General features: G+C 46.0%; 3 protein-coding genes and 1 long non-coding RNA gene across 5 annotated transcripts; 1 reads left to right on the forward strand and 3 right to left on the reverse strand.

The window, feature by feature from the left end:
- Positions 1-26258: 26258 nt before the first annotated feature.
- On the reverse strand, positions 26259-28737 carry LOC101688365. Its single transcript, XR_006606851.1, has 4 exons — positions 28629-28737; positions 27257-27296; positions 27042-27154; positions 26259-26548 (listed from the first exon to the last, which is right to left on the reverse strand). It is a non-coding gene; the product is annotated as an uncharacterized LOC101688365 (long non-coding RNA).
- Positions 28738-58041: 29304 nt separating this feature from the next.
- Positions 58042-241676, reverse strand: MTHFD1L (methylenetetrahydrofolate dehydrogenase (NADP+ dependent) 1 like). 2 transcript variants are annotated; one of them, XM_045080183.1, is made up of 28 exons: positions 241328-241676; positions 234822-234906; positions 233652-233702; positions 233508-233561; positions 230332-230456; positions 227913-228013; positions 225453-225589; positions 209749-209860; positions 204482-204573; positions 202567-202664; positions 199840-200013; positions 192519-192655; positions 190999-191045; positions 186467-186574; positions 185537-185611; positions 184178-184280; positions 179609-179685; positions 174413-174553; positions 171093-171161; positions 165974-166085; positions 134349-134488; positions 129137-129178; positions 128219-128319; positions 127491-127668; positions 113501-113608; positions 110784-110936; positions 65035-65155; positions 58042-58408 (listed from the first exon to the last, which is right to left on the reverse strand). In XM_045080183.1, exons 1-27 carry the CDS (start codon positions 241552-241554, stop codon positions 65066-65068), a joined length of 2937 nt encoding a protein of 978 aa, XP_044936118.1. In that variant the 5' UTR covers positions 241555-241676; the 3' UTR covers positions 58042-58408; positions 65035-65065. The 2 variants fall into 2 exon arrangements, with proteins under 2 accessions (XP_044936118.1, XP_044936119.1); XM_045080184.1 differs by lacking the exons at positions 165974-166085; positions 171093-171161; positions 174413-174553; ... (15 more) ...; positions 234822-234906; positions 241328-241676 and adding an exon at positions 138375-138428.
- LOC106005867 (40S ribosomal protein S16-like) lies at positions 171713-172474 on the reverse strand (the record flags this gene model as incomplete). Its single annotated transcript, XM_045080279.1, has 1 exon — positions 171713-172474. A coding segment is annotated over one exon (702 nt), but the record flags the coding sequence as incomplete, so codon positions are not given.
- Positions 212033-212565, forward strand: LOC123392113 (40S ribosomal protein S12). The gene has a single exon (XM_045080185.1). It carries the CDS (start codon positions 212114-212116, stop codon positions 212510-212512), a length of 399 nt encoding a protein of 132 aa, XP_044936120.1. The 5' UTR covers positions 212033-212113; the 3' UTR covers positions 212513-212565.
- Positions 241677-243793: the final 2117 nt, after the last annotated feature.

Below are 243793 nucleotides of genomic sequence, written 5' to 3' on the forward strand. Positions count from 1 at the left end.
AGAGAGCTGGCCTGCACGTGTGAGCATGAATGTGGGGTGGGGACTTTGGGGGGAGGGGCATGAGCGTGCAGGGGAGAGGGGCAGAGCAGGGAGGGAGAAGCAGACTCCCTGCTGAGCAGGGATCCCAATGTGGGACTGGATCCCAGGACCCTGGGATCATGACCTGAGCTGAAGGCAGACATTTAACCCAGGTATCTAAAAATTTTCACTATTAGAAGGTGGTTGCATATTGATTTGCTTGCTTTCTGCGAATAATTCTCCTAGTTCCACCTATTATCATGCTAATGTGGTAACTTCTAGCATTTAAAGTGTAAAGTTTGGGCACATCCAAAATATCCGTGGCCATGGTATTGTCACTTGCTATCAGAGGACTTATTTTGCCTGTAAAGTTCAGGTTTTAGCTCTTCCCAGAAGCAGCACAGTTTGGGAGAGAAGGCTCGGTTCTGCCCCCAAAAGATCTGAAGAGTGGAATGAAGTTCACCTACAAGCAAACATGTTAAGTGTCTGCACTGAACCACCCCTGGGTATGGGGTGGTTCAGTGTAAACTGAATCAGTATGTCAGGGCCTCACTGTCATGGCGCCATGGGGACAGGAAGAGAAGTGGTCTGCCTCCCCGTCTTCTCCCCTGTCCACTAGGGCCTGTGAATGGATTCCTTTCTGTAGAAGCAGGAGCGGGATGGCTGGACGCTGAGGGCTGGAGACTCCTCTGGACGCCGAGCCTCGCCGAGAGCAAAAGCAATGGACAGTATCCAGTTTGGGGGTTGTCTGGGAAGCTAGAAGCATACAAATCCTCATCGAGGGAAGAAGGAAGGATGCCGGCCCTCTCCTGGAGAATATCTGTCTACAGAAGGCTATGAGCATTAAGCAAAAATAAATAGGACCCCTTCTAGATATGTGCCCCAAACAGCAGATAGCAGGGACCCGGATATTTGTACACCGATGTTCATAGCGGCACTCTTCCCAGGAGCCAAAAGGTGGACACAATCCAAATGTGCACCAGCAGATGAATGGAGAAACAAATTGTGGCAGACACATATGACGGAATATTATGCAGCCATAAGAAAGAATGAAATTCAGATCCAGGCTACATTGTGGATGAAACTTGAAAATGCGCTACATGGAATAAGCCCAAGGTAAAAGGATAAACACTGCACAATTGCGCTTATCTGAGGGACCTAGGAGAGGCAAGTTCACAGTGGTAGAATGTAGAGATTCCTAGGGGCTGGGAGGAGGAGGAGGAAGTGGGAGTTCCTGTCTCATGGGGACTGAGCTTCTGCTGGGGATGATGAAAAAGTTCTGGAGATGGACGGTGGTGATGGTCACACAACAGAGTGAAGTACTAAATGCTCCTGCATTTGTACCATTTAGCTAAAATGCTAAATTTTGTGTTATGTATATTTTACCATAATCAAAGGAAAGCAAAAGCAATACTCAAAACCTTAAAAGAGGGGGGGGGCAAAGTACCACATAGTTCCGATACGTGCCCATCACGTGGATACTGCCCAGTGAATGCTAGTTTCTCTTTCTTCTCTCTTGCTTCTTCTCCCCCCACCTCTCCAACCCTGCCTCCTTCCCCCACGCAGGGCTCTCAGTGTAGTATCCTACTCCGGGACACTCCATATATTCCATTTAATCTTACCTCAGAGGAAGCTGTTCTTAAACATCCTTGAAAGCGGGTGCAGAGTAGTTGTAGGACCTCATTCTAGTAGCTTCTTTTCTGTCTCCCCTGTATCGTCAATGTCTCCCCTTCAGCTCAGTCACTCCCATCAGTAGACCCACGAGGGCCCCGTCATTAAGAAAACCAACCGACCAACCAGACAAAAAATCCCGAGTCCATGTTGCTCTCTAGCAACTGCCCCAATTCTGTGCCCTCGCTCAAAGCAGAAGTTCTTCATCCTGTTTAACCACAGCCCTGTCCTCAGCCGCTGCCATCTGGCCTCCTTCTCCACCACACAGCTGAAATGACGGGTGTCCAGATTACCAGTGATTCCCATTTGCCCCAAACTGGTGGGGGAGGGCTCATCTTCCTTGGTCTCTCTGTAGCATTTAGTGGTGGGCCACTTCCTCCCAAACACCATCTGTTCTGGTTTTGGTTTTGCTTTTTCACCACTCTCTCCTGGTTTTACTCCAATTACACTGGCTCTGCTTTCTTAGTCTCCTTTGCCGGTTCTCTCTCTTGGGCTCTATAGTCTGAAGCCTCTTTTCTTCTCTCCATTTTTGTCCTCAGTGATCTCAGCCACTTTTGTGGCTATAAATGCCATTCAGAAGCCGATGACTTCCAAATTTATGTCTAGTTCTGACCTCTGTCTTGAACACCAGACTCATCAATTCAGTAGTCTTCTGGATGACTCCAAGACTGTTTGACAGGTGTCTCAAATTTACGTGTTCTAAAATGGAATTTTTTAAAAAAGATTTATTTATTTATTTGAGAGAGAGAGAGAGAGATTGTGTGTGTGCGCATGAGTTGGGGGGAGGGGCAGAGGGAGAGAGACTCTCAAGCAGACTCCTCGCTCTGTGAGGAGCCTGATGCAGGGCTTGATCCTATGACCCAAGATCATGATCTGAGCTGAAACCGAGAGTCAGACGTGCAACCAACTGAGCCACCCAGGCGCCCCTAAAATGGAATTTTTAATCCGTCTTAGCCTTCCTGCTCACAAACACACTCTTCCTTTATCTTTTTCACCTCAGGTAATGTGGCTGCCCAAATCCTCCAGATCTGAAACCTGCTTCAAGGGTTTGAAGTGGCTTCTTCTTGCCAAACGACTCACTCTAGACAGTCTGTCAGGCAGATGAAGTGGACGGTGCGCACCTGTGACAAGGTTCAGTTTGCCTTCACCTCCTCTCAGTATGCTCCCTGGTGGGCCTCTCTGTCCCCGGGTCCCTTTGGGCTCAGTCCTGCCTTTGTACCTGCTGCTTCCACCGCCGGGAAAGTCCTTCCCTTGGATGTCTGCGACGGATTGTTTTCTCGTCATTTAAGTCACTGCTCAAATGACATCTCTTTAGAGAAGACTTGCAGTACTGTCCAGCCTAACATCACGCTTCCCCCTCTTGCCTGGTTTTTTTTTTTTTTAAGATTTTATTTATTTATTTGACAGACCGAGATTACAAGTAGGCAGAGAAGCAGGCAGAGAGAGAGAAGGAAGCAGGCTCCCTGCTGAGCAGAGAGCCTGATGTGGGGCTGGATCCCAGGACCCTGGGATCATGACCTGAGCCGAAGGCAGAGGCTCTAACCCACTGAGCCACCACGCGCCCCTGTTAAGTAGCTCTTAACATTAAGGTAAATGGGGAAAGCAGAGGTAAAGAGAAGGAAAGTGAAAGGTGGTTGAGAAATGTTAACGAATCCTGTTCAGTTACAGTGGAAGGTGTACGGATGGACTGTTGTGCATATATTGGAAAAGGTAAGTCGGGGCCAGACTGGGCCAAGTTTCTGGTTTGGGGTAGCTGTGTCTGCACACAGTGCAAATAGCGTCTTCTTGCTCGAGCCCTACTTCCTATTGATGGAGAATAGTTGGGAGAGAGGCAGGTATAAGGACAAGGCTCCCCCCGACCCCTCCTAAGAGGAAGCTACCCTTAAAAGGAAAAAGGCCCCATCCTGTTATTCTAGGCTTTAACCCGGTGCCCCAGCTTTAAGGCTTCCTACTGGGAGGACTTACTTGTATGTGACAGAAAGAAGGGAAGGAATTGGGTGTCCTAACCCCGCGCTAGAGCCAATGTGATATTAAACAGAGAGCTGGTTCTGCAGGCATGAGGCTGGCTGGAATACCTTAGGACAGTCGCGATCACCTGCCCTCTTGGTCCCGGAGGCTACAAAATGCCCCCCAGGAAGCAGCCCTCTACTCTAGCCCACGTGAACAACTACCTGATTGGTCAACGAGCTTATGGACCCAAACCTGATTGGGTGGCAGGTGCGGGGAGGGCGAGTCCGATTAAAACAGCCCACACCCAAGAGCCCATAAAATCCTCTAGATTTAATCACCAACTCGGCAACCCTCTTGGCTCCCCTCCCTTTGGAGAGCTTTATACTATCGCTCAATAAACTTTGCTCTGCTGCCCGCCACTCTTCGTCTGGTCTCCTTCGTTTTTCAAAGCAGCGTGACCAAGAGCCACGGGCACCAACGGGAAGGAAATCTTGCCACGCTGTGGGAGGGCGGAGGTTAGGACGGCGGGCACTGGGGTAGGCTGAGAGATTCGGGCGAACGGACACCTACCCTGATTTCGGCAGCAGGTCAGTGGCCTTAAGAAGAAAGTGAGAGGCCAGCTGTACGGGAAATGGGAAATGGGGCGTAAGTCCATTGGTAACCAAATGTGGCTCTTTTTGACCTGTTGACTCAAGCCAACCAGCCAAAAATGATAGTTTTGGAAAACAGGGGAAATCTGAATTGGACTGCGATTTAGACAATATTAAGGGATAACTTACATTTTCAAAAAGATTATTTATATGGAGAGGAGAAGGGAGCTGAGGGAAATTGGAAGGGGAGGTGAACCATGAGAGACTGTGGACTCTGAAAAACAACTTGAGGGTTTTGAAGGGGCGGGGGGGGGGTGGGAGGTTGGGGGAACCAGGTGGTGCGTATTGGAGAGGGCACGGATTGCATGGAGCACTGGGTGTGGTGCAGAAACAATGAATACTGTTAAGCTGAAAAGAAATAAAAAAAAAAAAAGATTATTTATTTATTTAAGAGAGAGAGAGAGAGAGAACATGAGAGAAGTCAGGGGGAGAAGCAGACTCCCTGCTGAGCAGGGAGCCCGATGTGGGACTCCATCACCGGGACTCCAGGATCATGATCTGAGCCAAAGGCAGTTGCTTAATCAACTGAGCCGCCCAGGCACTCTTAATTTTATTTTTTTTTTAAGGAGTGACAGTGAAACTCCTGTTATGTAAAACATGTCTGTGTTTTTCGAGATGCCTCCCGAAGTACGAGGGGCTGGAAGGACACGATGTCTGGGATTTGTTATTATGAAAGAGCAAAATCCAGGAGACAGATGAAGAAATGTGGAAACCTGGGTAATGGCTGAATCTGGGGTTTGTTGTAACGTGCTCTCTGCTTCTGGGTCTGTTGGAGATTTTTCATAATAAAATTTTAAAAATAACATCTGAACAAAGGTTCGGGTCAGGAGTATAGTTAGAGTCATCCCACCTTGACAAGGTGGGGGTGGAGGTGGGGGGCTGCCCTTCGTTCCGAGGCAGAGCCGGGTGGTCTGTGGTCAGAACCTGGAGCTGGGAAGGGGAGCTGACCCCCTTAGGAGCCATTTTCTCCTCTTTACCCAGTGGTTGGGAAAGCCCGAGGCTCTTTCTTTTGGCATCACAGCCAGGACGCCAGCCCACAGAGGACAGGCTGAGGGGCGGGAAACAAGCCCCCGCTCCGCTGTGTGTTTGTGGCTGCTGAGTCGCCCTCGCTCCTCCAGGATAGGAGTATGATAAACAGTGATTATGGGTAAAGTTTGTGGTGTTTGTGTCTCCCCAGATCAAAACTCTGTCTCCCCTCTGTGAACACAAGCCATCAAAAGTTGATCTGTATTTAATTTTCTCTGGGTGGTCCCGGGTTGTTGTCTTGCCCTTTGGTCTCACCCTAGGAACTAGGGACCCGATCCTTTGTTCCGTCTGCTTCTAAGATAGCACGCCTCCCCACTGCTGGCCTGGCCTGGGATTTCAGGCCTGGCCTGAAACTTCATCTGATGTTAGAAGGAACAAGAGAACCTTACATTTCCTGGTGAACATTCTGGGCGAAAAGCAGGTGTCCCGGTCGCATCTGTGAACAACTGGTCTGCGTCCACGAGAAAGCTGCAGAGCGTGAGTCCCGCTAAAGGGTGGCCCTTTGCTGCCCCCACTTCTAAGGGTTCCCCTGGATGGGAGAGACTGTCTTGTTGCTTGAAATACAGTAAACCTCTTTGGGGTACGTGAGCTGGTTGGGGTTCCCAGTGAGCAGACTGCCTGCCCCGTGGAGGCTTTTCCCAGAGGTGGAATTGGGCGGCGGGCAGAGCGGGGAAGGGTGAACACATAAAGTTGTGAGAACAGCTCTGGGGAACCAGAGCTCACTGTGTTTTGAAAGCGCCTTGGCATGTCTGAATTCTCCGGAAAAACTCCTCTTTCTTCCATAAACAGCACAGACGACCAACCCCTCCGACCCCTCCGGTGGAATGTGTCTCTCTTGGCATCTGCAAGGTGGGGCTCCCCCAGAAATGCAGAAATTGCACAGGGCCACAGGCTCAGTGACCCGTCATAAGTCACAGGGCACAAGAGGGTCAGGGGGAGGAGCGCAGGAAGTTCAAGTGTCCCTCCTCCCTGAGGATCCCCCCTCCCGCCCCCGACATCCCCCTCACCTTGCAGGGAATGTATTTCTGCTTTTTACTTACCTTCTAGCACTTTCAGGCTCCAGGACAAAGGTGCTTGAGACTGAGCCGCCATTTGAAACTTGCTATCATTAGCCTGCTTTTCCTTGCCCTGGAAGTCTGTTCCTATAAAAAAACCCCAAAGAACCCTGGCTGGGGGCACCTGGCTGGCTCAGTCGGTAGACCACAGGAATCCTGATCTCAGGGTTCTGAGTTTGAGTTAGGTGTAGAGATTACTTAAAAAAAATTTTTTTAATAATTTAAAAAGAAAAGGTTTTATTTATTTATTTATTTGACAGAGAGAGAGAGAGAGGGACACACACAGTGAGAGAGGGAACACAAGCATGGGGAGTGGGAGAGGGAGAAGCAGGCTTCCCACGGGGCAGGGAGCCCGATGTGGGACTCCATCCCAGGAGCCTGGGATCATAACCTGAGCTGAAGGCAGAGGCTCAATGACTGAGCTGCCCAGGCAACCTCCACCTAAAAAAAAAAAAAGTCCCAAGAAGGCTGAACCCAAATTACAAAACCCAACTAGTATGCAGAATTACTCTGATGTGGGCGTCTTCAGTTCATTATGCCTTTGGCTTTATAGGATATATTTAAAATGTATATACTACAGTGAATATAAACTTGATGATTTATTTTGCCAAAGAAGAAGGAAAGGATGAGAGGAAATTTAAGTGGTGCCCTGGCCCGTTCCCTGGGGGGGAGCTCACGGGACACCACTGATGGTCTGGGATCCCCCCTACCTAGGGACAGCCTTTCTTCAGAAGGGGTGCTCATTTCTCCCCAGGCTGACAGGGCATTTGAGAAGATTCCCACTCCTTATCAATGGAGAATCTGTTACCATAAAACCACCTGATAGCCTGGAGCAAAATTGTTTGCATTTTTCAGGTCTAGGGATAAAATGATACTTCAAGGCCGGGGACTTTGCTCACCTGTGCGGGGGCATTTATCACTCCCACCGGAGCCTTCCTGGAGATGCGTGCAGAGATAAACTCATTCAGATGTGGCCATGAAATCTGAGGCTGGGAAAGTGGGCTTGAAAAGCTCCTCTTAAGGTCTCTTCCATTTCAGGTGAGTCAGAATTCCATGAACTTAGCGACAGAAGCTCTGATGACATGCCCATGACCTGGGTGATCCCAGGTCTCCCTGGCATTCTGCCACCCTTTTGGTCCTTCAAGTCACCTGTGGTCCCTAAAAATGTCTGGGTAAAAAATAACTTGTACATGCTGGCTTTATGCATTTATCAACCCATGTGCCACACTGAGACTGGTGACTGGCACGTAAGAAATGTTATATACTATTGGGGTGCCTGGGTGGCTCAGTCCTTAAACGTCTACCTTCGGCTCAGGTCATGATTCCAGGTTCCTGGGATCCAGCCCCACATTAGGCTCCCTGCTTGGCAGGAAGCCTGCTTCTCACTCTCCCACTCCCCCTGCTTGTGTTCCCTCTCTCGCTGTATCTCTCTCTGTAAAAAGAGAAAAAAAAGATATGTATTATTTGTTTCAAAATATGGCTCTAAAACAATGAGATCTGATCTGTGTCTACGAAGAGACTCTGGGTCCCAATCCTGGCCTTGGCCACTTTGTAGCTGTGTCATTTCAGGCAAGTTAAAATCTTTCTTTGCTTCCATGTCTTCACTTGGACAATAAAAATAAGAATAGTACATTATAACACGATTTGGAGGATTACGTGAGTGAAGAGAAAAACCTTTGAGAACAAAGTCGGCACACACGAAGTGCTCGGTGAGCGTTAGCTATTATAACTATTAAATCTGAAAAGACAGACGCTACAATATTAACAGTAGTATTTCTGGGTGGTAATCTCATGGAGGTGTCTGTTCAGTTTTATGCTCTATAAATTTAAGCTTCTTCGAGGACTGGAGCTTGTTTTCCTGGTCTTCATAATCTTTGTGCACCTAATTGCGGGTCTGGCTGAGAATAGCTGCTGAGTAAATCTTACACTCAGCTGTTAGAATCACTCTGGCTGAGGCTCTCTTCCAAATACTCATTTTTACTATGCCATGTTTTCACAACTATTAAGGAAGTTTCCAGAACAAAATAGGTAAAGTGAGATGAAATAAGCAAAGCTTAATAAACACCAATCAACACAAATATATTTCTTCTAAAATGATGTGTCTTATGCCAGACTTCTCGAGGGCTTGGAGCATAGGTTCTGGCCCTGCACTTTCCAGTGAGGGCTCCTCCTCCCCAAAAGCCCGCCCTCTGTAGTTTGCCATAAAAGTAACAAACTACTAGTTAATCACCTGCATATGTAGCCCATGTCCTGGGGGCCTCTTGGGAATGGAAGTAAAGGAGATTTTATGGAAGTCAGACCTCTGGAGAGGCTGTAAAGTTGGCAGTCAAAAAACCACACACTCCAAAAAAGCAGGATTACAGGAAAGCATATATACTGTGATTCCGTGCGCATGTGACATTATGTTTGTAAGGAACACGTATGTACGGAATGTCTTTTTCCTTTAAGATTTTATTTATTTACTTGTCAGAGAGAAAGAGAGCGCGCACAAGCAGGGGGAGCAGTAGGCAGAGGCAGAAGCAGGCTGCCTGATGAGCAGAGAGCCTGATCTGGGACTTGAGCCCAGGACCCTGGGATCATTACCTGAGCCAAAGGCAGTTGCTTAACTGACTGAGCCACCCAGGCGTCCCTGGAATGATTGATTGATTGATTGATTGATTTAAAAGATTTTATTTATTTATTTGACAGGCAGAGATCACAAGTAGGCAGAGAGGCAGGCAGAGAGAGAGAGAGGAGGAAGCAGGCTCTCTGCAGAGCAGAGAGCCGATGCGGGACTTGATCCCAGGACTCTGAGATCATGACCCGAGCTGAAGGCAGAGGCTCAACCCACTGAGCCACCCAGGCGCCCCTGGAATGTTTTAAATACAATGTAAGTATTGGTTATCTCGGGGTGGTGGAATTTGGGGTGATTTTTTTCTCCCTCTTTACTTTTTCTACATGGAAAACTATGCTCATACACACGTACGATATGTGAGAAAAAGAAAATAACCGCGTCCTTCCAATGAAGGGCTCATCGAAGGGAACTTCTCTGTTCCACAGACTTCAAAATCTAACTGTGAAGATACCAACTCTGATGTCTAATTAGGTTGTGAGATTTAGCCAATAACCATAAAGGAGACCCAATTATACCTAAAGTCTGATAGGCAATGCTAAGTATTTACTGTGCAACATTGGTGTGATGTGAGTGTGCTGGATTCAGAGCCCAGGCCAGTGAGGCTGGAGTCCAACTCCATGGTTCTGCTCCTCCCTCTAGCATCTCTGTATCTGTGTGTCTTCCTTCCTCCCCCTTCCCCTCTTCCTCCTCCCCTCCTTCTCCTTCCCCTCACCCCCCTTCCTCCTTCCTCCTCTACCCTCTCCTCCTTCTCTTCCTCCTCTGCCTCCTCCTCTTCCTCCTCCTCCTTCTTCTTCGTGTGTGGTCTTTTCTTCTTATGAGAGCACCAGCTACATCTGATTAAGGGCTCTCTTACTTCAATATGACTGTATCTTAACTAATTACATCTACAGTGACCTATTTCCAATGAATGTCAAATGCTCAGGTAGTGAGTGTTAGGACTTCAGCATATCTTTTGGAGACACCCAGAGCAACCCACGATTGTCTCATCCCACTGGTTCCTGTTCCAGCTGTTTGTCTCTAAGGAAAGTTAGGATCTCAGAGGGTGAGCTGGACAGTACATTTTTTTTTAAAGATTATTTATTTATTTATTTGACAGAGAGAGATTACAAGTAGGCAGAGAGGCAGGCAGAGAGAGAGAGAGAAGGAAGCAGGCTCCCTGCTGAGCAGAGAGCCCGATGTGGGACTCGATCCCAGGACCCTGAGATCATGACCTGAGCCGAAGGCAGTGGCTTAACCCACTGAGCCACCCAGGCGCCCTGGACAGTACATTTGTATGATACTGGGCATTATTACTCTTGGTTTCAAGGGACGAGAAACCCATCTTCCCCTAGATTAGGCCGAAAGGAATTCTTGGATGAGAGAGTCCAAAGAAGAATGAACCAGTCACACTGTGAGAAGTGAGCATTCCTGTTCAGCCGCAGAAACTACTGGATCAAGGGGTAGAGTGAGTTAGGATTTCTGCCATTCTCTTCTTTGGGCTTCATTCTCTGTTGAAAGTTCTCCTAATAGTAGGGAATGTGGCTACTGCCAGCTCCCAAGTCTGTTAGCTTCCTAGCACTAGGGGTAGACACTCCGCAGGAGAGAGCTGACAGCCCAGAGGGATGGAGATGCCAGGTCATGGACAACGAATTTGGCCAGTGGGATGGACTCCTGAAAAAACAAGGGAGTTACTATGGTGGTGGCGTGGATGAGGACAGTGGAGCAGGGAACCAACAGACCATATTGCAGACGTCCACTAGAAAAAGATAATTCAAGAGAGGAAAATCCAAACTTTTTTAAAGATTCTGTTCATTTATTTGAGAGTGTGTGCGAGAGAGCATGAGAAGAGAGAGGGTCAGAGGGAGAAACAGACTCCCTGCTGAGTGGGGAGCCCGATGCGGGGCTCGATCCCATCATTTGAGCTTAACCATCTGAGCCACCCAGGAGCATGAAAATCCAATTTTCATGTAAATTACCCAGATGGGTTCCAGAGCTTGTTCATATTTGCTGGAGAAACTACTCTGTTCTCTATTTTATGTCATTTAGTAGATCAGGTTTATATCTGTGCCCCAGTGCAGCGATCCATGACATTTACAAAATCCAAATTCAAACAGTAATTTCAGATTAATCTGAAAATTGATTAGGTCAGGTGCTTTGCATACATGGCTTTTGTCCCTTTGGGGGGTGTGAGGCATGTCTAGTATCCATTTACGAAGCCAGGATATATTTGTACAGACTTTCGAGTCAATTAGTAACATTTGTTAATGTTGAAAAGTGGTCATTTTTAAAGTTCATATTTTAATAAGGGTACCCTTTCTTTAATTTCATTTAAGGCATTTGTGTAACTGTGATAAATAGGCAACTATGTAAATACTGATTCACTCTGGAACTACAGGAGCATATTTAATGTAGTTAGCTATTTCGACCTTAGCACCACTAATGACTTGCCTAAATCAATTACAGAAGGTAAATGCAATTTTTGCTGCTTTCTGCTGAATGATAAAGGACAGAGTGATTATGGAAGCTTGATTTTTTTTGGTACCTAAACGTTCAGTTCTCAAGGTCATAAGGAGCAGACCGCTGATGACCAGGTCCGCTCTCCAGCTGCCAGAGCGACATCTCCATCCAGATTCGGGTAGACACCGCACGCCTGACTTGTGTGACAGCAACTGAACGCTTGTCTTCTCCAGGACTCCCTCTCCTGCCGGTGAGTCCCCCTTTCCTGAAGGTCAATTCTCAGACCTAGACAACTCTCTTTTCTTCTTTATCACTGCCTTCTGCCAATTATCCAAATATTATCCATGGTGCTACCTCTGTCAGTGAGTCCCAGACTTGGGGGGGTTGTCAGAATCAATCTGTCATTGAATTCAGATTCGAGGTCCCAGTCCTGGAGATTCTGAGTCCGTAGATCTAGAAGTGGCCCAAGGTTCTGCATTTAAAGCACCCCTCCCCCATCCTTCCCACGTGGTTTAGGAGCCACTGCCCCGAATATCACCATTCCCACAGCCCCCAGCACTTCCGGTCCCACCTTTGCCTCCAGTGCCTTCATGTGCCAGGTCAGCCTCTACCTAGCTGACCGCCCCGACAACACGTGCACTTGGATGTCTAATTTTCCAGGCACTTTGCCAATCAGCAGATGTACCAAGTTGAATAAAGGAGAATCATTGTCTCAGGACGATGCCTTAATCATGGGGGTAATCAGGAAACTGATTCCTACTCTTGAGATGTTTAGAGACTAGGAAGCACCCTCCCCAAGATCCTCAAAGAGGGAGTGACGAACTCAACCTTAGAAGGTTTGGGAGAGCTTTCCAGAAGAAGTGATGCTGAAGTTAGGATGAAGATGGTTTATCGGACAGAGAAGGGCTGGGGGGAGAGAATAATCCAGATAGTTTTAAGCAGGCGAGTAATAATATGACTCGATTGGGGCTTTAGATTTATCTCCGGACTTAATGTTTAGTATCACACATTGAACCCTCTGTTAGGCTGTTTGCAAGTTTTTTGGGGGTTCCCCACTGTTTACAGCATCAACGATGAACTCTTCTGTCTTGTATTCAAGGTCCTTTTTGACCCAGACCATCTCTGTTATCCTCACCGGTCCCCTCCCCTCCTGTGCTCTGGTCACATACATGATTGACTCTTCTTTTAAAAAAGCTGTGTTCTCACTTCTTGAACACCTTTCCCATCCGTCGTCCTGCAGGCTTTTCCCTGTCCCACGCCTCTGCTTTGATGGCCTTGCTCACTCCCATTTTTCAACGTTTATTTCTTCACCTAGTTCATTTCAAGAGACTGGATATACAAATGGATGATGGCCAGACTAGCTATAAAACTGGAACTCTGCTCCAAAACTTGTAGGAACCTGCCAAGGAAACCAGTCCTGGATGTACAGTAAACAGCCTGGGAAACTAGCTGGCTCAAAGTCAGACTTGTAGGAAGTCAAACTGCGATCTCTAGTAACAATCCAGGAAGTTAAATAGTAACTTCCAGAAAGATAAGCCCCACATGGCCAGGACTTGTTTAATAACTGGCATCTTTCCTGGTTTTCATCCTGTTTCCAACTTAGGACCAACCAGAGAAAGCCAGACACGTTCCCTCACCAAATGCATAGAACGTACCATTTCTGGGTCGCTGCGCACAGCTTTGCGACACCAGCAGCCTTCGTTGGGGCTCACCTGAAGCTTTCCCACCTCTGTCTGCCCTCGAGTCTCCGCCACAAATGACAGTGGCTGTCAGGTCTGAGGAAGTATCCTTTGCCTCTTCTCGTTTGGTTGGTTTTTACCTATTCCCACAGTTTGTAAAACTGTTAAAAATAAAACAAATATAGCACTGCTATTTTTTGGATAATCAAAGAAAGTACCATTGGTTTCTTTCCTTCAGAAAAGCAGTTCCCTAGTCAGTATAGAAAATGACTGATCTCCACACTAGCCCGAGGAGAAATGGTCAGATGCCCCGCCTCACTGTGGGAATCTTCCAGCCCATTTTGCTTGGTTTTATCCACAGATGCTAGAATAAATCTTGGTTGTTTAATGAGTCGGTCTATTAGTAATACTTTGAACTTACTTAGCTTGAGGTTAACCTTTGATTTTACTAGAGCCATTTGGCTCATTTGCCTGAAGGCTTGGACGGCGTGTGGTATTTTCAGCTATACCAGGGGTGCTCCTGGCCGGTGGCTGGGACCCTGCATCCGCCCACTCTAGGTCCTTAGGCAGCCTCTTGGGCCAACCCCCTAGGGCTTAGCCCATCATTTCCTTCTGTCCCCTTTTATCCTTAAATACTAGATCACCTGCAGTGCTGAATATAAATTTTCTAAGACTTCGAGAAACCCTGATTACGCAGTAGGAGTTTGAAAAACCTGCTAACCTAGTAGGACAGAATTCTTTACAATGAATTATTTGATCCTAAAGCGGTGTTCTCAAAGCGTCAGTGGCTTTTCTAGTGATACAGAATACTGTGCAGATCTGTGATGCTATCAGTCGAATCTGGCGTGGTTTACTACCATTCTTCTTCCGCCAGGATCCTGCGGTCCAGGAGCCCTGAACCGCCTGACCCCCACTCATACCTCCCCCGCGCTGGCCTTTGTTCTCCTGCTTTGTCGTGCTCGGACACCCTTCTTCTTCTTCTTTTTTTCCTTAAGATTTTATTTTTTTGCCAGAGAGAGACCGAGAGAACACACGCAAAGGGAGGGCGCGTGCTGCAGGCAGAGGAAGAGGAAGACCCCCTGCTGAGCAGGGAGCCCGAAGCAGGGCTCGACCCCAGGACCCTGGGATTGTGACCTGAGCCAAAGGCAGACGCTTAACTGACTGAGCCACCCAGGCATCCCTTTGGGATGCCCTTCTACCTTCCTCATCTGGACACTGGCCATATCTCTCACTGTTCAAGTCCAGTGTCAGCAGATGGGAAGAGCACTTTAGGGGGGGGTGTGTGGTCATTCTCTGCTTGTACTTCCTGGCTGTGGGAGGCTGGGCAGATTACTTCACTTTTTAGTCTGTTTTATCATCGATGAACCAGCTTTAAAAATAATTACCAAATAGGTCTGAGGACTTAAAGGCAAAAATGCTTATTACAACATTCTTGGCATAATGTTCTCTTTCTTGACATGGGTGGTTACACAGGCATTTGCTTGTGAGAATTCATTGACCTGTATATTTATGTCTGTGCACTTTTCTGTGTGTTGACGTCAATGAAAAAATTAGAAATAACTAGTCCAGCTTAATAGGGTCTTATAAATATTATAAATGTTGGCTGTCTTTGCCTCTTTTCTTTTCCCGTCAAAAGGCAGATGACCAGAGTTGGGTTGGTTGACCACTGAAGGAATGACGGATTGAGATTCACAAGAGCTAGATGTGTTCCGTGGAAGGACTGAGGGCAATAGATAAAATGAAATTAGTGTACAGAAGGTCCAAAAGGAAACAATGCAGTAATGAGTGGAAGGTGTGCTCTAAGAGGATGGTGATGAAACTGCCGAGATTTCAGCTGACCGCAGACTGGATTGCCCTCAACAGTCTAGCTTGGCCGCTAAGCTCTATGGCCGCCGCTAAGCTCTATGGCCATCGCAAAGCAAACAAGCAACCATAAACCGAACCCAACCAGAACAAACCAGAAATCTCAACACAACGTTAGGTTTCAACAGATGTGTCATACTCAGCTCCCGGGAGGAAAACGAACCCACTGATGGCTGAATCTGTCAGACCACACCTGTATCATGGGCATTCGGTTAGGGAAGCCTCTGAGGATGGGTCTAGACCAGTGACCCAGTACCAAGTTCAGTGGCTAGGATCCTAAGAGGGGCTTCGAATCATGTCCTAGGAAGAGCTAGAGATTTGAGCTTTAAGAAAATATTTGGAGGGTGACTGGGAGGGCTTCGTATGTAGGAAAGGATTTTGTCAAAGGTTAGATTTATTCTATGTAGCTTCATAAGGGAAAACTGACTCGGTAGGTGAGAGTCTAGGTTTTGGATCCTATTAGGAAGGAGGTGGCTCCTGTGGTGTCTTGAGAATAGAATGGACTTCCTGTCCATCACTGGGAGTATTTAAGCACAGGCTCAATGGTTGTGGCTTACAGCCGTTGTCGATTATATTTCTCTTTTGGGTGGGATGGAGTTGTATGCCCTCTGTTATGTGTTGAATTGAGTCCCCACCAAAAGTTGTGTTGAAGTCCTAACTCCTGGTCTTGGGAAGGTGATTTTATTTGGAAATAGAGTCTTTGCAGCTGTGACCTTTGCGCCTAATGACCTTGAAGATGAGGTCATTAGGGTGAAACACATCCATAGAACTGTTGTCCTTGTATGAAGGGACCAGAGACAAACAGGAAGGCACAGACGTGGAGAGGGAAGCTGGCCCTGTGACAACAGAGACAGAGATCGCCTCCCCAAGCCAACGAATGCCAAGCACAGCAGGAAACGTCCAGAAGCCAGGAGACAGAACCTGGCTCTGCCCATGCCTTGCTCTTCAGAACTGGAAGAGGAGAAAATCACGTGGTGTTAAGACACCCAGTTTGTGGCCCTTGTGATGGCAGCCTTACTCGGTGAGTTATACCTTGAAAAGCCATTCCAAGCCTCTGAACCCTTACTTGCCAGAGAGCAACAACAAAGGCAGGCAGGCCTTGCAGGCCTTATGTCTGTGGGAACCCATACACCTGTGGCTCTCTGTGTCCTCATGTCCCCTCCCCTCTGGGTGACAACCCTGTCTCCTGACCCTCTCGTTCTGGGTGCCTCCTCCAACAATGCCATGGCTGCTGAAGCCCGGGGAGATCTTAGGACACATTTCTCCTTCTCCTTCCGACCCTGCTTTCCAGCCTGGGAAAGCCCAAGGCTCAGAGTTTGGAAGCTCTGTGAGCCAGGGTCAAGGGCAGGGCTCTCTCTTGCTTTCAGTAGGAATCAATAGGACTTGGGAGCCCTAGCCCAGATATAAGGAAAAAGGCCTTCAAAGCTGCAAATAACTCACCTAGAAATGAACTTCTGGAATGCGGTGGTCTGTGAGTTCAGGGACAGCCTGTGTTTGATGCTCAGGCCCGGTTTCTAGATAAGGTTGTAACATTGCAGCAGATTGAAACCTTCAACAGCCCAGAAACATGCTGAAAGATCTCATAAAGCAACTCATTTTTCCTCCCACTGAAAGTCAGGAATGTCCTTGGAGGACTTTTGCTGAGACGTGTGAAGGATTTGCTTTTTAAAAAACCGTAAATCAGGACCTCCCTGTGATTCCTGCACAAGCCCCGCTGATTGGGTGCAGACCTTGTCTGGGTACCTGATTCTCCTCGTGGGGAAGCAAACAGGGCCCACGTAGGCCAAGCCCCGATCTGGAAAGGGAGGGTAAGGAGAAGTCCTTCCAAACCAACCCCCTAAGCCCCCCATGGCAAGTACAACTTGGGTTGCCCTCTGACCTCCTTAAAGAGACAGGGGCTTGAGTCCTGGAGTCCCTACAGCCCTCTAGTGTCCTTGGGTCCAGCCACACAGCTCAATTTCATCCCTTTGCATACTGCATTTCCACAGAAGATGGTACTTGAAAAGACAGCCCACGGCTGACGTGTGTAGATGTGAAATTTGAAAACCACTCCTTGTGGTCTGAAAGAACACTACGGTGGGTTGAATAGGTTCCCCCAGAAGATACGCCCTTGCCTTCACCCCTGCAACGTGTGATGTGACCTTATTTGGAATAAGGGTTCTTGGCAGATGTAATTAAGAACCTCGAGGGGATACCTGGGTGACTCAGTCGGGTAAGCGTTTGCCTTTGGCTCAGGTCATGATCTCAGGGTCCTGGAATTGAGTCCCACACTGGGGTCCTGGCTCCGCGGGGAAACTGCTTCTCCCTCTGCCTTCCACTTCCCCTGCTTGTGTTCTCTTTCTCTAGCAAATAAATAAATAAAATCTTGAGCTGAAATGATCCTAGATTATCCGGATGGGCCCCAAATCCAGTTTACAAGTGTCCTTATGAAAGAAGAGCAGACACAGACTCTCAGAGAGTGGAGAAAGCCACGGGAAGATGGAAACAGCGCTGCGAGCTACTCAGCAGCCGAAGAAAGCCTGATCCCCAGAAGCTGGAAAAGACCGGGAATGGATTCTGTTCTAGAATCTTCAGAGGGACAGGGGCCCTGCTGAGCCTGTGATTTCAGACTTCTGGCCTCCAAACCTGGGGTGATAAGTTTCTGCTGGACTAAGCCACCAAGGGTGAGGTAATTCATTGCAGCTGCCACAGGAAGCTAGGAGAACCGTCACCTGAACCGGGACACCTTCCGTGTACACTCTAGTGTCAATGCTGTGTTAAGACAAATATTACAAATGAACTTCTGGCAGTCGATCCTGAAATACATAAGAAAACATGGAAAAATTTAAATACGTTCATCAGAGTGCAGTTTGGGAAAAGTTGGAAACGATCTGAATGTCTCACCATAGGGGATCAATTAAATAAATTATGGGGCAGCCATTTAGAGAATCCCATGTAGCCATTTAAAGAACATTACAGAAATGTAGCTACTGATGTGGAAAGATGTTGCCAATTGGCCTATAGAAAAATACGCTCCGGTATGATCTCATTTACAAAATACTAAGTCTATATATTATGTATGAATACATAGAAAAAATCTAGAATGGAATGTAAACAGTGGTTTTTCTTGAAAGAGTGGGTGTTTTAGGTTCTTTTGCTTCTCTGGGTTTTCTGTAATTAAGATGTAATTTATAATAATAGTGTAAAGTGTTTGCAACAACAACAATAGCAACAACAAAGGCAACGAAAGGCGTTTATTTCATCTGGAGGAAGCAAAAAGCATGAAACTTGTCATCAGCTACACAATGGGAAGTGTTATTTTCCTGTGGAGGATTTAGGAAAATGGGCACGGGAAGAGGTCAATCCGGCACAGGGGCAGCCTTCATTCCTGGGAGTTCGGAATGATACCAGGCCAGGAGTAAGTTGGGAAGCAGGGGAATGCTAAACTAGACAATTGCAGGACTTGTCAGAACCTTGTACGTGCCAACACCGTGGCAAGTCTCCAAGAGACACGTGGGATAACATTTTCCCTCCTACACCATTTGATCACCGAGCCAGGAACATCTGGTAGTACTCCTGCTCTGAGAAACACAGTGGGGGGAAGCTTGGAACACTCTTTGACAAAAAGCAGTTCAATTAAGCGAAGAGCAAAACTACCCAAAGAGGGAAGAATGTTTCCGGTTTATATATTGCTGAGAAAGCCTGGCTGCTCCCCATGAGGAGCACAAGGAGCAGTGTCCTAAAATAATATTAAAAGTCTGGCCAATAAGAACCCAGAGCACGGAGCAGATGGGATCCTCCCGGCTCTTCGGGCTCCACATTTTAGAATGCGAGAGAGGGTCCTGAGAATTCCGGCAACCAACACTTGTATAAGAGGCGGTTACATTACGTGCGAGGGACAGCCCAAGTGAATGCACATCATCTGGGTCCAAGAGTTTTACTACATAAAAGAAAGGTGCCAGCAAACATCTTGCTTGTGTTGACAGGTGGGGAGAAAAGCAGCCCTTGCCAGAGGGAGGGAGGCAAAGAGGTCGGCTCCGCACGGTGGCGGTGTCCTTCCCAGAGGGCCCTTTACAGACCCCCGTCCCCATGGCAGAGGCCCTCACCTGGCCTTCCTTGTCCTGCCCACACTGACCAACAGCACTACACTGAACTACTCCTTTTTCTTTCTTTCTTTTCCTCTCCTTCTTTCTTTTCTTGTCCCCTCTGAATGCACCCTTGAGAATCCAGAGATCTGAACTCTATTCACAGCCCGCCCGACCCGGGGTGCCAGAGGGCTGGAGGGCGGTCACTCCCCAGGCAACACAGGATGCCTGAGGCCCTGGACCAAATGGCATGTGAGAGGACATCCTGTGTTGGGACAACACTCCCGGCCCAACCAGACCCCCCGTGTTCCCTGCGGGGTCCTGGCTGTGGTCCCCTTTCTCCTTCCTGTTGTTCTTTCCTTGGCTTATTTGTTCCCTTCTCTTGGTACAAGACATTTGGAATGAGGGGCAGCCCCACTGCGGTCGGGAAGCTGCTGTTGAGTTTTTTTATGGCTCTTATGTTATGTTTTCTCCCATCCCCAAGGGGCTGATAGCCTTTTGGAGCGCCAGCCCCAGAGACCGGACAGCCCATTAACCCTGAAGCTTCCTGCCCTTCCCCCACACACTGATTACGAGAGCCTAAATTAGGGTGAATCAGCATTAAAAACCCAAAAACAGAAAAACCCCAAGTAATTTGAGATGTAGAATCCCCCCCCACCCCCATGCCCCAGGCACTTGCTGGCCCAGCTGGACCCCTAGTGTTCCCCCCATACCTGCTCACATCAAGATCTGTTTAGTTGATCATCTCGATAGTTCTCAACTGGGTCCTCTTCAAGCTGATGCAACTGGGCGGATAAAGCCCAAATCTTTAGTGAGCATATAACTAGGATGTCCCTGGAATTGATTATCCAAGTTGGGATACTTTAGTGAGCGAAGGAGACACCATGAATAATTATGTCGAGAGGTAGGCACGCCATCACCAGGTGGTTGTATGCCTTCTCTGGTTATGAGCTCTCTGTGAGCTCACAGAGCTGACCTCCTCTTAAGACTTTCCTCCTGGGACCCCAGCCTGCACTATTAAAGATCTCAGGCTCCCTGTGCTACTCGAAATTCCATCATGTGCCTTGTTCTCTTTCTTTTAACTCCAGGTCACGCTGTTCTCTCTGGCATCTTCACACAGCTAACGCCCTTCCTTCTGGCCTCAACTGAGACATTACTTCCTTGGGAAGCCTCCCTTGTCCATTTCCACCCCCATGGGGTTACATCACCCCCCCCCCCCACCAGGGATCCGCCTACCTCATGGGGGCAGTATTTTTTTGTAATCATCTGTTGACTGGTATGTCTCTTCTTCCAGGAGCCTGGAAGCAGCTTTAGGTTTTGTTCTTGACTACATTTAGGGCCTAACTTGTCTAGTGGGAGGCTAAAACAATCACTCCACAAAAGTTCATCTCTAAAACTGTATACACAGTCCTGTTAATTACTCCCCCGAGTTCATCATTAAATCCTGACCCCGCATGCCCCAGCCTGGTGAGAGCTGGGCACAGAGATAAAGAGGAGCCCGTCCTCACCCAGCTCCCTTTCCAGGGGGAACCACTCTTCTCGAAGCACCTGCGCTTCAAGGATATTTCTGCAGCATCCGAGTGCCTTTGGACACCTTTCAAGTGTTAAGCATTTTTTTCAAAAGGGCCACAACAACAACAAAGACAAGAAAGACTTGGACAAGCACCATGTGACCCAGCGGCTAATCATGGTGCCTCTGCTGCCTGACCGCCATTATGTGTCCGGCCTACTACCTTCTGGACCAGTTACGTATGTTCTCCGAGCTTCAGTCTCCACCTCAGGGATGCGGGGACCAACAACTATGCCTGGTACACAGTAACTGCTTGGTAACTGTTACTGCCGATAGACAGTTTGGCCCAAGGGCTGCTGCGCTTGCCGGGGACCCTCCTGGGGAGGTCATGAGCCCTTGAAGGGGACCCGCAGTCTTGTCAGGATCCTTTACAACACGACATGTAGGCCAGTCTTGTCTCTCTGTTCAGCAGTTGTAGAGAAACATCTGGAGGGTCGGGGCCAGCTGGAAACAGCTTTAGGTTTGGACAACAGCCACTCTCAAGGTCTGTCCCAACCAGAGCAATCTTGGCAATCAACTCGGGACAAAATACATGGCAATGCAGCAGGAGAGACTGGGCATTACGTGGAGACCAGCACAAGAGAGCAGAGAGGACCCTCTGCATTTGGGATTTTCTGAAGATTAAAGGAAGCTCATTTTATTTTATTTATTTATTTTTTTAAAAGGTTTTATTTATCTGTTGGACAAACAGAGATCACAAGTAGGCAGAGATGCAGGCAGAGAGAAAGGAAGAAGCAGGCTCCCCGCTGAGCAGAAAGCCAGACATGGGGCTCAATTCCAGAACCCAGGATCATGACCCAAGCCGAAGGTAGAGGCTTTAACCCACTGAGCCACCCAGGCGCCCCTAAAGGAAGGTCATTTTAAAATTTGTTTTGGAGGCCCTGCCTGTTCCCTGCCACTCGCTATCGATCAGCGGATCAACGTGCAGGATTTCTGCACGATTTTCGTACCAAGAACGAGAGTAATTTTGATGTAGAAGCTGCATGTAGTAGATGGGCAAAGTAGAGAAGACTCTGCCCAAACACCCCCATTTGCTGTTGACGGAGTTGCATTTAAATGGGCTCTCCTAGGGGCGTGGGGGGATGGGGAGCTGGGGGACAGACCCTGGGGAGGGCATGTGTTGTCATGAGCCCTGGGTATTCTAGAAGACTGACGAATCACACACCGGTGCCTCTGAAACCAGTAATACATTGTAAAAAATGGCCTCTTCTTCTGGGTTGGGGGGGGTGGCGCTTTCCAGTTGGCATGGCACGTTCCCAGAGTGCCCAGTGCAGGCTGGTGACCCAGGCAAGTGAGCGGTCCTGAGCGTCTGCAGAGTGTACTCCTCGCTGTAAAAAGCCGCCCGCCGAGGTCCTCCCCAGGAGCAGACGGGGCAGTCTTTGAGGGAATGTGCATCAGCCCAGCTCGTCTCCTCTCTACGTCATTGTGGTGCCACCTCTGCGGGGCCTTTTCCCAGTACCGTGGGTTCAGCTCTGGTCGAGGAGGCTCTCCTGGCCCTCGTGGCTCCCCGAAGGGGTACAGAGACATGAGAACTAAATACATCCACACGGGTGCTGCGCATCTGGGCTGCGGGTCTTCCCTGTGGCGTCCTGCTCGCGAGGCAGCATCCGGGAGCGGAGCTGCCTGAGGAAGAGGCTGGGGAGGCAACTAGGGAGATTCTGACCAGGAGGATGTGGGCCCCTGAGTGAGTGTGTGTGTGTGTGTGTGTGTACAGCTGTCTAAAACACTTCTTGCCCCTTGTTGATGCCCACAGCTTACCCTTCCGTCTACAGACGTGCCTTCTTGTGGGACACTTTCCTGCCCATCCACGTCTGGGTTGGCTACACGGCCTGGTGCCCTCTTGGTCCCCTGAACTCATGGGTCTCAGGCCTGAGCGCCCGGAGCTCTGCCCCTGCCCCACTGCACCCCTCCTGAGATGCATGTGGTTGCATAAGGAGAGCCTCCTGCATTGACCCCTGTATCCCCAGCTCAGCACAGGCCCAGCAGGTGACGGTCATTCATCAAGTATCAGTGCCATGAAGCATAGAAGGAAAGGAAGAGGGATGGGGAGGGGCAGGGGGAGGAGGGTAGAGGGAGAAGGGCAGGAGGAGGGAAGAAAGTGGTGGGGGAGGGGAAGAGAAAGGGAGGAAGAGGAGGGGGAGGAGAGGGAAGGGAGGAGGAGGGGGAGGTGAGAAGGGGAAGAGTGGGAGGGGAGGAGAGGAAAGGAGAGAAGGGGAGGAGGGGGGAAGGGAGGAGGGGGGGAAGGGAGGAAGGGGGGAGGATGAAAGAAGGGGGGAGGGGAGAAGGGGGGAGGAGGAAAGGGAGGGGGAAGGAGAAGGGAGGAAGGGGGAGGAGGCTGCAACTTTGTGGGCTAAAGAGAAAGCATGAAACTTGAGACTCCAATTTGTTTTGCCTAAGAGCCCTGAGCAGTGTGGAAGGACCCTGGCTATCTAAAGAAAGCATGTGGGTTCGAAGAGCTAGACCTTTATCCCAGTTTCGCCATCAATCCTCATTTGACTTTGGGCAGTTTAATAGAATTCCTGAAGCTTCATTTTTTTTCCCCCCAGATTTCCAATGAGGACAACTCCAGGAATGTATAGATGTGTGCTGGAGTTCAAATAAAATATGGGTAACGTAGCTATAAAAACTCGGTGCATGTTGCAAATTGCAAAAAAAAAAAAAAAATTGCATATGAGTTTAGAATAAAGTGAATTTTCTTTTAAAGATTTTATTTACTTATTTGACAGAGATCACAAGTAGGCAGAAAGGCAGGCAGAGAGAGAGGAGGAAGCAGGCTCCCTGCTGAGCAGAGAGCCAGACATGGGGTTCAATCCCAGGACCCCGGGATCATAACCCAAGCCGAAGGCAGAGGCTTTAACCCACTGAGTCACCCAGGTGCCCCTAGAATAAAGTGAATTTTATGAAGAACCTCAGAAGTCAAACTGGTAGCTCAGGGACAGAAGTTCCATCTATCCCCTAAAGGAGCTAAGTGCACTTTTTCTTGCCTTTAGCATTTCTTGGGTGAGTCACATGATGTCTGAGATCCCCAAGGCACTGAGAGTCCCGACTGCCCTATGGGAAGGGGATGCAGGAAGAACAGACTCATGTTTCCCTTGACTTGACCTCTCAGCCAGAAACACAGGAAACACACTCTACTGGACTCCCTGAAATCCTCACTTGTAAGCATTTATAGCATCATGGGTGTAGGAACAATTTCACAAAAAGAAAACTATCAGCAGAGATTCTAGGTTATCACCAACACACACAAAATTGGAACCTTGATATCAAGACAATGATATTTGCCCCCACCCTCCTGTCCCTTCTTCCAGATCTTTCCCTCTGACAAATCTCATTCCCACTTCAACCCTTTCTCTGTAGATAACTGACCTTCCCTCCCACGTCACAGAGAAAACAGAGGCCAAAAAGCAGGGGCTTTCGAAGCTTCCCGTGGCCCACCCTCTACCCCACCCACAATGCAGTGACTTGTCTCCACATTCACCCCTCCCACCCCCCACTTCATGAGAGGACATGTTGTCTTCTCCGTATGATCTTCATTCTTCCACCTCTGTTTGGAATCTTACCCCGTCTCCTGCAGAATTCCATTCTATCAAAGAAACCTTTTACTCTGTCTTCCGCCGCTCCTTCTCTACTTGATGTTTCTGCTCAGACTACCAAGTGACCGCACACAGCATTCTAAGTATTGCTCTGTTTTTCTCTTTCCCTCAGGAGCCACACTTCTGTTATTTGCTTCTTGGTCTTCCATGTCTTCTTTTTGCTCCTTAACCCACTATCATCTGTCTTCTGCCCCCGTCACTCCACAGAAATTGCTTTCACTGGGATCAACTCTTTCCTGTTCTTCCATATCTCTGGTTTCCCGAAAACTACTGCCTCCTGTTTCTGCTCGCACCCCTCCTCAGGTCTATGTGTGGGTTCCACATCCTTTACCCTCCCCTTACCTGAAAGACTTTCCCAGGGCTCTGTGTTCAGACTTGTTCTCACTCTACACACTCTGCTTTGGGGATCTCTCCTTCCGTGTGACAGTTGCCATCTGTACCAGGTTGAATAGTTTTGCCACCAAATTTATCCCTTCCCCAGAACCTCAGAGTGTGACCTTATTTGGAAATGGGGCTGTTGTTGATATACTTAGTTAAGGTGAGATCATACTGGAGTATGGTGGTGTTCTCATAAAAAGAGGGAAAAAGGGGCACCTGCGTGGCTCAGTGGGTTAAAGCCTCTGCCTTCGGCTCAGGTCATGATCCCAGGGTCCTGGGATCGAATCCCACATTGGGCTTTCTGCTCAGCAGGGAGCCTGCTTCCCTTCCTCTCTCTCTGCCTGCCTCTCTGCCTACTTATGATCTCTGTCTGTCAAATAAATAAATAAAAATTAAAAAAAAAAAGGAGGAAAAAAGACACAGAGATGGACACAGGGAGAACCCCCGTGTGACAGTGGAGGTAGAGACTGGGGTTGTGTGACTTCAAGCCAAGGACCACCAAGGATTGGTGACACCATCAGAGGGGCAAGGAGGCAAGAAGGGATCCTTCCCTAGAGCATTCAGAGAGAGCATGGACTGCCACCCCTTGATTTCAGACGTTTGGCCTCCAGAAATCAACGCATCAGTGGTGCTGGAGTCTCTCTGAAGGTTCTACGGCAGGATCCTTTTTTGCCTCTTCCCAGCTCTGGTGGTTGCTGGCTATCCTCCACTCGCAGGTGTGTCACTCCAATTCGATCGTTGCTTTCATCATCACATGATGTTCTCCCTGGTTGTCTGTTTCCAAATTTTCCTTTTCTTATAAGAACACCAGTTATATTCGGTTAGAGACCACCCTAATCCAGTCTGACCTCATCTTAACTCAATTACATCTGCAAAGACCCTGTTTCCAAATAAGGTCACACACATAGGTTCCAGGTGGACATGAAGTTTTTGGAGGAAACTGTTTAACTCAGCACAGTGACTTTCGGCTACAAATTCTTCTCTATCTTTTGAATTGTGCATGTTAAATGTATTACTATCCACTCACTAGGCACCTGATGCCTTTTGATACATGTAGTGACCTTATTTAATTACAGAAGATTCAAAATCCCTGAAGTGAAGCACAGCATCAAGAACCAGATGTCCAGCTCCAGGACTGCCTCCCCTTCTCTTTGGGCCATCACTGAATAACTCCCAAGACCCTAAACTCCTAAGGGCAGGGCCTCTCTGTTTCCTGACCCGCAAACCCCAGCATCTGGCTCTGGTCAGCATTTGTTAAAGAATGAATATGTGGATGGGAAAAATATTTGTTTTAGATTTTAATGCCAAGAATCATTTTGAGTACCGGCATATTTAGGCATAAAGAATGGTGAATGGTGGGGCACCTGGGTGGCTCAGTGGGTTAAAGCCTCTGCTTTTGGCTCGGGTCATGATCTCAGGGTCCTGCAATCGAGCCCCACATCGGGCTCTCTGCTCAGCTGGGAGCCTGCTTCCCCTACTCTCTCTCTGCCTACTTGTGATCTGTCTGTCAAATAAATAAATAAAATCTTAAAAAAAAAAAAAAGAAAAGAAGAAGAAGAAGGAGGAGGAGGAAGGAGGAGGAGGAGGAGGAGGGTGGAGGATGGGGGAGGATGGGGGAGGAGGGGGGAGGGGGAGGCGGCGGAAGAAGAAGCAGAATGTTAAATGAGAAAGATAATAACCTACAGGTATAAATGCTTTTAATATTCTTAAAGCCCCTTCTGTACATGATTTAATCTGCTGTGTCCTTCAGAGAGAAGCTTAGCCCAAGGTTCCTGCTCAAGTTTGTGGGGCTAGTGACCGGCTGCTTAGAACTCAGATGTCCTTGCTCCTGCTGGGGCTTCAAACCCCCCTCTGCCTTCAACAAGCGGGTTTTGGTGAAACCCAGTCCTTCTTCACATATTCAACCCAGTCTATTGTGAAAGAAATTTCAATGAGGAAGAAAAGGCCATATTTCTCTTTGAAAAATGACAAAAAGATACACCTGAAAACAAGAAAGTAAAATTCTAGTTTGACACGGGAAAGCCAAATGAAGCTTTTTTTCCCCCTCTAGGCTAAAGGCTACCATTGGAGGGGCGCCTGGGTGGCTCAGTCAGTCAAGCATCTGATTTGGGCTCAGTTCATGATCTCAGGGTTCTGAGATGGAGTCCCACATTGGGCTCCCACTGGGAGTCTGGATGTCCCTCTCCTTCTGCTCCTCTCCCTGCTCGCGCTCTCTGTCTCTCTCAAATAAACAATAAAATCTTTAAAAAAGACGAACATTGGAATATATAAATATTAAACATTTAATATTTAAAGCATTACTTTATTTTATTTTATTTATTTGACAGAGAGAGACAGCGAGAGAAGAGTGGGGGGAGAGGGAGTATATATGTTTGTATAAGTACATGTAAAACCCTTGGGCCAGAGCATTTATATCTAGTTAGCTATCCCCTCCCTCATCCCACAAAATGTTGTATCAAAGCAGATAAACTCACAAAGCCTCTCTGACTCTTCTGCAAAATAGGCTCCTTCCTTCCGTCATGGCATCCATGGCGTCAAGGTTGCTAGAGAGAGCGCAGGATTCAACCTTCGGTGTGTTCAACGACCACTGAGAAGTGAGAGGTACAGACGATAAAGGTCAACATCAACTAGGAAAGGTGCTTTACAATTTATATTGTGACACCACATTTTCTGAGTGTAGTTTAATTACCTTTCTCAATTTTCCAGTAATTCCTTGGTAACCATGTTAACTGTAAAAAAAAAAAAAAAATGAGGGGAGCCTGGGTGGCTCAGTGGGTTAAGCCTCTGCCTTCCGCTCAGGTCATAATCCCAGGGTCCTAGGATCCAGTCCCACATCTGGCTCTCTGCTCAGCAGGGAGCCTGCTCCCCGCCCCCAGCCTCTCTGCCTACTTGTGATCTGTCAAATAAATAAATAAAATCTTAAAAAACAAATCAATGAAATAAGACAGTAGACGCTCAGCTGTGATGCCAGGCTGAAGTCTGTTTCCCGGCGCTATACTGATACAGGTTTTAGATGTTCCCGTTTTCACCCCGAGGCGATGGCACTGTGTTCTGACAGCAGGCTCTGTCAGGACGTCCCCCTGAAAGTGCTCTTCCGGCGCTCAGGGTCCCTCCGTGAAGGAGATCTGAAGACCAGAAGAGGGGTCAGGCCTGGGGAGAGGGCCAACCTTTGCCAGGAATCTGGGCCTTCCACATTCCCTTTGCCCAAAGACCCACACAAAGTGTGGCTGATTCCGAGGGAGTGTGGGGGTGGGGGAAAGTGGACGGGAAAGAGCGCGGCAGCCGAGGTTATGGGAATCAAAACACCGGAGGCCTTTCCCTGGACATCAGTATTCAGGACGCTCATTACCCAAATGGACGGATCCTCCCCTCCCCGCACCCCCCACATCCCTCCCCTGGGACAGCGGCAGGCCTTGACCCCTCTGGCCCCCAGGGTGGGCGTGGCTTAGGAGGCACGGGGACAGGCCGGGGTCTGCCGCTCTGCGCTGTCTCCTCCCCACCCCCTTAGTTATCAGAGCGCGGCCTGGCCGCACACGAGCCTTATTGGCCAGGAGGGGAAAAGAGGGAAAGGTCGAACTGTGAGACGCCAATCCATTACTTGCCTCCAGCTCCTTCTTTTAAGCAGGCGAGGAGCCCAGCGGCTTCTGAAGGAATTCCAGGGGCGAGAGCCAGAAGCTTGCTCGGGGGTCCCCTGTATGAGTCGGTTGGGGTTACCTTAATAAACCATCGCAACAGGGCCCCTTAACGAACAGAAATGTGTGCGCTCGCAGCTAGGGAGGCTGGAAAGTGGGGGTGAAGATGCGGGCGGTCCTGGCTCCTTCGGAGGGCGGGGAGGGAGCCTGTGTTCCAGAACTTGCTCCGGCTTGGCCACGGCGGTCTCCTCTCTGGGTCTCCCCACACGGTCTTCCCTCCGTGCACGTGCGTCCCCAAACGTCCCCTCTGATGAGGAGACCGTCGTACCGGCCTGGAGCCCGCTCTCAGGACCTCCCTCATACTTGACGGCCTCTGTCAAGGCCCAGTCTCCGGAGACCGTCATGGTCCGAGGCCCCGGGGGACAGTACCTCAGCGGAGCAGTGTGGGGGGACACAGATCCCGCGGGAAGTCCTCCCACCCCGCACTGTCCACACCAAGCTGTTTTCTCTTGCTGCCTCACGCGGATGTCCCCCTTCCTCCGCCACGGGACTTCCGGCTCCGCCTCCCCACTTCCGGCCGCCGCCATCACGACACCACACGCGGTTTTACGGCCGTTCCCGGATTTCCTCTCCGTGTCCCTTTCCCGCGCAGGGAGATGATTTCCCCCGTGCGGGAAGCCCGTGAAGCGGGGGGAACCTCTCACTTCTCTGACTTCCTCTGCACCGAGGGGATCCTCACCTTCGTTTCTCTCCCGCTCTGTAACCTGCCCCCCGAACCTGGTGTGGACCTTGGCAATCGCAGGAAGCTACTACCCACCTCTGAAATCTGGAAGACCAATACCGACTTCGGAATCCACTCCCAGCTCTCCCTCCCATACACCCATCAGTCCTGCTCTTGGGGCTGACCAGCCCCTCCCCCATCCATTTCTCATCTCTCAGCTCCCTTCTAGCTCCTTCTCCTGCATGCCATAGGCATACGCTGTCCAGCGAAGTCACCACTGGCCACATAGAGTTATTTAAACATTCAGTTCTGGGTCATCCTAACCACATATCATGTGCACAATAGGCTCACGTGGCTAATGGCAGAACAGCAGAAAGTTCTATGGACGATACCACTCAGGATCTCTCAGTTGTCCCTTGAACTAATTCTTCAGGCACTAGCATCCTGCTGAGTAAATGAATAAACGCTCAGGAATTTGATGTCTTCGTCTTTTCCCTGCATCTTGACCAACCGATGCATAGAGGTGAATCAGTCCTACCACCTCCCTGTTCTTGCTTCTACATCTGACTGATGTGCACAGCTGGAAAAGTTACTCAGCGGGGTATCACATCATGATCCTCATCTGTAAAATGGGGTAGTAGTAGTGCTCATAAGATGATTGGAAGGACTGACCGAGATAAGGCCAAAAGGTGTTTAACCTATTTGGCAAATAGCAGCTCAATACTTACTATTATTATTTTATTATTATTATTTTAAAATTTCAAACCTCAGTTGGAGTTTCATGTTGTTATATGCCTCCGTATCTTTCCCAGTAAGTGCCTCCCCACCCTTTCCTACTCCTAAAGAGACATTTTATTTTATATTTTTAAATTTAAATTCAATTAGCCAGCATACAGTACATCATTAGTTTCGGATGTAGTGTTCAATAATTCATGCATTGCGTATGACACCAAGTGCTCATCCCATCGCGTGCCCTCCCCACACCCATCACCCAGCTGCCCCATCCCCCTGCCCATCTTTCCTCCAGCAAACTTCAGTTTGTTTCCCAGAGTTTGGAGTTTCTCTTGGTCTGTTTTCCTCTCTGATTTCTTCCCCATCAGTTTTCCCTCTCTACCCTGATAATCCTCTGCACTATTCCTTATGTTCCACATATAAGTGAAACCATAGGATGATTGTCTTTCTCTGTTGACTTATTTCACTTAGCACAATACCCTCGAGTTCTATCCACATCCACCTAAATGGTAGGTATTCATTCTTTCTGAGGGCTGAGTGATATCCATTGTGTATATAAATCACATCCCTAAAGAGAGATTTTATTTTATTTATTTATTTTTAAAGATTTTATTTATTTATCTGACAGAGAGAGATCACAAGTAGACAGAGAGGCAGGCGGGGGTGGAGGGGAACAGGTGTCCTGCTGAGCAGAGAGCCCGACGCGGGACTTGATCCCAGGACCCTGAGATCACGACCCGAGCCGAAGGCAGCGGCTCAACCCACTGAGCCACCCAGGCGCCCTGAAGAGACATTTTAGAAGCTCCTCTCCTTTGCGTTTTACCTACACCATGCCAGTGGGAGAGAATTTTCTTTGCAGTTAGTAATTCTTTGTAGAATACGGCAGATCTGCTTTAAGGTGGTGATTTTTAGTCTCTAAAACCTGTGGTAATTCCCTCTTTTAAGATAAGAAAGAAACAAGATGCGATTTCTGGAAGTGTCTCTCGGTAAGGTACAAGATCAGTTTCTTGAGGCTCCTACAACACATCACTACAAATCTGGTGGCTTAAAACAACAGACATTTATTCTCTCTTCATTCTAGAAGGTAGGTAGTGCCATGCTCCCTCCAATGGTCCTGCTCTGGTGGCTCCGGGTCAGTTCTCTTTGGCTGAGGCAGCATCACTGCCATCCCTGCCTCCATGTTCGTGTGGCTTCTTCTTTTGTGTGTGTCTGTGTCTACCCCTTTCTATCTCTTATAAGGACACCCAGCACTGGGATTGGGGCCCCTTGTCTTCTTTGTACTGGGATTATTATTTGTGGAGACTAAGTGATTATGTAGTTTGGTCAATGTCATTGAAAGAAGAATTTATTGCTCACATCTCCCAAGAGAAGGGGACCACCATGCCACTCAGGCCACGTGGGGAGCACCAGGTTTGGTTAGGAGGCAAAACCAGGAGGGACAAGCAGGAGAGGAAATCCTAGGTTTAACCTTCCGTGGAGTTTCTGTGGGAAAGCCAAGGCAGGCAGAGTAAATATTTTAGGATTCACTCCTTTGCATGGTTCTGGCAGGCTGTGGGTCTAGGATGGTCCCTAGGCTGGCACCTGGCCCGGGGTGACTTGGGGTGGGGAGAAACATTGGCTTGGTGTGTGAGTTGGATAAGGAGGTGGTGTTGGGGCTGTAGACTGAGGATTGCTTTGCATGCAAAGGGTATAATTCTGGGCAAACTGTTATCATCTTTAGGAATTAGCTTGCCCCACGGGTGGGGGTCTCTCCCTTTCTCTGTGAGGCCCCCAAATGCCAGAGCTTTGAGAATATAGCAGATAAGAAAATACGCTTACTGTATATGGGCCTGTGATGAACCGATGCCAAATACAAAAATACACCTGGTTAATCCAAGATCACCTTGAGTCAAGAGCCGTAACTTTGTTACATTGCAAAGACCTCCTTTTTCCAAAGAAGGCCAAGTTCACAGGCTCCAGATGGATGTATCTTTTCAGTGTAGGAATGCTGGGGGGCACTCTTCCACCTCTCACGGGTGCCGTACTAAACAAATGCCTCTCAGATACCCCCTCCCAGTGTCCCAGGTCACCTCCTCATAATTGCCGGAGCGGATGATCCTAAATCCTGCCTCCCTGCTTTCCTCCAGTCCATCCTGCGGGCGGCACCAAGATGACTTTTCTAAAATGCAAATATGGTCCCATCACTGCCCGCTTCGAAAAAGGACCACGAGAACACCAACTTTCTGAGTGTTGCAGAAAACACATTAGAAAGGAAGCATGTAAAGCTTGGAAAAGATTTCAAACCTCAGAAAGTTTGCTCCAATTTGTAGATTAGAGCAATTTAAACACAATCATCTGGGCGATGGGTGTGCGTGACCTCCCACTCTGAGGTCTGAATTAATGAATTAATACGTGCTCCATGTTCTCTCCAGCTGCTTTATTGAATTGGAGGCAGATTAAACATGTATACTTAGTAAAGTGAATTTGGAAACTCCATAATCCCTCGGAGGAAACAGATTTCCAAATGTTCGGTACGGCCAACACGTTCCCTTGGACCCTAGCACGAGATAATTTTCTTAAGTTTTCCACAATTCACTGTAAATTGAGAACACAGAACTCCCCTCTATGTGAGTTAGCTCAGAATGCAGAAACAGAGAGCCCAGGCCCAAACCTAACTCACTTGAGACACTGCGAACCTGTCTCACTTCAGCAAATGCAAAAGCAAGTTAAAATGAAAAATATTAAAAAAAAAATAACTGTATCTCAGGGCTCCTTATCAATTGTTAATCCTTGGGGCACCGGGGTGGCTCAGTCGTTAGGCATCTGCCTTCGGCTCAGGTCGTGATCCCAGGGTCCTGGGATCGAGCCCCACATCAGGCTCCCTGCTCAGCGGGGAGCCTGCTTCTCCCTCTCCTGCTCCCCCTTCTTGTGTTCTCTCTCTCACTGTATCTCTTTCTGTCAAAGAAATAAATAAAAAATCTTTAAAAACTAATACTTAAAGATGCACAGGGAGTCACCTGCTGGGCCACTTATATTTCCAAAATCCCTCCACAGACCCAACTCCCAATGATTCATGACCCTTCCCCATTGGAGAGTGAATCATATTTTGAAAAATATAACTGGATCTCCAAAGCCCAGTCAATAAAGGTCTCAGACATGAATCAACAAGTCTCACTGGGCCCACTGAAGGCAGCCCAGCCAGACAGCCCAGGCAGGTGGCACTCTGGGGGACAGGCGTGGGCACTTCACTGTGTGTCATGATAGCTCAGTTTTGTTCTGATGTTTGCAGTCTCTTGAGATAACAATTGATAGACATGGAACTCAAATGGGTGTCATGTAAAAGAGCGTTTCTATTGGCTCAGTCACTAAAAAGCGTGAGGAATGGTTTTGTCGGTCGAAACCAGTGAGAGCAACAAATGGCTTCCGGGATGCGGCCCTCACTCCTTACTCTGCTCTTTTCTGCTGCTTCCTTCCGCAGAGGCCTATCTCTAGAAGGCTCCCGGCAGCTCCTGGTTCACTTCCTACCAACTCAGCAACATCAGTGGAAAAACTTGGACTTGGTTCCTCTGCAATCTCCCTCCCCCAGAGTCCCAGGAACCTCAGTCAGGTCACATGTCCCATCCTAGTGACCCGCACACCCAGCTCACTGGCTCGTATCTGGAGCTGGTGATGAGCTCTGCTTCACCAGAATCACCCAAGATTTCTCCAGAGGAGGTGTTTGGTTGTTTGTTTGTTTGTTTTCCTAGAAATAGGGGATTGGATACTGGGCAGGCAAATGAAAACTGTCCAGCACATATCAGGGAGTGAGTTGCTCGTCCGTAGAAGAAAGCAACGGGAGCATAGCTCCATCTCAGTATCTTTTTTTTTTTAAGATTTAATTTATTTATTTGACAGAGAGAAATTACAAATACACTGAGAGGCAGGCAGAGAGAGAGAGAGAAGGAAGCAGGCTCCCTGCTGAGCAGAGAGCCCGATGCGGGACTCGATCCCAGGACCCTGAGATCATGACCTGAGCCGAAGGCAGCGGCTTAACCCACTGAGCCACCCAGGTGCCCCTCCATCTCAGTATCTTTACCCTCCGGGAACGCCCAGAGAAAAAAGTCATTCATATACACCAAGACACGTACATGCTGCCCTTTTATTAAAAGACACAGTTCCTTTATCACTCTTCGTGTGCTTATCCATAAGACGTTCTAGAGAGATCAGGTGCTGATGTCCAGGCTATTTGAGACGAGTACGTACCCTCGAACTTCAGGGGCTGGTTGGTGTCTCATGCATGTCAGAGTGAGTCCAATTGTCGGTGTGCTGGGAGGGTCAATTGCTTCTGAAGGTGGGCGAAGTCCTCTTCCTCTGTCTGGCCTTGACTGGAATCCCCCCTCCCTGCAATCTGGTCTATGACAGGTTGCCAAAGAAACTGTCTCTTCTTGATTTGCTCTCTCAGCCCTAGAAAAGGGAAGTCACTGAACACTGACTTACTGAGTACCATTTGTCCGTGTTTTGAAAGCTTCAGAATGTGTTCTTTGGACTACACACCTGGCCTAGAACAGCCTATGTCCTCCACACCCACACACACCACACCACACCGCACAGCCCATACATTACCCACAGTTTACCCTTTGCACAGATCTGTTCTTTAAGACTGAGTCATTAACATGATCCTGTCTTCATCCTCATAGGCTCATTGGAGAAATCTAAGAAAGGATTTTTTTAAAAAGATCTTATTTATTTATTTGACACAGAGAGAGAGAGAGAGGGCACAAGCATGGGGAGAGGCAGGGGAGAGGAAGAAGCAGGGCAAGCCTGATATGTGACTCAATCCCAGGACTCCAGGATCATCTGAAGGTAGTGGCTTAACCCACTGAATCACCCAGGCATCCCTAAGAGAGGATATTTGAATCAAAAAGTACCTCCGGGGGTGCCTGGGTGGCTCAGTGGGTTAAGCCTCTGCCTTCGGCTCAAGTCATGATCTCAGGGTCTTGGGATGGAGCCCCGAGTCGGGCTCTCTGCTCAGCGGGGAGTCTACTCCCCGTCCCCCACCCTGCCTGCCTCTCTTAATAAATAAATAAATAAATAAAATCTTAAAAAAATAAAAGGTACCTCCAGGAGGTCCATCTTCTTTCCCATTAGTTGACTGCTTTCCGACACTTTCTTGAAGATAGTCAATCAGTTCTGTTTCCAGAGGGAAGTCACTATGAAGAGATTCCCCTCATCATGCACGCTTTGTATCACGAGTCAGTTCTCTCCTATACCGATCTAGAGTTACTCTCTCCCTCACACCGGGCTCTTCTTAAAACAACAAAGCCGGTTGTGAGGACGTCTTTGTTTCTCTTCTGCACTTCAAATGATTTCTTGGGCATCTCTTTACGAGTTTCAGGTTCATCACCTTTATTTCAGATTGGTAACAAGTCACGTTCCGGGAATGTGTATATGGTTTCCGTATAAACAGTCCCCAAACTCATGTATCAACCTGACAAAGTCTAGACTCCAGCATTTGTTTCAAAAAGAAAAACGGGCCAGTGATGATAGGAAGAATCCCGTCTGTAAATTACGCTGAGGTGTGTTTATGTAACTACATAAGAGTTTAAATAAAGCAATCTAAGAGTAAACTAAACTACCAGTCAGGGTACAAGGGATTACAGATTTCCAAGCCCACAGCCAGCATGTCAGGACTCTGCTTCCGGGGGTGAGTTTCAACATTACCACTCTCATCTTGAGACACTAAAGTTCAAAGACATGAGCCACTGCCCCGAGTCAGACAGAGTCCGCCTTTCAGGGGCCAGGAATACCCATGACCACTCTGGCCTAATTCAGGTGACAATTTATAGCTGATTCATATGACCCTGTTGACTCAGGCCGGTATCTTAAAGCCATTTCCCATCTCATGGGACAGCAGGCTTGAGTGGGAGCGCCTCAACTGGCTGTGAATTTTCATCATATTTCTTAGGTCTGTGACGTGTTCCCATTCCTGCCCCACACCCCACGGATCCCTAGATCTCCTGAATCACAGTTCAACCGTCACTCACGTTTTCTAGAGAACCAGGGAAGGAATTTGTTCAATGATTTTGGCTTGTGCTCAGGGTTAAGCAAAGCCAGAAAAGGACAGATGAACCAAAGTAATATATTCAAAGCAATATATTTGAGTAATACATCGTGCCAGATTTGAAAGGTTGTAGGAAGAAGTTTGGGGGGTTTACAAGCAGACGGCAATGCTTTGTAAGATTTCATAGCCGTGTGTTGAGTAAATGGGATTTTAAGGCAATTTGCTCCATGCTCTCTGTGTATGATTACAAATACACAACTCGATATGAAGTATGTATCTTTAAGACCTATAATCTATTACTATTGGATGCTGCAACTATTTTGGGTCCTTGGTGGAATTTATAACTAGGAACACAATGGACAGATGGTATAGGCTGGTGGCTCAGAGACGCGGAGAAATATCATCGTCCAGACTCCTGCCATATTTACCTGCAACACCTTACTGAGCTCCCAGCTGGCCTGCCTGCCTGTTGCCTCTCCTTTCCGTACGCCATCCTCTCCAGAGCCGTGAGGATGATCCTTGCTGAAAATAGCTTATGTTAAATGTTATTTAACACTCTGAAATCTGGCCCCAACATGCCTCTCTAATTCCACCTGCCACCGGGTCACCAGACACCAAATATTCCTGCCTTATTTGTTAGGATTCACCTAAGACTCTGTCCTTCATGAAGTCTTTGTACCACGGGGCACACGCCTACAGAAATCAGCTTGAAAACAGAATTCTAGAAGGGCAGGAAAGCGGGTGGATGGTGGAAATAAAATGTGACTTCGGAGCTAGGTTATAACAAAGACACGGCCTCTGTCCCGCTCTCTCTCTCTTGGGATGCTTGCCCTTGGATCCCAGCTACCATACTGTGAGGAAGCCCTGGCCACGTGGAGAGGCCACGTGTGGGGGCTCCCACCAACAGCCCCAGTCAGGCCCTCCGCTGAGAGCCAGCATTAGCTGTCACAGATACAAGCCTTATCACTCCCACCTGCAAGCCTTCTGGCTGAGGCCCAGCCCTTACGGAGCCCAGGGAAAACCATTTGTCCTCCGTGACCCACATTTCTGACCCACAGGACCCAGGAGAGATAATAAGTAGTCATTGATGCTCTAGGTCACTAAGGTTTGGGCAATCTGTTATGAGACCAGAGCTGATTAATATGGTGGCGCTGGTCGGGTTTGTACCCACACGAGGCAGCACATTTTGGTTGCATTAGTCTGTATACAAAGGTAACACCAAAGGCTTTTTAAATAATGAGCTTTATAGGAAAAACAAAGAGAATATTTGAATACTGACTAAGAAGTGAGGGATTTGTGTGTGCATGCATATGTCTGTAGATATGTACTATCTTTTTTTTCTTTTTAAAGATTATTTTTTAATTTATTTGACAGAGAGAGAGAGAGGGATCACAAGTAGGCAGAGAGGCAGGCAGAGAGAGAGGGGGAAGCAGGCTCCGCTGAGCAGAGAGCCCGACTCGGGGCTGGATCCCAGGACCCTGAGATCATGATCTGAGCCGAAGGCAGAAGCTTAACCCACTGAGCCACCCAGGCGCCCCTCTTTTTTTTTTTTTTTTTTTTTTTTTAAGATTTTATTAATTTACTTGACACAGAGAAAAAGCGCAAGGTTGCAGAGCATCTGGCAGAGAGAGAAACAGACTCCCCACTGATCAGGGATCCCAACTGTGGCCTCGATCCCAGGACCCTGGGATCATGACCTGGCTGAAGGCAGATGCTTAACCGACTGAGCCACCGAGCTCCCCCCCACCCATGTCATATCTTAAGTGTGAATAAATCTAACGGGACAGAAACGTTAGTCCCTGGAGTCCTGGTTGCAGCCACGAGTTCCTCTCCGCGGAGCCCCGGTGAGCACAGCTACTGTGGTACTCAGGACAAAGGCCCACTTAGGTTTCGATTTCTGTTATCTGCACCTGAGCTCTTCTTCTGTTGTGTCCTGTGGGATTTTTTTTCTTCCAGGCTATTTGCTGCAGCATTGGTTGCTTCTTGTTCAAGGATCTTTGAACCGTTTCCAGATCTGTCTCTACATCTGCAAGGATGCTTGCCCGACTTGCCTTCAAGTTCCAGAGCTTTGTCTGTTGACCTGAGCGCTGATTTGCTCCATTAGACACCTGACTTCCTATTGTCCACATCTCCATGGTGTCATTGCATTCAAGTTCTGACGTTTTTTATTTTTAATTTTTGTTATCTAATTCCTGGGTTAATTTTCCATGATTTTAGTCAGCAAATTAAATACTGCCTGCTTTTCTAGATCTCGTGGCAGCCAAGGATCAGTGTACTGTTGCTGCCTTTTCTTGCTTTTCTTCCTGCTTCTCTGGCTGAGGGTCGCTGGGCAACACATGGACATGCCCACCGTACTACTTGCTAACAGCGCTAGTTACGGCTGTGGACAAGGTGATAGAAAAGATCATGATTAAAACAGAGAAGTCGTGAAGGTCAGAGAATTTTCACTGCATAGCTGAGAGTTAGCTAATGCCTGCTTCAGAGCCAGGATGCTCAGCAAATCAAATCTGTCTCTCTCTTTTTTTTTAATTTGCGAGAGAGAGAGAGAGGAGAGAGAGAGAGCGAGTGCACAAGTAGGGGGAAGGGGTAGAGGGAGAAGCAGACTCCCTGCTGAGCGGGGTGCCCTTTGAGGGACTCCATCCCAAGACCCTGGGATCATGACCTGAGCCGAAGGCAGACCCTTAACAGACTGGGCCACCCAGGTGCCCGGGAGAGCAACTCTTGAATGTATTAGTAGTGGGACTAGGAGCAAAAATAATCTAAATATAATGCCTGTTTTCTCATACTTATTTTAATTACACTGAAATAGGAATGCATCTAATTTGCGGGGGGTTTCAGTTAGCGTCAGGTGAACTAATGGGAAGATCAGGCTTTTCAAGAGCCAGCACACTGCGTGGCTCGTCTGTCTGGCTTCCTGCCTGCACCCCGCAGCTCGCCATCCCCGATGCCTCCTCACCCAGCGCAGGAAAAAAGCACCGAAGAAACAGCTCCTGGCTGGACGAAGGTCTTATTTTGCAGGCTAATAGTTTTTCCAGGGAGAAAGCTCCTTGGTGGTTTGGCTCTGACGTTCTTCCTGCTGCACAACTGGGCAGCATCCCTGGGACTACCAGCCAATCCCGCGCCTCCTGCCCGCTAGCTCACTTGATCACGGACAGGTCCCCGGACCTTCTACGCCTCGGTCTGCTGAGGACAGTCAGACTAACGTCAGGGGGTCTAGCCAGGCTTGAATGAGGTCATGCTGGTAAAATGTGTAGCGGAGAGCCTGGTCCTGGCACACTCTCCTTTAATTTCTTGACTGTCAGAGACCATAACAGACAATTCTTTCCAAACTTCTCATTTTATAACCGAGGCCACTGAAGACCAGACGGGTGAGATGACTTATTCAAGGTCACCTAATTAGAGTAGAATTTGGTAATCTGAACTGGAGCTTTCCTAAACCCCAGAGATAAAATGGGTAAGAAAGAGGAGACAAGGGGCGCCTGGGAGGCTCTGTTGGTTCAGCATCTGCCTTCAGCTCATGTCCTGATCCCTGGGTCCCAGGATCAAGCCCGCAGAGGGCTTCCTGCTCAGTGGGAAGCCTGCTTCTCCCTCTGCCTGCCACTCCCCCTGCTTGTGCTCCCTCTCTGTCAAATAAATCCAATCTTTAAAAAAAAAAAAAAACCCAAGAAGACAAAATTTGTATCAAATGGGTGAAAAGTTTTGTAGGTGCCCAGTACTGAATGTACTTAAAGAAACTGTTTTAATGTGGCAAAATATATGCAATGTGAAATTTGCCTTTCTAGCCGTTGTTAAGCACACGGCTCAGTATGCATTCACGTTCCCGGGTAACCACTGCCACCATCCACCTGCACAGTGTCTTCCGTCTGCCCAGACCGATGCTCTTCCCTGTTAACCAATGATTGCTGTGCTTTTCTTTTTTCTTTATTTTTAAGTAGGCTTCACACTGGGAGTGGAACCCAATGTGGAGCTTTGAACTCAGAACCCTGAGATCAAGACCTGAGCTGAGATCAAGAGCTGAAGGTTTAACCAACTGACCCGCCAGGTGTCCCGATAAGTGTACTTTTGATTAAGGAAAAATAACAACAACAACAAAAAGATTTTGAATTGGGAAAGTAAATTTCCAGGGAATCCTTATTTACATTTACGGTGTAAAATCTCCAACTCTTGGATGCCTGGGTGGCTCAGTGGGTTAAGCCACTGCCTTCGGCTCAGGTCATGATCTCAGGGTCCTAGGATGGAGCCCTGCATCAGGCTTTCTGCTCAGCAGGGAGCCTGCTTCCCTCTCTTCCTCTCCACCTGCCTCTCTGCCTACTTGTGATCTCTGTCAAATAAATAAATAAAATCTTCTTAAAAAAAGAAATCTCCAACTCTCCACCTCTTCAGCTGCAAGTAGAGCACCACATTATCTTCTGTAGCTTCTCCCCAGGAGCGCTGCTCATTTTTGGTGTGCGGGGGCTGTCTCTTTGCTGCTCTCCATCCCTGGGTGTGCACTTGCTCAGCCCTGGGCCAGCTGGAGAGGAGACCCCCAACTCTCCAAGACTCGTTTTTTACCATGTGGACTTGGGCTTCCCGCCACTGGCCTCCCATCTGTCCAGGATCCTTCGGTCCCGTGGTCCCTCACAGAATTTTGGAGCTGCTGCCACCGCAGTGACAAGGGAAGCACACTCTTTGTTACGGGAGAGGGCTGATCCTGTGTCACAGGCACAGATGAAGAACAGCCTGGAACCAGGTCCACTGATGAGGGCCGGAGCCTCTCCTATCTCCAAGCCCAGCACCTGCTGTCAAGCCAGCTGTGAATCCAGACCAAGCCAGCGGCCACATCTAACACCACTTTAGGTGTCAGGGTCTGGAGTGACATGGTTGCCGGGAGCCTGGAGAGTTAAGGGAATCAGAGAGTTAAAGGGTCTAAGCGGGTGACACATCCCGGGGGCACAGCCGACCACGTGCCAGTGAGAAGGGCCGCCAGAACTACGCTGACCAGACCCGCCAGGTCGACTGCCCATGGGTGCGAGTCCCAGCTGCGGGGGTCCAGGGGCTCCTTCCAGCTCAGGCTGAAGGATCCCTGAGAATGTCTCAGCCTGGGCTCGTCCTGCTTCCCCCCCGGAGCCACTGACAGGCTCAGCGCAGCCGCTGGGGAAAGCTCACACCCTTCATGACTCCCAGGACTGGGTCCTGTCACCAGCCTGGGAGCCCTTCTCGACCGTTCTCTGGAGTGCGTCTTCATCATGTCCCATTCACATTTCATGGTTCCTTTAAAACTACTGAGTTCTGTCATGATAATATGAGGAAGAGTAATAGCTTGACCGTGAGCACAGCAGAGTCCACTCACAACGCACTTGCGCTCCGCCGCTGCTCTGTAGGGTGATGGCTTGTCATTATGGTACATGGAAACGGAGCCATTTCTAGAGGGAGCAACTTGCCCGGTTGCCCCTGCAGGAAGCAGAGGGCGGGGTACAAGGCCAGGCGGCTGTGGCTCAGCCCCTTGCCTGGGACCCATCTGCCTGCGAGGGCTGTTTCCAGGCCGTCTGCAGTCAGACGCCGGTCATGTTGGCCGGGTTCTGAAGACATTCAGAATTGGGGGTGTGTGCTGGAAATAATGTCATGATGATGACTTTAAATACAAGTCGGTAAGAATTAAAATTGCTCTAGGAGCCAAAAACTTTCATACTATAAAAATCTTGTTTTGTTCTAAAAATTTTTGTGCTAAAATACACAAAACATGAAGTTTGCTATTTTAATCATTTTTCAAGCGTACAATTTGATGGTATGAATTACATTCACAACATTGTGTAAGCATCACCACTACCTAATTCCAAGCTCTTTTTTTTTTTTTTTAAATCACCTAAATAGAAGCTCTGTATCCCCAGCCTGTTAACCTCCAATTCACTTTCAGTGTCTAGTAATTTGCCTAGTCTAGATGCTTTCATGACAGCGGGGTTATACTATATTCGTTCTATTACGTCTGGCTTATTTCCCTCAGAATGATGTTTCCACAGTCCATCCACGTCAGAGGACATGACCCAGCAACATCCATCGTATGGATGGACCACATTTGGATGGACACCTGCGTTGTTTTCTGCTTTTGGCTGTTGTGAACAATGCTGCTATGAACATGGGAGAACAAGATTCTGCTTGAGTTCGTTTTCGATTCTTTGTGCATATACCTAGGAGTGGAATTGCTGGGTCATAGGGTAATTCTATATTTAACTTTTTGAGGAATTCTTTCCTGTTATGGAAATAAGCAGGTTGTTTTTTTTAATTAATTATTTTTATTTTTTTATTTTTTATAAACCTATAATATATATTTTTATCCCCAGGGGTACAGGTCTGTGAATTGCCAGGTTTACACACTTCACAGCACATACCCTCCCCAATGTCCATAACCCCACCCCTCTCTCCTAACCCCCCTCCCCCCAGCAACCCTCAGTTTGTTTTGTGAGATTAAGAGTCACTTATGGTTTTTCTCCCTCCCAATCCCATCTTGTTTCATTTATTCTTCTCCTACCCACTTAAGCCCCCATGTTGCATCACCACTTCCTCATATCAGGGAGATCATATGATAGTTGTCTTTCTCTGCTTGACTTATTTCGCTAAGCATGATACGCTCTAGTTCCATCCATGTTGTCGCAAATGGCAACATTTCATTTCTTTTGATGGCTGCATAGTATTCCATTGTGTATATATACCACATCTTCTTTATCCATTCATCTTTTGTTGGACATCTGGGTTCTTTCCATAGTTTGGCTATTATGGACATTGCTGCTATAAACAATTGGGTGCACGTGCCCCTTCAGATCACTACGTTTGTTTCTTTAGGGTAAATACCCAGTAGTGCAATTGCTGGGTCATAGGGCAGTTCTATTTTCAACATTTTGAGGAACCTCCATGCTGTTTTCCAGAGTAGCTGCACCAGCTTCCATTCCCACCAACAGTGTGGGAGGGTTCTCCTTTCTCCACATCCTCGCCAGCATCTGTCATTTCCTGACTTGTTGATTTTAGCCATTCTGACTGGTGTGAGGTGATATCTCATTGTGGTTTTGATTTGTATTTCCCTGATACTGAGTGATGTGGAACAATTTTTCATGTGTCTGTTGGCCATCTGGATGTCTTCTTTGCAGAAATGTCTGTTCATGTCCTCTGCCCATTTCTTGATTGGATTATTTGTTCTTTGGGTGTTGATTTGCTAAGTTCTTTATAGATTTTGGACACTAGTCCTTTATCTGATATGTCATTTGCAAATATCTTCTCCCATTTTGTCAGTTGTCTTTTGGTTTTGTTAACTGTTTCCTTTGCTGTGCAAAAGCTTTTGATCTTGATGAAATCCCAATAGTTCATTTTTGCCCTTGCTTCCCTTGCCTTTGGCGATGTTCCTAGGAAGATGTTTCTGTGGCTGAGGTCGAAGAGGTTGCTGCCTGTGTTCTCCTCAAGGATTTTGATGGATTCCTTTCTCACATTGAGGTCCTTCATCCATTTTGAGTCTATTTTCGTGTGTGGTGTAAGGAAATGGTCCAATTTCATTTTTCTTCAAGTGGCTGTCCAATTTTCCCAACATCATTTGATTTTTTTTTTTTTTAAAGATTTTATTTATTTGACAGACAGAGATCACAAGTAGGGAGAGAGGCAGGCAGAGAGAGAGGAGGAAGCAGGCTCCCTGCTGAGCAGAGAGCCTGATGTGGGGCTCGATCCCAGGACCCTGGGATCATGACCTGAGCCGAAGGCAGAGGCTTTAACCCACTGAGCCACCCAGGCGCCCCAGCCCAACATCATTTGTTGAAGAGACTGTCTTTTTTCCATTGGATATTCTTTCCTGCTTTGTTGAAGATTAGTTGACCATAGAGTTAAGGGTCTATTTCTGGGCTCTCTATTCTGTTACATTGATCTATATGTCTGTTTTTGTGACAGTACCATGCTGTCTTGATGATGACAGCTTTGTAATAGAGCTTGAAGTCCAGAATTTTGATGCCACCAACTTTGGTTTTCTTTTTCAATATTCCTTTGGCTATTTGAGGTCTTTTCTGGTTCCATATAAATTTTAGGATTATTTGTTTCATTTCTTTGAAAAAATGGGTGGGATTTTGATAGGGATTGCATTAAATGTGTAGATTGCTTTAGGTAGCATAGACATTTTCACAATATTTATTCTTCCAATCCAGGAGCTTGGAACATTTTTCCATTTCTTCGTGTCTTCTTCAATTTCTTTCATGAGTACTTTATCGTTTTCTGAGTATAGATTCTGTGTCTCTTTGGTTAGGTTTATACCTAGGTATCTTATGGCTTTGGGTGCAATTGTAAATGGTATTGACTCCTTAATTTCTCTTTCTTCTGTCTTGTTGGTGTAGAGAAATGCAACTGATTTCCGTGCATTGATTTTATATCCTGACACTTTACTGAATTCCTGTACAAGTTCTAGCAGTTTTAGAGTGGAGTCTTTTGGGTTTTCCACATATAGTATCATATCATCTGCAAAGAGTGATAGTTTGACTTCTTCTTTGCTGATTTGGATGCCTTTAATTTCCTTTTGTTGTCTGATTGCTAAGGCTAGGACTTCTAGTACTATGTTGAATAGCAGTGGTGATAATGGACATCTCTGCCATGTTCCTGACCTTAGCGGAAAAGCTTTCAGTTTTTTCCCATTGAAAATGATATTTGCAGTGGGTTTTTCATAAATGGCTTTGATGATATTGAGGTATGTGCCCTCTATCCCTACACTTTGAAGAGTTTTGATCAGGAAGGGATGCTGTACTTTGTCAAATGCTTTTTCAGCATCTATTGAGAGTATCATATGGTTCTTGTTCTTTCTTTTATTGATGTGTTGTATCACATTGATTGATTTGAGGATGTTGAACCAACCTTGCAGCCCTGGAATAATTCCCACTTGGTCGTGGTGAATGATCCTTTTAATGTACTGTTGAATCCTATTGGCTAGTATTTTGGTGAGAATTTTCGCATCTGTGTTCATCAAGGATATTGGTCTGTAGCTCTCTTTTTTGATGGGATCCTTGTCTGGTTTTGGGATCAAGGTGATGCTGGCCTCATAAAATGAGTTTGGAAGTTTTCCTTCCATTTCTATTTTTTGGAACAGTTTCAGGAGAATAGGAATTAGTTCTTCTTTAAATGTTTGGTAGAATTCCCCCGGGAAGCCGTCTGGCCCTGGGCTTTTGTTTGTTTGGAGATTTTTAATGACTGTTTCAATCTCCTTACTGGTTATGGGTCTGTTCAGGCTTTCTATTTCTTCCTGGTTCAGTTGTGGTAGTTTATATGTTTCTAGGAATGCATCCTTTTCTTCCAGATTGTCAAATTTGTTGGCGTAGAGTTGCTCATAGTATGTTCTTATAATAGTTTGTATTTCTTTGGTGTTAGTTGTGATCTCTCCTCTTTCATTCATGAGTTTATTTTTTTGGGTCCTTCGTCTTTTCTTTTTGATAAGTCTGGCCAGGGGTTTATCAATTTTATTAATTCTTTCAAAGAGCCACCTCCTAGTTTCGTTGATTGGTTCTATTGTTTTTTTGGTTTCTATTTCATTGATTTCTGCTCTGAACTTTATGATTTCTGTTCTCCTGCTGGGTTTAGGGTTTCTTTCTTGATCTTTCTCCAGCTCCTTTAGGTGTAGGGTTAGTTTATGTACCTGAGACCTTTCTTGTTTCTTGAGAAAGGCTTGTACCACTATATATTTTCCTCTCAGGACTGCTTTTGTTGTGTCCCACAGATTTTGAACCGTTGTGTTTTCATTATCATTTGTTTCCATGATTTTTTTCAATTCTTCTTTAATTTCCTGGTTGACCCATTCATTCTTTAGAAGGATGCTGTTTAGTCTCCATATATTTGGGTTCTTTCCAAACTTCCTCTTGTGGTTGAGTTCTAGCTTCAGAGCATTGTGGTCTGAAAATATTCAGGGAATGATCTCAATCCTTTGATACCAGGTGAGACCTGATTTAGGACCCAGGATGTGGTCTATTCTGGAAAATGTTCCATGTGCACCAGAGAAGAATGTGTATTCTGTTGCTTTGGGGTGAAATGTTCTGAATATATTTGTGAGGTCCATCTGGTCCAATGTGTCACTTAAGGCTTTTATTTCCTTGTTTATCTTTTGCTTGGATGTTCTGTCCATTTCAGTGAGGGGAGTGTTAAAGTCCCCTACTATTATTGTATTATTATTGATGTGTCTCTTTGATTTTGTTATTGATTGGTTTATATAGTTGGCTGCTCCCACGTTGGGGGCATAGACATTTAAAATTGTTAGGTCTTCTTGTTGGACAGACCCTTTGCATATGATATAGTGTCCTTCCTCATCTCTTATTATAGTCTTTGACTTAAAATCTAATTGATCTGATAAAAGGATGGCCACTCCTGCTTTCTTCTGATGTCCATTAGCTTAGTAAATTCTTTTCCACCCCCTCACTTTAAATCTGGAGGTGTCTTTGGGCTTAAAATGAGTTTCTTATAGGCAACATATAAATGGGTTTTCTTTTTTTATCCATTCAGATACCCTGTGTCATTTGATTGGGGCATTTAGCCCATTAACATTCAGAGTAACTATTGAGAGATATGAATTTAGTGCCATTGTATTACCTGTTAGGTGACTGTTACTGTATATTGTCTCCATTCCTTTCTGATCTACCACTTGTAGGCTCTCTCTTTGCTTAGAGGACCACTTTCAATATTTCCTGTAGAGCTGGTTTGGTGTTTGCAAATTCTTTCAGTTTTTGTTTGTCCTGGAAGCTTTTAATCTCTCCTCTATTTTCAGTGATAGCCTAGCTGGATATAGTATTCTTGGCTGCATGTTTTTTCATTTAGTGCTTTGAATATATCATGCCAGCTCTTTCTGGCCTGTCAGGTCTCTGTCGATAAGTCTGCTGCCAATCTAATATTTTTACCATTGTATGTACAGACTTCTTTTCCCGGGCGGAAATAAGCAGGTTTTAGAAAAGGGGGATGAACTATAACTGCATGGAATCAATTGCATTGCTACTACAGTCAAGAATCCAACCAAACAAGCCCATCTGTGCTGTAGAGTGACGATGACATTCTTGATGATATACTTTTAAAATTTTATTTTATTTTATTTTAAATTTAATTTATTTTTTCAGTGTTCTAAGATTCATTGTTTATGCAGGGCTCCATGCAATACGTTTTTAATTTTTAATTTTTTTAAATTAAAATTTAATTAAAATTTATTTTTTTTTTAAATTTAAAGCTATTATTATTAAGTAGCATCCACCCCCCACATGGGGCTTGAACTCACGACGCTGAGATCAAGACTCCCATGCTCTACAGACTGAGCCAGCCAGGTGCCCCTTAATGATGTATTTTTAATTTGATAATGCAGAGATAAGAAATAGTTGGATTGTTGTGAAAACAGTATTAAAAGTTCGGCCTTATTGGGGCATCTGGGTGACTCATTCGACTAAGTATCTGCCTTCGGCTCAGGTCATGATCTCAGGGTCTTGCTCAGCGGGGAGCCTGCTTCTCCCTCTCCCACTCCCCTTGCTTGTATTCCCTCTCTTGCTGTGTGTGTGTGTCTCGCTATCAAATAAATAAATAAATAAAATCTTAAAAAAAGGAAAAAAAAGTTCAGCCTCATCAGCAGAGGTGATCTGAGTTTGAGGAAGTGAGAAGTCCTGAACAGCCTGGGTTCCACTGCTGAAAGCGCCTCAGAGCAGTCTTGGCAAAACCAGGAGGGCTGACGGCTCCTCGAGTCTCTGTTTCCTCTGAAATATCCCGTCAAAGCTCTGTTCTTGTTGCTCAGTTTCAAGCACGTTCTGCGTGTGACGACTCCATGTGTGGGTGGGGGGGATGGGTCTTTGGGGAGGCAGGTTGGGGTGGGCAGGGGACACAGCTCTCACTTTGGAAACATCCTTCTGGCTATTTTGATGTCCTATTGTCTTCCCTGAATGGCTGTCACCGGGTTATGTTAAAACTGAAACACCCGGGGCACCTGGATGGCTCAGTGGGTTAAATCCTCTGCCTTTGGCTCAGGTCATGATCCCAGGGTCCTGGGATTGAGCCCCACATGGGGTTCTCTGCTCAGCAGGGAGCCTGCTTCCCCCTCTCTCTCTGCCTCTGCCTACTTGTGATCTCTGTCTCTGTCAAATAAATAAATAAATCTTAAAAAAAAAAAACTGAAGCACCCTCAGCAAATAGGTAATAAAGTGACCCCACCCAGAAAGCATAATTATGACTGTATTTTCTCCACTCCTTTTATTTTTTTTAATAAATTTTATTTTATTTTTTAAAGATTTTATTTATTTATTTGAGAGAGAGAGAGAGCATGAGAGTAGAGAGGTCAGCAGGAGAAGAAGACTCCCTGCCGAGCAGGGAGCCCGATGTGGGACTCCATCACGGGACTCCAGGATCATGACCTGAGCCAAAGACAGTTGCTCAACGAACTGAGCCACCCAGGTGCCCTCTCCTTTTCTAAGGTGCTCCTTTCCTAAGTGTACCTTGACAGGAGGAGGAGGAGACAGCTCTAGAGCGGCTGCCTCAGGGGAAGGCTCTGTGTCATCAGTTTTCCTCAGAGCCCAAGCCGGGCCCTCACACAGGTCCGTCACTGTGGGCATCGCATCTCAATGGTCAGGCCTCTGTGGAGGCCGATGGGACTCTTTCCTGAGGGGTTAGCTCCGTGTTGGAGGTTTCCTCCGAGGCCCTGGCAGGTTTCTGCACTCATGGAAACCTCTGGTGGGGATTCCAGAGCTGGTGGGCAATTTCCAGGGCCTTCTGGGTCCTGGCTCCCTCCTTCAGATCCCTTTCCACCACTCAGACTCTAGCACGTTCCCTGATCCTGTCAGGCTTGTAAGTCTCAACCAGGATAGAGTATTTAGGCAGATGGAGAACATCTTTAAGGAAAATGTCAAATTCCTTTAGCTCTATACATTATTTATTTTGCATTACCATTGGCCCCTGGACATCCTTCAGCCCATGTGAGGTGAGTATATCCATCCTTCAAGCTATTTCCCACCAGGGCAAGCCTATGCTTTTTCTAGTGGCCCCTAACTCAGAAGTTCTCTCTGTCCCATGTCCTGTTGCCATCTTGGGTGATCGTAACATCATGTTGATAACAAATTGGTTACCTCATCCACTCAATGAAGAAATTATTGACTAGCTACTACTATTGGCTACAAAACAGTGTTAAACAAAATACAACATGGAAAGCAGACTTGAAAATCCCTTGACAAAACCAGCGAAGCTAAGCAAGTAAAGGCTAGGTTAGCTTATCCTGTGGCGCAGGTGATGTTAGCTTGGGTCACTTTTTTCTTTTTTTAAGATTTATTTATTTATTCGAGAGAGAAAAAGAGAGAAGAGGGAGCGCGAGTGCTCCAGCAGGGGGAGGGGCAGAGAGAGAGAGAGAGACAAGCAGACTCCTCGCTGAGCAGGGAGCTGGACGCAGGGCTCCATTCCAGGACCCTGAGATCATGACCTGAGCTGAAATCAGGATCGGATTGCTCAACTGACTAAGCCACCCAGGCGCCCCTCAAAAATGTTTCTTAAGTTGAATTAAATACTCCATAAAAGATATTTATCTCTCAGATACGGTTATTCAGATGCAATTCCATAGGACCACAGAACTTTGTTTTTTTAAAAATTTTTATTCATTCATTTATTTATTTTTAAAGGATTTTATTTATTTATTTGAGAGAGAGAGAGTGCAAGCATGCATAGGGGGAGGGGCAGAGGGAGAAGCCAACTCCTTGCTGAGCAGGGAGCCTGAGACGGGGCTTGATCTCCAGACCCCAGGATCATGTCCTGAGCTGAAGGCAGATGCTCAACCAACTGAGTCACCTGGTACCCCAAGACTACAGAATTTCAAAGAACATTATCCTAAAATTATCTAGGTGGAAATATTACTAATGATAACATTAGTTTCCCTGTCTCAATGGAGTAACTCAGGTCCAGATCGGTGTCAGGGGAGAGCTTGCAATTTCTACGTGGAGTTTGTGTGGAACTGGTGGGTTTGTACAAACAATGACTCGGAGCATCCTCTGTGCAGGGGCCTGGTTCACACAGTGGGGAGAAGGGTTTGCCTCCCAGGACGGGTGCACACCTGGGTCACACTGATATTAAAGTCTGGTCTGGAGAGGTTGTTGGCCTCGTAAGACAGGACGCGAGCTCCGGGTTGAAGTTACTCTTCCTGCACATGTTGGAGACAGTCTCTCTGGCAGTGACATCAACAGACCCCTGCCTTTACCCGCTGATTCCCTTCCGGTTGTTGTTTAGGCTGCCATGAGCATTCTTCTGGACGGTTCCTTCCCCTCCCTGGCAGGGGGCTGGGGAGCGAGGTCTGCTCTACTTCGCTCCGTGGGCTATTGACTGGCTCATGTTGGGAGCTGCCAGCCACCATCAGGGGTCTGCACGGATGAAGGACATCTGTTCACATTTCTGCTCTCTTTTCAAAATCTGCTAAGAACTGAATCCTTCATGCTTGATTTTTTTCCTTAGAAACTATGAACATCGCCAGCTAATCTTGGGCTCCAATTCTCAGGGTGTGCGCCAGCTTCATTGGGTTCAGATGGAATTGGACGGAGTTTCTTATTGTCGATGACTTCCGTGAATTTTTTATTTTTTTAATTTTTTAAATTTTTAAAAAGATTTTATTTATTTGATGTAGAGAGAGAGAGAGAGATCACAACTAGGCAGAGCAGCAGGCAGAGAGAAAGGGGGGAAGCAGGCTCCCCGCTGAGCAGAGAGCCTGATGTGGGACTCGATTCCAGGACCCTGAGATCATGACCTGAGCTGGAGGCAGAGGCTTAATTCACTGAGCCACCCAGGCACCCCTCCATGCATTTTTTTAAAAAGATTTTTATTTATTTATTTGACAGAGAGAGAGAGAGAGATCGCAAGTAGGCAGAGTGGCAGGCGGAGAGAGAGGGAGAAGCAGGCTCCCCGCTGAGCAGAGAGCCCAATGTGGGACTCGATCCCAGGACCCCGAGATCATGACCCAAGACCAAGGCAGAGGCTTACTCCACTGAGCCACCCAGGCACCCAGACTTCTGTGCATTTAAATGGGAACCCACAGTGGTGGTGAACAGGGCTTTTTTGGGGGGACATCACTGTCTTTTCCTCCTCAGATCTGTGTGTTCCAACCAGCTGCTTGGAACCCTCTAATTTTTTTTTTTAAAACAGGGGAATCCCAAACCACTTCCCAATTAGCATATTGTCGCTTGCAGCCTGCCGCTGGCTGCAGGAACATTCCCCGCCCGCCCCTAGCTCACTGGGGGGAGGAGCAGCGGGGCCTGGGGGCTGGAATGCTACAAGTGAAATGGTATTTTCGTGCGCGCTCTGCTGGTTCCAGCAGGGCCTGAAGCATCTCCCGCATTGCACACTTTCTTCTTGGTCACACTGGCCACCGCTCCATCTGTCACTCTGGCCTCACTGAGTTCAGATCTGTCAGAAGCCAGCACCCACCCCAGCTCCGTCTTTCCTGCCAGCCTAGCTCCTCCCCGCTCCCGCCCTCCCCCTCCAAACCCCATCCCTCCTCTTCAGTCACCTCCTGTCTCTGTGGCTGGTTCCAGCTTCCAGTCGCAGCTTGCTTGACGCTTCAGAAATGGCCCCCAACCTTCCTTGCTTCCCTACACCCTAAGTATCTGGCCCTTCCGTGGGTGTTTTCTGTTCCTCTGTGGTTTGGGGCTGATGTTTCTGTGTGTCGGTTGCTTCTGTTTCTGCATATTTACAGTGGGTCAATTCTCTTTCTAATGGTGAGCAAGGAGGCATGAATAATTCAAAAATAATTTGCATTTGTCTCTGGAATGCATTTCTGTACTGACACTCTGTATTTGGAGGGTGTCTGATACTCTGGGAATTCACATGTCAAATTTGGTCATGAGGCAAAGTATAAAATGCCTAGAGAGGAGTGGGGGAGTTATTCAGCATTTTTTTCCTCCGGCCCCAGAAATATTCTTTGGCTCTCAACTCTGTGATGAAGTTGGAAAGCATCACTCCTCGTATCGTTGGCTTGTTCTGGACCCAGGAGAGCCTTTCCAGTCCCTTCAGGGTGTCTGTTCAGCTCTTTGTCTGGTACACACTGTCTCTGTCAAGGGGGGAGGTAATCAAGAGGCTGACTTGGAGGAAAATGATTAGGGCCCAAAGAATTATCTGGGGAAGAAAAATTCCTTAATTGCATGACTTTGCCAAATGAACATTCATTAAATATATCAGCTTCTCAGTGTGCATGCTGAATTTAAGGGGTCTGATCGTTTTTGAAAAATTGTCCTTGCAATCCTTATTGTAAGATACGTCAGCAACGTGGTGCGTGACTGAAAATATTTACTGGCTTTAAACTACCAGGGTCCTTTCACATAAAAATAGAGATGCCCTCACAGGGCTGAGTAAGCATTTGACCTTCAGGGTGGTGTGCTAGGGAAAGGTTTGCGGCCCTAACCCACCATAAGAAATATTTCAAGTTAGCTGATTTGTTACATAAACACTCCAACCTCAGACTCAGTCTGGGCAATGATGTCCCCCTCCTCTGGGCTCTGCCCTGACAAGACGGAGGGGCCGTGGGCTTTCTTCAGAACGCAGCTGCCTATAGTTTCCTACTATCCTGCGATGAAATAGGGTTTTTCTGCAAGGTTTTATTTGCAAAGCATTTCAGGAGACGAAAATGTAAACCTGGGTTCTTGCTTGTCCACTGAGCCTTCTTAAGGGTCTGTGTATGGGAGCCTTGGAGCCCAGAGAGCCCAGGGCTGGATAAGGCAGGGAGGAAATTTGTGAAAAAACATCTAATTGGCTCTGAAGAGGTATGAGGAATTGAGACGGTGTCGTGATGATGCCTAGCATCAAGGCCGGGAGACTGATGGTTGTAAATGTGTCCTCATTCTTTCGGTGACCATTTCTTGTTCTTTCTTTGTCTCTCTCTCTCTCTCTTTTTTTTTTTTTTTTTTAAAGATTTTATTTATTTGACAGATGGAGATCATAAGCAAGCAGAGAGGCAGGCAGAGAGAGAGGGGGAAGCAGGCTCCCTGCTGAGCAGAGAGCCCGATGCGGCTTGATCCCAGGACCCTGAGATCATGACCTGAGCCAAAGACAGGCTTAACCCACTGAGCCACCCAGGTGCCCCTCAGTGAGCATTTCTTTAGCTCTGTCTATCTGTTTGACATCATGTTAGGCACAACGGTGATACAAAAGTGGATTTGGGGTTGATTTTTTAAACTTCAGTATGCAGGAGAAAAAGTCAGTGAACTTGTCAAAAGAGAGATTCCCGGGATTCCAGAGAGACCAATTTATTAGATCTAAATGGAGATGGGGAGCTGCATTTTTTTAAAAAAAGATTTTATTTATTTATTTGATAGAGATCACAAGTAGGCAGAGAGGCAGGTGGGGTGAGGGGAGGTAAGCAGGCTCCCTGCTGAGCAGAGAGCCCATTCGGGGCTCGATTCCAGGACCCTGGGATCATGACCTGAACCAAAGGCAGAGGCTTTAAACCACTGAGCCACCCAGGTGCCCTGGGTGCATTTTTAGCAAATATCTCAGGTAACTCAAAGGCAAATAGTCCTGGGATCAGTTTAAAAACAAAACAAAACAAAACACCTATAAAACTAGCCTAAATGCTTGGGAGTCTCTTAATTGCCCAGAGAGGATTTATTTCTATGTTCAATGAGCTCATATGCACTTAGCTTACCTTGAATACACCAGATGTAGCCAAGTCACGGTGCTGCTCCACGAAAATGACAGCTGAAATGACACACCCATAGCCTGGGACTCTGGAAAGCAACGCTAGGTCAGGAGGCTGTACTTTGGACCTGGGGATGGTGCCTTCCCCAGAGCTTAGGCAGCAGAGGGGAACGGGATTTCCATGACCTGGGATGCCTTCCTGCAATGGTAAGGCTGAGATCACAGGAAGAATTTCATTCCTTTTTTTTTTTTTTCTCATGCCAAAGGCTCAATGATGTGGTCCCACTCTATCAGGAATTTTCTCCATGCTTTTTGGTTCGTGACATCAACCTTCGGTCCTAGAACGAGCATCTTGCTTTGGTCTGCAGGAAGGACCGGCGGTGATCATTAAGAATGGTTCTTTGGATAATCTCTGGATCTATGGTTATCCTAATGCATGCTCAGAACAGGATGAATTTGTAGTTCACACCGCACAAACAGCTGCCCAGTAGGGGGACACTGGCTCTTCAGCTCTGTTCCATCTCTAACCACCAGTGGTATCTGCCTAGGGTTCTGGGCACTGGCTTGCTCTCAGGAAATTTATGGCCTCTAGCAAAAGTGTTGCCCATCTCTTGTTGGATAAGGGCTTGAAGGCAAACTAAACCTAATTGACCAACAGCTAAATCTGAACATGAAAGCCTTCCTTTAAAAGTGGTTCTTTGTGTGATGTGGGGTCGATCCACTGAGGCCATGAAATCTGCCCCATGATTTCTGAAACTTTTCTTTCCCTGAAACTTTTGACATTTATATATCTCGATATTTTCTCATGACATGAACCGAGACCTTTCGAATTCCTCCAGTGGTGTTAGGGTCTGACACCAATTCTCCTACACCGCTTGGCTGGGTTTCCTATGACTCAATTCAGTTCAGTTCTGACACCGCTACATGGAGTTAGTGGGGACTCCACATGTGGAGGGTCCCCAACAAGATGGCCTCTGTCCCCACTTTCAACGCCATCCTCAGGTGGGCTGACACATGTTCAACAAACGGATGGGTGAATTTGCTCAGAAAATACTTACTGATCAATACTACCCTCTTGTCCACTATTCTGGGGGTTGGGGATACAGTGGGGGAATGCCCCAACATGAACCCTTCAGCCAGGGAAAGGGTATGTACGTTGATTTCCTTTTCCCACATGGACACAGCACTCTGGACTTTCCAGAGTTTCTTTTTTATCTTCTGAGTTAGGCTTCTTTTCTATTGCCTGCCTGTGCTACTCCAGAATCAAAATCTTAAGATTCAGAGCAGGGCTCCTGCTGGAGGGAGCAGGGACCCTTGGGAATGACCGGGGGCACAAGTGCGGACATGCCAACATCTGAGAGCGGCGCAAAGCTGCCACAGAAGCAGGATTTAGGCTGCTAGAATTCCATTAGAACCTTTTTTGAGCCTGGGATCCCATTCCCAGTGTGGTGAAATCCGTGCACCACTCCATGGAATGATGTTTTTAAATGCCATGTATGAGTTTAAAGCAAGCCAATGTGAAGGTACCATGTGATTATGAAAATACTGTAAGGTAATCACATTGGATGGTAGAGATGTATGTGTGTGTGGTAACGAGGTAGTGGCTGGTGTAATGGCTGTTGTGTTGAGGTCGTGACGAGCATCAGTGCTACTCTGAATCTCGGCAGACAGTGGAATGTCATATTAAAAATACCAGACACAAATACTGTTTTACTGCTGTGGTCTGTTGCCAGCATTCAACAGCAACTGGACGCCACCGCTACATTACAGTTAGAGGTTAGTAAAAACAAAGATGGCGCCTTTCCCCCCTTCAAGTTCAAGGACTTCGGAATTCTAGTCTGTTCTCCCTTGTCTGAAGTGTAGCTATAGAAGACCTTTTTTTAAAGATTTTATTTATTTGTTTGACAGAGACCACAAGTAGGCAGAGAGGCAGTCAGAACTAGGAGGAAGCAAGCTCCCTGCTGAGCAGAGAGCCTGATGTGGGGCTCGATCCCAGGACCCTGGGATCTGACCTGAGCCGAAGGCAGAGGCTTTAACCCACTGAGCCACCCAGGTGCCCCTATAGAAAAGCTTTTTGGGGAGGGGGCTGATCAGTCTGTCTAACAGAGTTCAAGGAACCACACAGTTTACTAACCAACTAGTCTACCACAGTAGTTCACTTCTTCAATGGCTATTTTTTATAGGTTCTTAACAAATGGTACAAAAAAGCACTTATTATCAGTTAACTTGTAGCCCCATGCATGCACACATTTATAGAAAAGCAATGGATGAATATGGGTCTGCAGATTTTTCTGGAATAAATAAGGTAAGTTTCAATATACCCTTTTATTGGAATGCGTAAATTATAAAAAAACAAACACACCTGGGTAATGTCAGACCTGAGGATTCTTTTTAAATATCTCATGTGAAGAATACTCATATACTGTTCTAAGGGGGTCCGCACACTCTAGTTAAAACAGACAACCCCGGAAATAGAAGAATAAAAAGAACAGCGACAATGGGTTGGCTAAGTGCCTGGGGGCTACTCTCCTGAGCCAGCCGTGGTCTCTCCCTTTTATCACTGAGTCCCGGGGGTGTGTTCCCCTGGGAGCTCTCACAGGCTTCTTCTGGTCTGGGTCTTAATCTCTGCAAGAGTGGCTGCTACAGGAACTCGAGCAGGGAGGAAGGCAGCCCACTTGTCGGGGTTGGGGGGGTGGTTCACCAGGGTCCCACTGCCATTTTGGGGCGGTCCGTGGCTTCTCACATCTCAATTGTAGAGGCAGAGAGAGATCAGATCTTTCCCAAGAAATCTTCTTGGGAAGAGTTCTCACTTAAAACGACCGTGTCAAAGGTGGTACGGTTTCTTTTCCTTAGGCCTTGGCCTCAGAAGACAACGGTAGATAAATGAGCTCTTCCCTGTAAAGAAGGCCTCAGGTCATTGAGTTGACAAGCCCGTTAATGAACCTGCCGAAGACCTTTCTTATCAGCGAAGGCTCCTCCTCCCTGGGCAGGAGCGTATTATAGCAGATTAGTAAGTAGTAGAAAACAAAGCCATCAGAGCATGCCGGCCACACAATGGGAAAATAGTTTGGGGGGCCCAGCAACACCTGGGCACGGTTATGCGGCCATTCATCACGAGCGCTTGAAAAGCTCTCCCACATTTGTGTTTGGGTTGCTTTTATTTTTTTCTTTTTGGTGAACTGGCCAACTGCCTGGTGAAAGGAGATAAGGGAAGAAGTCTCTCGTCTAAAGCCCTTGGAAGGTAGATTTCTAGGGCGCCTGGGTGGCTCAGTCGGTTAAGCGACTGCCTTTGGCTCAGGTCATATTCCTGGAGTCCCAGGATCGAGTCCCGCCTTGGGCTCCTGGCTCCACGGGGAGTCTGCCTCTCCCTCTGACCTCCTCTCTCATGCTCTCTCTCTCAAATGGGTAAATAAAATCTTAAAAAAAAAAAAAAGATTTCTTAAAAACACTTTGAAAAACAGAAAATGAAACTGAATAGCAGAGGAAAATTATGAAGAGTCGAATAACAGAAGGCAACTGCTTAAAAAATGAACTTGAAAATGAACTCCTGAGCAAGACTGCTTCCTGAAGGCATCACATAGAGAACAAGTTTATTGTGGACCCTCCAAACCTTCAAAGTGTTAGGTAGTTGATGCTATGTTTGGAGAGGGGGGCTCCCAGATTGCGGACGGGGAGGAGGAGCACCACACACACTCTTCAGGACCACCAGGCTAAATCGTTCTTGAGACACAGTCTTGGTGTGGGGAGGCTTTTTTGTTATTTTTAAAAATTTATTGCTTAGTTTTTAAGATTTTATTTATTTATTTATTTGAGAGAGAGAGAGAGAGAGTGAGACAGTATAAGTAGGGGGAGTACTGGAGGGAGAGGGAGAAGCAGACTTCCCGCTGAGCAGGGAGCCCGATGTGGGGGTCGATCCCAAGATCGTGAGATCATGACCTGAGCCGAAGGCAGACACTTAACTGAGTCACCCAGGCACCCCGGGGCTTTCTAGTTATTAAGCTATGTTTTGGAACACATTGAATTGTGCATAAAGACACATTATGGGCAGAGCAACTGCAGAGCAGGGTCACTGAAGGGGGCAGCGCAAGAGGATGCAGGAAAGAGCCGACGTCAAGGTCTCCTGCAGGATGTGCCTGCAGGACCTTTAGGATATTTATGGTGACTACTTTCCTTACACTGCTGAGAGGACAATCCCTTCTTGTTTGCTCCTGAATCCTTGGTTTTGTCTTAACGTTGATATAATTTTATGTTATTGTAGGAAGACATGGAATCAAAAAAAGGTCAGCAACTCCCGGGAAGAGGGTCCAAGCCATAGAACATTCTTTCCTACTAAGGAAGGGTTGGACCAATGGACAAACACTTGCCAAACACCTGACCTTTAAGAGTCTCCTTCCTTTGCCTATGGGCCTTGGGGGAGCTTAATGGCCACTGAGATTCATTCACTGGGGGAAGAAACGCATCAACCCATTAGTTTTTAGGTAAGTGATGCCAAGTTTACTGGCGCTGAAAACAGTTCTAGATATAAAATGCACTTTGTTTTCCAGGGTATTACCACTCTCCGGCAGTCAGAAGACTTCACAACGGGCCAGATATTTCTGTGTGTGAGCGAGTGTGTCCCTGAGCGTGTGTGTGATTTCTTTCTTGTTCGGTTTCCAAAGCCCTGGCTGTATTCACAGTCTTCCAGAAGACTGGTGTCAGGTCACAACCCCAGTGTGAACCGTTACCTCTAGAGAGCAGAGTTTTATCTGGCACGGAAAACTCACTGGTGGGTTTTCTAGACACATGTTTATTTGCAGTTCAAAGACAAAATAGAAAACTCCAGAGTGGAAAATGCTACCTTTTAGTTCACACTCTTTTAATCCCTCTGTCCCCATAAAATAAACTTTCTGAAGTGTAAGCAGTGGGAAATAATGTAAACTCTGCAGAAACGGAAAATAAATTAGTTTCTTTCAAACTCGGTGGAGGTCCTTTTACTGGACAGCGAGCTTGGTTGCACACAGAATTTGGTCTTGAACAAAGAATAAATCTTTGGCCTATTTCCCGTTTGCTCCCGCGTTGCGTAAGAGGCGTATTTCAAATTCACTTTCTTCTCCAGTGGCAGCAAAAAGGCAAAGAGTAGTCTGTTTCGTGAGCCTGGAAGACAAAAACATGTTTCCGGGGGTTTAAGAACAGCTTTTTACCCTGTGGTGTTAAACTGTTACTAGGGCTCTAAAAAGCTGGAAACTGAAAGAAAATTCGACAGCCAATAAGGGATTCTCTTCACAAGACAAGGCCGGGATCCCTGTCTGGAGTCTTTTTACTTAAGAGCCGCGGAGAAGCCCAGGGTGTGCGACGGAGACCACGCACACCGCAGGCAGCGAGCCGAGCCCTGAGAAGATCAGGCAGAAATTCCAAAATTCTAAATTTGGGCTCTACAGTCTCTAGGATCCTGCTGAGTGAGAACGCTCGGGATTTTAGAGATTTTAGATTAGGAATCCTGTCGCCTTGGATTTCGGTTTCTCTTATGGTTGCCACAGAAAGCGAGGTCGGAAAAATGCATTTAGGGCACAAATGGAAGGGAGAAGGTCTGGACCTTCAAAAACACCTTACTGATGTTGAAGGTTTCTTGTTTCCTCTCAAAGAATCTTAAAACTCCGATGCGGCCGGAACCTGCCATCTGCTTGAAGGAAAAATGGTCTAACTACATTTTACAAAGAATAAACACACACCCGAGTTCCAGAAAACACATGGTCACCACGGCAGCAGGGACTGAAAAGGCGGGTGTTGGGCCTTTACTCTGAATGTACGCATGGAGGAGTGGATCTGTGGGGCCAGGAGGTCACGCTGGGCGGGAGAACAGCGCGTCGGCCTCCCACCGACGCGGGAAGGCTCTGGAGCCGGAAAGGATGCTGGCTTAGCTTCAGAACTCAAGACAGTGACGACGACAGGACACCGGGAACTCGGGATACTTCCGGAGCATCTGATTCAAGTCAGGGAGGTACACAGAAAACAGACGCCCGGCAAGCATAATCATCATTAACAAAAAAATATTTTTTGCGGTGAGGCAGGGAGGTGTTTGCCTGGTGTGCACGGCCCCTCCTTCCTTCCCCCCTTAGAGAGGTGGCTGGTCTCATTCAGTGGCTCTGATTCTCCCTGACCTGAGGCTCCGCGAGGCCTGTGCTTCGTGGACTGGAAATAACCCAGGGAAGGCGAGTCTGGGAGGACCTTCCACACCTGTATGTGCTAAAGACCAGCTGATTAGCCGCGTGACCTTAGTATCCAGTGGTTTAGTGTTTAAAGGGGCCTAGAGTATGCGGTTCCAGGTCTTAAGAAAAGGCAGACTGTTGGCGGAAGTACAAAACGTCTGAATACAGATTTTACGAATTGGAAAAGCAATCGCTATGGTGAGAATTTAAAAAGGAATCGGCTGTTCATTGTTACCCAGTTATTCAGGGAAAAAAACAATTTCAGAATTTTACGAAGACAGAACATATGAAACATTCTATCTTGGTATGGGACTGATAAGAAACCAAAGCATTTCCAAACAAGTTTCTTCTTCTTTTTTGGGGGGGGTGGGGTGGGGGAGGGGGTGAGTGAGCGAGAGAGAGTGTGCGAGTGGGCGGAGGGAGAGAGGGAGAGAGAATGTTAACCAGGCTCCACACTCAGCGTGAGGCCCAACTCGGGGCTCGATCTCACCACCCTGAGATCATCACCTGAGCCCAAATCTGGTCGGACGCTTAACTGATTGAACCACCCAGGCATCTCCAAAAAAGTTTCTTTAAAAGGGAGTTAAGAACTTCCCACCTATTAAGCTTCAAAATATTCCATTTTAGTTCGACAGATGTCAGTGAGATGGTAAAGATGGCATCGCTGAAACCGTCTTCACCATCTTTTATTTAAGTGGCCTGGGCTTCCAACTGTGTACTCCAAGGATGGCCCGGGACGACACACTCACTAACCTCTTTCTTGGAGCATAATCATGATCAGTGGTTTTTGAGTGGTTCCTTGAAAAGATAGTCTCTGTGAGCCCTGACTGCTGTTTGTAAGTGACATATCACTGAATCCGACTCCAGAAACGTACATTGCATTGTATGTCCCCTAAATAAAAGTTGAATTAAAAAAAAAAAAAAAAAAAAAGGACCCAAAGCACAGAGCCCAGGTGATACCCTCGGGAGCCCCGAAACCTTGTGGTTTATGGACTGGGGATGACAAACCCTGCCCAGAGAGGGCTGCGGCAGCAACCGCACTCAAGATGCATTTATGATTATTTAATATCATTGAACATTTCTGCTCTGAAGGTAGCTCTTTAGGGAGAAATGAGCAGGTATGACTCTCTTTTTTGCATGTGCTATTCTAGAAAAAACCTTCTTGGCCAATAACAAACATTTAGACGAGAGCTAGAGTCAGTCTGATGCTGGACTCTAGTCAACCACACCTGGGGACAAAGGGGGTACGTGAATTCTTCAGGAAATCTACCGGACTTTATAGTGTCTGCCTGGAGCCCGCTGGGACTCAGCTATAGGGTGAGGGTTCAGAATGAGAAACCAAAAGGGAGGGGAAAAATCCAGTCCGAGTCAGTCACCTTCAAACAAAAGACTAAAGAGTATCGTGGCAGGGTCCAATCCATTGGGACAAACGATGTATTTTAATTAGTTGCGTCTGGTGCCATGGAGAAGAAGGAATCGGGCCCCTCTTCTGACAACAGTGAAGGCACCACAGGGGACCCCGGAAAGGAGCAAGAGCTCAACTCTGGGGACTTTTTAGCATCTCCTGTTCATATGGAGCCTCAAGCCATTTCCTAGAGGGTGAGGTGAGCAGGAGAGCAGAGGGCGGGGGAGGAGCATAACAGTCGGCAGCAGACGTCAGTCGTCCACGGGGCAGACGGCAGCAGGGGCCACGGAGAGTAGTGAGTGTGCGCTTCCAGCCGAGTGCACGGAAAGATCTGGAGTCTGACCGCCACGGGAGCAGAGCAACCAACCAGACATTTATTTCCTCTTCCGATGCCCAAATCTGTCTCAGTTGACTGTCATCTGAACGTTCACATTTTTATATTTTGTACTTTTAACAGCCACAGGCCTTCAATGTCGGTAGAGGTGGTCCCTGACTGATGTGTGCATGAGGGCACAGGAAACAGAGAGGCTGTCTGTGGGGTCATTATATTGAGGAGTCCCGGGGGCGCCTGGGTAGCTCAGTCGCTAACCCCTCAGCTCATGATCCTCAGGTCCTGGGATCAAGTCCCGCATCGGGCTCCTTGCTCACTGGGGTGTTTGCTTCTCTCTCTGTCTGCCTCTGTCTCTCCCCCTGCTTCTGCTCTTTTGCTCTTTCTCTCATATAAATAAAATCTTAAAACAAAACAAAACAAAACAACAGAAACAACAACAAAGAGTCCCCGAGAAGGAATGTTTGCTTTGTACGGTGGTGTTCTTCCATGACACCAGATCTGTTTTCAGGGATGCAAGCAAGGGTCAACTGATGGTGTTTAACCACTGCCCAGCGAGCCTAGAAATGGCATTGGGCAGCTCACAAGAGGAGGCTTGGAGGAGTGAGTGGGAAGGGAAAACATTCAGTGAGAGACAGCCCTGTTATAAAAGAGCTTGGGCAAAGTCATCGCTTTTAATACCCAAATAACTGTCTTTTGTTAGAAAAAAAAAATCACCCGATGACCCCCAAATTACAGGTCTGCTCAAATAACTGGTTGGCATCTTCTAGAACAGGCCAAAGTTCCCTTGCCTGTAAGTTTGGCTTGGCTGTAAGGACCGGGTGAGCGAGTGAGCAGATCCCGGAGGAGCCTGGGCCTTCAGGTCTATCAGCTGTGCCGCAGGAGCACGCTGCTGGCCTCCCCGGGCCAGAGTTTTCGTGGCACCGAAATAAAACTGCTCACCTCGCTGGGCTGATGCCAGCATGACATGCGACAGGGAGGGTGAAGCGACCGGTGCCAGCCATAGGAGGAGTGGCGGGGCGGAGCAGGGGAAAGAGCCCTGTGGGTCCTGTGGGTCGGGGCCACTGCTCGGCTGCCAGCTCTCAGCACGCAGGGGAAGCGCCTGCCTCCAGGGGGCGCTGTGACCACCCAGGCGAGGGGTTAGCACCCGGCTGGGCACGCCAAGGCGATCTGCACAGGCCAAGCTCCTGGCCTCCATCCCTTGCTCGAGCTTTCAGTAAACCCCGAGGGAACACAAGCCTAAGGATCTAAGTGTCCATGACAGCAAAGTGACGGACGTGTCCCTGGGCGTTACCTGAGTCTTAACTGCAATGATGAAGGCATAATTGGGTTTTTAGCACCTTCTTGGAGGACAGATGAAAACGGACCCCAAGGGTGGGAAGTACTGTCCATGAGAGACGAAGGGCGACACACACTTGTTCTGGGGAGAAGTGACACACGGCAGCGGCAGGGCATGACGGGTTCTGGACGCGAAACACATACTGCCACCCGAAGACCGAATGACACCATCATCCAGGCTCCCGTCCACAGGCTTCCTGGGTACATCAGTCCCCCTGGGTTCCTTTGGTGGAGTTTTCTTTTTCCGAAATGACACAGATGTGAACCGTGGTTGTGGTTCGAAGTGAACACAGCCCCCGCTCCTCGGGGACAAACACATCCAGTCACCACCGAACCACACGCCGACCCCAGACGCCTCCGCACCTGGGGTTAAGGTGACTTCACAGAGGCCCGGTCGCCACCTTTCTCGTCACAGCCTAGCTCTTCGGCGTCTGTTAGGAACGAAGACTCACACAAGAAGAAAGCCACGTCCCCACGCTGACTCCTGCGGGAATTCTGTCTGCCTGGCTCCGGGCCAGCACTCAGGCAACCGGAGAAAACGGTCTTCAGGTCAAGTCAGCCCATCAGGCAGGCCCGCGGGGTGCCGGCAGCGGGGAGGGGTGCCGGGCTCGGGAACAGCGACAGGAGCGAGCGCGGAGACTGCACGGGGGCCGTCTGGGAAAAGGAATGTGGCTTGAGAACATGGGGAGGACACCTTTGATGTATGGGATGAAGAAAAGCAGCCTCGAGCCTTGACAACGGCTGAGGGGAGTCTTCCAGGCGGCACGGCCCGGGAGGGAGATAGGAGTAAGACTAGGGACCCCCCACTGCTCAGGGCTGCCTACGGGAGCTCCAGCTTGAGCCCAGTCCCCTTAGGCTGCGTGGACCCTGAGAGGTCAAGGGGTCTCATTTCGGCTGCTCTGTCCTTCCTATGGCTCACTGGGCCCTCTGCGGTAGAGGACCTGTCCTGTCTCCATGTGTCTGTCCAGTGGTATAAGAGCCAAATGTCCCTGTCAGGTCCACGCTGAGTGTGACATGTTAGATTGTCCCCGACTAGACAGGCCGAAGTCCTGACCTCCAGGACTGAAGCCGGCAAAGGTCTCTATAGATGTCACTGAGTGAAGTGGCGGTCAGTGAGGTGGGCCCTGATGCCATGTGACAGGAGCCCCTGTGGGAAGACAGAGCGACACACAGGGAGTAGGCCTCGGCCGTGCAGGCGGAGACGGAGCGGTGTGGCTTCAGCAGAGGGACGTCAAGGGTTACTGGCAGCTTCCAGGAGGGAAAAGAGGCCAGCAGGAGGGAGAAGAGTCCAGTCCAGAGGGGGCAGGACTAGGCTGACACCTTGACTCCGGATGTCTAGCCTCCAAGAACACGGGAGAAACCACTCCTGTTGTTCTGAGCTGTCCTGATGTGCGACGTGGTGACAACAGCCCCACAGGGAAGGAATGCACCCCGATTCCTCCGTCAGGGGAGTCTGCCTCTGTGCCGAGAGAGGGGTGGTCAGAAGCTTGAGTTCGGCTTTTAAAATGACCGCAGACACAGCAGTCTCCGCGGGGCGGATTTGCCTTCCTCGGCTTTGGCTATGCCCGGGCGGTGCGGCCTGGAGCACACGGGCCTCCAGACCCGGGGTCAGAAGGTCAACAGCAGCCTAGGGCTCTGTCATGTGCCTACGCCTATGTCACTGCCCTCACAGGCACTTCCTCACGCAGCCAGAGTCATTTTATCATCTTCATCTTCATCACATGCGGAAGGGCGAGGGCAGGACAAGAGGGAAGGAGCACACGCGTCAGCTTCGATTCTGACACTCTGTTCTGGCGACTCTGTCACTAGCAGCCGTGGCGGGTAAGCTCGGACTGTGCCTCAGTATCAATGAAACCCGAGCCCGTGCGAGCCGTGCCCGCGAGAGCATGTCATACCCGGTGTGCGGTGCTGTCCGTGGTCGCAGGTGTCGCTGTGGGCTGCGACGGGGGTGGTGGGCCACGTGAGTAAGGGTGGGCACTCTGCCAGCTTTAATTCTGGAAATATTCTTTTTATGAGTTTACAATGTTCTTTTTTTTTTTTTTTTTTTAAGATTTTATATATTTATTTGAGACAGAGAGAAAGCAAGAGACAGAGCATGAGCGGAGGGAGAGGGAGAGGCACACTCCCCGCTGAGCAGGGAGCCCAACTCGGGGCTTGATCCCAGCACCCTGGGATCGTGACCTGAGCTGAAGGCAGATGCTTAACTGACTGAGCCACCCCTATAAGGTTCCTTTTTTTGTGGCAAGAGATGCCTTCAACAAATCTATACCCAGAGGGGACATAATGTGACTTGTGCTGCAAAGGAGCCCATCTAACTGCATATCCACCTCTAGGAGTGGCCCAAGCCACAGGCTCTTATTACGCAGGAATTCACAGTAACCAAGTCAGGAGACGACCTATCAGACCGCGTTTTGTAGTACATACTAGAAAACCCAAACAAAATAAAACTAAAAAGTATTTGGGGGTGGGGGAGAAAAAGCCAGTAGAAGGCACAGCAGCCTACCTGAGTCAGGTCCTGCAGAAGCTGGGTTCATTTAGAACAAGCCTTTAACTTGCTCGGTTTCTGTATCAAGATCTATATCATAGAAGCACGGCCGGGTCGGCAGTCCTGGCATGGTGCTCATCTAGGGGAAAAAAGAAAACACGCTCTCTTAGCAGATGCTGCAAAGCGATCACTCCAAACACGGAACACGGAATGGCCAGAATTCCCTATGTGACTCAACGCGGCTGTCCTACCTTTAGGTTCCGTACGCCTGTACTCTTTTTTTTTTTTTTTAAAGATTTTATTTATTTATTTGACAGACAGAGATCACAAGTAGGCAGAGCAGCAGGCAGAGAGGGGAAGGCAGGCTCCGTGCTGAGCAGAGAGCCCGATGCGGGGCTCCATCCCAGGACCCTGAGATCATGACCTGAGCCGAAGGCAGAGGCTTTAACCCACTGAGCCATCCAGGCGCCTGCACCTGTACTCTTTAAATTCGCCACCTGCTATTTCAATCTTTGTTCAGGAAATGGAATAGAAGAGGCAGATGTCCGCCTCCTGGAAACAGAGACCCCTTCCCTCCCACCACGGCCACACAGCACATCTCTGCGATGCTGATTTCCAAACCCTTTCTTTCTAAATCACATCCTTAAAAAAGTTGAGCCCTTTCAGATGAAGGGGCCGGTGGGAGAGGGTGAACCAAACAACAGCTTCCTCCTCACCCCAAGACACGTTTTTGTAAAACCTACAACTCGTGGAGGGCAGCAGGGAAACCTAAGACCAGTAACTGAGGTTTACGACACACCAGACGCTAGGCCAAATTTCCCTTTTTTGACTCTTCCAACAACCCTGTGAGGTAGGCACTTTCCTTATTTCCATGCCACGAGGAAGGAGGCCAAGGTTTACAGAGGCTAAGCCACTTGTCCAAGGTCACAGGTGATAAGCCACAAAATGGGAAACTGGACTCCAGGCCCATAACCTCAGATGACTCACTGAGCCGCCACCATGGCCGCCGGACCACTCTGTGGGTTTGTGGGTTTTACACGGCTAACTAAGTTAAGTCCCTGGCCACGCTGAGAAGTAGGTACTGATTTCAGCCCCACTTTCTGGAGAAGACAGAGGGCATTCAGGCACAAAGGGAGGGGCTCGAGGACATCCAGCACGTCAGTGGGGGACACAGGATTAAACGCAGGCCCCGGCTCCTCGAAGCTTTGCCTCGCTCTGTCCAGATCAGGGTTTAGCGAAGTTTGTCTCTGCCCCCTTGCACCAGAAACCCTTGGCATCCTGGGGAAAACTGCTGACTCCCTGGGTGACTCACACACTAAAACACGGACAAGGACCTAGATTGTGAGGCTCCTGGATGATCTACTCCTTATTATTTCAGTTTTTCCTACTATGCTTTAATATTGCACTTTTCACAGCAAGGATGCTCGGAAAGCAGTGCAACACCGCAGTCCTGTGGAGGAGACACCTGGGACTGTGCTTGGCTTTGCTCTTTGAGGATGATGTGCTGTGCCCTGCAAAACTCTTGCCCGTCCTGGCCGGAGACCATTCTAGTGAGCCGAGGCTGTGTAACAGCCAGCACTTACAGCTCCACAGTCCGCCCACGTCTTCCCACCTGGCAACGAGCTCAGCTCTCTCACTTGCTTGGGCACTGACTTGGCATCTCCCCCTCTGCCATGCACCACGCCGTACACCCCCTGTCCATGATGCTGCCAGCCTCTTGCTGCTCATACACAGGTCTGTGGACCAGAAGCATCGACATCACTGGGAGCCTCTTTGAAACCTCAAATCTCAGAACCTGTCTCAGGTTAGCTGAATCAGAATCTGCAATTTCAGCAACACTCCTGTGATGCGTGTGCATGTAACCATTCGAGAAGCATCGCTTGGACAACGTGGCCAGGGAGGCCTCCTTTTGCACTGGGAAGGAGGCTCCCCCTCATAGAAGCGGTGAGGAGGAGGGGCCCAGAAACACTTGCTGCACCTGACAGCCGTGCCCCCGTTGGCCTGGCTAAGCCACTGCTCCCCGAGAGTGCAGTGAGGGGGCCACGGGGCATGCTCCCTGTGCAGCTCAATGTACTGACACCTCGTTGCGCGGTGGTGAGCTCCTGTCTTATACCTGCATGGGATTGCGCTTTAGGTATGTTGTGGGCGGAAAATGCTTCTGAGGCAGGCCTGGAGTACGGCTACCATTCGTTAACAGGTCTTGGAGAAAACGTGCTCTGCGTTCCGAACAATTAGCTGCAAATAAAGTTTTGGCACACGGCCTGCTCCCTGTTTTCAAACTCCACTGATGTGGACAGCGACGTGTCCTTGTTAAGTTCCTGTTCCCAGTGGAGCAGTACTATTTTTCTGTGGTTGCTATCGTGGCTGCACATATTCGGAAGGACCCCAGGGAGAAACCCAGGCTCACTCTGCTGGCACCGGACAGGAAACACAGAGGCCACTGGTGGCAACGGTTGCTACTTGTTGCCAGTCGTCCGTGTCCAAGTCCCCGCAGGGACGTCATAGCCATTTTCCTGCCTAACTTCACTCCAGTGTGGGCCCTTGGCGATGCCTTCCCAATGTGTGCAGGCATGTGGATCTGGGCAAAGGAATGAGCAGTTTATAGCTGAAGAAATGACGGATCATTTTCAGTCACAGTGATGCTGCCCCAGCCTGTGAATCAACTCTGGAGGTCAAAGGCACATTTAGCCCTAAGAACGTCACCCAGTCGGCTGCTGGTCGGCTGCTTTGCCAACTGCCAAGCTACTGGGCCCAGAGCAAACTTCGGTGGGGGGCAGGCCTGCCTCCACACACGGTGAGAAGGCCCAGGAAGAACCCAGTGCAGTGTGCGTGGCTCACCTGACCAAAGCCACTGTGGCGGCTTCTGCTGGAGGCAACACAACTCTACTGCCTGCTTGTCTGTGCTCTTTTTCTTGATGTGAAAGTTCCACACTTCCTCATTAACTTTTTTAGCTAATATCAGCAAAACAGAGGCTGGCAAAGGTAGAGTGCAGCTCATGTTGTTCCTGGCGCTGGCCTACTGGCTGCAGTGAAGCCAAACACGCATCTTTTTGGTCATTCTGATGCTTTCAGAGCAAAACAGGGAACAAAAAGGAGCCATGATAGTAAATGCTGGGAGGTGTGAAATATGTTTCCTCTCTTTTCAACCCATATCTCTCAGATGGGGGAAAAGAAGTTCAATCAGAAGACTCCCATATTCCTTTCCAAATACGCAACTGTCATTTCCAAGAATCAGGACCAGCAACACAGACAGGAAGGCACACGGTCTGAAGAGACAAGGGACTCCCTGCCCCATGGACAGAGAGCTATCCCCCGGGAAATCTACCTTTAAAATAAAACTTCTCCTGCTGAGCAGACACAATATGGAATGATGTTAATGAGATCTAATGCACTCACATCAAATTCTCTCCGACTATAAAACGCTGTTATCAAGGGCTTGTGGCCCCAGATAAGAGTCAGAACTGTAGTATGGGAAAGAAAGAATTTGGAAAGCCCTTGGGAGTTGACCTCTGGCCCCTTGCCTGGGGTCAGAGGTGATCTGTGTTGACTTTATTCGTGCATCCTCTAAGGAGGCCCCCGGCTTAAAATAACGGGGGAGCCACTAAATTGTACTTACTTGTCACGCTGCATTAATGGATTCTTTTACAAAGGCTGAAAAACATGGGCTTTTGCCCTTCATGACCCCAATTTTAACTACAACAAAGCTTCCAAATCCTTACTGATTTTGGGTTAAGCTTATTTTGTAGAAACGATGAGTTCTGTAATGTAAACATATGTTAAACCTAAAGAGAAACTCATATCCTTATAAGTAGCCATTGTAAGTCAAAGAATATTCTCGGCATGAGTAGAAAAATGACCACGAATTCTGTTACTTGAAGTGATAGAATTGTAAAGTTCTACTTAACCAACATATTGTTGTAGTTTTGTTGTGTCTGCGTAATTTTTTGACTTCTCCTTAAATCTACTACTTTTTTTTTTTTAAAGATTTTATTTATTTATTTGACAGACAGAGATCACAAGTAGGCAGAGAGGCAGGCAGAGAGAGGAGGAAGCAGGCTCCATACTGAGCAGAGAGCCCAACACGGGGCTCGATCCCAGCACCCTGGGATCACAACCCAAGCCGAAGGCAGAGGCTTTAACCCACCGAGCCACCCAGGTGCCCCAAATCTACTACTTTTATACTGAATAAATCACCCAGTTTCATTTTGGTTTAGAAAGAAGCACTTTTACTCACAACTATTTATTTTATTCTTATAATTCAAGGCGGAATCCCTTCTACACACTTCTTCCCTTCCTCCAAGAGATGACAGAGCACGGTTGGTAAAAATTTAAGAATCGAATGCAATGGTTAACTATCATGGTTAACTACAATGGTTAACTACATTATGATATAACTTAAATAAAAAGATTCTTATGAAATAATAACTCAAAAATGTAAATTCCTTATTCAGCCGAAGTAGTTTCCGAGCTGTAACTGTAGTGTCCTCTGCTTCTCAACCTTTTGGCTAAGATCAAGCTTAAAGACAGTGCCTGGCAATATCAAGCCTCAACAAATACTTTTTAAAATAGATGAGTAAAAGTGGAGGATAATTAGGAAATTAGGATAATGAGTGAATTAGGAAACAAGCAAAAAGAAACGTTCTTGAGGATGGGGTTTTTTCTTTGTTTCTTCCCTTTGTCTTTGAATACGAAATAAGCTACTCTAGGATGAAGCATAAGGAAAAAATGGTGGAGTGTAGACGTCCAGTGACTGAAATAGAGGGGTATGAAAAATCACTTTTATAAAGACAGATATTGCTGCTACGACTGGAATTTCCATTTGCCTGACTTGGCGGAGATGGATGTTCTGGGATTTTTTTCCTGGGCTTTTAGGTAACATTCACCGGCACAGCTCAACCACATTCCAAACGTGATCTCTGGTTTAGTGGCTAGAGACACTCCGAGATCGCAGGGGTGTGTCCTGCTGGGGGCCCATGAGGTCCTGTTCCTGTGCGAAGGGATGAGGTGTGTTCCATTCAACTCAGCAACCTGTGTGGAGAGCTCACTATGGGGACACAAAGGTGACCGGGACCTGGTCCCCACTCCCAGATGGACAGACCAATAAAGCAGACCACTGGGCTATTTTGGACCAAGTCACCTTACTTTTTAGTTAAAAAAATTTTTTTTCATTCTATGATTTTTATATAAAAAGAATTTTGTGTAATAAATTCTTAATGTATGACTTTCTAAGACGTAAGTCATGTTCGGTTTCTCTAAACATTACCATATTGTGCTCACATATCGTGCCAGGATTACACAGCTGAGATTACTCTGATTTATGTCCGTGGCCTTGAACAAAAGAATGAGCAAGCACAGTTATTTTCCTCATCTTTTGTGAGGGGCGATTATCACTTTCTTTTAGAAGTAGGAAGTTAGTCCCTAACTAACTTTTCTTTCCATTTTTAAAAATCTACTTAAAAAATATTTTAAATATAAAAGTTAAAAAAAAAAAACACAGTAGAAATAAAAGGCAAAGTCCTCCTGTCCTCATATGCTTCCCAGACAGAAGTCCTGTAGACAATTTCTTGTGTCAACTCCTGAGTAAGTTTCTCTTCCTTATTCAAGACATGTGTCTATACAATGTATACGTCTATCATTTGGTACAGAAAACGGATAATGCCTCATGGACAATTCTGAAATGTGATTTTCAGGGAGATTAACACTGAAAAAAGGTAACTGGTGAAATCCCACCCCCAAACAAGGGAATTTCACTGGAGTGTATGAGGAAAGAGCTGTCACTAACACATTCGACACCTCAAGTCTACGGGCCTGACTTCTGGAAAAGGAGAGATGGCGGGAGTCCTTTTAGAGAGAAACAAAGATACATGTGTTGCAGGATCTGACCCACCAGACGTACACAAAGAAAAGGGAAGAAATTCTGCAACATTTCTGCAGTGCCTCTGGCATCAGCTACAAAGTTCACATTACAAAGGACTAAGAGTTTGAGTTGAAAGGCTTTGAGAAGTCTCCCCTGACTCCAGTATTTTTTCCTGTATTTGTTCTGAATGCAAGGATGGCACTCCTTAGTTAGCTTTCTGTCTGCGGCTATCGGGGGAATGGGCTCACGCTGGCTTGCTCAGTAACACGATGTCCTTCCAGTCCCCATTGCCTGGAAGCTCAGAGGTGGCCACAGAAGGCTTGGCTGGGTCCTGTAGCCCCCCAGGTTTCTTGCTCCTGTCCTCTGGGTGTTGGCCTCATCCTCAGGCTTCTTGCTGTGTGGGCAGCTCTAGGCCAAAGGACTCATACCCCAAAACATCCAAGCAAGTAGAAATGTTTTTTTTTTTCTTTCTGGATTCGTTTATTTATAAATTTTCAAATTAGTAACTTGGTGCCCTGACAACGCTAACGGGGACACCTGTGACGTCATGTGCATTAGCACTTAACACGCATCGTACCCCATGTACTTCCTATGACCCTATAAGGCCGGTGGAGCCCTTCGGCCCTGAGCCCCACTTTGCACATTGGGAAAACAAGACATGTAAATGCATAATAAGGTGCCTCAAGTCTGGTAGCCCCACCCGTGACCGTAACTGCAGAGCACTAAGCCCTCTTCTCTCCCCCGCACTGAGTTCCTTGCCCCTGGGTGGTGGCAAGTGTGCTGCACCAGGAACCGCTGGAACCGCACCAGGAACAGCCGGGAGCCACTGTCGTGATGGAAATCGACCAGTCCTACGGAGCTACTGATTTCTCAGCTACGGCATTGAGGTAAGTAAATGTACATGTAAAGTAAACTCAGCTACTTTACAACTTTCACCTGGATTCTTTTTAAACAATAACAATTTATTTAAGGACATGTTACACGGCTTACGCTTGCAGTAGTATCTTTCCAAATTACATTTTAAAAATCTAGTCAGAGGGGTTAGCAGTGAGGAAGTCATATCCTTATGGCTGTTAAAAAAATCTCCAGGGGCACCTGGGTGGCTCAGTGGGTTAAAGCCTCTGCCTTCAGCTCAGATCATGATCTCAGGGTTCTGGGATCGAGCCCCACATCGGGCTCTCTGCTCAGCAGGGAGCCTGCTTCCTCCTCTCTCTCTGCCTGCCTCTCTACCTACTTGTGATCTCTATCTGTCAAATAAATAAAATAAAATAAAATAAAATAAAATACAAAAATCTCCAAAATGACACACATACAGTAACGCCAAGAGTTTTCTTCTTCTTTTTTTTTCTCTCAAGATCTTATTTATTTATTTGATAGAGATCACAAGCAGGCAGAGAAAGGGGGGGAAGCAGGCTTCCTGCTGAGCAGAGAGCCTGATGTGGGGCTCGATCCCAGGACCCTGAGATCATGACCTGAGCTGAAGGCAAAGGTTAACCCCCTGAGCTACCCAGATGCCCCAAGAGTTTTTTTTTTTTCCTTAAAAACAACAGGCTTGCTACTGTTTAAAGATCATCTGTGAAACGTGGATTATGTAATCCCCTCTAAAAAGTGTAAAAACCATTATCCACTGGAATAAATGAAAAGCCACATCAACTTTTACTTAAACATTTCAGGAAAACTATTTCATAACTATGTCTGGAATTTGTTCTGGTAACTAATTTTAGCGGGATGGCAAATTCTAAAATAGACAAATCTAAAGCTAACTGGGGATCAACTGGTCGGTTTCCCTGTCACTTGCAGACATCATTTTTATCCATTACCAAAAAGATCTGTGAAAACCATGATTACACGGGTGTAGCAATGGCCTCGAGACAGTCGTGTGGCCTCCCCTGGGGCCCATGAGGATGGGCATCCTTGGTAGCAAGGCTCTCAGTGGCAGTCGGGGGAGTAGCAGTGACCCACTTAAGACTGGGGTGTGGTGGGAAGTTCTCCACGCCTGTAGGACTTGTGGGCTCTGGAGTGAGTTACTTCACTGAGCCTTGGTTCTTTATCCGGAAATACAGTCTGAATATCAAAATATCTACGTTACAGGGTCTATTTCAAAACTCAAACCAGATAAGGGAAGGACCCTAGTTTAGTTCTTCCCACACAATCAATTGCTACTGTCATTTTATTATAGAATGGACAACCGTGACGGTCTCCTGACGTGAATGTGTTGTAAGTTATTTATGGTAGACACAGGAGAAGGAAGTTTGAACACTGTTCTGATCTAGGAGGAATTATAGATTTATAAGAAAAAAACGTTTGATGGGTTGGCAAGATTTCCTCCTACCTATTCTGGCTCTGGAAACGATTTTAGAAGCTGGGCTTTCTGGTCTTCCTACTTATGATAATCAAATCTAAAGCTAACCCCACAACAGTTCCACCCTAAAGAACGCAAGCAAACAAGGACTGCTCTTACTGAGGACAAATCTTTTCAAGGAGATGCCTCTAGAAGCGTGGTGATGACCGGACAGCAGGCAGGACTTTAATCTGAGCTGAGTGGGTTGGAAAGGAAGTCCCCTGTGTCTGCGGGGGCGGGGGCACGTTCGGTCCTCAGCCAGCTGACCCACAAGTGGCAAGCCACGACAACCTCCAGCAGCGCTGGCAAAACAAACGAACTGAATGATGCTTCACCGCTTGGAAACTCGGTATTGAGTCATCCAATTCTGGTTTCTGGGAAGCTCGTCATCTGAAAACTAAGCCTGATGCTCTGATGGTTTTCATCCCAAGGTCCTAACGGTTCTCTTTATTCTGTAACCCACTTAAAGGGGAGAGAAGAGGCAGGGGAAGGGGTGAACAGGGAGGGGGAAGGCAGGCGTTGGGGATGAAAACCGCTTTTACTTAGCTGGTCTGGTCTTTCTCCCCCTGGAGCTTGTTACAGACAGAGCCGCCCCCGCCATTTAGTCTCTCCCTCTTGTCCTTGCCCTGCCCGACCCCTCCGACCCCCTTGGAGCTCCTCTGCAGGGATAATAAGCTCCTGCAGCAGAGAAACATAGCAGGATGGAGGGAACCTGTGTCCGTTTCTTTAAGGGCCCCTTTATGCTGCTCTGGGGACAGAGGCAGAGTGGGGGGTCTGGGGAGCCCGCTGGGAGGAGGGGAGGGTTGGGAGCTGTCTCCTCCCAGGCCCGGCCTTGCCCCCGGAATTATTCTAAATACTAGGGTTTGCCCTTGTTCTGCAGATTTTTTTTTTTTTTTTTTGGTGAGGTGGTTCCAATCAGATGCTGGCGGGGGACCCAGGAGCTCAGACGGGGTCTCTGTAAGGCATGTGATGGGCTGAATTGTGCCCCCCACCCCACGTGGTGAAGGCCTCTGCTCCAATAGCACTAGCTGGAGCCAGGGCTTTGAGTCAATGAGGTCCTGCGAGCTGGGCCCCAATCCAATAGCACTGGTGTCCCTGTGAGTGGAAGAGCCACCAGAGACCCATGCACACAGAGGGAAGGCTCTGGAGGACGAGGCTACCCGAAAGCCAAGAAGGGGGCCCTCAGGAGAGACCACCCTTCCGACACCTTAGCCTTGGACTTCTGGCCTCCAGAGCTGTGAGGGAATACCTCCTGCTGCTCAAGTCCCCCGGTCCCTGCTACTCTGTGGTGGTGGCCCAAGTGGGCAGACACGCCGTCCTTCTGCGGGTAATTCCGTCCCTCGGCACCCTTTCCTGCAGGTCAACAGAACACGTTTTTCTTCCGTCACTTTCCCCGATGCCTGGATTGTTAGACTGTCCTAACTCCACTGCGTGCCAAGGCTTCTCTAAACAGGACCTTTCTTTTCACGGCCAAGGCCAGACGATCATTACCAGACTGCGTGCTCGCAGCCAGTGCCCGGGCGGGACACACCCCGCTGCCCAGACCTGCTTCCTCTGGGTTGACACTGTGCAAGAAACAGAACTCGGCGCAGCTAAGCTTACCTGCATCTTTCACAATGCCTGGCCCCGCCCCTCCTGTTTCTCACCCACCCAGAGAACATGTGCAAACCAAGGCCACCCGCTAAGAGAGCGGGATGACAGATACCCCCGTTAAATTCAATTTTTATCGAAGTAAACCACAGACGCAGCTTAAAAGGTCCCATGGTCCCTTCAAGGCATCCTGAGAGGACAGTCCCCCTCTGCTGCCGCCCTCCAGCCCTTCAGCAGCGTTTCCACTCCAGAGGACGCCTCTCCCCACTCCCAGTTTTGCTTGTTCCTGTTCCCTGCGTGGGATTTTGCAAGGTCCCTTAGTACCTGTTGGTTTGTGCTATAGAAGGTGAGGATTGAGTTCTGTTACATCGACCATGCATGTACTCCTCTCCCCATCTCTCCAAGGCACACCTGTCGCTACCTCCGGTTAGCTCAGGGCTTCCTGGATTACAACCATGACCCCGAGTGAGGCCATCCTGCATATTCCCAACGCCCGGCCGTTCCGGGACAGCTCCCACCTCTCCCTAGATAGAAACTGTCTGGCCTGAGCTCGGCCTGCTCTGTGCCCGTCATTCACACACCAATACCCTGGCTGGAACTCGGGGCCCCCCTTCCTGAGGCCACGCACACCATGAGCCTCCCCTGCAGCCCAGCAAACAACCATCTGGTGGGAGCTCTTCGCCACGATCCTGAGGCCTCCCTTCCAGTCCTTTCTATTGTCTGGTCCTGTCTGCTGACCCCACACTGCAGCAGACGGACCCTCAGGTGACTTCTAGTAACTGCTTCCTCATGGTGAGACCTGTTGCTTGCCCTTAACCAAGAGAATGCGGTGGAGGCAATGCGCTTCGTATCTCCGCCCCCACGGGCTTGCAGCAAGTACCATGTTACCAAGGGGCTGAGAAGGCCACGAAAACCACATGTCGCCTCCAGCTGATGGCCAGTGCATCGCTGGGCCCTCTGTCCTCCAACTGCAAGGAACTCTAATCTGCTAATAACACTTAAGCGTGAAGAGGGGCACCAGCCCGAGATGAGACCACAGTCCCAGCTCAAACCACTACCGTGGAGACCACTGTCCCAGCTGAAGCCACTACCTTGGCCTGAAGGAGGAAGCTTTGCTTGTCCGCGCCTGGACTCCTGATCCATGACAACTGAGACCTAACAGATGTGTACTGTTTTCAGTTGCTAAATGTGTGGAGTTTGTTACATGGCATAGAAAATAGAAAATCGATATACGTATCTTCCTCTTTTAAACAACTTTTCTCTTGTTTTTCTATTTGCTGCAACTTTTATTTATTTATTTTTAAAGATTTTATTTATTTATATGACAGAGAGAGATCACAACTAGGCAGAGAGGTGGGGATGGGGGAGGGGGAAAGCAGGCTCCCTGCTGAGCAGAGAGCCTGACGTGGGGCTCGATCCCAGGACCCTGGGATCATGACCTGAGCTGAAGGCAGAGGCTTTAACCCACTGAGCCACCCAGGCGCCCTGCAACTTTTATTTTATTGTTATTATTTTACTAGAGAGAGAGAATGTGTGTCCATGTGTGTGCGGGGCGGTGGGGCGGGGGGCTAGCTGGTGAGGAGCAGAAGGAGAGAGAGAATCTCAAGCAGACTCCACACTCAGCGCAGAGCCCAATGCAGGACTCAATTCCATGACTCTGAGATCATGACCTGAGCCAGAATCAAGAGCTGGGTGCTTATCTGACTGAGTCACCCAAGCGCCCCACTGCAACTTTATTTCAAAAACTGAATTATTTAGTAACTTGGCATACAATAAGCTGCACGGGTTCAAGGTAAAGTCTGCTGCATGCCATTGCAAAACAAGTTGCTCTAAGCATTTATATACAGACCTTTATAGGTTTCATTTCTTTTGAGTAAATAATTAGGAAAGGACTTATTTATTCATTTTTTGGTCATACGGCAGGTATGTTTAATCAAAAGGATCGGTTTATTTTCTGAAGGGGCAGTGCAGTCACGCATCATTCTAGCAGCTTAGGAGAGTTCCAATTGTTCCCAATCCCTGGATATTTGGTATGGTCAGTTTTTTAAAAAATTTTAAATTCAATTAGCCAACATATAGTATATACATATGTAAAGATAGTACACAATTCGTTTCAGATGTAGAATTCAGTTATTCATCTTCTGCATAGAACACTGAGTGCCCATCACACCACACACCCACTTCCTTCCTCCCCCTTCCCACACCCCCACCCCTCCTGCAACAGTCAGTCTGTTTCCTACAGTTAGGAGTCTCTCACGGTTTGTCTCTCTCTCTGATTTCTTCCCAATCAGTTTCCCTTCCTTCCCCTACACAGCCAGTCTCTTTGATTCTAGATATTCTAATAGCCACGTACTGCTATCTCCCTGGGGCTTTCATGTGCGTTTCCCTAATTTTCGTGTGCTTATTACCCATATCTTTTCCTGGGTGAAGTACCCATTCAAATTTTTTATTCATCCTTTAAAGGAGTTGTTTGATCTCTCATTATAGGGTTTTGAGAGTTCTTTCTATAGTCTAGATACAAGTCCTTATCAGATAGATGATTTGCCAATGTTTTCTCCCCTCTGTGGCTTATTTAGTTTCCAAATATTTGCGGTTTTTCCAGATGTTGTTCAGTGTCGATTTTTTTTTTCAGTGTTGATTATTAATTTATTTCCATTGTGGTTAGAGAACCTATTTAGTATGATATGATTCCTTTAAAATTTATTGACACTTAATTTGTGGCCCAGAGTACAATCTATCCTGGGAGATATTCTGTGTATGTTCGAAAAGAGTGTGTATTCTGTTGTTAGAGTATTCTACTGATGCTGGCTCAGTCTAGTTGGACTCTAGTATTGCCCAGGTCCTCTGTATCCTTATGAATTTTCTGTTTATTTGTTCTGAGGGGTTTAAAAATCTCTGACTATATTTGTGGCTTTGTCTACTTTCCTCCATGTGTATTGAAGCTTTGTTATTAGATACACAAACACATAGGATTATTATGTCCTGCTAACGAAATGGCCCTTTTACAATTATGAAACCACTCTTAATATCCTTGTAATGTTCTTTGCTCTAGCTCTGTTTGATACCACTCTAGTTTTCTTTCTTTCTTTTTTTTTTTTTAAAGATTTTATGTATTTATTTGACAGACAGAGATCACAAGTAGGCAGATAGGCAGGCAGAGAGAGAGGGGGAAGCAGGCTCCCTGCTGAGCAGAGAGCCCGACGTGGGGCTCGATCCCAGGACCCTGGGATCATGACCTGAGCCGAAGGCAGAGGCTTTAACCCACTGAGCCACCCACGCGCCCCACCACTTTAGTTTTCTTTTGATTGCTATTAGAGTTTTCCCAGCCTGTTTCTTTTTAAACGAGTTATGTCTTAAAAAAAAAATTATTTATTTATTTGACAGAGATCACAAGTAGGTGAGAGACAGGCAGAGAGAGGAGGAAGCAGGCTCCCCATGGAGCAGAAAGCCCAATGCGGGGCTCAATCCAAGGACCCTGGGATCATGACCTGAGCCGAAGGCGGAGGCTTTAACCCACTGAGCCCCCCAGGCACCCTAAACTACTTATGTCTTTATATTTAGCGAGGGTTTCTTGTAATACATCTGAGACTTGCCTTTGTAGTCAGTCTGACAACTCTTGTCATTTAGACCATTTATATTCAATGTGATTATTGACATAGTTAGGTTTAAATCTACTTTCTTGTTATTCTTTTTCTCTTTGTCAGTCTGCTCTTTGTTGCCTGTCTCCTCTTTCTCTGCCTTCTTTGGATTGAGTATTTTTAATGATTTCATTTTCTTTCTTGGTTGGTTTATTAACTCCCAACTCTTTGCTGTATTGTTTTAGCGGTTTCCTTAGTGTTTATGCCACACACACTTAATTTTTTCACAGTGTACCACCGAGTGATGTTATTCTGCTTCATACAGAGACCTCGTGCTATTGTGGTTATAGATTTTGCTTCTATATATTTTACAAACCCCACATTTCTATTCTTTTGTTTTATACAGTCATTTATCTTTCAAAGAGACTTAAATACTAAGAACAGAAGTCTTCACGTTTACCCATGGGGTTACTATTTCTGGTGCTCTTCAGCCCTTTGAGTAAATCCAGGTTCCTGTCTGGTCTAATTTTCATTCTGCCTGAAGGACTTCTTTTAATATCTCTTATACTTCAGGTTGGCCGGTGATCAATTATTTTGGTTTCTGCTGGTCTAATAAAGGTCCTTATTTCACCATAGTATTTGAAAGACACTTTAACTGGGTAAGGAAACCTAGGTTGAGGATTTTCTTTCAGTATTTTAAAGACATCACCACACACTTTGATCCCAAAACCAGACAAGGATCCCACCAAAAAAGAGAATTACAGACCAATATCCTTGATGAACACAGATGCGAAAATTCTCACCAAAATACTAGCCAATAGGATTCAACAGTACATTAAAAGGATTATTCACCACGAACAAGTGGGATTTATTTCAGGGCTGCAAGGTTGGTTCAACATCCGCAAATCAGTCAATGTGATACAACACATTAATAAAAGCAAGAACAAGAACCATATGATACTCTCAATAGATGCTGAAAAAGCATTTGACAAAGTACAGCATCCCTTTCTGATCAAAACTCTTCAAAGTGTAGGGATAAAGGGCACATACCTCAGTATTATCAAAGCCATCTATGAAAAACCCACCGCAAATATCATTCTCAATGGAGAAAAACTGAAAGCTTTCCCGCTAAGGTCAGGAACATGGCAGGGATGTCAATTATCACCACTGCTATTCAACATAGTACTAGAAGTCCTAGCCTCAGCAAACAGACAACAAAAAGAAATTAAAGGCATCCAAATCGGCAAAGAAGAAGTTAAACTATCACTCTTCGCAGATGATATGATACTATATGAAAACCCCAAAACTCCACTCCAAAACTGCTAGAACTTGTACAGGAATTTAATAAGTGTCAGGATATAAAATCAATGCACAGTAATCAGTTGCATTTCTCTACACCAACAAGACAGAAGAAAGAGAAATTAAGGAGTCAATTCCATTTATAATTGCACCCAAAACTATAAGATACCTAGGAATAAACCTAACCAAAGAGGTTAAGAATCTATACTCAGAAAACTATAAAGTACTCATGAAAGAAATTGAGGAAGATACAAAGAAATGGAGAAATGTTCCAAGCTCCTGGATTGGAAGAACAAATATTGTGAAAATGTCTATGCTACCTAAAGCAATCTACACATTTAATGCAATCCCTATCAAAATCCCACTCATTTTTTTCAGAGAAATGGAACAAATAATCCTAAAATTTATATGGAACCAGAAAAGACCTCGAATAGCCAAAGGAATACTGAAAAAGAAAACCAAAGTTGGTGGCATCACAATTCCGGACTTCAAGCTCTATTACAAAGCTGTCATCATCAAGACAGCATGGTATTGGCACAAAAACAGACACATAGATCAATGGAGCAGAATAGAGAGCCCAGAAATAGACCCTCAACTCTATGGTCAACTAATCTTCGACAAAGCAGGAAAGAACGTCCAATGGAAAAAAGACAGCCTCTTCAATAAATGGTGTTGGGAAAATTGGACAGCCACATGCAGAAAAATGAAACTGGACCATTTCCTTATGCCACACACGAAAATAGACTTAAAATGGATGAAGGACCTCAATGTGAGAAAGGAATCCATCAAAATCCTTAAGGAGAACACAGGCAGCAACCTCTTTTGACCTCAGCTGCAGCAACATCTTCCTAGGAACATCGCCAAAGGCAAGGGAAGCAAGGGCAAAAATGAACTATTGGGATTTCATTAAGATCAAAAGCTTTTGCACATCAAAGGAAACAGTTAACAAAACCAAAAGACAACTGACAGAATGGGAGAAGATATTTGCAAACGACATATCAGATAAAGGGCTAGTGTCCAAAATCTATAAAGAACTTAGCAAACTCAACACCCAAAGAACAAATAATCCAATCAAGAAATGGGCAGAGGACATGAACAGACATTTCTGCAAAGAAGACATCCGAATGGCCAATAGACACATGAAAAAGTACTCCACATCACTTGGCATCAGGGAAATACAAATCAAAACCACAGTGAGATATCACCTCACACCAGCCAGAATGGCTAAAATTAACAAGTTAGGAAATGACAGATGTTGGCGAGGATGTGGAGAAAGGGGAACCCTCCTACACTGTTGGTGGGAATGCAAGCTGGTGCAGCCACTCTGGAAAACAGCATGGAGGTTCCTCAAAGAGTTGAAAATAGAACTCCCCTATGACCCAGCAATTGCACTACTGGGTATTTACCCTAAAGATACAAACGTAGTGATCCGAAGGGGCATGTGCACCCGAATGTTTATAGCAGCAATGTTCACAATAGCCAAACTATGGAAAGAACCTAGATGTCCATCAACAGATGAATAGATAAAAAAGATGTGGTATATATACACAATGGAATACTATGCAGCCATCAAAAGAAATGAAATCTTGCCATTTGCAATGATGTGGATGGAACTAGAGGGTAACAGGCTTAGTGAAGTAAGTCAATTGGAGAAAGATAATTATCACATGATCTCCCTGATATGAGGAAGTGGGGATGCAACATGGGGGGTTTGGGGGGGTAAGAGAAGAATAAATGAAATAAGATGGGATTGGGAGGAAGACAAACCGTAAGTGACTCTTAATCTCACAAAACAAACTAAGGGTTGCTGTGGGGAGGGGGGGAGGGAGAGGGGGTGGGGTTATGTACATTGGGGAGGGTATGTGCTATGGTGAGTGATGTGAAGTGTGTTAACCTGGTGATTCACAGACCTGTACCCCTGGGGATAAAAATACATTATATGTTTATGAAAAAAAAAAAAAAAAAAAAAAAAAAAGGACATCACCCCACTGTCTTCTGGTCTGCATTTTTTTCTGACGAAAAACCAGGTGTCAGTTTTTTTTTCCTCTGCACATAATGTACATTTTTGTACTTTCATTTTTTTGCTTATTTTTGTGATTTTTCTCTTTATCATTGGCCCTAAGCAATTTTTATATGAAAAATACTTTTTATTGAGTTATAATTGCCCTATAACTTTATATTAGTTTCAAGTATACAACATAATGGTTTGATATTTGTATGTATTGAGAAATGATCACCACAGAGTCTAGTTAATTTCTGTCACCCTAAGTAGTTACAGAATACTTTTTCTTGTGATGAGAACTTTTAAGATCTATTCTCTTCTCAATGTTCACATGTGCAAGAGAGTATTAATCATAGTGACCACGCTGCACAGTACATCCCTTGACATTACCTTTTTGTAACTAGAAATTTGTACCTTTTGATCCCCCTTCACCCATTTACAGAAGTTGAGTAGAATGTGCCTTGGTGTTATTTTCTTCATGTTTCTTGTTATTTGCGGTTTGCTCAACATCTCAGATCTGTGGGTTTACAGTTTGTGTCACATTAGGAAAATTTTGGCCAGTATTTCTTAAAATATTTTCATTCCTCTTCTTTGTCTCCTGTGGGACTCTAATCAAATGTATTTTTCTTCACCTGAAATTGTCCCAAAGTTCACTGGCATTCTTTTCATTTTTTGTTTTTTTAGTCTTTTTTTGTTTCATTTTAGGTAGTTTCTACTGTGCTGTCTTCAAGTTGACTAATCTTTCGTCTGCAATATCTAATCTGCTATTAATTAGAATATTTTTTCATCTCAATCACTACAGTTTTTATCTCTAGAAGTCTGATTTCTCATTTTTATGTCTTCTGGCTCCATTCAACATGTTATATTTTTCCTCTGGTTTCTTGAACATATGTATGGACTACCATCAAAATAACTGTTCTAGGGACGCCTGGGTGGCTCAGTTGGTTGGACGACTGCTTTCGGCTCAGGTCATGATCCCGGAGTTCCGGGATCGAGTCCCGCTTCGGGCTCCCACCTCCACGGGGAGTCTGCTTCTCCCTCTGACCTTCTCCTCGCTCATGCTCTCTCCCACTGCCTCTTTCTCAAATAAATAAATAAAATCTTAAAAAAAAAAAAAAACCTGTTCTAATGTCCCTGTCTACTAATGCTATCTTCTGTGTCATTTACAGGCTAACTTTGATTGACTTCTCTCATCAGAGGTTGTATTTTCCTACTTGTTTGCATGCCTGGTAATTTTGAACTGGCTGTCAGATATTTGATCTTATTGGATCCTGGATATTTTTGTATTTTTATTTTATTTTTTATTTTTTAATTTTTTTTAAAGATTTTATTTATTTGTCAGAGAGAGAGAGGGAGAGAGAGCGAGTACAGGCGGACAGAATGGCAGGCAGAGGCAGAGGGAGAAGCAGGCTCCCTGCCGAGCAAGGAGCCCGATGCGGGACTCAATCCCAGGATGCTGGGATCATGACCTGAGCCGAAGGCAGCTGCTTAACCAACTGAGCCACCCAGGCGTCCCTATTTTTGTATTTTTATACTTAGTTCTGGGACACATTTGGTTACTTAGAAACAATTTGATCTTCTGGGATTTTGTTTTACAGTGGTGTTGGGTGGGGCTAGAACTGTATCTTTCCCCTACTGAGGCAAGATCCTGCTTAGTATTCTAACCAGGGTCCCCTGATAATAAGGTTAAAGTACAGGAAGTAGGTACCTCTTCCTGGCTGTCTGTAGGAGCCACGCACTGGTCCCTCTAATTCTTTTAGGTGATCCTTTCTCTGCCTTCTCTACACACAGGTATGTTCACTTGAAAACTCAAGGAGGATCCTCAGTGGGCCTTCAGAGCTCTCCCTGCCTCTGTGTGTGTAGTTCTTTCTTCTCTGGTATCTGTCCTGCAAACTCTAGATGCTTTGGTTTCTCTGGACACTCAGCTCCATGACTTCAACTCAGTGAGACAGCTGAAGATTTCTGGGTTTCCTCTTGCTACGCAGCACCATGGAACCTCTTCTCCAGGCAACAGTACAGGCCACTAGCTCATCTTGCTTGTTTCCCATTGCTCAGAGATCAAGATCTTTTGCTGCCTGATGTCTGAAGTCTTGTGTGATATTTTCTCAAATACTTCACCTAGTTTTTTAGTTGTTTCAAATGGAAGGGTAAATCTGGTCCTTCTTTTCCTATCCTCACTAGAATGCAATTTATTTTTAAGACTGTTATATGCCATTGGGTGAGATATTATTGTTATAAATGTTGAGTATGGATTTTACAGGCTGATGGGGATTTTAAAGGTTACTATGACATTACTCACTCTACCTGCAAGGTAAGGTTTTTGGAAACATGGTATTTTTACATATAATAACAGAACTGGACTTTAGGATAAATAGTCCAAGAACAAAATTATATTAATCATTAAGGTCCAATGGCACAATACAAAGGGCTCAAAATTAAGTCACTTTCTTAAACCCAGAGCCCAGATTCCATTCACTCATCAACATATAAAATAAACACAGGAATCTCTGTGTATGTGTACGTGTGTAAAAAGTTTGCAGTCTTGGGGAGCCTGGGTGGCTCAGTGGGTTAAAGCCTCTGCCTTCAGCTCAGGTCATGATCCCAGGGTCCTGGGATCGAGCCCTGCGTAGGGCTCTCTGCTCAGTGGAGAGAGCTTCCTCCTCTCTCTCTCTGCCTGCCTCTCTGCCTACTTTTGATCTCTGTCAAATAAATAAAATTAAAAAACTTAAAAAAAAAGTTTGAAAAAAAGTTTGCAGTCTTTAAAAAGGAACATGAGAAATTCTATACTTATTATGCACATTAATATGTGTCCTTTTTAAAAAGCAAATTATAGAAATGATTAGAAATAAAGCAATATACTTTTATATTTAAGTTTACACATTGAAAACCGTTATTAAAAGAAAAGGATTCTTTGGTTACTGTTGAGTTGTCTACTTCTCTCAGTTGGAATAAGCTGGTTTTCTCTGAACTTTTCTTTTTTTGGCAAGGCAGCTCCTTTCTCATTGCTCAGCTACTGACACAAGCACAGCAAGAGCCATCTGAAGTTCAGTGTGCCTCAGTCCGCTGGCCTCTCAGTGACCTTGGTGAATTAAATCTTCTCATGATGGCACATTCTCAGATCAATCAGTGCTTCAGGCATCTGACATGTGTCTGAGTAATTCACTAGCACGTTCAAGTACAGTGATACCGCCATTAGCTACCTTCCCAGAGAAACCACACCGATAAAGCCTGGATTTTTCATATACATACATACACATGATATATATATGTATGTATATATAATACTATATACATATATCACACAAATTTATATATTATGATATATAACTACATATAATATATGTCATATATAATTATAGAATATATTTATATATTTCCATATAAAGAATACAAAGTATCAATGTCAATGCACTTTCCATCAGCAAACAGTTGTATCTGCACCACCTGTCTCCCAGCCTACTTTCATTTTCACTAAAATCTCACTTTTCCTTCCTCTTCATTCTCTCTCTCCAACCATGACACCTATGGTTATGTAATTTTCTGGAAGCCCAAAGTCAATCAGGGCTTATGTGAGAATTTAATTTCGAGCACAAACATCTCCCAGATGAGGCCGGATGGCAAACATTTGTTTCATACGCTGTTATGTTTCGGAAATGACCGGAGCAGAGTTCTGGTTGCCCTAAGTGAACTGGGACTGGGGGTGGGGGTGGGGTGGTGGCTTCCAGACGGGCTGCTTGCCTCGCTGCTGTCAGGGGTGATTTCCACAGGGGAAAGGACAGGGCTGGCTCTCTGCCTCAGGCCCTTTTCATTTCATTCCCACCAGTACTTGGAGACACTGGGAAAGTAAAAACAGTTCCCAGTGGGAAAGAGGTTGGGGGTCCTGAGACAGTCTGATGCATTTATTACCCAAACTAAAATTGCACGGACCTCTCTTCTTATAAATCACAGGCTGAAAAAACAATGGCCCATCTGCCAAATCTAACTGGCCACCTATTTTTGTAAATAAAGTTTTATTGGAATATAGCAATGCTCACTTGCTTATATATTGTCTAGGGCTGCTTCTGCACTAGAGTAGCAGAGCTGAATCGTTAGGACGGAGACTATATGATCTGAAAAGCCGAAAGTATTTACCATCTGGCCCTTCATGGACAATGTTTGTTGACTTCCATTCTAAAAGAGAGCGTGAGAAGAATGTGGATATTCTACAACTTTCCTTAAAGACATCAAAAACATTCTGTAACTAGTGAGGTTCAGATGTCAACTGAATTAGACAGGCTGGTGACAATCTTCGAATCTAGATTACTGGCTGAACGATAAACACATTTTCCACAAGGACATTCGCCTGGTATATTCTCAGTGTTTTAGGGGATTGGTGGGGTGGAATCATTCCCAGGTTAAAAGATGTTTAAATATAAGTGGTAGTATGTTTATAACTTTTTTTTTTTTATTACTTAGACTCTACTTCATAAAACGTGATTTGTAGGTTCTAGATAGGAGTTTTACTTGGAATCTGGTTTTCTTTCATTTTAATCTCCTCAGTTCTTGGAGATGTGACCTCTTCTTGCACTCAAGGGTTTAACATTCTGTTTCACCTGGGCCAGAGGTGGTAAGTCTGTCTGTCTCTGTGTCATCTGAAGGCTGAGAGAATGACACTTATTCTTGCTAAGAGTCAACGGAGCCAGGTCCTCTGTGTTAATGAGGAGCACTTACTCAACGTTGGAGAGGTTAGTGTTCTACTGTGCACTGAAACAGAAAACAAAGGTTCTATGGCATGTTCAGGTTATCAGTGGAAACTGCTGAGGGATCTATGATCTCAGAACTCTGACATGCCAGCTGTTATGATCTTGTGCTTGCTACTTTACTTTTAGACCTGGCCCTCTGTCATGTAGAACTGTCTGGCAAGTGGGTCCAAGGGCCTTGATTGGATTGACAAGAGGGTCACCAGAGGGACCTTAGGAGGAAAGTAATCCCTGGCCAGGCAGTCAACAGAAACAAGGACACGTGACACTTACTCCAGAAACACCAAGGCCTGCTGGAAGAAGGGAAGCTGCTGTGGCAAAGTGGGTTAGCTAGCAGTGGAAAGGGGTACTTTCCTAAATGAAAAATCAAAGGGACTGCAATGGGAAAATAGTATAGTGGCAAATCTGATCGAGGGTGAGGAGTGGTAAAGGGAAAAAGCGCAGAGTAAGCTAGAATCTACTGGATGGATTTTGTATTTAGCCTTTGCCACAAATGGCCAACATCCAAAAGCCCCGTGGTCTATCAAGCCAGCAAGAGAGCCGCTGGCTCACTTCTGACCATCCTTTCCTCTTCCTGGCTACGTAACCTGGAGGGCTAGAAGGATCCCATTCTACAATTTTAAAAAGTACCTAATTAAAAACAATGTGATCTCCATGTACCTGGGTTTGGGTCTTATGACTGCAGTCATTTTGGAATGAAGCCACAGCTAAAATACCATAGGGGAGAGGTGGCTGAACCTCGAATATGAACTCAGTACTCAACGTACCCCATTCCCTCAAACCCCTGTCACCAGACCCGCCTTCCCCAGCATCCCAGTCTGAATTCCTCATCTTTCACCAAGACCATCCCAAATTATGATTGATGTACGGACTGCAATAAAACGACACCATAGTTTTAGTCCTTTCCAAAAATTTAATGAATTCAGGCACACTGGCACCAGTCCACAGGAAAGGGATCAAAGCTGGATATCATAATCACTGACTTCAAAGAAACTGAGCTGAGTTCAAAGAAATAAGGCTGTGGACAAGTACTGAGGCCATTCTTAAGAATACTGATGGTCAGTCCTGTGAATGTGTCACTGTTGACAATGCCAAGTGTGGCAAAAGTCGCTTTTTGACCCACATAAGGAAGTTCTTCAATGTTTAGCTTTTATATTGTCAAGTTTCACTGTCCTACGTTGTAAGTAAATGATTTTTAGGTTCAAAAATTAATGTGATTCCTAAGAAGCTCAAGAAATTTCTATTTAATTTTGAAAAAAAATAATCTGGGCTGTATACTCAGAGTATCAAGAGAGTCTCCCGGGATCAGCGGATGGAAACATTAAAAGCCTGAAAAAGTACTGAAAGAGGAGAAAGGTCAGAGAGTGGGCTGGGAGCATATGGATGTTGTAACTGAATCCTCAGTTCAAGAAGAACCTGACCCGCAGCGGCTACTTAGAGCCGTGAGGAAATGCCCTAGGATGTGAAAAGCCCTGGTAGCGCTATTAACCACATCCAAGAATAAAAAGTGAAAAATGATACTGGAAAATCCTGAGGTGTCTCCATCTCCCTCACTGATAAGATCTTGGCTCAAGTTCCTCTCAATGGGTCACTAGGCAAAAGCCAGCAGTGTCCTGTAAACTCACAGCGTGGCTTTTTATTCCGGTGCGGTCAGGCGGGCATTCCTCTGTGGCTACAGGGAGCAGGACAGCATAAACTCCCCTTTGTCATCTTTTGATTTAATCAAAACACAGGGCTGCTATCAGATCTATAGTTTCAGTTTGTTTACCCAGAAGTCTCCTCTGCCACCAATGGAGGGAATTAAAATTGTGTAAATCAGCTCTTTCCTGGAGCCATGCCCGAGAGTCAACTTGGTATTCAAACGTTCCCTTCAAGTCCTCTTGGGCGTCCCTTGGCGCCTCGCTAAAAATGACAAACGTGCTATGGGAAATAACCTCCCCTCTGTTCACAGGCACCGCAGCTCCACACAATAGTAAGCGGGACACCGCGTCCGGGGGACATCGGCAGAAAGGAAGGAATTAACGGTGACGCGAGCGGCCAGGCTGCCACGGACGTTCCAGATCCTGGGGAAGAGCTGAGCACGTGGTGGGCCCGGGTCACGGGGTTGGAGAAATTTATCCCCTCAAGGACACGGAGATCCGTGCTTACATACGGTCATCTACCTGACCTACGTTTAACATGCGATCTCACTTCCAGGGTTCACGGGCAAGAAGCTGTTCTTTATTCCTTACAAAGCTAACAAAAATTGTAATGTAAAAGAGGATGAGATAATCTGGGATACTGTTCCGTGGTCAAACTAACAGAAGTTGCTCTTGTAATGAGGAAAGGGATACGGCTTTAACACTTACTCATCCGTCCAACAACGACCTGCAGACGCCACTTTCGTGCTGAGCATGAAAGGAAGGAGAGGAGCAGCGGTAGGAATTTTGTGGAAATAAGATGAGAAACCTGAAGTCTGAGAGGACCCTTCTTGGGGGCCTCGGGGAGGGGGCCGCACTCAATCACCCCAACAGGGATGCACACTGGTTGTTTACTTTCTGGAAGCTCCAGCTATAGACAAAGGATTGACCCACTCTTCCTGGTGTTCTTCTTCTTTTATTAAAAAAAAGATTTTATTTATTTATTTGACAGACAGAGATCACAAGGAGGCAGAGAGGCAGGCAGAGAGAGAGGGGGAAGCAGGCTCCCTGCTGAGCAGAGAGACCGATGCGGGGCTCGATCCCAGGACCCTGAGATCATGACCCCAGCGGAAGGCAGAGGCTTTAACCCACTGAGCCACCCAGGCGCCCCATCCTGTGGTTCCTTTTAAGCAAAATCACTGTGTTTAAGAAACCAAACATTACCCAACCTTTGCAGTATGGGGACTTTTTTTCACTTTACTTGATCTTAGCCAAAAGACCAAGAAGCAATTGGGGATTTTTTTTCGAAGTAGAAAATGAGTTCCTATGGCTAGAATCCGTTAAGCATGGAAACGTGTCATGAGAAAGACCACTGTAAATGAAGTGTTCATGCTTTTAAAGGACTTTCTATTTCGTAGATGCCAACCTCTGCCCATAACTAAACACGGTAGGGTCTGCCTACGGGAGATGCCTGGTTTATTTGCTCCACAGACCAGGCACAGCCTTTGGAGTCTTGCCTGCCCAGCACGCTTTATCCTGGTTTTCCTGTAACCACAGGGGCCGCTCCATGCCGCGTGGGTGGGTCTGCCCTGCCCACGGGATGGGCCCACAGGGATGGGGTCAGCACCGGGACGTGAGGCACACAGGGCCCGTCGGGGGATTCCTGAATCCCGCGATGTAGACGGTAGGACAGAGGGTTCTTCTTCCTCTGAGACAGTGAGTTTCAAGTGCGAAGTAGGTCATTTGGTGACAGGAAGGGCATCATTCCGAGGGAGGCCAGACTGAGAACCGGAGAGCAAACGACAGGATCCAGACCTCAGCCGTGGCTGAAGCCATGGAACCCAAGAACTTCTTTGTTTTCTGGGTCAATTCCTTCCCTCTTTTTGTCTAAGTGTGAACTAAGTGAGTTTTTTCTTATTTGTAACTAACCAGCATTTTGACAGTGAGTGTCAGGCTTCAGCAGTTAGGAACGATTCCATTCCAGGTCCCTCCCCAGGGCCCTTGGCCTCCGGAGAAGGGAGGCACTAGGAGGCAGGAGAGGAGTCAGAAGCCACCAGGGGCGGGGGGCCGGTGGTGCCTGAGTCCCCTGCAGGCCCTCCGTCTCACAGACGAGGGAAACAGACTTGCACGCTCGTTTGCTTGCCTGAGAAGCTCTTCCTTTTGCTGACCTGTCCTCGCTGTCAGCCTAGAGCAGCATTTTGGATACTCCTAAATTAAATCGCGCCCAAGGTGCAAAACTGTAAGTAAATGTGCAGGAGGTTGTTTAAGAATATGAACACATATTAGCAAACATTTGCTAATCTTGAAGAGTTAGAAGCTATGATTTGATTTAATCTTTTATACATCTATACATATATATATTTTTGAAGAATGGTATTAAACCAATCTTCATTAAAATAAACAAAAAATCAGACCCCTATTTCTGACAAGTTAAAAACAATTTAACACTTCAAGGGAATGTCTCAGGAATGTAAGAAATGGCATAAAGAGACCAATTTTAGATGTACAAAAACAAAGTGAATTCTTTGGAAGTGAACTCTGTAAGTGAAATCAGTGGTTTTTAAGAGACAACTCCTCAAATTGACTCTTTTTGCCAAATATTCAACTTATTTTTCTTTGTTTTTCCAAGACTTTAAAATAGTATATTTTTAAGACAAACAATTTGATTATGTATTTTGAAAAACTCTCAATCTGTGGGTTCATCCAGGAGTGGCCGGGTCCCAGTGGATAGATTCATGACAAAGATACACTGATTATCTTTTAAACTCCCCCAAATGCTCACGACTCCTTGCAGTAACTAGAATATCACACTGTACTTTATTCAAATTATTGGCCCCTTGGAAAAACAAAACAAAACAACACAACATCAAAAACTGGAACACAATTCAGATCTTTGGTTTTAAAGGTATGTTTTTAAACCCTTCATTAATTTCCAGAGTGAGGCCAGATAATGTAATATGACGGCTGGCCTTACTTCTCCCTTCTCGTTTCTTGACTTTGGGTGTTTAATTATTCTGTTTGCTTAAATGTCTAAATACATTTGCAGAAGCTTGCAACAGTATCAAATGGAAGCTTCATGAATCTGTCAATATTATTTTTGGCTTGCTTCATGGAAAGGAAACATGCTATGCTAAAAGCACAAAATTCGGAACAGGGAAATAAGCAAATCGCTCTTCTATCTGTATGACACATATCTGTTAGTAAAACAGAAAAGAAGAGAGAGATGGGCGTTTAACTGGATTACTCATCTTGCAAAATAGTCACCCCTTTTCCTATGCTATGCTGCACAACGTCAATTAATCATACTGGAAAGCTGGAAGAACAAAGACTGTTTTGATGACAAATGAGACAGTAAATGAAGCTGAGATAGGAGTGAAGATTCGAGAGGGAGGTATTTTGATTCTTTTTTAGTCTATACGCGCAGATGATACAAATGATGGCAACTTGGTTTAGAACATACGTTTTGCCGTGGAGTTTGACTTGGTACGTGTTCTATCTATCACATCCCTTGAGACAACTAAGAATAATGCAAAACTGCCTGTTAATAACCACATAAAAAGTGGCAAGTGCGGGCAAACGCATCCAATCTAGCTGTCAAAAGGCCACAGCAGCCATCAGAGAAGGCTACATGTTTCGGCACCAAGGTTACCTCCTAGAACCAGAGCCAAGTTACATGCGCTGAGCTAACTGCACGTCTCACGGAACAGCAGTCTCACTGCTCTTCTCGCCTGCTCTATCCAAGCTCAAGGCCACCCAAGAATGAAATCCAAAATTGAATAAATATGCAGCAACCTCATTTTACAGTCTTCAAGTTCTACCTTGTCTTTTATCAGAGTTTCAAGCTAATAATTAACTTGTTTTGAGTTTCACTTATTTTCATTTCCCATACCCAAGGGGTCACCCTGCTCCCTCTTGCCCCCAACATAACACCAAATACACAAAATGTGCTTTTAAAAATCTCACTCCAGGCCCTAGAAGGTAAGTCATGTGATGGCAAAGGCTTTGTCACATTTATTTTATTCGTGGTGCCTGGAAACATAAAAACATGAATAGACATGAGAGTATAGAGGAAAAATAGGGCTTGGCCTTTGATACCCAAGGTTGATTGGACATGGGTGACTGGCTTAGTGGCTGCTTAGAAATTCCATCCAGGTGGGGAGGCCTTGATGGGATCAGCTTGGCTTTTCAGGTTCTAGGAACCAGGGTTTTGGTGAAATAAGTTGCATTTAGCAAACTTACAAAGGGCCTGTTTTATAGTCTAAATGTCATTTGATTCATTCACAGACAATGCATGACCTTGCCATTTTGAGAGACAGTGTGCAGTGACGGGAAGAGCAAGAGATGTGGAACAGAAGAACGTGCAACCAGAGGCACACTCAGGGGCCTCTGTTTTCTCACTTATGTATCGGGACAGTTGGACTCGATGATCTCTAGCACGAGGATCTGGAGAAACACAGTGTTGGGCTTTCTCACTGTTGGGACTTTGGTTTGAATAACTTTCTGAGGTGCTAACGGCTGCAGCAGTTATAGCACAGACCTCGTCATTGAACCCTAGACCCAACACCCAGCAAATGTCAAGTGACATTCTTCACTTGAACTAGTGACAGGTGTGTCACGCAACATGTCCAAAGCAGAATTCATGATTGTGCAAAGAAGAGTTAACACGGCAGGCCCGAGAATGCTATCTTTGCACCCGCTCGCAAGGCTGGTGTAACTTGGACTCTGGGAGGGTTCCTTCCGTTCTCTCACTCCCAGCGGTGGCTAGCAGCATGGTCTCTGCCAAGGATGCTTTATTTTCTCCAGTCTGGAATTGGTATGTGCCAGGCAGAAGGGGGCCTACGCCATCAGCCGCCCTGAAAAAGTCCTCGGTGCTGAGTCTCTAATGAGCTTCCCTGGCGGACCACCTTTCGCACGTGTTGCCACAATTTGATGCCAGAGGAATTAAACCTGACCAGTGTGACCCCCCAGGAAGAGGGCTCTTGGAAGCTTGAGCCTGGCCTCCTGGGGATGTCACTGCACATGCCTTTTCCCTCTGCTGATGCTGTTGTTTTAAGTCATAGCCCTGAGCCTAACTATGTGCACAGTCTGTGACTCTGGTGACGTGCTGAAGCTGGGGGTGGCCTTGGGTTCTGTTATCCTCCTCCTAAAGCTGTGTGTTCTCTTTGACCGCTTATCAAGATAAGGACAAACAGACCTACTGCAGGAACAAGTCAGAAATGTGAGCCCTTCCTGAACTCTCTCCTCCCCTCCCCCGTTCATGCGGCCCAGTTTACTTGACCCCCGTCATTTCTTCACACCTGCCTCCTCCTGTCATCTTCCCAGACCTCTGCCCACTCCGGCGTCATTTGCTTCCCTAACTCCCAGCCACCTCCTAACTAGGTCCTCATGGTTCTCATCTCTTTTCTCCCCACCCCACCCTCCAGACCCCTGTCGGAGGGAACCTTCCTAAAATGTGAACACAATCAGGATATTGTTGTTTAAAATCCCCCGGCCCTGGGTGTTGCCTTCCTGCCCACTGTCACTGCCCGTACTCACTCAGAATCCTGTTACTTGCACACACGGTCACGGTCACGGTCACGGTCACGGTCACACGGAATTTTAGCCGTGCTTTCTAATGCCCTGATGCTTTGTGCTCCCGTCCCCTATCTCCTGGCTAACTTGTTCTCATCCTTCGCAATCAGACAACCCCGTGCCCTGCCTGCCACACTCCCCAGCCTCACCAGTGCTCAGTGTCACCGGCTCCCATGAGCTTGGGAGCACGTTGATGTGCTTGGTCTCTCAGAAGGAAAGAGCTCCTGGCTTTTCAAGTGTCTGTGTATTGAACTGCTGTCCCTCACCGGCCTTTGAAGTCCTTGAGGTGAAGGTCCAGGCCTTTGTTGTTTTGTTGTTCTTTCTCATGGCCTAGTGCACGGCACTCTTCCATAAATATTGAAGGAGTGAATCAGAAAGAAGGAATTTGTGTGGCGGCACAGTGATGCATTCATTTAGCTAGAACGGCCCAATGAATCATCACTGTTTGCCTGTGTATCTAAAGGAAGTGGATGAGTCAGTGAGAAAATTAGCTTCAGTGAGGGGCTCTCACCTGGGTCCTCCTGGTCACAGCAGTAACTCTGTAGTCCTCAGTCCCCCCTTTTTTCAATTCCAGGTGGTCTTACACCTTCTGCCGCCCCCATTCTGTTCTGGGGCAATGAATTTCATTCTTCACCATGTAAATATTAATGGAGCTGTTTGGGTCAGATTTTTCTGAATTGCTTCCCACAGATTCAGTGCTGTTTATCTTAGCGATGTCCGCTTACTGACCTTGGCCTGCTTTGCCCTTCATTTAAAATCTTCCTCCAAGTCTCTACTGTTCCCTCCCTACATTACTTGAAGGGTTTGAGTCTGGAACCAAGCAAAGCCAAAATCTACTGGAAGCACTGACTTCCTCATAAATAAAATGGATGATTCCCTGGTGCCTCACTTAGAGCCTCTCCTCACCATCCCGTGGCTGATCTCTATAGACGTGCCCGCAGGACAGAGAGCACAGCCAGTCTCCAGGGAGAGGGTTCTGAATGCCGTGTCAAGGACACAAGAGGAACCGCTCTGGGATGTACTGGTCTCCAGGTAGTCTGTTCAGCAAGAAATACTCAACACCTCTACAGTTTCCGGAAATGAAAACTATTGAACAAAATGGTAAGAGAAGAGCCTCAGTACCTAGGGAAAGGTTTTGCACATTTGCATCCTTTCGTAGTGGTCATTTCTCAGAAAAAAAGAACATTCTTAACTTTTACATTCATTTTATAAAACACTAGTCGCGACCCGCTTTCTAACTACTTCGGCTTTCAGCTACCCAGGACTGGGGGGGCGTTATCCCACCTCAGCGGTGTGGGGACCTGCTCCGTGGCAGATGCAAGACTTTCAGTCCAAAGGTCCCAACCCAGTGCACTCACCACTGAACCTGCCTGCCCTTCACCGATTAGCTATCTTTTGGTTTAAAAATAAAAGTTCCTTTAGAAGTATTCTGAACTAGTAATATTGGTGAACTGCTGCTATCAAGTAAGTTAAAATAGTAAAAAACAATCCTTGGCACACACATGCAGGTGCACCCCCTGACCTCCCCAACCTGCTTGGCCAGGCCACACCCACCCAGCCATGCAGCGGGGGGCCAGGAGTCCTTGGAAAGGAGGGGACCAGGGCTTTTGGAAGGCACGGGGTCAGGTCAGGGGTGCACATGAGCCACAGCCTTTCCTTCTTGGGGGACAAATCACACTCCTCCCCAAACCATAACTTTCACGATATAGCTCTATCTTGGGGGCTCAGTGGGCTTCTGTAGGCTAATGACCATCTGTCATATTGAAAAATTTGCAAAGGTATAACAGAATGAGTGAATTTTGATGGCTATCTGCCTGTAGGCCACCCTTAAAAGCCAGCAAGCAAAACACGGTGCTGCAGAGCACGTTGAAGGAGCTTTCTGAAAGATGAGAAACTCTGCCTCCGCCACCAGTGCGACCCCAATGCTCAGTGCTCCCCTGTGTCCCACTCCTCCAAGAACCCCAACGTGGCCCCGACCCTCCCAGAGGGCCAAGCTGCACCAGAACCATGTCTTGCTGAACTGTGTGTGTGCAGCTGTTTCTGTTTCATCAAAATAGCAACGTGGGAAGTCAGCCTAAGCTCTCGCTAGGTGCCAAAATGAAATAAGACACTGAAACGCTCAGTACATAAGCCAGGGGTCATCGCTGAACGGCAACGAGCGTGACGACTCTGTGTACCGCTTTCCTCAAAGAGAAGACTATTTCCTGGTGTGTTTTAACTGAGAGAGATAAGGTGGGAATACATCTTTGTGCGTACTTTACGTCTAGATCTCTCCGGTCTTAGAACGTGCTGACGTGGCATCATTGCTTATGTCTTGCTTCTTAGCCTTCCGTATGTCTGTTCCAGGAGGAACAGAAAACCTCTGTTCCAGAGGCTTTCAGCAAAGAACTTGAGGGAGCTTACCTTTCTTTCTTTCTTTCTTTCTTTGAAGATTTTATTTATTCAAGAGACAGACAGAGAGAGTACAAGCAGGGGGAAAGTCAGAGGGAGAAGCAGACTCCCTGATGAGCAGGGAGTCCTGTGCAGGGCTGGGGCTCTATCCCAGGACCTGGGATCATACTCTGAGCAGACGCTTAACCATCTGACCTCCTAGGCACCCCAGAGCTTACCTTTCAATAAAATTTAAAAATCAGATTGACAGAAATCAGGATCACGAAAATATAAACCGATAGAAGTCAGGTCCGGTCAGGCACTAGAAGTGTTTTAGGCCTTCTCGACGACCAAAGTGGAAAGAGGAAAACAGTGAGGCCTAGGATGTGCCTAGAACATGCATTTTCATTCTCCAGGGAAAGAAGCACAGAGAACAAAGTAAAGAAATCCTAGATATTATTGACACTTAGGACTGGGAGAAAATCATTCAGTGTCTGAACCTGCTGTGCTTTAAGCACAAGGCCTGGCGTTTAGGACTCAGGCACGAAGAGGAAGTCCCCACCCTCCCAGGACTCACCAAAGAACAACCACCCATTACTTTCTGGGGAAAGACAAGCACCTGGGTCTCAGAACTGGGAGCTGTGAACGCTACACCAGAAGTCATGGCATAAACGGAATGCAAAGAATTTACTGAACCCAGAGGACCCACTCCTGTGAGGGATCTGGAAGGGCCCTGGGTCAGAGGAGTGTCCCGCATTAGCAAGTTGGTACCTTACAGCACCCATGTTCCTCGAAAGAGGACACTGTTTCAGAGGAAAAGACAGACCGCATAGATTTCCAGAAACACCATTTCCCATGCAGGCCTGATTAAAAAGCCAGACAGCGGATAGTTGAAGGTTATAACCTCTGGCAATGGCGTGGAGCGACTCTCTTCCACCACGCTGTGCTCTTATGCCCGGCGGCAGGTCAGCTATGTGGCTGGCGGTTGAGAGTGTCCAACCCAAAGAGACAAAGGCCAGGACTCAGCTTTGAAAACAGTTCTAGATCTGCTACAAGCACGTTAATTAATGGGGGGCAGAAACGCTAAGATCTGCACCCTAAAAACGTGGCTGGGATTATGCCGGCTGATATTCAAAGATATTCAAAGCAAAGGTTTCAGCTAGAAAAGTTACAGGAAAATCTCAGCAGGTCACAATTAGAAGTTCACATTTTCAGTGACATAGCCTTCTGCTAACCAAGTAGAAAAATTAGCCAAAAAGTTTATCCTGACTTACTACAATTTTAAAGACTATATGGATATTAATGAGTATCAAGGAATATGGTTTTGAATACCATCTGCTCCCACAATGGGATTGGTTTTGGAGATCACTTGAAGCCACTCTTTCTAATGAGATGGTTACTAGAACCAAGGGTCACTTTTCAGTAACTCCTAGGATGTAAAAATAAGACCATATCATCAGTACAAGGATGGTATACTCTTTCCTATGGGGCAAAGCCAGGGCTGAATGGCGGTTCTGCCCCTTAACAGTTCTTTGATCAGGGCAAGTTACTAAACTTCTCTGTGCCTTGGTTTCCCTGTGTGTAAAACAAGGACAGTGATATTACTTATCTGGGAAGGGCACTGTGAGCATTAAATCAAACAAGACACAAAAATTGCTCAAAATACCACCGGACAGGCAGCGAGTACTCAGTAAATGTTCGCTCTGATTACAGTTTTGATTTTTATTATTTTTATAATTTATGTAAGCATCCCTTTCTCTCTAGCTGCTTTTCTCTGCATTTTTACATTGTCGAATTATGGGCTATGAATCTCATTTATTTTCCCACTAAGCAAATCAATTATTTCCCCGGGTCATTAAACATCCTAAACATACAGACACGGAATATACGTAGAGACAATCCTTCTGGTCATGAAACTCTCCGGACATTAGTATCTTTAGCCCTCCTTTCAATGACCCTTTTTAAAAATTACACAATCCATTTAGGAGAGAAGAACGGATTCTTCTGAGGCTAGAAGATGTCCGCTCCTGCGCTCACAGACAAGAAATGGAAAAGAAAAAAAAGACAGTTACAGCGGCAGATCTGTGAACACTTACTGAACGAGGGCAGGCAGAGTTTCTGTTTTTAGAGTTACGATACATAGACAGCCGTGTCTGCCTGTGGATAACCCAGGAGGGAGGATGGGGTGTCAGGGAGAGATGCGGAGTCAGCTGGGGCGACACTCCATCACTGTCCCCAGCTTGAGTCTGGGATCACAAAGAAGCGCCAGAGCAGGATTTATGGGCAAACGTTCTTTTCAGCTCGGTAGATATTCCCCACCACGGCGTCCACGTCTTATTAACTGCTTACTGTCCGCATAAAAGAATCTACCTGAAGCTGTAATCTGGGAACTTAATGTATTCTTGCTAAAGCTTCTGCTCTTTTTCCAGTGATGTGGTGGCGGCCATCTTCCTCCCCCTCCCCCACCCTGGTCTAAAATACTTCCTACTCCACGGAAAGATATAAGGTTCCCATTTCTGCCTCGCATGAAAACTAAAAGGGCTTCAAAGAAGCCGAAGAGATGTCCTCTTGGAATCCCATTGTTAGGTGGTTTGGTGTCTCTTCTGCATCTTCCTGCCAAAATGATTCCATTTCCAAAATGGAGCACATTCCATTCTTTATGACAGACGTATCAAAACTACAATGACCTCCAGCTGTCAAAACAGCTTGAAGAAAACGTCAGTGATGGTAATTATAATTAACAGAGAACTTACAGCCATCGATGTGCTGATTTTTACCTACGTGAAAAGTACGGGTAAGTGCATCGTTTTTAGTCAGCATGAAGGACTCCAAAGGAGTAACCCACTGAACTCATCAGGGACGGAAGGCCGACGCCGGATGGGTGTGGGAGCTGGGCCGCCCATCCCCAACCTGACCTTTAGCTGATCAGTCCTTGTAACAAGTCCTTGCAGGCCGGAAGTAAAAACTGTCTCTTCACACGAGCGGTAGTCAGGATTTCTCCCTGCTCCACGGGACCCTTTCCCATATCATTGTGATTTTATAGGTTTGATGACAAGTTAACTGCCTGCCATTTTGAAATAGCTCCAACCATGTCAGAAAGACAGAGAGCAGAGCTAACGGGGACTCAGGTTACTGGTCCCAGTGGGCGGACAATAACGGTGATAGAGAAGGGAGGAACCCGAACGTGGAGGGTTCTAATGGATCGGCGGCGTCAGGGCGAGCCAGACAGATAATGCTGGGTGCGCCTCAGACAAGAGAGTATTTCCTTTATTTGTAGGCTGATTCTCTTTATTTGTGTAATGTAGTCTGAGGCCACCTTAAAAGGTTTTGATTTGTCGCAAATAACAGCTCACTCAGAAACCAGATGATTGAGGCTTAATGACTAAACGCATATAGAAAGAGTGTTTCTCCACTCTCCCCACAAGCGGCCTGGCAGTATACACAGGGGACAACCAGCTGTCCCCTCACCCGGCCCGGTGCCGCCTGTTCTGACATTTCTAGCCTCCTTGGTTCCCCGGGACAGGCTCCGTCCTGGAAGAGGGCTCACACAGCCTGGGTGACGGCAACGGCCAGAGGTTTTGTTTCTCTGTTTTCAAGACAGTAAAGAATGACCTGGAGATCTGGCATTGTGGGCACGCAGGAGGGGGTCCTGCGCACCCCCTGGGACCACAGTTCACAGAGCCTTCTAGGTTTTGAAATGGTCTGCTGCTCAGTCCACTGGCTCAGGCCTTCTGATGACTGGCTCCCACGGTATTCAACTCCCAGCGACAGCCACTAAGGCCCTCTGTGGTGCGGCTGCTGCCCACTGCTGGGTCCGGAATGCTTCACCTGAGCCCCCCCGCCCCCATGAGCACTGCTCTTTTTCAGGACACCTAAAGGGCACAGCTGGGGGCGGTTCTCTGCATCTCTGCTCCTTCTCACAGGAGATGTGGGCCCGTAGCATCACTCTGCACCTTGGCACCATCAGCTCGTGGCTGGCACACACGCATGGGAGGGCCTTCCCCTAGCACCAAGCATCTGGGGCCGGGGCTGGCTGTTTCCAGTCTTTGTAACCTCTGTGCACAGTGCAAATTAGACACGCAAAAATGTTTTTAATTAGAGTGAAATTTAGAAACTGTACATCACTCCAATGTAAAAAACCCTCCAAGTGTCACTCCTAGCCTGTCTCCTGAACGCTGGAAACGAATTTCTGTCTCACAGATGACTTGATGGGAAGTTCAGTGGGCTTGATAGGAAATCAAGCCACTTGATAGTGACTTGACGGTAAGTTCAGACAACACATAAGTCTCCACATTCACGGTCCCAGCAGCTTGCCCTTTGTTCCTGCCAGGAAGAGCCTTCTAGGTCCTGGAAGGCACCTGACACTCCTTCCGCACTTTCCATCCCTCCTTGGCTCCTGTGACTTCTCCCGGGCTCCCAGCACACACATTTCTCTCCACTTCCCAAGTCCGAGGCCATCATGGGCCCATGACATTGACTCAGGCCTTGACACAGGCCCCTCAGAGTCTCTTGGCCTTGGTCTCTCTCTCCTTCAGGAGCTCACTTCCAGGGTGGTTCTCTGCCCACAAAATCTCAGACACCCTAGTACACCTCAGTGTGTCAAAGCCATCATCTCCCGAACCGATCTTCCCAAGTGGCCTTTGCTTTCTTTGGAGTTCTACTGCATTTACCAATTACTCCTTTCTTTTGGCAAGCAAACGCACCAACTCTTTGTTGTACTTCTGAAAATGTCGATGCCTTATTAATCCAAATATTCTCTACCCCCCTTACGGTGACATCACATTTTACACTTTGTTATGTGTGGCAGAGCTTAACACACCAGGTGCGGTGAATACACACTGATCCACAAGAAGAAAATACCAAGATGTTTAAAGATCAAAGTTATTCTTCTCAAAAGCTCTAATATTCAGAACACTAGTACGCTCCCTTCCATTTATCATCAGCCATGCTCTGAGGGCTGCTACAGAGAGTGATGAGCTCATCTGTGTAAAGCACCGGGAACAGTGTCTGACCTGTGGTTAAAAGAGCCATTATGTGGAGGAGGAGGAGGAGGGGAGGGATTGAGTTCACACTCGCAGAGAATCCCCTTGTTCTCTGTGGACCTGGCACGCTACCGACACACACGGGCAGCTCCAAACGCATGTTCTGCACTGGGCTTCTAAGGGTGGGAAGGTCAAGAGAACTAAAGACATGGTCCTTATCCAGAAGGATGAGGATGAACAGGAAAGACGGGGCAAGGCCATGTGGGAAGGGCACATCACATCTTAGCGGAGTGGAGCTGGAGGCACAAGGACAAGGTCTGAGTGAGAGATGGAGTGACTGAAGGTGAGCCAATGTTGCAGGGGACCATCTTCCCAACGCCAGTCCTCGGGGAAAGTCTGGAGCTTGGGAAAGTCCATATTCAGAAGAGAAACACAGATAAATTTTGGGAATGGGATGATGGATTTTGGAAGGTGTAAGGAAGCATGGCAGGTAGTTTTTATGGGTCCTACAGTCTCTAGAGTGGATTCTTCGGGTTGGAATGAGTCTCAAACAGAAGATGATGCCCATGATTGACGCAGCAAGTTATGCTGCCAGTTCTAGGTCTCCTTGTTAGCAGAATGTGGTACCTTTATTACTAACACTTAACGCAGGCACCCCAACAAGTTCTCACGGGGGGTTGACAATATGTCTATGGATTTTCTTTATGGGTCTTCCAGGGACTTTATAAATAAACACCTCCATCTGGTTACTTAATCTAACATCAGTTATATCCCCAATACCTAACAGCTTTACATCTGTCCCCTGATTAAATTAGATCTGTGATACCGGAATAAACTGTTTTGAGTTTTCAGGGACACCTCGTGAAGACTGAAAGACAACCAATTCTTCCAAAAGTGATTTACCGCAGATATTATCAGGAGACACATAATATGTCAATATGTATTTTAACATTTAATCTGATATCCATGGGTGGATACAAGAATGAACATACATATTTAGGCCTGTAAACTCTCATGAGTTCAGATATTATCCATTATATTTTCCTCAAAAATTACAATTGTAGGTTTCAAATGTGACATTTCCCGATAAATCTAGCTTCTCTATTTTTCCATCCCAGCACACCTGCAAACCGGCTCTGAGGACTGCTGGGCTGTTTAGTCGGGAAAACTGGTATTCGGGTTTGTATTAATTTTATTTCCCTCCCGTAAATTACTGAGCTGCTTCTGATTATGTACCTCTTACTAAAAACTGGGATATCCAAGGAGAATGAATGCAGTGAAGAGGCAGAAAATAAAAAGAAGCTCCGGGAGTACCAGATAGTTCTATGGGTGCCTTTCATTAGTTCCGGACCGGGGAATGCCTCCATGATCAATGTTAGGCTCTGAATCCAAGTTAAACACAGGGAGAAAACAAGGAGACTGGAGACGGACGCAGAGGAGGAACGGGCCAATATTTCACCCATCCCTAGAGAAAACGAAAGATCAATATACCGATCGTAGGCTGGACCCCTAAGCACTATAAGCACTGTCTTCTCGGTCTGTAGAAAAGAAAGAACCAACATGTGGGGGCATTGATAGCCACAGGTGAAAACTTTAACTCCGTGATAGAGATACCTGAAAATGTTATTACTCAGCCTATTATTACCCCAGCGGAGGTCGATTTCATGTGAAGTAGTTTTATATTTATGCCAAAAATAAATCAGCATCCAACTAGAAAAAAGATCCTGTCAGCCAACGGACTTGAACCTAGGTGACCCTCTGCGATAGAAAAGGAATGGCATTTTTATGAGTCACGGAGCTTCCCCTGCCTCGTCAATCTGATAAACCGTTTCTGGAAATCGAGAGTGCTGCTGGTCACCTTCCTTTCCCCTAAAACACGTCACACCGGAAGACAGGGCCGTTTTCTCTCCTGCTGGACAGACGCATGTATAGCTGGCTTCTGGACACCGGGGAGGATGAGGTGGTCACGGAGGAACCAGGCAGGCTGCTGGGGTGGGGGAAGGACGCTGGTGGGGGCTGGTGGGGGGGGGAGCCGGGGGGGGGGGCTGAGCCAGAGGAAGGCATGCTGGGCAGAAAGCAGGAAACTGTGATGCAGAGACGAGGAAGGGCAGTGGGCAGGGGACCTAAGCTGGGTGGGGAGAGGAAACCAAGCTGATCCCCAGGAATGGAGCGAAAGGACGTGGTAGGGAGAAACCACGTGGCCGGCTGGGGAAGGAGAGCCGTGGGCGGGAGGCTGGTTCATCTCAGGTGCTGGGGCAGGGAAGACAGAAAGGCTGTTTGCAGGACTCAAAAGAAATCAGCTTAGAATTCTTTATTTGTGGGGGTTGGGGTGGGAAGGCAGGGGAAGCAGAGAAGGAAGGCACAGAGTGAAAAGGAGGGGTGACTCTGTAGCTTCTGAGGGTCCGAGGGAGCTCCGCCTGATCTCACGGGACAGCGAGCCCTTTCCCTACGTGACCGCTTATCCACGGCATTCAAAGTGCAGCCCGGGGAGTGAATGTTTAATTTTTTCACTACGTAACTGGCCATAAATCTCTGGAAAATGTGGGGAGTGATGCAGTTGATTTGAACCTACAAGGTCTGAATTAATTCACCTTCATGCTTCACGGAGTGGAGCAAGTTTACAACACGGAGGAGAGAACACGTCCCCAGCGGAGCTGGGGAGTAACTTCGTCGCTGACCTGACTCGGATCCAGTGGAAACTAAACATTCGGGACATACTTTTGCAGTAGAGGGAGGAGAATGGAAAACAAAGCGAGCTTAACTGAAACAGGAGAAAGAACAAGACGGCCAGGACTTCGGCCAGGACGGCCACCATCTACTTTCTCATGACCCCCCCTCCCGCCCCCAGTCCAGTAAGTATCCACCCAGCATGCGTTGTGGACGACATCACTCACTTTCCAAACATACTCCGGCAGCTTCGTGCTGTCCAGAGCCCAGCCACGCCACGTGGTCACCTGGGCAGAGATGGGGCCAGGTCAGGTCAGAGTGGCAAAGAAAGCCACACCAGGGCCCACGAACTGCTTGCTTTACCACTGATCTTTCCAACCCTCTTCCTTAGACAGACTTGTGCGCCATGATGGGCTCACGCCAGGCCAATCCCAGCAGGAGCAAAACACGCAGGAACACACAGGCAGTGCCCACGATCACTGCTCTGTTCCAGAAAGAGCACAGGCCCCAGAGAGAAGGGTGTGGGAAGGGAGAAGGGAGCTTTGACTCGCTGCATCTTCTAGTACCCCGCGCCCCCTCCTGGGGCCAAGATGTTTTTCTCTGCTTAGCAGTCTGTGAAGCGAAAGCACTCAGTCTATTTCTGTACAGATTCAATGGGCTGCTCTGCTTCTCAGAAAGGCTCTACCTGGCAGTGATTATCACATCAACGGCCTAGGACATCTTAATCCCTTCCGAGTGAACCGTGAGGCTGCTTAACCCCAAGATTCTAGCCATATTCTCGTCCCTGAGAGTCATCATGTCCTAATTTTATGCCCCATATTTGTCAATAAAGAAGATTCCATATTCAGGGACGCCTGGGTGGCTCAGTGGGTTAAGCCGCTGCCTTCGGCTCAGGTCATGATCCCAGGGTCCTGGGATAGAGCCCCGCATCGGGTTCTCTGCTCAGCAGGGAGCCTGCTTCCTCCTTTCTCTCTGCCTGCCTCTCTGCCTGCTTGTCATCTCTCTCTGTCAAATAAATAAATAAAAAATCTTTAAAAAAAAAAAAAAAAAAAAAGAAGATTCCATATTCAAGAGGACCCCACTACATGAGGGCTTCTAAGTTCTTCGGGAGGCTCAGTGTGGTACTAGAGGACAACAGTCAGATACACTGAATGCTAAAAACAAACGGGAGGAATTCACAGGTGTTGGGACACCTCGCCGTGCCCGCTGTTTGGACAGTGCAGGGCTGTGGGAGAATGTCTGAGAAGGAAGGACATCCTCATCCACTCTCTACCCCATGACAGTCGCCTAGAAGAGCCCTCGGACAAATTAGCACAGAAAACACGATCTTGCGTTTCCATAGCAGAACCTGGGGCCAGCAGGTGTGAGACAGAACCAGACAAACCATACTCAGGAGTGCATTTCTTACGGGAACATCCTAGGTCTTCTCTCCTTCCTTCACATCTCAACTCCGGTGTGTAAACACTGCAGGACAGCTGCGATGGGCAAGGTAATGCGACCTGCCAGATTCCACCTGTGGCACACGTGTCCTGACTCCCTGGAGAAACATTGTTTCCAAGTACTTTAAGTTCATCACCTACCTATTTAGTGTATTCAGTTTTTTTTTTTTTTTTAAGATTTTATTTACTTATTTGACAGAGACAGAGATCACAAGTAGGCAGAGAGGCAGGCAGAGAGAGAGGAGGAAGCAAGCTCCCTCCTGAGCAGAGAGCCTGATTCAGGACTCAATCCCAGGAATCTGGGATCATAACCTGTGCCAAAGGCAGAGGTTTTAATCCACTGAGCCACCCAGGCGCCCCTTCAGTTTTTTTTTTTTTTTAATAGAGATTTTATTTATTTATTTGGGAAAGAAACAGAGCATGAGCAGAGGGAGCAGCAGAGGGAGAGGGAGAAGCAGATTTCCTGCTGAGCAGGGAGCCTGACGTGGGGCTCCATCCCAGGACCCTGAGATCATGACCCGAGCCGAAGGCAGAGGCTTAGCCGGCTGAGTCACCCAGGCGCTAATATTGATTGTATTTTCATATTATAAAAGGGACATATGCTCAATGCCGATACTGAAATAAGCAGGAAAGTAAAGAAAAAAATTATTTATAATCCAGCAGCCCAATGTTACCATTTTGGTATCTTTCTAGTCTTTTTTTATGTGGGGTGTAATTTACTTCTCAATAATATCATGGCACATACTTCGCTTACTGGCTAATATTTTTATGTCATGAAATTTATGCCACATGATTAAAGAGCCCTTGTAAATTACAGAAACTTAAAGACAATATCAAAACAATGTGACCAGAAGACAAAGACCACCTACTAGATTTCTTTTGGCCCAAGATTGTTTTGGAGAAATGTAATAAGCTATTAAGTTTATTGAACACCATAAACCACAAGCTTTGAAAGAATTTTGGAAACATAATGTAACAGGATAATCTGTAGAATACAGGGTAGGAAAATCTTGAAAACAATTTGCTCTTTTCTTCCCACATAAAAGATCTGTGTTCACCAAACTATTTCTTACAAGGAGATGTACTAGGTAGTGATGAGCTGGGCAAGAATCTTGTACTATTCGTAGCTTTCAATAATAAGCCAGAAATAGGGACACCTAGGTGGTTCAGTCATTAAGCGTCTGCCGTTGGCTCAGGTCATGATCCCAGGGTCTTGGGATCGAGCCCCCCGTGGGGCTCCCTGCTAGGTGGGAAGCCTGCTTCTTCCTCTCCTAGCCCCCTGCCTGCATTCCCTCTCTAGCTGTGTCTCTGTCAAATAAATAAATAAAATCTAAGAAAAGTAATAAGCCAGAAATTATATATAAGTATGTCACTAAAGAAAACCAAGAATACAGATGGCACTTAGTAGGAATGAAGACTTATTTTATGAAGGAAAAATTAGCTAGAGACAGATGGGAAAGACTGAATGAGGTTAGTGTGGGAGCAAAGGCCTCAGAGTCTGCAAGCTGAGTAATCCTCGTACTGGGTGTTTCCATCCAAACAGCTCAGGGAAGTGAAACGTCCTCGTAAAATGTCTCTGGCAGTTAACGGTATTTGTTATCATATTGTCGTCTCGTGTAATAAGTCAATAGAACACGATGAAATATTTAAATGGCAAAAAACACCGGCCTGTAAGTAAAGATGGTGGGGGAGGGGAGGTTAACCAGTCCATTTTTCTTACCAAGCTAAATGTGGAGGAGGAAGACCGAGCTCCCCAGCATTTCACCGCATGGTCGCTCCACATCAGCAGATGCTGGGGCTGGAGATGTTTATTGTTGGAGGACAGACTTGTTTTTCTGACCTCCTCCCCTTACAGACCTCCTGGGGAGCCAGGGGGTGCTTCTCCTTTGTTCTCCAGTCCACAGCTTTTGGTACTTGTAGGGTTTCTTTTGCTAGGGTGTATCGGAAGACCCATTAGGGAAGGACTTGAGCTCATTCAGCTCCACGGGGTGGTGTGAGGGACTGAGAGAATGAATGGACACCGCAGGAAGAATGAGGGCGGCCTCTGATTTTGAGGCCTGAGTTTGGGCTTTCCTTCCGGAGCGGACAGATACGTGTTTCCAAAGTACTCTAATAAGCACACATGTCGTGATTTAGAGCAAGTGTGACTCACGATGCTAGAATTTTCCCACCTGCAGGAACCAGCCCCTCCGGTGTCCCTGTTCCCCTTGCCCTCGGTCATCTTGGCAGGAAATTACTCCGCTGTGTCTCCCGCACGGGGGATGAACGTTAGAAGCATTTCAGCGGACTGTGGCAGGGGCCGGAATGGGGTCAAGTAAAAGTAAATACCAGCCCTTATTAGGCGATCCTGGCCTCCCAACGAGCATTTGCCCTGATCCATGAGCAACTTCCCGCTGGCATGGAAAGCCGACCTCTAAGGCCACCACCTCTACGTGACCATGACCGTTTCCTGACCTCCAGGAACTTCTTTAGTCAGACACCACTTCCTCCCTGGCTCCTCACACTGGATTGTCTCCCTGATGTTCCTGGATTTGCCCTGAGGCGGGGGCACCACACGGTGGCAGAGGGCTCTCTTCGGGACACCCAGTGCGCCCACGGCCAACCCCCAGGGACGAATCCACACCGTTTTCCTGCGTTCAGTGTCCTACTCGGGCAACAGTGGTAGCTCTAGAATTCCGATGTCCCAGAATGGCTCTCACATCCGCGGATGCGGTGGTGTTGCGATGGGAGAGGACCCATGGCATGCGTTTGTTTAGTGACCAGAGGATTGTAAATTATATGATGATTTTTAGTTAATGACTATTAAACGCTCAGAGCTATTAAGGCTATTAATTAATGGTTCCTAATTTTTTTTTTAAAGATTTTATTTATTTGACAGAGAGAGAGAGAGAGAGAGAGATCACAAGCAAGCAAAGAAACAGGCAGAGAGCGAGGGACGGAAGCAGGCTCCCTGCTGAACAGAGAGCCTGGGCTCGATCCCAGGACCCTGAGACCATGACCTGAGCTGAAGGCAGACGCTTTAACTCATGGAGCCACCTAGGCACCCCAACTTGTTCCTAATTTTTATACCAAACCATTTTCTTTCTAATTCAGTTCCATCTACTTCTACTAGCTGTAGGCTGCCTGAAGTGGAAGGCTTCTTTACTTGGGGAGTTCCCAAAGTGCTGAGCACAACTGCTGTAAGCAGTTGGATGAATGAAGGAATGAGTAAATGAATGAATGAATGAATTTGTTGGGTGAGCTACTGTGGGGTTCTCAATCTGTGGGGTATAGAGCAAGACAGGATAGATTTGGAAGGAGGCTGATTTTCTCCTCAGTTCTGCACCCCCCTCCCCGGGCACGGCCCCCTGTCTCTCGGTCTTCCAGTCTCTCTGGGCTGCGCTCTCATTCCTAAGCAAAGGCCTTCACTGAACAAAGCTCAGGAGACTTTCAGCACTAAGGAGTTGCAATCACTGAGCCCCTTCTAAGCAATATAAAGGCAAGCTCTTCTCACTATCCATTTTTGTTAACTGAGGTATAATGAAATTATACTCAATAAAATCCATCCTTTTTAGGTGTGTAGGTCTGTGAGTTTTGACAACGGTATATAGTCATGGAACTATCACTACAATCAAAATAATCAAAATAGAGTATTTCTATCACCCCAGAAAATTCCCTTGTGCCCATCTATAGTCATGCCCCTCCTCCCTTCTGGAAACGTCATTCAACACCCATAAAATTCCAACCCCTCTCCCTGTACCAACACCGTTACTACACCTCCCACAGACTGCTGTGGGATTCCCTGGTCTCCCCACTAGACCTTCGACGGGGCCTCCCACACTTCTCGGAGGGCTCTGTAAATGTAGACATTTTTAGAGTATCGTCCATCACCCTCGTCTCGTTTCTGTCTTGCTTATCCTTGCTTCTCCCCGGTTCAACATCTGCCTTCATCTATGCTCTTATGACTCTCAAGGCCTTCCTTCCTATTGCTTTCCTCTGAGGGTTGTGCATTGTGTCTGTATTTCTAACAGACCCATCACCACTTTATATATCCCATGAGCCCTCGCAGTTCTCCACATCCAAGCCAGACTTAGTTCCGGCTCTGTCCATCTGCCTCCTGCCATGTTCCTTCCAGGAGTGACGGCACCATCATCCCAGGCAAGCTACAAGTGGCCCGTCCCATGGCCCCATGTGTAGGTGGCTACCCTTACATGTGTCTTGAAGTCGCCTCTCTCACTGTATTAGCTTCAGTGATCCCAGTGTTGACTTTGATGAACTCTGGCTTCAACTGGTATTTCCCTGGTTCTGGCTCTCAGCCCTCTGAACATGGTCCATCGGCTGCTAGGGCTCTTTTTCTAACATAAAAATCAGATCACTTTCTTCTTCTTATAAAAAAAAATACAAAATCCCAAAACAAACACCAGAAACCATCCAACAGTGACTCCGCAGTGTGCACAGGAGAAAACCCAAGTGCCCATCGATGGTAATCAAGCTCTGGAACAGCTTGGCCCTGTCCTGCTGTCCCAACATTTCTCAGCCTCCCTGACCTTTCCTACCCCAGCCACACCGGACTTCTCTGGGTCTGGCGTGTACTTTGGTGCCCTTGAGTTGAAATTCAGTGTTTCTTTAGGTCAGAGGTTGAGGCTTTTATGAAGTGTTCTCGACTCCCTTCGAGGGAGTGGAAACACACCCTCCACTCCCTGCTCAGTCGGAAGCTGCTTTTGCTGCTCCTGTGTGGAGTGCGTTCGAAATGCCAATACCACACTTTCTAGATGCCTCCGTGGGGGGCAAACCTGTGCTCCTCACACGCCTCGTGGCATCTCCATGCCTCAGATGCAATGAAGAATTCCAGAAATGCTTACTGAAAACATTTTGCCCAATAGTAGATATGTAAACATCAAGGCAAAAATTCTGTACGATTTCTGTACTTTTGCTTACCCATTGCTTAGTTACACCACAACAGAGCCACACGGCTTATTAACATTGTTCTCATGTTTCCTGCTTGGACGTGGATCGATCTGTGACAACGACAGTAAGGATCTTCATGACTTAGAATTTTTTTGCTCTAAATCTAATCCAGGAGCACTCCAAGAATGAGAAGTTGGATTTTGGCCATTGATGGTTACCAGTAGAAGGTAAGGTGTGGCCATAATGCAACATTTTATGTATGAAACCCAACATCATGGATTTTAAATGCTTTGATAAATTTTCCCATCTTTGGTATCTCCCTTCCATCCATTAAAAAACTGAAATAACATAATTATCATCCTACACCAATGCAATCCCACCACACTGTTAAAAATGAAAACTCATTGAACTCGCTCATTTTCTAAGGCAGAGCATCCCACTTAATGTGCTGCGGAGGAAGGCAGACGGTGACATGGTGATTTTCCCAGCCTTGGGAGGTGTCTGAAGTGAGCAGTCACCTCCATTTTTCTGACCAGAGTAAAATCTTATCATTTTGAGTACAATAACGTGAAAAAGGTCCAGAGACACTAGACTAAGCCACGCCACTGTTTAAATATCAGGCTGAATTATACCAAGTTATTCTCTTCCGAGTTCTATGAGGGGAATCAGTTCGCTAGAGGAGTTTTATATGGCGGCAGAGAACATTTAGAAAAATAGCAAATACTATGACGTCCCAACACCTGATTTGCAAAGTGTAGGCAGAACATAAGGATTTAAGGCATCGCACAACACAGCCTGGGGAAGGCTTTTGGAGAACGTCACTCACCGTTCCAACCAAAGGGTAGATGAACCCCGCGCCAATGCTGGCCCGGACATCACTGATGGGCAAAATGAAATCTCTGGGTACGCCTTTCTTATCAGGCTGGTGAGACAGAGAAAGGTGGGTCTTGGCCATGCAGATGGGCAAATTTCCAAATCCCTGTGAGAAAGGAAAGGAAACGTGTTCACTGAGTGCAAATCAATCTCCTGCATGTGTTCGACTTGCAGCACACGCCGTCCCCGAGGCTCAGCTCAGGCACGGGCTGGGTGCTGGTTCGCTGAGCACCAAGATAGGACGAACCCTCACCTCCCCGTGACCGTCCCGCGGTTGAGGGTGTCCATTATTTATTTTGGAGAATTCTCCTGAAGGAAGGTGGAATGCCGTGTGTGTTTGGGAGAAAGTATGGCTATTTTCAGGCAAAGTAGAAGCAACAGCAGCTGTCGAAACTATTTCCAAGGATATTAATATCCGGGGCTCAGCAAGGTAATCTGGAGAAAGGCCCATAATGAGGCTCTCAGTCACGTTGTTCACTCATTTTTGGAAGCCGTCACGAAGCAAAGGGTCCCTTTGTGTTGGTTTATGAATCACGGCTATTTGATCTGTGGTTACATTATATGAACAAAGATGAGGTCACTTTTTAAGCCTCTTATTTTTAAGGACCAAAGGCGATGCCTGACCCAGAGTTCCAAAGGTGAAAGGGCAGGAAGTCACATGTGGGTCTCACAAAAAGGACAGTGTCCTCGCAGCCTGGTTCCGATTAAAGGGGACATAGTGTCCCTTTAGAGATTTTGTTAATTAACGGCAACCACACTCTGGACACATAACTTTTAAGGAATATTCCTTCAGTAGACAGGGATAAAAGGAACACAGTCTTCAGAGGTAACACATGCAGACTTTCTTATGATTCAGTTTAAAAGTATTTGGACGATTTTAGGATATTTTCATTTGGGGGATGGGGCTATTCTTTTTTTGGAATGCTGGAACACTCTCATCTCATGATCAGAATTCTGCTGGGGGACAATCACAACTGCTCTACAGAAATGAGGGCAGGAATTTTGGGCTTCAGAGATCACTCAACGAGTGAAATAATTTGAATTGATGTAGGTTTCCAATTTAGTATTTTGCCAGTACAGATATTTAAAAAAAAAGAAAAAACCAGTATGGTATATACTAGCACCAAAAAACATAGAAGTTTTTTAAGACTAAAAAAAAAAAGGGAATAAACTAATGTTAGAATAAATAATAGTCCTTAAATATTATTAAAAACTCATGAAAATAAAAAGACTCATAACAAGGACCTTACTTTACTCATTTCATTACCACACAAGTGCAGTTTCACTGTGGACTGAACCAGTGTTTAGAACAACTCTGGGTAATTATTTATTTTGTAAAGATTTATTTCTTTATTTGAGAGAGAAAGAGCGAGAGCACGCACATGTGCATGCAGGGGGAGTGGCAGTCAGAGAATTTTAAGCAGACCCCTCACTGACCGTGCAGCCTGATGCAGAGCTCGACCCCATGACCCTGAGATCATGACCTGAGCTAAAATCAAGAGTTGGACACGTAACTGACTGAGCCACCCAGGTGGCCCAAGGGAATTATTTCTTTTTTAAAAGCACAAGCTAAGGGCATACATGGAAAATTCTAAGAAAAAACAAGTTGCTGACCATTTTACCAAACCTGGGAGAATATGCTGGCCAGCACTGGTAGTATTTAACATACTATCCAATACGATTTACAAACAGGACTTAGGAGTTGGGAATTTTAAAAAGTAGATCAGTGCTATGCCTAATGAAGCCCTTGGAAGTGCTTTGATTTCTATCCTATTGTGGCAAACCGGAGGGGGCATTTGGGGCTTGCGGTCGCTCCAGTGGGGGTAGCTGAACAAGCTGGAGTGGATGTAGTTCCTGAAACAGGTTCATTTTTGGACCAGACTCAGGCTGCTGAGACCCGGTCATCTTGAAGCTGCTTGCCGATTTGCCTCTGTCACTCTCTAGAGGTAGAAGATGACCAAACCTTCACCTTGGGTGAACTATCTCAACACCAAGCCATGAAACACTTGCATAAAAAAAGGAACACTGAACACCCCCATCTTTAAATGCTGCACGATGACTTGCCTTCCCCCGCACTGTGTTAACATTTTTAAGGCAGTAAGAGCCCTGCAATGAAGAGGAAGCACTACAGGTCATCCAGACCTGACGCCACAGCCACACATCTAAGAAGTTCAATGTTTCTGGCTGAGCAGGAAGGACTAACCACCAATCACATGTCACAGATACGACCCCACCCATATCAGACACTTCGTAACCATATAAGTCAATGATGTATCCATCAGAGGGCACATGCCCTCTCCATCACATTCTATTTATAGTCAACAAACTACCCAAGGATGTTAATTCAATTTTTGTAGACCAAGGAAATTAAGCCACATTCAGCTGGTGAGACTTTTAACAGTCCTCACATCAAGGTGAGTATTTTTATTTTTTTTTAAATTTTATTTATTTGACAGACAGAGATCACAAGTAGGCAGAGAGGCAGGCAGAGACAGAGGGAGAAGCAGACTCCCCCTTGAGCAGAAAGCCCGATGCGGGGCTGGATCCCAGGACCCTGAGACAAGACCTGAGCCGAAGGCAGAGGCTTTAACCCACTGAGCCACCCAGGTGCCCCGAAGGTATTTTAAGAGTCCGAGGAGAATTTTTTCCCCCTTGAAGTATAACTTTTACCTGTTGCGTGTAACGATCTATTTTGGATTGTGCCTCAGGAGACAGTTCGATATCTTTGGCTCCGTACACAGTCTGCGCAATGGTTCTTATCTTTTCTACAATTGGAAGCTGCAGAAACACAAATGACAACAAAACTGTTAATGTTAATCTGGTTAAAGGATTGAGGGAAAGCTTAATGAGCTTTTCTGCAGTCATTAAAATTTCCTACCAGATTTTGTCTTCAACAACCCCGGAAGCAAATACTCTTTCCTCTATTGACCTTAAAGTATGAAGAAGTATCAAGAAGCTTTAGATGTTCACTTAACCCAAAAGCTGCTTATCTAGTTAATCATTTTTATCTATTGCATTGTTTTTTTTTTTTTAATGTACCTTATACTATAGTTTTACAAATAGGAGCCTCGTAAATAAATACTTAAATGCTGGTGTTTAAGTATATTTTTTTGTGAGTAGGAATGGGCTGATATATGTTTTTTTAAGATTTTATTTATTGAGAGAGAGAGAGTAAAGAGCAGGAGCCGGGGTGGGGGTGTGGGAGAGAGAGAATCTCAAGCAGACTCTACAGAGCATGGGTTCAAACTCATGACCCTGAGGTCATGACCTGAGCTGAAATCTAGAGTCAGATACTTAACTGACTGAGCCACCCAGGTGCCCTGGAATGGGCTGATGTTAAATGTTGATGTGATGACTTTAATGGGAATTCAAAGGTTGGACCTAGTGTCACTTTAGCAAATTATGAGAAATCATGGAGGCTGGGTAAGAATCCAAGAAGGCTAGATATGGGCAAATGAGTGTATGGGGTAGAAAGAAACAGCCTTCCATAATGCTGGACGAGAAGCCCGGATACAGAGAGCTGGTAAAATACTGCAAATGATCTGGAGAAACAACAGTGGTTCATTCGGAAAGGGATTTGCCAGAGATAAAGTGACTCTTATTTATGCAAATCATTTGACAAAAGCATTCATAATTTCACTGTGCAGAGAACATACAGAGGCGTCATGCAGTTAGTGGATTTACTGTTTGCGAACAGCTATTGGACCAAGTGCCCGCTGGTGGAATGAATATCAACCAAGGGGCAGAAATTTTCCATGGCCTTCTCCAAAACGCTGCCCATCAAACACAAACTTGACTAGTTCCCTGCCCTCAGCTCCTGGAGACCGCTTATCTACCTTCCGTCTCTCTGAATTTGGCTATGCTGGCGACCTCATACAAGTGGAATCAGACAACATTTGTCCTTTTGCATTTGGGTTATTTCAGTGAGCATGAAATTCAAGGTTCATCCACGTGGTGGCCTGTGTCTGAATTTCCTTCCTATTCCATTGTACGCATCCACCATATTTTTTCTTATCCATTCATCCACCACTGGGCACTTGTGTTGTCCCTACCTTTTCACTGCTGGGAATGACGCTGTGATGAGCACAAGGACAAATACCTCCTTGACACCAACTTCCAATTCTTTTGGGCATTCAGAAATACACATTTTTCGTCTATGACTAATGTTTATTTGAAAGTATTTGAGGAATTTCGAGCAGATGCCAGACTGACTTTGTGAGCTGTGTTTTTTAAAATTCCCAGAGGAAACTTGCCGCCACCCAAACATGACAGATGACCCAAACACAAGGTGTAGAAGAGCAGAAAAGCACCGGCTGCATGAATCCTGGTTGGGTGGTTTGTTTCTCCTCCTCACCTTCAGATGCCAGACCTCTGTGCTTCCCAACAAGTACTTGTATCTGCCGCCTGTCATTCCAGACTTTTGATGCCCTGCCCCCAGTCTTGCTCTGCCTGGAGAAGATGAGGGTGCTCCCCTGAGAGCTCTGGCAGGCGCACTGCTGTCCATCGTGAGTCTAAGAGGATGCACCCCCCACTGCCCGGTGTGCGTCCTGCAGCCCCGTGCTGGATAAATCAAGTGATCAGTGGACACAACTAGACATTCCAAGACCAAAACCCTTCCCGGACTGCTACTGCAATTCTTCTTTTTCACTCACGCGTACAAGTGAATATAAATAAAAAGATGATCTTGGTTAATATATCTTTTGTTTTTAATATAAAAGTTAAAAACTGCCCTGATAAGGCAGCTCCCATCGCATACGACATATTTATATTATGTCCGTAGGCAAGGGACTGCTCACTTTGGGGGGGAAATGCAATCATTAAAGAAAAAAAGAAGAGCCAAGCTCACCCTAATGATCTTGATCCGAACATGATATTCACTTATACTGCTTTGTTCTAAATGGCAGTTGTTAGAAAGCAAACAAAGTGCAAAGTGGTCAAATAAATCATGAATGCCCATGCATTAATCACTCCTGGCTTTCCCTGACTCTGTAAGTATTTCCCAACTTCTTCGTTCACCACAACGTTTGGCCTCCCATCCCTAAGGTCTAGGAGAGTGACCTGCGTGCAGCAGGCGTTCCACAAACCTCTGCCGAATGGCTAACGTACACTGACTTCAAGCGCTTTCAAGGTGTTACGACAGGCGAAGGACTTTGGGCACTTCTGAAACAATGTACTTCGGACGCGGCGGGGACAATGACACATCACATAATTGTGACTGAAGCGTGTGTGTGATAAAGCTCTGCATAAACACTACCACGGAAGACAGAAGACGCTGCAGCACAGAGGCCGGCAGGGAAGTCAGCAAGAGCCGCTGACGCGTACAGAGGTCGTCGAGTCACACCTGAAGGACAGCGGAGGTTTTAAGAAGCCGTGAAAGGAAAGGTTACTCTACACTAAGGGAAAGGCACACGGCGTCTTCTGGAAATAGGACTGTTCTTTGTGTACTATGCACAATTGCTTAACATGTTAATAAGCCCCTTCACAAAGTCTCGTGTCGATGCTAGGATCTTTGGTCATTTTTGAACTAATGTCATGTTAAATCTTCATCTTCACCAAGATCATAACTCTGAATATATTCTACATTTATTCCCTCCCAGACCTCTTGAATGTATATTTAAGAAATGGAAACACTCTGGAACAGAGGTGTCTGATGGCAACTTTCTGTGATGGTGGGACTGTTCTCTTTTTAAAAATTTTTTATTTGAGACACAGAGAGAAAGAACGAGCAGGGTGAGCAGCAGAGGTAGAGGGAGAAGCAAGGAGCCTGATGCAGGACTCGATCCCAGGACCCTGGGATCATGACCTGAGCCAAAGGCCGCAGCTTAACCGACGGAGTCACCAGGCGCCCCCATGATGGTGAGAATGCTCTATATACATGCTTCTCAGGTCTAGTAGCTGGCAGCCCTGTGCAGCTACTAAGCAGTTGAAATGTGACAAGTGCCACCAAGGTCATAAATTCTTAATTTTAGTTAATTTAAATAACCACCTATAACCAGTCGCTACGGCACTGGACAGCACAGATCTGGTAAATAACTGTGACCAATTGTTACATTGCTGCCAACCTCCTGCTGAGTAGGTACACTGTAAAACAGCTGAGTGACATGGACTTGGAGCATGTAGTGACCTCACGCTTAATTATATTCATTTTGTAGCTACGGGGAGCCTGGCTCATAGAAGCGGAGTTGGTCAAAGTTAGACAGCATATCTTTCTTAAGCCTAGGAGACCGGCTAGAATTATTAAATTATTATTTTTAAAGATTTTATCTCTTTATCTGAGAGAGAGAAAGTGAGCAAGAGCATGAGTTGGGGGGAAGAGGGAGAAGCAGACCTCCTGCTGAGCAGGGACCCCTCCCCCCAACCATGGGACTCGATCCCAGGACTCTGAGATCATGACCTGAGCTGCAGGCAGACACTTAACTGACCAAGCCACCTAGATGCCTCTATTAAATTACTGAAAACCTGTATTTTAGTGAAATAAAACTGGCCTACAAATTCCAGAAAATGTTTTAAAAATGTTTAAAATGTTTTTTCATGAGAAGAATATGCAAAAAAGAAAGTGCAATCAAACAAAGCTAAAATAGAACAAAATTTAAAAGAGTTAAAAATGAAGCTTCTAGAATCAAAGGAAATGAAGTGTGAAGGTATTACAATATAGTGGCATCTCATTTTACTTGGAGGTCAAGTTCTAAAGTCAGCAGCCCAGAGGGTCTCTTAGAAGACCTATGAAATCGTTAAGCAATAAATACTCTATCAAAACTCTAGAGTTTCTTAAGCCCACGACTGTTGAAGGACTGGAACACATTGTTGTTTCTTCTGGAGCCGCACGGAATGTTCTATTGTTTTACCAAGGCCATAGACCGGAATTCGTATGTTAAGCGATCCTGGGGATTAAGGAGCGCATTTGTCGTGACGAGCATGGGATGTTGTACAGAAGGGCTGAATCACTGAACACATCTGAAACTAATATTACACTGTCTATTAACCACCTGGAATTTAAGTAAAAACTTAAAAATTAAGTGATCCTATGCTGTGATACCAGCAAAATGTATTCCAAAAGCCCAAAGTATGTTTAAAGAGAAGGATCAATGAATAAATGTGTTGGCTGAACAGAAATCTCTGGACTCAGTAATTATGTCAATTCATATTTTGTATTTTTTTTTTGAAGATTTTATTTATTTATTTGACAGAGATCATAAGTAGGCAGCGAGGCCCGCAGAGAGAGAGGGGGAAGCAGGCTCCCTGCTGAGCAGAGAGCCCGATGTGGGGCTTGATCCCAGGACCCTGGGATCATGACCTGAGCTGAAGGCAGAGGCTTTAACCTACTGAGTCACCCAGGCACCCCCATATTTTGTATTTTAAATGAGGCATGAATTTTAAATGATCTACAAGTCAACAGCCTTTCTGGTACTTCGAATGAGAGTGTAATGTGAAACCATCGATCTTCAGTTACCCTGAGTGCACACGAGGTATCAGGGGCTCCTTGCAACAGACCTCGGTGTCACGGGACCAGTGCTTGTACTGAGAGCAGACCTCTGTGTCTTCGAGAAAGCTTGTCCCTGGCTGAAAACCAGCACGTCTGAGCTACTAAAGGTGTACATGCCGCCTTCCGCGAGTCTGCTCACTGAGCAGCTGTCCCGGCTGGCTCCTTGGCTCAGGGGGGGACAGGTGAGTCCAGAAGACTCCCAGAGGAACTTCGTTCTCCTAAGGCAACCGGGGTGTGTGGTGGATATAGCTGGGGTCCGGGAAAGGAGAAAATGTCTATCACCAAACAGTCTCTATTTGTCTGTGTCAAACGATGACCCTGAGGAATCCACATGGGTGATCCATATATTCTCAGAACGGAACAGCAATGTCAAGAAAGGGACATCAGAGGGGCGCTTGGGTGGCTCAGTGGGTTAAAGCCTCTGCCTTCGGCTCAGGTCATGATCCCGGGGTCCTGGGATCGAGATTGAGCCCCGCATCGGGCTCTCTGCTCAGCGGGGAGCCTGCTTCCTCCTCTCTCTTTCTCTGCCTGCCTCTCTGACTACTTGTGATCTCTCTGTCAAATAAATAAAATTTAAAAAAAAAAAAGAAAAAAAAGAAAGGGACATCAGAAACGTGATTGTGACCCAAGTGAGGAAGGAATGAATGGGGTCTGAGCATGTGGCTTTGCCAACTAACACACACGGTGATTTTATGGCACATGTGTTGGTTCTCTTTCCACAAACCTTGCTTATAAACCTCAACGTGTTAGGAGACTAGTACAAATGAATGCAAGGTGTGGTTTCGGTTCTATTTGCACATGCAAGGAGCCCTTGTTTTTACAAGTGTCTCTTTTTCTTGGCTGTTCAGCAGGAGTCAGAATTTCCCTCTTGGATCTCCTGGAGATGTGCTTCCAAAGAAAAAAACTCTGGGTGTAAAAATCTCACTGAAGGGCACAGGACAATACAGGTGACCTTTGAGCACGGTGAGAGTTGGGACACTAATCGCCCTCGTCCCATAGTCAAAAACCCATTAATAACTTTTGACTCCTGCCCCTTCCCCCAAACTTAATGACTAATTGCTTACTGATGACCAGAAGCTTAGTCCATAAAATAGCTGATTAACATGTATTGTCTAGGTTCCGTGTGTTACACACTGTATTCTTACAACAAAGTAAGCTAGAGAAGAGACAATGTTATTAAGAAAATCATAAGAAGAAAGTACAGGGGCGCCTGGGTGGCTCAGTCATTAAGCGTCTGCCTTTAGCTTGGGTCATGCATGATCCTAGGGGCCTGGGATCGAACCCTGCATCGGGCTCCCTGCTCGGTGGGAAGCCTGCTTCTCCCTCCCCCACTCCCCCTGCTTGTGTTCCCTCTCTCGCTGTGTCTCTCTCTGTCAAATATATAAAAAAATCTTTAAAGAAAGAAAAGAAGAAAATACATTTACAGAACTCTGCTGTATTTACTGGAAAAGGTCCGCATGAGTGGAGCCAGAAGGTTCAAACCTGCGTTGTTCGAGGGTCAACTGTACTTACGATGAAAGGAAACAGAAATCATTTTTTTGATAAAGAATGACTACTAAACAGGTCCCCAAACTCTCTAATACTGGAGTGACTGAAAGTCCATATGTTGTTTTTCCTAAAAAATCCTAGAGTAGGTGTCTCTTTTGAGGTGGTATGTTGTATGCGGTACCTTTAAGGATACTATCTGTGATAATATCAAGTAACATTCCTTAAGTGGAGATGGATCCTGTCACTTAAATTTACGTCTGAATGTCCAGGAAACAGATATAGTGGTGGCAGAATATGGCTGGCTAACATGTGGAGGGACACTGACAGGCCATTGTACAATCCCTGAGGCTTTCTTAATCGGCCTGTGATTTTAGAGCCAAGAATGTATTTCTGGAAACTTCGATCTTGGTGACGTGTCACGTTTCATGTTAGAAGAGAGCATTTAAATGAAATTACAGGAATCCTTGTGGAATGCCCAGCTGAAAGAGATAGAGGCCACCCTTCCTTTCCCATCAGGTGCTATTTCTAGCCTCCAGGCAACAAAGCTGGGACGCGCTCTGCTGGAACCACGTGGGGCGGAGCAGGATGCGTTGAGGAAGCCGGGATGGTTCTAACCACGGGCTCTGGTCTGATGAAAGCTACCAGGTACCGATGAGTGAGTGAGGCAGCCCGTGGGCGGACGGGGTACGTGAGACACTGCAGGCCAGATGAGATCTGACAGGAAACACAGAAGCCAGGGCTGAAACGGAATCTTAGTTTGACGGAGATCTGAGGGGTGTCTGCAGAAAGGGGTGGTTGGGTTAAGGGGAGGCCATGGGGGAATTTGCAGCTGAATCGTGGAAAGGACGCCAGCGACAAGAGGCTGACGATGGGCTTGAAGAAGCCTGGGTTCAAAGACCGGTGCTCGATCCTCAGAGAAAGCAGAACGCAAGAGAGTGTAGGATTTCTGAATGAGATGCCGAGCTGTCTGGAAAATAGAAGGGGCCGCTTTCTACAGAACGCTCCAAACATTCTGTTGCACAGCAAGGGGAGAGAGCTGAACCTGTCAGTGGGAGCAGGCCCGCCGAGGGTAAGTCTGAGAAAGGGAGGAAGGAGCCGAAGCAGGTCAAGAGGCCTGAGAGGGGGAGATAATGGTACAAGGACGGGGCAAAAACCCCAAACAGACAAACAAACAATCAAACAAACAAACAGCACATCCCTTCTCCCTAACAGTGGTTTTTTCCTTCTTTTTTCCCAATTACTGGGAACTATAGAAGACATACAGAACATACATATCATTTTCAGTTTTAATATCCCATCAATTAGAACTATATATACAATGTGAGTGCACTTAATGCCCCAGAACTGTATGTTTAGAAAATGGTTAAAAGGGGGAAATCTCACATTATATATATTTGTACCACAATTTAAAAAGTTCTATGTACACATATAGAAGTATTTATACTTATCTTTATTTATTTATTTCAAATTTGAGACTCTAGTTGCAAACGCCTGTAGGCCGATTGAAAGAGAGCTCACAAAACCACCATAAGAACTGACGCATGTTTCAGTTTGAATCATAAAGAAACAGAAAAAAATTCCTCAACAGCCAACCTAAATACCGCCTCCGAAGCCCCCTGCCTCAAACAGATCAGAAGGAGAGCAAAGTCCCCCAAACACACTCAGAGATCAGGGACGCTGGCCGCCCTGGGCTCAGTCCTCTCTCCTGGCCGGGCTGGTCTGTTTTGATCTCCCTCCGTCCAGTCCCCGCTGCGATCAAGAGAGTGGCTTCACACAAAGCACAGGAAAGACCTTTTAATAAAAACAAACACTATCCTCTCTCACTGTCAAGGTTAGAGGAAGGATATGAAGATGATTTTCAACATTCACTCCTGATTTCACAAACACGAGTCAGAGTCGGATTTGCAAACTGACTTTCCGGGCCCCAGAGCCTTTGCACAAGTGACTGACTTTTTACTCTACCACTAATGGCTCTCAGTCCCAATGCAGAGAGAATGTTGGTCATCTTCCTTTAATTTGGCGCCTTTCATTTCTCGGTACAAGAGGAAACTTGGCTTCTAATTCCTGGTTTCAACCCACGTGACCAGAAAACCAATTCTAGAGGCTAACACAGTCACCTGCGTTACAAGACAATTTTTTTTTTAAGGTTTTATTGATTTATTTGACTGACAGAGATCACAATTAGGCAGAGAGGCAGGCGGGGGCGGGGGGAGCAGGCTCCCTATGGAGCAGAGAGCCCAATGTGGGGCATGATCCCAAAGGCAGAGGCTTTAACCCAGGGAGCCACCCAGGCGCCCCTACAAGACAATTCCTGAAGGTCAATTCAGGAAGTTTTCTCCGGAAGTGAATGTGAAGAGAGAGGGACCGCTAACCTGGACTGCCTACTTCTTATGTTCCTGCATTCTACTCTGAGGCTTTCCATTTGGTCCTCACAGCCACTTGGGGCCGTTGGTGTCAGTAACCGACAGGGTTTTCTAGATAAAGAGGCTGAGGCTCAGGGGGAGGAGTCAGCTTGCTCAAATCAATATCCACCACAGGAGGCCCAGGCAAGATTTAAACTTAATTCTCCATGACCTCCTTTCTTCTTTTAACTATAATATGTTTTTCCTTCCATCAAGTGCCCATGTGTTTCGGGGCAAGTCCCTCACCTTCTCCAGGCGTTTGAAACATGGAGTTGAGCCCACACACCCCAAGGCACTGGGTGAGATGTGCTTGGAATAATGCACGGAACAGGGATCTGAACGCTAATAAACCGTAAGATTCATTTTTCTTTCTGCTACTATTTTCCTATGTGCTTGTGGGAATGGAGCAATTATATGGGTCAATGATAAAGATTTAACTGTCAAAAGTCCCACTACAAAAGGGAAAGTTACAGAGAAAATGACTTCTGGGGGAGTGTGATCATCCCAAAGGGTCGTAAGGAAACCTTAGGAACTTATTAAGCTTAAACATACTTATTCTCACCAGATACATTTCCTTTAAGCAATTAGGCCACTGCATCTTATTCCCTGTTTTATTAGTTTATTTTTTTAGATTTTATTTATTTATTTGACAGACAGAGATCACAAGCAGGCAGACAGGCAGGCAGAGAGAGAGGAAGGGAAACAGGCTCCCTGCTGAGCAGAAAGCCCAATGCAGGGCTCGATCCCAGGACATGACCTGAGCCAAAGGCAGAGGCTTTAACCCACTGAGCCACCCAGGCACTCCCGTTTTATTTTTTATTAAAAATTAAAAAAAATTATTTTTAAGTAATCTCTACATCCAACGTGGGGCTCAAACCCACAACCCCTGAGATCAAGAGTTGCATGCTCCACTGACTGAGCCAGCCAGGTGCCCTTCTTATTCCCTGTTTCAAAAAGTTATTTTCAGAATTTATCACCAGCTTCCCCCAGTTCCATAATCAAAAGTTGCCTACTTAAAAAAAAAAAAAAAAGTTTTCTACTCTTGAATTAGAGGTGACTCTGGGGGCACCTCTTAGTCTTGGGGTTGTGAATTAAAGCCCTGCATTGGGGGTGCAGATTATCTAAAAATAAAATACTTTATCCTTTTTGAGAGAGAGTGAGCACTAGTGGGGGGTGGGGAGGGGCAGAGGGAGAGGGGGAAGCACATCCCCCGCTAAGCAGGGAGCCTGATGCGGGACTCGATCCCAGAACCCCTGGGATCATGACCTAAGCCAAAGGCAAATGTTTACCCGACTGAGCTACGCAGGCGCCCCTAAAGGTAAAATCTTAAAAAAAAAAAATAATAATAAAAAGAAGCTACTCTGATAAAAGATGTTCAGAAATGTTGTCTGAAGAAGAATGGTTGCTTAACTCCATTTTCTGTCAAGTTCAGCATGGAAGCCCACCACGCCAGAACAGCCTGTTTCCTGCTTCAACTCTGGGCTCCTCACCATCAAGCCTCTCACCCTGGGGGTTGTCCCACCCCACAGTATCTCTGAGGTCAAGTGTTTCTTCTCCTCTCTAGCTGTTCCTCCTTCCACTGGGATTTTGAGATGATTCCTACTTTCCAAACGAAAGCATCATGTCCCGTGCTCCTGCGCTATGTCAGATGCCTCCACGTGGTCTCAGGTGACCTTCTTCAGTAACACAGAACCAGGGCAGAAACAGGACGCCATCAGGCCTGCAGGGAATGCGTTCTTGGAGGAACACAGTCCGGGGAGATGGCAGAGGGCCCACAGGAGTCCAGTCTGCACTGAGAAGCGAAGGCAGCGGGGTGATTTGTCCAAAGTACTTTAGTATTTCTTTTTTCCTGTAGGGCAAGCCCACACATATCAACCTGCCAAGCGTGGAAGGATTCGTTGAGGGGGAATGAAGAGTCCCAGGAAAACCATGAGTTAGTCTGTAAAGGTTTGCCAACACGACATAAGAAATGGTGAGGGAAGAAACGTTTGAGCTGTGTTACGGACTGCACACCAAGGAATACCGATTTCTAGACAAGATTCTAAATGGTCTTCTATTATCTAAAACCATCTTGCCAAAGTGAGGAACACAACTCTTAGGGAGGCAATACACAGTGAAGCAATCATTCTTCTTGTTGTGCAGTGATATGCTGAGATGCTGTTAGTTCTCTAAGAAATAATTATATGATCCACATCTAAGTTCTGTGTTATAAGAAAAGGGAGAAGAGTATGCTGCCAAAGAGGCAAGAATCCTAGCAAATACAGGACTTTAGTCCATAGTATAATAAATTTCTCCCCTATTTATAGGAAAGCAGACATTTTAACAGCATTATCTCCATGTGGATGGGAATTCAGAAAGAAAATTAAAATACTGGAAAGAAAAGGGATTCATTTTTGGGGTAGTGCCTGTGTGAGACAGTGTAACTCAGAAATACTTCTAACCCACTTTCTTTTGACTTGGGAAGGTTTCCTTTAAAAAAGCCCTTCTGGGGCACCTGGGTGGCTCAGTGGGTTGAAGCCCCTGCCTTCAGCTCAGGCCATGATCCCAGGGTTCTGGGATCAAGCCTTGCACCAGGCTCTCTGCTTAGGGGGGAGGCTGCTTCCTCCTCTCTCTGCCTGCTTGTGATCTCTGTCAAATAAATAAAATCTTAAAAAAAAAAAAAATGAAAAAAGAAAAGAAAAAGAAAAGAAAAAAGAAAAAGAAAAAAAGCCTTACTTTGTGAAATCCTTCATTCAGAAACTGCCTTTGCCACTCAGAGTGGGCTAGTTCCACATCAGTCGGCAATGGTCGGAGGCTCCTAGAGCAGGCCAGAGAGAGCGAGGCCCCGACGGTGATTTCTGTGAGAGGGTCCAGGGCGGGGACAGGCACTGCAGACCACCAGGCAGACTCGCCAGGGCAGAAAGACCTGGGAAGGAGCACAGAGCATCCCGGCTGGCCCCCACGGGATGGTCCCTCTCGGAACGCCCATGCTCAGGCGCATCTAGCTTCTGCTTCCTTCTTCAGGGTCAGAGAACGAACTTCTTCCAGCGAGACCATTTTTTCTTTATGTAGAATCCAGGTCTCCTCCCTGTACGGATCCTCACCCCTCTTCCCCGCACCCCATAACCCAGAACACGCCTGTCTCTTGTTCATGACATGGTCCTTCCACATGGTAAACCTGCTGCGGTCTAACCATCCCCGATTGAGTCCTGAAATTCCTCCACTCACATACATTTACGGAATGCCCACAGCGCCCCTCACTTTGTACGGATCCTGTGCCTGTCACCACTGTCCTTCCTCTGTGGGCAGGTCCCCCCTGTCAAGGAGTCGTTCCCCCACCCTGACCCCCGCTTTCGAACACAGGCTGAATTCTGAAAAACAGAGCAGGGTGATCACCTCCGTCCTTCCAGAGACTCCCAGCTCTGCGTCTTTCAGGGTACGGGACACTGGGCAGTTGGGCAACATCCTTTGACTCTAGTTTCTGGATGTATAAATGGGGCGAATACCATCAGTTCCTACTCAACACGGATGTCGAGGTGAGAGCAGCTAACAAGCATGAGGTGCCCCCACGCGTGGCACCCAGCGAGCCCTCGGGGAGCGTGAGGCTTAGCAAGAAGACTAATGTCAAGCTGCTGGATGACGGGACTCTGAACGTCGATAATGCCGCTTGTCCTCCGTGCCCCTATGCTGTTGGTTTATGCATCTGAGCTGGAAGGAGGAGCGATGTTAACGTCCGTGACATCTGAGAGACCCACAGGGTGTGCGAGGGATGAAGGACTGAGAGAAGCAGCCACCGGCTTAAATGCTGAGCGCTCTGACAGTCACAGGCTGTCGATGGGGACAAATCCAGCAGCCAGAGCCGGAGCTGCAAGAATTTGAAATAGAGGTGCAGGCGGGGGCCGAGATGAACAGAGGGAGGTCCTGGGAGGTTCAGATCCTCTGACTGAAGGCTCCTAACGCAGCTGTTTAAAAACACATTAGCCGATCGACCAACTCTTCTTCTGGGTGGATGACCCCAAGGACTGAAAGCAGACTCTTAAAGAGATATTTTTATACACATGTTCACAGCAGCATTTTTTATAAGTCAAGAAGCATAGTTAGCCAAAATGGCCACTGGTGGGTGAGTGAATCGACAAAATGTAACCTACACACACAATGGCAGGGATGTGCAAAACCACGGGTGAACCCTGACATTACTCTGAGCAAATGACGGAGACCGAGTGTTTGCACGCACTGTCCCCCACCCCCCTTTATCTGCTGAAGACGGACTGTCAATGTGATCAGTGTTAGGGGACGTGGGGACTTTGGGGGCAACTAAGTTGATGGAATTAGGATGGGGGACTTTCAGAGTAACGAGGTGATGGGACCGGAACCCTCATGAATGGGATTAGTGCCCCCCTGAAACAGAAACTAGAGACCCCACCTCTCTTTCACCCAAGGATACAATGAGAAGACGGCGGTGCATGACAGAGAAAACCAGCCCCACCTCTGCCCAAGCCTTGAACTTGGACGTCCCAGCCTCCAAAACTGTGTGCAGTGAACTTCTGCTGTTCACTGGCGACCCTGTCTGAGCTGTTTCTTCCAGCAGCATGAAAGGACCAAGATGGAGAATAAGCCCATCATGAAAAAGACAAGAACTGGATGATTTCACTTATATGAGATACACAGACCAGTCGGACTCACAGAGACAGAAAGTGGAAGGCTGGCTACCAGGGGTGGGGGTGGCGGTGGGGCGCGGCAATGGGGGGCTGGGGTTTAACGGGCGTAGAGTTTATGCTCTGCAAGGAGCTCTGGAGATGGGGGAGGGGGTTGCACCCCAATGTGAACGTACTTAACGCTACTGAGCTGTACACCCCAACACGGCAGAGATGCTGAGTGACAGGTCACGTGTATTCTACAACTAAACGTATATTATAAATATTATACATACAGCTCCAGAAAACCACAGTGAAAGACGAGAACCATGGCAGAAATGGACGAGGAAAACACTGCTCCTGATTTCACAAGCCTTAAGAAGTCGCTCCGAAGACCAAGCCCTGAATGCGTTAGCTGTCCAACCCCGTTCCCCAAAGCCCTCCTCGCTGAGGCCTGCTCCTGGAGAGTAGAGCGGAGCTTTGAGAGCACAGGTCCTGGGGCAAGGAGAGCTTGTGTCCTTGGCCACCAGTGTTGGGCAGGTGGCTCAACCCCCTTCCCCTGCAGCTTCCATATCTGGAGGGTGGCTGTGGCCAATAAACAGGATGAATGCTACCAAATTCTCCGCACTTGCCCCACGCACAGGCAACGCCGCTCTCACGGCCTCTGAGCTTACCTGAACGTCATACAGGAACCGGAAGCGGCTGCCCTTGCTGGCGGCGTCCCTCACAGCCCGAGCCAGCTCCACGGACCCCTTCCCGCCGACAGACCAGTGATAGCAGGGGACCGCATCAAAGGCTCCGGCCCTCCTTGCGAGCTCACAAACTAAGTCAATCTCGGCGCGGGTGTCGGTCCTGGTGATGAAAATGTTTGCGGTTTCGCATCTGTATTCATTTAGTGATGTTTTTAAAGAAAGACTAACCGTGTATACAGAAACTTTGCTCCCTAACACTGCATATATTTTCAACATCAAAAGTGGTTACGTTGTGTTTAAATAAATCAGACTTAAAGGAAAGCATTGAGGGGAGGAAGAAAAGCCTCTCCAACAGGACTCAGATATTTCAAGTTGTTAAGGGTTTTATTGAGAAAATTCCATAACGTAACCCTTTGATCATCCACAGTCTTTCAGACAGAAAAGCTGGGTGGAATTAAATAAATAAATAAATAAATAAGAGCCACGGAAAGGTTAACTCACTATATAGATTTCATTTCCCATAAACATTTGAGAGACTTCTGCTAAAATGAAGCCGACCCAACCCAACCCCAACAAACAGACAGAAGGAGCAGAGTATTTCTATATAGTTTCAGATGAAGCCTTCGAAAGACCAAACTCCCTCCAGGCACCCAGAGAGTTCACAGGGCGGCCGGCAAGAGGACCACATGCGAAGCAGCGGCTTCACTTACTTGAAGACATTCAGAGCCACGATAACAGGGACCCCGAAGAGCTGAGCAATCTGGATCTGCTTCTGAAGGTTACAGCAGCCGTCTGCCACCAGCTGGATGTTCTGGAAGGAAACCAGACCCCCATGAACGCCTCCCACCAAAGCTGCCAAAGTACGCTGGCAAGTCCACTCTGGCAGGTTCGGCTTCCATCCCGCTCCCTTTACTGTCCTAGAAGCTACAAAACAAGCCCATAAAACACGTTTTCCTCCAAGAAAAGGTGGCGTACAGAAGGAGTAGGCTCAGAGGCAGAATAATTTCTGAAATCTTTCTGGGTCCAATGGTGTACCAGGGTCCTGGGCCAGGTGGCTATTCCTGCTGCTGGCTGCTGGCCGGGGCATAAGCAATGAGCCTGCTCTCTGTAGGTTGGTAGACAGGAGGGCACAGGGCCCCAGGGAGGGTGAGGAGTGTGGGTCAGCCATTCTGGGCTCAAATCCCTGGTGCCACCTGTAGGAGCTAAGAGGTACTGTTGCCAGTAAATCAAAGTCTACCTAAGAGTTGAGGAACTCAAGCGAGTGATAGAGCCAACTGTATATGCTCCAAAAGGCAGCTCCCCACCCCCCCCAACCCCTCCACGCCCCCAGCAGAAGAATACGAGAAGAATGTTTGTGTCTGTGCTGGAGACTGGGCTCCTGTTCTAATGGCTGCTCAGAGGGCAGGAAGCAGTACGTACACGAAGCCTATAGTCATTATTTCTTGAGAATGGAAAGTTAACTGAATGGACTTTATCCCTTGCCCCCACCCGTTTCCTCCGGGATCATGAGAGAAGTGATTCAAGAGGCCACTGGTGGAGGGATCATTCGTGACAGATCCAGCGGCTAGCCTGCGGTTTGCTGGATTTAAACGGTTCTGCGCAGACGCCTTCGGGGCACCTGTCCTTACCTCCTCGGTGTACTCTTTCTTTAGCGGGACCCCAGCAGTTACCTGAGACAAAAAAAAGGCAAAAACGAAGGGAAAAAACCCATGAGAATGCTTATTCTGATACTTGTCGCATAGAAGAGTAGCCAGATAGGTTGAATTTCTAGCCGCTTTGGGGAAAATGCATGCAAATGAGCCCTACTGGACTGCAGTGTTTGCTTCTGTAGGGGCTGAAGGACCTCCTTTCTCCTGCCCACACACCTGTACCCACCTCCAATCCCGTGCTCGCCCGGCAGGTGCACGGCCCCCACTTCTGTCATTCATCTCCTGAACCCACTTCCATGAAAGCCAAATACATCCACAAAGGCATGGCCATGGTAGTGGGGAACTCTCAGAGCACATGCCTTTTACTGAACTGCACCCAGCAGGCTGGGCGTGCTGAAAAGCCCAAATATACTGAAAAGACTTGAGTGGATCTGACAAGGGTAACTCGCTTGGAAACCAGCAACTTGCCAATGTGTTTGCCAATCTGGAGGCTTGGTTTTCTTATCTTTAAAAAAATAAACGGCGGTTAATTGGCATCGTACTAAACACTGGAGTGAAGAAGATTTATTTACTGTTACTGGGAATCCTGACCAATTTATTCTGCCCCCTTTGTTTTTGCTTAAAAAAAAAATTTTTTTTTTTTTTTACTCTGATAAAGATCTGAAGGAAAAACAAATCATGGTCACTTTTCAGAAAGCTGCATTTAAAAAGCACAAAATGTGCTTTTAAACCAACAACTGGCAGCCCCAGCTGAACCTAAGAGTCTTACTGGAAGCTTTTAAGAAACACTGATGTCTGCCTGGGCTCCACTCAGGCCAATTTAACCAGGATTTCTGGGAGTGAGACCCAGGATCAGTAACACTGAGAAACTCCCCCGGTGATTCTAACTGGAGCCAATATGGAGAACTTTCTCACTGGTGCCCATTATCCTAGCATAAAATGAGACATAATTTGCATGAAACCTGACTTATAGAAGGTGTACCATCATTCTCAATAAATTCTAAATAATGTTAAAGTAATTGCCATTACTCTTCCCTTCGGGTGGCCTATTTTTCACAACAACATGGGGGTGGCAAGAGCAGTTCAAAGATGGAGTACTCAAGTTGAGTAAGTAATATAATTTGTAATAGTAATAGATTAAAGAGAAAAACCATACCATCTCAAGAGATGAAGAAAGTCATTCAACATTTATTTAGAATAAAAACGACAAAATAAGAAGAGAAGTCAGTTTCCTTAATTGGATAAAAAACATACACTACACACCTGTAGAAAAATCGTATATAGTTAAGAAGTATTAAACATATTCTCTTTTAGATCAGGATAGTAAAAGGAGGTCCACTGTTACCACTCCTACCTAACACTGCACTGCCAGCTAGAAAGACCTGGTTAGTAACAAGAAAAAAGCACAAAGATTAGAAAGGAAGAAACAAAACTGTCATTATTTTCAGACATGATTGACCACATGGAACTCTCAAGTGTCTACAGGTAAATCAGTACAATTTAGTCTGTGACTACAGTTAATAATACTGTACTGCATACTTGAAAGTTGCTGAGAGTAGATTTTTTTTTTAAAGATTTTATTTATTTGAGATAGAGAGAAAGGGAGAGAGAAAGCCCATGTGCACAGGCAGGGGGGAGGGGCAGAGGGAGGGAGAAGCAGACTCCCTGCTGAGCAGGGAGCCCGCTATGGGCTCAATACCAGGACTCTGAGATCATGACCTGAGCCGAAGGCAGACACTTAAACAACGCGCCACCCAGGGCGCCCCGAGAGTATATCATAAAAGCCCTCGTTGCAAGAAAATTCTTGTAACTATGCATGGCGACCGATGCTAATGAGATTTGTGATCCTTCTGTAATGTACACAAATGTCAAATCATTCTATTTGACACTTAAAACTAATGTAAGGTTTTGCGTCAATTACACCTTAATTTTAAAAAGCAGTGGATATAAAAACAGTATATAAGGATCCATAAGCAACCTGTTACACTATACAAAAATGTAAAGTACACAGTAACAAATCCATAAAAAGATGGAGAAACCCTTTGTTAAATAAACTATAAGTTGTTACTAAAATACACTTAAAAAGACCCAGATCAGCGAAGAGGCATCCCAGGATCTTATATGGCAACCCATCAAATATCCTCTTGGCACAATGCCCTTCCAGTAAAAATGCTGAGAAGATTCTTTACGGAGGTTTATGAGCTGATTCTAAAATACATATGGAAGCCAAAAGGACGGATACCAGGCCAGGCGTGCATGCAGAAACAGAACACCCAGGTGTGGAGTTTGCCATAAAGGCTACCAGTGCGGCACAGACACAGTGATATGTAAACAGACCAGTGGAGCTGAAGAGAGATCCCAGAAAAAGACCTACACATGTATCACCAAGTAAAGATCAGACAGGAGGAGGGCCTATTTAAATAAACAGTACTAGGCCAACTTGTTATTAAAATAAAAAAAAAAAAAAAGAAAGAAAAGAAGATCTGGTGATTGCCCTGTCCATGAACAGCAGTAGCAACGGCAGGATGGCTAATTTCAGGTATCAGTTCATGCTACAGGGTAGCAGACAGTTGGTCCAACATTATTCAGAGTGTTTCTGTGGGGTGTTTTGGGGGGGTTATTCTCTTAAATTAGTGGACTTGGAGTAAAACAGATCCGTGCCCTGCCTTTCTGTCCTACCCACACCATGTGGCTAGTCGTATCCAGTCCGTTGAAGGCCCTAATAGAAGAAAAAGATTGTGTGCAAGAGAAATTCTCCAGCGGACTGCCTTTAGAGTAGGACTGGAACTGGAAAGAAGCCCTCCTAAAGCTCTAGCCTGGTGAGCCCCTCTGTAGATTTTGGCCTTATCAGCCTCCATGACTGACAATGTGTGAGCCAGTTTCTTACAGTAAATCTCTTTTGGCATGGATACACAGTGTATTGGTTCTTAATACAATGTATTTAAAGAATTAATTGTAAAGGCTATCAAGGATCCATCAGTATGACAATATTAGTTCCTACACTGCAGCATGAATGGTCAGCACTTTGGAAGACAGGATATGAATTTAAAATTATTGGGGCTAAAACGGGCAAGTTCAAGGAAGACAGGATTTTCCACTGCACAAATTATGGAAAAAAACCAATCTGGATAAACATAAGAGGCCGCTATGGTTATTTGTGTAATGATATCCAAAGGAAGTAGAAATTATAACGGATCAAAAACATTATCACAGAGTTGTTTCAAGTACGAAGGAAAGACACGGAGATGGATAATACAGAGTATAGGATTAAGAAGATGAAAGTTCATTTATTATTTAGTTGTTGAAAACATTTCCTGGATACAGACTCTGCCAGGCATTAGGGATACACACATTAATAAGACATAGTCCCTTATCTCAAGGAATTCAGAGTAGAGAAGAGAGACACACACACAGAGAGTCATAAAACAGTACATTGGGGAAGGCTCTTGTGGAGCTCGGGAGAGGGATACTAAGCTGTGCCAGGCTTCCTGATCCTTTCTTTTTATCGTCCTCTGCCCAGATCTGTGCCTACCCCTTGTGAGTCCTGTTATAATCACTGGGCCGGAAACAAGATGTGAAGTAGAAGGCGTACAAAAGAGGGAAAAGCAACCACTATAAAACAAGCTCATACATTAAGATGAACTAAAACAGGATTATAAATCACATAGAGAATTTTTAACGAGACAGATAGGAGAGTATAGAAAAACACTCGACTAGAACTCAAGAGACCTTGAGTCTGGTTAGTCCCCTAAGAAGATGGATGATACGAAGCAAATCAGTGAGCCTTCCTCTTAGCTTAGTCATTTCATCTTTACAAGGACTGAGCCAGACTCAATCTCTAAGCCCTTTCTAGTACCAAAACACTTTGGTTTTAGAACATTCGGGGTGCAAAACAGTGAGGGAGAATTTCAAATGCATTGTATGGAAGCAGGAATAGTTTTTTGAAAACGGAAATTGGTATACAGATTCAAAATCTGAGGTTCAAGAGTCTTGCAGCAACAAATGGTGTTTGGATCAAACTCAGAATTTCTCAGGATCGACTGCTTAATAATACACATTTTGTCAATCTTACATTTGAATTAATGATGAAGCTTTAGCCGACAATGAACTACTGAAGTGTTCGTTATTATGGGTGGATTTGGGATTCAATGTTTACCCTTCATTAACACTCAGCTCTGCCTGGTGGACAGAGAAAGGAATTTGGATCTAAACCTCAGACTTCAGATCTGGCTCTCGGTCTGGTCACACTGCTCACATTCTCCGAAGTGGCTGAACCTCAAATCCCTTCTCTATAAAATGGCATAAAATAACGTCAGGCTCTCCTAGGACAAAGAATTGCTAAAATGATTATACAATGCCCATCAGAGACGTATTTTATGATGACGAAATTGTTACTTGTTCCTGCTATATAATAATCATTGATTATGTGACTTTTGTATACATAGCATTACCAATGAAGCAATCCGATTTGGTAGTTTGTCTAATGTAACAACAGTAGAAATAATAACGACACTCCAACTTAATTTTATTTCAAAGATGAAGTATGTTACTCAGTTGAAGTATGTTATTTCTTATTCTCTCTTTGAAAAAAAAACTAAAAATGAAAAAAGAAAAAAATTTTCTTTCAAATGTGTGTGAATTATGTATATAAGGCAGGTTAATATCAAAAGTCTGTAAAAAAAGTTAAAACAGGGTATCTTTTCCAAGCAAAGCTCTTTTAGAAATAATTCAGTGTCATAACAGAGCTATAAAATGAAATCAGAATAAGCAGAAACAGAAGGAAAATGGTTCTGGAGGAAATCTGATGAGACAGTGTAGTGAACCAAAAAAACTGTGTGTACGAACACTAACAAAAGAACCTCACCCACAAAAGAAATCACTCTAATCCTTATGTTCTCTGCTCGGAACAAGAGCTTCCAGCCTCCCGTCACCATGAGATTATAAAATGTTGACCTGAGTTTCAGGTATAAATCTTAGGACTAAAAGGTGGTCACATTCTGCTCCTTCCCAAAATACTGCTTTGAAATGACTGTGTGAGAGTCCCCGTTTACTTGAATTTACCAAATGTAAGGCCAGAGCCTTACAAGGGTGATTTGTAAAAATACCACAGCTATGGAGCAGGTCTGAAGCGGAATCCTGCTTCATCTGAATTTTAAAACGTGTTTTACTGGGAAGGAAGCAGGGGACTTACGCTCGGCCCGCCTCCGTGCATCTTCAGAGCTCGCACCGTCGCCACCAGCACGACCGCGTTGGGCACCAGGCCAGACGCTCGGCACTTGATGTTGAAAAATTTCTCCATCCCGATATCAGCACCAAAGCCAGCTTCAGTTACTGTGGGGAATCAAGGTGGAAACTTGCTATCAGCTTCTCAAAACAAGGGCAGGTTTTGGCAGTCGCAGGTATGACTCTGGTTCAAAGGACAGCTGAAGTGGCCACCACCTCCAGGCTGCTCCCCTGCATTCCATCTTGTTCCTATGCAACGGTAAAATGATTCTCCCGTAGGCAGAGAAAACCTTCCACTTCCCTACGCTCTCTAAAAAGATGGCTCTCCACTCTGCTTTAGGCTACCATGCTTTAAGGATTCATTGCCAAGGGCAAGATTCTTCTTCCGCTATGGTCACCCAAAGCAAAGCATTTACCACAGATGGGACTGTCAACTTTTTAATTCTGTTCCAGATTGTATCAAAGGACATAGTTAGCATGATTACCGTCGAAGATCCTTTTTACTTTTTTACAACATGCACAGAATCATTTATCCAATGCCACCCGGTCATTTCTGTCCATTGACAAAATTCAAGTTAGTTGAGTGGCTTAAGAAGATGAATCATCAGGCCTGATAAGACAGCGTATTTCTTGCAGAAGCACAGATGACAGTCACCTTCAGCCAGCCCCTCTCCTGCCCCAAATTGCTAGAGATGTTCCTGGGGAGGTAGCTGAGACAGCACGTAACTTTGCCTTCCCACACATTTTAATAAGAATTCAGAAAGTAAAATCATGAAGTGTCGCATAATAAGTTCAAATTCTAAGTACATCAGCCCATCACTCTATTTCTTTATGGTTTCCTTTACCTACTTCATATGCTTGTAAATTCTTACACAATAGGTAGAATTTTGTAGTTTGCCCCTGTACTTTAAAATTTTCAGACTTTTCTTCCTGTTACTACAAGCTTTCGAAATTTATGATCTTAAGTGGCAGCTTATAACTTTTTTTTTTTTTTTTTAGTTTATAACTTTGCTAGGTGGATGTATCAAGATTTACAAAATTGTTCCCCCTGCTGTTAGACATTTGGGTTGTTTCCAATATAAATAATGCTGCAAAATATCTGTGCAGATGAGATTTAACCTCTTTCAAATTATATTCTTGGACTAAATTCCCACGGGTGAGAGAATGGTGCCAGAGGATGTAAAAAGTTTTTATGACTGCTGATATGCTTTTGACAAATTGAAAAATATTTCTCTAAAAATATTCAATTTGGAATGAATTTAGCTATGAAGTCACTATGTCCTTTATTTTATTTTTTTCGAGTAAGTGATACAGCAGAATGAACATTCCTTTTTACTACTATTTGGGACAATTCTAGTGATCTGATCAGTGGTGGTCAAAACCAGAGCAGCTCATGGAGAGTAACAATCCCTATCTCAGGGGTCCCCTGGGAAAAGCTGTGGTGACTTTAGCATGGGAGTGGTACAGCGGCCCACAGAAGAGGGATGTTCAGTTAGTTTTGTCAAAGGTCATTACAGAGTGGGCGCCCAGAAGAGGAACGGTGACCATCCTCCTGGTTAGAATCAGGCAGACTGGATGCAGTCCGGACAGCTGTGCACACGAGCACAGTGAATGCTGGTGAGCGGCCAGTGAATGCTGGTGAGTTACTTAACCTACTAGAATCTCAGTGTCCTCATTTGACTTGCTGGGGGATTCAAGCGAGATAACACATGTCCAGTACTTCGTTACTGCCTTATGGTGGGTAGCAGGCACTCACAAAAACGGTCCGCATCCCTGTTACCAAGAGAACAACTCTCCCACTTGCTAGAAATCATACTCAATTCTTAAGCATTTCGTGAATTCCTGCTACGCCCAGGCATTTTGCTCAGGGGGTAGTGTCCCAGCATTAGGGTCCCTGACGTGAAGCACTCCAGAGGGCTGAGGGGTGAGACTGTCTGCTATTGGACTGGAGGGAAGGGGTGTGGTGCGGGGGGCCGGGGGGGGAATGGAGGCTGCGGGGTAGGGCTGGACAATGGGGGTAAAGGGAGTCAGTCTCTGAGGGACACAGGAGCTCTCCAAGCAGAGAAGTAAGGAGTTGGGGGTGGAGGGTAGGGGTTAGCGAGGAGTAAAAGGATTCGCAGGTAAAGGAGAGAGCACGAGCGGAGTCGATTTGGGAAGAGAAGAGAAATGATCCATGCCGACCGGAGGAGTCCGTTACCTCAACCAACACAACCTGTTCTCTGGGCTGATCAGCTCTGAGGGGCAGGGAGTCAAGCAGCAAGTGTGCGCGTGTGTGTTTTCAATGCTGTTATACTGGAGAAACTGCTCGGTGTTGCTACACAGATGACTGTGTGCAGTGTTTGATCAAGGTCCTTCCAGCCGGACCCTGGTTTCCACTTGAAGCTCCTGTATTAGACCAAGCTCCAAGAGGAAAGGGGGCGCGTCTGTGTGAGACACGGACACCGCAAGGCGTACAGTAGGCACTGATGAACTTGGGCATCTCTAAAACAAACAAAACAAAAAGGCAGCGGGAGGACAGCAAAGTTTTCCAACACTTGGCCACAACTATATGAAGAGCAGTTATTCAAAATCCTTTCATTCTGCCGAAACGCTGCAAGCTCACTTCACAATCCACCTCTTCTCTCCTTCAACTTCACCATGTGGCAGCCATGCTCTCCTCCCTTCAATAGCTCATTACTGCCTCAAGGAAAACTTCCAAGTGCCTTATCATTAACACTAAGGCCACCCCGATGTAACCTCAAGTACGCGCCCACGTCCACGTTCACTCTGCCTGAAATCTGGTTCTTCACTAATACCGAGTTTCCTGCCGAGCTCACACGTACTGCGTTTGTCATCTCCGAGCCCCTCCAGATGGGAACAACGGGCACGTTCCTCTCTCCCACCTCTCTTCTTTAACTCACTGCCTAAGCCTCGGTTCAGATGTTCCAGAAGTTTGCCCGGATCCCCTCAGGGAGAGCTGGCCGGCTCTGTGGTCTGCTCCTTTACTGTGCTCTCACCTCTCTCTGCATGGGGCGTCCCAACTAGACTTACGTGGCCTCTCCCACTCAGAGGCCAGGGACCATGTCCTACTCAGCTCTGGACGTCCAGTGCCTGTCCCAGTACCAGGTGCACGCGAATGAATGAATGATCAGAGAGAGATGTGAAGGAACCAGCGAAGCGCGACTCAGAGCCCAAGGTGATCGCGTCCTGGCCATCGTTCAGGGGAGAGAGGTGGACACAAACCATAAAATTAAACAATGAAAAATGTTTTCCGATCACCCTATCGTGCTTCCTTTTTCCCTGCAGTAGCAAAACAGGCTTAACAAAAGGTATAAATGTCATCACAGATAAAGGTATGACCATCGCAGATGGCTAAACGGGCCAGCTAAGCTTAGTTCTGTATCTGAAGAGACAAACTGGGGGGGGGGGGTAGTAACAAAGAACTGCAGTTGGGGAAGGAAACAGGATACAGGAATAGAGGTCCAGGGGCTATGGCTTCCAAATGCAAAGGAAATATGGAGGCAAATAATGTGTAGAAAACAGAAGAAAGTGCCAGATTCTCACACGTTGCACGGAATATGGCATGGAATCGTTTCTGTGTTATTTGTTTTCGAATACTTGGGCTGCTAAGGAAAACAGAGCGTGGAGAAGGTGTGCTGGCGCACAGTCGTTAATCACACACGTAAGCACCACTTCATAGGGGACAGACACACGGGTCGGCTTGGGAACAGACTGTGTGCAGTGCTGTTATGTCTGTGTCTTGCGAATCTGTGGGTCTGGAAGCGAGCAGGGGACAAGCCACTCTCACTGACAGGTTCTGGTTCCCAGACACTCTCTGACAATGGTCGGCAGAGCACCCTGTAAGCTAACTACTCCCAGGTATCAGAAATAAACAATTTAGTACTTACCCTGTTTACTGCTTTTGATAAATTTCAAAGGATGTGCACACTTGAGAATTACTTACTGTTGATCTTAATAGGCACCTGTGCTTGAGTCATGAAGCAAGGATACTTACTACGACTTTGCATTCTTGAACAAGAAGCATGTAATGGAGCCCTCTGAAAGCGGCGTATTTAAAAAGGCTTGCAGGAAAATGCATTACCACAACAATTATCGGTCCTGGCAATCTCTCTGGGGGCAGGGGGGGGGGGGGTGCGGAGGCCACAGCTATTCACCTGACAGCAGGACGGAAAACAGGAAACTGATACTCTTCTGTGTAAGCACAGAGGCTGTTAGGTCATGATTTGGAAGCAAGACTTGACTCCAACCTTATAATCCAAAATCTGTTCAGAAAGGAAGTGTCGGCGGGTCTGCGTTGGGAAGGGACTAGCTGTTTGGACAAATCCTGTGAGCACTTTCGCAGGAAACAGAGCTCAGGGTTCAGGTAGAGCGTGAAAACCAACACTGCACAACCAGGCACCTGCCTCCCCCGCTGCTCCGCGAGGGCGCCCCAAGCCACACTGGACAAACTGAGTGGAAATGACAATAAAACGTGACCTGCAGGCACCTATCAAGTCTATGAAATTTTTCAATGAGGCAGAGAGATGATTTTTCTATATCAAATTATCTATCATGTGTCCAGTTTGCAGTACACAATGCACTGAAGATTTTATCACAATGAGGACGGGGATAAGCAAGCACCAATCAGCTGACTTACGAGAAAAAAAAAGCATTGACATTACCACCTCATGGGGGACCTAAAAATTATGGGCTCATAAAATTCTAGAGCTCTGGGGGAAGGCGCCTGGCCAGTGACCTTGCTGAGATGGTGTCCTGGGTCCCTTGGATGCTCAGCTCAGGGGTCTCTTCTGCAATACACACTTTCTGTCCCTTGGCATTCTATTTAAAAGCACTTTTAATTAAACACATGCATCTCAGCATTAAAGAAAAGCCTCCATTTTTTCTCATCTAACAAATACCGAATCTCTCTTATGTCGCCTAGCTCTTAAGCACTCCTGTATATGCTCATGTCTTCATTTAGGGAGGAAACAAAGTCCATTTTTAACATGACAAACAGAAATGTGAATCGCCTCATTAAAAAGGAACATCTTTCTGACTGTCCTCATTGTACTTTTTCTTCCTTGAATTCCCTCTGGTATTTAAAATTTTTTTTATCTGTTTATCAGTACATAATAAATTTGAATTCATGTCTGTTTCACATTTACTTCTTTTAAGAAAAATTTTTTACTTAAATTCAATTCAGTGGTCATATACTGCATTAGTTTCATGGGGCGTGCCCTGACTTCGTTCCTTGCTTTAGTACATTTATTGACCCCGTTGCTATGGAATCACAAACCTTAAGGACAGACCAGTGGTTCTCTAACGCGGACTGATTCTGCCCCCATTCTCCAGCTCCCCACCCCGGACATTTGGCAATGTCCGCTGTCATTTTCTGTTGCTGTCACTGGCATCTAGGAAGTAGAAGCCAGGTTTGCTGCCAGATATTCTACAACGCACAGCAGCCTCACCAATCCCCCTCTAAAAAAACCAAAAACCAGAATTATCCACTAAAATACCAACAGAGGTCGATACTGCTATGGTTTAAGCATGACGAAGGAGCGCCTTAAATGGTCCAGATACTCTTCCCTGAGAACGTTACAAATGCCAGATGCCAGAATAAAAATTATATAAAACTGTTATGCTAACGATACCCTTGCATCCCGTAAGTTCCTGAAATAGGACAGTGACAGTAAAATTCCTGTGTGTTCACACCACCACCGCCATTCCTAGAGATGGAAAGTAGCAAGGGCCTCGTGGGAGGTGCTGCACTCACTGCGCAAGAGAGCAGGGAAGGATGGATACCAAAAAAAAAAAAATCAGTATGGAACAACACAGGTGGGAGCAATGGTCAGTCTTCCTGCCAAGAAGAAACACACACGATGGGGAAAGCTATTCTAATTAGAGACCGGGCACGGGGAAAGCACAGAACTAACGTTCACTAAGCACTGCCTATGTGTCAGTCAACATACTAGATGTCATCTGTCTTGTTTCACTCTTTTAACTAACCTGCGAGGGACCTTTACCTGCCACAAACAGCTCGTAAGGTTAAGGGTAAGTCATTCTTCCCAACCTCGCCCAGCTATGAGGGATGGAGCTCGGGATGAAACTGTGGCCCATCCGATGGCAGTCTGTGCCAGTGTCCCTGCCCTGCCGTCCTGTCCCCGAGCCAATTAAACACACAGCTTTCCTTTCCTCCAGCTGAACTGCTTGGTAGGTTCTGCTTCCACCGAAAGTCTTGACACCTTGTACTTCACTATTTTGGTAGATGAAGCGCAGCTCTGAATTCTTTGCCTGAACTCTGACAGGTGCACCCAGACTTGTCTCCTCAGTGTAATATGGACCTGCTGTGACAACATCTGGAGTCTTCTTCATTACGATACGCATTTCTTTCTTAAACTGAATTCATAAATTTGTTTTCTCTCTTGGAGCAAATGATCTAGGGACTAGAATCATAATCCTCTCTTACTTCTTGGTCTATGTGCCAACAGGGCCGAGTCCTAGGCGGCAGCAGGAAGTACACGGGAGGGCAACGAGCTAAGAGCTCCCAGAGACGGAGCTCCCAGGACCGGTTCCACTGGGCTTGGTACCCAACGCAGCAACGGGCCACTGCAAAGAACACTCCCTGGGCCACTTGGCCTCCTGAAAAAGCAAACGGCTCTCTTCCGCTGGCAGAGCCAGACCTCTCGCCTTGACTTCGCAGCCTCCTCCAGCCAGGCATCTGCCTTCCCAGGAATGGAGGGGGCCATGAACACCCCCCACGATCTCTCACGTTCCTGTTCATCACCACCATCACCATGGTGGGAGAAAATGCAACAACTGCTTTAACTCTAGACTCTTATGCTTGTTTTACCTTGGGGAAACCCCTCCTTGGCTCTGAGATAAAGTTAAACTGAGGCACCAAGATCATTTTCCTCTGAGTGTCTGGCTAACTAATGGGTCCTCAATTCCATGTGTCCTCAGAAGATCAAAACTTTCAGATTTCATAGCCAGTTTATAATGGCAGTAATTTTTTCCTTTATGATACATGCAAAAACATAGGTATCAAATATATGACAATCCTGAGTTCCCCATCACTTTGGGACATGAACTTGAGCTTATGGACTGTGAAAGGGCTCACGGAAGAACTAGTCCTTGCAACCCACTTGGCTCAAAAGGGGCAGAGAAAAGAAGTATGTCTGCACAGGGCCAATCCTGCTAACCGAATCCTCGAAAGGATTTCTTCCAAACAAAGGGAGGGATGAAAGTGCAGCCTCCACGCCACCAGCCTTTATTTTCACCCAACAAATCAGAAATAAAAATAAAACCTTGTACAGGAGGAAGCAAGGAATATGCCGGACTAGACTTCATTCCGAAGCACTGTGGGCTATAATTCCTGAACAGCGCTAAAGGAAGTGGAAACCAGACTCTTCGAACCGACTTTCTGCCCTATGTAAACACGTCTATCCAGCTGCAGCTGTCTGCTGAGAGACTCGGGAAGACTCTGGTCACAGAGTCACAGAGGCACATGAATTCTGAACTGGAGCTTGAGGTAGGCTAGCCTGTGAACATTTTAATTGTTTTCAGTGACTAGAAGGAGACTAAATAAACCAGGATGAACCATTAATTATAAGGGAAGCTTAGCATTATTGCTGTAGCTAAAAAAAAAAAAAAAAGAAAGAAAACTTCATGTCAAACATACTAATTTTGAGGATCCAACTGATCTTAAGGCTATGGAATTTTACAAAAAATCAAATCCTTTCTGCTCTTTTGGATTTAGTTTTATTAAATGTCTTAAGATTAAATTTTCCTAAGAATATATAGAACCAACGGGGCACAAATGAGGAGACCCACACAAGGAAATCAGTAAGAAAACAGTATTCATACTAGCCTGGGCCTTTCCACCTACCCTTTTGATAATGGCAATGCTTACATATATTAGGAAATTTTGGTAGTTGTATAGAATACATGAGAAAGTTACTGAGGATGTATCTGGGGAAAAGAAAAAAGATAAGCAAAGCATAGAAAGGACATAGATCAACTTGAACCATATGTTTTCAGTAATGACAAAACAAAACAAAACAAAAACAAAATTTGAAAATGCCAGTAATGCCACTTAGATGTGCTTTGGTATCAGGACCCAGAATTTCCTTCCTCTGGAGTTAATTATAGATGCCGGTTTCCATTATTTGAAACCATCATTAATCATCCTATTTTATAAAATAATTTTGACCAAAATGAAATTTAATTTTGGAAAAAAATGTTAAAGATGAAAATTAAATTATACATGTTATTTTTACCTCCCTTATAAAAATCCAACTGAATTAAATCCATGAATCCATTATCCAAATAGTTCCCATCTTCTTGTTGCAATCGTGAGCATTTGGACAATGTCATCGCCATGACCAGGGTTTTAACCCTTCTGTTTTTAGCAAACAATAGTGCCCCAGAGTTCTGGCTAGAGGCCTGGAATTTTGGATGATTGCATGGAGGCAGAGCTCTTTTCCTGCTGCTCCCAGGAACTGGACACAAGGAAAATAACTCCAAAGAGAGGCCAATTCGGAAAGGCTTTGCTCCTAACATCTCACCCTACAATAATCAAAAGATGAAACAGGACATTTTTCACAGAGCATTTTACGAAAATGAGCCCATGGAGGAAAAAAGTAAAGATGTCAAAAGAGGAATATATTTTATCTGAAAGGTTTCCAGGAAATAACAACAACAACATCAAAAGACCTGTAATAGGGTGCCTGGCTCAAGTGGGTTAAGCCGCTGCCTTTGGCTCAGGTCATGATCCCAGGGTCCTGGGATCGAGTCCCGCATTGGACTCTCTGCTCAGCAGGGAGCCTGCTTCCCTCTCTCTCTCTCTCTGCCTGCCTCTCTGTCTACTTGTGATCTCTCTCTGTCAAATAAATAAATAAAATCTTAAAAAAAAAAAAAAAGACCTGTAACAGCTTTTTCTGTAAGTATAAGAAACCCAGCAAGTGAAACTATGATTACTGAGCTTGAGAACAAATGAAATGTATCAACATTCCTGCTAGCGGCAACTTCTAATGGAAGAAACTAAGACAACAGGAAAGCATTTTGAACTTGAAAGCTGGAAGATGCTACAATGTATTCAAAAAGCAGACAGAGCAGGGATTATCCAAACTGAAGGCGGAGATCCATTAGTGCGTAACAAAATCAATTTATAGGGTTGCACCCAGAATTAAAGAGAAAAAGAAACAGTATAGGAAATATTAGGATACGTCACACATATTGGGAAGAAGTAATATTGTTTCAGAAGATGTGATTCAGTTTTCGTGTACAACACACGTTTGTGCACATGCAGTGACAAGGGTCACTGGCCCAGACTCTACTTTGCAAGTTTTTTATCTAAGAAGGGAGAAGGCTAGACCTGCTGGTTTTACAGTTGTGTCTAGTCCTGCTGGTTTCCTATAAGATCAATGTCATGATTATTCAGGCCTGGCTCCATTCTGCTCAGGACTGGTGCAAATAGCACAGGGAGTTCACAAGGAACAAAGACCCCAAGCTCAGTGTTATCAACCATTATCTTTATATTTAGGGTTACAGATGCAACGTTCCTCTCACTGACCCTAAGACTGGGCATGGAGGCAGCAATGGTCTGCACGGTCCTGCTTTCTACGTTTCCTTCGGTAGAAAGGACATGGGCAGGAGCGAAAGATGAACATCCCACTCGTCCAGTAGGACTGGACCTTGAAAGGATCTGATTTTAAGACAAAAAAATGAGAATGTACTGAAAAGACCAGTAATTCATATTTACATTTGTAAAAAGGTCCCAGTTAAGAAAATAACCTTGAAAAGGAAGTATATGCATATATTTTCCTATGGCTTATTTTCAATATAGCCTTTTTCTGTTTAAAAAATGGATATATTGGGCACCTGGGTGGCTCAGTTGCTCAGTTGGTTAAGCGACTGCCTTTGGCTCAGGTCATGACCCTGGAGTCCTGGGATGGAGACCCACATTGGACTCCTAGCCCCAATGGGAGTCTGCTTCTCCCTCTGACCTTCTCACATCTCGTGCTCTCTTTCTCTCTCAAAGAAATAAATAAGATCTTTTAAAAAATGAATATATTATTAGTGATACATTATTGGAAAATTTGATGTGGAGAAAAAAAAAACCAAATCAGGCACTTTTCACCATTTTCACTAGAATCTATGATCCTGGCTATCACTCTACTGTTGACAGAGCAAAGATACCCTTGAGATGTTCCGTAATGCATTTTCTGGGGAAAAAGCAGTAAATAATCAGGAATAATTCTAATCTTCCCACCTCCTGACCTCTACCCTATTCCTAAGCCCCAAAGGAGCTGAAACTACAGTTTACTTACTTCTCACTTTGTATAAACAAAGAGCAAACCCTCAATTTGCCATTGCTTTCTCCTCTGCTTCTCTTTGGCGCATCCTCAGCCTGGCCTTTTATCTAGAAGTGGGTCTGACTTGGGTAAAGCTGATGATTGAAACAGGATTACGTGTATTACACAGGGAACTGCTAAGAGTATAGAAATATTCACTATCATGGTACTGGCAAAAGGTAAGCATTCTAACAAGTCTTCATTATGCCCATCTAGCTTGCAAATTTCTGAGACGGGTCTACAGGGCAGTGAGTGCGGGCTCTCACAAGGACATGGGTCCCTACTTACCTACCTTTATCTCCAACCTAATGGGTGTCGCGCTCTGTAGAACACTCTTGTATCCTGATCTTTTCAGGGAACCCAATGTGGAGCATTTCCCCCAAGATACTAACATCTGCCAGATAATATTTTATTATATGGTATTGCATTATAAGAAGGAGTCATGATTCATAAAACTGTTCTCACTTTTGGCCATGTTCTAAACTCTTCTTCAAAAATAGTCTGTGATGTACTGAAGAATGAAAATGAGCCGGTCGGTTTGGCTGACTTAGAAGTTGATCCTGAGCATGGCTGTAGAGAGAAGCCACAGTCTGCTCTCCTCCACCCTGTCTGGGGCAGGTGCTGTCGAAAAGGATATGAAGATGGTGACATGGTGATGAAGCATTAATTTAATTGTGTGTTTGGAAAACCTCTGGCTCTATGTCATGCTGGGAGTGGCTTTTCAACTCACCTTTCTATTTAAAAGAGACCATGGAGAAATTGGGAAGTCTTAGCTTCTCTTGTAGCTAAGTATGGCTTAGCTGTACTTACGTGTGACTAAGAGGATTAATTAATAAGTAACTTCCAGGAAGTCTCCTAAAAAGAGGGTATGCCTTTCTTTTTTCTTCCTTGTTGGCTGGGATACAGATGTGATGGCTTGGAACTGGGCAACCATCTTAGACTACTAGGCAGCATAGAGCCCCTGATGATTGAGGAGCTGCCATTCCAGTCTAGACTGGATTTCTTCTTTGTGACAGAGAAATGAACTTGTATTTGCTTTGGGTGCCTTCTTTCGCTGTTTCTGTTACTTGCGGGTGAGCCTAATCTTAACTGATGCGTTTGTGGGAACAATGCCTCTTCAGAAACATTAAAGTATTTTTCATTTCTATCATTTCAGTTTGCACATTATTTCAACATTACACAGTGTTTTCTTTCTGTGCACAATGGTAACTCTGGGACTGAGGTCAAGGTTACATTTCTAATTTAGAAAAGATGTGAGATTCGCTTAAAGTTTTGCTGATGAAAGAACTGAAATTTTAGAGGTTGAGATGTGCCCATAAATGCCCCAAAGCTATGTGATGCAATGTAACTGTTGGGAGTGGGTCTGATCACAAACTCCAGGAACAAGAATGCATGCCAGCACGGAGAAGGACAGGATCTATGTGTGGAGCTCCAAAGGACTTCCCACTCCTCTGACTTCAAGAATGATTCTTGCTCTCAATGCTAGCTCCTTTGTGTGTGTTATGTGCTCAACAAAGAAATGCTTTTTGGAGGCAAAAAACCCCCTGTTTTTGTAGTTGTTTTGAATATTTTTAGAAGTTACATCATTAAATTATTGCCTAACCCTAAAAAGTAATAACAATCTACACTCAACCAAAGCATTCATGCAATTTTATAAAACAAACAAGATAGGACAAAACAAGATGGGGGAAAATCAAGAGAGGACATTCAGATTGTTAGTGTTTGGTGTTCAGACCGTTCGTGTGGCTCAACACTTGAAAATATGGGCATTTTTTTAATAAAGGATTTTTATTTATTTATTTGAGAGAGACAGAGTGAGCCAGAGCATGAACGGAGGGGACAGGTAGAGGGAGAGGGAGAAGCAGGGGGCCTGATGTGGACTTGATCTCAGGACCCCAGGATTCTGACCTGAGCTGAAAAGGCAGCTGCTTAACTGCCTGAGCCATCTGGGTGCCCCGAAAATATGGAACATTTTCTAAGAACCTCATTCATGAGAAAATGACTGAACACCTCAGTGTGGAATAAGGATATTCACTGCCCCTGGACAGCAGGGCACGCAGCCTTGGTTTCTCCCAGTTCAGTGTGTAGAGGAAGCCTCACCACCGGGCAAGGCCCACCGGACTACATCAGCTGTGGGCATTCATCCATCACTTTGGCTAGAAAGTAACATCAAGCCCTGAACCTCTAAGAATGACTATTAACATCCAGATTTAGCTCAAAAAAAGCTAAATCCTCGACCACATTCTAACGAGGACTGCCAATCAGAGGCTCTGGTCTCAGCCTCTGCCCAAATTACAGACGGGCATTTCCTCCCAGCCCCACCCTCCCAATGCGTAAGTAACAAACAGGAACATTTTGCCACAACCGCCTCTTCCTTTTACAAAGAAGGTAAACAGCATAGAGAGAGCTGAGGTCCCTGGTGCCTGGGTCCCCCGTTGAGCTCCCTCCCCTGTACCCTCATCCCTTCAAGAGAAACTCTGAGGAACCTGGTCCTTATCCAGGTTGTACGTTCCTGCTTGAACATACATACAGAGGTATAAACAGAATGTAGTGCTATTTTTATATCTTAGGAATGTGTTAGACTGTACTTACAATCCCCCAAACCGGCTTTTTCACTCAACATTGTACTTCTGAGATTTTGTGTTGTGGAAACACACAGAGATAGGCTTGTGGGTTTTCCAGCACCTGCATTTTTACCGGCTGACAGAGCCCTTTCCGAGGTAGGGAGCACCCGTGGACTGGACTCGTGCCCTTCCCCCCTCACTATTCCCTTTTCAAGAGACTTATGTGGAGGGCGGGGTAGAAAGAAACACAGTCTTCACGGGGAGTCCTGGCAACAGTAACTTCACAGTATCTTCCGGAAACCTTCATAGATTAGAAACTGTACTGACTCCTCTCTATGACTTGTAAGGATGCTTGAAACAGACCTCCAATCTGTCTTCTCTACCATGTGTCTCTGGGCTACTGAACTAACCAGGATTCCTCGAACATGTCGCTTCTGCCCTCTCTGTCCTGTTCATTGGATTACATCTTAACCATTCTTCACAGCTTGTCTCAAAAGCCATCTTCTCAGGCTTCTTATTGGAGAGACTATTTAAAAACTGTCAACTTTTCTCCAGTATTAATCGCAAGCACAACATTTCAGATTAGCATTTATTCCCCTCCAAAATGACCTCCTCTAACTATGAGATTCACCGCCCCCACCCAAGTCTTAAGACGCCAACTACACCATCCCCGGAATCCACCAAGACTCTCCGATCTACAACATTGGCTTGTTCTGTGTGCTTTGCCTAGAACACCTTTCTCCCTAACTCTGCATGTCAAATGACTCCAGGTGTTTCAAGCCAACTTTTCCTGTTTTAAAAATTAAGTAACTAACAGAGCCTAATTATAAAAGTTTCAAGAATACCAGAAAAGACAAAGTATAAAGTAAAAATCGCCATGACCTCATTTCCCACAGAGAAATAAAAGCGATCATCTGATATGTATCTTTATCTATTTACTTTAAAGATTTCACTCATTTATTTTTGAGAGAGACAGAGAGCATGAGTGGGGGTTAGGGAGAGAGAAAGAGGGAGAAGCAGATTCCCAGGATCCTGGGATCCAGACCCAAGCTGAAGGCAGACGTTTAATCAACGGAGCCCCCCAGGTGCCCCTGTATCTTTTTTTCTAAAAGATCCCTCAACATGGGGCTCAAACTTATGACTCCAAGATCAAGAGTCACACACTCTCCACTGAGTCAATCAGCCAGGAGCCCTTGCTAGACATTTTCTATGCCTTTTCATTGCAAATACAATATAGATACTCACTGTAAAATTTTTAAAAATGAGATTATAAAATTGTTTTATAACTTTGTTTCTTTTACTGTATATATCATGAACATCTGTTCATGTGTCACATAAATCTTTTCTTAATAACCTTGATGTTACACCAATAACACTAACTTATTTTTCTGCTTTTATCTTGAAGGGTTTTGTTTTGTTTTATTTATTTGTTTTTACAGACAGAGAGAGCAGCAGACAGAGGGAGGGGGAGAAGCAGATTCCCCACTGAGCAGGGAGCCTGATGCGGGGCTTGATCCCAGGACCCTGAGACACGACCTGAGCAAAAGGCAGAAGCTTAACCGACTGAGCGACCCAGGCGCCCCTACCTTGAAGTTTTAAGTTTTAATTTCCACATTAAAATTTTTATTCTGAATATACTGTGATACAGATATTTGTGGGTTTTTTAAAAGGCTGACTTATTTGAGAGAGAGGGAGCACATGCATGAGATGGGGGTGGGGAGGGGGAGGGACAGAATCTCCAGTGGACTCCCCAACTCTGGGCTTAAGGCCACGACCCTGAGGACCATGACCTGAGCCGAAACCAAGAGTCGCACCTGTAACCGAATGAGCCACCCAGGTGCCCCTGAAGTCTGTGTTTTAAAATTAACAGCCATGATCCAAACATCATTTAATCATTAATCCATCCATTAGCTACCAATCTGAATGTTACCTTTATCAAATCATTAATTTCTACATATAAGGAAATAAGTCTATTTAGGGACACTCCAGAGGGTACTTCTGGAATCATTTCTTTTCTGTCTGTCTCTGTTATTGTGGCAGCATTATCTCATTTTGATATTGAGAGGTAGGTCAACCATCATTACTCTTTCAAATTTTTGGTCTGGTCATGATTTCAGGGTCCTGGGATCGAGCCCCGTGTCAGGCTCTCTGCTCAGCAGGGAGCCTGCTTCCTCCTCTCTCTCTGCCTGCCTCCTGCCTACTTGCGATCTCTCCCTTTCTCTCCGTCAAATAAATAAATACAATTAAAAAAAAATTTTTATTGCGGACATAAAGGGAAAGCATTGGCTTTTACGTACTTACACTGCATCCAACTTGTCAGCCAAAATGTTTACTATTTAAAATAAATTTCTTCAATTTTCTAATGATAGAATCCTACTGTATATAAATGAATATTAGTCTCCTCTTTTTCAATTTTTAAAATATTTTGTTATTGTTCTTGTTTTACTGCACTGGCTAAGACTCCCAGAATAATGATAAGTAACAGTGGCGATCAGCGTTCTTGTCATGTCTCTGAATATACCATCCATCCTTCCCCCCCCCCCTCCCTCCTTCCCATGTTGGACCCTAACTTACACCCAAGATCAAGACCAGAGCTGAGATCAAGAGTCAGACAGCCAACTGACAGAGCCACTCAGGTGTCCATACTCTGCTTTATTTTGAACAAGATAGTCAAACATTTTGCAACCAACCATAATTTTTTTTTTAAGATTTTATTTATTTATTTGACAGACAGAGATCACAAGTAGGCAGAGAGGCAGGCAGAGAGAGAGAGGGAAGCAGGCTCCCCGCTGAGCAGAGAGCCTGATGCGGGGCTTGATTCCAGGACCCCGAGATCATGACCTGAGCTAAAGGCAGCGGCTTAACCCACTGAGCCACCCAGGCGCCCAACCATAATTCTTTTAAATCTTGGGTAGTTTCTAAAAATTGGTATGACTTATATTAAAGTATTAACAGATAGGGGCACCTGGGTGGCTCCACGGGTTAAGCGTCTGCCTTTTGCGAGGTCATGATCCCGGGGTCCTGGGACTGAGTCCTGCGTCGGGCTCCCTGCTCAGCGGAGCCTGCTTCTGCCTCTGCCCCCCCCCCCACTTGTGCTCTCTCTGTCGTTCATTCTCTCTCTCTCGCAAATAAATAAAATCTTTAAAGTAAAAATACACAAAAAACCCCCAAAGTATTAATAGATAAAACAACTTCATGGCTGAAACTGGTAAGAGAGGAGGGTTTTAGAAAATGCTAATAATTTGTCTTTCTCTGCCCCCGAAAGATGTGAAGAGGTCCACAAAAGGCTCCACTGTTTCTTTAACAGTTACCGGTTTCCTAATACTCCTGGCCAGCAATTCTCCTGCTTTCTTCAGATCAGAACAGTACAATGTTGTAATTACACCAAACATTGAGAAAAGTCTAAAACAACCTCATGGAATTATAATTTTCTAAACTATAATTTACATATTAGGTGAGGGTAATTTGACTCTTTAGGTTGAAAGTTCTCAGGCGGGATAGGGTAAAACAGCAGTCACACAAGGGAAATTTAGAAGTCATCCACTGCACACTGGATCTTAGTATCTCCTTACAAAAACCTTGTATTTTGTGAATTTCAAACCTCAAGTTTAATCTCGATCATATTCTACAGTCATTTCATGTTAACTTTCACAGTACTGATATCTGTAGAACATGTCTTGACAAGGGTCTATTTTAACTCCACATGTTATGTGGTAGGCACAGTTATATTAGGAACGTTATCTAGATTAGGCTTAAATCTTGAGTGGGGATGGGCTAGATATCTCACTGAAAATAAAGAGGCATTTTGTAAATGTTAAACAGCTGAGGTTAGGTTGGATACTCCTAAAGTTCAAAACTTCTTTCAAAACTTTCTCCAAACTTTTTACTCTTTTTATTTAATTACTCTTTAATTTATTTAAATCCTGCTCCAACAAAATACCTGGCAAATATGCCTATCTTCACGACCAAAAGCCTAGTGGGAATGCATACTCGGTGACCAGCAGGTAAGTCACTGAGCCAACTCATGTGCATTAATAATTTTTCATTCAAAGCACATTTCGTGCCCATTAGGAGCTCTGCAGAGGCCCTGTGATGAGACATGGAATGATGGCGACCACCGAGGAAACGGTAAGGAACAGTGGGAAGAGCCCAGGCTCTCAGGTTCAAGGGCCAAGACTTAGGTTCAAATCTCTGATTCCCACTGCACGACCTGTTTGCCTTCAGACAAACTACTGACTCACTCTGATGTTCCATTTCCTCACCTGTAACAGGAGGTTATCCTGATAACTATCTCCTAGGGTGGTTATAAAACATATGAACATAAGTAACAGGTATAAAGCCCCCAAGAGGGCGCCCAGCACACAGCAGGTCCTCAAGGAAGGTAAACTCTGGTCCCTGGGAGTAAACACTTATCCGTGCCCAGAACTGCCCAGGCGCTTTAGATGCATAGTTTTCCCAGGCTTTACAGATGAAAGAACAGACATGCCAAAGGGGTGTCAGTACCCAGTAGAGGTGTATCTCCTGGGGGGGGGGGTCCTACCTGGTTGTCTCAGTGAGTGGGAGGAGCTATGGGTGGGACCAGGATATTGGACGTCCTGCAACACGCACGGTGGTCTCACAAAAATTTGCCCACAGGATCATTCTTCCAGGCACTCTTATAGTTGAAAAACCTGCTTATGTTTGCAGGGGACTAGAACCTTCCCCCTAGTTTCTTCTACATAGAAATACAATATTTTTTTTTCAAGCTATCAATAGGTACCCATTTTTTCAAGGAGTGCAAACAACAGTGAACACTGAAGAAAGGGTAGCCTTAACTTTGCCACGAGTTGTGTACTTTTGCAGAAGATCAGGTCACCACTGCCAATAACCACTTGTGACATCCGAGCGGCCAACACCACCCAATCCTTCTGCACTCATGCTGGTCCCGTGCACTCGGTCTCGTAGACGTGCGCAGACACCCGACCACTTGGAATGTCTTCTAATAAAGTACTTCTTCTCACCAGTATCTATTGTGGTATTATAAAATACTTTCATATCGAAACTAGCACAATATTGTTTTCTGAAATTTTATGTAGAAGTCTGCAGTCCACCTCATTTTTGTGTCAGGACAGTCAAGTGCTCGTTACAAAAAAGAGGAAAGGGGCGTGGTGAGTGTGAGAACGCACTGGCAGAACACTTGCCCAGCCACTAAGCTGGTAAGGACAGAATTTCCACCAGGGCTCTCCCTAGAACCCGGGTTTATGATTCTCATGCCCTGTGATGAAAAACTTACGGATTGCTCCCATCCTTGCCTCTGCAACATTCTCTGAACTGGGAAGACATTTATGGATTATCTGTGGAGATGCTGGGGACACAGCTGTGAACAGAGGGGGCGCTCCCGTAAAGGGACTGCGAGGGGAAAGAGCGGCTGGGAGGGTATCCAGGGGAGACCCAGAGGAGGGGGAGGCCCAGGGGAGGGGGAGACCCAGGGGAGGAAGAGCTTTAAGGAAGAGAAGACCCCCTCGACGTGGCTAGGAGCTGAGCAGGATGAAGCTCAGAACTGGCCATCCGAGCATCGGAAGGAACAGATTTCCCATGAAGAGAGGACACGGTGGGGAACAGTGCGGGCGGACGCAGCGGAAAGAGAAGCAACAGTCTGGAGAATGGCCTTCCTTCAAGAGAGTGGTGGAACCCAGAGCCTCTACAAGGTCTACGTAAATAGATAAAAGTGGGTAGCTCCTCTCAATGGGGCTACGACATCCTTTACAAGGAAGCCTGCAGAGAAGAAAGGCAGTATTGCAACAAAATGTGAAATACCTGTACGCACATAAGGGATATGACTTGAATTTTCTACTTATGACAAGTTTCTGACTCCTCCATAGTGAATAGAGTATTTACTTGAACAAACCAAAAGGCATTTGTTGTATATGACATATAGGTGGGATGTTCCTAAGAGATTTACAATCCCCCCTAGGTAAATTCTTACACAAGCACCCTGGGAAATAAAAGCAAGACGACTGGACCGATCGACTTGGCAAGATGGCTCAAAGTAGCAGATATTGCACGACTTCGCTATTCTAGTTTTCCAGATCGCAAAAACGATTTGCATTCTGCCTCTATCCCCTTGGCAGTGATGGTCTTTCCCGAATAAGAAGCCGAATCGCTCATGTTTTGATTAGCCTCCCTTTTGGCACCAGAGTGTATCTGAGATGTTAAATATGCCAGTTGAATGTCAGACCATATGTTTTTAATTTTAATGTTTAATGCCACTGCAAAGACTCTCCTCATTGTTTCTCAACAATTTTTGAGTTTAAGTTTCTTGAGCTCTTTCGCATTCCAGAGTGGAGCAAGGCTTAGGCAAGCCAGGGAGATGGGCTGGAATGATGTAGCACCCAGGATCTGCTGGGCTCCGGGGCATCCGGCTTTCTCCTGGATAACCACAGAGCATTTCGAACAAGCCTTCTAGAAGGATTTCCTTAACCCGAATGGAGGGCATCTGAAACAACCCAATTCCCTTAGATCCCCTTGTGGATCATTCTGGATGCCTCTGTATGAGGAGGGCGACAAGCAATAGTGTTTCCTATCAGTAGAACTCAAATCCTTCTATGAGTCTCACATGAGAGTCCCCAAGTGTCGTCACACAGCTATTCTTTACTTGAAAAATGAATTAGTATTTGTGAGGAGTTATCTAAAAAAGTAAAGATCCTTAGCATCTTAAGGTGGTACTAGAAGCTGGCATCCACTGTTCCCTGTGGGTCTGGGCCCCTACTTTCCAGCATTACTGCCCGTCACCCACAGAACAAGCACTGGAGAAACCATGATTTGGGGAGAGGGAGTGACCTACCCAAGGACACGTCCAGCACACAGCAGAGGACAATTCAAACCTAGCCGGATGGATTAGTGTTTTAGTTTTCTTTGGATATTTATCGAAAAGATACGTGTGCCCTTAGGTTTCCTGCAGCATTATTTACAATTACAGAGGTGACAGAAGCAACGCAAGTGTCATCGATCGGCGGAAGGGTAAAGAAGGTGTGATACGCACAACGCAGTATTACTCAGCCATCAGAAAGAACGAAATCGTGCCATGTGCAGCCACAGGGATGGACCTAGAAGCTATAATGCTAAGTGAAGTCAGTCCGAGAAACACCATACCATAGGATTTCACTCGTAAGTGGAATTTAAGAAACGAAACAAAGGGGGAAAAAGACAAAGAAACAGACTCTGAACTATAGAGAATGAACTGGTGGTTACCGAAGGGGAGGTGGGTGGGGGATGGGGAAATTGGTGACGGGGGTTAAGACGTGAACTTACTGTGAGGCGCACGGGGCAACGTATAAAATTGTTTAATCACTACATTGTATGCCTGAAGCTAACAGAACGCTGTATGTTAACTACACTTCAATAAAACCAAACCAACCAACCAACCAGCCAACGAACCAGCCCAGGCAGCTGGAGCCGGCAATCTAATCTATGTGGCTGCTCTGTGGAAAATCATCTCCGTTATCTTGATTTTCAGCGTCCGTAGCAGAAAATGACCTAAAAACTGTTCCCGGCCAAAACAGGAACCAAAAAATATTAGTGTGATTGAATATTAGTCTAACTTAATTCCACCAAAACTCTGAAAGATCAGGTTGTAGTAACTGGTGACTGTTAATTAACAAATCCTGTTTCTAAGTTTCAAAAAAAAAATTTTTTTTAAAGATTTTATTTATTTATTTGAGAGAGAGACAGAGAGAGAGAAAGCATGAAAGGGGAGAAGGTCAGAGGGAGAAGCGACTCCCCATGGAGCTGGGAGCCCAATGTGGGACTCGATCCCCGGACTCCAGGATCATGACCTGAGCCGAAGGCAGTCGCTCAACCAAACGAGCCACCCAGGCGCCCAACGCTTCAAAAAATTTTAATGAGAGTGTTGATACATAGAAGACATATGTAAGCTGGCGGCAATAACTAAAAAATCTGATCGTCAATACACAAAATTCGGGGGGGGACTTCGTGGGGAGGCAGAGAAATGGGGTCGGGGGGGGCCATGGCTCCTCATAATTTACTCTCCCAATGCACCACGGAGAAAAACAAACAGAAACTAAGCTTCTAATGAAAAACTCTTATTGCTTTACTACAAGAAAGGGGATAAATGTTTTGTGTTCTTCTTCTGCAAATCAGTTCTAGAAAATTGGTATTATTATGTACTCCTTTTTCTGACGAGCTAGAACATAAACCCCTGAAGCTTCTGGCATCTTTAATAGTGAAAATTCTTTATTCCTTAACTTTATTCCTTAAAAACACTTCTGGACTGATTTATATTTGGAGACCATATCAGCAATACAAATAAAAATCAAAAAGATAAACTGAAAGTATTACAAAAATTAAGATAATTTTATTCCAAGTGTCTTGTCAAACAGAAAGGTAAATAGGCCATAAAATTAAGCCCTTTCTTCTCAGAGGTCCACAGGACCTTTTATGACAAATGCTCAGAACTGGACAACACAGGATCAGAACAGGCAGTCGGATAGCTTTTCACTTCTCCAAGAACCAGGTACCACTGCCCAGGCACGTCCAGCGTCTCAGGGGGCGGGCTAGTCAGGGGGGAGATGATGTGTGGATCCCCTTCTTGCAGAAAGCCCTGGGCTCTGGCTCAGAAGCCATCTGTTCCGCTGCTCTTCCCTGGGGAGGCCAAGTGGGAGGGAGACCCTCGTCCCACCAAAGTGGGCGGATTAGGAAGCAGGTCCAGGTGCAGGCCCCACCACCGGCAGCAGCCTTGAACAGGGCACGGAAGGAGGGGAAGCTGAGCTCCTGACAGATTTACCTCTCCTGAACCTCCCTGGCCCCTTTTTGTTTTGCTTTGATTTTTGGGGGCTGGGGCTCACAGCCACCTCCAAAAAAAAATCACCGAGGAGGAAAAAATTTCACAAGTGGTATGACTTCGGGAAAGGGCCTCCCTAAACAAACAGCAATTTTGAGATAATTAAAGGTCTACATGTTAAGAGGCCACATTTTATAAGCCAATATAGACTGTCGTTCCAAAAGCAGAAGTCATGAGGGAAGGGAAAGGATGGAAAAGGAGCTGCTACAATGAACACATTTAGAAGACAAGGCATGCATGGGAGAAGATACTTGTAACACAAAATGGCCAAGTGTTCATTATCCAAACATAACCCCTAACACCTCACTCCTGGGAACAGAGCCTCGAAGGCTTCTGCATAGAGACTTGTGCTCGTCTTGTCAGCGAGACCAACTAGAATGTTCCTGGTAGCATTATCTGCAACAGAATGCCAAAACTGACTCTCAGAGCCCCTGAAGGAAGAGTGCACAAATGCATGTGGTTATGCTCATGCTAAGGAAGGTTTCTCTACGGATTCTTTGATTTCAGCTACTCAGATAAACGCAAAAATGTCCGGTCAAACAGAAATGGCCTGCCTCCTGCTTCTGGGTGGCCTGCAACTTTTTTATTCTCTGTAATTTTTTTTTTTTTTTTTACATTTTTTAATGTTTGGGGAAAAAAAAAAAGAGGAACAGTAGTTCACATGCATGTGAAAATGAGATGAAATTCAAATCAATCTATTGGAACACGACCTCCTTCCTGTGTTTTTGGGTTTCCCTGTGGCTGCTTTTGTGTCTGAGTACCTGTAGAGGTGCTGTGACTCACGACGCCTAAGAAGAAGTTTGCCGGCCCCTCTGGGAGCACAATGCAGATAGTAATTTATTAATGCATATAATTTAAAAACACATAAAATGCTACCGAGACATGCTGCGTATCTGTTGTTCTCGGATGTGCTGAGCTGTCCTGAGCCACTGCACTGAACCTACAGGAGCCATGGGGTGTTTTCAAGTTTGGAGGGAAGCTTGGTAACACTCTGTAGAGCCTGAGGTTCAACCAGGTCCGAGGTAGTTCATGGTTTCCATTTCATTGCCCTGCAGTCCTTTCAAGGACATCATATCTTTGTGAAGCTACATTTTTGGCGGTTGCTACAGTAAGAGCAAGAACGCTGTAAAAGCCAGCGGGGAATAGGCAATGATCTTCAACGCATCGGCCAATCCCAAGGACCGAAAAGTTGTTCAGTGCCCAACGAGGACACACGTCTCATTAATATGTTATGGTGGCTATTAAAAATGAAATAATAGCTTTCTTTTCCATTTATATGCATTCTTTTTTCCAGACAGCTAAGGTGTCAAGACATAAATATCCATGAAGTTGTTCGGACCTAACCACTTAATAAACCAGTGTCTTAGGTATTTCTGTTGACCTCATATGCCTTAGGAAACCATTGGTGAGACACAACATGAACAGAGAAGGTCCAGGAATCTCTGTTGTAGATCTTTTGTGGAGACCTACTTACGGAATAAATGGTTTATAAACCATGCCTGGAAATGATAATCCCTAAACTGGGATAGGGCTTCCTCTAGAGAAGCAGACAAGGGAATGAAATCAGGGAGGGATTCACAGGGACCTCACCTCTGTCTGATGTTTTATTTAAAAATAAAAAAAAACAGGGGCACCTGGGTGGCTCAGTGCGGTTAAAGGCTCTGCCTTCAGCTCAGTCATGATCCCAGGGTCCTGGGATCAAGCCCCGCATGGGCTCTCTGCTCGGTGGGGAGGCTGCTTCCCTTCCTCTCTCTGCCTGCCTCTCTGCCTACTTGTGGTCTCTGTCTGTCAAATAAATAAATAAAATCTTTAAAAATAAAAAAGCAAAAACTAAAGCATATATAGCAATGTTAGGATTTTAACACAACTAGTGATTGATGGGAATACAGGCATTTATTGTATTAGTCTGCCTAGTTTCCTAGATACTGTGTGCTCGGTATATTTCACCTTTTTTCCCCACTTATTTTTGTTTAAGGACAGACAACGAGCTGATGAAAGAAGAAGACTGACTCTACGCGGAAGAATAAGCGGGGAAAGGTAAGGGGGAATAGTGACCAGCTCTGAGAGTAAGAGCAAACGGGATTAGGTCTCAAGCAACATTAGAGACATCAGAACTCCCGGGAGAGTGAAAACCACCTTCTCTTACTGGGCTTCTGGACACCGGGCTTCAAGAACATCGCTAGTGATGAGTAGTTTCCCGGAAGGTCAGCATCTCTGTACTTCATGTCCTTGATTTAATTATGAATACAATCATGGAGAAAAAGAAATTGGAAGCATTCTAACAAAAACAGAGCTGAGGCTGAGATCTGTGTTTCTAAATAATGTAAACAGAGTGAGGTCTGGAAGAATTCCAGCTTAAAGCTGGGAGACCACTTGACGTCAGATTTTTTTTGAAAGGGTAGGTGAAATTATAGGAATGTTTAGTTTGGTCCGGTTCTCTTCTACCAAAATGAAAGGATTTTTAAAATTTGATGGCAATAAAAATGGAAACAGACAACAAGCTGGTGACTGGGTGAAGATGCCAGCAGGGTTTCCTGAAGCTCAAGGAATGAGATTTAAACCGTTTGTAAAAGGACAGTGGAGAAGTAGGGGGAGCAGTAAGGTGCTGTGACTCAATAAGGTAAATTTTAATTTGTACTGTATTAGGGAGAAACATCTCTTAAAGTAGCAAGGAGAAAAGAAGAAGGAGGGGGAGAAGGATGAGGAGGAGAAGGAGAAGAAAAAGCCTGTAAACTGGAATTAATTAAAAAAATAAAATAAAAAAGAATGAAAACCCAAAAGTATCCCACCGCTGCTGGCATACGTTATTACAGATGGTATAATAGTATATTATTGTGTAATATTGTATAACAGTATAATCATATCGGTACGACTGTAAGCTGTGGCCATCCCTTGTGGACGGGTCTTCTGAAACTTGGTGTTTTTTCATGGGAGTGAACGGGAACCAGCTAAAGAGAAATGAGAAGATCCGCGTGGACAGAGCAGCCAACTGTCTGCACAGGTTTCGGCAAGAAGGGGCCCTGACGTTGTATCCTCTGCCACTCGCTGGCTGGGGGACAGACGACATGTGTTGTAAGCTCTCCAGGCTTCAGCTGTCACCTGTAGAATGAGGCTAACAACCCCCGCTCCGCCCCAAACGGTTTCAGGCTTCGTGAGACTGCAGAGGACAGAGCACAGGTCTGCAGCTCTGGAATCGCTCAGAGATCGGCAGCGTTTGTAATGAAAATATTAACGAGACTTTGTGTCCCCCCAGTCCTTCTCAGTTTGTCTCCGAATGACCACGGTTATTTTTTCTGATCTTGAAACCTGAATCTGGAAACGTTCAGGGCGAAGTTCAGTGCAGAAATGAACTGCGGGGCCCTGGTCTGCTCATGGGTCGGTCCCCAGGCAGCCGGGGGAGAGCCCAGGGCGGGTCTGCGGCGTTCTCTACGGATGGCAAGGAGACGACTCACAGTCAATTCAGGTGACGTCTTGACCAGCACTTTGGAAGGGGACGCGAAGTGTCAAATATAAGTGGAACATCAGAAGCCCCCAATGCTTCACATAGGTCACTATAAAGGAAGTCTGGTGAACCACATGACATGGCCTTAGGCCATGAGAAGACCCTGGGCCTTCATCATTTTTTGGATCATGGACCCCTTTGAAAAATCTAATGAGAGCCATGGAGCCCTTCTCTTCTTAAAACAACCAACCAACCGTATATGTCCATACACAATTCTGTATTTAATTATGGGAGGATTGGCTGGTCAGCCACTAGTTGAGAACTCCCAGCTTCAATGTGGACCAGTGTGTGCTGAATTCCAGACCGAAGGAAAGGTATTCATTCAAAATGGGAATCAAAACCAAAGTAAGAAAACAGAAAGCAAATTTAAAAAACCAAGGATCATGTGTAAGTCTGAAATCCTTACAAATAGTTTAAAAATGAGATAATTTATTAAAGCCTAGAAACTCAATGTTGTTTTCCTTTCCTTTCTTCTTACTTTTAAAAAAATAACACATGATTAGGATTTGATGCCAAAGAAATGTTTGCTTTTACAGCAGTGAATGGAGGTTAAGTGGACTCCCATGAGAACTGTTGGCTAAAGAAGGAATAGAAATAGCTATCACGGGGACCAGAGCATTTCCCCCCAAATTCTCAAAGACTATTTTGGTCTAGTCTGACAAGTTTGTGCAATTTCAGCTGACTGATCAACATGGGTATGAACTGGATGGGTCTTTTTATATACAAGTCTTCTTTCTATACATAAATTATATATATTATGTATTTAAAGACTTACTCATTTATTTGACAAAGAGAGAGACAGAGAGAGTGAGAGAGCACAGGTGGGGAGGAGAGGGGAAGCAGGTTTCCCGCTGAGCAGGGGGCCTGACGCGGGGCTGGATCCCAGGACCCTGAGATCATGACCTGAACTAAAGGCAGAGGCTTAGCATGCTGAGCCACCCAGGCGCCCCAGATTTTCTTTTTGATAAATATATTATAATACTGTAAATGTATTTTCTTTCCCTTATGATTTTCTTAATACTATTATCTTCTGGGGTGCCAGGGTGGCTCAGTAGGTTCAGTGGTTGACTTTTTTTGGGTTTTGGCTCACGTCATGATCTCAGGGTTCTGGGATAAAGCCCCCAGTTGGGCTCTGTGATCAGTGGGGAGCCTGCTTGAGATTCTCTCTCTCTCCCCACCCCTCCCCTGATAAAGAAACAAATCTTTAAAAAAATAAAAATACTATTTCCTTTTATCTAGCTTAATCTTTTTTTTTTTTTTTTAAAGATTTTATTAATTTACTTGACAGACAGAGATCACAAGTAGGCAGAGAAGCAGGCACAGAGAGAGGGGGAAGCAGGCTCTCCGCCGAGCAGAGAGCTGGACTTGGGGCTCGATCCCAGGACCCTGGGATCAAGACCGGAGCCGAAGGTAGAGGCCTTAACCCACTGAGCCACCCAGGTGCCCCCAGCTTACTTTATCTTAAGGTTACGGTATATAATATATACAACATACAAAATGTGTGTTAACTGACTCTTTATGTCATTGATTGGGCTCTGACCCATCAATGGGCTGTTAGTAGTTAAGTTGTGAGGGAGTCAAAAGTTCTACGCGGATTTCCAACTGCACGGGATGGGTCAGTGCCCCAACCACCAAACCATTCAAGGGTCAATTGTAATTAAATAAATTTCACTCTATTTTTAGTCTAAATGGAAAACTGATTCCATTATCTTGGAATAATTATTACAGAGTAGACAAAAGAATTCCTTTCTTGGCTGTGTTGGGATAGAACAAAAAATCAGACTAAATATACCTCACAAAACACAGTATGGAGAAAATCCTATCTAAGAGAAGCCCATCATCTCTTAAGATTCTTTGTTGATCAATAACTTCATCTCATAAGTGCACTGCACTTACCACTGAGGTCCTGTTTATGGGCTTATCTCTCACACCACATTATACATTACTAGAGCTAAGAACCATGTCGTGTATCTCTGATTCCCAGCTCTCACCATGTTATTACTTGACATAACAGCAGAAGCTCAATATATGTGCACTGAAGAAAAGTATTTCAAAGGACTTAAATAAATCTTCAGTTACTTCTTCTCCAAGGTATGACAAAGAACTGAAGTTGCTAGACGGTTTGCTCATTTTCAGTTTGACCCAGAAATTCTGTCAGAGCGCTCTTTTTCTGTAAATTACTCTTTCAAATCCTTTGCCCATTTTTCTGTTGGATTACTTGTCTTAAAAAAAAAAATCAATCCATAATCCTTGGTGGTTTGTATATATTTCAAATGTTTGTCATTTGTCTATTACCGCTGCAAATCCTACTCTATCGCTTGTTTTTTAAATCCTTATCTTTTATCACACAGAATTTGTTTTCTAACGTAACCCAAATCATCAATCTTCTTTTGGATTTGGGCTTTCTATGTCTTAAGAGGTACACACTTCTATAAACAATGACTTTTCTAAGGACATAAATTGTCTCACAAGCTTCGAAAAAACCTCTATTTACTGCATTTAACTTCTGTGGGAGAATGTTAAAATGGGGCTCTTTTGGTTTCACTTTTGTCTGAAGCCCCCAAAACAGTGTCAATTCCTCTCATGTTCAAGGAGGAAGCTAAACCTAGTAGCATTTGCAAAAACATTATTTGAAAATAGATTCTGTATCTTTTAGCCCAACAGCTACCTTGAATTTTCAACGGGTTGATCAAGTTAGAAACCAGGAAAGGATTTCTTCAGAGAAAGTTATCAGTGTGGAGAAGCCCGTTCCCCACATCCCAGTGGAAAGGATATGGAGCTAGCGAGGGAGGCTTTACATGCGCAGCTGGAGGCCCTTCTAAGGCAGGGACACAGTGGTGGCTTGGGGATGCATAGATGTTTACAGGCTGAGGAGAAACAGCCCCTGCAGTGGGAGAGAGACTCAGGTGAGAGTTGTAACTGCACCCCCACCAACGGTAAGGTCAAGGTCAAATGTCTGTGGTATCTGGAGATCAGGTACTAGATGAGCAGCAGGACGGTCTCATACCACCCAGAGGCTTTCTGCCAGCAGTGTGGGTCTCTGCTGGAAGAGGCTGAATGGGTACCATCGAATTTGAAGCTTCAACCCTAGAGGGGCCAGAGGCAGACCAAGTGCACAGTGATGGGGGACAGAGAAGACGCCACTGTTCCCTTCCCATGATTAGCCAAACACAGGCCCAAGATGGGAGAGACTTAAATTGGAATGAAATTTGGAGTTATTTTTGTATAAGGCTGCATCCACATTTTTTATTAGAATTAGACATTTTTTTTTAAAGATTTGTATTTATTTGAGACAGAGTGAGAAAGTACACAAGTAAAGGGAGAAGCAGAGGGAGAGGGGGAAGCAGTCTCCCCACTGAGCAAGAAGCCTGATGTGGGGCTTGATTCCAGGACCCTGGGATCATGTCCTGAGTCAAAGGCAGATGCTTAACCAACCAAGCCACCCAGGCGCCCTAGAATGAGACTATTCTTATGATTGAAAATGATTAGAGGCATGTAAAAAAAATTCTTAGAGGAATCATACATTAATTAAAATTTCATCCAATGCAGCCCACAGATCAAGCCTGACCAGACAAGGCGGGGCAGGAGCACTGTCTTCCGACCGTGCCCAGCTCCCACAGTTCAGGACGCTGGCTTTGTTTCCCACATTCTAATGCAGCTATGGCAATAGGGTACCACCTTTGTGAGAGTTTAACACTATAGATCTTGAGTCTATATGTATTTTGCAAGTCACGGCTATCGCACAGTTATGCAAAATGAAGCGTGATCTTTATGCATTAAAACTAACATAAAATGAGTTATTTGCGTACCACACTCCCAGCAGCGTTATTCACCAGAACCGGCAGGTGAAGCAATCTGCGTGTTCGCAGACAGACAAGTGGATAAACAGATCATGGCATACGTAAACTGGAGCATGCTTCAGCTTGAAAAGCACGGAAATCTGAACAGATGATCCACCACGGGTGAACTCTAGGACATTATGCTAAGTGAAATAAGCCAGTCATACAAGGCCAACAGTCCAGACTCAGAGACAGGAAGTAGAAGGCTGGTTGCCAGGGGCTGGGGGAGTGGGGAGTTATTATCTAACGGGTGCAGAGTCTCAGTTTTGCAAGATGAAGAGAGTCCCGGAGATGGATGGCGGCGATGGTTGTGCAGTAATGCTCAAGTGTCTGACTACTGAATGGTGCGCTTAAAAATGGTTAAAACTGTCGATTTCGTTAGACGTATTCTACCACAGTTAAAAATAAAATCACTATCATAAACAAAGCAAAAACAAAAACAACCCCCCCCCAAAAAACCTACCCCCAAACTCTAAATGGAAAAGCGGAAATTTAACCCTTATTAATCATGGGTGAGCGATGGGGAGAGGAAGACGAGGAGCGGCTGAGAACTGTCGCCGAGTCTCACCATGTGTCAGGTCTTAACAAGCAGTCTCGTTCAAACCTCTTTTCAAACCTACGATGCAAGCCCTGTTTAAAGCCCCATTCTACAGATGAGAAAACCGAGGCTAAGAAGTTACCCAACGTTACACAGCTTGAAAGGAGTGAAGCCAGATTTCTGTCACTGAACTCTCCCCCCCACCTACAGCCTCTCAGACTAGAGGAGGTCATAGAAATCATTAGCCAAATCACTGCCATTTGACTGGTCCACCATGGTTCACACAGCAATGTCTTACTTGACTCGACTCATTAAAATATCGCAGTTATGAAGAGCGGAAAGTGAACCCTAGAGAAGCTGAGTAACTTGCCCACCCCCCGTCGGTGGGCAGTTCCAGTTCAGGTCATGATCCACAGCTTCTATCTCATGGTCACATGCAATTCCTCATTTCTCTTTTTTCACCTGAGAATGTCCACAAGGGACACTCCCCGAGAGGCTAATGGATTTCCCAAGGTCACGTTTTGAGTGCACCATCAGCTCATATCTTTAATGACGCTTTGCCACAATAACACATACTCTGTAAATACATATGGACAAAGTACAGGATTTATACGGGAGCAGAGAGCTCTGTCAGCATAAAACAGAGAGCTTTCTTCTAGAAGCTATTTGTGGAGTTGATGCATGAGAACCCCTCTTCATATAAGCACCCAACTTTTCAGGGCCTGCCCTTCCCAGACTCCCGGTGCATTAGCCCCACAATTATGCTGTGATCAACTGAGCAAATCCATTTCCGTGGCATGTCCAGCCATTCTCAGAGTGGACTCGGTAACAGGCGGCCGAGTACACAAGACCTATATGATACGGACCTTGAGGAATGAACTACAGAAATTCCCATTGGGTCCTGCCTGCATGTCCATAGGGAATTCTTAAAAAAGGTCTCCATAGCCCTGAATGAACTTTAGAATGGCTGAGCATAAAAGTGCAGTGCTAAGTTCTTTAGCCCGGTAGAATTTTTTCTAGTAAAACAACTCACTTCGAGTTTGATACAAGGCTGATGATTAGTGTGAAAGCAGCAACTGGTAGACTTGAGGATCACGGGCATGAATGGCAAGTGGAAATTCCCCGTGGCACGTGAACGTCTGCCAGTGCAGTCTGTCTGCTGTCAAATGATGCTGTTATTCCAAGACTCCCTGCTATTTGTTTCTCCTTTGTCACCCTCGGGGGTGGGATGGGGGCTAGCACTGACAGAGCAAACGCTCACCAGAAACGTCCATTGAAAACCGAAGAGAAGAAGGTACCACAAAGTACACCATGACCGCAGCACAAAGTCGGAAGTCCTAACAATTAAAATTTCCAAGTCCAACAGTTCAACAAGACTTGGAAATGTCCCCTCCATTCGACACGAAAACATACTATGATTTGAGGAAGAGCAAACTGATTTCTACCGCTAATAACAGCTAATAGTTAACGAGCACTTCTTCTGTTAGTTATGTACAGCATTAGGCAGTCTGTTCCATGAAGGCGGGGCTAGGTCTGTTTGCCTCATGGGGTTATTTCCAGCTCTGAGTACTATGACTTGTGCGTAGTAGTTTCTCAATAAATACTGGCTCAGTCAATAAATACTCTCATTTGGTTTTCACAATAACTCTACAAGGTTGGATACAATATTGTCATCACCATTTTATAGATGAGAAGACGGAGGCTCAGAGGTCATTCAAATGTGTCCAAAATCACTCTAGCAGCAAGTATCAGAGCTCGGATTCAAACCCATGAGTACTTGACATCAGAATGTACGGTTTGAACACATCAATTCACTAGTATAGACCAAACCACAGGGCTTTTCCAATATCGAGACCATCTATGAAAGGTGGGTCTAAAAGAATATATTTCAAATCAGAATGCATTGCACTCTTGTTCAGTCATCGACGTTTAGATTTCTTCCATACTCTATGACAAATAAATTTAACAGAAATGACTTACCTACAAATCCTTCTTGACCAACCAGTTTCAGGGCGATTTTATCAGCCAACACTGAAGAGTTGCCATGGGCGATGTTAGCAAAGGGGCCGGCGTGCACAAATACAGGTGTTCCCTACAGAAATTCAAGGACAAATCAAAACCCTCAGAGACAAAGGGAGGGATGGACGAAGATGGCAAGTCTTGGTATTTAAAGACTCACTGAACCCGTTCTGTTTTTATTAATACTGTATATTCAGTGTGCAAATCCTCTCAAAGAAAAAGAAACACCTTGACTCTCTCAAAGGACCGAATTCCTGGTATATTCTACAACAGTGTCATTCCACATTAAATGCTGAACTAGGGAGAAAAACCTATAAGGATTATTTCCTACGATTGTTTTGGTAAAGCACTCATTAGCTGCCTCACTAACTATTAAGTAAACTATTTAACTCACTTTATAGTATCTTGAATTATACATATATATTAATATATTAGAAAATTTTATTTATTTATTTGACACAGAGAGAGAAAGATCATGAACAGGGAGCAGCGGGCAGAGGGAGAGGGAGAAGCAGATTCACCACTAAGTAGGGAGCCCGATGCAGGGCTCGATCCCAGGACCCTGAGATCATGACCTGAGGGGAAGGCAAACGCTTAACTGACTGAGTCACCCAGGTGCTCCAAATTAAATATATTTTTACTTTTATTTATTTATTTTTTAAAGATTTTACTTATCCATTTGACAGACAGAAATCACAAGTAGGCAAAGAGGCAGGCAGAGAGAGAGAGGGGAAAGCAGGATCCCTGCTGAGCAGAGAGCCCCAGGCAGGGCTCCATCTCAGGACTCCCGGATGGTGACCTGAGCTGGAGGCAGAGGCTTTAACCCACTGAGCCACCCAGATGCCCCATATATATTTTTTAAAAGAATTTAAAAAATTATTTAAATGCATTTTTTTCCTCCATTGAGAAATCAATCACTTCAAGAAAAATCTAAAGAAAGCAAATAAAAACCAATACAACTAATGAACCGTGTAGGATGGCAGGACAACCATATAAGGTTTACATTCATTATAGCCCATTTTTATATCTACAATAATAAACATGTTCTTCTGATTCTTACGAATTCTGTTTTAAGCCTTTCTCATTGTTTAACTGGCTTACGTGTTAAAAATCTGGTCAGTATTGAGACAATAAAAGCAAAGCAAATTTTCACTCTTGGTAAAATGCTAGAGTAATTCTTACTAAAAAGGCAAAAATCAACAACAACAACAAACCAAACGGACTCTGATAGAAGGGAATTATCAAAACTTTGAGATTTCATTCTTAGAGAAAATCTGTCAATACTGCATTTTAAATGCCATTTCTATAGTTCTCCTGTATCAGTGAGAACAGACCCTAGCCCTGTCTGAGGGAATGAATCCCCATGCATTGCAATGCTGGGGTTTGAGCCCAAGCCCAGCCGGGGCTGCTGGGGTCCGTGTCTGTGAGGCCTTGGCTGCACCTGTGAAAACAGACGCTGCCCTCTGACTGACGCGGGGAGGCAGCGAGGGACCGAGGGGGAGGCTGGGCGCCACGGAAAATTCCCATGACCCGCGATGGGCTGCTAGCTGAAGACATTTCAAAGACGAGAGAGCTGAACAAAAGTGGGAAGGCAGTAAGAGAAAAATCTGTGAGAATGAGACAGAGTTTATCAAAGCCATTCTGTGAGTTCTCTCTTTACTTTTATTCCAGAGTCCCCAGGAGGGATGACAGGTCCCTGACCAACGAGAGGTCACGCAAACGTCTGGGGAAATAAAGTTGGCAACAGAAAATCCAAACGTAGGTGCTGAGGGATAGTTTCACGTGTGTGTCTAGTGTCTAGACCTGTGTGCCTATCTTTAGCTTCTCATGTCTGCCCAGATAAACCTTTCAAATGCTCTGAAGAAAATACTGCTTAGAGGACGGGGCGGGGGACAGTGTCGGGAGGGCAAGGTCCCAGCTTCTGACCCTGGGTCTCCCACTGCAGCATTCACCAAACACGGGTCTCTGGCGGGGCATGGGTGACAGGGTGGGCTGGACTGCCACAAACCCTTCACCCTTCCCAAGACAACCACTCCCCCAGATAACCACTCCCAAGATAACCACTCCTCGAGATAAGCACCCTTGGAGATAAGCACTCTGCATTAGACACTCCATGAGACACACAGGCTCAGATGCTCAGCCAGTATTTATGGCTCTGATACAGTACACAGAGTTAAGTCCTTAGTTAAAAAACTATGACGGGGTGTCTGGAAGGCTCAGCGGACTGAGCGGCCAACTCTAGGTTTTGGCTCAGATCATGATGTCAGGGTCCTGAGATCGAGCCCCCGGTCAGGCTCTGTGCTGAGGGAGGAGTCCACTCAGGGAGGTTCTCTCTCCCTCTCCCCGTGCTCCTCCCCTGCTATTTTCACTCCTATACATGCTCTCTAAAAAAATAAATACATTAAAAAACAAAAAAATCTTTCCAGGAGAGTCTAGCGTGCAGCCAGAACTGAGAACTACCAGTCTCCCGGCAGCCCGCAGCACGGTAACAAGCCATGTAGTAAAACTAATAGGTATTCATTAATTATTCAACAAATGTTTGCTGAGCACCTAATATGTGCAAGGCAGCTTCTCAGAGCCGTGATCTGGTGGTGAGCCTGGTGGGATGGGTCCTGCTCCCACCCTGGACAAGGAAGTAGGGAGCTTTTGGATGACAGTCCGCGCCGTGCCGGAATGCCAAGACAGTGACAGGACACAGTGACTGGGCCTGTGTTGACCTGTGGCCGGGGAAGGCCTCTCCAGGGTGCTGATATCTAAAGGACTCAAGTCCTAACGAACAAGAAGGAGACAGACACGTGAAATCAGTGAAATCAGGAGGAACGTCCCAGACAGGAAGAGAGAGGATGCGGGAAAAGGAGGAAGAGCCAGGTCCTGAAGGGTTTCCGGCCGCAGCGAGGACCAGCAGCGAGGACCAGCGCAAACCGCCCGAGAGCTCTAAGCAGGAGGCCAACAGGAGCGATTCAGTTTCCAAGCTCCCGGGCAGCTGAGCAGACAGAGGATTCTGGAGGAACGACTGTTAACAGCAGCCACCGTGGCAAGGTGGGAGGTTGCGCTGGAGGCCAAGGCTGCAGGAGAAGTGGACGGGTCGGAGACGGGTCAGGGAGGGAGGCTCTGCAGGAATGGAGACGGGCGGGGGAGAGGGAACCAGGCTCCGGGTCGACTCCTAGGATTTTGGCTGGAACCGCTGACTGGGTTTGAAATCAAAGACCCTATTTTATAACCAGGTTTGATATGCAATGGCTCTCAGGAAGTCCACCCACAACTCTGAAATTCTGAGGTCAGGAGATTCAGAACAAGAGCTGGGGGGTCAGGGAGCACCTGGGTGGCTCAGTGGGTTAAGCGTCTGCCTTCGGCTCAGGTCATGATCCCAGGGTCCTGGGATGGAGCCCTGCATCAGGCTCCCTGCTCGGCGGGGAGCCCGCTCCTCCCTCGGCCTCTGCTGCTTCCCATGCTTATGCTCTCTCAAATAAATAAATAAAATCTTTAAAGAAAAAAAGAGTTTGGGGGTCAGTCCATGGCTGATGGGAGGGAAGCACGGCGGGAGAAGTGAGGGCTCGGACGCTCTCACATTTAGAAGCCGAGTGAAGGCCAGGCCAGCAAAGGAGACGGGGAGGCGGAAGGAAGACAGTGGGAGGCCCAGAGCCACGAGGTGTCCCAGAAGCCAGAAGAACCAAGTGCTCCAGACCAAAGAAACATCAGCTGGGTCAGACCTTATGAAGAGACCACACAGAGAAGGACAGAAGAAGGAAGAACTGGTAGCACAGAGGAACAGGTGACCTGGACAGGACCATCCAGGAGAGGGGGAAGCTCGGGTCAGGCTGAAGTTATGAGGAGAGCCAGGGGACATGCGGAGACCCCGGCCACAGACATTGATGTCTGACCGTGACAGAGCAGAGAACGGAGCAGCAGCTGTGTGGGGACACTGGATCCTGGCAGGTTTGGGGGACTGTTCTGTTTAAGACGGCCTCTACCAGAGCATGCTCGCACGCCACCGGAATGAAAGAGAGGAAGGGCTCACCTGCGGGAGGCAGAGGCCCCGAGAGAAGGTGCTTGCGTTCTCCCCTCCCCGGCTCAGCTCCGCACCCTCACCTCAGACCTTCCAGCTCTGGCAGGTTCTGCCATTTCTGTCCTGTGTCCTCATGTCTGGATTCTTGCTCTCTGCTGGAGCCCTTCTGACTGGAGAGCTCATCCCTGCCCATGGGCCTTTGCGCCACATGTCACCCTTTGCCCACAAAGCTCCTCCCCCATCTCCTGGTCCGTTCACATCGCCGGGCATCAGACGCCACCCACCTCACTCTCTGTTCTCTCATTCCCTCCTGTTTTTCTAATTCAGTCCTTGCCACCAGCTGACATGCTATGTATGGACTGACTCATTTCTCGATCGTCCGTCCCCACCACTAAAGGACAAGCTCCAAAAGAGTAGGACTTGCTGTCCTAAGCTCCCACTGCAAGGCCTGCCCACATGATGGGCTCCGTGAATATTGAATCTTCACGATAACCCTGCTCTGTTACTATCACCATTTTACCCGGGAAAACAGAGGCTGAGATTAGTAAATACTTGGCTGAGGCCACGGCCAGTAAATGGTGAAAGTTGCACCCAAACTGAGCTTTCTCTTGGCTCAATGAATGAACGGATGGAGACTCTGCTGCACTTCCTCCAACTTCCTTGCTCCCGGGGCAAGAGCAGGGTTAATCTTACGAGAAAGGTGGCGTCAGCATGCTTTCTGCGAAAACTTTCTCAGCATGTGCTCTATATTTTGCTTGGGAAAAACAAACCAAAGAACCCAATAATGATGATGAGAAGCTAAGTCCAAAAGAGGCAAAACAGAAAAAACATCCCAAAAACATGGCACCTAACTCACCGACGTACTCGATACAGAGTTTTTAATGTTTCTACTGTGTTACCCAAGGGAAAGAATCCTTACATACACTTTTAACTTTTTTCAGATGACCCGGGACTTATTCGGTTGCTCCCCAGGGGCCCACATGGGCTGAAAACGCTCGCGTTGTGTGGGGATGCACACTCGATTGGATAAATGCAATCTCTGCCAACAGTTTCCATAGCGAGAAAGTCACTCACCTCCAGGGTCTGCATCAGATTTGGTTTTATTGCATCTTTCATCAAAACCGTCAAGGCACCCGTGACTCCCTGAAGGAGAGAAAAAAGAAACCTGCTTTAGACTGTTGACAAAAGGTCATCCGTGCCAAGGTGACTCTCGTGGCCGTTTCCGGGCAGCTGGCCTCGTAGGTGGGCATTCCCATAGGCGGCGGCGCTCCCGTCCGAGCCGCAGGGGACACGGCGCGGCTGGCTGGACCCTTCTCGCCCCGACCAGAGTGGATGTCAACCATTCCGAGACGTGAAGGGCAAGTAGCAGTCCTCACCCTTTCTGAAAAAACCTTCCTTGGTGGTGTTTACGAGGCTTGCCCTACAGCAGATCTTTCAGTCTGCCTTTCGGGGTCTTCTGGCAATTACGCACATTATTTTTTCATTATCAGAGATTATACCATTGCTTGAAGAAATCCGATAACATATGAAAATCAGGCTGTTGACCGAGCGGGAAAGCAAAGGGATAAAGGGAAGTGTCTAAAAGCACCCATGTTTCTAAAAGCGACGGAGAAGCCACTGGTTTCCCAGTGCCTCACCCCACAATCTAGGAGGCCCTCAGAAAACGGCTATTTGGCAAAGCTTCTCATTTTCCATTTTTTTTTTCCCGTAACAATTGTTTATTATAAAGATGAACCCTCATCCTCACGACAGGCTTATCGATAGGACTTCTGGTAGCGAGCACGGGCACCAGGACCACCAAACTTTTTGGATTCGCAGCGCCGGGGATCAGCTACCAACAGGGTCCGGTCATACTGGATGAGGATGTCTTTGATCTCCTTCTTGGAAGCCTCATCCACGTATTTCTGGTAATAGGCCACCAGGGCTTTGGAGATGGATTGGCGGATTGCATAAATCTGGGCCACGTGACCACCACCCTTCACTCGGACTCGGATGTCCACCCCAGCAAATCGCTCCTTGCCTAGAAGCAGAACAGGTTCCAGCAGCTTGTATTGTAGCGTGCGGGGTTCGATCATCTCCAGGGGCCGCCCATTCACCTTGATGAGGCCGTTGCCCCTGCTGCCTGAATGGCTGGAATGGAGCTGATGCCCCCCGCACGTAAAACACGGCTGCCTCCTCCCAAGCCTGCAAAGCTCTGGGTGGGGCTCCCGCCGCGTCCCTGTTCCCCATTTCTGGAAAAGACAGACGGGAGAAGGAAGAAACAGGAAAGAAATCTGAGAACTATGGAACAAGCGGGCCAAAGAAGGCCACAGGGAAGCTGTAGAGAAACAAAACCAACAGAACAAAGCCCTTTCACCTTTTCTACAGATGCTGGCCAAGTGCCTTGGCTGCACTGTAAGGCAGCAACGTGTGTAAATACCGTGGGAATATCGCCTTGAGAAGATAAACGTGGCACGTCACAGATCTCAACACATCAGAGGGCAGAATCTTGAGGGTTTAAGGTTTACAGGAAAATCCAATTTATTTTCTGCTTTACTGTACAAGATAGATGTTACACAAAATGCCACCAACCTATTATAAGCAATATTAAGATGTTTTACTGTGAGAGTCACTGGCTAGGAAGGGCTCAAAGAAATTAGTTCTTTTCTTTACACAGAGCAGATAGAAAAACAGCTGTCTGCTGAGCTTTCTGGATGCTGCGTTTGTTTACACTTCCTGGTATAGGCAAGAAACTAGAGGCGGAAGGACAGTGGACACAGTTCAACTGCCTCAGGTTGCACACACCTGCTGATTTTCCTGAGACATCTCTTATCTTTTGTTGTTCCAACACACTAATGCTCAAGCCCATGCAGACAGCAGCTCTAGGGCTGTCATGGTCACTGTGAACTCAGCACCTGTTCCATGTCCCGTGTCCAGGGGGAGAGAGTTTGGACACATTCTTCCAGAGGATGCCAGGAGTCAATCACCTTATAAGAAACGTTGAGAAGCCATCTACTCGAATTTTCGTGCAAGACCTAAGTCCTTTTGGTCAAATCAGAGTATATAAATATTTATAAAAGGAGTGAAATGAAAAGACGGAAGCTCTTAAAATCTTCCTTTAAAGACCAGCTATTGATAGTTCCAGCTGGTAGGAAACATAACTGGAAGAAGTTAGGCGCTTTTTGTAAAAAAGAGACACAAAAGATGATTAAAGAGCGTAAACTTGGGGTTTGTTTTCAGAGCTAAAGCTTTTGTCATACACATGTGAAAATAAATGTAGGGAAATCATGTTGCAGATTAAGTTTTAAATTATTTTGGATGTGTATTTATTGATATCCAAGATTAAGAGATACAGGGAAATATATCGATAAAGAAACTATAATATGTTAGTTTATGTAGACAGGTCACCATGTTCGTGGTTTATAAAAAACAGTACCTTTAACAGCAACCTGGATTTGGGTTTTCTCATTAAGCTTTATATGAAGCATCCTAGGGGCTGCTAACAAAAATATTTGATTTAGTGCACAAGACCCATGAGACGAGTCAGTCAGATTGATCTCTTCCAAAGTGGCCAAAAAGTGATCAAGACACTCTGGCAAAGGGGTCCAATTACGCCCTAAGCCCTCGGAATTAAAATATTAATTTGTCTTTTCCCTTTCCAATCATCAGCATGCATTTGAGCTGCCATCATGGTACGTGACCCGTATGTGGGAAAGTTAGCTGAAATTTAGGGTGCTCGATGGCTTTCCCGATGCCTCTGTCCCACCTACACTCAAGCACATGAAACAGCTATACCAATGGGTTTAAGGTAGCAGCAAAGATGGTGATTACGAAGAATGAAAACGATGGGCATGCCAAGTTAGAATGAGCGCTACAAGGGGCAGTGACGCACCAGGGTACCCAGAAAGCTAACAGGAGGCACTGTTGCACTCGAAGGGGAGCTAGATGCTAAGAAGGATTTAAGGGGATTTGGTGTCATACCCAAATATAGAGAAAGCACAGAATTAAACAAGTCAGGGCCAATCTGCACTCTACGCTCCCCTTCTTGAAGGTGGAGTCACTTTCTTCTTCTTCTTTTGAAAGGCGATTTTCCTCCATCGCAAGCAGGCACTATCGGCCTTCATGAAAAAGCCATGAGCTACCAGGAGGTCGCCCTACCCGGGGCAGAGAGCAGAGATTGGGGCTGCCAAGAGTCCTGAAACGCTTGGAAAATACATGTCATGTGCTGGGGTTGCAGCCAGGGACAAGCACATCATAGATGCTGGAAGACAAGAGGCTTGTGTGGGGAAAACGTGAGTGGAGACATGGTCTGGGATGTCCGTGACACAGGCTGGTAAGATGATGACCTCCATTCTCCTGAACACGGGCCAGCGACATGGCGAGCTCTCTAGAGTTCCTGGGATGGACGCACTCACCAAATCTTCCGCTGTCACGGGCTGCCCACTTTTGTCACTGGCCACCACCATTCTTCCCAGCCGCTCCTTCATGTCCGCCAGGCTGTCCGCCAAGGCCAGCACGGCCATGATCTCGCTGGCCACGGCGATGTCAAACTGCGCCTGAAAAGCAAAGGCAGAAGAAGGACTGGTCAGCGGTGGTGCCATCTGGACGGCCATTTGCATCAGGAGCCGTACTTCAGAGATTAAGTTCCAGAAGGCCTAGGGGTGTAGCCTCAGTGCGCCGATCTCACATCCTCGGAGTGTCTGGAGTGCTGGAAACATGCAAGGTCTTGTGCCTGGTGTCCTCTGGGGCAGGTTCTCTACCAGTGGCCATGCTCTTCCTGGATTTTGTTCTGCTGAGCAGATGCCGCCTGGCTGGGCCGTGGTGACCCTCGCCATGGCACTGGGTGGTTGGCTTTTGTAGCATGTCTCAGACTTGTGATTAATGGCTAATGGGACTGACTGACTGACACATGTCTCTTCATGACTGAAAGTGGGGCCCCGAAGGCAAGAACTTTGGGAAGGCTTACTCCCACATCCCCAGCATGGAGGACGGTGCGTGAAACAGCAGGCACTCAGTGTATGGACTCTAAATAAATAGCTGCTGGCCTCCTGTACTGTTGCCATCGGGTGTCTAGGGGGTGGCATCAGTCCGTCCAGCAAAGAGATGAGGAGCAGACAGTGAGAGACGGTGCTGAGGCTGGTTTCCCAGAGAGCTTCACAGAGCAGTGTGGACACCCCATTATGTGTATTCCCCCAAGTCAAAGGTGACACAGAATCAAATTTCAGCTGTCCATGGGGGCTCGGCCCTCAGACCTTGAAGCAATCGGCAATGAATGCGGGACAGCAGCTACTTTCTATGACATACGCCTGAGCCTTCCTAGTCCCTCTGCTGGCTCTCACTGCAGGCTGTAGATGGTCCAACAGGAACTAAAAGAGAAACAAGGAACCTGCCTTCCTCCTCCTCCTAATTCAGCCACTGGACAAAATCACTTCATCAGGCTCTGCCTGTATTCTCTTCTTCCTGAGGAGCCCGTGAGGCAGCCGAATGCAAGCTTACACAGAGAGAAAAGGGCTGTGCCCTGGTAGGGGTGACCTGATAAGACATTTTATTGTCCATTTCCGTCAGCAACAAGAAAGGAAATGAAGGAAATAAGGAGCTTTCTGGCCGCTTCCACGCTGAGATTTCATTAGTCACTGATGTAGTGAAAAAAATATTACCCGGAAGTCAAATAAAACTATGCTCAATTATTACATTTTCAATATAATCCATTCCAAACACAGTGACTTGTCATTATGTGATAGTTAGAATTCTCTACATTACTTTCCCTTATAAACAGTGCATATTAAAAATGCCTGAAAATTCGGAGGCTTTCTATGCAAAACATGAGACTAGAGATATTCTTAAAATATTAACTAAGTAAGTAAATAGTATTTATAATACACAAATAAGCTCCACATTAGTAGTCATTATAACTTCAAAATTTTCTACCTTGAAAAATATCAAAAAACAAATTGGTCAATTTAAATGATCACTTATTGGCTCAGTGTGGTAAGCATCTGCCTTTGGCTCAGGGTGCTGGGATCGAGTCCCACACTGGGCTCCTTGCTCAGCAGGGAGCCTGCTTCTCCCTCTGCCTGCTTGTGCTCTGACAAATAAATAAAATCTTTTAAAAAAATAAATCAATATCACTTATTAATTTTACCAACAAAGATATACTTATGATCAGACTGGTCATTTTTGTTTTGCAAATAAAGTATTTCAGAATCATATACAGAGATTGTTACTATTTTTCACAAATTTACACGAAGGACAATATACGATGTTAGATGAATGTGATCAACATGGCTTTTCTGGAAGGTAATGTGGGAATGTGTATCAACACTGGGAATCTTCTTCTTTGACTCTCCACTTACAGATCTGGAAATGTGTCCTGAGGATATCGTCAGACAATCTACACAAATATGTATGTAATGTTCCTGCAGCTTATGAGGCCAACGTAACAAATACCCTGAGTGCCCATTTACAGGAACTGGCTTAGTTGGTTACAGTACATCCGCAAGAGGAGTATTATACAGCCGTTAAAAATGATATAGTGTTACCTTTACTAACATAAAAATACGTCAGGGGCACCTGGGTGGTTCAGTCGGCTGAGTGTTCAACTCCTGAATTCGGCGCTGGTCAGCATCTTGGGTCATGAGGTCGAGCCCCACATCAGACTCTAGGCTCAGCGGGAAGCCTCCCTCTCCCTCTGCTCCTCCCCTGCCCCCTTTCTTTCTCTCTCTCTCTCTCAAGTAAGTATGTCTTTAAAAAGATGTATGTCAATAGAGTCTTAGGGTTAAAAAAAAATAGGTAAAGCTCTTAAATATAATCTTTTTATTGAAAAATAAATGTAAGCATAAAGCAATTCAAGATAGAACCTTGGGTAAGTTACTGAAGATAATACGCCTGCCTTTCCCATTTGTAAACCAGGCTTACAGAACTAGACGGACCTGGTGTAATGATTACAAGGCACTGGACAGGCATTCACATCTCAGCCACTACTGACCTCCCATTTCTCCAGTACCTGGTGACGATACAAAAATACTTGGAGAAAACAGGAAAGGGTTACTTATGAATCACTCCTCATTCCCACCCCTCTCTTCAGAACTAACTCATGTCACAAATGTACATCTCTCCAGCTTCTAGTCTGTGTTTATATACACACATGAGCACGTACACTGGCTTTTTCTTAATAGAACCTGGATTAAACTATTCGCACTTCAAATTTTTTTCATGTGTCATTTAAAAATAAATCTTTCCATTTCACAAATAGGGATGAGACCTCTACTTGTCACTTCCCCTACAGGCACTGTAATATTTTCACCTGCTATACCTGTGGCACAGAACAATGCACTAGTGGTACGTAACTGCCCCTCCTGACGGATGTTTAGACTGTTTCAAATTTCACCGTTCCAAGGAAGGCTGAAAATAATATCCTTATACATTGGGGTTTTGTTTGTTTGTTTGTTTTTTGCACAGGAGCAGAAATTCCTTTATTTTTTCTATGTCCGCAAGTTAGAATTCTTGGGTCATTTCAAATTTTAGTACAAACAACTATCATCCAAGAAACTTTACTAATTTAAACTCCAGTGAACACTGTATAAATGCCTCTAAGTTGTCTTACTCTCAGTAACATTCAGTAGTGATTTATGTGTTTTTATAAGCTCACAGGTAAACAGCACCTCATTGTTTTAACTTGCAGTTTTACGACCACTTGTTGGCATTTTGTGTTTGCAAACTGCTCTTATTCTATTTAGCAATTACCAAACACCTTCTACTGCTGTATAAGGAAGTTTGCTGCTCTGACAGTACAGCAGGAAGAGAGAAGACAAAAACCCCTGCCCCTTAGAAAACTCATATAAAACATCTGAGGAGGGGGAGGCAGAAACATGCAAGATAAAGAGAGCAGGCAAAGGAAAGAGGGAGTTTTGGGACAGGCAGTCCCAGTTTCTTTCTCTTTTAAGATTTCGTTTATTAGCGAGAGCACATGAACAGGGGGAGGGTCAGGCGGACAGGGAGAAGCAGACACCCCGCTGAGCGGGGCTCCATCCAGGACCCTGAGATCATGACCCCAGCTGAAGGCAGCCACCTAACTGACCGAGCCCCCCAGGTGCCCCCAGGCTGTAAAGGGGAGCCGTGAAGGCCGCACTGAGAACAGCGGGCCAGGATCGCAGCGAGGGGGCTCTTCTTCCCTCCCGTGCCCGACTCCTTCGTTACAGCTAATGCAAACATTCCCTCCTGCTCTGTTACTGGTTTTTTTTTTTTTTTAAGATTTTATTTATTTATTTGACAGACAGAGATCACAAATAGAGAGGCAGACAGAGAGAGAAGAGAAAGCAGGCTCCCTGCTGAGCAGAAAGCCTGATGCGGGGCTCGATCCCAGGACCCTGGGATCATGACCTGAGCCGAAGGCAGAGGCTTTAACCCACTGAGCCACCCAGGTGCCCGTTGTTACTGGTCTTTTGATGTTTTTGTAGATGTCAGCTTTTCATGTTCAAAATCTTAACTTTTTATGACGTCAAAAGGATCTCTTCTTTCACATTTCTGGATGTCACGTCCGTGACTGCTGACACGAAGAGCAAGCCCTGCCGGGTCCGACCCGGCCCAGCTGTGGCCTCTGCCTTCTCTGCTCAGCGGGCGTGACGGCTGCTGCAGCCCTCCTTCTCCTCGAGGATTCTGGGATACAAACTCCTTTCCCTTCAGAAGTCGGGATCCATTTCCCAGGGCCACTGGCCACTTGGTGCCATTGGTGAGAAACCCGAGGCCAGCCCGGGGCTCACTCCTGCGTGACCAGTCAGGACGTTTTTGTCTGTGGCAACTCTTCGCAATCTGCTTTACCCTTAGACTTGGTGTGAGTATCACACTCTCCCCGCGCGGCACCTGGTAGCTCCGTTGTTAAGCATCTGCCTTCGGCTCAGGTCATGATCCCAGGATCCTGGGATCGAGCCCCATGTAGGGAGTCTATAGTAGGGAGTCTGTAGGGAGTCTGCTTCTTTCTCTCCCTCTGCTGCCCCCCGGCGTGTGCCCCACCCCCTCCGTCAAATAAATAAATAAATAAATAAAATCTAAGGGGGAAAAAAATCTAGAGGCGTGCTGTACCTGACTGAAAAATCGGAGTGATTTTATGCTCCCTAAGCATCTGTCTCCACATGAAATGGAAGTAAACATCGTAACTTACCTTCTGCAGTTTCTGCTTTTGGGTAATAGAACATTATTCTTCAAAACATTTCAGGCTACTAAATAACAAGGTGTTTACTCTTTGGTTTATGAAACTTGAGTAATGTGTTTGAGATTTTCTTTTTTCAGTTGTTATGCAGAGGTAGAATGAACTTGCTGGATTTACAGTAAAATATGTAAAAATTTATATTCAAAAGACACCGCAAGTGGTTCTTCCCAGAACTACAACTGAAGTCACCTAGGAAAAGGAGAGTAAGAAAATGCCGGGGCCGTTTTGCCTCCTGCACCCCTCCCAGTCCTGCTGAGGAATGGGAGCAACACCTTGACATGATGAGAAACATCCTGGCCACTGTAGGTGGATGACCGAGAGGGGAGAAGCAGAGAACCCATGTCAGGGTTGGTGCAAACCATCACTAGCAAGACCAGAGCCACGCCCACACAGAAAGGTCACGTACCTGCCGGGAATAGCCCTTCTCGGTGGGGGCCTGCCCAATCGTTATTTTTCGTAGGAATCGGTCATTTGTATCCAATACTGAAAAAGAGATAAAGCTTCTTCAATCCATAGGTACGGACCAGCTACCCCGTGCACCTGGAGCTGTCGTGAGGGCCAAGGAGGCCGTGGGGGGCAAGAGGCAGGTCTGGCTATGCTGCCCCTGACGTCCCAGTGAACACACAGAGAACCAGATTGAAAACACCAGGCGGCACTGAGTGCCGTAGCAAGACCAAAGGCTTGATATGATAGGGTGTGTCAGGGTGGGGGTGAAGGCGGGGTGCCGTGTTTGACTAGCTAGTAAAGGAAACCCATTTCCGACGTGGTCACATTTTACCCTGAGCCCGAGTCACAAGAAGAAGCCAATTTTGGTTCTGAAAGCGTTCAACGCGGAACTACCGCAGGATGCAGCCACGACGGTCCTAGGTATACAACCAGCAGAACCCAGAGCAGAGACTCGAACACGTCTCCGAGGATTCACATTCACTGCGGCATCCTTCACAACACCCAAAGGTGGAAGAGTCAAGTGTCCATCAGAAGGTGAACAGGTGAACAAAATGTGGTCTGCAGACGATCACACAGCCCAAACCAAGGGAACGAACAACCACACGGACAGACGTGGGAAGAGTATGCGTCGTGAAATCAGCCGGAGAAGAGGACTAACGTTGTATGATCCCACTAACGTTGTATGATCCCACTGACGTGAACTACCAAACTCACAAGTGGTTGTGGGGGGCTGGGGGGGGAGAGATGGGGAGTTATTGTTCAATGGGTACATAGTTTTTCTTGGGGATGATGGAAGGTTCCAGGTGTAGAGTGTGGGGATGCATGACCCCCGGAAGCCCAGTGAATGTATTTAACACCACAGATCTCACACTCATAAATGGTTAAAATCTCATGATACGTATTATTTTACCCCAGGACAATAAAGCAGTAAGGTGAGGAGGGAGGGAAGAAGTCGGCTGTGATTAAAGCAGGCACCAATTTGCATGGCTTCCGCTGGTTTCTCTGAACGGCGCTGACTTGCATGTGTTTGTGGAAGGTAGGTCTGTGGAGTGCAAACCAGAATGACAACGGCAGGAAACCAGCGAGAAGGAGGCGGGCTTCACTCGTAATTCACGTGGCTTCCAAGAACAAGCCGCCCACCGCGACAGCGCATTAGATGGCCCTGACATACTGATGGCGAGAATTCTGTATTCGGGGACTGAGAGCATCTTAGGATGAAACATGTCGAGCTTTTCCTTCCCACACGAGGCCTCGGCCGGCCTGCCTACCTTGCCCTCCCATTGTTCCCTGACTGCCGGTGCCACTGTCCATGCGACACGCCCAATCTCTCACACTCACGTACACACTCAGATACGCAAACACACTCACGCGCACACTCAGACTTCACACGTCAAACACATACAGGCCTGGATGATTTGAAGGTCCAGCCAGAGTCTACACAGAGCAAGAAACGCTTTTTAAAACTCCCACTAGCTCGTACTTATCGCCAAGACCCGTGGCCCGGTCCTGGTAAAAACACTTCCCACTCTGACGTGCGGGATACGCAATCCTGGCATATAACAGGTATGATGCTTGCATTGGAAATTCAGCTGCCGTTACTGAGCAGAGAGAACACAAACCAACCAAAAAGAAAAAAATAAAAAAGGCTGGCAGGATCCGCTCGAAGCAGGGCCACTGGAAGGCTGCGTGTGTTACAGGGTCCCAGCAGGTTCCGGATGCTTGGTGGGGAGACATGTGGGTGCGTCAGGGCCACAGAAGAGATGGGAAAATTAAATTCCTACACACGAGGTAGACACCAGGAAGGAACCCTAAGTTAGTGATGCTTCATTCTGCCCTCTCAATGTTAGAGGTAAAGCTGGACGGCGGAACGCACGTGTTCACTCCAGAAGAGTCACTGAGGGTCAGTGTTGTGCCAGGTCCCACGAACCCGACGAACAAGACGTCAATCTCAGATCGGAAGCTTGGACTCGCACGGGGAGATGGAAGGTGCAGGCGAGTGTGGGTCTGCGGGGGGCCTCGGGCACTACCCTGCTGCCTGTGTTCTGAGGAACACCCACGGCGAGCGGAGCGGTTTCCTGAACAACAGCGGCTGGGGTGCTGGGTGGGTCACGGCACTTGGTCAGGGCATGGCCACTGTTTTCGTTTCGGGGACGGAGCTGTCATGATTCCCTGCAAGGCTTGCTGGGGGGGGTGTGTGTGTGCTGGGAACCAGGACCTGATGTCACTTCACTGAGGGTGACTGAGGCCTGTGGGACCGCTGTCTAATAGCCTGGAGGTGGATGCACCAATGAGACAGGAGAGAAGAGCAGACTGTAGCCCCCCACATGGGAGGGGCGGTGCTCAGCAAGGCTAGGCTCTTGCTCCTCTGGGAGATACAAAATGACTTGGTGGCTACTGTTCCTTCTTCTTCTTCTTCTTCTTCTTTTTTTTAAAGATTTTATTTGCCAGAGAAGGAAAGAGAGAGAGAACGCGCAAGTGAGCACAAGCAGGGGGAGCAGCAGGCTCTCCAATCAGCAAGGAGCCCAATGCAGGACTTGATCTCAGGACCCTGCGATCATGACCTGAGCCAAAGGGAGACGCTTAACCCACTGAGCCACCTGGGCGCCCCTATTTGTTCCTTCTTTTTACATTGTTTCTGGAATAGTCTATTGGCTCTGGTCCCATGTTACTGCCAGGCAACGAGGCCTATAAGCTTCTGAGAGGAGACACAGGGTGAAAGAAACACCAGTTACATTTCCTCCAAAGGCAGAAAGGAAAGGCTGGTCCTTCCATAAATCCACACCATTCTTATAGTCCAAGACGAGGTGTGCAGCCCCACATCATCCCTGAGGGTCCCCCAAGTCATATAAGAAATTAATCTCATCATGAGGATTACGTTATTTCTAGGTCAAACCTCATATTGCCTTAAAAAAAAAAAAGACTCTACATTAAATGTCCTCAATTCACTTGGTAAAGAGTTCCATTTTTTATATTAACTCCTGGGAGTCAGAGCCAAACTACCTAGCAAATGTCAGTCTAAACTCCTCCAATCCAGGTTGCTTGTTGACACCCATAATATTTTCTTTACTTTAGTACCATTAAACAATCACATAATTCTTGTGTCTATCTGGAATAGCTTTTGAGAAGCTGTCACTTCCATTATTAAAAAAAGTCAGCAGGCTTCCCAATAAAATGCTGATGACATTCATACCCATTATTACAACTGTCGTTTCTCTATTAAATAATAAATTGTGGTTCATTCACAAAGGAATATTCTAGATCCATATAAAGTTACCACCACAATAAAGAGCCAATGAAATGGAACATGCTACTTGTAACATACATGAAGCTGGCAGGATCCAAAATCTATAGACCTATAGGTTTTATTTAAAAAGTTATAAGTTTTTATAGATTATATATATATATATTTTATATAAAAATCTATAAAATGTAGACAAAAATATCCTATATTTTTTTTCAGTTTCCAAAATGGCGTTCCTCTCCCTCAGCTTGGGAGACAAATGCTCCGAACACTCCTGCTACGGCTCCCATGATGGCGTCTACTGATGGCTTGGGCAGTGCCGTTGAGTTTGCAAAGCACTCTCTTGCGGCAGCAGAACCAAGCCAGGCAGACTTGGCTAACCACTGTTCCATTTCACGGGTGAGAAATCGGAGACAGTCGCTTGTTAAAAGCTGCACAGCTCCTCCCCGGTGGAGCCAAGACTCAGCCTCTGGTCTTTGTCTCTCCATCTCCTGGTTTACGGGGAAACACTAGGCTCCTCACGAACTGGTTGAATAGATTCTCAGAAGGAAAGCTTTGTGTCCCTCGTGACAGGGGGGCCCCAGGCTGTGTCCAGGAGAGTCTAGGCAAGGGGACGGGGTGGGGGCGGGGGGTGCAGACAGAGGTTCGGCCCAGCTGTCTGGAAAGCAGACATAGAGGAAAAAGCCCCTTAGGGCCACGTCGCGGGGATGCTTCAGGCCAAGCTTCCTGGCCGCCTCCGTGTCCCACACAGGATTTTATCATACACACTGCGGGCTTCTGAGCAAAGGGGTGACAGAAGAACATCTCTACGTTCTGAAGCTGCCTACTGGCGAGATGGGCGTGTGCTCACAAGAACATCTACTACAAGGTCACAGCAATCAAGCAGGCATCTGATAAAAGAGGTTATGGGAGTGGGTAGGAAGGAGGAAAGCGAGGGGCCGGTCTGAGGAGAACGTACAGAAGGGTCAGGCATCCAGACCTCCTGACCCAAGAGCCTCTGAGCTTCAGGCGCTACTACCCAGGGAGAAGAAAAGGGAGTAGCGCTCCCTGGACGTGTGTCGGGGGAGTGAATGGGACAGAGCCCGGGAGGAGCAGCGGGCTCCAGAGGGGGAGTGACTCTGCCTCCTACATAGGAGGCGACGGTGAGTGAACGGGCAATGACCGTTCTTGAATCCCACAGAGGGATTCCGGATCCCACGCTGGGTGGGTGAGGGGAAGACGTGAGACTGGGTACTTGGGAAAGCGATTTCACGGCTGCAACTGGACAACTGTCACCCCCGAGCCTACCTCTCTGCCACGTGATGGTGGAGGGGTCGATGTTGAGACGGGCGAATTTCCCGATTTCCTCTTCCGTCAGGGCGTTGGGATCGGTCTTATTTATTCCCAGTTTCTAACGATGAAGGGGGAAAAATGTGATCGATTTTAGCAAGGAAGAGAAAGCAAAACGTACCCCAAATGATCCCGGTCATTTTTATTTCCTCCATGGCTCGGAAGTCTTTTTAGAACTACACTGAACTAGAAACAAAACAAAAAAACCTGAAACTACACTGAACTTACAATAACTTGTAGGTGAGACCAATTCCTAAACAAATACCCAAATATCCCTGAAATGCAAGACACGGATATATGTAATACACCCTAAATGACACTGAAATCAGGCGTGGCTGGGCGGACAGAGAACACGACTTGCTGCTGTCTGGGCCCGAGACTATCAGGACTGGGCGACGTGGCCACGTGTCCTCCACGCAGAAGGGACATCGGCTGCTGTCTGTCTGCGCCCCCGTTCTGGTTCATTAGCTCTTCTTTCAAACACCAATACCAATAACTCAAGTCAAGGTGATGGCCATTTCTTAAAAAACAAGTTATCTCTAGTACACTGAAAAAAATGTCATTAAAACTCTGAGTGCATCCATTTCTGTAAAGGAAACATGTTCTGAAAGCTCCTGATGAAGCATAAGAAAATAATCTGAAAGCATGACTGCCAACAGGAATGACCCCCATGTTGTGGCTGCTGGGGTCAGTCCAGCGCACATGTTCTCAACACACTAAACTTGGTTCGGAGGCAGGATGGTGAGTTTTTAAAATCCATGTTCGCCCATCAGCGGCTGCCAGTTTTACCATTAAAGTTAGTTTTCAGTCTCTGAAAAGAGCAAGGGGGAATCACTGTGATAAGTAGGACAGCAGCAAACAGAACTAGGGTGAGAATTAAGATTGCTTTAACTAGTACAATCTCAGTTAGCATCTTCCTGCATAAAACCTGACATTTTCTCTGAAAATGTATCAAGGAAAATGTATCTTATTTCCTAGAAATTGAAGAAAATTCATGAAAGAGAAGGGCTCTCAGAAATTCGATTTGTCAGTGGACTAGGTATGCTAGGTTTGCAAAGCAGTCCTCTCAGTTGATAGTGGAAGGAACAGAGAGCTCAAAAGGGGAACTAGTCTGTCCACCAGCTCTTTGGTATAATCAGGTCTGAGGTTTCTGGTTCTCTTCTCTCTGTTACGTTGGTCTGTCTCTAGACTTTAACACCTCAAAGAGTGTCTGAAAACCAAAGACCAAATCAAGTTCAAAATTGCTGGTTTTGATCATCTTTCTGACTTGTCTCCAGGATTATTTTCTTCTGGAAGAGCCAGGAAGTGCAAACTTACTTTCAGCCGAGCAAGCTGAATGCTTGAAAACTGTCGAACACCATTCACCGAAGGAACGAGTCGATTATACAGCGCCTAAAAACACAAAACAAAAATAAAACCCCGCAAAAACTTAAGAGCCAACTATGAGCTTGGATAATTCACAGGATATGACAAAGTTCATTACATTTATGACCAAACTGTTTAGATTAGAGACCCTATTAAAATTCTTGGCTAATATAAACCATGCAGCCTTAAGTTCTATTGTTTTAATAAATCTGACTAGATCTGAAATAAGGCACATTGCAAAGACTTTGCATAAATATAAATATTTCTTTATCTACATAGCCTCACAACCACCATATTAATATTTATCTATATATGGTTTCCAAAACTCACAAGGGATTACTTTGATTGGAGGAAGTCAAGACCCTTGTAAATATGCCAGAAAGTCCCACTTTTATCCATGTCCTCTGTCTATGAACAATTAGCACCTAGTACTCTATCCCCATCAGGTGTTTGTTTACATCAGCTGTGTGCACCTGAAGCCCAATAAGGGGGTCTAATCCCTTTCAAAGCACATCTAGAATGGCTACATGTAACATGACAGTATAAAAGATAACTTTCTAATCCTCTTAGTACAGACCAGGGACTGGACCTTTGAACAGAATGAAGAGAACTGGTCTATCAACTGCCTTTAAAACTGAAAGTCCTGTTTCAACATACAACTAACATAATTCACCTAACAACACAGCAGGGGTCATAAACTCATTTGAGAAGCCGACCAAAGCATGGATCTTCTCCCCAAGAAATAAGGACATGTAGAGTTCACAAAATGTTTTATATAATTTCAGACAGTTTACAGACTCCAAAGTTTTCTCACGAACTCCTTAAGAATCTGGAAATCCCAGGATAAGATGCCCAAAAGAGCCAGCAAGGAAACTCTCTCACCTTATCGGTTTGAGTGTTTTCATGTAAAATCCTCGTGTCAATAGCGGCGGCCAGGAGGTTATTGGCAGCAGTGATGGCGTGGATGTCCCCGGTCAAGTGAAGGTTGAACTGTGAATGACATGAAAACATCTTTCTACTGGTCTCAGACAACCACGGCAGTGCTCCAGGGCTTTCTGAATAAATAAACTATTGCACTAATTACACACAGCCTTATCATGAGCTAAGTCCACAAAACAGCCTAAATCAAAAAATCAATGTCAGAGTTTTCCACTTGACAACAAAGAACTCTTAAGCCGAATGGGTCACCACAATGTCTTTCGTCTTTTGTTCTTGGGTTAGGGGTGAGACATTCTGATGGCCTTAATAATCAGTTTCCTTGTTTTCATGATTTAGAAAATAATGTCACATCGAATATACTTTAAAATGAGGCAGAGAATAAAATAAACAGTAAGAAAAGAATAATATATGATAGAAAGTCTGAGAAGTAAAAAAAAATGATATCACCCTCAAGACTCTAGTCTGTTATTTTCATTCTGGTCTTAAGTGCATGCATGTTTATTATTTGTAGACTGGGCATACTTACAACACATTTGGTAACTTTTCATTTAAGGAACTTATTACTCTATGTGTTTTAATGTAATAATCTTGTTTATATGTAGTTACAGTTCACAGAGTCTATGTAAGGGAACAGATGTTCCAAAAGTTTTCAGTTTCTTATGTCTAGATATTTAAATTGCAACCCAATTTTCACTTTTGCAAAGAAGGCTACAATTAAAAAGAATACATGCAAATAATTTTTTTAATTAGTTGCTAATAAGCCATATATTTCCAGCAGTGTGGTTCCTGGATTAAAAATCTTGATAATACCATCAAAACCGCGTTCTGAAAGAATTGAAGTACCATGCCCAAAACACCAGTTGATCAGTAAAAACCTCTTTTTATAACATAAAGTATATGATAAGTACAAAATATGAAAAATTACATATGTGTATTTTATAAAATTTATAATTTTTAATATCAAGATCATAACACCAAAATAGTTTACACCTTGTTTGTTTTTTTTTTTAAAGTAGGTTCCATACTTAGTGCAGAGCCCAAGACAGGGCTCAAACTAATAACCACGAGATCAAAACCTGAACTGAAATCAAGAGTCAGACACTCAACAGACTTAGCCAGCGAGGCTCCCCTACACCTTAGCTTTTATTTATTTTATTTTTTAAAAGATTTTACTTATTTATTTGACAGAGATCACAAGTAGGCAGAGAGGCAGGCAGAGAGAGAGAGAGAGGAAGAAGCAGGCTCCCTGCTGAGCAGAGAGCCTGATGTGGAGCTCGATCCCAGGACCCTGGGATCATGACCTGAGCCGAAGGCAGAGGCTTTAACCCACTGAGCCACCCAGACGCCCCCACTTTACCTTTTATACTCAGTGTTAATATTACTAGCATTTTTACATCATTAAATAGTCTTCAAAATATAGTTAGTGTGCTATCCTATTAGAAGACATTTAAGACTGTCTCATGGGAAAATAGTTTAAAATTATATCTTTGCATACACAGCCAGTTTTTGCTTAGGATAAACTAGGCCAGAAGCTATGATACTGTTTTAAAGGCACTTGATACTTTTTTTTAACTTGCCCTCCAGGAAAATTTTACCAACATATGCTTCCCAGCAGTATATGTCAATCTCTCACTGCTAATATTTAGTACTATTATTATTAAAAAAAATCCACTGCCAATTTGGTAAGTCAAATAACTGCTAGTAGTTTTAATGTAGATTAATTTAATTATCACTGAAAACAAACAACGACTGGTTTGTTGACCTTTTCTGATGTTTCTATTGAATCCTTACCCCGTGTTAAAGTTAAAACTGGCTTGTTTTTCTTTCCTTTTGCCTATTTGATATCCGTTGGGGTGTCCATTGGCCCCAAACAGGTCTCTCTTCTTCTGACCACAACCCCTTTGCCCCCACAGCTCTAGCCACATGGCCATTACCCCGGCCCCCCATCCTCCATTTCTGATCCTTTTTTTTTTTTTTAAATAAGCTCCACACAAAGCATGGAGCCCAATGTGGGGCTTGAACTCATGACCCTGAGCCAGGATCAAGAATTGGACACTTAACAGACTGAGCCACACAGGCACCCCCGCCTCCATCCTCCATTAAAGGGACTGTGGGGTTGCTCAGCTCGCTATCCTGGATGTCTCCCCTTTCCTCATGCCGCTCATCTAATTTATTGCAAATTGAGGAAACACATCTTCCATCACTGTCAACCTTTCTCCATCCTCAATGCCACCACCTTGGGCCACACCACCATCTTTCCTCTGGTTCTCCTTCTAGACTCCTAGCATCCACTCTGGACTCCTGGCAGTCTATTCTCTGCGCAGAAGCCAGAAGGATTTTTATAAAACTCAATTTATATCATATTATTACTTTGTCAAGATTCCTTTAATGGCGGACAATGATATTCCAATAATATCCAGGCTCTTGGTCATGAACTTCATAGCCTGAAAGAGCTGGCCCCCGCCCGTTTTTACACCTCACTCCCTCCGCCCCTGCTGGCCCACAGACACAAACTGATGCCCTCTTGTTCCTAAAGAGAACCAATGCCTTCTGCCTCAGTGCTGTCCTCTGAGCGGGTCCCACTGCCTGGGATGCTTCCCCCAGCCTCACAATCCTGGCTCCATCATATGCTTCTAGTCTCAGTATTTTCACTTTCAATTCTTCAACCCATCTGGAATTTATTCAAACATTTCCCCATGACTGTTAATTAAGGTTCTTCCGGCACACTGTGTATTCATGCACTCGGTCAACAAACATGGTCTGAGGGCTGGGCATCGTGCTCAGAGCTGGGGAGACCGAGAGATGAACGAGATACGGGAGGTCTTTGAATTCAAGGAACAGACTGCCTGATTGTTTCTGGCTCACCTAATGATCACAAGGCAGTTAGAACTATCATATGCCTTAAGTCTGCCCCAAGTCTGAGCCATGCAGCTGATGCCATGTGACTGCAGGACACCAATGCCTTCTGAATATTTGCGCAGAAATCCCCGAGCCATTCCCCTGGGCATGATCCTTGTACTCCAGATCCCCGACCTGGCCTCCTGGCTCTGGCTCTTCCTGGCTTGTGAATATTACTCATCCCCGTTCAGATGGGAGGCTTGGGGCTATCTTTTCAGCAATGCCCTGCACTATTCTCTCTCACCCCACCCCCAATACTCAAAAAGTGTCCAGACTGCCCTTGTAGCTTCCCTGACACTCCGGCCTCCATAGGGAAACACCTTTCCTATTCATCCAACAGAACCAACACACATTTCCCAGGGAGCCTCTGCTGTGTGCTGGGCGCCGGGCTGCGTGCCGGGTCTGTGGCCTCTAACATACCCCAGGCTACCGAACCGGATGAGAGAAACAGAATCTGAGGGGATCCGGAGGGGGTGGAATACAACTTAGAGAAGGACAGGCAGGGAGGGCACAACAGGAAAGGAAGAACGCTCCAGGCTTGGAATCAAGAGCCAAGAGGCCAGGAGTTGGCAGGGAGTCTGAGGAGGTGGGGAAAGGGCGGGTGGCCCGTGGGGACCTGAGGCAGGCAGGGAGCCTGGAGCACACAAGGACCTGCCATGCTACCCGGCACGGACGGTGAGGGGGTCGCCACTGAGAGGCACTGAACAAGTGCATCAGACTTGGTTTTGGAAAGATTTCTTGGGACCAGAAGTAAGAGGCTGATGCAGAGAGAAGTGAGGAGGCCTGCTCAGACGGTCAGATGCAGGGGACAAGGGGGTGGTGGTGTGGGGATAGGAGTTCTTGCAGAAATAAGAATGGACACCTTTGGCATTTTTTGCCCATTTTTCTTAGGAACTACTTTTTTTTTTTTTAAAGTAAAGATTTTTTAAAAAATATATTCATTTAACAGAGAGATAGAGAGCACAAGCAGAGGGAGAAGCAGGCAGAGGGAGAGGGAGAAGTAGACTCCCCACTGAGCAGGGAGCCCAATGCTGGACTCGATCCCAAGACCCCAGGTTCATAACCTGAGCCGAAGGCAGAGGCTTACCCATCTGAGCCACCCAGGTGCCCCTCTTTGGAACTGTTTTGGAGTTTCACTTTGCCCAAGGGAGGAGTCCAAGTCCTCCTGACTGGGACGTATAGCTGACAACTGATGGGGAGCTAGGTCTCTACTGCCTTCTCCAGAAGCCTTTGGAGCCACGTGGAGTATGGAATTCGGAATTTTTGGTCATTTAGAAACAGTGTGATATACCTCTAGTTTTTTAGTAACACGCCCCAAGCAGGGTTTAGGTCTGCATCCATGAATCAAATCTGCAGCAAAATATATGAGTATTTACAGCAAACCACATAGACACGAATGGCTCAGAACTATCAATGTCAGGTTTTGCCACTATATGTCATGTAAATGGTTTTGGTCTGCAGAGCCTTTAGGATTCTGGGACTGAGGATCAAGGACTGGGCCTGGGCTTATGCGGCCCAGCAAAAAGTTCCAGGAAGGAGAAACAGTGACACATGACACCTTTTTCCGGAGATCTTACCTCCTCCATGGGGATGACCTGGGCATATCCACCACCTGCAGCGCCCCCTGTAGGACAGAGAAGGCATTGTTTGAAATCCATCACCAACTAAGGCCATGCAGGATCATGAGGGCCCTAGGGTCACAGCTCCCCCAACCCAGCAGGAAGGCCAGCATCCCCAAGATGAAATAACAGGTGGTAAAAAACATTAACTGCCTCTCAAAGCAGAACAAAAAAGGGGGGAAAAGTCCCAACTCTGTCCAACTGTGCGATGGAAGGACTTCAGTGTCTTGGTTTAAAAAAAAAAAGTAAAAATAATATAGCAAAGGTCATTACAGCCAACACGAGATTATTTTATTCATTTATTCTTAGATCTAGGCAGCTGTGTTATCTAAATTGCACATGCTTAAAGTATCAAAAAACTTGGTTCAAAAAAGCCCATCTGGTGAACTCAGACTAACACATGGTAAAATTCAGGCAAGTGATTTTAGATAATCATATGTAAGGTCTGGTGTGCTGATTATCGCTCAAAATAGTAAAGTTACTACATTAAAAAGATTTCGTTTTCTTTAAGCAAGAGTGATACCTTCCGCGTCCTATCATTGCACAGTGTACCATGTGTTTTATACGCTATCTCACTTGGCCCTCGCAACTCAGCAAGCCAGATACTATCAGCCACTTTGCGTAATCACAGATGTGGCTCAGAGAGGTGACAACCAGCAAACACGGTGTCACACAGTAGTAAGCGACACGGCACGGATAAAACCACAGCCTTCTTGCTCTGAGTTTAGTGTTCGTTCCGCTGCATCATGTCTGACATCCTATGAGTTATCGGTACTTCACGAGCTAGGACTTATTAACGGCTGTGATGGTAACATAAACATCATCCTGCGAACAACCACCATTGGTGCCAAGAACCAATAGTAATCACAGCAGGAAAGGCTGAAGAATGACGTCATGGCCAGTCAGCGGAGAGGGAGTAGGGAGTGTGCCCGTGCCTGATGTGGGCCCGGCACAGCCAGACAGAAATTTTCCCGCAGCTCTGTCCATGGCCGATCAGCTTCCAGAGCACGGCAGGCCTGACAACAACTTTGACGGGATGAGGCCTCGGGCCCAAATGAAAGGCTCTCTGACCGTTTAGTGGGAAAGCCTTTTCTCCGTGGCAGGGATGATAAAACGCCAATAGGAGAGGCAGAATCACAAAGGGGCTTGCTTGGCAAAGAAGGTCCTGATGAGCTCGATGGCTTCCACCCAAGGCTGGAGTGGTGAGCACAGGCCCAGCGACTGCTCCAGGGAATGAGGGAAATGGGCTTCCCCGGGGGGCGTGGCTGAACCCCCTCCCCACACACTGCAGCCCCCTCTGCAGTGGGGGGCATCTTGGGGTGACCACCACATCCTGAGTGTGTGAGGGGGGTGCACGTGGGGATGGAATGTACCAGTTCCTCCAACAAGTCTTAACTCCCTGTTGATGACGTTCTTTTAAAACTTTTCTCTGCCTCAAATTTTGCCCTGAAAAATGTACCAGTTGTTAAATCACGTACCTTTAACTCCAAAAGTTGGTCCTTGAGAAGGCTGCCTGAGGCAGGCAAAGGAGTTGATGTTCAGGTGTGCAGTCAGTGCCTGTACGAGTCCAACTGTCACGGTGCTTTTCCCTTCCCCGAGAGGGGTCGGTGTGATCCTGGTTTGAGGGGGAAAAAAAAGTGAATTTCATACTACTTCCTGAACAACCTATGCAAAATCAACCTATAGCACCAGAATCAAATCAGAAGAATTTGGAAGAGAACACGTCATCCGAAAATTCATGTAAGCGTTTCCATGTTCAAGGACGTTTATAGTCTATCCACAAGATACAGGCCATGCTTACGCGAAAGCCAAGATACAGACACACCTCCAGCAAGAGACCAAAAAAAAAAAAGTTATTCACCAGGGATAACATTCTCAGCTTCAAGAAACGGCATAGCGTTATCCATCAAGTGGTTTAAATAATGAAGACGACCTCATTTCTTTTTGATGGATGATCGGGCACTCATTCTTCTGGGGCCATTTACTGGGAGTTCAATGTGGGCACAAGGCCTTCTCAGTGATCTGTGGCCAGATTCTTAGGATTGGAAGGCTCCTGTCGTCCCACTCACCTATCTCCTTCTAGACATTACTGTTCAGGGCTTGTCTCTACCATGTTTCAACACAAACAGTGATGGAGGCGCGCTACCTCTATGGTAGCCCATTCATTTCCAGATAGTGTTTATAGTCCCAAGGAAAGATGTCTGCATTCCTGTGGCTCCTTTCTCACGGAGTCAGACATATTCAACTCCATCCTTTCTCATCCAACAGCCCCTCAAATACTGGGGAAGAATTGGTCCACCAAAATGATAAGCACGTAAGGCAGAAACTTGGCAATGAGGCTGTGTTATGAGAGCACAAGGCAGGAGGCAGGTCTGATGAGATCTGGAGCACCGGGAAGGCTTCAGAGAGAAAGCAATACCTAAGATGAGAGTTGACATCTCTCATTATCGAACAGAGAGCTGACATCTCTCATTATAATCAAACATTAGCCCGATAAAATTGAGTGTGGGTTTGGGGTAGTTAATACGTGAGGCTCTGTGCTTTACACTTATTGGGTACTTTTTTATCCTCATTTAATGGACGAGGAAACTGAGGCACGAGAAGGTTCAGTAATTCGCCCAGGGCCACACAATTAGTAAGCAGTAGAGCTGGGCATCAAAACCAGGCAAGCTACCAGACTTCCCCAGGTTACTTCTATGGAAATGGAAGCAATTGCAGATCACTTCTATGGACAGAAATTTTTTAACCGCTGTTAACCATTAATTAACAATTTCAAGCATGGAAACAGAAAAGATCACTCAGTGAGAGTAACCACAGGACAAAGGGACAGAATCGTCCAGAACACGTTCTCTTAATGAATAGTCAGAAAAAGCAAAAGGAAACTTGGAAGGGGCAGAAGTGAGAAATCTTGAGGATGAGGCAGGGTGTGACAGGGTCTCTGAAGGGAACCACGGAAGCCTGCACAGAATCACACACCACAGAGACGCAGAGATGTCTGACGCCGGGTGAGGGTCTGGCAGCCATCACCGTCCCTAGCAACAGGGTCACTGGTAGGGAGCTGGGGCGCCAAGCCAAACACACTTGGTGAAGTAAACTTTAAACCCTTCAAGCCACATGATACTCGGTCGCCATGAAGACGCAGTTACAAGTGTTTACGCTTTGAGTCAACTTTCTGTTTTCTTGGTACAACAACAATAGAAGCCGTTGGTCAGCCAAAGGCATCACAATCTTGTGATAGCCTGAAAGAACCAAACAAACGCTGAATCAAGGATAGGGCGGATTAAGTACTGTACTGAGCATCTACTGTTTGCAAAGGAAGAGGTGGTTTACTTGAGCGTGTCACATGAAGAATTACATTTCCATTCCCAAGGATGGGCTAACATCGCTGCTGGAGACGGCCCAAGGCAGACACACCCAGAGATGACCTCCTCAAAACTCCAGCGAACCATCCAAATTCTTAATTAGAAACACAGGACCGCTTAGCTTTCTGCCAACTAATACAATTCAGGAAAATCAAAAAGCAGGAAGTATTTATTGGGAGCAATAAAAGGAGAGCTACAATAAAAATTTTATTTTACCTCATTCCTACACTTGATATCAGACTTGGGTTTAATTGTTATCCCACTATCCTTAACTCTGACTCCAGATTATTAAGCTGAGTCGGAAAAACAATGAGCACGGAATTTCTTTTTTCTGTAAGAGCTCAGAGTTTAGGGAGAGGTGACTGTGGTTTCTGTCCATTCTCTTCCTCAAGGTCTCCCTGTAGCTTATCTGTTCCTCTCTATCCCACAGCATTTACTGTGTATTTATTATGTAACGTTTCTGAGGGGATTGTTAGGCGCTTCCTGAGGCGGCCATTTTGCCCACCAGCCCACAAGCTCGTTGAGGTGAAGGACGATGGCCATTTTCATTGCGTTTCTGTCACCTGTCCGGGCACACGTGAGCAAAAAACGCTGGACAAAGCAAGGATGTCTTTTCCAAGACATGTTTCTAAGTATGTTTACTGTGGAGTACAGTGACACTGTATTGAAGTACTCTGTGAGAGTTTAGACACATAGTAACAAGAAGTTAACCCCTTACTCCACGGTCAAAGAGACTGCGTATGCAGACTGTAGTGGTAAAACCCGGCAAGGGTCTCAAAAGGAAGAATCTAGAACAGTCCTATTGTCATGAACCACGGGTCTAACCAGGAGCTCCAAAACTACACGTCAGGCAGCATAAGAATATGTATCACTCACCCCAGGCAACTTCCTGACTGTGAAGTTTTTAAAGTCTCTTATCCCTGACAACAAGTGTTTCCCATCACACCTGACTGATGGGAGCCATTCAAAGGCCCTGTCAGTGGTGGTCTCTTCTAAAATACCTTTGTTTCATTCGAGTTGTGCATGTAGCAAAAAGACTCAACCAATATTCGAACAGTTACCCAAGGCAGAAAAGCAAAATCTTTAAAAAGTCAGTAAAGGTTATTTTTACACTTAACAAAAGGAATGGTTTGGACTATTCAAAGAAAACAAAAAATGAAATGAGGTACCTGGCATTCGACACATGAAAGAAAGCAATGCCAGTGATTTTAATTATGCGTTAACGTGAAATCGTCTGTTCGCAGGCAAATGTGGGCTTCTTTTTGAACCGCTCTGTCGGAGCAATTCAGAGAAACTTCTGCAGAGAGACGGGTAGGGGCCCGCGGAGGCCGGGCCCGCACACACATTCAGGGCCCGACAGCTGTATTCTGAGACGAGCTCTCCAACAAATTCCTTTTCATTAGTGTAACTGGGAAAATATGTAAAACTCAAGGGCCCCTAAGATTCTTTTGGCCTATTTCCCTGAACAATTCCCAATACTTTTCATTTTGTCAGGCAAAGCCAATACAGTGATGTATAGGTACAAATACGGCGCGATGTGTAGCTGATGGAACACAGATGATTCTGCCGGAATGAGAAATTCTGAGGTTGGGAGAACAGCTTTTAAAACGAATTAATCTGGGCGGCGTTGGGGCTATTGACAGATTTTTTAAAATCCCATGGTTTTACATTTTAATTCTACCGCTGACACGTTTAAGTCACATTTATGCATAAGTTCAAAAGGACAACCACAAATATATTATTTAGGTTTCTTGAGGAATTACTGGAGTATCTGAATTCTGCAAAAGCCTGGGGAAAGAGTCATGTTACAGTATTCAGGAGTAAAAGCAGGACACAAAATGGTATTTACAGCATGATCTCAATGTGTAAAAAAAAGGACAGATACAGAGAGAAAATTCTGGAAGGAAATATAAAAATTTTTAACCCTTCTGGGTCATGAGAGATTTCGTTTTCTCCTTTTTGCTTTTCATTATGTTAAATTTTCTACAGTGTAAGCTAGTATTATTTCCAGAATATAAAAAAGATCTTGCAGGAAAAGGGAAGAACTGTCCATTTAACAAAGGCGTCCTTTCTATTTCTGAAGCAGAAACAGCATGTGTAATGGTTTGACAACCGTTGCTTTCTGTTACTGATGTGACCAAAAGTAGAACTATGGAGGTCGTCTTTATTGCAAATGAACTTTTCATTTCAGATGATAAATAAAATGATTGCCTGGTGTTTTAAACTGATCTCAAATGTGCAGCTACTAAAAGGTTAGATTAAAAAGGCAGTTAACACACTTAAAAAATAGATCATTGGTTGTTTGTGTGGGTTACACAGTGTGATGATACATATTGTCTAAAACCCTTCAGGCTTTCCTGCAGATACAGGTACGTCTCAAAATCCTACCCATGCAGCTTTTTTTTTTTTTAAATGCAGTTGAAAGGAACACAATTTAATTTTTGTTCCTTCATAGATCTTTGTTTTAAAAGGAATATACACCACAATTTTAGAAAAAGAACAGTTTAGCTCTGGGGGTTAAATCCATACTTGAGAACTCAGGTTTTGTTTCATGTCTACGGACGATCCGACAACCCGGCTTCTTCAGCTCAGATGCGTGTACAAATGCTGGCGAAGAGGCAGGGTGAGGCGAGAAGCAATGTCCTACTGGGCATGGAACCACACACGGCCCTAATCCTGGAAAGCCAGGCTAACTGTCACTCTCTAGCATGTGGCCAGCCCTTGACAGTAGGAATCTGATAACAATACCGTCAGAGCTTTTATTTTAGAAATATCACTTCTGTGTTCCCAGCTAAGGGCAGGGTCACATACAGATCTGTGTTCTTATTTCCAGTACTAACAAGCACCCCAAAGAGTAAATCACAGCCAGTCCATATGAAAAATTACTGCTTGATTCTTCCTTGGTAAATGGAGAGTACATCCTCCTGAGATTTCCTTAGATCTTCCCACTTTTTTTTTTTTTTTAAGATTTTATTTATTTATTTGACACAGAGAGATCACAAGTAGACAGAGAGAGGCAGGCAGAGAGAGAGATAGAGGGAAGCAGGCTCCCTGCTGAGCAGAGAGCCTGATGCGGGACTCGATCCCAGGACCCTGAGATCATGACCTGAGCAGAAGGCAGTGGCTTAACCCACTGAGCCACCCAGGCGCCCCAGATCTTCCCACGTTAAACAGGGGGAGAAAGCCAGCAAATCCATCTACCAAAATCACTTAGAGCCTGGAAAACGGGAAGCAAATTTGTGGATAAATCACTAAATTTACTTTTGAAGTTCTGAATGTCCCCGAGCTTATTTCTGAAAATAAACTTGTATCAAGCATGTTCCAGAAAAGCAACACTGACTTCATGTGTGCTCCAAACCCTGGGACCCAGGGGATCCCCAACCTACTCCCCAAGTCAGCTGGCTCCGTTCACACATCTGGCCCCAGAGTTGCCTGTAGGTGAGGCCATTTCCTCTCAGCAGGAAGCTTTCCTGCAGCTCAGCTACAGAGACGTTAGGGGTGGAGTCCTAGGTTGGGAAGGACCCCAGCAGGACTGGGAGTCCAACATTGTGAGCCTGGAAGTTTAGGGAGGTTTAAACCACAGGCAAAGTATGAATTCCTTAAAACCACAGCCACTAAGGGACCCTGAGAGCTCTTCCAAAGAGGGGCAGAGGAGCTGGAGAAAGAGAAGGGAGAAGGGGAGGGAAAGAAATATGAACAAATTATTTAGCCGTTAGAGGCGAAATTATGGATTGTGGCTTTATTTGTAGCTTTAAAACATTGAATTTAAAACCTCTAGCGATTTTCCCTAAGAGAGTCATTGAGCAAGTGAAGAAGTGAGCACAGGCAGGGCTGTTGATTTTAGCACCGTTTATAGTGGCCAAACACGGGAAGCAATTTGAGTGCCCAACAGAGAGTTGGTTAAATAAACTGTGCCACATCTTTACGGCATTTTCAAATCAGTTTTTGGCTTGAATATCCTTGAAGAATGAGAAGCATGCTGAACTTTTGGCCACTGGGCCACCCGGGGCTTCCTGGTGCTGGGAAGACGTGTGAAATGGCATCCACCTTCATCCCACCCCTGTCCCCCAGAATCTAGGCTGGGAGCACTGGAATGATACGCAGTCATGCAAAATGACCGCCCAGCGCTACACTGACCCCCGCGGAGGGAGCCGGGCACACGACACGCTGCTGACTAATCTTGCTGCTACGGAGCAACACCAGGAAGATGATCTCATTTATAAGACTCCCTGCGTCAAGATGGTCTCAAAGGTTACCAGCCCCTTCCTCGGGGTGGGAGGATGTGCCATGTTTACTTTCTTGTTGAACTTTTCTGCATTTTGGAATACTGTGATGAGTACGCGTGACTTTAAAGATTTTATTTATTTATTTGACAGACAGAGATGACAAGTAGGCAGAGAGGCAGGCAGAGAGAGAGAGAGGAGGAAGCAGGCTCCCTGCTGAGCAGAGAACCCGATGCGGGGCTCGATCCCAGGACCCTGAGACCATGACCTGAGCCGAAAGCAGAGGCTTTAACCCACTGAGCCACCCAGGCGCCCCAGTAAGCGTGACTTTAAAACAAGAAAAAGAAACAAGGGATTTACATTAATAATAAAATACGTAAAAATAAAGTTAACTGAGAGTCAAGTCTAGTCGTAAGAGACGTCTCTCTGTAAATAGGTTTTGGGGCCTTAAGCCTTGGCCTATAGATCATCAGTAAGTCACTGCAATGAAATTTCAAGACAACAAAGGAATTTATATGGTCTCCTGATGTTCCCTCAGGTCACATTGAAAAACTGTTTTAAATCCCTTGTTTTCCATCAGTTTTCAGCCCGTGAACATATTTCTTTTTTAAAAAAGAGGGAAAATAAACACTCCCTTTCACAAAAACCCTGCATTTATCATTTATAAAATGACCAACACAAATGAAAATGGCCCAACATTAATTTTAAAATGTAAGAAAAGAGAAATGATGAACTTTTATAATGCAAATACATAAATAAATATTAAGGATATTAACAGGAAAATGTTATGTTTCACACAATTATCTGTACATTTTCCATTAAGATCTTATTTCTGAGTAGAACACAAACTGCCCCCTGCTCAGTTCAAAATATTTTACTTTTGGTTCTTATTTTGATTTTTATCACCAAGAAACTAAATGAAAAATCTAAGACAGAACAAGGGTGATCAAAACATAATATGAGAAACAAAAATAAAATAAAATACTGGATGAGGAACTCGTTACACTTTATGTTTTGTGGAGGAGACTAATCTGTTTTGCCCTGAAAATGAAAACTTACCTCATGTCAAATGAAGGAATGCCAAGTGAAATGGACAAACATGTCAAGTTTGAGAAAAGGACGGATGTGAGTAGTGGGATACCAGACAGAAAGAGGGGAGAGAGTTTTATAAACATGCCTTCTTTGTCAATTAAATTTTAGAAGTAGTTTCTTACCCAGCTACTAAAACGTATTTTCCATCTGCTTGATCCTTTAACCTTTCCAGCAGGGACAAACGTACTTTGGCTTTGCTTTTGCCATAGATTTCAATTTCATCTGCAAGCAATCCTATCTCCTTGGCAAGGACGTCCACGGCTTTTGGAGTCTGTGCTCTTGAAATCTCAAGATCACTGCGGGGGGGAAAACACACGAGAGGCGAGAGTCTCCTCAGCTTAGGTGGTCACCGCTAGAGTAAAAACAGCCGTACATCATGCCAACAAGTCAACCAAGGCAATTGCTTTGTGTTCCTGTCTCCCAAGCAGCAGTAGGCACAAATGCTAATAATTAATGTGCATTTTTTAAAAAAAAGGTACATTTCTTTAGGGAAGCAACTCAAACTCATGAGGATGGCAGAACTCTGCCCAGGTACAGAGCATGCCCATACTACAGGCGAGAGCTACATTCATTGTAGAGTACAGTGCTCTCTGCGGGACGCCACCATCTCTGCTAACCATGAATACAAGGGTCATTGCATAATGCTCTCCCTGGGCTGGTCCCATGTGTCTCTTGGCTATTCAGAAATGGGGAAATGCTATTTTGTTTCATCTGGGTCCACGCTTTTCCCTCTTTTTTTCCTAAATTGAATCCAAAAATCATATTTCAAAATATTTTATTAATTGCATAACCGTCCATAAAAGGACCTAGTGCTCGAAGCTCAACTTCAAATACGGAAAGTTGAGGAACACCCAAGTGTCACTGGGCAAATCGTTGATTCTACTTTCCTCCCAAGATGAGAGCGCCACTGTTCAGCTTCCGGGAGTCCTAAGAAATTGGCATGTGCCAAACTTCACAGAGAGTCTTTTGGGGCTCCTAAGCTCCACTATTTGTTTTAATGCGGGTTCAGGGCCCCCATCTGCCAGACTGAGCACCTGGCTGAGAGGGAGACGGGGCAGGCACAAGATAGAGTTGGGAGAGCTGGCCTGAGGGACTCGGTCGGTCCTTAGGGTTGACACTTGGGAACACATCAGTGCCTGCTGCACCCTGAAGCCCTTATTTTGGGGTCCGCTGGCAGGCAGCCCCCTGCTCTGATTTTTCTTTCTCTCACTGCTGCTGATAATCGACTCAAAGCCCTCACACTGCTCTGTGTCCTTCTCCATGACCCCATGGAAGTCTGACCGTGGGTCACAAGGTAACACTACACCCACTTCCAATCCGAATTCCCCGCAGCGCGCTACAGCAGCTCGGAGTAGGAGAGCGTGCGTCTGCCCGGATGCACAGGGGCTGAGCGCTGTGCTTCCTTCCACCACACCTGCATTTCCCCTTCCGGTTCTCTCCCCTTCCTTCTCTGCCCAAGCTCCCACTTCATATTGCCTTCCTGTCTACACCCTTTTTCTCTTTCTCTCCTCCCCAAATCTCCTAAATGGAGACGCCGACTCTTGGAAAACCTCCAAAGTTTTCTCCTCACTAGCTAAAGAGTGACAGTGACATCGTGTTGATTTTTGAGGAATTTATAAACTACTCAGCCTGTCTTTCTCCCCGCACCGTACCTCCAGAAGTCAAATTTGGTTCAGCAATTAAAACACTTCTTCCCCTAAGTGGTATTTATTTAGATTTATGCGAAGGCTTTGGTATACAGTTTGGCAGGGTCCCCCTCAAAAAAAAAATTTTTTTTTTAGCTCTCTGAAAGTAAAACATACTCATTTACTTTTAAAAATTAAAGTCCTATAACAACACAAGTAATTTTAAAAAATGAAGATATTTGATGAAACAGATTACACAAGAGGGTGACATTACAACGTTCCCTGGAATTTATATATTAATGAACACAGACGGGGACTACGATGTGCAGTCTATTTTCAGGGGTGAAAACAGCCGGGTGGGTAGAATGGAACCACGAGCGTTCAGCTGTGGCCCAAGAAAACAGATCAAATCTAAAAAGCAAGCGATTATCAGTTGAAAAACGCGTCAATTCCTGGAGGCTTTATCTGCTGACGATGGGGTTTTCAGTGCACCGTTTTCCAAGGGCATTTGTGCATGCCTGGGCGGCGATTCACTGGTTGGGGGCAGCTGGGGCACCCACGATGAGCTGGGAAATTTCTCTGGCTCTGATACCTTATCTAATGACTTATTCCTACAGCATGTATTTCCAAATCCAGGCAGAGAATATAGAGCTCGCACTTCATTAAACGCTACTCTGAAGAAAATATCCATCTGGAGTGTCGCAGAATGGCCCGTCAGAGAGGAGATATTACTCTGTGCTGAGGAAAGATGAACTCGCTTCCTACGTAGAATGGGGTTTGGTGTGGTCGGTCACTGGCCCCCAGTGCAGACACCTACGCGGCCATGACGACCAAGCTGACAGGTGAGTTGGGCATTTCTAACACTGAGAAGCATTTTCCAAACATCACGTTGCTGTATTTTGTGAAATAGAAGACAGCACTATGTTAGACACCACTAAGAAGAAAGAACAATGCCATTTAACACAGGACACGTCGTCGACGGTAACGGACACCCTGACTTCAGGAAGGAAAAGAATACACGTCCTAGAACTGACTGAATACGGGACACGAGCTCATTACTATTTAATTGTTCGGGCTTAATCAATAGCGTAAAGAGTGCACCAATGTGACTAGCGAAAATTATCCACCATCTGAGCCATAATACCATGACGGGCGCCCCCACCCCGTGAGCCACTTTGGCTACCGGGGCACTGTGGTGTCACTATAGACAAATCCAGCGGATACCTTGGGACGGGGGAGAGAGGCTGGAGTTTCAAGCAGTGAAGTCTCCACCTGGCGTGCTGCTGTTCACGTAGCCATCTCCGTCCGCTGCTGACCATGTTCTTCAAGGGACAAAAAGGAGAGCACGTTACTCAAGTGAAGGCTGACGGGGTATGGGTCTGAACTATGAAAATACTGCGCGGGATGTTATGTCATGAGAAGGGGTACAGAGCTCCACAGTAACCCAAGTGAGCATCGGCAATACTTTTACTCACGTGTAATTAGCATGGGAGGTTTGCCTTCAAAAGGAAAATGGGAAACGCAGGTACTTTTCAAAGAGGTTAAATGTGCCCTAAAGGCATCAAATACCAGATAAAATTAGAGAGTGTGTTCTTCCTCTCAGAAGAGAAAAATGAGGGAAACGTGAGAATGCATGAAGGATAAGCTCGATGCCCAACTTCCAGACCCCGCAACACTGTTTCGAGTATAACCCTTTTACAGTTAATGTAACAGAACAAGAGCACTGAATTGTTAAATGGTGATACACAGAGAGAGACAGAGAATTAAAATCTGACTTAGGTTGAAATGTGACACACAGTCCCTACAGAAAGGTAGTATATTCCATTTGGAAGTTACAAGTCTTATCTATTTTTATTTATGTATTTATTTATTTATTTTTAAAGATTTTATTTATTTGACAGAGAGAGATACACGAAGGCAGAGAGGCAGGCAGAGGGCGGGGGAAGCAGGCTCCCTGCCTAGCAGAGAGCCCAATGCAGGGCTCGATCCCAGGACTCTGAGATCATGACCTGAGCCGAAGGCAGAGGTTTAACCGACTGAGCCACCCAGGCGCCCCATTTTATTTTTAAAAATTTTTTAAAGAGGGTGTGTGTGTCAGTTTATTTACTTATTTTTAGTGAGTGCCATGCCCATCCTGGGGCTTGAACACACGGCCCTGAGATCAAGAGTCGCATTGTTCTACCGAATGAGCCAGCCAGGCCGCCCCTGGAAATAAAAAGTTTTCACTGTATACACCATGTATGTAAGAAAGAAACTAGAACTTGCTTCTGCTTAATTCTACTGTGGCAGGAATTACAGGCTCTGGTTTCTCTCCTGATAGTCAGGGTCACTGCCATGCAGAGCTCGCATGGTGGCGAGCTGGAGATCGTGGGCTTTGGGTCATGTAGATGGTTGTGGCTTGAAAAACAGTCCACAGAATCTTTAACTCCTGTCTTTGAAAGGTGGGCCCAATTCCCTTCCCCCCGAACGTGAACTGGATTGGTGACTTGCTTCTAGCAAAGATGAAACAGGCAGGTGATGGTGGGTGGCTTTCACAGCCACGTCGTAACCTACTGCGGCTGCCCCTTTGCCTTCTCCTTTGGATCACTCATTCCTAGGAAGTTAGCTGCCTCATCAGGAGCAGCTCTACGGAGAAGTCTGCATGGTGAGGGTCTAAGGCATCTTGCCAACAACCCTGTGAGTGAGCCGTCTTGGAAGTGGGAGGCTGTGGCCACAGTCAAGCCTTCTTTCGACTTCCTGGTTTCAACTGTATGAGAGACCCTGAGACAAAACCATATAGCTGAGCCATTGCCAAATCTCTGACCCACAAACACCGTGAGTTTATAAATGTTCATTTGCCAAATTGCAAAATTTGGCAGATAATTTATTCCACAGCAATAGATTACTAACCACAGACCCTGGATTTGGGTCCCAATCCCGCACCTGTCATGTCACCAAAGGCATATTTTCCTAAGCTCCCCATCCTTATCTGCCAAATGGGAATGACATTATCTTCCGGGACTGCCGGAAGAAATTAAATGACACTATGTGTGTAAGGTGCTTACCACGATGTCTGCTCAACAGAAAACACTTGCAAAATGTGAGCAACTATTCATCCAAACTCTCAACTGGGAAATCCTCAGAGCTGCGTCAGACCCACCTGAATCCGCAGAGCCGCAGCGAGGAGACTCACATCGTCCTCGGCAATGAGACCGTTAAAATGTGCCCCGAGGGAACCACCTCCAAGCTTCCCTATGGGAAAAAAAAAAAGACTTTCAGGGTACTGTCATTTACAACCAATTGCTCCTAATTAAAAAGCCAGCACACCGAGTGACCAAGTGATGTTCTCTTTGCAACCTAGGGATGTCAGCTGTCAGGCATGGTTCCAGGGGGTCACCTGTCCCCGGCACTGCCCTGGGGCTCTTGACTGACTCGAGAGTCCAGACTGGGTTAAAAGCGTGCTTCTACCTCCAAAACACCAGCTGTGACTTTGGGCCTGTTAAGTACCACGGGCAGTTACACGCCCACCCAAGTCTGGGAGAATGGAATGTGACATCAAGGTGATTGGCATCGAATGTGTACATTTAAACGATGTCTAAGGAATAAAAGCAATCTCAAATATACAGAGTATAGGAAGGAGGACTCAGACACAGCACAACCACATCCAACCCCAGTGCTGTGCGAGAGATCAGGTGGTCTCCGAGAACTTTAGAAAATCCCTGTCATAAAAGTGATAGGACCATTTTCCGTAAAACTGAGAAACTATATTTTAGGATATTAATTTTAGGATGACCTGGGTTTCAAACCACAGAGGCATTTGTAAGGATTCTACTCCCTTCCTCAGTTGGCACTTACAGAGGTTACGAAAAGCAAGCACACATGTAAAATGCTTTAGTCTATATCCTCCCTTGGAGAAAAGAAACATTTCTAATAGCAACTTTTTTGAATTAAGAAACTCTTGTCCTCGAGTTTGGACCACTCTACTTTTAAATTATCCATTTTGCTGACAGTCCTCTGCAAGAAAGAGCACAAAACACTTAAGAGTAAGTGTTTTGTGATGTTCTATAGTCCAATGTATTAAGGGTGTTGGAAAATCATCTCCCTTCGGTATCGTTTCAAGATTAGCAACACTTCACAGTTTTATAAATCATATTTAGGCAAAAGCCAAGAGTCTAGAGAAAGAGATTTGTTTTGTTTTGTTTGAACCACTAGAGAGCTGATCTAAAGGTCTTGTCCAACCGTTACGGAAAAGAAATATGCTTCTCTCACTTTTATCTCTATCTTTAAATGACGAGGAAAGAAGGAAAAGCTACATGTCGGGAGCTGGTATCCATTTATGAACGTATATGCCCAGAACAGAATCACAAGTACCCTCTCATAAAAGTGACAGGACAACTCTTCCCTAGAAACCGAGAAACTGTATTTTAGGAAATTAATATTAGGGATGACCAGAGAACTTGAAACAATGAAGATGGTAACTCAGTGCATCAGGGATGACATTCTTAACAAATTTCATGGCTGAAGAGAATGGAGAGAGGAAATCATTACCTCACCCCTCTGCCTGTGTCCAGGCAGGGCTCCACCCGGAGGATGTCTACACGCGGCCTGCCAAGGCTGTCTGCACTCAGCCTGCGAGGCCCGCAGGGGTCCCAGGGGTCCCGTCCCAAACCAAATGGGTCTTTTCACTTCCCACTAAACACTCCCCATTTACTCGTGGTTCTTCCAAGGACAGGTCAATGAATCACTTTAAAAAAATGGCCTTTCATTTATAATTTTTTCTTGCTAACCAAACTTTCTACAACAAGAAAATTTAAGGCTAACGTGTCATCATGCTTTCCCTGGAAATGGTACTTTCTCTGACAGGAGCTGTTTTGAGACCACCCTGGGAATTTTGCCAGAATAACTGAAATGGGAGGAACCAGTGCAAATTCTTCTTCGGTCTTCCTGACAACTCTGCTATATAGAAACATTTCGGGTTTCTGCAGTCTGGCCCAGGGCACCCTTCTTATCACTAAAGCGCCATATGAACCCATAGACTGAACCCTTAAATATTTTTCATCCTCTGGGAGAACAAGTAACTCAGAAAAACTTTATGTGAAGTTTTGAAAACAGGAAAAGCTAAAAAACTATAAATTAGTACAGATACACTCTTAAAATCACTGGCCGTTAGTTTCAAGTTAAATATATTCTTGTTACAGGATAACAGTAAAATGCAATAAATGAAATCTCATTATAATTTTTGTAATAATGTTTGCAAGGGTTGAACTCCTAGCTTAAAATATCGGAATTCCACTATCAAATATCAATGCCTTATGATTGTTTTTTTAAACAGAATATAATGTAAAAATCCCCCCAAAAAGAAATATAATTAAACTACTGGTATCAACCTATATGAACAGCCCTTTCGAAATCACTGACACCAAAATAGGAAGGAATTAACACAGAGCTGTATATTCTAAACAGCTTGAGACTCTTTTAAAAAGTCAGAATGTTAATGTCTTACATAGAACTAGTTAAAATCTGAAATGAAACCTGGCCAAGAGCATGAGTCCAACTCTTCCAGAATTTCCTGGGAAAAAAGGTAAGGGAAATAGGTAATAGATATAACAGATTTTAGAATAACTGGAGTTCAAAATTCATAAGCCAATACCCTTATTGTATTCTAAGTACACGAAGGTAACAACTGAATTACATGTGTCTCTAAGTTCTTAAAGCTCCCTTCTCACATTCTCAGAAACTCATTGGGAAGAGTCCTTCCCTGTATTTGGTTTTCAAACACAGAGTCCCATGTTGCTAATATGAAGTCTGACAGCTCTTCTGTATGCTAGAGGTGACAAGACACGAGGAAGGAGGGGGAGGGGGGCCACGAGACGGCAGCTTAAGAGCTGAGATGCACCCCACAGTAAATACACTTACGTTCACTTAAACTGATGCCCATCTATTTTTACGGGGTGAAGGGGGACAGGAATCCCTGTACTGTTAAGAGGAGTACGAACATCCCATGATAAACCCTGTCTTCACCCAATCACCAGTTTATTAAGAATTTTTTTGTTCTCAAAAAAAAAAAAGAATTCTTTTGTTCTCAAGTGTGAATAAAAGCACCTTTCCTTTTAATAATGCTTTAAAAATGTCTGTTTAAGGTGGTGAGGTTATGCAAAACAGAAGGAAGAAGAGCCTTTCTACAATCTGTTCAGAGATCCAATTTTCATACTAATCAAAGTTGCTGAAGTTAAAACTGACTGGGGTACGAGGGTGGCTCAGTCAGTACAGTGTGGGACTCTTGATCTCAGGGTTCTAATTTCAAGCCTCATGTTGGGTTTAGAGATTACTCAAAAATAAAATCTTTAAAAAAAAAAAAAAAAAAAAGGATCTCGGGGCACCCGAGTGGCTCAGTCAGTTAAGCATCTGCCTTCAGCTCAGGTCATGATTCTAGTGTCCTTTGATGGAGTCCCACATGGGGCAAGGATCCTTGCTCAGTGGCGAGCCTGCTTCTTCCTCTGCCTACCGCTCCCCTGCTTGTGTGCTCTTTCGCTCTCTCTCTCTCTCTCAGTCTCTCTCGCTCTCTGACAAATAAAATCTTAAAATAAATAAATAAATAAACACACACACATAAAACTGTCAGGAAATACCACGCTCTTATGAATGGTGCTGACTGCAAAACATCCATCTTTTTAATCAGTAAAGCATTTCTCATCTTTGTCTTTGCCCTCTCTGCCCGATTTCTGAGTGCGAGACAAGTTCAAAAAATGTCTTTGTGTCTGCAACTAACTTAAAGCTGCAATCAGTCGGAGTACATTTCTGAGTTCCAGCTTATTCACTCACTCAACACTCAGTATTTTCTGAGCATGTACTATGTGACAGGTACTATTCTGGGCACGAGGTATTCAAAAATCAAGAAGACTACTAGTACTGGACCAGACACACTTCAAATAAACTAACTGTAGTCAGTCTACATACAGAATTGTTCCATCAAAATATAATGCCTGGATTTTTTTTGTTCCCCAGGAGGATCACTGCATTGAAATTGAATGTTTTTAGGAATGCCTTTAAAAAACTAAATACCCTCAAAAGAACTGTATTAAAAATCAGGCAGTTTCACTAAAAAAATATAGGTCACCTTCATATATTAAATCATAGGGCTCAAAGGGATTCCAAAAGCAGCCTCTCTCTCTCCAGCCAGGATTATGCCAAAACTGTCCTAAATATATAAACTCTAATTAAAAAAAAAAAAAGCAAGTAAATATAACAGCAAAGAAGCATTCATTTAAAAGAACATGAATTCATAACTGACTTTCCTAATCTAAATGCTAAGCTTAGAAGCAAATCTGCATGCCCATAATTTATGGGTTAGGCATTGGTTTTTTCAGGCGGGGAGAGAAAGTTATTTCCTGAAACAAGATATACTTCAAAGAAGTCATTTAGTGCAAGCCTTCTATTTGCTAAAAGGAGCAATGAATCCTACATTCGCATTATACCTCTAATTGCTTCATTCATCTGTGTGCTCTCCAGCCAAGAGCCAAGTACCCGAACATTCTGGGAAATTCCTGAGTATCGTCCCTCGAATCCTCCAATCCACCCCACCCCCTGAAGCCCCAAAAGGTTTTTTAATCTGACTGGTTAATTCTGGGAGGGGTGACATTTCCTAGTGGGGTGGGTCCATTATTTTCCTTTTTTGAAGAAACAGTTATGACATGAATTTCAGTAACATTGATAATATCACATTGTTTTCTTTTCCTTCTATCATATTCCAATTGAATTAAGTTCAGTACATTTTTTTGTATGTGTGTGGAAAAATGCAGAGTAGTTATCTCAAGGTGAGTGGGTCAAAGTTTTACATACACACACACAATCGGATACTATTCTCTATTTCACTGCTTCTGTGGAGCTGTCTGGGTTTCGAGACCTAGAACCCCCGGGTGGTCCTGGCAGACATGAAAGAGGGTCTCCACCTACTTTGGCTCAACTTCCAACCATCCCAACCCTTCCAGCAACTGTTTTCATCTGCTTTGACATGACATGCTGAAGGTCACCTAAGATTTCTCTGGGAGAACAGATTCTGCTTCATTGCATGACTCTGAAAACCACTATTTCTAGTGAAACTCACACATGGACAAATTACTTATTCAGGTCATGAGTGACTGGACCGCTCAATGCTAGAGGCCAGCAGGGGCATGTCTGCATGTGGGAGCACGGGGCGGCTACTGTGGTTGGCATCTTACCTTCTCTTTGCCCAAAAACATGGCTTCAACATGGGGTAACCCAAAAGGTAGGACCACCCACATTCTGAGTTCTCTGTCCTGTGCACGGATGCTGATGACGAGCAACCCTTCAGGGACATCCTCTCTTCTGAATGTAAGGTTCACATCTCATAACCATCTTGCCTCTTCTCATCAGCAGCCCAACACCAATTTTAAAACATTTACGCACCTGACAGGAAGTCATGGGAACAGTTGAGAACTGTCGTTCCTGGTTGTATCCAAGAAAGGGGAATCTCTTCAGGCTTGGGAGAGCCCAAGACCACAATATCAGCCTCATGAAGCTAGAAAGAAAAAGAGAAACACCGTCCTCATTTTAATCTGTGGCAGCAACATGTGATGAGCAAACTTTGTCACCTGATTTCGAAAGCAGATGACAACTATTCTGAGGTTGGTGCCACACGGATGATGTGCACGGAATCACGTCACGGATTTCCTAATGCAGCACATGTCAGCACAGGGCCTGACTATCTTGGCCCAGCAAGGAAAGGAAAAGGGGCAAAGTTTCTTTAGGGCAATCGGAGCAGCGCCTCCACCGTGGGCCACATCACCATCCACGTGTCTTCACCGCTAACTGCAGTGTCAGGAAAAAGGGTGCGGGGGCGCCTGGGTGGCTCAGTGGGTTAAGCCTCTGCCTTTGGCTCAGGTCATGATCCCAGGGTCCTGGGATCGAGTCCCACATCGGGCTCTCTGCTCAGCAGGGAGTCTGCTTCCCTCTCTCTCTGCCTGCCTCTCTGCCTACTTGGGATCTCTGTCTGTCAAATAAATAAATAAAATCTTTAAAAAAAAGAAAAAAGAAAAAGGAAAAAGGATGGGACCACGAAAACTGCCGATAGAAGCAGGAGCCTGAAAGGTGTACGGGGTGGGTGGCATCTGGAGTCGCATGGCAGCTGAGCGGGGAAGACGGGGGTGGCTGCTGGGAAGCCACAGGAGGATCTGGCCAGTTCGGGGGCCTGCTGGCTTGTCCAACCACACAATCCAAATTAGGCCCACATGCAACTTTTACTGGATCTATGGGAGGCTTTTTTCAAGAGCTCAAGAAAAGAAATCTCATTTTCCTGGAGGCTCTGTTTAGTCTCCTGTCAGACTGCTCGTTTCTAGTTTTTGGGTTTTTCCTTTTTTTTTTTTTTTTTTAGAAAAACAAAAGAATGCAACTATTAGCACACAACACATTCATCACAACTGTCCTGTCCGATTTGGTAACAGTACTGGAGGAACATGTCTGGTAGGAAGGTGACATTTAGAAGAGACTGGCTCTGACCTCAACCAAAGAATGACTGCCTGTCCCAGTACTGTCCCCAATAAGCAACCAACAATCACAACCAGATCCATTTGAGGTGAAGGAGGAATGTGGGACCCTGTGGGGGAAATAGCTATGATTGCACATGTCAACTACGTGGGCTGGTACTACTGCACCCATTTAACAGACAAGGAAACTGAGGCTCAGAGAGTGTAAGCACCTCTCTGGGAATTCCTGTTTCCCCTGGGGAGCCAGTCTCAGGACACTCCACAAGGAAGAAAGAGACAGTGCCTACCCTCCACTCTCCCACACTGCTTTCCTTCTCCCATTGCTTTTTCCACAGACTTCGGTGACCTGTAACTGACTGCAGATCCTTTAGAACCAGACAGAGGAGGGGCAGACAAAACAGAAAAACCGCCCCACAGCCACGACCACCACCCAACCGCCCCATCAACGAATGTGCTCCACGCGCCCTCATCCGTGCTTGGCTTGGACAGGCTCGTGGCTGAAGAGCCTGGGGTAGCACCAGCTGAACCACTCAGCCTAGGACTCTGTAGCACAGTCTGGACAAGAGGCTGCACCTGCTAACGTCTCTCAGAAATCTTGGGGCGAGAGATGGCAGTAAGGGAAGCAAATCCATGACGGCCCTCCCTGGTTTATGAAGACAAAAAAGCCAAGGTCTAGAACAGCTCCAAGTCCCCTGATAGAGGAGGAACATGGCAACAATTTAAAAGGCATGTCTTTACAAAGAGCTGATAAAGCCAACCTTTAAAGTTGCCATCCCGGGAACATGGATCAGTTTGATCATGCCAGCAGGGAAACTGGGTCCCACTGATGAGCCAAACAGTGCTCACTGCTTTTCCCTCTCGTACTTCATTAAGGCACAGGAAGAATATACTGAAATGGTGTCACAGTAAATCAACTGCATTGGTCACACTAAAAAGAAGAGAAGTCTCTCCTAAAATAATCATCCTTTTTATAAAAAAAAAAAACAAAAACAAAAATACAACCCTGTGAGACCACAACACTATGAAACGGAATTCAGAAGTTACTGGAAGCTAGTATCACCAATATCCAAGTGTGGTTCACATCATATGTTCTCCACAGACAGATCTGAAAAGCACCAAGATTTCTGGGTGATCTTTTATGTAGGAGGGGAACTGTTCTTAAGGAAAGAGGATTTTATTTTCATCTTTTTAAAAGATTTTATTTATACTCTTTCCCTGCCGCCGCCGAGTTGCGCGGAGGCGGAGACGAGGGTGCAGTCAAGATTCGGCTACACTCGTAATCCACCGCCATGGCCGAGGAAGGCATTGCTGCTGGAGGTGTAATGGACGTTAATACTGCTTTACAAGAGGTGCTGAAGACCGCCCTCATCCACGATGGCCTAGCACGTGGAATTCGCGAAGCTGCCAAAGCCTTAGACAAGCGCCAAGCCCATCTTTGTGTGCTTGCATCCAACTGTGATGAACCTATGTATGTCAAGTTGGTGGAGGCCCTTTGTGCTGAACACCAAATCAACCTAATCAAGGTTGATGACAACAAGAAACTAGGAGAGTGGGTAGGCCTCTGTAAAATTGACAGAGAGGGAAAACCCCGTAAAGTGGTTGGTTGCAGTTGTGTGGTGGTTAAGGACTATGGTAAAGAGTCTCAGGCGAAGGATGTCATCGAGGAATACTTCAAGTGCAAGAAATGAACAAATAAACTTAGCTCTTGTTCCAAAAAAAAAAAAAAAAAAAAAAAATAAAAGATTTTATTTATTTATTTATTTGAGAGGGGAGAGAGAGAGACTGAGAGAGAGAGCGCATACACCAGCAGGGGGAGGTAGAAGCAGGCTTCCCACTGCGCAGGGAGACTGATGTGGGGCTCGATCCCAGGACCCTGAGATCATGACCTGAGCCAGGCGCCCCAAGGAAAGAGGATTTTAAACATCTGAATAAAAATATGTATTTCTTAATGTACTGATCCCACTGCAGATACGCAACCACACTAAGCTCCAAAAGGAATTCAAACGTTTAACTCTTGTTGGAAATGCTCAGCAGGTAAGAAACACTATGTCGCTACATTTCCCCCCACAAGAGCAGCAAAAACAACATGTTAAAACTTCTGTAAAGAGGAAGTTAGTATGTTCAAGGCTGAAACATTCGTTTTGGAAAAAACCAAGGATCAGAGGTTAGCACAGGTCCCCGAAGAACACTTACTTTCCTACATGTGGTGCCTTTGACACAACCTGTTTTTTTCATTACCTATAAATCTCAGGGAGCTCATTCCCACTCCTCAGCTCTATGTTTAAACATGTTTAAACACAACCCTGGAGTGGGCTGTGCTAAATGAGCAACCGGAAGATGGCGGATCCCGCAGAGAAAAGACAAAAATCTCCATTAGCAATGATCTCGCTGGAGATGCTAATTCTTTCTGGAGAGGAAAACTGCTAGATGCTTGAATCAATAAATCACTCACTGGGGAGCAAGGAAGATTTTAATGAGCTAAAATTCAAGAATGATCATCTTGCTGGCTGTTTCTACTTTCCTCCTCCCAAGTGGGAAAGACCCCGGCCAAAGCCTGGCTTGAAACTCTACCTTGTAACAAAATCTCTCTTTCTCTGTGGAGGCTTGGGTAGAAGCGCTTTCGGCGCCCCGCCCAATCCCCAGGGGAAGGACCAAATGTGAAAACAATAGTAAGACACAGAAATGCCCATGTTTAACATGGGGCATGTGGGAGTCACGTACAGTTTAGATATCATGAAAACTATTTTTCTCTCCGGCACTGATTTTTAAGAGCAGCGGTGGGGTGGGCAAGCACGGGAAAATGGATAGAGGGAGATGGACGACAGATGTGATTTGCAAGGTCACTAAGGAACATCATGGTTTTGTATTCAGCAAAAAAAAAAAAAAAAAAAAAGATCTTAAAATTCAAATTACAGAAAGTATACCCCCCCACCCCTCTAACCCCTGACTAGAAGATAATTTAACTTTCACTATCGTTTTGAAAGGGCACACTGAGAATCTCAGGTATGATATACACCGAGAGCTGGGCTGAATGAAAAACAAAACAAAACAAAAAACAAACCAAGGTTGAGATTTTTAATGAATTGTGATTCTGAGGATCTGAAGGAAACTCCCCCCCCCCCCCAGGATTTAAGAACAATCCTCCAGATCTGGGGGGGTGGGATAAGGAAAAGAAATGATTCAACATCCCATGTCTACTCATTTTGGCCAGAGACATCGGCATTCTTGATCGGTGCCCTCACATGAGCTGGGCAGCGGTCACGTACAGTAAGTACAGAGAGGGCTGTGGAGGGAAGGGTGCCTCGAACTTGTTCTTCCACTTTTTTTTTAAAAGATTTATTTGATTTGAACCATTTTAAAAATTCTACAATAAGCCAATTTGGTCATGACATATTATCCTTTTAACACATTCTCTGGGTTTGATTTTTCTAATATTTTGCTCTAATTTGTGTGTCTATTAAAAGAACTATTGTAATTTTCTCGTTATATTTTTGAGTTGGGGTTATGCTGGCCTCATAAAATGAGTTATGAATAAACGTTCTATCTCTATTCCTTGAAAAAAAAAAAAAGATTTGGTGTTGGGGGGAAGGGACAGGCTGGGGGAGAGAATCTCAAGGGGTCTCTGCGCGGAGCGTGGAGCCTGACATGGGGCTTGATCCCACGACCCATGAGATCATGACCAGTGCTGAAACCAAGGGTCCGATGCTTAATGGACTGAGCCACCGAGGAGCCCTGGTTCTCCCCCACTTCCGATGAACTGGGACACACAGTCATTGTGTGAGACCGGTCAGGTGGCTTCCCAGATGGCCCTTCCACGGCAGATTGCTCCCGGTGCTTTGCAACAACGACAGTCTGTGACGTCTTACATGACACAGAGGCTCCTTGGCAATCTCACGGCAAAGCCCTGAAGAGTCTGGTTCCTCCTTTTTTAAGTTTTTAAATGGAATGTTACTTTTCTCTCTATAAAGGCCAAATTCCCCAAGGTGCGGACCTTCTCTTGCTGACTGACAAGGAGCAGTCAGATGGCGCTACTTTGTTTGGTCGCCCTCACGCCACCAAACGTTGTCTTAGGAAGATGACTCTGGAAGCTGGACTGAGAAGGGGTTGGAGGGCGCAGGAGGGAAACGTGCGGGAGGAGGAGACACTCGGTGGGAAGCTGGATGCACAGGTTCCCAACACAGCATGGTCTGGGAGGAGGTAGGTAGGCTGGGGCTCGTCCGCACACAGGTGGGGTTAGACTCAGAAACTTGGAGATCTGAGAGAAACGGATAGAATGGGAAGGAAAGGGGCCTTCAGTACATCCCCGCGAGTAATTCCAGGTGAGAGAAGAGGAGCAAACGGTGACACCAGTGTGGCCCAGGAGGCAGGAAGCATGGTGTAGCCACACAGGCGCTGGGGAAAGGGCATGGTAGACAGATCTGAATGATACCTAATGGCCAAACAAACTAAAAGCAAAAAAAAAAAAAAATCCATTTTGGGCAATTAGGAATTCATCAGTGACTGTCCTATAGACGTGGGCATTAGCGACTTTGCCTGGAAAATTCCTGTCATTTCGGTAAAGTGTGTTCCCTGCAGAAGCAGACTTCATTTAGGCCTTGAGTCTCATGAGCAGAGTCCCTGTTTGTTCACACATTATTTTAACTTAGGACGTCTACCTTTTCATTTGAATTAACTGAACATCTACCAGAGGATTATGACTTTGTACCTATGGATAAATAACCACATTTTACTGAAATATTAAGCATACTATCAAATAGAAATGTTAAAATAACTCTGTAAATATGCTAAAATAGGAACAGCAAACCATTCTTTTTTTTTTTTAGGTCTTTAATCTATTTTTTTATTAAATTATTTTTTATTAACATATAATGTATTATTGGCCCCAGGGGTACAGGTCTGTGAATTGCCAGGTTTACACACTTCACAGCACTCACCATAGCACATACCCTCCCCCGTGTCCATAAAACCATTCTCATTCAGATGTCCTAATACTTTGGCAAGATAAGAGAATGACGATTTCAGCAGAACGATTTCAGCAGAACGTAGTCGCCCACCCTCTTCCCCACACATTATGTGATCCCATCCTGGGAGAATTCTCCCCCCACCCCCAACAAATTGGGCATGTGTCTTTCTTCCACTTTCCTCTGTGATTAGAACAGATCATTGGCTTTTATCTATTTATTTTTAAGATTTCCTTTATTCGATAGAGACAGAGAGACAACAAGCAGGGGGAACAGCAGGCAGAGGGAGAGGGCAAAGCAGACTCCCCACTGACCAGGGAGCCAGGACTCTGGGATCACAACCTGAGCCCAGGGCAGACACTTAACAGACTGAACCACCCAGGCGTCCAGATCATTGGCTTTTAAAATTAATACCTCTCTTGTGCTTATTTCATAAATCAGAATGACTCCAAGCCAAATGGACAGTTAGGTATTATGACTACCAACCAGTTAGGGATTATTAGACTACTACCAATTAGGGATTATTACCTACCAACATCTTTCTGCAAAGGATCATAAATGACCTTCCTTTTTCACACGTTCCTAAGTTCACCTCTTACTTCGCCATCCGACATACTTAACTGCTCCGTAAAGGAGAAGAGTACCAAAGAGATTCGGCTGTGTCCAGAATGACAGAAAAGACAGTCACTTTGTCTTTGAGTGCGCCTGCTGCTGACGTGGGTTCTAACACGCGAGGGAAGGGGAGCACGACCTCACCTCTGGTCACGGATGTACTCTGATTCATCCAAAGTAATTCCCTTCCTCACACTCAAGGGAGACGATGAAATTACAAAGGATGGCGAAGAGACACAGAGACAAAGACAGAGTCCGCGTGTGCGGTGAGAGACAATCCAGTATGACAAAGACTCAGAACCACGTGGCACTAAAAGGAAGAAATGCCCAGGCTGTGGTCCCCAAGGTGGCCCTAGGTCAGCCAGGCCTTACAGAGGCAGGACAGCCCCGACGACCTGCCTCTGCTGTGTCGAGCCCGGACCTGAAAAGCTACAGCCTGGTGGAGTTAATGAGAGGAGAGGCAGCTGTGTGAAATCGAACTTGGCCTTTCCTGATGCACTCGCCTTTCCCAGTTCTGAACCTTGGATCCCACATGGGCCCATCTGTGCATTCCTCTTCCTCAGTCACCCTCCGGGCCTTGGCCACCTCCTCTGCGGAGCAAAGAAGCTGTACTCTACGGGAGGGGCCTGAGCTGCCAAGGAAGAATGCCTGCGAGGTGTTCCAAGGCCTCGGTTCAAGCGCAGTCTCTGCAGCTCCTCGAGGGTGATGCCACACTTCACAGGCACGTGTCGCGTCAAAGAGACGACAGAGGAGAAAAGCTCAGAGGAGGAAATCTTTACCCCAACATAAGGGGCTTCACAGTTGTGGGTTACGTTGAATAGCTACCCATTAAAGTATTCTAATTCTAACTCCTTAAATTACATTTTAATTCCTTAAACATCATTTATACTGGGGAAGAAGGGGTGGAAGGTGGAGCCAGGCTCTGCCGACGGAGATAGCGCTCTGTGCGCTGGAAGGGACATCACCGGTCTGCTGGTCACGGGACGCAGCCGGGAGCCCTTCTTTTGTGCATACAGACCTCAAACTACGTACAGCTCACAAGGGAGCACCCTATGTGACTCCTGGAGCGTGTGCCCATCAGTTCCAATAGATTCTCTCACAAATCCTCTTCTCACCACTACTAGATACAATCAGCCTGATCTGGGGACTCTTAAAAAAGTCCCATTCACCTCCTTCTCCGGTGTTAGTAAGTGATGCAATGATCAGCGAGTGACAGGAGTGGAAAGAATGGGACGTGACATCTCCAAAGGCATTTTCAGTCCATGAACATGGAAAAAAATCCGTCAGAGAATGCTCAGGGCCCTACGTGCCTCAGGTCACTTAGTCACACATTACTGAATAACCTTGGTATTTGCTTGGTACAGGATCCCGTGGTCCCTTGTGATCGGGGACAATCACCTTGTCACCTGTAACTGGTATGTGTGTGCAGGGGAGAGACTCCTGTCAAGGCCCTGTCCTGCGAGCCTCCGCAGGTGACCAGGACGCCCCCACCACCCTCTCAATAGGGTGGACACCCTCCCAAGGCCTCAGGGAGGGAATGGCACTGAGTCTACTTCGGCCTCCTCTGTCTGTGGGATGATAAACTGTTGGAATAAAACAAGAGTGAACTCAAGTCTAATGTCTTGGGCCTTGGTTTCTCCGATGTTTCTCACCTGAGCTGTCAGGTACTTTCTGGTGTAAAAGACTAGACTTTAAATGTACTTTTAAAGGGGTGCCTGTTGGGGGGGGCTCAGTGGGTTAAGCCTCTGCCTTTGGCTCAGGTCATGGTCCCAGGGTCCTGGGATTGAGCCCCGAATTGGGCTCTCTGCTCAGCCGGGAGCCTGCTTCTACCCCTCCCTCTGCTTGCCTCTCTGCCTACTTGTGATCCCTGTCTGTGAAATAAATAAAATCTTTAACATATATACATATACTTTTAAAGACTGAGTTTTGTGATCACCTGGAATAAGAGCCGACTCCGGACAGCAGCTGGAAATTCAGGCTGGAGTGCCACCTCCATCATTTCAAAATTAGATTTAGAAAGTCTCTTTCCTTCCCCAAGTCTCAGTCTTCTCCCCTGTGAGATGGGGAGAATGAAGGTTGTGCCCAAAAGGAAATCTGGGCAGAATCAGGACACAACATGAGCCAAACAGAGAGCCTGGTTCTCGGAACTTACTAACTCAATTACCAGGAGGGACCATGACTGCCATTACCACGGGGCACTGGTCTGTGGCCTCTGCCGGGATAGTTATTATGCTCACCAGAACCCTTGAAGGCCAGACAGTGGGGGTGACATTTAAAGTGCTGAAGAAAAATGCCTTGTCAACTGAAAATTCTCCATCCAGCAAAAAGCCGCTTCAAACACAAGGGGGAGATTCGTGTCCTTGCATATTAACACAAGCTAAGGGAGTACATTATCGCTGGACCAGCCTTACAGGAAATGCAGACAGAAGTCCTCAGGGTAGAAACCACAGGCTGCCTGACATTAACTCCAAGCCTCATGAAGAAATAACGATCTCCAGAAAAACCAGAATCGCTGTATTTTGGATCTGTAACTATACATTTTCTTTCCCAGCACTTAAAAAGCAAATGCATTAAAAATTAAAATATATTTTTATGTAGTGATCCAAAGGGGCATGTGTACCCGAATGTTTACAGCAGCAATGTCCACAATAGCCAAACAATGGAAAGAACCTAGATGTCCATCAACAGATGAATGGATAAAGAAGATGTGGTGTAGATACACAATGGAACACTATGCAGCCATCAAAACCCTGAAATCTTGCCATTTACAATGATAGAGATGGAACTAGAGGGTATTATGCGGAGCGAAATAAGTAAACCAGAGAAAGATAATTATCAGATGATCTCCCTGATATGAAGAAATTGAGAGGCAGAGCCAAGGGCTGTGGGGGACAGGGAAGGAAAAAATGAAACAAGATGGGACCCGGGAGGGGGACAAACCCTAAGAGACTCTTAATCTCACAAAACAAACTGAGGGTTGCTGGGGGGTGGGTGGGGTAGGGATGGGGTGGCTGGGTGGTGGACATCAGGCGGGTATGCGCTATGGTGAGTGCTGTGAAATGTATAAGCCTGATGATTCACAGACCTGTACCCCTGGGGCAAATAATACATTATATGTTAATAAAAATATGTTATATATATATTTAAAAAAAAAACAAACCCCAGTCATGTAACTCACTAATCTCATTCAGTTTAAAAGCTAGAATTTTTTTCCCCCCCAATCTTTGGAAAAAAGATTATTCTTTTTTCAAGATTTCGTATTTACAAGTCTATTTAGAAATGTCCAATTCACTTTCAAAAGCCTTCTATAAGCCATGCTCTGCAGTGAATTTAAACTGGAAATGACTGAGTGATCATTTAGCTTTTGTTCAAAAAATCCCAACCCCCTTTGATCCTTCAAATAAATAGGAAAGACTTGTGTTTTTCCCTTCTTGTGTTAATACTAGTTCTGAGGGTCTCTGTACTCAGAAGGAGGAGACATGAGATCCTCTGAGAAAAACAAAATAAAACGGTTCTCTTATTTCTGGGTTATTTCTTATGCACACAGCTGGGATGGACCCGATTTGTCACAGCTGGAGGCCACTTCACCCCGTCCTCCAGCTGTGTCTCACCAGATTCCAGAAAGGCTCTCCCGTGAGCAGTGTGGAGTAACGGGTGTGCACACAGGGCCCCAAGGAACCTGTCAGCCTCGCTTCCGTGGAGAGGGGTACCACTCCAACTCATAAATCCTAAACTCAGAACATTCTCTCGCCTCAGACTGCTTTTGGCATCAGGGTGAACTCCTCAGGGGGAGGCAGAGATAAGCCAGTTCTCACTGGGCGGTGGCTCTGTCCAGGCCCCACACTGGGGAGACATTCCACTCCTGGGGCCCAGGATGCTGAGTGCGGGGCCTCTGTCCGGGCTGAGGAAGGAGCCCTACCCAGAAACACCACACCCAGAGCTTTTGCTTCTGGACATCCGACGCTTCTCCATCGCATGAAGCTGATATGGACAAGTGCCCAGACATTCTTCCCCTCCCCCTGTGAATAAACACATAACTTCTAGCAAAGCCCAGATGTGATGCTCAGAAACAAAGCAGGAAACTTAATTTCCAGTGACACACTCAGATGGACATGAAACGGCAAAGCTGCAAATTACAGAAATCTACTCTATTGTCCACAAAACTCCGAAAAGGCAAATCTCAACTCTTCTTGCTCAGGCTCCATGGAGATGTTACATGTAACCAGAATCCGCTTCAATCCCACTAACTCTATGCCACCATTCCTCGACACTGTAGGAAGGAACGCTATTCCTGTAAGAATTAATCAATCAACAGGGAACCCCTCCACCAGACATAATTTGAAGTAGAGTGGCTTCTGAGGAACACAGAACTTGCGGGACGGAAGAGGTCCACAGCGGTGGAGCAAAGGCTCTCTGTTGCATTACGTCAAGTTGGTAGTTGGTAAGACCAGTGAAGAAGTGGGCGGGTGTAAAGGCCGGAACTGGGCACCGACTCTCTCCCACTCTCTTCGTCTTACTTTGGTTTCATCCCTCCCACCTCAAGATGGCGCAAGACCCTCCCATAGCAACTCTCTCCTTCTGCCTGCCATCCACTGGAAACACATCTACTGGGCTTCCGTGAGGGACCGGGGTCCCGCTACTTTACTAGCTTATCTCCTTACGATTTCACTGACCCACTGACTCTTCCACAGTGCGAAGCTGGCCTGTGTCTTTCCTGACTCACCATTAACAGCAGCCAAGCCGTTAATGTGGACGTTCGCAGGGGCCAAGTTCCATGTGAAGCCAACTTACGCGACTGAACCCCCCCAGAAGCCCTGTGCAGCGGGTAGTATGATGATCCCCCTTCTACACATGAAGAGATGAGGTTCAGAAAAGCTAAGTGAGAGGGAAGGCTTGACCCTGGAGCTGTCACCAAAGCCTGCGTCCCACTGCCTACCAAGAACACAAATGTGTCTGACTCCAAACCCTCCAAGATAGTTCCCTCTGGCCACAGCAGGCTGCAGTCGCCTGTAGGTCATCCCAGACTTGAGAGGCTCTGTGTTGTGCGGGAGGTGGCAGGCAGGACTCTAATGTTATGTGGTCACCCACTTCCTGACCCCCGAACCTCTCAGGATGGAAACCCCCAACCAGATGGCCAACGGGGGTAACTTGTTCCATGTCAGGCACAAAGACGCCTACAAGACACGCTCCCCGAAGATGACTTCTTTCGGCCAATAGCTATAACCCTTTGCTTCTCCTTTTTTTCCCTGATACTTATCACTTCGGTAAGGAGAATCGAAATGTACTACGATCTTACACTGTACTATCTATTTGTTGTTGATGAGACGAGAAAACAAAAATCCCAAGCTGTTGTTAAGCTTACCCACTCTCTGTTTGTCACAGGGCAGGTCTGCTGAGGGTGCGGCCAGCAAGGGTGGACACACACCCCGATGCGGGCAGGTGCCCCAGGATGCCAACCCTGTGCCCAGGTGACCCACCACCACTGTAGCCTGCAGAGGTCTGCAGCCTCGGTTCTTGGACACCAGGGCCAGCGATGGCCCGTGTTTCGGAAATAAAATCCAGGAAGAGTGGAAAGTCAAATGTCAGGCAGAAGCACGGAGGCACGTCCTCGGGGAGGTACGTGGCTCATGAACTGTGAGCCGCTGGCATGAAAAACGGAAAGAGCAAGGCTTTGTCTTGAGGTGCAACAAGCAGTAGGTAGACCAGGGAGAAGGGGGCCAGAGGCCAGATAAATTTCAAAGACCAGCATGAGGAGCCCTGAACCATCCTGTCCATATTTTTGGCTACAGAGACGAAGCAGTGGAGAAAGGCCACAGTCTCTAAGATTCACGGTGGGGCCATTCTACGTACCCGGGAAACAATGTGTGTGCAACAATTCTTCAACAGAACCTTCCCAGATGTCTGAAAACAGGAAAGTTACCCAATTTCTAGATTCTCTAGAGAGTGGAGCCGCGGGTCGTTCTCAGAGTCAGGACGAGATTTATCCCAAAGAAGAGTCAAGGTGATTTATTTCCATCATAAGAAAGTACTTTGAAAGATGCCTTTGTTTCACCAAAATACAGATACAACCGGCAAAGTTATCTGCGACAGCTGTGAAAACATTCAGTTGCCATTGAAGGTATTTTTCTCTTTCCCACCACAGCTGTTCAGGCCAGAGCAGGGTGTGTTTTCTTCTTCCACTAACCTTCCAAAATCAAAAATTCTCGGCTCTGAATTGGGAGTCCCTGAATTTTCTTGCATAGGCTGCCCCCATGTGGTGACCACTCAAAAGGCTCAGAGGTTTTGAGCTTAGCCTGGCGACCACGTTTCTGAGCTGCCTTCACAGGGGAAAGAGCTGCATGTATTAGACCCACCTGCAACTCAGGTATCACTTCTTGGTGGAGACACCTGCCTCCCTGGGGCAGGACTGCAACTTCTCACTTCTGTTCTCATGGGGCAACATAAGGAACGTATATTTTTCGATGTTGTTCTGCAGTTGCTTTACTGTCCTTAACACACTTTTAATTTAACTTCACTTTGCTTGAAATATGTAAAATTTCATGGACATTTTTTGAAATTAAAAACTTTATTAAAACTGTTCCAGCCATGAAAATGTAAACAGATGATAGAATGCACCTGGACACCCAGCCCACTGCCCAGAAAAAAGGCACGGCCAACACCGCTGAGTCTCCTTTCCACCCACATCCGCATCCTTGTCCTGTAAATGGTTTCCTGATTGGGTTCAAGGACCAGGCATTTCTTTATCTTGTTAGTTTATATATGTAGCCCTAAAGCATAGATATACATGGCACTGCTTTTAGACTTGAAATAAATGGTGTCACAGGCAATGAACCTTTTTGCAAATGCTTTTTTTCAGCAAGTGCTATATTAAAAAATTCTTTCACATTGATATTTGCAGCTTAAGATCTCTTCAATATTGTCTTGTTTTTGCCCTTCTACCTCTGTGTAGATTTTATTTTATTACAATTTAAAATTATTAATAATTTAAAATTATTTTTTTGACAGAAAGAGAGAGAGGAACACAAGCAGGGGGAGTGGGGGAGGGAGAAGCGGGGCTCTATCCCAAAGTCTTGGGGTCATGACCTGAGCTAAAGGCAGATGCTTAACTGAGCTACCCAGGCACCCCCTCTGTTAAATTTTAGAATCAGCTTGTCAAACCCACCAAAACAATAATAAGTCAGGACTCTGATTCAAATTTATAGATTAATTCGGGCAGAATCAGTATCTTTAAGATACTAATTTGGCCAAATCTCTCTATTACAAAGCCACCAACATGCTGCCATGTCCGCTTCTCTGAATATTGAGTCCTCTTTTTATTTTTAATATTTTATTTATTTATTTATTTATTTGACAGACAGAGATCACAAGTAGGCAGAGAGGCAGGCAGAGAGAGAGGGGAAAGCAGACTCCCTGCTGAGCAGAGAGCCCGATGCGGGGCTCGATCCCAGGACCCTGAGACCATGACCTGAGCTGAAGGCAGAGGCTTAACCCACTGAGCCACCCAAGCACCCCAATATTGAGTCCTCTTATCCATGAACATGGTATCTCTATTTTGGAGTCTTCTTAATGACCTTCATCAAAATTATATAATTTCTTTCAAAAGATCAGAAATAACTTCTATTAAATATATCCCAAGTACCTTATATTCTCATTGCTATTATAAACTGTAATTTAGAATCAATTTTAAAAAACTGATAAAAAAAATTACAGGGATCCCAGGAGGCACAGCTAGTTTAACTCAAGTCAATTTCCGGGTTGTGAAATCGAGCCCTGAGTCAGGCTCTGTAACTCAGCGCAGTCTGTTTAAAACAGGACCTTCTCTCCCATACCCTATACTACTCACATGCTTGCACTCTCTCTCTCAAATAAATAAATCTTTGAAAAAAAAATTACTCTTTTAACTATGGGTGTGGTGTTTAGAAATGCACATATCCAAGAATCCGAGTGAACTTGTATTCATTCTCATATTTTTTTTAAGATTCTTTTGAGTTTTTTATGTAGGTAATGCTCTCATCTAGGATTGATGACAGTCTGGTGTCTTCCTTTCCAAACAATATAAATTCTCCCTTTCTTCACATTACAGCACTGTCTAGTAATTCCCATACAGAGCTGATTAGGACGACTGATAACAGGCACCCTTATATCTTTCCAAATTTTAAAAGAAATGTTTCTAATATTTCATTATTTAATGAGATACTTGCTCTAAATTTTTCATAGATATTTACTGGGTTAAGGAATTCCTGTAATTTCCTAGATAAGGTTTTTTAGGGAAAAAATCATTAAGGATTTTGTCAAATGACTTCTGTATCTATGATAGTGACAGCATAGTTTCTTATCTGATAATGTGGTGAACTATGTCAATAAATCTTAATGGATTTTTCTGATATTAAACCACACTGGCAATCCTATGATAACCCCAATCTGGTGCTGGATTTGGTTGAAATGAGCCCATAATTGTCCTTGAGCATCCTGTACTCTGGTTTGGGCACTCACAAAATGGGTTAGAAAGTGTTCTTTTCCATTCTTTGGAGGTAAGATTATGACGTGTTCTGATGGTGGTAGAACTCCTTTAGTTTGCATGTCTGGTGGATAGACTGGTCCAATGTCTTAAATGTATGTCAGTCTAATCATTGTACTTAAATCCATTTTGTAAGTTACATTTAGAAGTTCTCATTTCATACAGATTTTCAAATTTACCAGTTTACTAAAATTGTTCATAGCCTCTTTTTTTTGAAAATAATTTTTGTTCTGCGGTTATGTCCCTTTGTTCATTCCTAACACTGCTGGTGTTCTCTTTTTGTTTAGATTATTTTGACTAGTGGTGTTTCCATTTTATTAGACTCTTCCAAGAACCGACTTTTGGCTTAGTTGATCATCTCTGACATAAACTTGCTTTCTATTTCATTAATATCTGCTCTTTATGGTTCCCATCCTTTGAGATTTTCTGCTGTTCTTCCTCTCACTTATGTTCAATGCTTAGCCTATACATTTCTAGTCCTTTTCCTTTTCTAATATAAGCACTTACAATTCTATTTCCCACATGAAAAATGCTTACCTTGCTTTGAAGCTGAGGTGTGTTCCACTGGGAGCTCATGGTCATGGACCCTCTTCTCTGAAACAGGCATTGCAGGGCAGCTTCCAAAGATCCATGGGCTCCTATTACCAAGATCTTCTTTCCATCTAAGTTGACACCTATCCACCAAATGGAAATTCAGTATCATGATCAAAATTTCAGAGCCTTCCTCCCCTGTAGCTTTAGCATAAGGACAAAGAAGCTTTTAAAACTTGGCCCTCTGAGCCAAGTTAGAGCCCACAATGGCTACCATGACTTACTCTTTTTTGTGAATGTTATGGCTGAATGACTGAGAATCATCATCCCGATCACTCACATGATGGAAAAGCAGCATCTCAGCTTAGTGGCTAATGTTGTAAAAGTATATATGAAAAGCTCATCTTGTAATGGAACTCTGGTATATATTTTGGAGGAATTTTTTCACTGAAGTACAGCTGACACATAATGTTACATTAGCTTCAGGTGTGCAATGTAGCAATTCAACGAGACTGTATGTCACACTATGGTCACCATAAGCAGAGCTGCCATCTGTCACCATATGCTAGTCCAATACCATGACTCTATTCCCTATGCTGTGCCTTTAATTCCTGAGACTTACTCATTCCATAACGAGAAACCTGTATATCCTACTCCCCTCTCACCCACACTGCCCACTGACCACCCCCATGGCAACCACCAGTTTGTTCTCTGTTTACAGGTCTGTTTCTGTTTTTTTGTTTTGTTTTATTTCTTAGGTACCACATATAAATGAAATCATATGACATTTGTCTTTCTCTGACTTACTTCACTTAGCATGATACCCTCTACATCCATCCATGCTGCCACAAAAGGCAAAACCTCACTCATTTTTTACAGCTGAGTAAGATTCCATATTGTATATGGACACATCTTCTCTATCCATTCATCTATCTGTAGATTGCTTCCGTACCTTGACTGCTGTAAATAATGCTGCAATAAACACAGGGCAGCATATAGCTTTTGGAATTAGTGTTTTCATTTTCTTTGTGTAAATACCCAGCTAGTGGAATTACTGGATCACATGGTAGTTCTATTTTTGATTTTTCGAGGAACCTCCATACTGTTTTCCAGAGTGACAGAACCAGTTTGCAGTTTCCCAGCAACACTGCACAAGGGATCCCTTTTCTCCACATCCTCTCCAACACTTGTTATTTCTTTTTTTAAATTTATTTTTATTATTTATTTGATAGAGATCACAAGTAGACAGAGAGGCAGGCAGAGAGAGAAGGGGAAGCAGGCTCCCCACTGAGCAGAGAGCCCAATGGGATCATGACCTGAGCCAAAGGCAGAGACTTTAATCCACTGAGCCACCCAGGAGCCCCCACTTGTCATTTTTTTAATTTTTTATTCTAGCCATTCTGATTGGTGTGAGGTAATATCTCATTAAGGTTTAATTTGCATTTCCCCGATGGTCGGTGGTATTGAGCTCTTTTCCATATACCTGTAGGCCATATGTATGCCTTCTTTGGGAAAATGTCTATTCAGACATTTCTAATACTTTAATCAGATTACTATTATTATTATTGGGTACTGACTTGTATAAGTTCTTTATATATTTGAGATATTAAATACTTTGCAATTTTTGCTTGATGGTTCTACGTTTGGGTGTGCAGAGGAACATCTGCTTCTCTTTTATTAAGGTGGAACAGAAAAATTTTAGTTACTTAAATTTTTTTAAAAATATTTTATGTATTTATTTGACAGACAGAGATCACAAGTAAGCAGAGAGGCAGGCAGAGAGAGAGGAGGAGGCAGGCTCTCTGCCGAGCAAAGAGCCTGACACGGGGCTCAATCCCAGAACCCTGGGATCATGACCCAAGCCGAAGGCAGAGGCTTTAACCCACTGAGCCACCCAGGTGCCCCTAGTTACTTAAATTTTTATATACTCAGCTAGAAAGCCTTTAAAATATATGAAACTCATTAATCTGATAACCAAGAAAAAGAAATTATTCATTTCTATGTCAATGACATAAAAAAGCTAGGTCAAGGGGTAAACAATGGAAATTAAATACTGATTATAGAAAGAGTCACTGCTCACTGATAAATCCCAATCGAGGTTCCCATACCCTGAACTACGTCTGACAGCCTCCTCATTTAAATCTTGCACATAAGTTTTATTTAAGTTTACATGTTAACAAATTTTCTGTTGTGGTTATTTTGAGTGTTTCTTGAGAGAAGCTGAGCCTTTGTGCACAACAGGTCTCTCTCATCTTTACCAGTTTCTTTTTAAAAACTGTAATAGAGGTAACCTTGTTAGAAAAGTCTGTCAGAGTCATTTGTATCTCCTCAAAGATAAGCAAAAGAGCTGACATTGAATATTACTTCCATGTTTCAATTAGACTCTTCCAGAAAGAAATCCTTATTAAAAAATAAGTAAGTCCCCAAAAAGAGAAAATCGCAGCATTTCTAAAGCAGCAATCATACCTGACTTTTCAAGAAGTTCAATTACAGCTCTGGCCACAGGTGAGACATAACATTCATGGGCATCCCCACGGACCAGCCTCCCCAGGTTGATGTCTGTTACTCTGAAGTTGAAAAAAAGGAAACTTGTAAGCCAAAACATGGTCAAAGCTCCATCATCTGTAACTCACATGTATTTTTTTTTTAACACACTCTTCTATTTTTTTTTCTTCAAAGATGTTATTTATTTATTTATTTGACAGAGACAGAGATCACAAGTAGGCAGAGAGGCAGGAAGAGAGAGAGAGGAGGAAGCAGGCTCCCCACTGCGCAGAGAGCCCGATGCGGGGCTCGATCCAAGGACCCTGAGATCATGACCTGAGCTGAAGGCAGAAGCTTAACCCACTGAGCCACCCAGGTGCCCCTAACTCACATGTATTAATCCCAAATGATAGCCACATCAGCACTGGATAGACAGAATATATTACGTCATTAAATATAAAGAATGAGCAAGAAAAAAGGCCACTAGCTTTTTAGAGCAGTCCCTTGGGAAACTCTGAAGTGTCTCCTGTGGATTGAGCCAACCTTGGGAATTCTGGTTCTGCCTGGAGAGCAGGACCAGCACAAGGCCATGCAAAGCCTCACCATGCACAAGTGCAGGGAGCTCTGCTCGGTGCGCTCCATGGAATGGTGTCCCTAAAATGTGCAACCCTACTGTCCTGCAGCCGAGCCTGCTTTTTCCTTGAGGGAATTTATATCTCAATCAGTATCAAAATCCAGGACCAATCCTAGAAATCTGGGGTGACCTACCAAGACGTTGGGATTCACGAGTCTGATCCCAATTTAATATCAGTACTTACCTCCTTGGGAAATCAAGAAATAAAATCTGAGTGACCATGTACTTTGAATGGCTTCTGCGCTCTTCCTCTTTCAAAGCCAGGACCCAATGGTCCCTAACTATCTAGTGAAACCGATGGGCTCCCTACAAGTTTGTGATAAAATGGAGACATGGAAAAATGTTCATAGTTCTCTTTTTTCACAGAAGATTTGACATTACACTTTGATACCTGCAGGTTCTGGATGTTTTCTCACTGAACAGGGCTTCTTCTCCCTTCTAGTTAGTCTAGTACAGAACCAGAGATTTTCATGACAACTTTTCAACCCGTGTTTGTGTCTACCCTGGGTCTGAGCGCCCAGAGAGGTTTGAGAATGGAAGGAGCCTGGGTGTGTCCACCAGGCGGCAGCCTTTCAATCCAGCTCCCGTGAGGCATACTGGATGGGAGTCTGATTTTTAACTTTGCTTCCAGCCTTTGCTTACAATGCTAAATACATGATGTTCTTTTTGCCGCAGTACAAAACACACTTCCTATTTCCACGCAGGAAAATGAGGTTTTTTTCCCTCCCCAGGAGAAGTCCCCATCGCCCACATGAATGGGCAGTACTCGTCTCATGAGGTGGATGTCGCGGCAGGACATGAGTCAAAGGCAAATATTAGCGCACCACATATTTGTGGCTTTTCCCTCTATTTTCAAATAAAACCTTGTGTTGTGAATGAGAGTGCTTGTTTCGCTTTTCTCAACTGGCCTGGGACGAAGGAAGCATGGGGTGCTGCTGGTGAGTCAGGACTCTGGGGTGGTTTCTTTGGTCTGGCAGAATTTTCAAGGAAATGCTTATTTAGATTAGGAAGGCTGGCCAAGGGCTCTGTGAATCAGACAGGAGGTTACGAAATGAATGTGATGGTGTGAAGGATGTTCCTTCCAGAATGGTGCCCAAGCCCTATAAAAGGGCAAGTGCCTATTCCAAAATAGGTATGTAACTTTCTTTCTTTTTTTTTTTTTTTAAAGATTTTATTTATTTGTCAGAGACAGAGGGAGAGCGAGTGAGCGAGCACAGGCAGACAGAGAGGCAGGCAGAGGCAGAGGGAGAAGCAGGCTCTCTGCCAAGCAAGGAGCCTGATGTGGGACTCGATCCCAGGACCCGGGGATCATGACCTGAGCCGAAGGCAGCTGCTTAACCAACTGAGCCACCCAGGCGTCCCGGTATGTAACTTTCTTATACAGAATTTTAAAAGCCCACAAATTCCCGAAATAGTTAAAGGACTTCTTCCATGCTTACTTACAGACCCAGCCGAAACAGTGGTACTAAAATGAAAAAAGGTCACAGTAGAAAAGCTCGATTAGCAATAAGACTGGGTTGTTTTCTTTTCTTTTCTTTTTTTTTTTTTTTAAGATTATTTATTTATTTATTTGACAGAGAGAGATCACAAGTAGGCAGAGAGGCAGGCAGAGAAAGAGAGAGGAGGAAGCAGGGTCCCCGCTGAGCAGAGAGCCCGATGTGGGACTCGATCCCAGGACCCTGAGATCATGATCCGAGCCGAAGGCAGCGGCTTAACCCACTGAGCCACCCAGGCGCCCCTGGGTTGTTTTCTTTTGTATTTTCTCACCCATCCACATCCTTTTCTGGTTTCAAGGCATTGAGGACTTTGTTGCTAAAGGAGCTCTCGGAGATCTGAAGGGCAAGGCCATGTACTCTGGCGTCTTCATTAATCTTCAAGATTTCATCTATAATCTACGGAGGTGAAAAAAACAAGCCCCCAAATCAATACTATAAAAATGAGACCCCATAAAAATAGTTTCATATAAAAAAAATAGATTCATAAAAATGCCTCGTTTCTTTTTCACTCCTTGTTGAAGCTGCTGTAAAGTAGAATGAAGAAAGTCTAATTTCTCTTTTCAACATGTTTGTAAGTTTTCAGAAGCGGCCTTGGCTGAATTTTAGGGACTTCTCTGTCTTTCTTACTGCCCTACTCCCTGCCACGACAGAACAAAACCAAACCAAACCAGACTCTGAGATACGCAAAAGACAATTCCGCCACTGTACTGGAGTGAAACACACTGCCAGCTTTCAGGGAGACCACGGGGCACAAATCTCGGGCGTTCCAACCCGGCCCAGACAAGCCTGTGTTGCAAACACAACGTATTCCACAAAGGCTTCCCAACTGCTGCCCTCTAGAAGCCATCACTCAGGCCCTTACGTCCCCTAGGCCTGAATGGACCCAGAGAGCATTTCCAAAGGCTTGTGATTGATAAATTTGAAGCACAGATATCTCCTCTTTATAGGAAACACTAAAATAACTCACTATTTCTGAAAAAGACTGAAGTACAGCTTGGGAAGGTGATGTAAAAATGTAAAAAGCTAACAAAGGTCTGGGTGTGTCCTTCAATAAGAAATGCTCTGGTCCTGTCTGTCTAGCTCTATTTATGCCAGGAGATAATACATGGATTCATTTCACTTCACAATATTATTCGTTTCCTAAATAAAAGAGACACCTGCCCATGGATATGGGTCTCACTGTGAGCAGTGTTGCCTTCACCACCTGTTTCACCATCTAGCAAAAAATCACTGTGGTATTTCCACCTGGTGAGAAAGGAAAATGCTGTGATACACAAAAACCAAGAAAGAAAATTTTGTTCCATTCATTGACCAGGCTTTTGTTCATTCAACAGACATTGCATGTTTTGAATCTCTACTCTGTGCCAGTTGAAACAGGAAATACAGGTGTGAATAAACCCTCCTGGAGTTTATATTCTAGTGGGGAAGACAAGAGGGAAAAGGAAAAAAATAATAATAACAACAACAACAGTAATAGTAGTATAATCTCTGGGCATGGCAAACGGTGGTAAAGAAAATGAAAGCAGACTAAGCTAGGGAAAGGGCTAACGGGGTAATGGCGGGTCAAGAGCCCAGAATGAAGTGAGGGGTCTGCTGTCACCCGTACTTGGGCTGTGGGAGACGCAACAACAAAATCTTAATAAAGATCCTTCCTCTTTTCCAACAGAATAGTAATACCACCATACAAATTTAGACTTACCAGAATGTTAAAGAAAAATAGGAAATAGATGATTGTCAGAAAATAAGTCCAGGAATAAAAAAAGTGAAGGGCTAGCAATACCGAAGCAAACAACCCAAATGCAGACAACGGGTGTCCTTCCGCAAAGGGACAACAAATTTCTCGGCATTTGTTAATGCTGGTATGTCAGGGGGTCAATACTTGTAATATATCATAAAGGCAAGTGTGGCAGAAATGGTTTGCCCAGATATGGTTTCCCTTCTTCCTTAGTAATAAACTTTGGTTTTTAGGTGCCATAACAAATGGTTTAAGGCCACCCGGTGGAAAGACTGTATTTCCCAGCCTTCCTTGCTTCGTGGCAGAGCGATGAGGATCAGGCCAATGACAGGGACGCATAACCGTGACTTTCAGGAACTGTTCCTGAAGGGAAGAGACTGGGAACCTGTCTTTTGTCCTTGTCCGGAATTCCTTTTACTTGCTGGTAGCAAGAAGTCATTGAACCGAGCCCCATGATCTGGGAAAACAAGGAAGGCTAAAAAATCCTCCCCCTCTCTTGTGTACTGCAAAGAACCAGATCCAGGCCCTAAAAATGCCCATTCATTATCTCATAAAAGATCAGGTGAACTACTTGCCTCCATTGTTGCATCTGAGCAAAATGCAAAACAAAATGAAAGTTTCCTTCCTTCCCCCAGGTGGCTAAGCTTTGACCCACCCCTCACTTGGTTGGCAGACAACCCCTCCTGAGAAGAGTCTGGCCACAGGGTAAAACATTCTCTGACCTACTGTCCCATCAAGGTCCCCTCTCATCCCACTTTCTCACACCGGGTTCTACCCCGCTGTGTAAAAGAAAAACCCTTTGGGGGCACCTGAGTGGCTCAGTCGTTAAGCATCTGCCTTCGGCTTAGGACATGATCCCAAGGTCCTGGAATAGAGCCCCACATTGGGCTCCCTGCTCAGCGGGAAGCCTGCTTCTCCCTTTCCCACTCCCCCTGATTGTGTTCCCTTTCTATCTCCCTCTTCTGTCAAATAAATAAAATCTTTAAAAAAAAAAGAAAAAAGAAAAACCCTTTTGCCTACCTTTCAAAGAATTACAGATCTTAGATCTTACCATCAGGGTACACCCCCTATTGCAATACTCCTTTCGAGTCCTGTTTCTTCTCACTAAGTCTGGATTTATTCGGCACTGGCTAGAATGTGGATGTGATATACAGGGTTGAATCTGCCATCTTGGATATGAGATAGCACAACAGACGACAGGACAGCAAGACTGAAGGAACCCAAGCTTCTGGTGACCTTGTGATACCACCATACCTGCCTGCTTCCAAACCTACTGACCTAAGAGAAAAATAAACTTCTGTCTTATTTCCTCTTCTGTTATTCAAAGTTTTCCATCACTGGCAGTCAAATAAATCCTCACTGCCACAGCCCGTCTGAAGAAAAGCTAGTCAGAGGACCAAACGCTAGCACGGCCCGGGGTCTGGTTTCCTCACCACTACGTGTGGGCGTGGCTGCTTCTCCCAGGCCTGACACGACACCTGCAAAGGCTATTACTTACTAAGTCCAGCTCCGGCCTTCCACAGAAACACGTACTGAGGGACCAACAGATCAAGGAGCATTTCCACTAGAAGGAGAAGTGACCTCTTCCCTCTAAGAACTCAGCTACAAGCAAAGACTGAAAGTTTCGTTTCCAACGACAACTAAGAGATGCTAACAGGTATATGATGTCTAAAGGGAGAAGCACCCGGTGTTCAAGTGCCCGTGGTAGTTACCTCGGCCTCGCTGCTATCCGGAGGAAGGCAAATGTGCGTGATGTTCAGACCAGCCTGTGAAAGAAACACAACGTTATTCTGTCGCTGTGAGAGAACGGAGCGTCAAACGCGTAGGAGGGATTTGTAGAATTCAACGATCCTCACCTCTTCCGCCAAATTCTGGTTTATTTCCTGCATCAAGTTATCATCACCTGCCTGAGGAGACGGAAGCAAGAAGGAGAATGTAACAGCAACAAAAAAATCTTGAAAAAGCACAACACGTAATACAGAGATGAATTGTATGATGATAAATTATCCGATTTATCAGAAAGAGAAGGAAATACAGGCTCTAATTGCTCACAGAAGGAGGCTAAGAGCTGGTATTTATTCACATGTCAGTATCTCAGCTTTTCACATTATGTTACTTTAAAAAAAAAAAAGCGAGAGCCCTCCTAAGGCTCGAGTGGCCACCCAGCCGGCACCGCTCTCTAAACAAGGACACCCGAGACAGGACTCTAGGTGGCCTGCCCGGAGCTGGAAGCTGTCAGCAAGCAGAATCCGGAACTCCAGGCTCAGGCCACTCTTCTTTCTACCCTTCTCGCTTGCCTGTCTTTGCAGGGGGTATCGACACGACCCCCAAGAATGCGAGTGACCTGAGCACGGCTCCAGTCTCGAAAACCACAGCGCCGCTGGGACTCTAGGCCGCTGTCCTGACACCTTCCGTGTGGCCCACCTGCTGTGCTGTGTGAGCTTCCAGGGGTGGCTCCCCTCCTGACTGCCCTGTCACCCCAGGGGAGCGCCAAGAGGGCAAACCAACCACCGTTGGGAACGAAGGGGCCCCAGCCAAGAGACAGACAGGAAACGCCAAGTCCTTCTGACACATACTGATGTCTGGCCCTTAGGACCTCCGGCAGGCTTTAGCAGGTTTCGCAGTAAGCTCACTAAGTACCATTCCTCACCAAGCATCTGCCTTCCACAGAAGCAAAGGGGGAACTTTGCCCCTTCTCACGTTCAAGTCACATCTGATAGGCATCTCTGAGCACATACGGACACAGTATGTCCATATAACCCCATGCAGATGTCCATATAACCCCTAACTTCACAAAGCTACTCACACCCAGGGGAGAAAGACTCACAAAAGACCCACCCAAGCAGGGAGGGAACTAACCAGTAACCCGGTAGGAGCAAAATGACCAAAGGAAGAGGGACCCGACGGTATTTCCATCTCTGCCCTCTCCTCCCTGTTAAGACCGCTTCTGTGACAAGAGATACCCTGGTCTTCCGTACACGATTCTCTTCGTCACTGAAAAGCATCCTCAAAGAGCAGCACCTTACCTGAATAATAGCAAGCACCGGCTTAAAGGTAGGATTTTTTTCTTGCAATAAACTCAGAACCTCTTTTGAATTCCGAATGACTTCTCTGCATTGAGAAAGAAAAGAGAACCCACAGTCATGTCTTTGTTAATGACTAGAAAGGACCGATCCAATACAGTTTCCTAGAAAGCTCGTTACTGTAAGTGAAAATAGTCAGACGACAGAAGGATGCGCTTCAAGCGTGGGAAGTGTGCCGACGAGGGGCGGGATAAGCATCCTGAAGTACAACACCGCGTAAACTGTGACCATCTGATTTCAAAAATAAGCAGAGGCATGCCAACGAGCTGTTAACAATTATTTTCCTGGGGTGAATTCTCCTGTATTTTTCAAGCTGACTATAATACAAACGTCTTACTTCTTCTTAAAGAATCCCCTTCCTCCACCCACATCCATCCTGAGGGGGGGTTCCTACGGGGACTGCAAACATTGGTGCGGGGGAGGGTAGCAGAGACTGGGGAGGGGGCTTGCTGCCAGACAAATCCCAGGTCCCAGAATTCAAAGGAATGTGAAGGGAGTGGGAGGGGAAGAAAACAGAGGGGAAGGGGGGGCAGGCCGGGGCGTAGGGACGGAAAAGGGAAGTGGGGGAAGGGACGGGGCATGGGAACAGAAACGCTAGGGTAGGGCTGCATCAGGGTAGGGCTGCATCTGAATCGCATATGCTCCCCAGGCCTCTTAGGGAGAGAGCCTGTCACTCCTCAGAACTCCCCAACTCCCCACTACCCAAATCTGCATTTGGACTTTCCTAAAAGCGCCAGCAGATGCCACTGCCACCTTAGTAACACTGGGAGGAGGCAAGGGGTGCCAGTCCAGGAAGGGCAGGCCCCGCTGATGTATGAGCCACAGGCTCCTCCTGCGGACTTCAGACTCCTTTACTCCCATCGCTGTGATGTGGGCCTCCTGTGCATACGAAGTTGGCTTTTCTTCTCTCAGGATAATAGACAAAAGGCTCAGCCAAGGCAGTACCTAGGCCCCATGTTAAGACAGTCTTTAAATTGTGTCTTCTAGGGGCGCCTGAGTGGCTCAGTGGGTTAAGCCTCTGCCTTCAGCTCAGGTCATGATCTCAGGGTCCTGGGATCCAGGTCCGCATCAGGCTTTCTGCTCAGCGGGGAGTCTGTTTCCCTCCCCCTCTGCCTGCCTCTCTGCCTACTTGTAATCTCTGTCAAATAAATAAATAAAATCTTAAAAAAAAATTTTTTTTGTCCTCTATCTCTGATAAGGTCTTAGATGCACCAAACAGCTTCCAGAAACTACAAGGTGAATTTCCAGGCAGAGAGCAACACTAAAAATTACTCGTTTGACAGCAACAGTTTTCCCAAAAACTCTTCATAACCTTGACCACCCCTCAATGAAGTGAAGAGACCAAACACTTCCATAAAACACAAACCTGTCTCCAAAGAAGCTAACAGAGCTAATTCTCCCCATTCTTTGGGGTTACTCATGATTCTTACAGGGATCAGCAAAGCAGTCACCAGGCTCAATTGATTTAAAAAGTAGGATAAATGTTTCTAATCAGAGATTTTCAGCAAAGCAGTCACCAGGCTCAATTGATCTAAAAAGTAGGATAAATGTTTCTAATCAGAGATTTTCTCACTCCTGGGAAAAAAAGCAGCCTTGTCAATTTCCAGCTAGAAAGACTGCTGACTCTCCTGACAGGCCACCAGGCCGCCAAGTGTAACCAAAATTCAGAACTTCCTTAATGAAGAACATTGTCGAATTTATAATAATGTAACTAGTAGCTTAAAGAATCAACCACTGGAAAAGACTTAATTACCTCCATTTTGACCTTTAACTTTCTAATTGATGAAATTCTTCCTTCCGGTTTATCTCTTACCTCAGGCAAAAGATTTGGAAGGCAAAGCATCCCTAGATGGGGGTGGGGGGGGGGGCACAACTCAGACTGCCCCCTCAAGCAGTAAGGGCAGCCCTGAGCCAGCAAGACCCTACCCAGGATGGACCCCAAGACAATGACTCGAGCTCTACTGCCCACCCTGCCTGTGCCCACCAACCTCAGCCCCACATTTTCCTTATATAAACCTGGAAGTATCCTCAGCCCTTGCGAGACTGTCTTTGAGAGGTTAGTCCACGATCTTCCTGGTGTTAGCCTCACCGAAATAAATTTCCTTCTTGTCTCACTCCTTGTCTCTCTGCCTCTGGATTTTGTCAGTGGTTAAGGAGCTGAACCTGCTGCTTTGGAACCTTCAGACACAGGTGCTCTCGCACGCCAGCACCCAAGTTACATACCACTGACTCCACGGACAGGCTGGTCTCCCTCTGGCTGGGAAATAATGTGTTCACTAGGTAGAAGAAGGCCGTTGGAATAATGACCTCATTTCTTAGTCTCCCTTGCAGCTAACTGTGGCCACACGAGAGACTCAGAGGCAGCTGTAAGGTTATTTAAAACTACGGACTTAAGTACGTCCCTGAGCGCAGAGCCACTTTATTTCAAAGGGAAAAGAGGTACCAGTGTGCACAGAGCGTTGAAATTCCCAAAACAGGGGCGCCTGGGTGGCTCAGTGGGTTAAAGCCTCTACCTTCTGCTCAGGTCATGATCCCAGGGTCCTGGGATGGAGCCCCGCATCGCATCGGGCTCTCTGCTCAGCGGGGAGCCTGCTTCCTCCTCTCTCTCTGCCTGCTTCTCTGCCTATTTGTGATCTCTGTCTGTGAAATAAATAAATAAAATCTTTTAAAAAAAGAAAAAAAAGAAACTTCCAAAACAGTGTCTTCCAAAGATTGCCATCAGTATTCCGAGAAACAGCCCAGGCTGAAAGCACCAGCCAGAGCAGCTTAACAAATCTACACCCTGGTAATTTAGTGGATACATTCAGTACAATAGTAACAGTAGTACTGACGCAACTGATGTCGGCTTGGATGACTGGGCACTTCCTATGAATCCTTCCACGCATTTTCCTCTTTAACTGAATTCGGAGCGTGAGCTACACCTGGCATCCGGCTAGAGAGCTCAGGTCCCTGTTTCCCCCATAGCTCAATGGGCTCAAGACACTAACTGCTGGCCAACGAGGCTGTGAGCTGTAGCCAGAAGCACGCAAGGAACGTGCAGCAAAGAGAAAGATACAAGAGCACCCCGGCGCCCTCTCCCTCTTGCTGCCTTTTGCCCAGAGCTGAGCAGGGAGCAAAGATCATAGGGTCGTCATGTTACCTTCCCTGTCTGCCTCCCTCTGGACAGTAACGTCCACAACAGTTTTTTTATTAAAGTATTTTTAATTAATTTTAATTTAATTATTTTATTAACAGTATTTTTATTAAAGCAGCCTCGCTCATTTCCTATTTATGCATAGGACTGAGCTAGGAGCTTTTTTTCACCCAATTTCAGATAGAAATGGAAAGACAGACCACTGTTTTACAAACCACAAAGGAAGAAAACCAGCTGGCAGTTAAACTATGGCACCATCTCTTCCTCACAGATTGTGGATTCTGTAAGTACTGAAAATGCTTTCAGTACTGATTTAGATGAAGACATTTTTTGTTTGCCATAAACCACTCATATGAGCATAAAAAGTAAAACTACCAAACTGAAATATTCCTAAAACTTCTTCACATTCAGGATAGGACTCTTCTGAGTGTTTTTGTTTTTGTTTTTTTTAAGAACATTTAATTTAAGCCATCTCTATACCCAGTGTGGGGCTCGAACTCATGACCCCGAGATCAAGAGTCACATGCTCCTGGGACGAAGCCAGCCAGGTACCCCCTGAGTGACTTTTTTGATCCAAGTGTCCTGATGGCAGTTTCTCTCCCTTCCCCAACAACATCACCCTCTGTGTTAGTGATATGTTATTTTTCAAAAAACTGTATCACTTCTATCCCTGCAGTTTTCCTTAAATTCCTGACACCCATTCTGTAAGTTTTAATATTAGCATTTTCTCAATTCTACCAGGTATTAATGGACAGTTGTCAGACAACAACAAGAAATCATTTCATTTCCTAAAACAGGCCTTCTTCCATGACTTGTTATGGAACTATTGGGGATTATTTGGGGGAAATGAGAGGCCACTATGCTTTTGAGGGAGCTTGTTCATTCACTTTTCTGGTATATGTCCATGAAAAAAAAAAAAAACTAACATACACGGATTTGCGGATGTCTGTCCTAGGTGACTTCTGGCTAGGCCCACCTCCCCTCCTTCCTTCAAGTTCTGGGGGAATCTCTCGGAGGACAGTTTTGTCAGATGACACACATACGTCAATTAAGTTACAATATGCACGGCCCAGGTTCCCATGGGTACAGGCAATGACAAATAGATGATGACTGTCACGTGGCCAACAGCAATTGTCTGACACAATGGATTATAATACTAGTTTTGGAGATATTAAAAAATATGCCTCTTAGGATCAGCAGAGTATAGTGATGTCCATAACAGCTTCTGAAGCTGGTGATAACGGTTCCCTTTTCCTATACGAACAGAGATCAAACAGCTTGTCCCATCTAGTAAGTACTGGAGTCATACTGCAAAGCAGAGCACCTAGCCCTTAACCATAGTCCTATGAAGCAGCAATTCACTGTACAAACCTTCTCTTCGCAGTTTAGAACAGGAGTACAGGGTTAAGGATAGACTGTGCACTTTTAAACAGTTAGAAACATCAAATAATAACATTCTGTAACATGTGAATATTATAGGAAATTCAAATGTCAGTATCCATAAATAAAATTGACTTTGTCAGTAAAACACCATGAAAATGATTTTTTTCTCACAGAAAAGTGCCTACATAATAGCTTCTATTTTGCCTATTGGCCTGCAAAACCTAACCTATTTACTGTCTAGTCCTAGGCAGAACTGCTAACCCCTGGCTTAGAATGCTCAAAAAATAAATTATAAACAATAGCCAATATTTGTGAAGGCCTTGCTATGACAGTTCCTGGATTATGCATTTTACACGTGTTTTCTCTTTCCATAACCCTTTGAGGTCGACTACCACCCCCCCTCCCCCAGTGCAGGAATTGACATCACCCCTCCCTCCTCAGTGTCAGCAGGAGCCTGACCCAGCACCCCCCCCCCCGACAGTTCTGCTCATCTCTAAGTCAGGTAGTGAAAAGAACATTCATGAATCCAATCCATAAACAAACCCGTGTTGAGTGACGCATTCACCCATCATGTCACAAGTGTCCACCTACACATGGCCGTCTTTCCAGAAGGAAGGATCCAGCAGTGAGTAAGAGACAAGGGCGCCGGCCCCACAGAGCTTTCACTCCAGGGAGGTGGGGGGACACAGGCAATAAATGTAGCTCTAAGAGCTCCCCAGAAAATAAGGGGGGGTGGTGTCTGCCTCCCATACTGTCGTCAAACCCTAACCCATTAAGGCGAGCTCAGCTGTGCCCTGGTGAAGTTCTCCTGACCCGAAGAGGCCTAAAGGAGCTCCTGCATTCCGGAGGAACACAGGATAAACTAAGCACTAGGCTCCTTAGAGTCACCGGCCACATCATAAACATAAAAGGCTTTGGAAACAGAGGAGGTAAAGGCAATTACTTTTACAAAAAGGGACGGAAGGAAAAAGGAAGAGGATGTGAATGGATGGAGAACAGCCTACTCAGGGTCATGGCCACCCGGAACCGGGGGCAGGCAAGGGCTTTCCCGACACCTCTAGGTTTGCCCTGAGTGCTTCACGCCCAGGTTTAGTTCCCCGGCGAACCCACTCCTCCAGGAAGGGCCATTCAACCTCTTGCTGCGCTCTCTCCCACGGAGGGGCGAGGAGAGGGTGCACACGGGGGAGGAGAGGCGCGAGCGGCATCTCCGGTGCGGGGGAGGAGGAGGGGAAAAGGCTGGGCTCAGGACTCCCACAGTTCACTTCTGGGTCGGGCGAGAACTTTCCATTCGCAGCCGCGCTGGGGACCCCCGGCCCCGCCCATGCGGCGATGGGGGCAGGCGAGGGCCCGACTCCTCGCCCGCATTCGGCCTGTGGTCAGGTGGGCCCGGCTGCACGTTAACGCACCCAGGAGATGATTATGCAACCGAAGCAAGCAGGCATTCCCACCCGCAGGAGGCTGCGGCGACGCGGGGGACCGCGCGCGTAGCCGCGGGCGCCGGGCCTAGGCCAACTCTCCCCCGCCCGCGCCGGCATCCCGTGCCCGCCCCAGCCACCGCCCCTGCTCCGCCCCGCTCCCGCCCTCCGCCGCGCCGCCCCCTTCCCGCCCGCCCGCCCGCCCGGCGCCGTTGCATCAGAAGCGGCCGGGGTGGCGCACGTGGAGGGCCGCGCGGTCTGGGGGTGCCGCACCCGCCCGGGATGCCCGCGCCCCCGCGCTCCCCGCCCTGGGCCGGCCCCGGGGCCCGCACGCGCTCCCGCCCCCCTCCGCCGCCGGGCGCCCCGAACAAGTTAGCCCCAAGCACTGCCGAGCCGGAGCCCCAAGAAGCACCCGCGGGCCACCCCCAACCCAGGACCCTGCCGAGACCGGAGCGCCCCGGACGCCCCACCTCCTGCGTCCGCGGCCCCCGGAGCGGCGGCGAGCCCCGGACACTCACCTGACCAGCGAGTCCCGCGCCGGGGGCGCCTGGCTGCCCTGTCCGCGGCTGCTCCCAACCTGGGCGTCCCGCAGCCGCCGCTGCCCGAGCAGGCCCTCCCCGCCGCCACAGCCGCCGCCGCCGCCGGTGCTGCTGGCGCGACAGGGCGCTCGGAGGCGGAGCGGCGGGCCCGGGGGCCGCGGCGGACGGCGGAGCCCGCGCAGGAAGGAGGGCAGGCGCGCGCTCATGGCGCGGGGGCGCGGGCGGGCCGGGCGAGGCGGCTGCGGCGGGCCGGGCGGAGACGGGGCTGCGCAGCGCGGGGGCGCGGCGGCGTGAGGCTCCTCCGGGGGGCGGCGGGGCTGGCGCCGGGCTGGGAGCCGGCGCGCGGGTAACGGGCCGGTGGCGGGAAGGACCGGGACCTGCCTCCCGAGCCGGCGCGGGGAGCCCCTAGGGGGCACTGCACCTAGAGGCCGTGACGTGGAGAGGGGCGGGGGCCTGCGGGGCGCGCGGCCGGTCCTAATGGCCCGGCAGTCGGAGGCAGGCTTTCCGGCGCTGCATCGCGGCTGGAAATTGGCCGAGCGGTAGCGGGCGGGGCAGGGTGGGGCATCGGGGTCCAGCGCAGCGACCGCACCTCCTCCCTCCTGCAGAGGATGCTGACGCTCCCCAGGTGGGAGTCCGCTTCCTGGAAGGCCGCTTGGCTGAGCCTCCCGGCGCCGGCGCCGATACGGGATGTTTTACGCTGCAGGTGGTCTAGCCCTGAAGGATGTGTGGGTCTTGGAGTTCAGAGGCTGACTTGTAGTCTTGGGCGAGTTAATCTCTGTGAACCTCAGTTGCCTTCCCAGTTTAAACGAGATTATCCCGGTTTATAATCTTGGCAGGACTATAAATCCCAAGCAAAACGGGAATAAAACGAGTCCAAGCTACAAAGAGGGGTTTTCCAGTAGCTGAGCCCTGTACAAAGTGCTGGAGTTTCATTTCCTTTAATCCTAATCAATGTGCAGCTCTCTCTGGAGTCATGATGGGGTTACCTGCTGAGAAACCGACTCTAAATTGAAACCATGTAAACTGAAAACGCATTGAATGCACCTGACTTACTGAACATCACAGATTAGCCTAGTCTAACTTAAATGTGCTCAGAATGCTTACTGTAGCTAGAGTTGGGCAAAACCATCTAACACAAAGTCTGTTTTATAATAGTGTTGAATATCTCGTGTATCTTATTGAATGTTGTGCTAAGAGTGGAAGAAAGAGTGGTTATATGGGTATAGCTTGGTTGTGGGTATGTGGGTTGTTTACCCTGTGACCACGTGGCTGACTGGGGGGCCCCTCTGGCTCCAGACCTGCCTAGAATGGGCAGAGTATACTGCTGTGTATTGATAGCCCAGGGAAAGAGAATAAATCGGTTGCAGTTTGGTTTCTGCTGAATGCTCACTGCTTTCACACCATCGTAAAGTGGAAAATCGTAAGTTGAACAGTTGTAAGTCAGAGACTGTCTGTAATGTGTTGAATATTGTACTGACTTTGATCCTGAGGGAAATGGGTCCAGAGAGGTCAGTTGTATCATTGACAGAGCTGGAGATTTGCCTGAATCAAATGATCATGTTCTTAATCTTTGTTTTTAATCCCGTTTATTTATTTGAGAGAGAGAGCAGGAGCAGGGGGAGGAGCAGAGGGAGAGGGAGAAACGGACTCCTGCTGAACAGCAAGGCCAGGGGCTCCATGCCTGGACTCCAGAATCATGACCTGAGCTGAAGGCAGATGCCCAACCAACTGAGCCACCCAAGAGCCACCCCCCCCCCCCGCCATGAGTTGCTGGTTTTTTGTTTTGTTCCGTTTTGTTTTTAAAGATTTTTATTTATTTATTTGAAAGACAGAGATCACAAGTAGACAGAGAGGCAGGCAGAGAGAGAGGAGGAAGCAGGCTCCTTGCTGAACAGAGAGCCCGATGCAGGGCTCGATCCCAGGACCCCAGGACCACGACCTGAACTGAATGAAGGCAGAGACTTTAGCCCACTGAGCCACCCAGGTGCCCCTGAGTTGCTATTTTTAACATTAAGGTAATAAAACTTTCTTTGAATCAAAGAATCATGAGTTATTATAAATGCTATTAAAAGAGTTAGATTTCCCACTCTACTTTACGAAATAGTAGAACAAAATAAGGCTGGGATATTATGTATGTGACATGTAGGAACCTTAATAGCACAAATTTCTTTATAATAATTAATGTTTAATTAAGATCTATTATGATTGTGACTTTATTTTTTTTAAGATTTTATTTATTTATTTGACAGACAGAGATCACAATTAGGCAGAGAGAAAAGGGTAAGCAGACTCCCTGCTGAGCAGGGAGCCAGATGCGGGCTCAATCCCAGGACCCCGGGATCGTGACCTGAGCTGAAGGTAGAGGCTGTAACCCACTGTGCCACCCTGGCGCACCGGCACCAGCATGGGGCAGGGGTAGAGGTGAAGGGAGAAGCAGAGTCCCCA

Source organism: Mustela putorius, unplaced genomic scaffold (assembly GCF_011764305.1).
Source record: "Mustela putorius furo isolate JIRA1106 unplaced genomic scaffold, ASM1176430v1.1 tig00000450_pilon_pilon_pilon, whole genome shotgun sequence".
NCBI lineage: Eukaryota > Metazoa > Chordata > Mammalia > Carnivora > Mustelidae > Mustela > Mustela putorius.

What these genes read in the sequence shown, in the direction of transcription:
- LOC123392113 (XM_045080185.1), top strand. Translation starts at nt 212,114, where the DNA reads ATGGCCGAGGAAGGCATTGCTGCTGGAGGTGTAATGGACGTTAATACT.
- MTHFD1L (XM_045080183.1), bottom strand. Translation starts at nt 241,554, where the DNA reads ATGAGCGCGCGCCTGCCCTCCTTCCTGCGCGGGCTCCGCCGTCCGCCG. An exon ending in CTGCGGCTCTGCGGATTCAG is followed by an intron (nt 202,665 to 204,481) that starts GTGGGTCTGACG and finishes TGTCCCTTGAAG; the next exon opens with AACATGGTCAGCAGCGGACG. An exon ending in CCGTGACAGCGGAAGATTTG is followed by an intron (nt 171,162 to 174,412) that starts GTGAGTGCGTCC and finishes TCTCTCCTTCAG; the next exon opens with GGAGTCACGGGTGCCTTGAC.